The sequence below is a fragment of the Schistocerca nitens genome, chromosome 3 (genome assembly GCF_023898315.1).
Source record: "Schistocerca nitens isolate TAMUIC-IGC-003100 chromosome 3, iqSchNite1.1, whole genome shotgun sequence".
NCBI lineage: Eukaryota > Metazoa > Arthropoda > Insecta > Orthoptera > Acrididae > Schistocerca > Schistocerca nitens.
The window spans coordinates 621,074,950-621,363,307 of NC_064616.1; the positions used below are offsets into that span (position 1 = coordinate 621,074,950).

The 288,358-nt window shown below is 42.3% G+C and overlaps 1 protein-coding gene and 1 pseudogene across 1 annotated transcript; one reads left to right on the plus strand and one right to left on the minus strand.

The window, feature by feature from the left end:
- Window positions 1–57,388: 57,388 nt before the first annotated feature.
- On the plus strand, window positions 57,389–223,925 carry LOC126248563 (uncharacterized). The gene is made up of 5 exons (XM_049949658.1): window positions 57,389–59,944; window positions 171,474–171,647; window positions 217,804–217,912; window positions 219,604–219,831; window positions 222,303–223,925. The coding sequence occupies exons 1-4, from the start codon at window positions 57,722–57,724 to the stop codon at window positions 219,828–219,830; spliced, it is 2,733 nt and encodes a 910-aa protein (XP_049805615.1). The 5' UTR covers window positions 57,389–57,721; the 3' UTR covers window position 219,831; window positions 222,303–223,925.
- A 4,485-nt stretch (window positions 223,926–228,410) lies between these two features.
- On the minus strand, window positions 228,411–228,529 carry LOC126250404 (5S ribosomal RNA; annotated as a pseudogene).
- Between the last annotated feature and the right edge of the window lie 59,829 nt (window positions 228,530–288,358).

Sequence of the window (288,358 nt, forward strand, 5' to 3'; positions counted from 1 at the left end):
AGGCTAGTCAGCCAGCATACAGAGTGGTAGCCCATCACTATGGTTAATGGTTCGCCAAATAAATATGGCTGGAACTTGTTGATAGATCAAACAACTTCAGGCCACTCTTTCTCAGTTACAGAATAGTTCAGCTTGGACTTAGAGAGTACTCTGGAAACATACGCTATTATCTTTTCAGCTCTGAACTAAATTTAACTGTCTGAACAGGCTTCAGAAGACCCAATGGTACTGACTGAGTGCCATGTCATCCGTGGATGCAGATATGGGGGGGGGGGGGGGGGCATGTGGTCAGCACACTGCTTAACTTCAGTAGTCTCACGGGAACTGATGTTACCACTGTGGCAAGGCCACTGGCATTTTTTCAGCACCTCCCTGAATCTACACTAGAACTCCTCTAACATTGGTGTGAATTTCCATATCAGCATTCTCGTCATACAACACGGACTGGAGAGGATATTAGTGCCTCCTTAATGACAAGGAAAGATGTTACTTGTCCCTCATCCCTGGAAAATTTGGCATTTTCTTGTTCTTGCAAGTTCTTGCAAGAGATTTGTCTTGGGACACAAGTCCTTTATGAATCAGCAGTAGTACAAGGATATTCCAAAAAAGCTTTTCACATCAAGAGTGTGCTCGGGAGTTGGACAAATCTGTGACTGCTCTTATTTTCTCTGGTTCAGGACAGATGCCATCGCTATTCAGTAGAGCCCCAAGATTTTTATTTTTGAATTCAGGCACAGATCTGCAATCAGAACATACTTCAACACAGTTGACAGGTGACTTAGATGTTCTTCAAATGTCTTTGAAAAACGACAATGTTGTCCAGATTGCAAATACATGTCCTACATTCAAAGTGCTGAAGCAGATTATTCATCATATGATTAAAGGCGACAGGAGTGTTAGACTGTCCAAACAGCATGACTTTAAACTCATAGAGACCATCAAGAGTTGTGAAATTAGTCTTTCTCTGGTCAGCATCATCAGTCTCAGTTTGCCAGTATCCCTCCCATCTGCATGTCCATAGTTGAGAAATAATTTGCTCCTCTCTAGCATTCTAGGGTGTCAGCAATGCACAGCAATGGATAGTAATCATTCTTCATGATTTTGTTCAGTCATTAGTAGCCGATGCAGAAACATCATATGCTGTCACTCTTCTTCATAGCTACCACAATCAGTAAGAGGATCAAAGACACTCTGAAGGTTTACTGTCATTTTGTTGCAGGTTCTCCACTTCCTCACAGATTATCTGTCATTTAACTGGTGACACTCTATATGAGCAATGACTAATTTGTGGATGATCCTTGTTGTTGAAACAGCATTTTACCATGAGCTGCTTGGTCTGTCTTTTCTCCACTTCAGATTTGAACGCATCCAAAAATTGACCTCGAATGGCTATCACTTGGTGATGTTGAACCTCAGTCAGAGCAGATCATGTTGGTAGTTCAATAATAGCTTCCTACCCTGCCTTTTCTGTAATGGTAGTGGAGCACAGGTCTTCATCAATGACACTAAACTGCCCTTCCTGGACTGCTGTGGCTGTCACTATCAGTAGTGGAGCTGTGCATATTTGGAGACAGAGGCCAAATTGGTCCTCTTCTGTAAACAAACCAGCCACTTGTCATATCCTCCTTTTGTAGTAAAATAAAGCTATCTAATTTATGACCCTAATGTTAACAAATTGCTTGCTTGTGCTCTTGGCAATGTTTATTTAGGATCAAATTAATGGCCAAATGCTTTTAGCTTATTGACCCTAATGTAACAAACTGCTCACTTTGCTGTGGTCTTTATGTAAATAAAATGGCTACCAGGTGCTTTTAAACTAATGTAAACAAACTGTAAACTTACACTCGTAGTTACCTTTATGCAAGTCTAATTTACGGACAAATGATTTTAAATTAATTTTAAGGACCATAATTTATTACCCACTATAAATACATAACTGTCATCCTAATTCCATAATTTATGAGCCAAAATGGCTGTCACACCCTCTGAGTAGCCCATGTTATGTTTATGCAAGTCTAGCCTTAATTACCATAATTTATGATCCCAAAAACCGAGCGAGGTGGCGCAGTGGTTAGCACACTGGACTCGCATTCGGGGGGACGACGGTTCAATCCCGTCTCCAGCCATCCTGATTTAGGTTTTCCGTGATTTCCCTAAATCGTTTCAGGCAAATGCCGGGATGGTTCCTTTGAAAGGACACGGCCGATTTGCTTCCCCATCCTTCCCTAACCAGAGCTTGTGCTCCGTCTCTAATGACCTCGTTGTCGACGGGACGTTAAACAACACTAACTAACTAACTAACTAACTTATGATCCCAAAATGTTCCTGTCTCCTCCTAGAGGTCAAATGTGTGATGTATAAATTCCAGGTTGGGCTGAATTATTGTAATCAATGTAATTTGTAACCCAAAAATGATGTTAGACACTTTGAGACTACACTTGATGTGTGATATTTGCAGTTTAGTCTTTTGCATCTGATGTATTTGTAATTTAGTTTTTTGCAGTTTGCTGTAGAATACCGTGTCCAGTGCCACTTTTTTGGCAACTTATGACCACCTATCATTACTATTTACAATTTTGGGGCAATTTGTTACAATTTTGCAAATTTTTTCCCAGTATTCCAATTACCCCACTTTTCAAGAAGACACACACAAATACAAGACTTTAAATGTTTAACATTTACTGCCACAGTTCTTTATTGAAACAAATGTAATGATATCCCACTAATTCAATGTTTAACAATTAGCATAGTGCAACAAATATGATCTTGCTACATATCAAGTCTATGTTTCACTGTAAAGACTTTGTCCCTGCGTTATTAGTGTGTTAAAAACAATTATTTCACTATCAGACTGCTTTAGAGGACTCTGACAGTATAAGATTATTGTTGACTTGTAAATAATGGTGGCAAATCCAAGTAGGAATGATTCAAAATGCATCCATGTACACACACAAGACATCACTAAAGTACACATAAACAATTTACCATACTTGTGCTGCTGCCACTTAAGAGCCCCCACAAGGATGAAGGGGGGCCAGTAGGAGCAGCTTCCCCTTGTGAAAATTCATTTAGTGTATGAATAAGAAAAAGGATCTGTAACCACAGGGTCTGAATTTTTATGACCTAAAATTCCTGGAGAATTATTTCTAAAATTACTTAAAAATATGGATAAGGTGATATAAAATTAATATAAAACATCTGTAAAATGAATTATATACTGAATTGCCAAAGAAACTAGATAGGTATGCATATTCAAATACAGAGATATGTAAACAGATAGAATATGGCACTGCAGTTGGCAATGCCTATATAAGACAACAAGTGTGTGACGCAGTTGTTAGATCAGTTACTACTGCTACAATGGCAGATTATCAAGATTTAAGTGAGTTTGAACATGGTGTTGTAGTCAGTGAGCAAGCGATGGTACACAGCATCTCTGAGGTAGCAATGAAAAGGGTATTTTCCTGTATGACCATTTCATGAGTGTACTGTGAATATCAGGAATCTGGTAAAACATCAAATCTTTGACATCACTGTGGTTGGAAAAAGATTCGGCAAGAACGGGACCAACAACAACTGAAGAGAATCATTCAGTGTGACGGAAGTGCAACCCTTCCACAAATTGCTGCAGATTTCAATGCTGGGCCATCAACAAATGTCTGGCTGTGAACCATTCAATGAAACATCATCGATATGAACTTTCAGATCTGAAGGGCCACTTATGTACCCTTGACGACTGCACGACACAAAGTTTATGCCTCGCCTGGGCCCATCAACACTGACATTGGACTGTTGATGAATGAAAACATGGTGCCTGGTCAGACGAGTCTCATTTCAAACTGTATCAAGCAAATGGACGTGTATTGGGTATGGAGACAACCTCATGAATTTGTGGAACCTGCATGTCAGCAGGGGTTGTTCAAGCTGGTGGAGCTTCTGTAATGGTGTGGGACGTGTGCAGTTGGAGTGATATGGAACCCCTGATACGTCTACATACTCTGAAAGTGACACATACATAAACATCCTGTCTGATCACCTGCATCCATTTATGTCCATTGTGCATTCCGATGGGCTTGGGCAATTCCAGCAGAACAATGTGACACCCCACACATCCAGGATTGCTACAGAGTGGCTCCATGAACACTCCTCTGAGTTTAAATACTTCCACTGGCCACCAGACACCCCAGACGTCAACATTATTGAATACATCTGGGATGCCTTGCAACATGTTGTTCAGAAGAGATCTACGCATCCTTGTACTCTTGAGGATTTATGAACAGTCCTGCAGGATTCATGGTATCAATTCCATACAGCACTACTTCAGACATTAGTCGAGTCTGTGCCACAACGTGTTGCAGCACTTCTGCATGCTCATGGGTATCTTACATGATATTAGGTAGGTGTACCAGTTTCTTTGTCTCTTCAATGTAAAATGAACTAGTGTAATGCAAAACTTTATAGGAAGGCGCCTTGTCGCGGTCTATGAGGCTCCCCCCAGTTGAGAGGTTCGAGTCCTCCCTTGAGCATGGGTGTGTGTGTTGTCCATAGCGTAAGTTAGATTAAGTAGTGTGTCGGCTTAGGGACCAATGACCTAAGCAGTTTGGTCCCATAAGACCGTACCACCAATTTCCAATTAAATAGAATAGCTTTCAAGTTTTTCACCTGCTGCTAGCCATCCAAGTCAGAATAGTTTTCAAGTGTATTTGTATCTATATAGCTCACAGTCCATCAGAATTGTTATTGTAAAAACCTTTGCTATTGGGCACTGATGAAATTAGATTCTAAGCGTGCACATTCCATCAGAATTATTGTAAAGGCTATGCTACTGGGGCTGTGGAATTTAGTTGTAGTGAAGAAAGTATCTCCCCATTAGTTTTTAGCGTAGATTTATAAAAATCAAATTCCTGCCAATGTTACTGTTGTAGCATGTAAGTTAAAAGTATTTCTGCATTGGAATAGCAGAGTCAATTTATACCTCAAGAATACTATATTGTACCCCAAAAACTGCAGTGTACCTCAAAAATTATATAGTGCCTCAAGAAATACACTCCTGGAAATGGAAAAAAGAACACATTGACACCGGTGTGTCAGACCCACCATACTTGCTCCAGACACTGCGAGAGAGCTGTACAAGCAATGATCACACGCACGGCACAGCGGACACACCAGGAACCGCGGTGTTGGCCGTCGAATGGCGCTAGCTGCGCAGCATTTGTGCACCGCCGCCGTCAGTGTCAGTCAGTTTGCCGTGGCATACGGAGCTCCATCGCAGTCTTTAACACTGGTAGCATGCCGCGACAGCGTGGACCTGAACCGTATGTGCAGTTGACGGACTTTGAGCGAGGGCGTATAGTGGGCATGCGGGAGGCCGGGTGGACGTACCGCCGAATTGCTCAACACGTGGGGCGTGAGGTCTCCACACTACATCGATGTTGTCGCCAGTGGTCGGCGGAAGGTGCACGTTCCCGTCGACCTGGGACCGGACCGCAGCGACGCACGGATGCACGCCAAGACCGTAGGATCCTACGCAGTGCCGTAGGGGACCGCACCGCCACTTCCCAGCAAATTAGGGACACTGTTGCTCCTGGGGTATCGGCAAGGACCATTCGCAACCGTCTCCATGAAGCTGGGCTACGGTCCCGCATACCGTTAGGCCGTCTTCCGCTCACGCCCCAACATCGTGCAGCCCGCCTCCAGTGGTGTCGCGACAGGCGTGAATGGAGGGACGAATGGAGACGTGTCGTCTTCAGCGATGAGAGTCGCTTCTGCCTTGGTGCCAATGATGGTCGTATGCGTGTTTGGCGCCGTGCAGGTGAGCGCCACAATCAGGACTGCATACGACCGAGGCACACAGGGCCAACACCCGGAATCATGGTGTGGGGAGCGATCTCCTACACTGGCCGTACACCACTGGTGATCGTCGAGGGGACACTGAATAGTGCACGGTACATCCAAACTGTCATCGAACCCATCGTTCTACCATTCCTAGACCGGCAAGGGAACTTGTTGTTCCAACAGGACAATGCACGTCCGCATGTATCCCGTGCCACCCAACGTGCTCTAGAAGGTGTAAGTCAACTACCCTGGCCAGCAAGATCTCCGGATCTATCCCCCATTGAGCATGTTTGGGACTGGATGAAGCGTCGTCTCACGCGGTCTGCATGTCCAGCACGAACGCTGGTCCAACTGAGGCGCCAGGTGGAAATGGCATGGCAAGCCGTTCCACAGGACTACATCCAGCATCTCTACGATCGTCTCCATGGGAGAATAGCAGCCTGCATTGCTGCGAAAGGTGGATATACACTGTACTAGTGCAGACATTCTGCATGCTCTGTTGCCTGTGTCTATGTGCCTGTGGTTCTGTCAGTGTGATCATGTGATGTATCTGATCCCAGGAATGTGTCAATAAAGTTTCCCCTTCCTGGGACAATGAATTCACGGTGTTGTTATTTCAATTTCCAGGAGTGTATATTGTATTTGTTTGAACTGAATAAACGAAGAAAAAAAATTAGTCACCATACATTTTTGTTGTTGTTATTTACAAAAAACCCTATCCCCTACTGCATTATGTATATAAAGGCTGTGCATGTCTCAAATGACATCAGTTTTGCTGAAGATGAGTGCTATTAGGGAGGTGAAGTTTAAGATGGAAGATAACAAAATATATAGAATGGTCGAATGGAATCACGCCTATCGTGCAGCGCGAATTGGGTTATGGGAGCAGGAGGCAATTGATGGTGTCCGCTTCCAAAGATATATAGCAGATATGTCTAAAATTATATCTCCTGTGCTTGAAGAAAACCACAGGCATAGCACGTGGTTAAAACTGTGCACTGCCAAAAAACACATGGGTTGTGAGGCAAAAATTCATTTACTTCTTATCCAACTTGGGCAATGGCCTTTGCGCAGTGGATACACCGGTTCCTATCGGCTGCCATGCACTGTTCCCATTTTTCAGGGTGCACTCAGCCTTATGATGCCAATTGAGGAGCTACTCGACCAAATAGTAGCTACTCTGGTCAAAGAAAACCGTCATAACAACTGGGAGAGCAGTGTGCTGGCCACACGCCCCTCCTATAAGCATCCTCATCTGAGGATGACACTGCGGTCAGATTGTCCCGATGGGCCACTTGGCTGAATAAGGAGTGCTTATCCAACTTAAAAGTAATTTTACATTTTCATAAGCAGACACAGCAACACTATTTTCACACATCTTCTTCTTCATGAGTCGACGGAGAGAAAGACATCCGTAGAATTCTAGGTCTTGAATAGCATCAAACTTAAAGATTCGATGCAACCATGAGATCTTCTCCTTCCCCTTAATGCAAATGATGGTATCCATGTGTTCAAATAATTTAAGCGTAGTCACCATATCTTTATAGGGTATGCCAGGATCATCCCAGTGAATTCCATGGTAGAAATGTGTTAACCACTCTGCACTCTTCCATGTCTTAGCACACTTCGCATACTTGAAAGAGCTCAGTGATACAATGTTTGCTGAGAATGTCTCTATCATTCCTGCAGCTTCTGTGTACGCCATATCTTTAAATATTATCTGTCTATGCTCATCATCATAGAAACCATGAAGTAAAGAAATAAGTCATTTAAAAGTAATAGCATATTACTTGGCTACATAACATACATTATTATTATTGATCTTTTCAGCTGTACACCCAATACAATAAATTTTAATTTATGGTGGCTCATCAGTGTGGCATCACGCATTCGAGTCATAGTGCTTAAATCATGGCTCATACTTTGGAAATGCGTCAGGTGGCAAATAAAATATATATCACATAGTAGTGGTAGAAGTTTTGTAGGGGACATGTAGTAATCAAAAGCGTTCACCTGGCGACGAATCTTTATCAGTTTCATATAAATATCCAAGAGCACATTACATGCATTTCTTGATTTCAACAGCTCAAAGACGCTGTAAGCTATAATATTCTCTTTTCCCTTGAATCCTTAGTTCTCAAGGTTAATTGTTGTAAAATATTAAAGAAGTAAGAGCTATGGAATATTGTTTCTAATGTGTGGCTGCAGCTCTGTTGTTGAACAGGCAGAGCCGCACAGTCACTATCCCCCTTTAATAGCGATAACTAAAGCATGACCATACTTTGCACACTACACTCACTACTGCTCCTCAAAACTGCAGCATTACCTTATTCACAGAAATCCAGCACACACTTGAAATTGAATAACTGAATGACGATGGATTCATAGTGATTATTCAATTACATAAAGCTAGTGTGCTGAAAGAGACAAACAAAAGTCTACTGCACGCTTTTAATAAAGTATTCCTTGCACCCAGGCCTATAGGAGATTTCTACATAACATGATATTCCTTTTTGAAAATTCAGCTCTCGCAAACATGCTATAGGATCTAAACAGGGCTGTATCACTAAGTCACCATTTCTTACACATGTAACAAACAAAATCTTTGTATTACACTCTAACAGGGTTTTTAGTTTTTCATAAAAAAAACTCAATTTGACAGTTGAAACAACAGATCCATCTCGCAGTGATCCTCCTCCTGCTCCAAAGTGTTAAACAGGTATGGTGCTTAGCAACATGAACTTCAAAATGCACTTGGGCTACAACAGTTTTGCGGCTTATCCACCCACCTGCTCCACCCATGAAAATTAACTCCGAATGAACATACTCTTGTGTATTTTGCACTCGCAGTGATTTCTTAGTCAGGGGAAAATTGTGGGTGGTGGAAGCTATGCATGGAATGCACTAACACAAACCCCGACTTGGCGGTCTGAATATATAAAAGAAGCCACTGTGTGTTGGCTGGATTTACAAGTATCGAAAATACCAAAAGGTTTCGTGGAGGTGGTGAAATCGAAGAACCGAAAAGACTCTAGGGCTCTTTTAAATTGTAATTACATCCTTTATTCATCGATAAGTATGTGATGGTGGGAGGCTTTTTTGCAGTGGGAAAACGATACCCAGCTGGTGAAAGGATGGCGACGTATTATAATTTTTTTATACACCTATAACTGATAGAAATGTTATGCTGCTGCTTGAACGTAAAGGTACGTGGCTTATTTTCCAACATACATTTGTGTGAAGTAATCAGATTACTATTCACCTAAAAACAAAAAAAATTACATATGTCTAGTCGTAATGGAAGGATAGACTGGACATGGTGAATTGTGATTTCAACGCAGTGGTGACACATTCATTTCGTAAACAGCTGCACAATATAACAATGCAAGTGTTCAACTGGACCTAATATAGTGTACAAACAGGACGCGCAATACGGCTGTAACAATACGTCCCCTCATCGGCACCCCTAAGCGTACTCTCGCATTTTCCTTTTTGTTCTATCGATAGTGGTGTTCATTACAGTATGCCAACCCATGTCGGTGATGTCTTTCCAAGCATTACGTCTGCGGGTGCGGTTTTCATTATCACATAGTGCTTGACGCCTGTCCTTCATAAGACTTGTCTGAGAGAATCTTGGCAGGATGCAGCACCTTCCAAAAGCGCTGATTCGTAGGCTTTGTCCAATAATTTCCAAGGACTGAGGAGAATCGAGACACATAGCCAGTGTGAATGTAGACATACTATAATTTTTTCGGGCGCTGTACAAATATAAAAGATAACTGCACTCTTTGTGTGAAATGTGTGTAAATTGCCGTGTAATGTTACTTCGGCATGACCAGAGAAAATGAGTGTGTGTCCTATCGTGAGGGATGTTTAGATTCGGAACATCAGTAACTGCTAGGGTATGAGAGAGATTTTTACTTGGAAAATTATGTGCGCTATAGATACTTAGATTTGTTCCAGAACCACAGATGGCAAAAGGAGACATTACCTGTACATCGATCTGTGTCAGACTGCAGCAGCAATCCTAATATTTAATTGTAGTTACACTGGTAAATATGTTCCTGGCTCCCAATATTCTTCTTGTATGTATTTAATGTCCTGTAGACAACTTTTGTGGGGTTTAACTGTCAGTGCAAATTAGCGATCTGTACAAAATAGTTCTGCCACTGAAATTCTTGTCTGTAGGAAACAATGGAGGACCATGCTCCCGCACTGGCAGCAGCAGCAGATTGACGGGTAAACTCAGTGATGAACAGGCTGTCCCGTTAGGATCGCTAGGAACAATGCACCCTGTGCTATTCTGGGAAGCATTGGAACATCTCTCTCAGCGCTGGACCCGCAACACAGCTATGCGTCATCGCGCCAGCAATGGTGTCTAGGTGATCACATATTTCAACAGGAATTTCACAGATGTCAAGTATGAAAGGGATGCCACCGCCTCATGCTTATGGGACCCGAACGGACACCCGTGCGTCGCTTCACGGGGGCTGCCAGTGCATCCCGGCCCCTTGGCGGCGTGTGGAGTGGATGTCGGGCGTTGGGTGGCGGGATGTATTTTTTTACTAGCGACCTTTTGTTTAAATTATATTCCATTGATTTCACCAACTAATAGGATACTGCAAATTAAAAAAAAACTACCCCATACATGTGAAGAATATCAATTTACTTAATTTGCATAAACTTTTTATATCAGCATGGTATTAGAGGTACAATACTTAAGGGGCTCCGGAAAGGCTCAAAATCATGAAAAGTTCAATTTTTACTTTTTTGCGTTTTCTGAATCTGCAGACTATTTATTACCTTTTAATAGATATATAATTTATTCAATTCCGAAGACTACAACTATTTATAAATTTTTTTTGAAGCGTGTTCTACATGGGCATGACCCACTGTGGCGCTGTTAAACTACTGTCAAATGGTGTTATTATTAACGTCCGTGTTCATCAGGTACATTTTAGTGATGTGAGATAAAGTATGTGTTGTGGCTAACCTGTGATGGTTCAATATATATCGCTGGTGTGATTGTCGATTGTTTCATGTTTATTTACTCTGTCGTTATCTCGAAAATATTCGTAGTTAATTCTGTTTCTTGAGTCTCTGCTTTGTTGAAGTATAATAATGAGTAAAAGTAAAGTTATTAGGAATCCTCTGAAGGCTTTTAAGAAAAGGAGAAATGTTGGAAAGCCAAAGGTATGTGTTATTACTGTAAACAATAAAGACGATGAAAATCCCCAACATAGCTTGTGTCCCAAAGAAGAAGACAGTTGGTGTAAATATAACAAAGGATTGCTAACTGGTGAAGTGTACACTCATAAGCATAGTCTGCCTCATGCAATAATGGAGGTGATAAAACCTACACTCCTGGAAATTGAAATAAGAACACCGTGAATTCATTGTCCCAGGAAGGGGAAACTTTATTGACACATTCCTGGGGTCAGATACATCACATGATCACACTGACAGAACCACAGGCACATAGACACAGGCAACAGAGCATGCACAATGTCGGCACTAGTACAGTGTATATCCACCTTTCGCAGCAATGCAGGCTGCTATTCTCCCATGGAGACGATCGTAGAGATGCTGGATGTAGTCCTGTGGAACGGCTTGCCATGCCATTTCCACCTGGCGCCTCAGTTGGACCAGCGTTCGTGCTGGACGTGCAGACCGCGTGAGACGACGCTTCATCCAGTCCCAAACATGCTCAATGGGGGACAGATCCGGAGATCTTGCTGGCCAGGGTAGTTGACTTACACCTTCTAGAGCACGTTGGGTGGCACGGGATACATGCGGACGTGCATTGTCCTGTTGGAACAGCAAGTTCCCTTGCCGGTCTAGGAATGGTAGAACGATGGGTTCGATGACGGTTTGGATGTACCGTGCACTATTCAGTGTCCCCTCGACGATCACCAGTGGTGTACGGCCAGTGTAGGAGATCGCTCCCCACACCATGATGCCGGGTGTTGGCCCTGTGTGCCTCGGTCGTATGCAGTCCTGATTGTGGCGCTCACCTGCACGGCGCCAAACACGCATACGACCATCATTGGCACCAAGGCAGAAGCGACTCTCATCGCTGAAGACGACACGTCTCCATTCGTCCCTCCATTCACGCCTGTCGCGACACCACTGGAGGCGGGCTGCACGATGTTGGGGCGTGAGCGGAAGACGGCCTAACGGTGTGCGGGACCGTAGCCCAGCTTCATGGAGACGGTTGCGAATGGTCCTTGCCGATACCCCAGGAGCAACAGTGTCCCTAATTTGCTGGGAAGTGGCGGTGCGGTCCCCTACGCCACTGCGTAGGATCCTACGGTCTTGGCGTGCATCCGTGCGTCGCTGCGGTCCGGTCCCAGGTCGACGGGCACGTGCACCTTCCGCCGACCACTGGCGACAACATCGATGTACTGTGGAGACCTCACGCCCCACGTGTTGAGCAATTCGGCGGTACGTCCACCCGGCCTCCCGCATGCCCACTATACGCCCTCGCTCAAAGTCCGTCAATTGCACATACGGGTCACGTCCACGCTGTCGCGGCATGCTACCAGTGTTAAAAGACTGCGATGGAGCTCCGTATGCCACGGCAAACTGGCTGACACTGACGGCGGCGGTGCACAAATGCTGCGCAGCTAGCGCCATTCGACGGCCAACACCGCGGTTCCTGGTGTGTCCGCTGTGCCGTGCGTGTGATCATTGCTTGTACAGCCCTCTCGCAGTGTCCGGAGCAAGTATGGTGGGTCTGACACACCAGTGTCAATGTGTTCTTTTTTCCATTTCCAGGAGTGTATTTTCAGAGACTTAGCAGCACCTGAACTGTTGAAAAAGTGTATTCACGGAAAAACTCAAAACCCCAATGAAAGTGTAAATAGTGTTATATGGTCGAGAATCCCCAAGACTGTATTTATTGGAATAGAAACACTTCACTTTGGTGTGTATGATGCTGTTGCGACTTTCAATAATGGCAACATTGTAAGGTGCAAGGTATTTAGAAATATGGGAATGAAGATAGGTTCTAACATGGTACGAGCGATGCTTGCTTTAGACAAGGAACGCCTTCGGGCTGCAGACACGGCTGTAAAGAGTCTAGAAATACAAGCAAGAGTAAACAGGAGGAGGAACAAGAGGAAGCTGGAGGAGGAGTTTGCAGAGGATGAAGATAATCCATCCTATGGACCTGGAATGCACTAAAAAGTTAATCCAATCTTTGTCGCTCGATTCCCAAAACTTTTATTTTCTCATACTAATTACATGTTTTCTAAGGATCTTCCAAACATATTTGTTTCAAACTTTCAGTAAATGTTACACAGTACCTTCTGCATAATTTAACACAGCCTTTTTCCAAAAAACTGTATATTTTTGAATATAAATAAAAAATTGCAAAAAAATGTTGTGAATTTTCATTACAATTGAAAAAAATCATCTTTAATAACTGAACTAAAATTTTGTAAAATCCCTGTGTTAAGTTGTAGCCCATATTCCAATAAATAATCTTCCTACCTCAAATACTTTGTGAGGAAAGATGTAATTTATAAGCTTTATTTTAACATTGCAAGTATAGGGCGTTCCGGAGCCCCTTAAGAGGAGGGTACGCGTGTGTGGGTGACATGGAACAGAACAGCAGGTTAAGCGCAGAACAATAGGTTAATTTGCATAATTTTTATGTAAAACGCAGTACAATAGTTTAAGGGGGTGGGTGACAAAGAAGAATGCGCCAGAAATGGCGTTCAAAAGCATGTGAAATTCGAAAAGTGTACCAGTAAATGGTAAGAGTATGTAACTAATTACTTAATTTGGTATCAAAGGCGGTACAATAGTTTAAGGAAATGGAGGTGACATGGAAAACCACTTAACAGAACAATAGGTTAAGTGCCAACAAAGGGCTGAGCATTAGCTTAAGACACCCAGAGTACAGTGCCGAACATTAGGTCATGCAACATGTTTGCCCCATATAATTATTTCTTAAAAGACCTAGATGTTTCCAAACAGCAGAGAACGATGAGCAAGAGATATCCAACCCCCACAAACTGCATTTTTTATAAATAAACAATATAGCCTTGAATTTCTTGTTATGAGATCCTCTCCACCAAAGAGCCACCAATTTCCATATATTCCATACACTACCTTGAATCCACTAAATTGTTTAAATAAACAATATTCCACACATTGTCTAAATTGTTTAAACAATACTCCATACACAGCAATCGATTTCCCTCCAAATGACCGATCAACTGAGTCTTTTTCCTGCCAATTTCTGGGAGGGAGTGTGGGAGAGGAGGGTGATTTGCCAGAGGGGGAGAGAATAATTAATTGATCAATTTAATTAAGTAATCAATCAATCTGATAAGAGTGAGAGGGGCTATTCCAACAACTGAGACCTGAAAGTGTACCTGTAGCAGCGAGGGGGAGCGGGTGGATTGGAAGTTTCTTGAGTGGGGAGGGGAGTGTGAGGGGGTGGGGGAACAATAGGTTTAGTGCCTGTCAATCAAAAGGAAGGATCCTTTTAGCAGAACAATAGGTTAAGTACCTGTCAATCAAAGGAGAACAATAGGTTAAGTACCTGTCAATCAAAGGAGAACAATAGCTTTGCCCCTGAGTGCATACCTGCCTCTGATGTAGGCAACCCGCACTAACAAAAAGTACTGAAACATAGTTTGTTCCACTACTAGCATTTGCATTTCCTTAACCAACTGCTTTGGGATTCTAGAATATGTCAGACTTAAATAAAATACACAACACGAATATGGCGCCCAAAACACAAGTATCTTCAAATTTCATATTGCTTCCCACAGTGAAATCGCTCAATATGAACATTGTGTTTGGCTTTACTTTTGCTGGTGGAGGCATATCAGTGCTTTCACTGACTGTCATGTACATCACACCATCAACCCCCTGCAACATCTCCTGTGATAGTTGGCATTTTAGCTGAAACACAGTTTTTTAAAAGACACATACATGTTCAAAATGGCGTCCATCTGTATGTATCAGCAGCGACATGAGAACATTTGTTTAGCTGCAGTTGATTGGATTCACTATTATAGCTCATATGTTATCAGGAAGGAGTATCCCAATTTTCTTTTTCTTCATCAGGACATCATCACAGGACCAGTCGCTTACTACAGAGTCTTGATGTTTCACCCACCCTGCCATGATACCGACTACATCAGGTATTAGGGGCAATGGCCATTTATAGAAAAAAAGGTGTAGTGAAAATACATGTATCATGAAAAAAAAAAACACATACATGGTTTGAGCCCTGGATAGCTGATGCCAGTAGGAACCAAAATTACTAATGTTGTGTATGTCGACAACGCACCATTTTTAAACTACAGAAACTTGATGCCACGCCCTCTGATTGGCCATTCGTCGGTAGACAGGCAGGGCTATGGTTGTCGGTTCACACATACAAACGCCCTATCACTGTCCCAACCTCATACACAAACGTGTCAAATAGGTCTTTCCGTTTGCCTCCACCTCATGTCAGAGGCATCACACATAAGCTTCACTTTGGAGCACACACACGTCACCTGTGATTTCATCATACAGTAAGCATGGTGGCACAGTATTTGCTTGAAGAACAACGAGATATGATTTTTGTTTATGGACTAGCCAACAGTAATGCGCATGAAGCTCGACGGTTCTGTGAGGAATGCTACCCAGCAAGATGCCACTCATACACACAAACGTTTACAGCAATTTACCGGCGACTTGGTGATACAGGCTCGTTAGCAGGATATCATGGTGATGCTGGAAGACCTCTAACACGACAGGATGCTGCATCTGGAGAGACTGTTCTCGAGCGCTTCGAGGAAACACCTATGAGTGCTTGAGTGGTTGGACACGACATGGGGGTCACTCATTGGTTAATCTAGAAGGTTTAGAGGGAATACGGCCAGCATCCATTTAGTTTCCACCCTGTCCAATCTAAATCCTGGGGTGAACTATGAACACAGTCTAGGGGTTTGCTGGTGGTTTTTGGGACATGTTGCATGAGATCCCAACTTCTCCAACGTAGTGTTGTTTAGCGACGAGTTCACCTTCCATATGGATGGCCTTTACAACACTTGAAACGTTCATTACTGACAACGGGATATCCTCACGTCACGTATGCCTGCGGACACCAGGAACGATTTTCGCTCGACATTTCGGGAGGAATAGTGGGTGGCCATCTACCTGGGCTGGTCCGTCTATCTCCTCGACTTACCGGGGCAAATTACCTTCACTTTTTGCAAGAAACCCTACAGCACCTGCTGGAAGATGTTCCCGTGGACATAAGACTACGCATCTGGTTGCAGCATGATGGGGCGCCAGCACATAACAGTCGTGCTGTGAGCGGATATTTAAATTAACTCTTCGACCGTCGGATAATTGGCAGAGGTGCTCGTATTACGTGGCCTCCACGATCACCAGACCTCACGCCGCTGGACTTTTACCTGTGGGGATTCTTCAAGGTTCTAGTACACCCACCCAGATGCGAACCACCTAGAAATGAAGAGGAATTAATGGATCGCATTCAACATGTCGCCAATCACATCAGGGCAATGCCAGGAATCTTTGAAAGAGTGCGGCAAAACACTGTTCGACATTACCCAGCTTTGTCACGTCAGAGGGTCGCTTGCTTTAAGTAAACAATGTCCTAGCTACAACAATGCTCCAATGGACATAGGCTATATATATATATATATATATATATATATATATATATATATATATATATATACGAAGAACCGACAAACTACACTCCTGGAAATGGAAAAAAGAACACATTGACACCGGTGTGTCAGACCCACCATACTTGCTCCGGACACTGCGAGAGGGCTGTACAAGCAATGATCACACGCACGGCACAGCGGACACACCAGGAACCGCGGTGTTGGCCGTCGAATGGCGCTAGCTGTGCAGCATTTGTGCACCGCCGCCGTCAGTGTCAGTCAGTTTGCCGTGGCATACGGAGCTCCATCGCAGTCTTTAACACTGGTAGCATGCCGCGACAGCGTGGACCTGAACCGTATGTGCAGTTGACGGACTTTGAGCGAGGGCGTATAGTGGGCATGCGGGAGGCCGGGTGGACGTACCGCCGAATTGCTCAACACGTGGGGCGTGAGGTCTCCACACTACATCGATGTTGTCGCCAGTGGTCGGCGGAAGGTGCACGTGCCCGTCGACCTGGGACCGGACCGCAGCGACGCACGGATGCATGCCAAGACCGTAGGATTCTACGCAGTGCCGTAGGGGACCGCACCGCCACTTCCCAGCAAATTAGGGACACTGTTGCTCCTGGGGTATCGGCGAGGACCATTCGCAACCGTCTCCATGAAGCTGGGCTACGGTCCCGCACACCGTTAGGCCGTCTTCCGCTCACGCCCCAACATCGTGCAGCCCGCCTCCAGTGGTGTCGCGACAGGCGTGAATGGAGGGACGAATGGAGACATGTCGTCTTCAGCGATGAGAGTCGCTTCTGCCTTGGTGCCAATGATGGTCGTATGCGTGTTTGGCGCCGTGCAGGTGAGCGCCACAATCAGGACTGCATACGACCGAGGCACACAGGGCCAACACCCGGAATCATGGTGTGGGGAGCGATCTCCTACACTGGCCGTACACCACTGGTGATCGTCGAGGGGACACTGAATAGTGCACGGTACATCCAAACCGTCATCGAACCAATCGTTCTACCATCCCTAGACCGGCAAGGGAACTTGCTGTTCCAACAGGACAATGCACGTCCGCATGTATCCCGTGCCACCCAACGTGCTCTAGAAGGTGTAAGTCAACTACCCTGGCCAGCAAGATCTCCGGATCTGTCCCCCATTGACCATGTTTGGGACTGGATGAAGCGTCGTCTCACGCGGTCTGCACGTCCAGCACGAACGCTGGTCCAACTGAGGCGCCAGGTGGAAATGGCATGGCAAGCCGTTCCACAGGACTACATCCAGCAACTCTACGATCGTCTCCATGGGAGAATAGCAGCCTGCATTGCTGCGAAAGGTGGATATACACTGTACTAGTGCAGACATTGTGCATGCTCTGTTGCCTGTGTCTATGTGCCTGTGGTTCTGTTAGTGTGATCATGTGATGTATCTGACCCCAGGAATGTGTCAATAAAGTTTCCCCTTCCTGGGACAATGAATTCACGGTGTTCTTATTTCAATTTCCAGGAGTGTATAAGGACGGATTCCTGAATGGAAATGGAGAAAACAAGATCCTATGGACATAAGTCTGGAAATGGACGGTCAGTGTGCAACTACAGCTAATCTCCTGGAACACAGTACAGAGTTGCAACACATTCGCGTCACAACAGATGTTCAACTCATTGCAGCGGAGAGGGATGGTAGCCGTTTTCATGCAGGACTCACATAATCATACTTTGGCTTACACCATATTGGAGTGCCACTTGCCTGGAGCTTGTACTAGGGTTCGTCTCAGTATCCTGTAGAATCTGGTCCTCCAAATCTGGTGTACACACTGTCGGCCAACTCCCTGCAAATTCATCTGTCTGAAATGATCCATGATCGCACAAACGCCCAGAAAGGGCTTAAATTTTGAGTGATGTGGTAGATGTCTGTAAGTTCACTTTTTTTGGTATAGCCATACTATCTCTCGACTGAATCCGTTTGCTTTGGCGCACACAGACATCATCTCGGCTTGTTCCGGACATCAATATCAGACCATTATGCTACTTAAAGTAAGTTGAATCAATCACACAGCTTGCAACAGACAAGGAACACACGGCACAGGAAACAACACTGCACAAGTTTTCTGTTGAAACAGATTGCGAGAAGTAAAACACTGTATGGTTCAAATGGCTCTGACCACTATGGGACTTAAGATCTGAGGTCATCACTCCCCTAGAACTTAGAGCTACTTAAACCTAACTAACCTAAGGATATCACACACATCCATGCCCGTGGCAGGATTCGAACCTGCGACTGTAGCGGTCGCGCGGTTCCAGACTGAAGTGCCTAGAATCGCACGTCCACACCGGCCGGCAGGAAAATACTGTATTGTGTTGTGCTATGAATATGTACATTTTAGTTTTCTTTCCTGCACTCAGTTTTAACTACCTGTGGAGCTTTTAAACCATTAGGCACACTGTTTCTCCTACAACAGTATTTTTTCCATACCAGGTGTATAAGTATGAAACCGAAATTTGGTTGCAACAATTACACGTCTGTTCTTTGAATCTGATAAACAATATTTTATACAAAATAATCTTCATTGCTATTTATACATTTGTCCCATCTCTCCGGCAGGCTATGAATGCCACCTCCCCCTCCCCCCCCCCCCCCAAAAAAGTTCTTCTTTTGAAGCGAACCAGTAAGCGAGCTATTTTCGTACAATTTAATACGAATTGAAGCGTTGTTCAGGGAGAGCGTGACCCAATGATGCAAATAGATGATAATCGGATGGAGCCAAGTCTGGAGAATAGGCCGCATGCTCTAAGTATTTCCCAACTGAACGCTTCGATCGTTTTCCTGACGCGTTTTGCTGTATGTGAGGAGTCGTTACCATGGAGCAATATACCTTTGTGTTGCCTTTTTTCACGTAATACTCGATTAAAATCGATCATTTGCTGTTGGTAGCGATCAGTGTTAACGGTTTCACCAGGTTTTGGCAGCGCATAATTGATGACACCCTTCTGATCCCACCAAACACCGAGCATTGTCTTCTTTCCAATGTGATTTGGTCTTTCAGTGGATGTCGATGGTTTGCCTGGATTCACCCATGATTTACGACGCTTACGATTCTCAAAATAAATCCATTTTTAATCAGCTGTCACTATTCGATTGAGAAACAACTTTCTTTTGTGTCTGCCGAGCAGCATTTCACAAGTGATCTTTCGATTTGCATTCTGTCTTTCTTTCAGTTCATGCAGAACTCAATTTCCCTCTTTCCCATAGCTTTTAACCGATGAGAAACGGCTTTCTACTTCCCATTCAATTATTCCGCGAGTTCCTGTTGAGTTTGAGTATCATCTTCATCCAATAAAGCCTCCAATTCGTTCTCTTCGTACTTTTTTGGTGGTTTCTTGCGGTCGTCGTTTCTCACGTCAAAATCATCACATTTGAATATTTGAATCATGCGAAACATTGTGTTTTCCCAAGAGTATGTTCGCCGAAAGCTTCTACAAGCATTCGATACGATTCTGCAGCAGTTTTCTTCAGATGATGACATAAAACCAATGCTGTCCGCAAATCGTAGTTCGTAGGCACAAAACTCGACATGTTTACGGGTTTGAAACAGATACCGATGAATGGAACTTGGATTACTTTGTGTTGACATTCGTCGTCAGCCGTTACAGGAAGCAGATGGCGCTGCAGACGCGGTCTCATTAGAGAGCCTGTATATAGGCTCTCTAGGTCTCACGGGTCCTACACTGACGGCTAGCACCATCTATAGAGAAACTCCGGTTTCACACTTCTCCATCTGGTATACAATTCTAAACAAAAATTGTATACATAATTATGTGCTGTTTTGTTTTCTTCTTCAAAGTCGGTATTCACAGAACTCAGGAAATTTGTATTTGTGGCTTATCGGCTTACTATTAGAACACTAGTGTGGAATCTGCATCGTCTGAAACTGTTATCCTACTCGCTTGCAGATTAGAACTACGTGAAATGCTGTCAGTTAAGCTACTATCATCACAGATCTAGAAACAGATGGGGTCTCTCATACCCTGTATACCAATGATCCAAACCATTTTCCCATTCATTTTCAGTGATTTCAGTTTCCAATCAAGGATTCGTTGGCAGTAGGAAAATACAAGGTTCAAGATCAGAGGGGGAGGAACAGGGCAGAGGAGACAGACAGAGAGATGGAGGAAGAGGAAATGGGCAAAGAGAAGGATGAGATGAACAGAGAGATGAGGGAGGAGAAGATTAGGGTTTATGTCAAATTCTCACACATATCTGGTAAGTGCGAAGCACTGCATGGTTTGCTAGTCAGTGTATAAACTCATGTATACACACAGTACCAAAGCCTACTACTATTACCCCCATGGGTATTAAAACCATACAACTGGATCCATTTTCTGATTGGAAAATATTGCTGTGGGGCTGCTGTAGAAAAAAAAGAGTGACAGCATTTTAGAGATGGTGGCATTTGCTCCACATTTAACAAAGTAGAAAAACGAGTAATGAAAAATTTTATCAAAATGTCTAATAAAATAGTAATGTTTCTTACAAAATTGTATTATCGCCGTCCTGCTCCCCAATGCTGTCAATTTTTACTCCTAATGTGAGTTTCAAATTTATTGATGTGCTTTACTTTTAGCACTCTGTAATACATATGAAACCACAGGAAATCTAAAACCTTTGTAAGGTAGTGGGTTCTTGAAAGCCAAATAAAAGATTGATAATGTAAAGTACAAGTAAGTTATTTTCGACTTTAATATCTGATAACAATGAGGGAAAAAGAAAACCTGATGACTTTAGAATGTGTAAAAGAGAGAGATAAGAACCAATGGCCAATGATGAATTTGATGTTGTTTGGCTTTAGTTTAGCATGAAAATGGCAACAATTTATTTTGACCGTGCGGTTCTAGGCGCTACAGTCTGGAACCGAGCGACCGCTACAGTCGCAGGTTCGAATCCTACCTCGGGCATGGATGTGTGTGATGTCCTTAGGTTAGTTAGGTTTAATTAGTTCTAAGTTCTAGGCGACTGATGACCTCAGAAGTTAAGTCGCATAGTGCTCAGAGCCATTTGAACCACTTATTTTGAGATGAGACTAATCTTCTCTCTTTGGATTGCATAGCAAAATTAAGTTTAAAAGTAAAGCGATTTTAAATATAGTTGATGACTTTACACTTGGGTGTTTCAATTACATTTACATAATACTACACTCTCATTAGCTCTGCATAAGAAATAGTTAAGATCATGTCAACTACACACTGAAATAAATGATTATTAATAAAGTTGTTAGTGATTTTAGATTTATAAGTTGTTTAACCTTGACCATAAACTGTTTGAATTGTTATTATTAAGGGAATAATATTATTCCAAAGCGTTTAGTGGGTGTTAAAAAGGGCCTTTCTCCTAATCACTTTTCACATAAACTGCATTCCTGGATTCAGTACTGGGATGGGAGACAATCGAACATTATCGTTTGATTTTTGCATCTGAAATCAAAATGTGCTATCTGCTAATGAATATGGTCGCCACATGACTATAAACACAAGAGTGCTACTGTCATGACAGAATAAAAAATATTGTAGCTATAGTGCAAGGCCTACCCAAAACTGAGAGATCCGACTTTATTCATCCACATAAATATTACTTGCTACGAATGAAAAGAATGCAGTTAAACATTTTATATGTCAAAACTATGTGGTTATACAGAATTTAATAAACCGAAAATTTTACATGCATGAGCATAAAGATTTGATGGAAGTTTAATATTAGTTGCATCTCTGTAGTAATTATTGCATCGTTGTTCTGTCATACATTATCTACAAAATCTTTAGCCTTCTACACATGCTGTTTGGAAATTTGGGTTACAGATCAGTGTTCAAACCTAGGTAATACATTTAAAATGCGTACTGTAGAATTAGAATGTCTCTTCCATTGTAATTGTAAGAATCTGAATAAACCACTTCCACTTTATTTATTTATGGAGCACTGCCACCCTGCCACCGATTACTTTCCTCATAAAAGCAGTAATGACAACATTTTTTAAAGAAAGAGGGTGATACATACTAATTTTAAAAAATCATGTATTTACCATTGCTATGTAGTTTCCATATAGTATACAGCAACCCACTTGTAATTTGCAAATGTTATAGCATTCTACCACAAAACCCAAAGTTGTTCAAACAAAGATTTTACTATCAAAATGTATGAGAAATATAGAACAGTATGACAGCATCAGCTAAGCTACCTTGACCCATAGCCACTGCTAATTGGTGTACATGCAGACTGGTTTCCTTGGCACTAAAAAAACATTTTTTATTCCCTGCAGAGTAATATTGTTGAGACATTTACGCAAATAGAATTATAGTTCAATACAAATCGTAGACAAGTGACTTGCGAAATGGGATGTTACAAATACATATAGGTCATAGATCGCTGGTATTGAGAAAGAACACATCATTCTGAATCGAATTTCAGCATATCTGAAAGAGCCAACTTGTCCACAATAAACCATACTCCACTAAACAAATTTCAGTTTTGTAAAAAAAAGAAGAATCTAGGGAACTGGATTTAATATGATGTATATCATGGAAGAATATACGATTCCATTAACAAACAAGCTCTCCACAAAATATCAATTATAATTCGCTACCTCTGGAAGACTAACATATAAGCTGTGGGACTTCATCCTGCCTACATCCCTGTACGTCAGAATCTGTCAAATGTTCAAATGTGTGTGAGTTCCTAAAGGACCAAACTCCTTAGGTCATCGGTCCCTAGACTTACACACTACTTAAAGTAATTTATGCTAAGAACTACACACACACCCATGCCCGAGGGAGGACTCGAACCACTGGCGGGAGGGGCCGCGCAGTCCATGAGACGACGCTTTAAACCGCGCGGCCACTACCCGCGACCAGAATCTGTCACAATTCGCCATTGCACCGATTTATACAGGTAACAGATGCACTTAGAAACACAGTGTGCAGAGGAAGTAAGCTTAACTTACAACAGAAGGTCTGGTGCTTTGATTTAAACGTTATACACAGTTCAGTCACATTAATGTGAGCACTGTCTATATTCAAAGTCAACGTGTAATAACTACTCGCAGACGATGGGTGGCAGCACTAGCATTGGATGGTCTATCAAGCGTACTGGGAGAAGGCGGAAAACAGTGCAATTGTTGGCATAATGCAGAAATGGAGCAATTTATTCGATATCTAAAAGAGCACCGTCATTGGCTTTTGGTCAAGGGTGGAAGCATTTCTGAAACGACTACGTCTGTAAACTGTTCATGTGCCACCATGGTTAAAGTATAATGTGCGTGGCAAAATGGCGCTATCCAAAACGGGCGCTGAAGCAACTGTGGTGCACGATGGGCCATTCATGACACGGGTGAATGGTGGTTGCAGAGATGTGTTCTGGCGACCAGATGTGCTATTGTTGAGCAACAGACCAGCCAGATAAACCAAGAGGCAACCAACAGTGTCTTCTCAACGACCATTCAGTGAACATTTCTGTGTATGAGTCTTTGCAGTTCATGCACCCATACTGACTGCTCTTCATCTATAATGAAGGCTGGAATTTGCACTCCAATACCGCAACTGAATGTTCGATAAGAGGTGACAGGTAACCTTTTAGGATGAATCACGTTTTGTGCTCCATCAGAAAGATGACCGTTGGAATCTATGTCTGAAAGCAAGCACCCTGCAACAAACATCGGAAGTGTCCAGATCGGAGGAAAGAGCGTTATGGTCCGGGTAATGATTTCATGGCATTCCCTGGGTGCTCTCATCATTGTGGAAGGCACAATGGATCAACACACATATGCATATATCCTTGGGGCCCATTTCCAACCCTATGCAGTTTGTTTTTCATCAGCATGGTAGCATCTATCATCAAGACAATGCAACATGTCACAAAGCATACAGTGTACATGAGTGGTTTGAGGTGCCTCAGGATGGGTTTACCATACTACCCTGGCGACCAAACATCCCAGAATTAAACTCAGTCGAGAATCTATGGGATCATCTCGATCGGGTTTTTCGCAGTATTGATCTTTAACCAAGAAACATAGCGCAGCTGGTCATGGTACTGAAGTCAGTATGGTTTCACATCCTTGTTTGTACCTTCCAGAACTTCATCGACTGTCTTCCTGCACAATTCGCAGAGGTCAGTGCTGCAGAATTTGGTTACACATGCTTTTGGCAGGCAGTCATATTAATTTGGTTGACAGTGTGTGTGACAGTAGTGATTGTATTCTAAATTGTAAAATTTAATGATAGATTGAAACAGAGCTGAGACCAATTGATGCAATTAGTCATAAAATACTATCAGAAAGCATGTTGCAAAATATTTTCTATTTAACTTGTCGAACACTATTTAAAAACAAATGAGTACATATGTGGAATATTATTACCTGATTCTCTTAGTGTATATACGAGGGACTTTCAGAAAGTAATGCAACACATTTATTTTGCCGGCCAATTTCGGTGAAAAAATGCGGAATTTGTTGTGAGACAAAGCGGAATATTCCCACTTCAACATCTTTAGCTTCATGAAGTTCCAATAGATATTGGCACTCTACATACTCTTCAAAATGGGGCCTGTAATGGTGGTGTGTTCGAAGCAGAGAACTGTAATCGAGTTTCTTTTGGTGGAAAATCAGAGCATTACAGGTACTCATAGGCTCTTGCAGAATGTCTACGTCAACCTGCAGTGAACAAAAGAATGGAGTCGTTTGGTAAGGCGTCTATCATCATTCAAACAAGGTCAGGGTGTCGGCCGGCCACACAGCTATGACTCCTACAATGCTGGAACATGCTGACACTCTCAATCAGTGTAATTGATGGTTCACAATCAAAAACCTTGCTGCACAATTGGACGTCTCTGTTGGTACTGCTGACACTCATCCACCACCTGGAGTACTCAAAGGCGGGTACCCACTGGGTTCCTCGCCAGTAATGGGACAAAGAGAGTTGTAGGACACTTTCATATAAAATTCGGGAAATTTATTAAATTAATCAATTAATTACCCTCACTCCCTGATGAAGTCATGGGTTTTTCCAAGCCACCACGTGGGTCCCTTTCCACAACAGTCTTACACCCCTACCTCAGTAAATGGCGGTAAAGTGAAATTTCGGCAGGAAATTCAAACTTATCGGCGGGAATATCAAATTTTGTGTGTTTACCTTGAGGTTTGGAATCCAACTGACACAGTCCACAACACCACCACCAGAGGGGTTGTTGGCCATCTACCACTCCCATCTTCCCACTCCTCCCCCCACTACCCCTATCTCTGGCCACCCCTACTGCTGACTGTAGCACAATGCGGTGTGATTTGGAATAACTGTTGCTCAAGTCTTGATACAGAGACCTCAGTTTAAAAAAAATCCAGAATACTAATGTTCTTTTGTCAATACACCTTGAATTTCTCACATAAAATGTAGATTCCTCCCTTTTATACGAGTTATTTTCGGCGATAGAAAAAATGACACCATACACGCGTTTTCACATCTATAAAATATCATTACTTGTTGTGAAAATCCTCTACAACACTATGGCAAAACTATATTTCTCCAAGTATTTCCTCAAGAGGTAGAAAAATATCTTTTCTTGTCTGCCACCTACTGCATGAGAGGACCAGAATATTAAACTCATTTTCGGCTCGTGATGGAGTGCTAAGAGCATGCCCTACCTCTGTCACAGGATACCTCCTCACTTTCGAACAGCACTGTTCCATTAGTTAGAAGGTTGACAGGTAGAAAGCTAGCATGACGAGAAAAATTTCACACTAACATACAAGAGGAAACACACAACCAAACTGAGTGTATGTAGATTGCACGAAGAAATTCAGATGCATAACAACTACAATTCATCGATACCGAATGACGGTCTATGAATATCACTCTGCACACGTCGTAATCTCCTTTACCATGTTCCTATCATTACCACGCCAGATATACGACTGTGTAATGGGTACTGAGTCTTTGTTGACAGCACAGTGTCTCTCTCTTCCATCGTTATTTTTTGTAACATCCAGTGGAGTAAAACTATGAGCTATAAAAACTTTTGCTAACGTTGCTGGTAGAGAACTCAATAAGATTTTACCATGAGCTCTTCTGATATATTGGTGAAACAAATACCATCTGCGTGTTGACATCAACCATTGTGGTGATCCCATTAAATATACATCTACCAGTCCACTGGAACAGGCAAGCAGTGATCGAAGTCGCTTCCACAGACCTACGTAAAGTTTTGTCACTTGTACTGGAGAAATGCCATACCAGCTACCAGTCACAAAGGGAAAGTTTTTCTCTTGTTGTTTGATAGATTGCTTTTTGCTGTAACACATCGAAGCAGTGTATGACTACAGCTGTGTACATAGCCATACATTTTGTTTTTCTATGATGACTTCGAGGTCTGTGTCAGGTGCTAAACGTACATTAACATGTTTTGATCCAATGGCTTTCACAGAAATCTGGACATCGCATGATGTAAATTATGCTGCTCTCACAACACACAGCATGTTTGAAATAAAAGACAAAGAGGCTGTTTCTTATTGACAAAAATGGGGAGGACATCTCAGCATATGGAAAATAGAAGAGTTTGTGGCATTGTGGAGCGTTACGAAACAGCTTACCGAAGGTGTTGACCTCTACATTTATTGTCATCGTACACAGTGATGAGGTAGTAGATACCCCAGTGTTACTTTTTCAAGTGAACAAAAGCATTGTTTCCTTATATTGCAGCCATGTATGCAATCGCTGTTTTTGTGCTGGTCATTCCTGGAAGGTGTTGTTCCCACCAAGACTCTTTCTATCTAAAACAAGTGGTGTCAGTCAATCATTCTGTGGAAATCACCAGTGTACCAGTGGACTGTTGAGATGGAAAAGGCACTGCAGATATGGGGCAATGTATTGTAATAAGTATGACAGTTGATAGTACAATCAATTTTAGCAATTTTACCAGCTTTTCTGTAATATCAATGCTGACCAATGACACAGCTGCATACTTCCTAGTTTCTGTATCATCACCAAACCACCCCTCCAAGACTTTGCAAGTACCTTATACTAGAGTACAAATTTAGATAGATGACTATGCAGTATATCCTTTCATTGTTAATTCTCGAACATATACACCAAAGTATGCGAGATAAGAACCTATACCAATCTAGTTAGGTTATCTACATGTTTCTAACACTTTGATAATAGTGCGGAATTCATGGCTACCGTTGTCCATCTTTTCCTATGTGATTGGGAGTCATAGAGTGTTCTATATATGAAGGGCATATTTCAGTAGTGGTACAAGCCCATTTTTGTTCATATTGAGATACAGAGTCCTAAAGTTAAATGAGCGCTGAAAAATCTGCAGTTGAGATACCAGAAATATTCAAGCATATGGCTTCTTGCTAGAGATGAACCTTTCTTTCTGTTTGTTTGGCTCATTAATCTCAGAACCATAATAGACAGAGAAGTGGAGGTAATGGACTTGTACCACTATTCAAGTAAGCGCTTCATATATATATATATATATATATATATATATATATATATATATATATATATATATATATATATATATATATATATATATATATTGTTAAGGTTCACCGTCCATTTGGCCATCTTATTCTGTGCAGATGCACAAACAGTGCCGGAACTCTTACGGGGATCCGCAGTAAAGCCATGAGTAATGAGTATAATGGGCAGGAGCACTATGAATATAGTGCAGGACAATACGTTGTCAATGTGGGTCTCATGGGAGGCATGTCAGAGATAAGTTCCTGCAGTCGCACTATCCTCTGTCTCCTTGGTGGCTCAGATTGATAGAGCGTCTGCTATGTAAGCAGGAGATCCGGGGTTCAAGTCCCGGTTGGGACACATATTTTCAACTGTCCCCATTGACTTATGTCAATGCCTGTATGCAGCTAAGGGTATTCAATTCATTGTAATTTCATAGAGTATTCTCACATTCAGAGGTTAAAGTTGGATATTGAAAGATCTCCTTGCACTGTCTTTGACCAACCCTCCCAACAACACTGTCATCGATTTAATTTGCATCTGGCCAGAAGTACCCCTCAGGAAGGAACAGAGTGAGCTGAGTCTGCAACTGCCGTTCAGCGAAGATTGTTCCACACCAATATTACTCACGGAATCCATCCAAATGCACAAGATCTCTCTAGATGCGTGTATGTCATGGAGGTTTGCCCTATTTATCAGTGTATAGTAGTATGGGAGTGTTGTCGTGATACAATAGATGGTTAAGAAGAAACGTGTGGTTTATGCATTACGGAGCTCCATACAGATAGAGTTTCAAACATTTTATGTAAATCAACTGTGCTATCAATTCTGGAGTATTATTCCAGTGCCTGGAATCAATTCCAAGAAAGTAACAGCAAGAGAGAAATAACTGTGCATAAACACACACATGGCTACATGGTTCTGAAGTTAAACATGCTTTAATGATTAAGCCATGCGATTTACGAGATATTAGTTATGCAAAGGGCAAGGCTTTTAATACTCTAATGCAGGATATATATGTCCAACATCTGACATACACTCACCCTCGTAGTTTTCTATCCCATTCACTATGGTGACAACCTCCAAGATGATAAAACTATTTCCTTGTACACCAGAGAAAAACATAGATTCTTTGTGATACATGCACAATACATATTCTGGAGGTGTATAGTTCCAAGTGCTTAAATCCGATTACAGTTTATAAATTATGGCATGTTCACATCAGTTCTATAAAATGATCGCCAGCAATGGAAAATGCATCTTATGAGCAAACAGAGAAATACATAGCAGCAGTGTTTGACATGTGAAAATACACACCATGCTACACTAACTCTGTAAACAGGACAACTGACAAGCAAATGTGCACACACAGGGTTTGCAGTACCGCACAAACCTGTGACTTAGAAAAGGATTACGAAACAGAGTAGCTACTTCTCAATCAAGTAGCTCCTCAGTTTGTCTTACAAGGGCAGAGTGCACACCACTTGCCAATAGTGCTCGGCAGACCAGATGGTCACCCACCCAAGTGCTAGCCCACCTCCACAGCGCTTAACTTCGGTGATATGACGGGAACCGGAGTTACCACTGCAGCAAGGTCGTTGACTGATGAAACAACTACCTTGCACGACAAAGAAAACAGCAATTAATTCTAACAAAAACACTATATAGGTTTCAGAGGTTTACGACACCTGCTGTTTACAAATTTCGAGCCCGATCACGGTTCAGAAATTATGATATGTTCACAACTGTCCTATAAAATGATCGTAGGCAGATGAAAATGCATATGGAGAAACAGTGGCATTTTACAAGGAAATAAATATCACAATCAGTAGCCAGACAGTCCTATCGCAGTTTGTCACCACCCCTGGTAACCTTCCTCTTGCATACAGAAGTCATGGTCCAATAATACAGTCTTGGTGGAAGCAATACTTTCCAGGGATAGCCAACACTGAAAAATTGATCGTGTACGTGGCTGCAATGAGGGGCAACAATGCTATTGGTCTCTTTGAAATCGAACACTGAGATATCTGCTACCTCATCACTGTGGAAGATGAGATCAAATGTAGAGGTCATCACCTTCGGTCAGCTGTTTGCTAATGCTCCACAATGCCACAAACTCTTCTATTTTCCATATGCTGAGATATCCTCCCCATTTTTGTCAATAAGAAACAGCCTCTTTGTCTTTTATTTCAAACATGCTGTGTGTTGTGAGAGCAGCATAATTTACATCATGCGATGTCCAGCTTTCTGTGAAAGCCATTGGATCAAAACATGTTAATGTGCGTTTAGCACCTGACACAGACCTCGAAGTCATCATAGAAAAACAAAATGTATGGCTATGTACACAGCTGTAGTCATACACTGCTTCGATGTGTTACAGCAAAAAGCAATCTATCAAACAACAAGAGAAAAACTTTCCCTTTGTGACTGGTAGCTGGTATGGCATTTCTCCAGTACAAGTGACAAAACTTTACGTAGGTCTGTGGAAGCGACTTCGATCACTGCTTGCCTGTTCCAGTGGACCGGTAGATGTATATTTAATGGGATCACCACAATGGTTGATGTCAACACGCAGATGGTATTTGTTTCACCAATATATCAGAAGAGTTCAAGGTAAAATCTTATTGAGTTCTCTACCAGCAACGTTAGCAAAAGTTTTTATAGCTCATAGTTTTACTCCACTGGATGTTACAAAAAATAACGATGGAAGAGAGAGACACTGTGCTGTCAACAAAGACTCAGTACCCATTACACAGTCGTATATCTGGCGTGGTAACGATAGGAACATGGTAAAGGAGATTAGGACGTGTGCAGAGTGATATTCATAGACCGTCATTCGGTATCGATGAATTGTAGTTGTTATGCATCTGAATTTCTTCGTGCAATATACATACACTCAGTTTGGTTGTGTGTTTCCTCTTTTATGTTAGTGTGAAATTTTTCTCGTCATGCTAGCTGTCTACCTGTCAACCTTCTAACTAATGGAACAGTACTGTTGGAACATGGTGGGATTTCGAGAGAATTAGCAGGGGTTTGTAACTTGGCCGAGGACGTCTCTTACCAGTCGAAATCAGGAGGTGGATTTAAATGCTATATATCGAAGACTGGAAGATACGTGAGAATACAACAGGTAAGTGATACTCTGGTGAAAGGAGATTTGAGAGGTGAGCTCTATGCTGTTTCTTCTAAGCCTTGTGGGGAAACATATTTCGACTTCTCACATACGTGTCACGAAGTGACTGCAGTGAGAAAGTTACGGGCTAATACAAAGAGAGACAGTCAGCAGCAGAAGTTTCGTCTTGTGTTTTGTCGATAAATAAGAGATAACACTCTTCCGCGAGTTTTGTGCGCCTATAAATGGATGGATTATCATCTCAATAGGTAGACTAAATCTATATGCTTACTTCACAATCCATCATACAGTGTGGACTGTATCCTCTACCACTAATAGTCATTCTCGTTCATATTCCACTAGCAAATACAGCGAAAGAAAAAGACTATGAATATATCTCCGAATGAGTGCTAATTTCTCGTACCTTATCTTCGTGGTCGTTATGAGAAATGTACGTTAGCGGCAGTAGAATCCTTCTGCGGTCAGCTTCAAATGCCGGTTCTGAATAGTGTTAATCGAAAAGGACATTGTCTTCCCTCTAGGGATTCCCATTTGAGTTTTCAAAGTGTCTGCCCACTAATTTGGCGGGAGACAATAGGAACGGTTCGATAGGGCTGTATTCTGAGGTAAGAGGTAAACTTAGATCTGCAGACTCGTGCATGTTGGGATGTGGCGGTCAGTAGACAGGTATTTTGTTGTTGCTCACTGCGTCGGCTTTTCCAGGATATTTCGAAAGCACATCTAAGAACGTTTCGGTTTGCGGAAGGAGTGGGAGGGTGCTATTGTTCAACACCCTGGTATTTACGACAGCGACATTTAAGTGCCCAACCCGTCTGTGAAGGACAGGACAAATTTTGAGAGTCTGGAATCATTAACAGCTTTATAGCTCTGCTGGTGGTGGTTGTCTGTCGAGAACGGTACCGCCTTCAAGCGAGGCAGAAATTCGCGACCTGGTGGTGGCAGTGGCTGTTCACATGCAATCTGGCCGTGGCGTTGGAGTGGAGAGTGAGGTATCCCACAATCTCACATAGACTGACAGGTCTCACCAGGATTAGTTCGGGAGCGACATTCTAAGTAACTAACTTCCACCAGCAAGACAAGGTAACTGAGAAACAGAACGCTAGTTAGCTAGTTAGTTAGTTATTTGGTTGCGTATTCCATTGATCAGTCGCACGGGACGGTAGCCGCTATGATGTGGAACACGTGAAGCGCACAAGAAATGCACATATGAAACAACATTTCTTAATATATATACACTCCTGGAAATTGAAATAAGAACACCGTGAATTCATTGTCCCAGGAAGGGGAAACTTTATTGACACATTCCTGGGGTCAGATACATCACATGATCACACTGACAGAACCACAGGCACATAGACACAGGCAACAGAGCATGCACGATGTCGGCACTAGTACAGTGTATATCCACCTTTCGCAGCAATGCAGGCTGCTATTCTCCCATGGAGACGATCGTAGAGATGCTGGATGTAGTCCTGTGGAACGGCTTGCCATGCCATTTCCACCTGGCGCCTCAGTTGGACCAGCGTTCGTGCTGGACGTGCAGACCGCGTGAGACGACGCTTCATCCAGTCCCAAACATGCTCAATGGGGGATAGATCCGGAGATCTTGCTGGCCAGGGTAGTTGACTTACACCTTCTAGAGCACGTTGGGTGGCACGGGATACATGCGGACGTGCATTGTCCTGTTGGAACAGCAAGTTCCCTTGCCGGTCTAGGAATGGTAGAACGATGGGTTCGATGACGGTTTGGATGTACCGTGCACTATTCAGTGTCCCCTCGACGATCACCAGTGGTGTACGGCCAGTGTAGGAGATCGCTCCCCACACCATGATGCCGGGTGTTGGCCCTGTGTGCCTCGGTCGTATGCAGTCCTGATTGTGGCGCTCACCTGCACGGCGCCAAACACGCATACGACCATCATTGGCACCAAGGCAGAAGCGACTCTCATCGCTGAAGACGACACGTCTCCATTCGTCCCTCCATTCACGCCTGTCGCGACACCACTGGAGGCGGGCTGCACGATGTTGGGGCGTGAGCGGAAGACGGCCTAACGGTGTGCGGGACCGTAGCCCAGCTTCATGGAGACGGTTGCGAATGGTCCTCGCCGATACCCCAGGAGCAACAGTGTCCCTAATTTGCTGGGAAGTGGCGGTGCGGTCCCCTACGGCACTGCGTAGGATCCTACGGTCTTGGCGTGCATCCGTGCGTCGCTGCGGTCCGGTCCCAGGTCGACGGGCACGTGCACCTTCCGCCGACCACTGGCGACAACATCGATGTACTGTGGAGACCTCACGCCCCACGTGTTGAGCAATTCGGCGGTACGTCCACCCGGCCTCCCGCATGCCCACTATACGCCCTCGCTCAAAGTCCGTCAACTGCACATACGGTTCACGTCCACGCTGTCGCGGCATGCTACCAGTGTTAAAGACTGCGATGGAGCTCCGTATGCCACGGCAAACTGGCTGACACTGACGGCGGCGGTGCACAAATGCTGCGCAGCTAGCGCCATTCGACTGCCAACACCGCGGTTCCTGGTGTGTCCGCTGTGCCGTGCGTGTGATCATTGCTTGTACAGCCCTCTCGCAGTGTCCGGAGCAAGTATGGTGGGTCTGACACACCGGTGTCAATGTGTTCTTTTTTCCATTTCCAGGAGTGTATATTACAACACAGAGTTAAAGATTAATATTTCGGTTATTTACCCCATTCCCTTAAATGGCACAAAATGTGTATACTGTATTTATAGATTTATTTATTCCTACTCAAGAATTCATCTATGGTATAGAAGGAGTTGTCAAGAAGACATGATTTCAATTTTTTGTGAAGCTGTTACTGCTGTCTGCCAGACATTTTATTTCATCTGGTAATTTACCAAAAATTTTTATAGCAGCGTATTTTACCCCTTTCTGTGCCAAAGATAGGTTGAGTAAAGGATAGTTTAAGTGTTTATTTTTTCTGGTATTATAATCATGAATGTCACTGTTGTTTTTTAACTGGACCATGTTGTTGAGAAGAAATTTCATTAGTGAGTAAATGTACTGTGAGGTTGTTGTAAGAATTCCCAATCTTTTAAAAAGATGCCTACAAGATGTGCGATATGAACCCCACACATTATTCTAACCACTTTCTTTTGAGCAGTGAATGCTTTTTGTCTAAATGTTGAGTTACCCCAAAATATTATTCTGTATGACATCAGAGAGGGAAAGTATGCAAATTATGTTAGCTTACTAATTTCTATATCCTCAAAATTGGCAATTATTCTGATTGCAAAAGTTGCTGAACCTAACCCCTCTTGAAGATCCAAAACATGAATTTTCCAATTAAGATTCTCATCTATATGTACACCCAAAAACTTGGTATGCTCTACCCTGTCTACTGACTTCTGTTTTTTGCAGCAGAAAATTGGATGTACTGCGTTTTTTCAAAGTTTAGACCAAGCCCATTTGCAGAAATCCAATTAATGTCTTTTCCAAAGACCTTATTTGTATCATTTTCAATTGGAGTTTCTTTTACTGGAGCAATAATGATGCTTGTATCATCAGCAAACAGTGTCAGTCCAGTTTCCTGTTTCAGATTGGATGGGAGGTCGTTCACATATATCAAGAACAGAAGGGGACCCATGATTGAACCCTGTGGGACACTTAATGTAATTTCACCCCAGTTATATGAAGTGGCAAACTTATTTAAATTAGTTGACCCATCTAAGGAAACTTTTTGCTTCCTGTTCTGTAGGTATGACAAACCACTCATATGCTGTTCCATTTATACCGTAGAATTGTAATTTCTGTAACATAATGTCATGGTTCACACAATCAAATGCTTTGGACAAGTCACACAAAATTCCTATTGGTGACATCTTACTATATAAAGACTCTGTTATGTGGACAGTGAAATTGTATATATCTGTCTCCATGGAACAGCATTTTTGAAATCCGAACTGTGATTTTCTAAGTATCCCATGGCTGTTGAGATGGTTAACCACTCTTGCGTACATCACTTTCTAGAAAATTTTTGAAAATGGTGTAATCAAGGATACTGGCCGATAATTATTGGCATCTGTGGTGTCCCCCTTTTTGTAGAGAGGCCTGACAATGACATATTTTAACATGTCTGGGAAAATGCCTTGAGTTAGTGATGCATTACATATGTGACTCAGAACATCATCTGTAATTGCTCCACATTGTTTTTATATCTTATTAGAGATGTTATCTACTCCAACAGAACATTTATTTTTCAAAGTTTTAATAATTTTACTTATTTCACAAGAGGTTTTTAGGTGAAACTTTATCTGACTAAATGTTTTCAAAACAGACTCTTCCATGTACTGCCTGGCTTTTTCTTTTGAACTGTTCTCGCCAATTTTTTCTCCTACACTTAGTAAATAATTGTTAAATACATTAGCTAGTTGTGTAGTGTTGGTTAGGAAGGTCTTGTTCTCTTTAATAGTAATATTACCTGCCCCAGTGGTTGCTTTTCCTGTCTCCCTTTTAACAACATTCCATATTGATTTTATTTTATTGCTGGAGTTGTTAATTTCTTGTCTAACATACTTATTTCTTGATTTCCTTACAACTTTTCTCAGTATGTTACAATAATTTTTATAGTGTAAAACTACTTCTGGATCTTTACTAGTTCTCGCTGTCTCATAGAGTTTTCTTTTTCTTTCTGAAGAGACTTTAATACTTGTAGTAATACAAGGTTTCTTTGAAAAGTATGTGGTGTTACATTTAGTAATTTCTTTGGGAAACAATGTTCGAAAAGGGATATAAATTTATCAAGAAATATGATGCATTTGTCATTAGCATCTGGCTCATTATATACATCTCCCCAATTAACATTTCTTAAGCTTTCTCTGAAGTGCTCTATAGATACCGGGTTGAGCGATCTCACACTTTTACTTAATAGTTTTTGAACCGTACACTCTCTTAGGTTTTGTAAGTTAATTGGTTGTGCATCATGGTCTGACAATCCATTTACCACTGGGAAAGCATGTCTTTGTTTTACATCCTCTTTCTGTACAAATGCATTATCTATTAGCGTGCTACTGTCTTGAGCTATATGTGTAGGGAAATTGATCACTGAATCTAAGTTATATGTTGTTAATAACACTTCTAGGTCACTTTTCCTATCAGGATTACTTAGAAAGTTTACATTGAAATCACCACAGCTTACTAACTTCTTCTTTTTGTCTGACAGACAGCATAATAGGGAGTCAAACTTTTTTATGAACAGCTCCCAGTCTCCTAATGGGGACCTGTACACTGTTGCTAATATCAATGCTTCATTATCTAGGTGAAGTTCACATGCACAAATATCAAAGTACTGATCAACACAAAACTTGCTTACTTTTACAGTTTTGCATATATACCCTAGTTTTATGAAAATGGCAACTCCTCCTTTATCCATTCTAGATCTACAAGTGTAAGATGCTAAATTATAACCATTTATACTGACACTATCCATGCCCACAGTTACATGGCGTTCAGATAAACAGAGTATATCTATCTCATTCTTATTTTTGAGACCATCTAAACACACTAATAGCTCATCTACTTTATATTTTATTCAAATGGTTCAAATGGCTCTGAGCACTATGGGACTCAACTGCTGAGGTCACTAGTCCCCTAGAACTTAGAACTAGTTAAACCTAACTAACCTAAGGACATCACAAACACCCATGCCCGAGGCAGGATTCGAACCTGCGACCGTAGCGGTCTTGCGATTCCAGACTGCAGCGCCTTTAACCGCACGGCCACTTCGGCCGGCATATTTTATTCCCCTGAACGCGATTAGCGTTGGATGTCTTCAGATGTTTGACGTCGGTTACCGCCCATTTTGTTATTGGAGGAAGGACTACCTAGCCTGTGGGAAACCTACAGAAACGTCTGTAACGGTTACATGGCGAGTGTGATCCGAGTGTAGGGAAAAAACACTTATCCTGCAAAGGTACTCTCATGATCAGTTTAATTAATCAGCCAATCAAATCGATATCAATCACGTGCCACTGGGCAGATGTAAACGAGGGCGAAAGTACCACGATTATGATCAAGAGTTGGAGCGCTAAACTGACGCTTTTTCGTTGTGACGAGATCTTTTAACGGAACATCAATGCGCTTTCTATCCAAGGATAGACGCTCATTGTAGTAAAATCAGCTATATTATCGAATTTATAACGTGATACATACCGTAGTATAAACCTGATATTTACTACCTCTCTGTGCTATTACCTTGAGAGGCATCGTATGTCACAAGACATTTGTTTAGTTTAAGAGAGTTCGAAAGTGAGGAGGCATCCTGTGACAGAGGTAGTGCATGCTCTTAGCACTCCATCACGAGCCAAAAATGAGTATAATATTCTGGTCCTGTCTAGCTGGCTTCACATCTTTGTAGCGAAGCAAACGACAACTTCAGTAGGGAGCCATGTGAACCAGATGTATATCCAAATGACGTACCTCGTGAAAATGTTCCTTACAAATGGACCCGAAATATCGACGTGCCTATAAAATCCGTGAGACCAACAAATACAAGCCTGTACAGTTTCACTAAATATATTAATTGCTCCCGTGAAAGTTTAAATTTTAGGTTATGTTTCCGTTTCTTTGGCTTCTTTCCTGTTATTCTCGTTACTGATTTTCTCCTCACATAACAAAAGTCACAAAAACAATGTATATCTTTTCTCAAAAGCACTTTACTGCTTTGGGTTCAAGTTTAATAAAACATTATATACTACAAAGTAGAGATGGGCAAACTGAAACACGTAACTGTTTCGAAACAAATGAAACGGTACAATGTAATGTTTCGATACGCTGTTTCGAAACAGTGAAACAATTTGTGTTTTGTAATCTAATAAACCTACACATTTTATCACCTTGAATGTCTACTGTATAAGTATATCCATATAAATACAAATGAGGTGCGAGAGCACTAATCATGTCGCAGAAAGTATGAAACTATCACTTAGGCGTCTTGGAAGTTTCGTATTTCCTGCAGCAAATGCACTGCTTTCGTGTCGTGTGACTTTCATACTTTTCAATTGGCTGAGGACAGCCATAGCTGAAGACAGAAGAACCACCACGAACGGAACTGGAGGTGGGAGCAAACTGCAGAAACAACGGATATGCTACTGGGGTTCCCACATTCCATTAGTATGGGTAATATACCCATCCTGTTTCTTTCCATGCACACAAAGGGAATCATTGAGGATAATAGGCACAGTCACTATAGACTCACAAATAACGCCAAATAATTCGAATAAATAACAAAATATAACAAAAAAATTTTGTCTTTCAAGGTGTTTCGAACCGTTACTATACATTCACCATGCTTCCTAGTCCTTACCGTTCACCATTTCACTATCAGTGATATGCCAAACAGATGCTTGCAATTATACCTACATCAAATTTATGTATATGTCTAATAACTGTCACTCTACGCCTTTTTTATTCAAAATGTTGGAGGCTTACTTGCGTTTCTTAATATGATTACAGTACATGAACAGAGAAGAATATGTTATAAAAAAATGTAATTTAACTGAATGATTTTCACATATTTATTATTTTGAATGTGAATAGTATGCGTTGTTTTATTGTTTAGTTAGTGTTTATAAAGCAGATGTTACGCCATTTCGGAATAGGATAGTCAGCTAGAAACGAAGCTTTATTTTCGGACATCTGAAGCTTCATGCTATTGCTTGTCAAAAAGATTTCGACACTCTTGAAAGTGTTTCATGAAGTGTTATGCTGAGTTTCAGTACCTGTGCCGAGCCCGAATCTCGTCCGACACAGAGCGGAATGAAACATCACTGTTTCGATACAATCAGTCCGTTCCAAGCACAGGTGGACTGAAACAGCCTTATTTTGAAACAACGATACAGTTTCTGTGTCTGGCTCGAGATCGAGACAAGGGCGGAATGAAACACCGCTGTTTCGAAACAGTGAACCACAGCCGTTCCGAAACACTGAAACAGTTCCACGTATCGAAACACTGTATCGAAACATAGAAACAGTGGCCAAGTCTACTACAAAGGTGACTGCTGTCGCTATTAGGTAGTTTCCATCCCATGTCTTGAGCGCCACAGGGAGTCCTCTCTCTCTCTCTCTCTCTCTCTCTTCCTTTCATTTCTATCTCTAGTTTACTAGCTGTGTGTGTGTGTGTGTGTGTGTGTGCTTTCACCTCTCTTTCTTTTGTCTCTGTTATATTTTCCGTATAATTCTTTTAGTATGATACACAGTGTTGTATGTTCATTTAAAACGTGTTACCATTTTGCAATTATCCTATTTTCTTGAAATGAGTCATTAAGATGAGGACATACCACAGGTAGTCGGCTGAAATTGGTTAGTTTACATGTGGTGACAGACTGACCTATAGTATATCCTGAGAGCTACATTAGGTTGAAATCTGATGATTTGGTTGCGAGTTTGCGAAGCCAACGAATGGGAATGCTAAGTAAAGGTTATGGTAACAGATTAAACTGTATTGTTTAAGCGAACAAAGGTCTCGCGTCACCCAAATGCCAAACAACCGCCCTTGTATTGTCCTCATTTTAATAACTCGTTTTCTTAAATAGTGATTTTTGGTTTAGTTTACCGCTCAGTTTAAGTATTATTAAGTATGCCTCTAAGCTTGTTGAAAAATAGTTGTGGATCATTACATGATCAGTATATGCAAAATTATTTATTTTATTTCTTTGATTAACAGTACAGAGTAACCCACTGCCTTGAAATGTGAGGTGGGTCATATGCTTCTGAATCTAATAGCAAAGACTTCTCATTGTTACAGTTACATATGCAGAATGTGAGCTGTTGAATTTTTGATGCTTTAGTGGTTTACTACACCTTTAATGGACGGAGAGTAGCTCAATTATGTCGCTAGGGACTTTTACACAATGCTGTACTTTCGAATTTGCTGTTGTATATTTTCACATGTATGCTGCATCCAGTGTTGCGATTATTTTTCTTGCGTGATCACTCTTCATTTGCAATATATGGCTTTTTCAGCCATACTGATATTTTTACCATTTCTGTCTGTCGAACTGCTCTAAGTATACATGTTAAACTTTTATTCTAGAGCATCTACTATTTACTCATATTTGTTCTATGTGTTGTTTGCCATGAGGATGATCCTTATTAACACTGATGGCAGTTCCTTTTCTTCATAAATTCGATGCTCGGTTTACTGTTTCAAAGCTTTACTGTTGAGTGACAGGAATTTAGTTGTGTAAAGTTAGCAGGGTCTTGTTTCATTTTCCTTGGATGTGTTACATGAACATTACCCTGTCGTCCATTATGAGAAGTCCAGATGTCCTAGTATGGCTTTTTTATTCCATTCAAATTCTTCATTGTTCGTTTCCATTTAGTACAATCCATTAATGCATATTGTATTTTCTGTTTTTCCACTTCTATGTTAAATTTTAATTTTTTTTTAAATTGATTTCCTGTTTTTTATTTCTCCTTTCCCTTTCAACCTTTTCTTAATTGCTTTTTCCTTTCTTTGTTTTGGACACCATGGGGTCGCTTGTCTCACGGATCTGGGGTACTGCTCTGCCTGACCCAGGCTAGTTATGCCCGTGGTCAGATCAATGACTAACTACAGGTGTGCAGGCATACGACTGAGAACTTTCTCCTTTCTATGCGATGCAAAAGTCACCGTCCTACATGCTGTATTCGGTTCGCAGTAAGTCACAAGGTACAAATATTAGCATCAGTGCAGAGACATTGCAGTATGTAACTTGAAGTATGGGAAAATTTGTCTGGACTCGTCAGTCACAATATGGTACATGCCACTGGTAGTATGCGAGTATATCGAAAACCGCATGACACGAAGCACTTTGGCGAACAGAGAACCATGTGCATTTGTTTGTTTGTCTGCAGGCTATCACAGTCAGTTTGTAATTGCAGTAAGACGACTCTCATCGGCATTCCTCTACAGTCTTGGAATGGTTCACAAAACGTTCCATAACATTAAGTACTATGTGGAACTCACAAGAGTAATCCTAATTAAGGGGCTCCGGAACGCCCTATACTTGCAATGTTAAAATAACGCTTATAAATTACATCTTTCCTCACAAAGTATTTGAGGTAGGAAGTTGAACTTTTTACAGATTATTTATTGGAATATGGGCTACAACTTAACACAGGGATTTTACAAAATTTTAGTTCAGTTATTAAAGATGATTTTTTTTCAATTGTAATGAAAATTCACAACATTTTTTTGCAACTTTTTATTTATATATTCAAAAATATACAGTTTTTTGGAAAAAGGCTGTGTTAAATTATGCAGAAGGTACTGTGTAACATTTACTGAAAGTTTGAAACAAATATGTTTGGAAGATCCTTAGAAAACATGTAATTAGTATGAGAAAATAAAAGTTTTGGGAATCGAGCGACAAAGATTGGATTAACTTTTTAGTGCATTCCAGGTCCATAGGATGGATTATCTTCATCCTCTGCAAACTCCTCCTCCAGCTTCCTCTTGTTCCTCCTCCCGTTTACTCTTGCTTGTATTTCTAGACTCTTTACAGCCCTGTCTGCAGCCCGAAGGCGTTCCTTGTCTAAAGCAAGCATCGCTCGTACCATGTTAGAACCTATCTTCATTCCCATATTTCTAAATACCTTGCACCTTACAATGTTGCCATAATTGAAAGTCGCAACAGCATCATACACACCAAAGTGAAGTGTTTCTATTGCAACAAATACAGTCTTGAGGATTCTCGACCATATAACACTATTTACACTTTCATTGGGGTTTTGAGTTTTTCCGTGAATACACTTTTTCAACAGTTCAGGTGCTGCTAAGTCTCTGAAAATAGGTTTTATCACCTCATTGAACCAAGCTTCTTCTGTGAAGTATTTTCTTTCCCACTTTGACTGCTATGGGCAGGTGTACTTGAGAGGTTAGGTTCACTCACTTGGTTATCATCTTTATTGTTTACAGTAGTAACACATACCTTTGGCTTTCCAACATTTCTCCTTTTCTTAAAAGCCTTCAGAGGATTTCTAATAACTTTACTTTTACTCATTATTATACTTCAACAAAACAGAGACTCAAGAAACAGAATTAATTACGAATATTTTCGAGATAACAACAGAGTAAATAAACATGAAACAATCGACAATCACACCAGCGATATATATTGAACCATCACAGGTTAGCCATAACACATACTTTATCTCACATCACTAAAATGTACCTGATGAACACGGACGTTAATAATAACACCATTTGACAGCAGATTAACAGCGCCACAGTGGGTCACGCCCATGTAGAACACATTTCAAAAAAAAATTTAAAAATATTTGTAGTCTTCAGAATTGAATAAATTATATATCTATTAAAAGGTAATAGTCTGCAGATTCAGAAAACGTAAAAAAGTAAAAATTTAACTTTTCATGATTTTGAGCCTTTCCGGAGCCCCTTAAGTGCACCTGGAATCTCACCAAGTGAAATACAGACACTTTGGACCCTGCGATTATTGTCCGTGATTTGTAGGCAACAGATAAGTGTTTTTGGATGGTATTGGGAAGCTATACATTCGATGTGTCATGGAGACAGTACCCTTATACGTCAGCATATTCATCACTTGTTTTTAGGTAGGTGCCCCTAATTCATTGGTTTATTAGCATAATTTTATGTTTGAAAACTCTATGGCAGCAGTATACACTAAAAAGCTGGAACATTATGACGAACGACCTGCTATCGATATAAACCCATCCAGACAATAACAGCTACACCTGGTGAGGAATGAATGCTATTCAGACACATGCACAGTGAATGTAGTATCATTGAGTGTGCCGTCTATATGTAGAATGGGAAAGGCGCACGATTCGTGTGAACTTCATACAGAGGGCAGATTGTGAAGGTCCGGAGGCTCGGCATGGGGATTTCGGAAACTACACGCCTTGACGGATGTTCAAGGAGTGCTGTGGTGAGTGTTTCTAACATGTGACGAAACCAAGGTGAAACCACATCCCGACGTCGTGGGGTTGGGTGGCCACCATTCATTACAGATGTTGGACGTTGTAGGCTGGGCAGATTGGTAAAACAGGACAGGCTGCGAACTGTGGCAAAACTAGGATCAGGCTTTAATGCTGGTCAGAGTAAAAGCGTGCCTAAACACAGAGTGCACCGAACACTCCTAACGATGGGCCTCTGCAGCTTACGACCCATGCATGTGCCAATGTTAACACCATGACATCAGCAACTATGGCTGAAATGAGCACGTTGTGGGGCGACGGGTTTAAATTATGAAGAAGAGATGGTTGTTTTGTTGTCTTTTTCGCCGTCTTTTTCACGCGAGCCTGGAAACTATTTTGGTGGTCACTGAGAATAGTTTCCAGTCTGCACGGCCACATTCTGGTCCAGCCCACTGAAAGAAATGTTTCTATTCTCCTTCTACTTAGCGGGATCAGGACTATGATTATAAATGAAAGTATCAAGTTATAGTTCATACATATATTGAGTAAAGTATCTCCCATACAACACTTTGAAAGTCACTATGTTGAACTGAAAATAAATCTTTTTATCTTAAACAGCACTACTATCAGTTCAGAGGCGACCTCTACGGTACATTCCTACCGAATAGTCCTTCGCCCTGATACTAATACTCAAATAAATGTTCAAAATAAATGCTCGCCACAAAAGTGGAAATAATATTCACCACTTGCCACGCGGATTTGTAATTATCACGCACTGCACACTAACAGTTACTTTAGCGAAGTCTAATGGATGCACGACGGTGTACAGTCCTTGCGAGTCCACTATCAGTTTTTACAGCAAATACGCGATTTGTCACAGTCCGTCTCTAACAGATCCGGTCCAACTGTCTCGGTGGACAAGTGAGAGGAGACTCAAAGCAACGGCTGAATAACAGCCGAGCATAGAACGTTGAAGGTGTGGCGGTGGAATTTTTATGTTACGTGCTACCCTCCGACGGTGGAAGTCCTTCTTCCTGCCTTTCGGGCTGTATTTATATACGTGCCGCAGTGAACGGCCGACGGAACATCTGTTATCTACTGCCTTATGTATATGGCAGCAGCCTCAGAACGACCGGGTTCTCGGACGCATAATCTTTAATAACAAAGTTATGAATTAATTTAGAATCTTCTTAATTTTCACATGTATGTAGGTAAGTTGTCTGAAAGCACAGAAAAAGTTTCATCTCGCTTGAATAAAACGTTTGCCTTCTAGAATTTTTATAATGGAACTATCGGTAGATCGTAACCTCTGAACCGTACCGTTACTATAACTTGTATTGGATGTTATTACTATAGTTCTATTATTTAGTAGGTTTTATCATGTGCTGTAACCAAAATTTTCTATCATTAAAATTACAGGTACTTAATCTACTGCAAATGGGTCTATTCCAGTTACAAATTTGGATTTCATTAAATTCTCAAAAACTACAAGAGATACCTTAACGCGGTCTCTTAGTTATTATTTTTAGGGTGAACTGAAGCATAAAATAAATTTTTGCCTTTCTAAGTCCAATATTTAGCGCCACTTATTTTTCTTAAAAACGTAGGTTCCGGTTGTAATTTTCATTCTTTAACTATGAAATTTGCACCAGTTATTTATGAGCTCCATAGGCACATTCTGACCAAATTCTGGCTTTCTAGCTTTTTTGTCTTAAAACTGCATTTTTATGGAAACTATTAGTTTAATTACATTAAGACTTGATATTTAAAATGTTATTACAATAAAAATGTGTTGACAAGGTTTAAAACGGAAATTTCGAATTTTAATTTTATACTTAATAGTGGTGCAATACTTGTGCGCTGCACCCGGACGCATTGAGGTGGCGTGGCGTTACTAGCAGTGAACTGGGGTAAGTCCCGGCACACTCGCTCGCCGTTGTATCTCACACGCAATACAGCGCTCTTTTCGCTTCGGTGTGACCATTGGCATTGGACGTTGGCGCAGTGGCAGAGCGTTATGTGGTCTTATGAATCCCGTACTTTCTTCACCATGCCGATGGGAGGGCGCGAATCCATTGTCTTCCAGGGAAGCAACTCCTTGACAGCTGCACTGCAGGCCCTAGAAAAGCTGGCAGCACTCCATAATGCATTGGGTAATATTCACATGGACATCCACGCATCCAGTGGAGCACATGTAAGGCACCATGATGGCCAAAGAGTATCGTATACTGGTTGCAGACTAGGTACACCCGGAAATGACAATCGTGTTTTCAGACAACAGTGGCATATTGCAACAAGATAATGCGCCATGTCATAAGGCCAGGAGTATGATGGAAAAAACGCAGTGGCGAGTGCCGATTGATGTGCTGGCCTCCCAACTCGCCAGATCTGAGCCCGATCGAACATGTCTGGGATGTGATTGAACATGATGTCAGAGCTCATCGCTCTCTCCACAGAATTTAAGGTAATTAGATGATTTGTATGTGCAGATGTGGTGCCAGCTCTGTCCAGCGATCTACCAAGGCCTCATTGCTTCCATGCAACAAAGTGTTGCCACTGTTACCTGTGCCAAAGGTGGACATGCCAGCTATTAGGTAGGTGGCCAAAATGTTCTGGCTAATCAGTGTATAGTGGTCTGAAGAATTTTCACAGATTCCTCCCTATACACGAATTTATGGAATTTTATAAGTGGGTTTTTAGGCAATATTCGATTTTTTCCAGTGCCTACCTTTTGAGATTCTTCAGTGTTTCCATTACTTCCACATGGAATTCTTCAGGACTTCCATTACTTTTGCATGTGGGAAAAACAAAGTTTTGTCCAGCTACATTGCCCCTTTTTGTGTATGGCAAGTACCCACTGTTACTCCAAGCTAATGTTGGTCCAACTCACTCTGTCACTGCATGTGGACTTAAACAGTCTCTTTCATAGGCAAACTGAAGTTCACTATCATGTCAATAGCTTGAAGCCTGCCATTTGGATTACCCATAAATGAGTTAATGTGTACTACACATTCAAATGCGTTATTATTCCCAGGTTGTTTCATGACACAATTGAGATAACCATAGCATCACATGCTCTTGAATTTGAAACTAAATTGTCTCTGTCGTCAAATGAACGATCAGCTTCTAAGAAACCATTGAAACATAAGCTGCCAAAATTAGTGCAGCAGAAGAAATTTTCAAAAAAGAGACTACTCAACAAATGAGGATTTCATGGGATGCTACTACTGTATGTGTGAATAAGGCACAGTAATACAAAATGGAAATCGTACTTGTTATGACGATAGACTAGCCAACAATGACATTAGGATTTCTATCATTGGAATATAATGTGAGTGCCCTCAGTTACAAAGGTATTAGTTGTCACTTTGCAATGACTGAGGAATGGGTTACTTGGCAAAAAGATTCCCCAATATTCAAGAAGCTGCTATTGATAGGAGGAAACTGAGTGTAACTACATTCATGGGAACTGTAAAAAAGTATTGATATCTAAATGGCTGTGAGCACTATGCGACTTAACTTCTGAGATCATCAGTCGCCTAGAACTTAGAACTAATTAAACCTAACTAGCCTAAGGACATCACGCACATCCATGCCCGAGGCAGGATTCGAACCTGTGACTGTAGTGGTCGCTCGGCTCCAGACTGTAGCGCCTAGAACCGCACGGCCACTCCAGCCGTCCGGTATGTAAATATGTAGAATATTTAGGAATGTAGTCAAATACCAGTGGAAAAAAAATATTTGCCAAAATTTAATATCTCCTTGTGCCTAATAATAACATTTCAGTTTGAAACTGTATTATTATCATTAAATAATGACTTGTTTTATTAATACAAAGTATGGTTTCTGTTCTTTCTTGTTGTATTTCCTAGAACAACACTCTATTACATTAATAATATAATCAAGTGGTCCTGACCCATTATGAAGCCAATGATAGTTCAAAATATAATAGAGGGTTTGGTGGGGGGGGGGGGGGGGAGGACGAGCAAGTGTATACCATTGCTGGTGGCAGAATTCCTGTGATTCGAGGTATAAGAAGTAAGTCTTTTTAGGCAAAATACTTCATTCTGACAGAGTGCTTTGAAAGGGATCCAGATAAGTGAAGTATCACTCAGAAGAAAACTTGTTTGAATAAGCTCACTGTAATGCATCAGGATGTTATTGTACTAAAAGGAAAGATAACGAACTTTTTAAACTTCTTATGTTTTTGCACAATCTAGAATGTCAAATAGAGGTTAGTGCATAAAGTCTATCTGAGTACCATATAAATAGAAGAACCTATATGTCACTCATAAAAGACTATAAACGTGCACCTTATTTCTGCAGCGAAAATGTAGAGAAAGGGGGAGTTGTGTATGTTAAACATAACATCATTTTCAGATAGCAGTATTTTCTGCTTAGCTCAACAATTTGAAGACTGTGTTTGTGAAATGCTGCTACCAGACAAGTCATTTGTGACTATTGTACAGAGATTACCAAAAGGAAACTGCCAAGTGTTCTTAGAAAATGTAGAGTAATAATTATGTCACATGGCAGACAAAAAAGCAAATTATAGTCTGTTGCGATTTTAATGTTGACTGAAAGATTCAGACAAAGGAAATTATTTGAACATTTTACTCAACACTTAACTTATAATGCGAGTTCTGTTGTTAATTTTTCTGCCAGCACTGCACAGGATAGTAGTACACTGACAGACAACATTTTTGTAGGTGAACACTTGATAAATATTTATCAAATAGTGAATGGCCTTTCTGACCATGATGCAAGCTATCCATATAATATAGCTTATTTCCATAGCATACAGTTAGAGTAATTAATAGAATAATGTTTCAAGGTAGCTTACAGGAAGTCGACTAGAGGAATACAAATAATGTAAGAGATGTCAGTTCCAAATTTAATGTGTCTCTAGTTAGACTTGTAGCAGTTTGTACCTGCTGATTTTCCAAGAAAACAAAATAATCTCTATAAAAATATGATCTGCAAGAAAAATAAAATTGTCAGAAAATTTGGACTTATTTCATATTACAAGAAGTACTACGCTGTTTTAAAGAAAATGAATAAAAATTAAAAATCCATTTGCATAATTTCTGAAATTATCAGTTCAGGTAATGAAATTGAGTCTATATGGGCAAGAGTTTAAAGAAAAACAGAGAAAGCAGTTAAGAAATGTGAAGAGTTTGTAATTAAAGAAAGGATATATAATAAATGAAAGTAATCATTTGCCCAACATCAATAAATACTTCCTTGAAGTGGAGTGGGAATGGGATGACCAATTCGGCAAATAATGCTCCACACTCTTCCAATGAAATAAAAAATTTAATTAACTCCCTCAAAACGAAAAACTCTTACAGAGTTGATAACAGCTTAAGTAAATGTCAGAAATCTGTTCTCCATATACATGCAGAACATCACTATAACTGTGGATGTTTCTAGACAGATTGAGAAACACTGTTGTCAGACCCATTTACAATAAGGTTGGTGAGAAAGATATTAATAATTAGAGACCAATCTCGCAACTTAACTCTTCTCGAAGGCACTGTATGTGATCATGTACACAAGAACCATAGCGCACATCTCTCAACATAAGATACTTAGCCTCAATTTGGATTTGAAAAGGTGTCTCCACAAAATATGCTATTTTCGAATTCATGAATTATCTCATAGAAAATTTAAACGATAAGATACTTCCAACTGGTGTTTTATGTGACTTGTCAAAAGGATTTGATTGTACAGTTCAGGGTATACTCCTACAGAAATTAAAATATTTTTACATCAGAGATCTTCCTAATAACTTGTTTTCATTCAGTCAAACTAAAAGGATGCAGAATGTTGTGTTAGGAAGCTTAGAAAGTGTACACAACGAAACAACATCTTCAAAATAGGGGATAATCATCATAAGTATACCACAGGAATCGATATTGGATCAGACTTATTCTTGTTATATATAAATGATATTCCATTATATGTCCTAGAAGCTGAAATAGTTCTTTTTGCTGATCATTCTGGTATTATAATAAAACCTAATGGAGAAAACACAACACCTGAAACAGTAAACGAAACTTTCTTGAAAATTAGGAACTATTATCTTGTAAATGGACTGTTACTAAAGATAGATAAAACATACTCTGTGAAATTATGTACTTTATAAGGGCTGTTCAATCCATTATAAATAATGTATGAAGTTAGTTCTGTAAATGAAACAGAATATTCGAAATTCTTAGGTGTTTATAGCGGAAAGAAGCTGAACTGGAAGTTAGACTATTTTCTAACATACCTAAGCCCTACAACTTTTGTGTTACAGATAATATCAGACTTCGGAGCTCAAAACAGCAAAAAGTTTAAGAAAGTGCTTGTTGCATAGAAAGGTGCCTCACAGTTTATTTACTCCCTTAGAATATTTGAATCGGTTTTAGCATGCCATGCAAAGATATGTGGCACAAAAGTAACTGACAAAGTAAAGTACCCCCACTTGTATCGACGTTTCTATCGGCCCTCACGTCATACAGACATTTTTTATTTGTTTTTGTTATATCAGGTTAGTGTCAATTAGACCGTCAGTGATGCAGGAACCTCCATTGCAGCTGCAGTTAAATGGGAGTACACAGTTTGTTTGCGAATTACATTTACGAGCTTCAAACAGGAGCGAGTCATTTTCAGCTGTCTATGTGGATACTGGCTTAGTTTATTAACTTCTTGCATGTTTGTGTGCTTACTAGGCACACTCTCACGTTCTAATAACTGTATAGTGCACTGGGTTGCCGTCTTTGATATGGATAGGGACTGTGATTGCTATTGCTGTGTTCAGATGCGAGCTGAGTTGGTGTCCATTCATGCACAGCTCTAGGCGGTTTTGGCTACTGTCACACAGCTTGAGCCCGTTGCCATTGGGCTCCACTGTGGAGGAGGGGTGGATATGGGGATCCATAGGGGGTCTAGCACATCCTACATGTCCTCCAGTCAGTCCACTACTGTGACTGCCCCAGGTAATGCCCACACCAAAGCTGACCTATCACCCATGGTCGAGTGGGAGTTCGCTTCAAGGTGTGACATGCAGTGGAAGAGTTTCTGGAAGGCCGATCGGCGGGCTGTCTGTGGCTGATGAAGTTTCCAAGCCAGATGCATTGGCTCGCCCTATTCCAGAGCAAGCCTCTTGGCTCACAAGGTCTGGGCGTTCATAGAGGATGGGATTACTAGTATTAGGAGCTCCAACGTTAGGCGTGTAATGGGGCGCCTTAGGGATATGACTACCAAGGAAGGGAAGGAATCCAGTGCGCACTCTTTGTGCATATTGGGAGGAATTATTCCAGATGTGGAAAGGCGGCTTCAGATTGTCCTGAAGAGCACAGTGTGCAGCAAACTGCAAGTGATGGCTCATGTCAAAACTACGAAACTAAGGATTTGTGTCACATTGGATCGGAACAGATTCTCTCTGGTTCTGGGCAGCCAGCTGTAATGGTAAACACTGCCAGTCTTGCTTACGAGATGAAGGCAGAGCTCACCGTCTGTAGCATTGTCGACAGAACTTGCTGTGGTCCTTTGGTACAGAGCCAAGTGGAGTGTCGGAATCAGAGGCTCAGACGCTTCTGCGACAGTATAGGCTGCAGATTCCCCGACTTCCACCGTAGGGTGGTCGGTTTCCAGGTTCCGCTTAATAACTCAGGGGTCCATCCTACACACAGGAAGCGGCTGAACAGGTATCAGGGTCTGAGTTGAGGGGATGGGGCTGCTTTTTAGGTTAGAGGGTGTCGGAAAGCTACTGAAAGGGCGTCAGTCTAATAGGTGCAGGTCAAACACAGGAGAGGAGACCTAGGAAGAATCGGTATGTAGTGGCAGATTGTTGTACCTGTGTTGAAAAAGAACCAGAGCTCCTAGCACTAATAGAAAGCACCGAAGCTCAAATCGTTGTAGGAACTGGAAGTTAGCTAAAGCCGAAAATTAAGTTCAGCTGAAATTTTTACAAACGACCAAACTGTGTTCAAAAAAGATAGATTGGATACAGTTGGTGGTGGAGGTTTACTGCTGTCAGAAGTAGTTTATTTTGTAGTGAAATTGAAGTAGCTGGTACCTGTGAGTTAGTATGGATACAGGTTATACCTTACAATCAGAATATTAATAATTGGCTTCTTTTATCGAACCTCGACCCCTCCCCCCCCCCCCCCCCAACACACGCACTCAGATGGTATACTTGCTGAACAGTTCAAAGAACATTTGAGTCTCATTTCAAACAGGTACCCCTCTCATACAGCTATAGTTGGTGGTGACTTCAGTCTACCCTCCATATGTTGGCGAAAATACACGTTTAAACTCGGTGGTGGGCATAAAACGTCATTCAAAATCGTTCTGAATACGTTCTCAGAAAATTAGTTTGAGCATTTACTTCAGGAGCCCACTGGAGGTGTAAATGGTAGCGAAAACATATTCGACCTCTTTACAACAAAAAATCCTGAGCAAGTAGGTAGCATCATGATGGATACAGGGATTAGTGACCACAAGGTTGTTGTAAAGAGACTAAATACTGTAACATCAAAACCCACCAAAAATAAACGCAAAATACATCTCTTTAAAAAAGTAAATAAAAATTCGCTTGGCACCTTCTTTAAACACACCTTCTACTCCTTCCATCCTAACTGTGTAAGTATAGACCAGATGTGGTTTAAACTCAAATACATAGCATTGACAGCAACTGAGAGATAGATACCGAAAAAACTAATACGAGACGGAACTGGTCCCCCATCGTGCACAAAGCAGGTCAGAGCATTGTCGCAGAAGCAACGAAAAATCATGCGAAATTTCAAAGAACGCCAAACCCACAAGATTGGCGAAACCTTACAGAATCTCGAAATTTAGCGCAAACTTCAATGCGAGATGCGTTTAACAGTTTGGCGTTCCCCAGGCCCTCTGCTGTTCCGGATCTCCATAAACGATTTAGGAAACATTCCGAGCGTACATTTTAGACTGTTTATAAGTTATGCTGTCATTTACCGCTTTATAAAGTCATCAGATGATCAAAATCAATTGTAAAACGATGTAAACAAGATATCTGTACGGTGCAAAAGTGGCATTTGTCTCTAAATAATGAAAATTGTGAAGTCATCCAAATGAGTAGTAAAAGGAATCCGCTAAATTTCGGTTATGGAGTAAAACACACAAATCTAAAGGCTTTGAATTCAATTAAATACTAAAGGATTACATTTACAAACAATTTAAATTGAAACGTTCACATAGAATTAGTTGTGGGAAAAGCAAACAAAAGACTGTACTTTATTGACAGAATACTTGGAAGCTTGAACAGGTCTGTTTACACTATGTTCTTCTGGAGCATTGCTGTGCAGTGTGGGATCCAAATCATATAGTATTGACAGAGGACATAAAAAAGTTCAAAGAAGGGCAGCTCATTTTGTATTATCATAAAACAAGGGAGAGAGTTCCAGAGATATGGTATGTGAGTTGGGGTGGCAGTCATTAAAACAAAGGTGTTTTTCGTTGCAGCAAGATCTTCTCATGAAATTTTAAGGCGCCAATTTTGTCCTCAGAGCGTGAAAATATTTTATTGGCGACCACATGTATAGGGGCGAATGAACACCACAATAAAATAAGAGAAATCAGAGCTCACACGGAAAGATTTAAGTGTTAGTTTTTCCAGCACAAAGTTTGAGGGAGGAACAATTGAGAAATAACTTGAAAGTGGTTCGATGAACTCTCTGCCAGGCATTTCATTATGAATTTCAGAGTAACCATGTAGATGAAGACAACCTACTCAGTGATGTAAATCAGTTGACTGATAATAAAACTAACTTCTACCTCAAAGTTATATTGTATCTGCTTGAAAACTCTTTCTACTAGCTTTCGAAATGTGGTGCTATAGAAGAATGCTGAAGATTAGATGGGTAGATCACATAACTAATGAGGAGGTATTGAATAGAATTGGGGAGAAGAGGCACAACTTGACTAGAAGAAGGGATCGGTTGGTAGGACATGTTCTGAGGCATCAAGGGATCACCAATTTAGTACTGGAGGGCAGCGTGGAGGGTAAAAATCGTAGAGGGAGAACGAAGAGTTGAGTACACTAAGCAGATTCAGAAGGATGTAGGCTGCAGTAGGTACTGGGAGATGAAGAAGCTTGCACAGGATAGAGTAGCATGGAGAGCTGCATCAATCCAGTCTCAGGACTGAAGACCACAACAACAACAACAGAACAATTTCTGACTGTATAATAATATGATGTGTGTGTGTGTGTGTGTGTGTGTAACTGAGAAGCATGTTTGGCACAATAAATTGAAAAAAATTATAAAAAAATAAATTATAAAATTGGCACATTCCACATTATAGTGAGAGATCGCAGTTATGATTCATGGTACATATAAATAACTAACTGTTGTAGCAAAATGCATGTCTGTGCCATTAAGTTCAATATATTGCACAGTGGATTGTTAATGTCAAAACCGCTACTACAGTAATGTAAAACGAAGAAGAATGGGGACCCTAAAGAACAGACCATTGTGAACAGATATTGTTGTTACTATTGTCATGTTGTATCTAATCATAATCACAGGGTTATTTACCTACAAAGAGTCAGAATTAGAAAATAATTTCAGACTGTGTTATAGCCTTCTCTGTCACACTTCACTCCTACAATCTATCATAGATGCTATCAAGGAGGTGAAGAGACTATCTTGGAAGTTTGTGTCACACCCTATTTCTTTCTGTAACCAAAATTTTTTTTAAAAAATGTGACAAACATTTTGCCCCACATCATAAATTGGGGACAAGGTACTTTATCATGCTGACCAGCATCTTGGAGAGAAGGTGTGTACACACATGGTTATTCTCAAGGAGCATATTTCTCTAACATTATTTCTCTAACAACAGTCTATTGTTCCAGATGAAGTTCTGGAGGCATCTATACTAAAACTACATCGTTATTTTAGGCTGTAACTACACATAACATTGTGCCCAGAGTTGGTTCTGTATTTTTCTACTTGATATACTCCAGTGGTTACTGGTCGATGCTTAACTCATAAATGATTATCAGCGACACCAACACAGTATCTGATTTCGTCATTCTCACAAAGGAATGTGGCTTTGAATCATTAACTGCTGTAGTGGGCTTTTTTGCTACACTATCAGTGGTGCAGTGCATGGTAAAGAGATTTGTATAGTAGCCTGGCAAGAGCAACCTTGCTCATAGCCCAGCTGCCAATAAACTGTTCCTGACGGTCTTACATGGTAATTTGAGTGGAATATTAGTTCCTAATTTGCACATGAGTTGATATGCGATCAGTACTGATGTTTTGTGGCAGCCCAGATTTCAAAAATGGTTCAAATGGCTCTGAGCACTACGGGACTCAACTGCTGTGGTCATAAGTCCCCTAGAACTTAGAACTACTTAAACCTAACTAACCTAAGGACAGCACACAACACCCAGCCATCACGAGGCAGAGAAAATCCCTGACCCCGCCGGGAATCGAACCCGGGAACCCGGGCGTGGGAAGCGAGAACGCTACCGCAGCCCAGATTTGAATCTCTCTGTGTCCACAGTATGGCTGTTTGAACATAAAAGTAATCTATCATTGTTCCACACTAATATGGTGCTTATACGTCATATCTGTATAGTCGTTGCTTTCTAGGTTTTCAGTGGCGTTTTTGAGTTAATTTAAGAATGGACTTACAGAGGTTCAGGTGAAGTGATGAACTAGTTGAGAACGTCAAGTAAACAGTAATGTTTTCCTGTGACTGTGTTTTGCTATTGGATTTTCTGTTTATTTCCTTGGACTTCTTGAAGATATGTATTGGATGTTTATCACGAAGTCGAAACCTACTGCTGATACAACACTGTGACCCAGTGTACAGGATATTCGGAAATTCCAGTTGTAAACTTCAACGACTATTAGAGGGGAGAGAGGACATGATATTTTGAATCGAAATCCATGTCTGGGAACGTACCGTTTCCATTCTAAGACACTTTCATTAAAAATGTGTAATACGTCCACATCTGCTTTCACTCAAGCTAAGTGGTCCTGCATACTTGATCATCCTACAAAATGTACTGGACCTGTCCTTGGAAGCTGTGCCAGTGAATGTGCATCAGGCAATGTCATTTCAGCATGTTGGTGCACCACTTCTTACATGTGGTTTGGAGGCATCTCAACAGACAGTATGGTGAAAGATGGATAGGCTGAGGTGGTTCAACCATGTGGCCGCTGCGATTGCCGGATTTAACTCCTATGGACTTCCTCTTGTGGGGTCTTATGCAAAGTTTGATTTATGAAACTTCTGTAGAGACGGAGGAAGATGTGTTGGGACGAGTTCTGCCCGCTGTAAGAAAAAATGAACAGACAGCAAGTGTGATGGAGACATTATACAAGATGTCTGTAACAACGTTGGTGGTCGTCACATCGGGCAGCTGTTGTAATGCATCAGAACTGTTCTGTAAGTACAGCACGCTGGGTTCTTTTTTGTTTCGGAGTAATGTAAACATGTAATGTTTAAGTGTTAATACAAACAAATGTGCTTAAGTGATAAATGGGTGTTCTATTATGTTTCCTTTTGCATCCTTAATTAATAACGCTTTTGTGTCACGTCTAATTCAATTCCTCTAGCAGGAGTGGCTGAGTTAAACATCTGAACTAGAACTGTCATAGAACGGGAAGGGTACGTTTCCAGATATGGGTTTTTATTCAACATATTTTGTCCTCACTCCGCTCTACAAGTCCTGGAAGTTTATAATGGCAATTTTCTAATGCCCTGTGTAGCCCCCAAATCTGAAACATCTTGTAATGTGGAGGCAGGCTAATTGCAGAATAATTGCTTTGCACTCCCATTTATGGTGATTTATTAGATCTAGTTCTTACACATGGTGTCAATGATAATAGCTAGCTTAAATAAATTAGCTGTCACAGTAAAGTGCGTCACTCATTTATGTGTCACCTATTTAAGCCTTTTCTTTGTCTGTCGTTGATTTTTTTCGTTTTCAAGACTGAGGCGAGTTCCGTGAAGAGACAAATGAGGAGAGGTGCGTCAGACCTTATAACGGAATGGTTGGAAACTTCAAACAGGCGGCGGATGTAAAATTTTGAGGTGAAGACAAGACGGTGTCGTTAAACACAGTGAAATTATTGATAGTCTGTGTTTTAAGAAGAGAAGTTTACATTGAGTTTATTAATTAGGAGAATACAAACAGAAGTGGGCTTCTGTATAAGAAACCAGACTGTCATTTGAAACATGTCCCATTTCTTGCATTACCATGATTTGCAGTTATGAAGCTGAATCATTTTGTATTTTTGCCCTGGAAGTGAGAATATAAAATAATAATGCATAATGCCAATGTAAAAAAACCTACGGAGAAATGTGTGCAGTAAAACTAATTACCAGTGACAGACCGATCTGCTACAGTTCCACTTAATAATAACAGAAGTAGTAACCACTCATTCAGAAAATATATGTCGTCTGGTGCATTTGTTGTTTCAGGCAGGAGACTGCATTTCTTCAACATTTATTCAATTCTATGTCGTCTGATTCGAGTTTTTATTTATTAAAGAGTAAAGCTGATAACTGAAGACTACACACCCGAATGATCGTGTTTAACGCATCGTAGAAGTTCAGACTTCATAAAAGTTTCCCGAGTATCGTATTCTAAGGCATTTGTGATGCTACTGTGGTAAATACAGTTTCTTAATGATTGGTGCCTTAAAGTGCACCAGAAGTGTAAAATAAAAAGGAGTCTAGTAAGAGAACTGACTTCACAACTTATTTATTCTTAATTTTACTTTATTTTCAACATGATTATATTAAATTACTTTGTGGTACATAAAATTACAAAACAGCTGTCAGTTATACTATATACTTACAATCAGAAGTAGATTTAAATTGACAAGTCACGTATGTCCCAATAATTTGACTGTATATGACATTTTATATGAAAATAAAATATCTATTACATTTCTTACATAAAACTCTGTATGTGGCTTTATCGAAATATGTGTTTTGTGCTAGTCGTATATGTGCCCGTTTGCTATTTCGTTGCCATTAAGTACATCATAGTAATGACAAGCATATATTCGCTGTGATACCTATCAAGTTTAAACATACATGTCGTATTTGGTGCAACTGTATTTCGCAAACGGAAGATGTGTTTTGTGCCAGATGTATATATGCAAGTTTACTATTTAGATGCCATTGAATACGGTGTAATAACGGAAAGAATTGTATTGCAAATCCAGTTGTAAATATATATACGTCATATTTGGTGCAACTACTATTTCGCAAGCGGAAAATAATCGTGATAACGTATCCGACGTATGTAACATCTCTGGCAGTGTTATTTAACGAAAGTGCTGAGAAGCACCGCTAGATGTCAGGCATGTATTGTAATCTGTATGTAATGGGTGGTTCTCCTTGGATTTTGTTTGTGACCTAGGTTGTGACACTCATATCAGAGCATTAATATTTTTAATTAGTGCAAGCGAAATTTTAAACAATATTAATTTGTGCCGTAACGCTCCTACAATATGCATTTATTTCTTTTATGGCTAGGAAATTCTGTAAACACGTCTGTTGTCTCGTTCTCTTACATTCGAAACATTGCACGGGTTGGTTGTATAATGTCTATCTTTGCTCGCTAAGAAAATTACTCATTAAGGGTGCTGCAGGAGAGTGCGTAACTGTACACAAGAGAGTGAATCGTGTTGCAAGTTTTTAAGAATGGCAGCTGTAAACCCGCAGGATAACAGCTCCTTAGATCAAAGCATTCCAAAATGGAAGAGAGAGCTTATCTTACGGAGGCGAGCGCTTAGTCGTACTCTACCCGCCGGCAATGCTTCTGTGAAGTTGACTTGTCCTAGTGTTGTTACCGCTGTGAAACAAGCAGACCAAGCAACGCTTGTCGAAGACGTACCAGGTAAATATCAGCGTCGTGTTCCGCCTGCGGCAAGCAAAGGTTCGCTGGAGGAAGTCAAAGCGGACTTTCTCCCCACAGATCGCGGCGGTATCTCATCCTTGGCATTTGCGGAATCGCCAGTAGTTGTCAGTAACATGCGGTTGGTTGAACCTCATGCGGACGCGGGCAATGATTTGATGAATGGTGTTGGCATGGGAAGCAGCACCGTTGCTGTTAACTCGGTGAAGTTTCGGGACAGAATGGGCGAAGAAAAGTTAAGCAAGCATCGTGCTTCGGACAAAACAATGAGTAACAGTGTTGTGTTAAGTGAAAATAATTGTGTAGAAGACAGTGACTCCGACTCAAGTGAAGAGTTGCAGTATGGACCAGGGATAGTCAATAGGCTTAAAGATAAATATATGAGTATGACTTTACGCGAAAACCAAAGTAGAGTCACCAGGACCTCTTTTAGCAATATGAGGCGAGCAGCCAGCCTGGAAAATCTGATTGATAATGAGGACAGAGACATAGAAAAGCAGCAAACTAAAACACAGCATAGATATACGAAAAAGTCTGATACTCCTAATGATTCCAGTAATAAACATTCCGCGCCTCAGCATCACAGATACAGGGGTATTACTCGAGGCAATGATTCAATGAAACGAGCACGTTCAGTTGAAACTTTGTTAAGATACGATAACAGAACAATATCAGGTCGTTCTGGTGCCCGTGACTTGACTTCATTTGACCGTGTTAATAAAAAGCAGGCGACAGTTGATTCAAGGAAAAGTGCACAGTTTGTAAAATCACTTTGTAAAGAAGATATAGTCATAGTAGAGAATAAGTCAAAGGCAGACGCCAGTTCTGGTGTTTCAGAAGACAAGCAACATGTGTCGAAAGGCTCGACTTCTCCAAAAGTTCGAAGCCCAAGTGTTGCTTCAGAAACAGAGTGTCTTCCCCCTGATCTTGTTAAACAAGCACTTAAAATTTTTGAGAGAAGGCCAGAATCAGAAACTACTGGCACTAAATCGTTCTCCAGTAACACTACTAAAACTTCAGCAAATGTGGGTACTAGTGGCAGTTTTGTTGGAGCTGTTACTAAGCCAGTGCTGTCCCCAAAACCAAGTCCTGATAAAATTTCCCAGGTTTCACCAGCCAGGCCTAGCTCACCTAGAAAAACACCAGGAAATGTGGAGCAAGCATTACCTCCCTTTCCACAAAAACGTGGGAGTACACCACCACCTAGTCCGTCGCGCTCTCCAAATAATTTGACTGCCCCCATGGGAAGGTTACAGTCTCCATCACCAACTACAGAAATTTATAAACTTTTTTCAATGAATGATTCTGATTTAGAATCATCAGATATATCTCACTCGGTGAGTGGCGATGGCAAAGTTGATAAGTCTTCTGACAGTCGAAATGCAGTCGAAGCCATAGATGGGCACTCAAGAGTTATTTCTCCTGCAGCTTTAGAAAATATTAGAAAATGTGGCATGTCAGAGAAGTACCATTTTGTTAATAATAGTGTAGCAGACAAGCCAAAGTCACACCTTCCTGGAGTTCAGCTGGCTGTAATACCGAAATCAAGACCTCCAGTACAAGTCCCATTAAAACCAGAACCTAGTTCGATGCAAAAGCTTCCTCCTAGTGTGAAATCTACAGATCCTCCGCAGGTACAAGTAAAGCAGGTTGGCATAATAAAACCAATGGTGACAAGTAAATCCACATCAAATGCCTTTCATAATAATCGTGAGAAGGAGAAGAACTTCAAAAATCGTGAAAAATCTGCTGAACAAAGTGTTATTCCAATAAACAAACTTTCAGATGCAATTGCTCGTTCTTCAGACACAGGAAAAAGTCAAGTTGAAAACAATGGGAGTGATATTTTTCCATCAAGAATTCTTAGAGAAACTAAAGGACCAGGGCTGTGGGACAAAAAACCTGCCAGTAATGAACTCACTTATAATTTTGTGAATAGCAACACATCAATACCAGACTACATTCCAAATGATGGTATCATATTAAGGAAGACACCTGTGAAGCCCAAGGTAAGTTGGAGCATTCTCTTAACAGTTTCAGCTAGCTATAGAAAAAAATATGCTCTAATCCATTTTAGTAGGGCTGATGTTATATTGAATTCTAAATTATCTTGAAACCTGAGGTTGTTTCATTGTATACAAGCACAAGAAATTGTATTAATTATTTTTATAAATATTGGATTTGAATATTGTGCCTTTAAATTGTCAAACATTTTGGGGGGGTTCAAAGATATAATTTATTGGGAATATCTCATTGGCAGTTAATGTTAGCAAGAGACCTGAACATGCATATCAGGTTTTATATGTTGGCATACTGTGCGTTTTGAAGTACGTGTGGATTTGCCATTTTGCTCAAATGGAGAAATTACTACAAGTAACCATCATAACATCAATTTGTCTTTAGTAGTTCCGCATGTCATCTTTTTTGTCCAAATTGTGTGTCCTCTTGTTCGTGTTACTCATATGCGAGTTAAGAGTGCTTCTGAAGATAATGAGATGAAGTGTTTTTCATGTGGCATAGATTAGTAATAATTACTCCTCATGTAAATTTCATCTCTATCAGTTGAGATGGAATATGTTGATAAATTTTGGCTTAAGCCCAGTTCATTATGTCTTTACATATATTTATTATTATTATTATTATTATTATTGCTGCTGCCCCTCCCCCTTTCTTTAGTGCAGTGAAAATATGAACATAGGCTATAGCAGCCCTTCAGGTTGTCATGGTAGCAATTAATAGTAATAGAGAGTAGGCCAATTAGTATGTATTTGGGTAGGTGCAATAGAATACTCATTTATCATGGCCAACTCTTGCAAGTTCGTGTGCACAGTTTCACAACTGTAAGGCAATTTTCAGAGTAAATACAAGGTAGAGGTACCTTTTAGCATCTATCTGTGTTTGACTACTCAATATGATTATATAGCAATCATTTGAATTACTAGCAGTAAATACTTCTGGTTGATCTACTACAGTTTATTGGACAGACTGTAAGATGTGGTGTCTCAAGCTTAAGATCTTTGTTACCATTTGACCTTGTGCTTCTTCCAATTGTTTTCAGATGACTACACATGGCACTATATCACTTGAGACTGTTGGTGGTGGTCTGTGCAGGTTGTGTGTCTTAGCGTGTGATGTTGAATTGTGAACGGAGAGTATCCTACTCCATGTGTAAAAATTAATGGTAGAGCCTATAGGATAAGAGTATCTACTCAAAAACAGAACAAGCTATAGAGAGAATTTCTTTGACAGTTACAAAAACATAGGCTATGAGTCCAACTGTTCAAATATTCAACTATCATACTTAGCTGAAGTGTGCCGACTGCACTTTGTGCATAGGTGTGCAGGAAAACAAAAGTTTTTAAATAATGATGTTGGAACTTGGTAAATAATACTTCAAGCACCAGAATGGAGAAAGAATGCCCAAGGGTAAATGCTGCATCTATAGTAATACCATGTATCATTTTTTCCCTTGACTTTTAGTCTGTCACTAGGAAATTTACTTGAGGAAAAAATTGTGTGTGTGGTTTTTTTTAGCTGCTACACCTCTTTCTTGCTGTTTCTCAGGCTTTGTTGAGATTTTTGATGGTTGGAGTTAATTTACTCTAAGTAGGACTGTGTTGCCTGACATGGTTTTCACTTTCTAGTGGTAATGAATCTTACGGGGGGCTGACAGTGTGTAAGTGCGTGCATATATCTTGATGTATGAAAAGTATTTGTGATAGGCTAAAAATAACACTGTAATTGTAGTTAATGAATGGGATCAAATGAACTTAGAGACAGGATGTTGGCTTTGTCCCATAACATAAGGGTGTAGCATGTGATTCCCTGTGTGTGCAAAGAGAAAAAGAACACAACATAAACAATATTTCTTTTGCGTATATAGTCTAGGTTATGTTGACAGGTGTCAGTGTGGTTGTGTGTTGGTAACATGACTTCAATTACTTCAGTTAACGCAGTTAATGTAATGTAGAAACTAATATTCAGTTGGCAAATTAATTATTTTAACATCTGTGTTTGAACTCCGAGGATTGTCATAAGGGGTATGATGGAAGGTATGAATCTACGATCCTCATACTTAACTTCTCACCCCCCCCCCCCCCCCCCTCTTTCCCCCATTTTCCTGTTCCATACCTAAGCAGTAACCAGAAAGGAAACATCTGTATCTGCTGGAATTCATTCAGTTGTAAAATTGTGATCATTATGTGAGATTTTCTATTTGGGGAATGTAGAACATTTGTATATGCTTATTAGCCATCTCTCATAATTTTGAGTTTAGAACTTCCTGTCCCTGTAGTGCATGATGCCTTCTTATGTCTCCCACTGCAGTTTCATCTTAACCCATTGGCATATACAGCAGGCAACAGATTATTGGATACATTATTAGACTGCCAGCTGTGAGACAAGCTGAGCAGCTATAGCTGCTTCTTAGTGTTGGTTGGTTGGCTGATTTGGGGGAGACGACCAAACAGCGAGGTCATTGGTCCCATTGGATTAGGGAAGGATGGGGAAGGAAGTTGGCTACGCACCAAGGAACCATCCCAGCAGTGGCCTGAAGTGATTTAGGGAAACCATGGAAAACCTAAATCAGGAAGACGGGAAGCTGGGAAATCGATCTGTTTAGTGGTGTATAACACATTAAATTTCTTCCAATGTTTTGTCAGTTATAAGCAGTAATTTTCAGTGTTTCTCACCAACCGTGTAGTAGCAAATAATGCCGTACTGTAAGAAATTTGTCATTTGAGGAAATCAAATCTTTTGAATGAAAGTGACTGTACTGGTTCTGAAAGTGATATTTCAATAGTTTTGATGATAAAGACAGGGAAGCAAATGAAACAGACAGTGACAGTGATTTTGCAGCAACAGGTGCAAGTGTTGTTAAAAAACAGAAGGTAGAAAAATGGAAACTGCGAATAAATCAGGACAAACATTCCAAAATATAATTTTCTGGTTCTAGTGGCATTAGTCCTAGGATTCACTAGCAACTATCTGAGAGCAGTAACTTTACAGAAAAATGGTTTGTGTGTCTTTCTGGAAGGATGTAGTAGCATAAACAAATAGATATGCAACACATGGTTATAAAAAATGTCTTACTTTGAAATCGAACAGTGCTTGGTTTCCTACTAAATCTGATGAAATCAAAGTGTAAAGTATTCTCATGGCACATTTTGTAAATAACGAAAATGTTACCTGTTATTTACCGCCGCAAACACAATTTTCGAAGTGTTTATTATCATGAAGAAGATATTACCATTGATGAAAGCCCCATAACGTTCAGAGGTAGATTCTAGTACATCCAATTCAATCATCCAAAAATGACATGTTTCAGAATAAAGTTCTTCAAAATTTGAGTCAGGTGGTGGCTATTGTTCAGAATTTGGTATTTATACAGGAAAAAAATCCCTGAGACAAGCAATAAGGAAATACCGATTAGTGAAGTTATGTATCTCGTGCAATTGTATTTGGACAGTGGTTATGCAATATATGTTGACAGTTGGTACACAGTCATTGTGTGTAAGGCTCACTGGAAGGGGGCACAATTGCTGTTAGGGACTGTTAGATCCAAAACTCTTGTGTTATTTTCAGACATGGCTCTGACATGGATGGATAAAGTAAAAGTAAACATTATATCCACTATCAACACAGATGTCAGTATGACAACAGGGGAAACTGACTGGAAAACCAGAACGCCAGTCCAGAAGCCCCAAGCAATTGTACAACAGAACAATTCAGTGAACACAGTTGACAGAAAGGATCAGCAGTTGTCATCTCTCCTCCTCATGAAAACATATGCCAAAGTATATAAGAAAATTTTCTTTTACATAATGGATATTGGGATTTTTTATTCATACATCCTATTAAACAAAGTGACAGGAAAAAAAAAATCTGGTTTCGATGAGTTCAGAGTTCAGCTGGCTGAAGACACAATAGAGCAGCCCATTCCACCAGACTATGGCAGACATGGATGGCCCTGATCCAGAGTTTCCCCTGTTAGCCTGCAAACAGCAAATTGGACAAATTTTGTTAGGTTTATATATAATATCATATTGAGCAGATGGTTCATTGTATTAAGTTTTTATTTCCGCTTGTGTCCTCAAAGGGATGAGGGTCTGAGACTGCATATCATGTAAACTGACAGCCATTATCAGGTGTACGATATGTTGGGCATGTTTGCATGCCAAGTAAATGAAATGATCAGTACAGGGTGTCCCATTTATCTTTACCACCGTAAATAACTGTTTGTCCAGATACAAATAACAAAATGTTTCAAGCAAATGTTCTTTAGCCGTCAGGGGAACATCAATCAGCATGATTGCCTCCGTTGTAGCTTTGTTTTTTACAGAGATATGAACAGTGTTATGACTTTTTTAAGTGACATCGTTTACTTTTTATTCGGTAATTCATTTCCTCTCCTAAAGCCCCATTCAAAAATGTATCACAGTGTACCATTCACTGAAACACAAGATTATTAATTACATAACACAACATTGACTTTGAGCCCGGGATCAGAAACTCGTCCACTTGCTGAAGTTGTCAGAAAACAAATGAAAAACTAAGTAGAAACATTACACAAACATGACTTTGACTCTCCTGCACCATTGCCCAGGAGTAGAACATTCAAAGGTGCTCAAAGTGGTGACCCTGGACACTGATACACTGGTGCACTTGTTGAATGAAAGAACTATTTACTGCTTCCAGTGTTGCGTGCTGAAGAGAATTACAAGAAAGCAAGACATGTTCCTGCACGTCCTCTGGAGTTGTTCGAATACTGCAATAGACAGTTTCTTTCATGCATCCACATAGAATAAAGTCCAGAGGATTTAAATCGGGAGACCTAGGAGGCCAAGTACCTTTTCCTCTTCGACCAATCCATCTGGCAGGATACCTTCAATTCAGAACACGACGTGCATGCGAGGCATTATCTGCTGGACATCCATGGTGTTGATACCACATAAGCATTCTGGTTCTAAGCGGCACTTCATCCACAAGAGGAGGAAGAATTCGTCTGAGGAAGTTTGTGTACACTGTGCCGTTTAGACTACCACTGATGAAATAAGGGCCAGTAATTGTAGTACCAAGCATCCCACACCAGATGTTAATTCTCCATTGACACTGATGTTCCACCTGTCTAAGCCATCGTAGGTTGTTGCTGGACCAATAATGCTTGTTCATTGTATTTACCTGTTCTTTTTTTGAGAAGGAACATTCATCGGTAAATAGAACATTGGAGGAGAACTTCAGGTTGGCGAGGATTTGCTGCTGTGCCCACTGACAGAACTGTACACAATTCTGGAATTCTTTCCCATGCAATTATTGATGTAGGTGTACATGGTAAGGATGGAACCAGTGAGGTGTAAAAATACAGTGTACCCTGGTCTTAGGAATGCCAATCTTGTGTTCAAGCTGTTGTGTGCTCACATGTGGATTCATAGCAATGGAAGCGAGAACAGTAACTTTGGCAGCTTCGTCTGTGCGAGTGCTAAGACGATTGCATTTTCGTGGGTTGAAACTTCCCATTTCCTGAAGCGTCGCAACAAGACGAGAAAACATCCGTCAGGAAGGTGGGTGCTTCTCAGGATATCACAGTCTGTACAGTTCTGATGCCTGTGTAGCATTTCAGCTATCTTCAACAACAGCAGCAATAAAAGAAATGTTATGTTGGTGCAGTTTCTAGGAAGGATAGCCTTTACTGTATGCCTATTCTACACAACAGTATTTAAAAGGACTACAGTACTGTACTAAATGTACCTGTACATAAGAAAACAGAATTGCAATTACTTCTCTGCTAACTTACATTCTACCTAGATGAGTAGCACTTCTACCTTCTCTTCGTTGGTGTACATTCTACTCGTACAACTCTTCAACTGACAGTGGTAGACGGAATGATGGGTATGCATTCTACTTATGTTTACATTTGCCGTCTGTCAACATCAGCACATGGAGGTATTCCATTACCCTGAGTACCTGCACTAATCACTGGGAGCGGCAATTTCATTGTTGTGTTATGTAATTAATAATGTTGTGTTTCACTGAATGGTACAATGTGATACATTTTTGAGTAGGTTGTTAGGAGAGGAAATTAATTACCCAATAAAAAATACAAGGTGCCATTTAAAACAGTCATACTGCTGTTAATATCTTTGTAAAAAACAAAGCTACAATGAAGGCAATCATGATGATTGATGTCCCCCTGACAGCTAAACAACATTTACTGGAAACATTTTGTAATTTGCATCTGGACAAGCTGTTATGTAGGGTGGTCAGGATAAATGGGACACCCTATATATGAGTAATAACATGGCACTCTGGTTAAGACACCGGATTTGTATGTGGAAGGAGGTGGATTCAAATGCTTGTTTGAGTGATCAGGTTTGGGTGCTGCAATTTACTCAATTAATTCTGCATTCTTCTTTAGCACTATATCTGAAAAGTTTTTCTCTTCTTGTCTAAACTGCTTATGGTCCACCTTTTACTTCCCTACTTGATTGAATTTGAGACAAATACCTTCAGAAAACACTTCTAAATTAATGCTAGGTATTAACAAATTCTTCTTCTCAGAAGTGCTTTCTTTGCCGTTGCTAGTCTGCAAAAATCCTTTCTTCTTTGACCATCAGTTATTTTCCTGCCCAAATGACAAAACTCATCTACTTGCCTCAGCATTGTCTGACTTAATTCGAATACATTCCATTCTCCTTGTTTGTTTTTGTTGATATTTGTCTTAAGCACTCCTTTCAAGACACTATCCATTCCGTTCAGCTGCTCCTCAGAGTACTTTGCTGTCTGACAGAATTACAGTGTCATCGGCGAACCTCAGTTTTATTTCTCCCTGAACTTCTTGTCCCCTTTCTGAATTTTTCTTTTGCTTCCTTTATTGCTAGTTCATGCCAGTACTATGTAGCCAGCATTTACTAAGTTGATGATTTTGTAACATTGACACCTGTCTACACCTTCTTTCTTTGGAATTGGAATTATTACATACTTCTTGAAGTGTGAGGGTATTTAGCCTATCTCATACACGTGAGGTAGAATAGTTTTGTTCTCCTGAGAATATCAAAAATGCTGAGGAATGTTTGTCTAATACAGGGACATTGTGTAGACTTAAATCTTTCAGTGCTCTTTAAAGCATTTCTTGCAGTCTCTCTCCTCTTTGTCTACTTTTTCTTTCCTTTGTGTAATATTACCTTTGGTTCATTTCCTTGCATAGTCTCTCTATATGTTCCTCCCACCTTTTCAGCTTTCCATACTTTGCTTAGTACTGGATTTTCATTGGAGCTCAGGTATTCAAACAGCTGCGTCTCTTCTCCTGAAAGCTTTCTTAAATTTTGCTAAGGGCAGTATCCATCTTTCCCCTAGTTAACATGCTTCTACAGCCTTGCATTTGTCCTCTAGCCATTCCTGCTGAGCCGTTCTGTATTTTCTGGCACTTAAATTTTTTAGATGTTTGTATTCCCTTTCACCTACTTCATTTACTACATTTTTATATTTTCTCTTGTCATTTAAATTGTTTATCTCCTGTGGTATTCAGGGATTTATATGAAGCGTTGTCTCTTTACCTATTTGACCCTGTCTATACTATTCATCTCTCAAAGGTACCCATTCATCTTTTGCTGTATTCTTTTCCCCTGTTTCACTCAATCATTGCTAATGCCACCTTTGAAACTTTCAACAACTTCTGATTCAGTTCATTCAGGTCCCATCTTTTTAATTTCTTATTATTTTTTAAAATTTTATTCAGTTTTAATCTACAATTGACAACCTATAAATTATGGTCAAAGTTCCCATCTGCCTGTGGAAATTGCTTACAGTTCAAATTGTGATTTTCAAATCTCACACACACCATGACATAAACAATGTGCATCAGTGTCACCAGGTCTTCTCCATGGGGGAAAAAAAAAAACTTTCTTATAAGATTCTTAAACCGAATGTTAAATTATGCTTTATGCTAAATTCTACCAGGAGGTTTTCTCTTTCATTCCTTTCACTCAGAACATGTTCTCCTACATTTTACATTCTGTTCCTTAACCTACTACTGAATTTGTTGCCGATCACAAATTTTCCTTTCCCTTAGCTACCTTGTCTAGTGGATTCTGTGCATTGTTCATAGTAGCTTGCTTATATTCCTACTTTCTTATCATTAGACCTACTCCCATGTTATTCCTATTATATTTTGTGTAGATTACCCCGTACTGCTCTGACAAAAAGTTCTGTTTGTCCTGCTGCTGCACTGTCCTAATTCTGACAATATCTGACTTCAGCTTGGTCATTTCCTGTTTCAAATTCTCTAACCTATCTCCACAGTTGAGGGATCTAACATTCAATGCTCTTACCTGTAGAATGTTTGTTTTGTTTTTTCCTGAGGACCTTCTGTGTAGTCCCAACACAGAGATGCGAATTGGGGGACTATTTTACCTTCAGAATATCTTAGCCAAGAGGATGTCATCATTATCCAGACATACAGTAGAGCTGCGTGTTGACGTGGGAAAATAGGGGCTGTCGTTTCCCCTGGCATTAAACTGTCCGTAGTACCCACACAGCAAATCCACATTGGCTATGTTACAAGGCCCGGTCAGTCATCCAGTTACCCCTACAACTACTGAAAAGGCTGCTGCCCCTCTTCAGGAACCACGTTTGTGTCGTCACTCCACAGACACCACTCCGTTGTGGCCGCACCTGCAGGATGGCTATTTGTATGTTAAGACACCTCATCTCAGCATGGTGTGTAGTTCGTTGGGGCAGTAGGCCACAAGGCATCACATTTGCACGCAATATTGTTTATAGTGTATGGTAAATAATCGGTAATAAGTGTAGTGTGTGTTCAGTTTCCTAAATAACTTCTGAACTACATACATCGATAAGAAAATATTTTATTACTGATAAAGTAAATTAGATATTATGGTTAATGAAATACCACATAATTTAGTGAACGAAGCAGTTCCATCTCTTCACAGATCTGAAGACAAGACCAGAAACATAAATAATTCAAACAAGTCGAATCGTTAACTTAAATGTCGCAGAACGCGGATAGCATGTTTCAGAGCAGATTCACTTTCATTTAATTATGTTGTTGATGGTACTGTATAACGAAAGCGAAACGCGCATGGCAGACAAGTAAAAGCCTTATAGTTAGTCGGCGAGATTGTTAAATGCGAAGTAAATAATCGGAATTACCTGGTCTGGTTCACTAAATATCAATGCTTAATCACTAATCAATAACGTCGCTCACATACCTTGCGACATATAAAACGATGACATGAATGTTGTAAAACCACATCAATTCTCCGCAAGCCACCATACATCGTGTGACGGAGGGCACTTCTGGTACCATTACCTTTACCCCCTTTCCGGAACCATTCGTGAAGAATGATTGACTGTAGACCTGCGTATTAGCTCTAATTTCTCGGATTTTGTCGTTGTGGTGTTTTGCGAAAGATATGTGTGAGGAAGAAATATGTTGTGCGACACTTGTCGGAACATAATCTGTCGGCATTTCAACAGTAGCGTCTGTCACTGGTGTGTGTGTGTTTTTAGAGGAGCTCATCTCCCGTGACGGTGGGCCCAAGACCGATGAGCTAGATCCAAGAATCGGTCGAAAATGTTTTTTTTGTGGATTAATTTCCGTAAGATTCTTCCAAGGCATCTCAGTCCGCTTTTCCTATAATGTTTCATGTGGTCAGTCCTCTTTAGGTCGCTCCAGATTGTTACTCGTAGGTATTTTACGATACCTACTGTTTCCAGTGATTTGTCTCAAAGAGTGTACTCAAACAGTAATTGAAAGGATTCTATACATCTGTAATCCCATAGTAAAAAATACGAGTGCTTACAAGTAGTGTAATCCCACAATAAAGGATACGTGTGCTTACAATGAAGTAATAAAGATAATCTATTAGTAGGTAACGACTGAAGTAATCTAAGAATTCTTAGATGAGCTGTACGATCTGTTACACGTATATTTGGTCAGCTGGTTTAAAAGTTTGTCGGGTAATATTACAGTGGGAATATCGAGAAGTATTACGCTTTACATACTGCGTATTATTATTATTATTATTATTATTATTATTATTATTATTATTATTATTATTACCTAAACACATACTGCGAAGAAAAATATAGTTGGAAACGCAAAGGCTCTAAGTGTCGTTCTCAGCACAACATTTCTTTGTGACGGATTGTGATAGCTCGAGCGTACAATTAAAGGCATGTGTTTTCCCATAACACATACACAGAGAGAAGGTATCTGATCCCCATTTTCAAGCTCCTTCGTGGATTTTAGAGTCGGTCAGCCAAGAAATTGAGAGTTTTCAGTTCCACGAGATCAACCATAAACTTGTCCATCATGTATCAACAGACACACCTTATCAATTATTAAACTTCCCAAATTCCAGTTTCCAAAATTTTCCATTTATAGTTTCGCTGTAACGGGTGGTACGGCTATCAAGTATCGTAAACGAAACCGTAGTTGCGATTTCAGTTATTTTGTTCTTTGGTACGTGAGCTATGTTCTATGCGTTCTTTTTCGGAGACGTGACACTTAAACGTTGACGCTTTGGTAAGCTACCTACAGGTTTCACGGCAAACCTCATCTGCCGCTTCTGGTAGGAAAGGAGTTACAATATGCACCACAGAGCCGATAATTGGTAACCTTTTGAGGGTGGACTCGAAAGTTAGCCCATCTCCACGCACTTTCACAGTATCGAGATAATTTCCAGTGTGGTTAATTACTGTATGGCATCCTCATTTTCTCTTGGCCGTTTTCTGTAAGCTATCGAATTTTGCCTTTTGCCATGAATAAGTTTAAGCTGCACGGCTCCTCCTGACCATGTTGTATTGGCAACTGTTGTCTTTTCAACTCGTAGAAACCAGGAAACATGCCACAGTTAGCTGAAGGCGGACTTTGTCATTCCGTTGCAGTTTTAAAATAACTGCTAAATGTGAAAGTCTCTCCGGATTTGCTGCCAGATTCTAAAATCAACTCTGTTCAATATTTCGGCGGTCCAACTATTCTCCATCAGGGGAACGCTGCTGCCTCTCAGCGGGACTCGTGGCGGCGCTGTTCTGATGATGGCAAGCAGTTGGATCGCCGAAATATTGAATCGAGTTTGATTTTAGGACCCGACAACAAACCCTGAAGGACTGTCAAGACCTATTACGCGGGGAAAGCCTACGAAGTCACAACGGATAAATATTTTTGAATACGTAAAAATCTGTGGTGGTCAGTTAAGTAAAGCTTCTACTTGCACTGAACTCGTTTATTTAGAGACATTGATTATTGTCTCGAACAATAGTTTGGTCTCATGGCAGCCAGAAAGAGAATAGGTATGCTCTTCACCTTGTTGGGGGATACCACATCCGCCTACTACAGAGGGTGCGTTTAATAATCTACTGCAATGTAAAATGCATCTCCGACCATATTTAACTACTTACTTCATTTTTATGGATGTTGCAGCTCGTAGTGCCACAGGACAGTATGCCCGACCTCAGTTGGTGACGTCAGTTTTTTTTTTTCCCAGGAGAATGGTGTTCTCCAGGAAAGTCTTTTAAAGGTTACCCTCTTTGCTATAGCCATTAAGAGTGCAACGCCTGGGGTAAAGAGCCTTGTGTAATGCTACTTATTTGTGCACGATTGTGCAGTTTTGTTTCTGCGAATACATAACTATATCGATTCCTGATACCTTCGAGATACGCTGAATTAAAAGATGTTTGGTCCGTAAAATTCACGAATCGCTAACGTGGGGAAATGCTGTTGAACACACAAGTGTTTGACTTGTACGGTGAGAATGCTGCTGCAGCGCTGCGGAAGCTCAATCAGCTTTCGACGTATCAGCGTGAAAATATTGTGCTTACTGGTACCTCCTGCTACGACGGACTATGTTGCGAGTTCTACATAGTTTTCTTGTAAGCGGGATAAGTGTTACCGGAAGTTATGCCAGTAAATGCAAATAGTAGTAGAGCCAACACGACCTGGCTTAATGGACTAGTTAACTAGTTCTCTCGAGAGAAAACAGTGCAGTAAGCCTCTTCGTTCATCGATGCGTGATGCAAGCGTTTAACACTATTAGGTTAAGAAATGTTAACGTTTCTGCATCAAATAGTCACATTATTTTCGATGTCCATTATGTAATTCATGGGAACCAGATCAGCCATATTAACATCGAAGTTTTACGGATTGCACTTTGTGACATCGTCTAGCGTTCAGATATGTCCACGTTGTTGAGAATAAATATCGAAATCTGATGAAAGTCAACATTTCCTACTGTTACTTTCTTCTTTGTGTCTGAAGAGACCGCGTGATTTTTGCTATTATTGTTGGTTAAAAACTAGCGATCGTGCTGTAGAAGGTATGGCAAAGACATTGTTGGTAAGTAATTGTACAACGCATTGTGAATTCGGGACGAAATTTATATTGAACCGGTGAAAGTGTTTCAAGAACCAATTTCCAGACGACCTTTCTATATACAAGGTAGAGGGAGGAGAAAGATTGAACGATAGGACAGCTGTTCCACATTTAGCTCAGACGCTTACTAAGGTTTCTTTTCAGCTCGCCGCTTTACTGTACTGGCCGACTACTGGAGATATGTAACACCTGCTGGCGGGGGGAAGCCTTAGTTTAGCGGCCTTTTGTGTGGCTGAAGCTATTACAGGCGAATTTTACCGTGCCCAGAAAATGCGCAGAAGGTGAGCGAGTGTCACTTTGATGACAGCCTCTGAATGATTTTGCGGCATTCTTAACTGTGCGTGAGGTCCGGTATTGGCCGTTTGCACGACGGCGTTTTGCGGTAGCGCCGTGACCATTTCTGAACTGGAGCTTGGAGTCTTGGCCAATTTCTCGGCCGCCCGCGGTCAGGGCACTGCGCCGCTGAAACTTTCTCAGGCGGTTAGCCAAGCGCGCTGGGGCAGCGTCGTCCTGGGACTCCTCTTTTGGGGCAGAGGAACTGCTTTTGGTTACAACTGCTCCGTTTCCATGCAGATCACGAGCCTCTTTCTGCACCACGTCATCTCTTCCCAATGGTTTTGACTGTCACCACTAACTTCAATTAAGTTCTAACTCTTCGTAGCGAACTGAGCGTTAATCGGGTAATTCACTTGCCTGTTCGTATTAGGCAAAGAAAAATGTCCAAGTGATTAATACAGTGTACTCTTATTTGGTCGGACTAAGATACACTTGGCTCTCTAGAGGACGGCGGTTCAAATCTCCGTGCAACCATCCTCAGTTAGATATTTCGTGGTTTCCCCAAAATCACTTATTGGAAACGTCAGGGTGGTTCCTTTGAAAATAACCGGCCGATTTCCTTCGTTTTCGCTCCCTACTGCGATCATCTCCGTCTGCAGTAGTCTCGTCACCGTCGGCTATGCGTCAAACCCTAATCTTCTAACACGAACGGAGGTTGAAATTCCCGTCTTGACATGGAGTAGCGTTTCTTCTGGCAACACTACACATTCCCTCATTTCCTTTTCAATTCGAAAAATGTGCGCAAGATGAATGATTGTCGGTAAACTTCCATATGAGTTCGAATTTCTCTAACTTTCCCCCTTGTTCATTTAGAGATATTTATGTGGGAATACTTCTTAGAATGTACACCCTCGGAATTTTAACAGCGAAGTCTTTTGGCGCTCGGCACAACCACTTAGCGTCTACTATTGAAACAGGATGAGAATTTCCGTGGTATTCTCGCACGTATCAAATAAAACAATGACAAAATTCGCCATTCTTCTTCGGATCTCTTCTAATAATATTAGACCGTAAGGTACTGAATTTGATGAACAGTACTCAAGAGTCGAACAGGATTTGGAAGCTACTTCTTACGTGGATGATTTACATTTCCATAAAATTTTTCCCGTGAATTACAACTAGTCATCTACTTTTCTTAAAACATCATTTTATTTGACTTTCGATTTAGGTCTCTCCGGACGGTTGCTTCCAGATATGTTGTGGCTGTTACCGTCTCCAGCGATTGATCGCCGAAAGTTCACTTGGTCTACTGACAGCCCATGCACAAAGCGTCGAACGTTTGAAGGACTTCGTGCATTTGAAGGACTTCGTGCGTTTATCTGCATTTTCGTGGCATTGAATCATTCCAATATACGACAGCAGCATCCACGAAGATTCTCGTGGAGCTTCAGGGTTTAGCCATCAGATGATTTATATACGTCCTGTGCCGTAGCGGCTCCATAACATCACTGTGTCGGGGTACACCGGAAGTTACTTTGCCACCAGACTATCAGAACTAGAACTACGTGCTGACTTTCCCGTGGTTTACTTCAGGCATCGGACGGGATGCTTCTTTAAAGGCCACGAACGATTGCTTCCCCCCTCTTTGTCCAGCTTAGATAGTGGAGGCCGCTAATGACGTCGACGAGACTTAAAATTTCAAGCTTGCTTTTCGAAACAGGTGTTATTTAATGCATTTCGTCCTAGTTATTTTCTCATTTTACGCGTACAGCTTTTTGATTATCGTAAGCTATAGTTACCAGTGTACGTGCTGACATCTGGTCTGCAACGAGCCGTTTACAGTGTGTAATACTGGCTAAATCACCAAAGCTGTTAAACTCTGTTTCCTGAACCGTTGAAGATATGGTTACTCAGTTTTTACCAAGATCACCCACACTAAACGAAGTATAGTATCGTGCTATAGCTATTAAAATTAGAAATATTTGAATCAACTACGTTTCATTCATTGAAGTCCCGTATGTAGTTTCGGAGAGATTGCAGTATTTAGAACGCTTTGTTTTACACCTCGGAAACGTTACTTACTGCGTGATATCATACGGACCTGTCACACACGGTTGACTGGTAGTTCCAGCTTGATACAGCCAAATGAGACTAATTCGGAATAGTGAACAAGACGGATAAAATGCGGCAATTCTTTCTTTCTCTTTATCGACATCACACTGGTGCAACATTCCGTTTCCTCCCTATTCAACGTGATGTATTTATGGCATGGTAAATTTCCGTGCAAGTTAGCTGCCAATTGTCTTAAAGAGTAATCAGTTGTTCTAATGTCTGCAATTTCTCCGAAACAACGTACTAGGTTTCGGTGAGTGAAACGCCTTTGATTATTCTTCTAGAGATACTAGTTGCAGAAAGTTCTATAATTAAATTTCAAAAGAAAAAGTTGACAAAACGAATAACTGCAAAACTTAACAATAAAATCCGTGCCACTATCTTTTCAAAAGCGCATTTAATTCGCCAGTGTACATTTCGGAGCACAGCTTCATGATCATGTCTTCTGTTGGTTCTCGAAGGACCTGCGTTGTAATGTCAACACGCTAGAGATGCGCATCTGTGGGAAGTTACATTTGTAGCTTCTTCGATAACCAACCGAAGCCGTGAAGGTGAAACTGTGCTTTGAAATGTACTTCAACAGGGAATTAAACACGCTACAGAAATACAGTAGACTGACTGACTGACTTTACTGTTAAGTTCTCCATTCATTTTACTGTCTTCATTGTCAAAAGTAGCCACTATGGTTACCATGAAAGACGAGTAATTGTTTTTATGCCACCTTCTCAGTGTAGTGTCGGAAATGTTCTACATCGCGGCGTTTGGCGTAGCGGTAAAATTATCAACGTTTCATTAGAAGAACCAAACTTAATTTCAGGCTCTAAGTATGTCGGTTTCCAAGACACGTTAAATAGATACAACAGAGTGCCTGGGTATGTTGGACATAAAGCAGCCCTGGAGTTTCACGGATATCCAGATCTGTCTATTCGCAATTGCTAATGATTGTCCCGTGTCCACTAAGAGAGAACGCATAGTATGCTGGCGGAGCATAGACTTAATGATGTGCTTCAGATTTCATAGGGCTGAGAGTACTCCACAGTTAACATTAATTTTTATTCGGACAGAATGCAAATCCTCGTTGTTAAAATCCAACGTATTTAGCGCCATCCGGCATTTTTCTCTCTCCGTTCTTCATCCCCTCCCAACGTTTTATTTTTTGCTGGGCCACCGTACTAATTTCGAATGTTCATTCGTTGGACGATGCAAATCACCTCCATCAATGTCATCTTGAACAAATTTTTTTACTTGGTTACTTAGATACGTGGTTAATATGATGAACCCTTACTCGAAAAGAGGGCAGCTATACAGCACAGCGGAGAGAGAGAGAGAGAGAGAGAGAGAGAGAGAGAGAGAGAGAGGGGTTTTGCCTGTCATCTGCAGTATGCAGGTGAGTCGCGGAGGACGTAACACACCTTTTGTTTCGTGAGCAATTAAAGATAACTAAACGATGTGTCAGGAAAATAATGAATAGATATTGATGTCACTATTCTTTTTAAATGGAACGAGAAGTTTTTAAAGGCATAAAAAAGGTCTCCAAATGTTACAGTTGAAGCTTCTCGCAGAAGTATCAGAGAAATACGCTAAAATTTAGGGGAAACGCGGTAGGAACCTGCCATTGATGTATAAACATCGTCAAGCGGTGTTCTCGTGCTAAGCTCCGTCGTGGAAAACTTGACGAAAATGCAGCTGTTCGCATGAACAAGAGGACAAACCAATGTGTAAATAACTTCTCTGTGGCCTTTCTGGTACGTTAAAAGTTAACATACAGATCCGTTCATAAAAATAATAGCGGACTGTGTGTTTCCGTCATATGAAAGTTGGATCAAGATTAAATAAGTTTTCTTTGAATGGTCTCAGCTGTACATGAAGACGGAGCCTGCATGAGAACTCCGCTTGTCGGTGTTCACCCCAAATAGCGGATTTCAACCGTCTCGCCTTTCAGTTGTACAGCGAAAAGTTTCAACGCTACCATATTACGGTACTCTTCTTCTCTAGAACTTTCGAATGCCATTAAAAAGAACTATGCCATTGCGTTTAAAATTAAACACTCTCATGGTTATTCGACCTGCCGCTGTACCAACAGCTTGTTTATGAAGTAGCTCGACGTCTGCTATCGTTCGTATATGACAAGGGCTGCAAACACTAGTTCTATTCTTGAATCTACACACTAACCTCATGATCTGATGAACTTTGTGAAGAATCCAACAGTCGTTTTGTGTAAGATTTCAAAGGAAATGTTCGTTGCGTATTTTCCGTAGTATTATATTTAACACTTAGGAACCCCCTGCCGGTTGGGGGTTAGAATAGGCCCGAGGTATTCCTGCCTGTCGTAAGAGGCGACTAAAAGGAGTCTCTCACTTTTTGGCCGTAAGAGTTCAGGTTCCATTCTATGGTTAGACCTGCCACATTCAAAATTGTACAGAAGTGCGGACCATATGGAGAGAGGGCGCCTTACGTGGTGCACGAGTGCCCTTAGATTGGATCTCCTGAATCTCTTTTCATGGCTTTGCTTCTCCACCTGCGATTCAACTACACTCCTGGAAATTGAAATAAGAACACCGTGAATTCATTGTCCCAGGAAGGGGAAACTTTATTGACACATTCCTGGGGTCAGATACATCACATGATCACACTGACAGAACCACAGGCACATAGACACAGGCAACAGAGCATGCACAATGTCGGCACTAGTACAGTGTATATCCACCTTTCGCAGCAATGCAGGCTGCTAGTCTCCCATGGAGACGATCGTAGAGATGCTGGATGTAGTCCTGTGGAACGGCTTGCCATGCCATTTCCACCAGCGTTCGTGCTGGACGTGCAGACCGCGTGAGACGACGCTTCATCCAGTCCCAAACATGCTCAATGGGGGACAGATCCGGAGATCTTGCTGGCCAGGGTAGTTGACTTAAACCTTCTAGAGCACGTTGGGTGGCACGGGATACATGCGGACGTGCATTGTCCTGTTGGAACAGCAAGTTCCCTTGCCGGTCTAGGAATGGTAGAACGATGGGTTCGATGACGGTTTGGATGTACCGTGCACTATTCAGTGTCCCCTCGACGATCACCAGTGGTGTATGGCCAGTGTAGGAGATCGCTCCCCACACCACGATGCCGGGTGTTGGCCCTGTGTGCCTCGGTCGTATGCAGTCCTGATTGTGGCGCTCACCTGCACGGCGCCAAACACGCATACGACCATCATTGGCACCAAGGCAGAAGCGACTCTCATCGCTGAAGACGACACGTCTCCATTCGTCCCTCCATTCACGCCTGTCGCGACACCACTGGAGGCGGGCTGCACGATGTTGGGGCGTGAGCGGAAGACGGCCTAACGGTGTGCGGGACCGTAGCCCAGCTTCATGGAGACGGTTGCGAATGGTCCTCGCCGATACCCCAGGAGCAACAGTGTCCCTAATTTGCTGGGAAGTGGCGGTGCGGTCCCCTACGGCACTGCGTAGGATCCTACGGTCTTGGCGTGCATCCGTGCGTCGCTGCGGTCCGGTCCCAGGTCGACGGGCACGTGCACCTTCCGCCGACCACTGGCGACAACATCGATGTAGTGTGGAGACCTCACGCCCCACGTGTTGAGCAATTCGGCGGTACGTCCACCCGGCCTCCCGCATGCCCACTATACGCCCTCGTTCAAAGTCCGTCAACTGCACATACGGTTCACGTCCACGCTGTCGCGGCATGCTACCAGTGTTAAAGACTGCGATGGAGCTCCGTATGCCACGGCAAACTGGCTGACACTGACGGCGGCGGTGCACAAATGCTGCGCAGCTAGCGCCATTCGACGGCCAACACCGCGGTTCCTGGTGTGTCCGCTGTGCCGTGCGTGTGATCATTGCTTGTACAGCCCTCTCGCAGTGTCCGGAGCAAGTATGGTGGGTCTGACACACCGGTGTCAATGTGTTCTATTTTCCATTTCCAGGAGTGTATTTGGGCGAGGACACTTTTCAGGGTATGTCATCTTCTTCTGTTGCCTCCTGGCCTCTTTCGCCCCCATGACAATATTGGATTTCTCTGCACCCAATATCCAGCACATTAGCCATTCCGTTGTGGTGGGGCCGCCATGTACCCATTTGGTGGTAGCCCCCTGACAACACAGGGATCACACGGCTGATGCCTGAGCTGTAAACTCCCCACATATGGCAAGGAGTAGATGCCGGTCTTCTTGGGGCATCAGGACTCCGGGCAATGGCCATCATGCCAGTTGGCCCTTGCTGTGGCTGGGTGGCGCCCATGGGGAGAGCCCCTGATCGGAGTGGGTAGCATCAGGGCGGATGACCCACAATGAAGCGGACTAAGTTACTTCTTGCTGGTGACCGTATGGCATCAGCAGTCTCTAAGAAGGGCAAGATAGAATACAATGCCGACAGGTATGATCCTAAATCGTTTCCCTCCCTCGCTACACCATGGGAGGGACGTACAGGTACAGAATGGAGATAGCCATATTCGCCTGAGTTTTTAGTCCATAGCAGAACCGATGGGGACTATTTTCTACCTACAAAGCCTCAATTTTTCGTTAAATACCTTAAGTATAAGTTTGAAGAAATGACAGCGTTGTCAAAGATGCGAAACGCAGCAGTTTTGATTCAGACAGCATCCCCAGCCCAATCCCGAGCGTTACTCTCCTGTGACAAGCTGGGTGATATTCCTGTTTCCGTCACTCCCCGTAAAAGCCTCAACATGGTCCAGGGGATTGTCGACATACGCTGCAGCTACATAACCATCTCCATCCCAAGTCCCAGTGATTCTTCCCTCTGTGCCACTAACAGTGGGTCCTCTGGGCCACCAGAATATATCCTCACCCTTTGGGGTAGGGGGAAAATCGCCCTCCGTTGCCCTCCCCCCTCCCAAACGCTGGGGACATTGGTCCCCTCCCCACTGCTGGAGAAGCAACAGCTTCCTCTGGCTCCTCTCGTGTCGAAAGGGTCCCTTGGGGGCCCTCTCTACCAAGGTCTCCACTAATGCCACAGCAGACACTCGCCAGTGGCCCAAGGAGCCAAAAGCTGCTGGACGAAGAGCTTCTGTCTTCCTCCATGCCTGAAGCTGCTTCACAGAAATCTTCCCAGCAAGCCCCTAAAGAGAAGCGAGAGAGCAAGCAAACTAAGTAGTAGTCTGCTAAGAAACAGGACCCCCTGGTGGCCCCAACACCGCCACTCCCTATCAGTTCTGCATGTGAAGATGCAGTGGAGATCTTAGCGTGTCCTGTGAACCTGGATCTCACTGGTGACTTATCCACCACAGAAATGGCTACAAATACTCAATTGCAGGCAGCAGGTGACCCTGAGGCATGACCTGCCACCTTGTGTGCTTCATGCCTTCCCAGCCTCAGGATAACACCATCCTCCAATGGAACTACGGCGGTATTTTCCACCCATTGGCTGAGCTACAGCAACTGTTAAGCTTTACAACTGCTTTCTGCATTGCCCTCCAGAAAACCTGGTTCCCGGCAATGCGGACCCCTGCCCTCCATGGCTACAAAGGATATTACAGGAACCCTAGCAACTATAATAGTGTCAGACGGAGTTTGCGTCTATGTCCTGAACTCAGTATGCATTGAACCTGTGCCCTTCAAACCACCTTGAAGCTGTGGCTGTCAGGATAAGGACGATCCAAAATAACTGTCTGCACCGTATATCTTCCTCTAGATGGTGCAGTACCCCTGAACGCATTGGCTGCACTGATTGATCAACTCCCTAAACCTTTCCTACTTTTGGGAGATTTTAACGCTCATAACCCCTTGTGGGGTGGCAAAGTTCTTACTGGCCGAAGCAGAGATGTCGAAAATTTACTGTCCCAACTCGACCTCTGCCTCTTAAATACTGGGGCCACCACACATTTCAGTATTGCACGTGGCACATTTTCGGCCATTGATCTCTAGGTTTGCAGTCCTTGCCTTCTCCCATCTATCCACTGGATACCACATGACGACCTGCGTGATAGTGACCACTTCCCCATCTTCCTGTCTCTGCCCCGGCGTCAGGCCCCTCGGACGTTTGCCCAGATGGGCTTTGAAGAAGCACCCCTGCTGTCACCATTGAATCTCCCCCACATGGTAACATCAATATGGTGGTTGAGCAGGTAACTACAGCGATCGTTTCTGTGGCAGAAAACACGATTCCTCGTACTTTAGGATGCTCCCGGCGAAAGACAGTCCCTTGGTGGTAGCCGGAAGTCGCTGAGGCAATTGAGCGTTGGAGAGCTCTACAGCGGCATAAGCGGCACCCTTCTCTGGAGCACCTCATAGCTCCGTGTCCACGTTCGCCAGCTTATCAAAAGGCGGAAACAGGAGTGTTGGGAGAGGTAGGTGTCGACCATTGGGTGCCATACGTCACCTTCCCAAGTATGGGCAAAGATCAAATGAGTTTTTGGGTACCAGACCCCAGCAGGTGTTCCTGGTGTTAACATAAATGGCGTGTTTTATACCAACGCAAACGCGATTGCCGAGCACTTTGCTGAGCACTATGCTCGCGCCTCTGCGCCGGAGAATTAACCCACAGCCTTTCGCACTCTCAAATTGCGGATGGAAGGGAAAGTCCTCTCGTTCACTACACGCATCAGTGAACCCTATAACGCCCCATTTACAGAGCGGGAGCTCCTCATTGCCCGTGCACATTGCCCTGACACAGCTCCTGGGCCAGATCGGATCCACCGTCAGATGATTAAACATCTCTCTTCTGACTACAAGCGATATCTCCTCGTGATTTTCAACCACATCTGGTGCGATGGCGTCTTTCCATCGCACTGGCAGGAGAGTATCATCATACCGGTGCTCAAACCCGGCGAAAACCCTCTTGATGTGGATAGTTATCGGTCCATCAGCCTCACCACCGTTCTCTGTAAGCTGCTGGAACGTATGGTGTGTTGGCGGTTGGTTTGGGTCCCGGAGTCACGTGGCCTACTGGCTCCATGTCAGGGCGGCTTCTGCCAGGGTCGCGCTACCACTGATAGTCTTTGTCCCTCCAGTCTGCCATCCGAACAGCCTTTTCCAGACACAAACACCTGTTTGCCATCTTTTTTGACTTACGTAAATCGTATGGCACGAACTGGCGACATATCCTAGCCAAATTGTATGAGTGGGGTCTCCGGGGCCCACTCCCGATCTTTATCCAAAACTTCCTGTCGCTCCGTACTTTCTGTGTCCAAGTTGGTGCCTCCCACAGTCTCCCTGTATTCAGGAGAATGGCATTCTGCAGGGCTCCATGTTGAGTGTATCTCTATTTTTAGTGGCCATTAACGGCCTAGCAGCAGCTGTATGGCCGTCGGTCTCTACTTCTCTGTATGCAGATGACTTCTGCATTTCGTATTGCTCCTCCAGTACTGGTGTTGGTGAGTGGCACCTACAGGGAGCTGCGAAGTCTTGTCTTGCCCTTCTGTCGGCGTCGTACCATTCATCCGGAACCCGAACTTTATCTTAATGACGATCCACTCACTGTAGTGGAGACGTAGCGATTCTTAAGTTTCAACTTTTCAACCCCCGACTGACTTGGCTACCTCACCTCCGTCAGCTTAAGCGGGAGTGCTGGCAGCACCTCAGTGCCCTCCGCTGCCTGACCAACACCAGCTGGGGTGCAGATCGCTCTACGCTCCTGCAGATCTACAGAGCCCTTGTTCAATCCCACCTTGACTATGGGAGTCTGGTGTACGGTTCGGCAGCGCTCTCAGCGTTACGTTTACTCGACCCAGTGCACAACTGTGCCGTTCGCCTAGCGACAGGAGCTTTTAGGACGGGTCCGGTGACAAGCGTCCTTGTGGTGGCTGGAGTCGCTCCATTGCAGGTCAGGCGTGCACAACTGCTCACCAGTTATGTTGCACACTTTCATAGTTCTTCTGTGCATCCGAATTACCGTCTCCTTTTCCCACCCACGGCGGTTCATCTCCCGCATCGGCGTCGCAGGTCAGGGCTTAAAATTGCAGTACGCATGTGATCCCTTCTATCTGAATTGGAGTCCTTGCGTTTACCACGTATACTCTAGGTCCAATCGCGTACACCTCCATGGTGTAAACTTAGGCCGCTGCTTCACCTGGACCTTTCACATGGCCCAAAGGACTCAGTTCACTCCACGGCACTCCTCTGTCACTTCATCTCGATTCTTGACATGTACCGAGGCCATGGAGGACATATGGAACAGCATTCCTTGCCAGATGGCTGCAGTGTTTTCACTGCAGAGCTGGTGGTTATATTTCGTGCTCTTGAGCATATCCGTTCATGCCCTGAGAGTCGCTTTTTCTGTGTACTGACTCCTTGGGCAGCCTACAAGCTATCGACCAGTGCTACCCTCCTCATCCTTTGGTAGCGACCATCCAGGAGTCCATCTATGCCCTGGAACGGTCCGGTCGTTCAGTGGTGTTTGTGTGGACCCCAGGACACGTCGGAATCCCAGGCAACGAACTTGCTGACAGGCTGGCCAAAGAGGCTGTATGGAAACCGCTTATGGAGATGGGCATTCCAATAACTGATCTGCGTTCGTTTATACGTCGCCAGGTTTTTCAGTTTTGGGAGACGGAATGACAGTCTTAGTACGCACAACAAACTGTGTGCCATTAAGGAGACTACGAATCAGTGGCAGTCCTCCATGTGGGCCTCTCGCAGGAACTCTGTGGTTCTCTGCCGGCTCCGCATTGGCCACGCTTGGGCGACCCATGGCTACCTCCTGCGCCGTGAAGACCCGCCTCAGTGTCGATGCGGCGCCCGGTTGGCAGTGGCCCATATTCTGGTGCACTACAGCCCGACGAAATCTTACCGGACTCGTTGCCGCTAATTTTATCTGACAATGCCTCATCGGCTGATTTAGCTTTACGTTTTATTCTGAGGGTGTTTTTATCATTTGATCTAAATTTTAGCACATGTCCTTTGTCCCTCTGTGTCCTCCACCCTCGTGCTTTCAGGGTGGAGGTTTTAATGTGTTACAGGGTAGCTGGCTTCTCCTTTTTATTCTCATGGTCAGCCAGCCATGGTAATGTTTTGTCGTTTTAATACCTTTCGCCTGTTTCTTGTGTTTCTGTTTTCTTCCCACCTTTTTTCCCATTTAAGTGTTTGTTGCCCTTCCGTCATTGTTGTGGTTTATCCTTTCTCTCCATTTTGTGTTGTCAGTCTTGCTTGTTTTGTTCTCACCCTTGTGGCATTGTTTTATTCGGAACAAGATACCGATGACCTAGCAGTTTGGTCTCCCCCCCTCCCCCTTCTTTTAAACCAACCAACCATCCAACACTTAGGAAATAATCGTTATGGTTACAAGATCCAAAAATCTGTTTAACAGTCTGACTCGACGCTGGGCGAAAATGTGCAGTGTTTATAAGGCATTGAATTGTTAATTTGGAAGAAGCGATACGCGAATACCCGTCTGGCTATGCAGAAGTAGGTTTCATTGTTTCTCAAATCAGTTAAGGCAAAACATCTGGATGATTCTTTCTAAAAGCCGACGGCAGGGTACCCTGACTACCATCGCCCTAATCAGGCTTGTGCTTTATCTCCGGTAACTTCGTCGCAGAAGAAATGTATCCGAAATAGTTCGCAGTCGCCTGTCTTTTTGGGGGGAAAAAATCTCGGGATCTTGGTGTGGTAGTGTAGTATAAATATTACTATTGGTTAAAGGCTGTTTGAGCAGTTTGTGCCCACAGTATTTTCACCGCAACTCCCGGTGTCTAATTTCAGTCTGTTACCCACTCAGGGCACTCCGCCTAGTGATTCAGTGCAAAACACTCGTACCCAGTTTTCATACATCTTGCTCTTGTTGATATACAATGCGTAACAGACTACTATTAGTGCATCAGCACTTCTGTTGATACAATAGCCAAAACGCCGCATTCTTAGATGTCCTGGATATGCGTACTGAATTTCGTAGCACAGTCACTATAACTTATATTCACTTTCTTTCAAGAGGACTCCTGAAAAAAATTTTGTAGGAATATCTGATTATCGACTTCATTTAGAAGTGAGTCGGCAGGAAAGCGTTAGACGTGAGTGCCGGAACGGCACGTCACACCCCGTTGGCGGCTGCCACTTGTGAGAAGCAGGCCATCCTCCCAGTTTTTTTGTCGACTTTTTATCGAACAAAGTGGCGCAGCGCGAGAATCGTGTACTCAAGTTCAGTCCGCTGCCTCTGTATTCATTCTTATTTCTCTGCAGGCGGTTGCGAGGAGGATTCTCCACCAAAGACAACGGAACATTTCCTTGCCCAGTTCGTCGCAGATGTGGCTTAGCGTGAAATGACTCTTCAAAGACGACTCTGTTAACGTTAATGGGTTGTGAAAAAGTTTGAAGCCAACTTCTGCCGTTCATTGTAGTGCTTCATAGGCCGGTATCACAATGTCAGATACTTTCGTTAAACATGGATCCTCAGTTGATGGACACTTTTTACATTAACTCAATGACTACTCTGTTTCTGGATTATTCTGTGAACAGTCATACAAGTTAGGCTCCATTTTCAAGTACACCGTTTATACAGGGTGTCTTTCCAAACAAGTCGTCCGGCAAATTTTCTTTATTGTCTAGCATTTACGTGCAATTTCGTTTTTGCATTGTATAGCTTGGGTCAGCCCAAGCAAATAGCGCTCGTCAGATCTTTCATGCGACGACCAGTGTCGAGGTAAAACGTCGGTTTGTTTCCTGTTATAAACTTAATGAGTTTCCAAGCTTGATTTTACGTGCGCTTTCGATAGAGCCTACCCGGATTAGTCTAGTCCGATATTCGTTTTATCGATATGCATTAACAGGCACAGTAAAACGCGAAGAATAGCCAGTACTCCAGCAGGCACAGCATTGCCCTAGCCCTTGCTGACTCCTACCGTCAAGCATACAGCGCTAGAAGTCGCTGCCGTATTGCCGTTTATTCTTCGTATTTTACTATCCCTGTTAACATACATCGATAAAACAAATGTCGGACTAGATTCATTTTCGAGCGCACTATCGAAAGGGCACATAAAATTCCGATGTAAAAAATTCTGTTTGTAATGGGGGAAACAAATCGACGCCTTCTGTTGTCACTGGCTGTTGCATGAAAGGCGTAACCAGCAGTAGTCGTTTGGGCCGACTCCAGCTACGCAGTACAAAAACAGAAATTGCAAATATCTGTCGAAACACTAGAGATAATGAGTGTGACGAATCATAGGAGAGAAACCAGATATCTTTTTGTTTAAATACGGTAGTGTAGTAGCTGTATGCATAAAAAATCTAACGGATGTACTTGAAATTAAGGCCACAATTCACTGTGAGTAAAACAAGAAGTTGAGAATTGCAAGCGGTAGTGGAGTCATTTAAGAAAAGTCCGATCTTTCACAAATAGGAGGGTGAGTCAAGTGAAAACCTTAAATATTTTTTAAATATTTATTGTGCAGAAGTGGTACAAAGCTGTATCACTTTTCAACACAATCTCCCCCACGCTCAATGCAAGTCCTCCGGCGCTTACAAAGTGCATAAATGCCATTAGAAAAAAATTCTTTCGGTAGTCCCCGCAACCACTCGTGCACCACGTGGCGTACCTCATCATCAGAACGGAACTTCTTTCCTCCCATTGCGTCTACGAGTGGTCCAAACATATGGAAATCACTTGGGGCAAGGTCTGGTGAGTATGGTGGATGAGGAAGACACTCAGAATGGTCTGTGATTGTTGCAATTGTTGTGCGGGCAGTGTGGGCCTTGCATTGTGATGTTGCAAAAGGACACCTGCTGACAGCAATCCACGTCGCTTTGATTTGATTGCAGGCCGCAGATGATTTTTTGGTAGTTTTGTGTATGATGCACTGCTGACAGTGGCCCCTCTAGGCACGTAATGCTCCAAAATGACGCTTGTTTCGTCCCAAAAGAGCATAACCTTCACTGCTGATTGTTCTTTGTAAACTTCTTTGGTTTTGGTGATGAGGAATGGCGCCATTCCTTGTGCTCGCTCTCTTCGTTTCCGGTTGGTAGAAGTGAGCCCAGGTTTCGGCCCCAGTAACGATTCTTGCAAGGAAGCCATCACCTTCTCGTTCAAAGCGCCGAAGAAGTTCATCACAAGCATTAACACGTCGTTTATCATTTCAGGAGTCAGCTGCCGTGGCACCCATCTTGCAGACACTTTGTAAAACTGGAGCACATAGTGCACAATGTGGTGTGCTGACCCATGACTAATCTGTAAACATGCTGCAGTGTCACTCGGCGGTTTTCCTTCACTATGGCTTCAACTGCTGCAATGTTCTGTGGAGTCACAACTCGTTGTGCCTGACCTGGACGAGGAGCGTCTTCCACTGAAGTCACAGCATTTGCGAACTTCCTACTCCATTCGCAGACTTGCTGCTGTGACAAACATGCGTCACCGTACTGAACCTTCATTCGTCGATGAATTTCAGTAGGTTTCACACCTTCACTACGCAAAAACAGAATAACAGAACGCTGTTCTTCCCTGGTGCAAGTCGCAAGTGGGCCGGCCATCTTTATATTGATACTGCGACGGTATGTGTGCATCTGCACTATGCTACCACTTACAGGTCATTGTGCACGCTGTTTGTAGTACGCTTACCAACTTACAGGATAACGGCTCGAAATTTCTATTTGTTATTACAAATTTAAAGTTTTCATTTGACTCGCCCTCGTATTTCATAAAAGCTAGGACCGCACGCCAACTTTTATCAAGGATGTCATAAGAATCCCAGTACACTGCCAGTGATTTTATAAGAGACCTTGGACAAACTTCTTTTGCTGTCTAATACGGGCTATAATGATAACTTTGCTATTGGACGCTGTGGGTGTGCTCATCCTTTGACACTGAGTAGGCTACAAAACGTAGTCTACAGCGTCTGCAGTTGTCATTCGACTCTTTCGGAAGAATTAGATAACCGTGTTGGACATTCGGCAATGTTAGAAATGGATTCCATAAATAAGAAAAAAATCAACGAAAAAGAATTAGAGACAATTTTCTTACGGTGGACACTGTCCGAATTGGAATTCGTGGTAATGAGATGCCAGATCAACTAGACAAGATACACTTCTGTAATTAAAAGCATCCAACACTGACAATACTTCATAAATTCCAAATAATGGAAAAATGTATGATATGTCGTATTGAATCACTTACGATGTGGAAAGGCCTGCTGTACAAGAAGTTACTCCAGAATATCCACGGAAGGAAGCAGTGGCAACACTCCTAATTACAGGCCTTGATTACCTTGTTTGAGCACTTTCATCGGATTGGTGTGTGCCCATCGCCAAAATGTCATTGGTACTAAAGACACGATGTGGAACCACTAGTCAGCTTGTGAAATATTACACCGGTATAAAGCTTCCCTCACTTGGAACATTGTGTTGGGAAGCCCGAAAACAAATTTCAGTGTGTATCATTAAATAAATACCTAAAAATGTAATTGCAGAGTTCTAAAATTGAGAGGGTGTGAAAAGTAATGGACAGTGGAAAAGTGTGTGTTCGAAGTAGTAGGAAACGCACAACCCAACGAATAAATGGCGACAGGAATGGAGATTCCGCCAAAAGTGAAACAGTTAACCGACAGTTTTGCTATCCCTGCAAAATATCACTTTTGTTTATATATCGACGCACTGAAAAAATTGTAAACTCTATATAATTCATACTTTGTTATAGCGCAGCCTTGGGATCCTGTTCAAGAGGGAGAGGGATGTGACGATTTGCGTAAAAGGCTACATAGGGTACAAGCTCCTGGCATCGAGAAATACGAATTAATATGTGCGAGATTCTGTTAGGACAATGGGCGAGGCGAAAGGTGGAAGAAGGAAAGTGTTGAGGCACCGTTTATGTTAAGGTAATTGGATTTGTAACACAATCGGTGATTGGAAAAAGCAAGGATGAGGAACGAAATGTCTACATCTACATCTATACTCCGCGAGCCACCTTACGGTGTGTGGCGGAGGGTACTTATTGTACCACTATCTGATCCCCCCTTCCCTGTTCCATTCACGAATTGTGCGTGGGAAGAACGACTGCTTGTAAGTCTCCGTATTTGCTCTAATTTCTCGGATCTTTTCGTTGTGATCATTACGCGAGATATATGTGGGCGGTAGTAATATGTTGCCCATCTCTTCCCGGAATGTGCTCTCTAGTAATTTCGATAATAAACCTCTCCGTATTGCGTAACGCCTTTCTTGAAGTGTCTGCCACTGGAGCTTGTTCAGCATCTCCGTAACGCTCTCGCGCTGACTAAATGTCCCCATGACGAATCGCGCTGCTTTTCGCTGGATCATGTCTATCTCTTCTATTAATCCAACCTGGTAAGGGTCCCATACTGATGAGCAATACTCAAGAATCGGACGAACAAGCGTTTTGTAAGCTACTTCTTTCGTCGATGAGTCACATTTTCTTAGAATTCTTCCTATGAATCTCATCCTGGCGCCTGCTTTTCCCACTATTTGTTTTATGTGATCAGTTTTAGGGACCGTTCAATCATTCATCTCGGGCCGTTTAGGGAAATTATTTGCGGCAAGAACGTCATAATCTGCAGCCTTAGATACTGTGACGACCTGGACGTTCCATTTACGACCCAACGTGAGGCTCTTAATTTAAACTGTATCCTATACAGTCACGGCATACACAGTTACATTTGCAAGGAAACTTAAATCTCGTTATTCAAAATTAACTAAAAGATAGTAAGAAAATAAAAAATTGAAAATAGGATGAGATTAAGAAGTTTAGACACACTGTGGAGAAACTAATCAAAATAGCCGCAGGGGGAACTGAATTAAGAGTCCAGTGTCTTAACTATTGCGCCACAGCGCTCGTAGCGTGGGAGACAAGCCGGCACGTAAATACTGGGCAGGGTATATTGTCTTAGGCACGACAGAATGTGAGCCTAATGACGGTAATAAGGTTGCCTTTATGCAACTACTGTGGCATCGGCTAAATCGTCACAGTGGCAGAGGCTGGATCGTACGCCGCTGGTCAGAAAGAAGCGAAGCACCACTAAGAAATAACCTGGAGAGGATGATACTGTTGCCACATGTAACGAACTCCATATATGAGCCATTTGCTGCAGACGAGTAATTATGACGATAAAAATTCAGCATTCTTTGAAGCTAACATTAGCTAAAAGTCGAGGTACGAATTCTGAGCAGTGTTTGCTGAAAACGGCCCGGCACTCAACACCTTATGGCGCACAGGAGAAACTGAAGACCTAGTTACTGCGTGGCCAATAAGCCGTACGCACTCATTGAGACAACATGCCTAATCAAAGTTAGTAGCGTTACGTGTTATGCTAAGACTTCTTTTTGCGTCTTTCATTTAACTATTCAAGTAACGGGTTTCCCTTAGTCCAGTATGTCGTTGAAGAATTGTCGCCTGCGCCATCAGTAGATCCCGGATGTCCATTCCAGTGAATTGTAGTTCCACTACTAATTAGAACAGCTCAACGCATAGAATCACAGAAATACATCTGACACGCTCGGGATTCTCATAAAATATTGCTCTTTTATTAGTGAATTTTGTTTGAAATTTTAAACTATTACGAAGTGGTGTCTCCAAAGACTGCTCGATGTTGGCGTATATTGTTGCGCAAGTGTGTGTGTGTGTGTGTGTGTGTGTGTGTGTGTGTGTGTGTGTTTGTTTTTGTTTGTTTGTGTCTGTGTGTGTCATTTGTAATCATAATCTGTAAAGATAATAGAAAAATTTACTATTAAAAAATTGTGGCTGAGACATAACCTTACATATTATGCAGATATGGTTAGTGGATGTATTATTTCACTAGCTGTGCGTCGACAAAGGGCAATAATTTATGAAAAAGGAAAACAGTGATGGATTTGGTATCAGGGCACTATAAGCAAAAAGAACTGCCAACATCAGAGATGTTTAAATTTGCTTGTTCATGTGTATTAAGTGTCTACAACTGGTATCGCTTTCCTCAAAAACGCAGTTTGCAATCTATTTACTGACACAATCGAGTGACTACCGGTCGGGGTAGCGCCGTGGTTAGCACATTGGACTCGTATTCGCGAGGACGACGGTTCCAACCCGCGTCCGCCCATCCTGATTTAGGTTTTCCGTGATTTCCCTAAATTACTTAAGATAAATTCCAGGATGGTTCCTTCGAGAGGGCACGACCGCTTTTCTTCATCCTTCCCTAATCCGAGCCGTGCTTCATTTCTAGTGCCCTCGTTGTCAACGGGACGTTAAACATTAAACTCCGTCTACTGGAGGGACTACTAAATTATTTATGAGTAAAGACTCTCGTAGTTATCATTGCGCATCGAGTAGCCATAAAACTCATATTTCGCCACATAATAATTATTTATAACAGATAACAATAACAACTCCCCGGACGGGCTGAAACAATCGGATAAATTCAAAACAACTGTGAAACGTGATATAATCATTCTGACGCACCCCTCTCCGTGCGTTGGTTGGACTCTGTAGTGAAATCAGTTATTTCCTGTCTAGTAAACTACTGTTCGTCATCCTCCATTTTGTCACAGCCAAGAAATTTGAACGAGCGAGTACCAGCAAACGGTTGTATAAATTGCAGCTCACATATCATATGAAAATCTCGAGTAATTTCATTGCTTCAAATTCATTGCAAACTAGGGAAATCTGGTAGTTCTCCTTGAAGACGGAGAGCTTGTCTTAATTATAATAAAACGGGACAGTTCAGCCTCTTAGACATAAAGCAGTCGTTTGGAATGGCATCCTTAAGTACAGTTACATGGGACATCCCACTCATATGAAAGTGCCAGAACGTGAGTAAAATAAAATCGCAAGCTGTAACAATTATTCGAGCGATCTGCAGTATCCTTCAGCTATCATTTACACTGGACTTCTCGCGACAATCTACGCACAGCTGCTGCAAATATCGGTATGCAACGTAAAACGTGGAAAATATGTATCTCCTCCAATTTCTGTCTACCGTAGCATGTTGGCGGAGGCCCAATATATTATGACTTTGCTACTGGAGGTTCTAGTGGTTTATCTGCCGATCTCCTGCGTAAAATTTTTAGCGCATCAAGAAAGAAATGTAAGTATCACATTGCTTCGGATTAAAAGTAACATTTATTTTTGTGTCATGTAGAGCTTCCCTGTGCGCGCTTTTGCTGTGTAGCAAAGACACTTGCGACAAAAATTCTGCTAGAACTCACAGTGAGATGTTTCCATTCGGCACCCGACTGTATAGATATGCACTAGCAATACGCTGCCATCACTGATGTTTTTTTTTTCCCGTAGGTATGATAACACAAAGAGAAGAGGAGGTCCAACGGGACATAATTTCAGGTGTTCCACATGATTTGGCATTTCGCTGGAAAGAGTTTACAGGAATTAACATTGTACTAGCAGCTCTGTTACTGCAAGGCTGATATCTTGAGTAAACAATTAACCTAGTCTTCACTCTGGTAGACCTTCTGAGATTAGAGAGCGATAAGGCGTAACGTGCGAACATATTGCGACATACTCATCACCTGTTGTATCTGACAGGAGGAAGCCACAACGTTGGGATCACAGATTTACTAACTTTATACGCCTTTAGTGGGCCATTAATACAACTTAATTTGCAAGTAGTAAGCTGCATTATGGAAATTCCGAGAAAACCGCAAGAGAAGTTTTACACGTCTATTATGTAACTGACGTATCTGTGCGTAACTGCCGGTCTATAGAGTTCACGGTGGTCAAGTGGTTCGCACTCGAACGTCGTAAGATGTGTATGAGGCGACGGTTCGACCCCCGCTCAACCTTAATTTTTAAGCTATATTTTTCATCATTGGTCATATTATTTGGTTTATATGACATTTCAGAAGTAATTTAATTAAAAAACTAAGTGTATTTGCTTTTTAGTGAGTTTCATGTTAACTACAATTTTAATTAAATTTAACTATTGGAACAAACATATTTATAAATACCGACGAGTAAACGTTGCTAATTTAGCAAGAACGAATAGTGTAAGTGCCAATTTTTGAATATCACAGAATTTACAGGGTGTTTCAAAAATGACCGGTATATTTGAAACGGCAATAAAAACTAAACGAGCAGCGATAGAAATACACCGTTTGTTGCAATATGCTTGGGACAACAGTACATTTTCAGGCGGACAAACTTTCGAAATTACAGTAGTTACAATTTTCAACAACAGATGGCGCTGCAAGTGATGTGAAAGATATAGAAGACAACGCAGTCTGTGGGTGCGCCATTCTGTACGTCGTCTTTCTGCTGTAAGCGTGTGCTGTTCACAACGTGCAAGTGTGCTGTGGACAACATGGTTTATTCCTTAGAACAGAGGATTTTTCTGGTGTTGGAATTCCACCGCCTAGAACACAGTGTTGTTGCAACAAGACGAAGTTTTCAACGGAGGTTCAATGTAACCAAAGGACCGAAAAGCGATACAATAAAGGATCTGTTTGAAAAATTTCAACGGACTGGGAACATGACGGATGAACGTGCTGGAAAGGCAGGGCGACCGCGTACGGCAACCACACAGGGCAACGCGCAGCTAGTGCAGCAGGTGATCCAACAGCGGCCTCGGGTTTCCGTTCGCCGTGTTGAAGCTGCGGTCCAAATGACGCCAACGTCCACGTATCGTCTCATGCGCCAGAGTTTACACCTCTATCCATACAAAATTCAAACGCGGCAACCCCTCGGCGCCGCTACCATTGCTGCACGAGAGACATTCGCTAACGATATAGTGCACAGGATTGATGACGGCGATATGCATGTGGGCAGCATTTGGTTTACTGACGAAGCTCATTTTTACCTGGACGGCTTCGTCAGTAAACAGAACTGGCGCATATGGGGAACCGAAAAGCCCCATGTTGCAGTCCCATCGTACCTGCATCCTCAAAAAGTACTGGTCTCGGCCGCCATTTCTTCCACAGGAATCATTGGCCCATTTTTCAGATCCGAAACGATTACTGCATCACGCTATCTGGACATTCTTCGTGAATTTGTGGCGGTACAAACTGCCTTAGACGACACTGCGAACACCTCATGGTTTATGCAAGATGGTGCCCGGCCACATCGCACGACCGACGTCTTTAATTTCCTGAATGAATATTTCGATGATCGTGTGATTGCTTTGGGCTATCCGAAACATACAGGAGGCGGCATGGATTGGCCTCCCTATTCGCCAGACATGAACCCCTGTGACTTCTTTCTGTGGGGACACTTGAAAGACCAGGTGTACCGCCAGAATCCAGAAACAATTGAACAGCTGAAGCAGTACATCTCATCTGCATGTGAAGCCATTCCGCCAGACACGTTGTCAAAGGTTTCGGGTAATTTCATTCAGAGACTACGCCATATTATTGCTACGCATGGTGGATATGTGGAAAATATCGTACTATAGAGTTTCCCAGACTGCAGCGCCATCTGTTGTTGAAAATTGTAACTACTGTAATTTCGAAAGTTTGTCCGCCTGAAAATGTACTGTTGTCCCAAGCATATTGCAACAAACGGTGTATTTCTATCGCTGCTCGTTTAGTTTTTATTGCCGTTTCAAATATACCGGTCATTTTTGAAACACCCTGTACATTTGTAGTACAGAATGAAAGTTTGAGCAGGAGTCGAACCGTCGCCTCATACACATTCGTCTTACGTAGCTTGATCGCTAATCACTTAACCACCGTGAACTCCTAACGACCGGCACCTGCACCCAGATACATCCGTTGCATAATAGAAGCGTATAACTGCTCTTGCGATTTTCTAGGAAATGCCATAGTAGTGCACCTTACTACTTGCACATTGTTTTAATGGCCTGTTAAAGGTGTACAAGGCTTGAAGTATATCCGAACATAGTGGTCCCCCATGTGAGATAGAGAAGACAAATGTTCCTGGCTCTGAGCACTCTGGGACTCAACATCTGTGGTCATCAGTCACCTAGAACTTAGAACTACTTAAACCTAACTAACCTAAGGACATCACACACATCCATGCCCGAGGCAGGATTCGAACCTGCGACTGTAGCGGTCACGCGGTTCCAGACTGAAGCGCCTAGAACCGCACGGCCACACCGGCCGGCAACGATTCCTGAAAAGACGACTATATTTGGTATTCATGGTAAACTGCCGTCCAGAATTTTTCAGTCGACGACGACGACGACGACGACGACGACGACTGGGCAACGCTACTTACGGTCAAACGGCACAGTCATTGGTCTAGGTTTTGCAGATGTAGGTCACGATAGATGATGATGATGCACGTAGGCATGTGTGTGTGGGCGTGGCGGGTGCCTGTCGAGCAGTGTGGTAGTGTGATGATCAGAGGGGCTGTTTCTCTTGTTTGGACTCCTTCCGCGAGTTTTGGCAGGTACACAGGTGTTCATGAAAGCATTTGAGACAATAGAATGCTTTCCACACTGGTGGCGATTTGGAACGTACACAATACACAGAACTGGAAACGAGACTATAGAAAAGTCGTTGCGTGAGCGGAGGATAATCTTTGCGTATTTCACAAAAATGTAACTCCTCTGTTCTGTCTCTGGTGTGATTTTGAATAGTGAGAGGCGCATCGCATATGTAGAATACCACACAGAGTTAATCAATTATAGCAACTGGAATCGGCTAAACAGCCAAGAAGTCGGCCTCGAGTTGCGTATGCGGTGCCTGGAAACGACTGGCGACCTTCGGTGTGAGCGTGAAAGCAAGCTGGAGGTCGCCAACATTGGCCATACCGCTTCTCTCTCTCTCTCTCTCTCTCTCTCTCTCTCTCTCTCCCCCCCCACTCCCTGTCGCAGCCTTTCTCTATGCAGCCAGCTGGGTGCTCGCACGTCTGGCGCCGTGCTCGCGAATGATGTCACATTGCTGCAGCAGCTGTTTACTCTCATGCTTTCTTGTTATTCGTCTCTAAATAATTTGATATCCTTCGCATTGCAGTGCAGGAACAGACTCCAAAATATATTATCTAATTGAGCTTGAGTGAAACTTCACATGTAGTCGAAAGTTTGGCGGGCGAGTCACTTTCCAGCCTCGGCCGCTCCTTATCCAGAACATACACTGCATGAGATCCACAGGAGCGTTCGGTTTAACTTGAATGATAGTTCTGTCCAGCAGAGTGTTGTCTTGGCTGACATAGATATATTTTAGAATTACTTGAATGCTGATTTTGTATTCTGATGCCGGAGAGAATGCGAACTGTAAAATTTAATTATTTCTGTTCCACATTTCATTTACCCTCAGTGATCACGTTTACCTTCGAAGCACAACCCGGCATAATGCTTTCCTCATCGTATCGCTGTACAGTTTGCTAGGTTCTTTTGTCTAAAAAATTTGTTACCCCTTACTTTTAACTGCAACAGCTGATAATCATTGTCTGCAATGTCTTCACGGAGAGATTTACATAACAATGAAACACTAAAGTTCTGTGGTTCGTTTTCCTTTCTCGAGATGTTCGTACATGTTAAACGTAATTTTGATAGCTACGACAGTTACTCGTCGATTAGTTGCGTGTTGTTTAAATTACGTAAGATGTTGCGTAGAGATTTTTTGTGGGGGAGGGGTGGAGGGGGGAGGCAGGCGGCGGCAGCACGGTGACAGCGAGGGAATTTTGGGTGAGAATAATTATTCTTACGTCATGATGCAGTCTGGTTATTGCACCGTAAAGTTACAGGTCATGATAGAAGCGCAAGTTTCTTTCCGCTGAGCGTACCAAGAAACTAAAATACAGCTAATGTTTACTATTTTTTGTCAGGGCAGAGATTCTAAACTATTAATGTAAAGTTATTATAATTGCATTACTATTTATCGCAACATACTGAAAGACATCCATCTACACATTCATACTAAAATTTTAAATATTCGGAACACGTGTGTACAAAACGCAAGACTCGTGGATTTGTGTGTACTACGCAGATGGGAAGCTTCTAAATAATGTCTTGAAGGTAATACAGATATTGCCGACTGAACAAATTACCGAAGATGTCTACATGCAACGTCGGAAAGCTGTCATCCCATCCGGATTTAGGTTTAGTTTTCTGTGGTTCCCCCCAACAAGACCACTGCTGAAATTTCTTTCCCCTCCCATCGTCGGCTGACGCAGTGCTCTGTTTTCAGTAACCTCTTTGTCGATGGTATGTTCAATTCAGAGCCCCCTTCCCTTTTTTTGCGTTTCTTCGTCAAACAATAGTTCGAAGAAAGCAAATTTATGAACCAAGGTACTTTGCAATGAACTGGGGAGACGTGGAGGGAAAACGATACAGGCAGACAAAAAGATTAAGACTGTCTGACCGTAGTTATTTGCGTTAACTGCGCTATTCTCATCTAGTGAAGATTTTGTGTCCCATGTTCCTATAATATTGTGTATCGACGTGCTTACAAACTTGAGTGTTTTCATACACATTTCCATCTGAAGTGATTTCTGAACGTTACGTTGGATCTTTGCCTCCATACTTCATACATAAAAAGCTCATTCCATTAAATTTTCCACCCTTGAGGCTATCACAACTTTTCTTTGTAGGAGATTAAATATAAGTATAAACAATATTCCGGGACATATTTTGGCATTTAAACGTATAGAGGGACGATACTGAACAGACTGGAAAGCAGACTCCAGTCACATTACTAGTTACCGCTAATTTATGCCTTACTTTAGATAGAAAATTTAAAAAAAAGCATTGCAGTGCGAGTGCACTGATTTTCATGAAGTAGGTAGAATCAGAAAACATTAGTAACCCAGAAAAACAAAAGTAATTTGCGCGAAAGTTGAATGTGTTACCACAACACTGGTCCGCCGAAATAACACGTGGCTCCCAGCGGCGCCGCAGGCTACTTGCGTCACTTACACAAGCAACTGCCTGCACGCTTGAAAGTAGGACGGCTATTGGATATGTCAGAGAGGGAAGAGTGCAGGATAGACCACTTACCAACTAAAATAAATTCAGTGACATGAACTGCATGAGATCGATGATGATGTAATGCTACTACATTGAATGATTTCACTGAAATACGCCCAGAAATGAACTTGCAATATAATGAATACACCGTGACTAACGAAAATTGTTACCAGACCGCGACTTGAAAGTGGATCTCATGCTTATCACGAGCCATCGCCTTAACGATTAGAATATCTCACCGTCCATACTTGAGTCCCGGTCCTGAACAAATTTTCGTTATCCAGAACCGATTCCATATAATTGCAGGTTCAGCTTTCCTGAGCGTATGTTACTCATATCATTTCATGTCACTGAATGTAACCTCACTTATCCCATTAATTTCGTTTCAATTATGCCACATTGTGACTCTTTGTATACAAATGGCACTAAAATGTCTTAACAAGATTTAGTCCTCTGCGTATTTTCGGTAGAAAATGGATGTAAAAGGAAAGTAGTGTGGAAACACTGTAATCACATGTTCAAGTATCTTAGTGCTGCACTGTATAGCTGTGTTACGCAATGAGTCGCACTGTGGCGTCATAGTGCTTTCAGATTGATAGAAGACATATTTTGATTTGAGAAGCTGAAACCTTTTAAACGCGGGAAAAATGGGAAGGAAGAAGACCGAAGCGTTTGAAATGTTACAGAAGGACACTGAAAGTTAAAAGGAATGATAAGAAACTGGGAGTGTCTCCATAGTATGAGGGAGAAAAGGCCTATGTGGAAAGCACTGAATAGAAGGGACAGGATGGTAGGACGTGTGTTGAGATATCAGAAGTGGTTAATGTCACAGAGCGATGTGCTGTTTGAAGTCATGTTTGGTTATATCAGTGAGCCTCCCAGGAGGTAGATTCCGATCTGCAAGGAGTTCATGTCAAGTTGGGGTGCATTAGATGTAAATATGGGTCCATGAGTGTGTATCCTATTTAGGCAGGTCGCAACTAAAATTTCAAAATCTTCTCACACTGCTGAAGCTTGTTTCTTCGTACACAACAGTTGGTCCCGTCGGGTAAGAGAGAGCTCTTACGGTTCAGCGACATTATTATTTTTCTAGCTCCACTCAGTAAACTACGATCCCCTTCCCTTCTCAGAGTTCGAGAGTATTTGGCGTTGCACGTGATGGAGCCAGGAAACGCTTAGTCACTCGTCAAGAGATGTTAATTTGCGACACAGCAATCACTTCGCATTGGCTACATACGCCAGATTCTGTGTTACATTTCTGAGATAGGCAACGGCTGGACACAAAACATGAAAGCGTGTCGAAGTTGAGACTTCTAAAGTCTCTTTCCGATCCAGAACTAGCGAGCCCTCGTTCATCTCTTTGTAAACAGATTATATTTAGGTATATTGTGTGGGAGTGCCGGAGAAAAATGAATTCTTTATATTAAATTTTATTTTTGTAGTTCCTTAGATTGGCTAGAGACGTGCGCCTATCGTGACTTGAGGTTGAAACAAGGTCTGTTTAATGCCCAGGCGGCCACTCTGAGCGCCAAGCTGAGAGGTTGCTGGTGCGAGATAGTCCGCATCTGGCCTCCATGTCATTTGCAAAGAAAGGAAAAATTGACAAATATTATGCGTAATTAAAAAATGATGTATACCGGCATCTATAGTAGTTCTGCTCACCTAAATTAGCTGCGTTTGAATAAGTACATGAGCCCTTCACCACACTGTTGTTCACAGCGATGACTTGTAATGTCATATCCTACGGATCCATTACTTCGTTATCATCATCATCGAATGTGTCTAGAGACAAAGGATGATGACTGCGAGATGGTCCAGGGCATGGCTGCATTGGCAAACGAGCTTGTGTCATCAGCCCATACCATGGTGATGACGGATTGGGATGCGGTGGTGGTTGCTAGTCCAGCGAAGACGTAGAGGAACAGGGCAGGGGTGATGATAGCATCATCTTCTCAGGTCTTGGATTAGTTGTTGCAAACACATCTCCCAGTCCACAAACGGCCATCACATCTGCAACAACATCAACAGAAGAAGATGAAGAAATTAATCTTCAGAATGCGCGCACACAAACATGAAGGGAAAAAAAATCTTTAATACAGATATGTAGAATCACTGTAATGAAATTGGGGGTGTTTATTCGCTCCTGGTGAACCATCATTTCCATTATGGCGTTTCATCTCTGTTTCTGTCGGCGCTGTTGATGTTGCTGCTAGCAAGTCTGACTGAAATGACTTCTTGCACCAAAACGATTCGTATCTGTAGTTGAAAACCACATTCCTTTGCTTATTTCAACCAATAGAAAATGGGTATTCTTATCTGTAGTCGTGTGCTTTTTAGACAGAATAGCCCTAACTCGTGACTGTGCGTAGGCACCCCTATCTGACACTGATTCACGTAGTGTTCTTACATGAAGGGTTATATTTCAATGCAGGGGGTGCTTCGTGGTCCGTTACAAGTAAGCAGCACCCGCTGTTTAAAGAGAATAATAATTTACCAACGCTTTGAGACCCGCTACGCGCCGCGACCAGTGCCTTCAGCATACTACCCACGCATGAGATGCATCTGTAAAAGAATACCATACATATATTAATAATGCTGACGGTGACGACGGGTAGTGGAGAATAATTTTTTACTCAACCAGCGAAGGCTCGAGAGAGCCTTGCAGTGTATCCAGTAGCATTGGGCAGCCCCTATCGTGCAGAGCCTGCCTACGACCCTGAAGGCGATGTCTGCAGATACAAGACTTTTAAAAATATTACAAAACCTGAATGTTTTTTATCAATATTACTCTGCGAGGAGCGATCATAACTCGTTCTGTGATATTTTGTACGAGCATGCGTTTGCATACTCGATTTCCATGTTAAATAATTAAAATTATATACAGACGGATAATATTCTGCGTTTGACCCCCACATATCAAACACATTTTAGTCGGTTATCTATATTGGTAGCTCAAAGCTGTGAGTAAAGACGCCAGATGGCAGCACTTTAGCTCATACCTTCGAAATATGGATGTAATTACACTTCAGGGCTAGGGTAGAGGTGATTTTTTTTTTTTTTTATATTTGTAAGCATAGTGTTGCTCAAATCGCTTGCTAATGGAGAAAAATCATTGTTAACGCTGCCCAGATCCACTTTATAACAAGAGTGTAATTGCTTGTTTAAATGATAATTATAATGGTAAAATGAGAAACATTAAAACGAACTCATTGTGACAGGAGCGCACTGGCTGATCGTTAACGATACAGGACAGTCCTGAGATGTTGAAAGGTTGACCTAAACTTCCTCACTGTACCGAAGACTTCACACCAGTGACTGACGTCATCGACGTGGAGTACATACGGTGGGTCCACGAGCAACTACCAACCTTCGGGCGCCGCAAGGGAGGAAGGCAACGTTACCGAGCCGATAACGGAGGAAGTAGTCGGTGCACAGCTTCATTCGCTGAACCCCACGAAGGCTGGAGGCAGCGATGGCGTCACAAACCACCTGCTGGAGAACCTTCCGCCGGGATTACACCGGCAACTTGCCGATGTTTTCAACGAGATCCTCCTACCAGGTATCTACCCATCTGTGTGTAAACATGCGGAGGTTGTGGCCATCGTGAAATCCGGTAAGGACCCACGCCAGGCATCCAGCTACTGACCCATCAGCCTGCTCCCGTCCCTCTCGAAGGTCTTCAAGAGGCTGCACGCGAGAAGACTGATGCAGCACGTCACTCAGGAGGGCATCATCTCGGACGAGTAGTTCGGGTTACGAGAAGAACATGCGACTTCCCACCAGCTCCTGCGGGTGGTAGAACCGGCGATGAGAGCACTAGAAACAAGGGAATACCTTGGGGCAGTGTTCCTCGACGTCTCCCCAGCGTTTGACTATGTGTGGCACGACGGTCTCTAGTTCAAACTCGTTGAACAAGGGATACCGACGTACCACATGACCGTACTGCGGTCTTACCGTCTGAACGAACCTTCCACGTGAGGACTGACGAAGGTACGTCACAGACCGGCAGATACGTGCAGGCGTGCCGCCGGGGTCGGTACTCGGCCCCTTGCTGTACTCCCTGTATACTGCTGACGCCCCGAAAGTGGCAGGAGTTGAGCTGGCGCTGTACGCGGATGATACAGCCCTTTTCACTCGCAACATGAGCGCCCAAGTGCTGAGAAATCGCCACCAAGGCGGGTGCGACGCCTTGGGCTCATGGGCAACAAAATGAAGGAAGATGGTCAATGTGTGCCCAGGTATGCCAAGTCGAATAATCCGCAGATGTGTTACTTGTGGTAGGGATGCTCACGAGGGAGATTGTCTCCCCTCCCCCACCCCCTCCTCCTCACTGTATCAACTGCAATTGCGACTATGCAGCCTCATCCCGAGAATGTCCTGTGTATCTCAATGAGCCGGCTGTCCAGGAGATCTGGTTGACGGAAAAAGCCTTATCCTGTCACTCAAGTTTTTGGCTATTTGAAAGCCCTGCGTTTTACCATTTGGCACTTACAGTACTGCTCTTGTTACACCTTCCTCCATGAAGGACACAGCCACACAGGCTTGCGACCTCAAATTCAGCACAACGGTTGTAAAGTCGTCCAGTCTCACAGTAGCATCACACTCTCCTATTCTCTCAGCTGTGCAACACACGACCAAATCTTCGCCTATGGTGACGAAATCACCTGCTACACAACTGGCAGGTCAGAAAGGACAGAAAGAATAATCCCACAAATACTTTCTATGCCGCTCCAGCCGGCAAACATCTGAGTCTTCCTCTGCCAACCGGAAAGGCTCCAAGAAATCAAACAAAGGCAAACGGTCTTCTCCTTCGCCGACTTAGCGATCCTCTTCAACAGTGCCGCCGCGTGATACCCTCACCTGGCGGAGCTCCGTTTCGTAGGTGTGTACCACCAACTGTTTTTCTGCCAGAGTATGCGAAGCCTGGCACTCAGCATCAGCTGAGGTTACAACCCTTCATTTTTTGCCTCCTTCCCTTCCCTGTCATGACTCTCCTCCACCGGAACGTTCGCGGCATTAAATCCAACAAGAGGTATTATGGCTGCTCCTGGAATTGCAGTGTCCACTTATTTTCTGCCTCCAGGAAACAAAATTGCTTCCGCGCGACCTCTTAGACCTCTCGCATTTCTTTCCAGCACACTTGAACTTCCCACTGAGGACTGCATTCCATCTTGTGGGGGAGTCGTGCTGCTCATTTGGGATGACGTTCATAGTCAGAACATCCGGCTGCAAACTGTTGCAGTCCGCTTTTTCCTTCCTCACTTCACCTTTTCTCTCTTTGTAACGTCTACATCCCTTTGTCATTTGGTGTCACCAGGGAATACTTCCTCCAATTTATTAGCCAACTCCCACACCCCTTTCTGCTGCTCAGTGACATAAATGCACATCATTGCTTTTAGAGTTCTTCCAGAACCTATCAGAGAGGTGCCCTCTTGGCTGACCTCAATCAACTCAACCTCATCTGCCTTAACACTGGAGCACTTACGTTTCTTTTAGACTCCACGCACACCTGTTCCCATTTGGACCTCCCATTCTACAATGCCCAGCTCGACCATCATCTCGAATGGTCTGTTCTGGCACATTTTCAAGCAGCCATTTCCTGTGTGCTATCCGTTCGTCTACCCCTACTGCACCTACTTGTAAACCCACCTGGTAGCTTACTAAGGCTGATGGGGGGGGGGGGGGGCTTTACTCCTCCCTGGCGATCTTCGCCGAACATTTCCCCAGTTCTGATGACAAGGAAGAATACCTTATGAATGTTACCCTTACTGCCAGAACGTTCCATTCCTCGCGCTTCATCTCTACTGCGCCGTGTCTCCGGTCCTTCTGTCGGCGTCGTACCATTCATCCGCAACCTGAACTTTATCTTAATGATAAATGTAGTGGAAACATATCGATTCTTTGAACTGGTTTTCAACGCTCTGTTAACTGGGCTACCTCACCTCCGTCAGCTTAAGCGGGAGTGCTGGCAGCACCTCAATGCTCTCTGCTGCCTGAGGAACACCAAGTGGGGAGCAGATCGCTCTACGCTGCTGCAGCTCTACAGAGCCCTTGTTCAATCCCGCCTTGACTATGGGAGTCTTGGTTCGACGGCGCTCTCAGCGTTGCGTTTACTCGACCCGGTGCACCACTTTGCCGTTCGCCTAGCGATGGAAGCTTTTACATGTCTGGTGATCAGTGTCCTGGTGGAGGCCGGAGTCCCTCTATTGCGGATCCGACGTGCACAACTGCTCGCCAGTTATGTTGCACACATTCGTAGTTCTCCTGAGCATCCGAATTACAGTCTCCTTATCCCACCGCGGCAGTTCATCTCCCGCATCGGCGGCCCAGGTCAGGGCTCGCGACTGCGGTTCGCGTGCGATCCCTTCTCTCCGAACTGGAGTCCATCCCTTTACCACCTATACTTGAGGTCCATTCACGTATACCTCCATGATGTAAACCTCAGCCGAAGTTTCGTCTGGGCCTTTTGCATGGCCCTAAGGACTCCGTTAACCCCGCCGCTCTCAGCTGTCACTTCCTCTCGATTCTTGACGTGTGCCGGGGCTTTGTAGTTGTTTACACCGTTGGCTCGATGGCTGATGGTAATGTTGGCTTCGCCTATGTCCACAGAGGCCATATTGAACAGCATTCCTTCACTGCAGAGCTTGCGGCCAAATCTTGTGCACTTCATTACATCTGTTACTGTTCTGATGAGTCGTTTCTTCTCTGTTCTGACTCCCTGAACAGCTTACAAGCTATCGACCAATGCTACCCTCGCCATCCTTTGGTAGCGAACATCCAGGAGTCCATCTCTGCCGCCGAACGGTCCAGTTGTTCACTGGTGTTTGTGTGGAGCCCAGGACACGAACTTGCTGACAGGTTGGCCTACACGGAAACCGTTCCTCGAGATAGGCATCTATGAAACTGACCTGTGCTCTGTCTTACGCCGCAAGGTTTTTCTGCTTTGGGAGACGGAGTGGAATAACAGTATGGACAACAAACTGCATGTAATTAAGGAGACTGCGAATGTGTGGAAGTCTTCCCTGCGGGCTCCTCGCAGGGAATCAGTTGTTCTTTGTCAGCTCTGCATTGGCCATACGTGGCTCACACATGGTTACCTCCTCCGTCGCGAGGACCCATCTCAGTGTCGTCCATCTCTTGCTGGACTGCCGACTTTCCGCCGCTCTGCGGCGGAATTTTAACTTGCCCAACACCATACCTTCGGTGTTGGGGACTGCATCAACAGCAGCTTTAGTTTTACGTTTTATTCATAAGGGTGGGTTTTATTATTTGATCTGAGTTTTAGCGTATGTTCTTTGTCCCTCTGTGTCCTCCACTCTATGGCTTTTAGGGTGGAGGTTTCAATGTGTTGCAGAGTGGCTGGCTTTTCCTTTTTTATTCTCATGGTCAGCCAGCCATGGTAATCTGCTTTCTTGTTTTTAGTCTCTTCTCCATGTTTCTTGCATCTCTCTGTGGTTTTCTTGTCCTGTTTTGTTCGTTGTAGTGTTTGTTGTCCTTCTGTCGTTCTTCTGGTTCTTCTGGTTCTTCCTTTCTCCTGGTATTGTGCCGTACGTCTTCTTTGTTTTGTTCTTTCCCTTGTGTACTTGTTCTACTGGGAACAAGGGACCGATGACCTCGCAGTTTGGTCCACCCCCACCCCCCCCCCCCCCCCCCCTTTTAAACAAACCAACCACCAACCTTCTCTCAGAATAATGAATGCTACAATGGTGAGGGAGCTAGATCATGCTCTCGCTTCATTCCGATCTTCCGCCCCAGAACCAGACGATGTTCACATTCAGATGTTTCAGCACCTTTCTCTTGCGGGCAAGCATTTTTCCTTCATACATGCTATTGCATCTGAGCAGACGGCACATTTCCCAAGCACTGGAGTGAAACCAAGTCATACCCATACCCAAGCACGGTAAGGACAAACACGTTCCTTCTAGCTACCGCCCCATTTCTCTCACCAGCTGTATTTGCAAGGTGATGGAACGCGATTCATGACCATCCGGTATAGTGGTTAGTCTCGCAATTTACTAGCCACTACACAACGTGGATTCCGAGCGCGCCACTCTGCAGTTGACCATCTCGCATGCCATAAACTGTTTTCTTCTGAAATGCGAGACCATGGCTGTGTTTTTTTTTTTTTTAATTTGGAGAAAGTATGACACACCTTTTGGAGGTTTGGTATCCATACTATCTACACGTGGTGCTCCAGAGGCCGCCTGTGTCGTTTCCTTCAGGAATTTTTAAAAGACAAGAGTTTTCAAGGTCCGTGTGGGTTCTGCCTTGCCCAACACCTTTATCCAGGAAAACGGGGTGCCTCAGGGCTTTGTCCTCTTTGCTATAGCTATTAACCCTATTATGGCCTGTCTCCCATAGGACATCTTTAGGTCCCTTTTCGTCGACGAATTTGCGATCTGTTAGTTTTCCAAGGACTTGTCTCCTTGACGACATTTTCAGTGATGTCTCGATCGTCGTTACTCGTGGAGCATCGCTTTAGATTTTCCACTGACAAAACTGTATGAATTTCTGGCGGCGCAATGGGTTTCTTCTAGCGTCTTTACATCTTGGGCCTGTTGCTCATCCGTTCTCTGAAACTACGAAATTCTTGAGGATAATGCTTGATAGGAAACTTTCTTGGTCCTCCTACTTGTCTTACCTGTCCGCTCGCATCCCCAAGCTCCACAGTGTCCTACATGTCCTAAGAGGTGCTTCCCGGGGAGCAGATTGGACCACCCTCCTCTCTCCTCTGTCTCTACTGATCCCTCGTCCTTTCAAAACTAGACTAGGGTGTTGCATTTATGCATCTGAATGTCCGTCCGTCTTATGCTTTCTAAATACAATCCACCATCTGAGAATCAGTTTGGCCACTGGCGCCTTTTTCAACAGCCTCATTGAGTCTGTAAGCAAGAGCTTCCAAACTACCACTGTCACACTGACATTATACTCAGCAGATATGCATGCCGTTTTCCTCCATTGCCCGGCCACCCATCCTATGCATCGTCCTTCGATGACTCCTCTGACTGACTGCCAGTATGGGGCGCGTCCCTCTTCTGTTATCTCCCGGAGTTCGCTTTCGGTTATTGCTCCGCCAGCTTAACTTCACGCTACCTGCCACTTCCCTGATGGGTGTGAACCCATCATCACCTTGGCTTCATGCAGTGTCCCGTGTTCACCTCGGACTTTATAAGCTTCCTAAGGAAACTACTCCAGATTCAATCTATCTCTGTAAGTTTCGATTTTCGCGTGGAATTTAATGATAGTACCCTTGTGTACACATACACTGATTGCGCTCGGACTGACCGTGGTGTCAGGTGCGCCTTCGTTGTTGGCACCGATTTCCGGTATTGCCTTCTGGAACACTACTCAGTATTTACAACAGAGCACTTTGCCCTGTGTAAGGCCACACATGACATTCGGCGACACAGGCTTTTCAATTGTCATCTGCTCCGACTATGTGCCCTTTCGAGCCTGTGTGTGCTGTACACGGCCCATCCCTTAGTGCAACAGGTCCAAGAAAACTTCCACTTGCTCACTCCTGGGGGCGCCACTGTGATGTATATGTGGTCACGTCGGTCTGATGCTGCAGTGCTCTTACCTTGGCCCGCTAGTTCTTCCGTTCCTTTCGATCTCCGTGTTGCGGTTTGTCAGCAGGTGGTGCCACATTGGCATCACCACTTGTCCTTCCTTCATGGGAACAAGCTCCGAGGATTAAATCCCTCCCAGCGGCTTGGCCGACCTCATCTCACCCTCTCACTGCGAGATTTTTTTACCTAGATTGCGTATTGGGCACTATCTTTTCAGCCATCGTTATTTGTTAAATGGTGACCCCCCACCACTTTGTGCTCATTGTCACCTTTGACAGTTCGCCACTTCCTGACCGAATGCCCTTTTTCAGCTACTTGCATTCTAGAGTCTGCCGTCTGAGTTATCGGCAATTTTAGCGAACGACGCGGTGGCTGTCGCTGGCGTTGTACTTTTAATTCTTATACGTCGTATCAATATGGCGAAGGACGTGTGATCTTTAGTTCGGAAACTCCGTTGTCTCTACGGCGTATTTCATGGAGCTTTCTCCGTGAGGAAGTCCTTGTTCTTATCTCTCTTTCTTCCCATCGATTGAGCTTAACGTGCAGTCGTTTTTAACTTGTTTTTCGTATTAGTGTTTTAAGGTTCTGACATTGGTGCGTATGACTTGTTTTTGCGCAGACAGACAGACAGACAGACAGAGAGAGAGAGAGAGAGAGAGAGAGAGAGAGAGAGGGGGGGGGGGCTCGCACAACTGCCCCATAGTGCGTTTAAATTAGTTGCGACTTTTTGACGGTTCAGTGCTGAGCGGGTCGACTGAAGCGTAGTTGCCAGCGTGTGCTGAACGCGTCAGCATGCGACTATAACGCCAGGCCTGCTCGGCGTGTAACCTATCAGCTGCGCAGGCTGGCCGATCTGCTATCTTTCGCAGTCGATTTTAAAGGAACTATCCGCTAATAAACTCTGAGTCTTTCGTCAGTTTCGTGATGAATTACCTGTTATTTTGTTGATGGTCATTTTTTGTTATCTTTCGGTATTAGCTAAACTACTGCAAGAAATTCTTAAAAGTTCGCAGTGTAAAATAGGGGTCGCTAAGAATTTGCGTTTGATTAGTGTTAAGTCGTATGTTGCTGCATATGAAATTTATATTACTAAATTGTTGTTTGAAACTCGAATGATATCGCTATCATGTCTCCAATGGTGAGAAAATGGAATGTATGTAAAGGGCTCAGTCTCGAAAGCACTTGCCAGTGAAAAAGCCGAAATGAGACGTTCATAATTACCTCGTCTCACAAACGGTCTGAGATATTGAAGCAAGATTTTGGCAAATGGTAGTTCGGAAAGAGATTATTATTTTGCCATTGATCTATATGTGAAACTTCCATATCCACCGCAATATTCAAGCAACTGCAGATTTTTTTTTAATGAAGTAATGTAATTTTGAAGGAGCATCAATAGCCTGTGAAACAAGTATTGCTGTGGGTTTTGCAAGAATATAAGTGAAGAAGTTGCATATTTATGTTTATACTGAAAATGGATTTTCTCATAAGTATTGATATGTCCAGCTATCAGTCGCTGGTTTAATAATACACTGTTTTAGGATTCTACCACAATTTCAACTGCATTATAATGTTAGTGAGAAATGTACGTGTAAACTCTGCTGTGTTTAGGCAAAAGAAGCGATGTTAACACAACAAGAGATGTAGCGTATTACTCAAAACGCGACACAGTCCTTTATGAATCCATGTCTCCTCAACTACATTCTTGTTGTGGCTGACAACTTGAGACCAGTCTTGTGATATAACATTTGCAGTGACTTCTTTTGTCAGCATTTGAACCTCACGGAGTGTAAATCTCTTGTTGTTTTTCCCACATTACTTTTCGCCTAGGCCTATATATTCTCAGTCGGATTTAAGAGCATGATACGGAGGAAGCCTGATTAAACTATGCTCTTTAGCGTTAGCCATTTCGACGACCTAGTAGCGTGGCGTTTTTAGCTTATACAGTACTAAAAGTTCCATTAACTTCGCCTTACACAAGCTAGGTTTAACTTTATCCAGTCGATCATTTCTTTGGACCCAGAGAAAAATAGCCGTATTGGTTCAAATGGCTCTGAGCACTATGCGACTTAACTTCTGATGTCATTAGTCGCCTAGAACTTAGAACTAATTAAACCTAACTAACCTAAGGACATCACACACATCCATGCCCGAGGCAGGATTCGAACCTGCGGCCGTAGCGGTCGCTCGGCTCCAGACTGTAGCGCCTAGAATCGCACGGCCACTCCGGCCGAATAGCCGTATTCCTCCGCTGCATCGTCGGAGCTTTATCCGTCACAACCGAGTGGTATTGCGCGTTGTCCATTACTATTGTCGAATTCGGAGGAATATTTTGCAACAGAACATTATATTTACAGCCGGTGCACGTGTTCTTGAACGACACCTTTAATTGCGAATATCGTGTTCATACGTGCTGCAGCGAATATTGTGTTCATAGGTGCTGCACTCTTACTAATGCAACGCCAACACGAAACACTCGTTGACAATACCTGGCGACTGTAGAAAACTTCGACGCCAGAAAATATCACTTTACTGCGAGAGCTGATGAACGTAGGTGCCTCTAACGCAGGACACCACGTGGTACTGTTTATCCACGGCATGGCAACAGGGCTGCTTAACCAACCGAACTGCTGGCGGCATGGCAGGGAAAGCCGGCTTGCGATTGGTGTTACCTGGGCAAGGGCGTCATCTCCTCTCCGATGAGCCAAACGTCAAAAGTCGAAACTCACTGTAGGTGTGTGGCTAGGGCATGGGTTCCCCTGGATGACCTTAATCAGTTGCCTTTGATTTTATTCGGGGGGGGGGGGGGGGGTTGACCATTAATATACGTCGCCTAAGTGTGTAACCTGGAAGTCCTTATCAGTGACCTTGGGATAACCGATTATAACTGGACTAGGGCTAGGACTCTGACAATGTACTGCGTATCAGGTACCCTGTTAGATTACCAGATGTTTACCCGTCACAAAATGAACCCCCCCCCCCCCCCCCTACCTTAATCCTTATTTCAGCTTGTCTTGTCAGAAGTAAACTACTGAAGCAAAACATAGGAACGCGCGAATCTTGTCTGCTTTCGAATTCTCGCAGAGAAGCTGGCAGGATGTTTCAACCGACCTTTCCAGGTTTGAGGATGTTTAGACTACGGAAATCACACATTGGATTTTTAATCCATGCAGTCATACTGAATAAATAGAGGTCCTGTTTCAAGAACAAATTGGAATAAACACTAATGCAGAGCTTAAGGAACAGTTTAGAAAGGGATATCGGCAGTTCTGGTTTCAGGGAGACATACGTGCTACTTATTACAGACTATTGCGAGAAAGGTTTTGATAGTTTTTCCATCTTTATACTTCGTGTAAAGGTGTTTTAGAGTGGCTGCAAATTTTCATCTCTGACGGAAGAGATTTAAGCTTAAGCTTAACCAAATTGAAGCCAAATATTGAAAAATGTTAATAAAGTGATAGTCTCATCCCTCATATTAAAATAATTTGTTTATTAACTTTACTAATTTCCATTTTCTCATTTAAAGTTATACGTACAAAACTTGACATATTTATGTGCATTTTAACTTTACAATTTTGCAGTTAAACCTATAAACGGAGAAGCTATCAAAAACACCGAAAACAAAAAATAAACAAAATCGACACGTGGTCTAGGACACAAAGTTTGAGGGCCTCTGGGTTAGATTGTAGGTTGTATCCTAACGCTGCCATGTACAAGACAGGCCAGAATGCAGCAGCCAACGAGGAGAACATGATTTGTAAAAAGTTCAGGAACAAACGAGGATCGGTCTGTCACGCATATTAGCAATGAACAGACGTTGACATGCTGCACGTGATGCCCATGAAGCAGTCATTGCGTATGCCGCAAGGTACTCTGGTCGAAGAGCTCCATTAGCTGTTATGTTCTTAATGCTGAAAGTCTTCGATAAATAAGTAGTCAGTGAAGGTGAGGCAACAATAGGCGAACACCAGCAAGAAATAAGGATTTGGGAGTGTTTCAGTACAGCGTGATCCGCATGTCAGCTGAGGAGAAGTTGCTGCAGTCACCGATGTCAGCCTTACATCTGAATAGCGAAGAATACCCGTAACACCGGTCACTTAATACAGGAGCTGCATGGGAACGATTTCAGTTGGAAAGTTAGTTTCAGCGAATGGGTCATGTCTGGACGCCTTACAAAGTTTTATGTTCTCTGATGAATCTACATTCACAAATTACGGTGCAGTGAACCGTCATAACATGCATTACTGGGCTACAGAAAGTCCTGAGAGGATACGTCACGTCAGTCGTCGAAGGAGCTGGTCCAATGTGTGGCGTCGAATTATTGTAAAGGAATGTACTCGAACAGGTGATATGTATGTAGATTTTGTCATTGACAATTTAGGTGCGTACGTAAATGCAACAAAATGCTCGCACATCCCAGTGTGAGCTGGCTGTTGTGCAGGAACTGATCTACAGATATTCTGGGCGATGGGTAGGACGCCTAGGACGCCGTGATACTCAGGAACGACCCGCGCAATTGCCTCATTTAACACCACTAGATTTCGTTTTGTAGGAATGTCTAAGGAATCGTGTTTGTCATAAAACACAATCCCAGATGATTTCAAACAACGTGTCACAGAAGCTTTGTCGCTGCAAGACTCAATCAACTTTACATCTCGTCAAAGGCGCTTTGAATTTTATTAGGTACAGCATGTTTCACCCAGCCCCAAAACTTTGAACATTTTTAGGCCCTAACAGAATTGTTAGAAATTTGTGTACCATAGACAAAATACTCTTTAAAGAACTATAACTCGTTGCAGTAATTTTCAGGAAAATAACTAAAAACATCCCATCTTCATAACTCCGATGAAAAGAGTAGCGTTTCTGCAACGAAAAACGCCTTTGTTTTAATGATCCCCCCCCCCCCTCCCTCTTCTTCCCAACTCGGGTATCATAGCCGTGACACACTTTCTCTTATTTCTCCATAATATGAAACGAGTTGCTCTTTTTGAAGTTTTTCTATGTCCTCCAATCCAAACTGGTTCTGAGTACTATGCGACTAAACTTCTGAGGTCATCAGTCCCCTAGAACTTAGAACTAATTAAACGTAACCAACCTAAGGACATCACACACAACCATGCCCGAGGCAGGATTCGAACCTGCGACCGTAGCGGTCACGCGGTTCCAGACTGAAGCGCCCAAAACCGCACGGCCTCACCGGCCGGCAATCCAAACTGGTAAGGACCCCATATTGCATAGCAGTGCTCTAGAAGAGGATAGAGTAGTCAGTGCCTTAAGTAGACCTGTTACACCCTCTAATAGTTCTACCAGTAACACGAAATCTTTGGTTTTCCTCCTTCCCTACAAGATTATCTATGTGAACGTTCCAGTTTAAATTTTTCGTAATTGTAATTCCTTGGCCTTTAACTAAAGTGACAGCCTTTAAATTTGTATGCTTTATCATGTAACCGAAATTTATCGGATTAATTTTTGTACTCATGTGGATGACTTCAAAATTTTCATTATTTACTGTCAATTGACAATCTTCGCACCATAGAGAGATCTTGTCTAAATCATTGTGCAACTACTTTTGATCTTCTGATGACTTTACTGAACAGTAAATGACAGCATCATGTGCAAACAATCTAAGAGGGCTGCACATTTCTTTGTGTATTGGTATGACCTGTGCAATTTTCCAGTCCTTGTGTAATTAAGTGGGAAACTACTATATCTGCATACTCTGAAAGGAATGTAATTGGAATACAGTATGGATCGGACTACTCCTCTTTGAGTGATTTAAGCTGCTCTGCTACCCTGAAGATGACTACTTCCAAGTTACTCATGTTGGCAGCAGTTCTGTTCTCGAATTCTGGAATACTTACTTCGCACAGCGAAGGTATTGTCTTGCCGCTGGTGTGAAATACATACAACTGGATTCTCTTTAGACTTCCTGCCAGATTTCCAGACAGAGTTTCGCTGTGGAAACTGTTAAAAGCACCTTTCATTGAAGTTGGCGCTGAATTTAGAGATTCTGTAAAACTTCGCCAGTGTTGGGAATTTTGTGTTCTTTTAAATTTGGCATGCTTTCTTTTTTTGTTGCTTCTGCAACAGTGTTCTTGACCCGTTTTGTGTACCATAAACCGCCTATTATTAGTTTATTTGGTGTAAAGCGCTCCATTGCTGCCTATACCATTTCTTTGAATTTAAGCCACATCTTTTCTATACTTTAATAATTTGTTCAGAAGGAACTGAGTGTGTCTCTTTAGGAACGGGTCAACGAATTTTGCCATGTTGCTACGGACATAGTGGCGACAAAATCAAATAATGAGACATTGTAAGCAGGGTTTTGTATTTGACAGTAGTGTGGTAGCAAGGCACACACGTGTGACATCTGCTTTGGAAATGCAGACATGAAAAATTAGTTACTATACGTAAGGTATATATTTTTGTGATCGGGAAGAACCACAGAATTGTATTAAATAAATAAATAAATAAATCCATTCAGAGAAGTAATAGAAGGATCCATAAATAAAATTCCATTTTTTGGACCCTTATGACGTCCAGGTCCTCTTAAATATATTTTGCGTTTATTTTTATTGGGTTTGGGTTTTACGTTATTCTGTCTTGCTCCAACGACCTGTTGCCCCTACCCTCCCTCCCCTTCCAACCGCCATCGCTTCTGATATGCACAGTAGATTTCGTCCCCTCCTTGGCAGCCATGTCCCTAAGGGCCCCCATTATGCACCGAACATCGGAACTCCGAGTTACCAATAATCCTACACTCTGTTATTGCCCAGATCTTGTAGGCTGAGAGGCTTCCTCTAAAACAGGATGGGCGGTTGCATCTGGCTCAGGATCCGTATCACCCACAGATAGCGCCTTAGACCTGTTTGTCAGACTAACTGGGCAAGCTTTTGGATCCCCCCTCCCTGGAAAGTCTTTCACTGCCTGCTACATCTTGCCACAACCTCGCACTTGAGAACGGGCGAGAGGTCAATCTCAGTACGGTCATTAAATGGGGCATAGACAGTAGTGGACCGATCGGTAGGGGGGGGGGGGGGGGAGACGAGACACGTGGAATGTGCTGGATGTGCTTTGGATCCCAATGCCTGGCCCCCCACAGTGATGCCCATTGGCAACAGTCTGAATCTGTGTGACGAGAGCCAGCACCACCTGAAGCTGTGAGCGAAGGGTCACAGGCTCAGCCTGCATCTGAACATAGCAGTCTCTCTCTATCCATACTAAAGACGACGCCACTGTACATTACGCAGTTATTAAACGCTTGTGTGTTCTTAGTAAAGAAATATAGGCAAGAAATTTAAAAATTAAACTAGTAAAGTTGCTCCTGTTTGTAGCTGTACTCGCAAATGTTGCTGCAGAAACGGAAGTAGCTGCCTTACTGACAGTCTAATCGACACTTAAGTGAAAACATAAAAGATCTTAAATGTCCCAAGAGGTAAAAATTCATTGGATTCAAATCCGATGATCCGGTAGGACATGCAAATTCATCCTCTCGACCAATACGTAAATTTGGAAATCGGGTAGAGAGATATTGGCGAACGTCTGGAGGAAAGTGAGATGGAGCACTGTCGTACATAAACAATATTCCTTGGACGACGTCTAGAGGCATATTATCAAGTAAATGAAGCACCTCATTTCTGAGAAACCGTAAGTACGTTTATACAGTAGACGACGTGGAAGGAAATAGTGACTAATAAAATCAGCACGATTGATTCCAACCCTGATGCTGAACAAGGGAGGTTCAAACTAAGAGCAAATGCCAAGACAGTCTGTAAAGAAGAATGTAAATAAAAATAAAAATGCGCATTCAAGGTGAATTGTGTAGTCAAGGGTCGCAATAGAGAATTCCTTTCGTAACTCGCCAATGAAAGATTTTTTGGATCCATATTCGTATTTACTTACTGTAGTGTGTTTTGGCGTCAAGAACACATCCCTTCATTTACGAACACCAGTTCGTAAACACTGTGACTGAGTATTCCTTTGGCATATTATTTTGTATGTTAAAGAGAGAAACACTCAAACTGAAACACCCAGTACACACTTGAAAAGCACAATGTCAGATGGAATAAAAAGGTGCTGATTTGACCGTACAAGGCAGCACTCGGTCAGACTGGATCACCTCGTGGTCTGATATCTTCAGGAGCCAATATTTCAGCTCACGGGTGTACCACCTGCATCCTCCGACAGAAGAATGTTTGGAATGCTTGTTGCTGCTCGCAGTACTCCTTCCCTAGCTAATAATGACCACGCAAGACGAAAGGCGCTCATTTCCTATGATGTTCGTCATTAATGTCTACCGAGCGAGATGGTACAGTAGTATTCATATTTGGGGTGACAGATGTTGAAATCCTTATTAGGACATCCATATTCGTTTTTTTCCAAGATTTTTCCTAAATCTCTGAATGCCAGTTCCGGGAAAGTTCTTTTGAAGGGCACTGCTGATTAAATTCGCCATCCTTCACCAAACCGAGCTCGTTCTTCCTCTCTAATTATCTCATCGTCGATGTGATGTTAAATCCTTATCTTTTTTTCCATTTACAGTGTCATATCTTGCTGCAATGTTGCTTGGCATTATTCAGTTCTTATTTACGTTACTTTTGTTACTCAAAACACAAAATCCATTTTGGCTCTGAGCACTATGGGACTTAACATCTATGGTCATCAGTCCCCTAGAACTTAGAACTACTTAAACCTAACTAACCTAAGGACATCACACAACACCCAGTCATCACGAGGCAGAGAAAATCCCCGACCACGCCGGGAATCGAACCCGGGAACCCGGGCGTGGGAAGCGAGAACGCTACCGCACGACCACGAGATGCGGACAAAATCCATTTTATTAACATATGTTCAAATTTCGAATATGAATCGGTGCAGGGAAATATTTTCATGTTTTGCTTACGCCATGTTGTTCATTCTCAAACCTGTAGAAAAAACGTCCGCACTCTTTCATATGGATAACACTCGTACTGACAGTCGGGCGCACATTCCCTCCGGGAGGTGGGAGGTGGTAGGTGGGAGTGTAACGGAGTCGCATCTCAAGCATGGTCAACTTTTTGAATTACCTTTATTTCTGTGAGGTTTACTTTGATATACGAAAACTAATATTGATTTGTAAAAGTCTCACATATTTATGGTGCACATTATTTATACAGATAACCTGCGAAAACTGTACATATCCTCCTTCATAGAATTTGTGGTAAATAATCTAGAGCCATTGAAAAGTAATAATGATGATCTTTCTCTGAACATTTGACAGAATGAGTACTTGTACTAGAAAACAAACATTATGCGGAAAGGTGTGCTCTAGTCTACAGAGTCCAGCTAAGTTGAAACATATGAGTGATACAGATTCTCATTATTTGTTTTAATTTTCAAGCTTTTTATCGGCATCCTATGAATTATATAGTGACTCGTTTTGCGACTGAGTACCTGTGGCGCACGTGGTTCAACGGAGTCCAAGGAAAAACAAAATCAGAAACTGTAAACAGTGCTGAGAAGTGTGGCCAAGTTACATACCGTACAGTATTGCGAAGACACCTGTGCTCTTCTTGTGGTTAAGCACATGACAAATTTTTCACTAGCAAGATCTCACAGAACAGTGGGAAATGTTTTGTTGTGTACGCCACAAAAATGAATGCACCGAAACGTGTCTGTACATGAGAATTGAAAACGCCAAAATTGAAATGAAAGCTGAAATGCCAAATATCTCAAAGGAAAACTCAACTTGCTGCCTTAGTCGATATTTGTTCCACTGCAAAGACAATGGTACCAGTGTCAATGAAATTTGAAAATAATTTAAATCTCTGAAACACTAAGGACGCGAGGCTTGTGGAATAGCATCAGATTCCATGTGAGATTTGTGGGTTAGTGTGACCTTTAGATATCATCATTAAAAACAATGCACCTGGCAGTACTAAGTATTAACTGCGTTACTGCAATGCTTTTTCTGTAGTACAGCGTATTATCTTCACAAAATGACGGAATCACGGCACTTCCAGCGTATACTTCACGTAAGTCAATCCTCACCCAGTATGCTTCAAAGAAAGAATCACGTGTAACGTAACATGCCAAGGCTAGACACTTAAAGCTTGTCCAGCTTTGAATATTACGTTTACATAATTAGCTTGAGTTAATTTAACCAATAACTACTTTCTTTAGCAGCGTAGCAAGTATTACCTAGAAAAAGTTAGGTTAAATGCACACACTTCATCACACTGCTATTTAATGGCCATAGCTCTAAAATAGCATGTTTCCAACATATGGCTATGTAACATATTTAACTTGATTCAGTGTCCCCTACCATGCTTTGACCTTATCAGATCTCTTTCTGCATCCTGTAAACAAAATGTAATGACCTTCAGAATAAAAATGTTTGTCATGGTAACCTGAGGAATTCAAAAACAATGAGGAAAACAACAAACATCCAGTCGCTACTTGCTTATCATAGTGTAAAAGTTGCCTCTGGAGTGCTTTTCCCACATTGCAAAGCACTTGCCAACACAATACAAAACTGTGTAGCATGTTCCCGAATGTCTTAACAATAGCACTCTGTGAGGAATAAAATGGTACTTTCTTAACCGTATTGTAAGACTGTCTATATGGACAAATGGTGGTGGTGTTTCAGTTCTACGTTTTGGCGTTAAAATTATGATTCGTTAATGCTGGGGAGTTCTTTTGAAGGATGTGTTAAGGTGACGATGTAATCATTAAGAACTGATGTATCTAGGTATTATTTGTCTAGATATAGAATGTTGCGTTACTGTATCACTTCATCAAAAGAAAAAAAAAAGCTATATCCTTAGGCACATTACGGGGTGTGCTGAAAAGTAATACCCCTGAATTTTCTATTCGGTTCTCAGTATTGGTTGAGTTATTACATGTCACATATTACTGTTGGCTTATCTGCTTTGGTGATGCAAGTTGCAACGCCATGCTGCTAGAAGACTCCGAATTGTGGCATGTAACATGTCTTTGTGAGAAACAGCATGCTATAAGAGAGTTTCGAGTTAAATGCGTTTGTCCACATGTGGAACACCCTCTCCATGACAATGCCAGACCACACACGAGCGCTATGACATCTGCAACAGTCTCTCACCTTTCGTTCACTGTTATCAATCGTCCTCCATATAGTCCCAACTTCGTCCTATCGGATTTTCATCTGTTTCCAAAACTTAATGAATACCTTTGAGGACTTCACTTTGATAGCGATGAAGCACTGCGAGGAGAGGTGAGGTTGTGGCTCTCTCTCATTTGGAAAAATGTGTTCATCACCAGGGTGGATATGTTGAGAAATATGTATGTAGACATGAATAAGGATGTAGAATGTTAATAAAGTTTGTTTTATTTAAAAATATTTGAGTTTTCACATGAAAAATTTTGAGGATTACTTTTCAGAACGGCCTTCTATGATTATAAAAACTTCATCTAATTTCACTGTAGGATATGTGACTGTGTGTGTCTAATGAAAAATAAACTATGCTGAATATCCAAAATATCTACTTACCTTTCACGTGTGTCATGTCCAAAGTATTATGTAAACTAATGTGCATGTAGTAAACACCCTCGAGTCCAACATTTTCTTCTGCAAGGAAGCCAGCATGTGATCACTTTCCTTAGTATTCACAGTAAATGCAGATATCCTGTATTCTCAATAATATCCGGATTTATTCTGCGTGTAAATATATATGTAATAAGTAATAAAGATTCTTGTACAATAATATATCTGTTGTTCATTACTCCACCGTTGCAGTTTGGTTTCTGTTGCATCCAAATATGATTCAGATTCCACCAGCCAGTGTGTCTACAAAGTGCTCGCGGGAGTATTTATTCTTGTTCTTTCAGATGTCTCCCCAGAATAATAACTTACTTCAAAGCAATGCCACTTTTCAAATACCTCCCTTGTTGTGGTCTACAGTTCAGAGACTGGTTTGACGCAGCTCTCCATGCTACTCTATCCTGTGCGAACTTCATCTCTGAGTAACTACTGCAACCTACATCCTTCTGAATCTGTTTAGTGCATTCATGCTTTGGTCTCCCTCTACGATTTTTACCCTCCGTGCGTCCCTCCAATACTAAACTGATGATCCCTTGATGCCTCAGAACGTGTCCTACCAACCGATCCCTTCTAATGAAGTTGTGCCACAAATTCCTCTTCTCTCCAGATCGATTCAGTGCCTCCTGATCAGTCACATGATCTACCCATCCAATCTTCAGCATTCTTCTGTAGCAACACGTTTCGAAAGCTTCTTTTCTCTTCTCGTCGACACTGTTTATTGTCCATGTTTCACTTCCATACATGGCTACACTCCACACAAATACTTTCAGAAAAAGACTTCCTGACTTATCTATATTCGATGTTAACAAATTTCTCTTCTTCAGAAACACTTTCCTTGTCATTGCCAGTCTATATTTTATATCCTCTCTACTTCTACCATAATCAGTTATTTTGCTCCCCAAATAGCAAAACTCATCTACTTTAAGTGTCTCATTTCCTAATCTAATTCCCTCAGCATCACCTGACTTAATTCGACTACATTCCATTATCCTCGTTTTGCTTTTGTTGATGTTCATCTTATATACCCCCTTTCAAGATACTGTCCATTCCATTCAACTGCTCTTCCAGGTCCTTTGCTGTCTCCGACAGAATTAAAATGTCGTCGGCAAACCTCAAATTTTTTACTTCTTCGTGGATTTTAATTCCTACTCCAAATTTTTCTTTTGTTTCCTTTATTGCTTACTCAATATACAGATTGAGTAACATCGGAGATAGGCTACAGCCCTGTCACACTCCCTTCTCAACCACTGCTTCCCTTTCGTGCTCCTCGACCCTTATACAGGGTATTTCTAAAATAAACGTAAAAAATTAGACTGCTGGGAGAGTGGGTCATAACAAGCAACTTTCACGTAGCGACTCACGTCTGCATCAGGTAGTGGTAGATGCTATGCTTCATTTAATAGCATCGCGCGCCACCAGGAAGATCCATATGGTCGCAGGTCTGCAGGGCAATGTTTCCAATTCTGACATCAAGGTAAGAGAAAGGTCGGGTTGGCGTTTGATGAACTTGATTTGCAAACTGTAACAAAACCTGCTCGAAATTATGCTCTCCTACTTGAATGCATGCTGTGCAATGATGCCAGAGTGATTGTCACGTCCATTCAGACACCTCTGGCAAAGTCGAGATCTACATCCATACTCCGCAAGCCACCTGACGGTGTGTGGCGGAGGGTACTTTGAGTACCTCTATCGGTTCTCCCTTCTGTTCCAGTCTCGTTTTGTTCGTGGAAAGAAAGATTGTCTGTATGCCTGTGTGTGGGCTCTAATCTCTCTGATTTTATCCTCATGGTCTCTTCGAAAGATATACTTAGGAGGGAGCAATATACTGCTTGACTCCTCGGTGAAGGTACGTTCTCGAAACTTCAACTAAAGCGCGTACCGAGCTACTGAGCGTCTCTCCTGCAAATTCTTCCGCTGGAGTTTATCATCTCCGTAACGCTTTCGTGATTACTAAATGATCCTGCAACGAAGCGCGCTGCTCTCTCTCTCTCTCTCTCTCTCTCTCTCTCTCTCTCTCTCTCTCTCTCTCTCTCTCTCGTATCAACCCTATCTGGTACGGATCCCACACTGGTGAGCAACATGCAAGCAGTGGGCGAACAAGTGTACTGTAACCTACTTCCTTTGTTTTTGCATTAGTGGCTCCTACAATTCACTCTTATCAGCTCGTCATCCGTCTCATTAGGTGTTTCATAAACAACAGATTTCTGGTGTCCCCATACTAAAAAATTAAGGGGTGGCAAGTCGGGGGTAACGTACTGGCCATCCCAGTGGTCCCTCTGTGCCCCCTCTAGTTCGCACCCAAGGTCTCATCAGAATGATTTCGCACTGCATTAGCGACATGTGCAAATGCATCATTTTAGTAATACATGTGATGACATGTTGGGTGGGACATGTTTCAATAACTTTGGCAGTGTATCCCTTATGAAGATTAAGCATCTGTTTGCGTTGTTAGGGGAACACGTATGGACCAAGCAGGTTATCATACACCAATGCAGCCCACTCTGTCAGCCCTCTTTCTTTTTACATAATTGAAACACCCTGTATACAAAAAACACATGGGGGTTGTTGTTGTTGTTGTTGGTGGTGGTGGTGGTGGTGGTGGTGGTGAAGTTCACTGCAAAGTTAGTTAGCTCATCATCAATTAGACTGCTGACTTTAGCTATCTTAAATACAGCTTTGTGCATACTGATCAGTACAAAATCTCGCTTCATGACCGCCTAATAAAGGTGACGTCCATTCACAGTTTCTCGTATGTTAATGTTAACTAGTGACCAACTATTGCAGCTGTAAAAGCTTCATATGTACTGAAAAGATCAGATGTGTGCAACAAATGGGTATAATGTTTCAGGATCTGTCTTCATCCAGTTATAAGCACCTAACCCAATTTTGTGTGTGTGTGTGTGTGTGTGTGTGTGTGTGTGTGTGTGTGTGTGTGTGTGCAATTTTAGATATGATTAGCAAAAAAACACTTTTTCTTGCAGAGCACTATTAAGACATTAGGTCAGTACCGCACAGTTCTGTATAATCATTCAACTAGTGTTTTTTTTTTAATGTGGGATCACCACTCCACAAGCAACTTGGACACCCTGCCAAGCTAGTAGCGACTTGACGGTGTATTGATGTAGAGTATCCGACCCTGTTACATAAGTTATAATGCATTGGCTACACCCAAATGTCGTAATCTCCACTTCATTAATACTACACCAATTTTATAGGTACTTCTAAAAAAGCATTATAATGCGTGTACAAACGGAGTTGGTGACATATGCTTTGGTGCATTAATGTGAGGACTGGATAGAAGGGGAGGATTCCACCACATACCTGTATTTTAGTAGAAGAACGAATGTACATTCTAGAGCAGGGGCGGGCAAACGTTGCACGCGGCTCATGAGCGCACAGCGCTGCAGGTGTGCTGCTCGCGTGCAGGCGTCGACCGGGGCTGTGGCGACAGCCGACAGCCGGCAGGTTGCGGCAGTGTAGTGCCAGGCTAAGCTGCGGATGTTGATGCGAAGCGAGCACTATGTAGTGAACGTTGTATTTCAAGAAACGGAGAAGTGGAGATTTGCTATCTTTTAAAAAGTAATGGGAGAATCATTTTTTCTTTGTGCAAAAACGTGAAAATTCGAAATGTTTAATATGTGGCAGTATTCTCGCTGGTCAACGGAAGTTTAGTATTGAAGGCCTTTATAATAAATTTCACAAGGACGAGTACAATTTATTGTCGGATTCTGAGCGGATGGGGAATTGACTGAGCTTAAGAAGAGCGATCTGACGATACCAGATGAATCTGTCGTAGGTGGCCGGCTGGAGTGGCCGAGCGGTTCTAGGCACTACAGTCTGGAACCGCGCGACCGATTTGGTCGCAGGTTCGAATCCTGCCTCGGGCATTGATGTGTGTGATGTCCTTAGGTTAGTTAGGTTTAAGTAGTTCTAAGTTCTAGGCGACTGATGACCACAGCAGTTAAGTCCCATAGTGCTCAGAGCCATTTGAATTTGTCGTAGTTGCTGTTGTCACGAGATATCTGCGACTTTCTCTCGTCATGTCTCTCATCTGATTTAACATTTTATGGAGCACTGTTTTCAAGTTTTCAGGACGACAAGAATAATAGCCCAGCGGTATGTGCAAGTTATAAGACTGCGCTTAATATAGCGAGAGCTGGAAAACCATTTGCTGAATTAATAAGTCTCGGTTAAGAGCAAACATCAGTGATGAAAATTTACGTAACTGTTTGTCTGTATGTAGAAATTTTGTTCCAGATATTAAACGTATTGTAAACTCCACCTGTGATAATTAAATAAAACGTATCGTAGGTAATAGGTACTCTTTCAAACCATGATTTCTTTCAAGCACTCCTACTAACCTTATTCATTCACTCAATAAAGCAAGCTAGGAAACAAAACGCATTACAGAGGAAGGAGCGGACAGAAGGTATGGTGGGGATGGGAGATAAGCGGGTGGCCAGCTTGCCCCTGTGTGCACGCGGAACACCTGTTAACTGCACGCGTGCAAGTGCACCGCACATGTGCAGGATTCCTGCCCGCCCCCGTTCTAGAGGCACGATGTCAAGATTAAGTACCATTTCTCCAATATGGAAGCAATATTGCAGCAGCAGGAGTCTTATTGGAAGAAACTGGCATGGTAGCAGTTTTTATATTTTGAGGAAATATAAAAATCCTGTGGCTATACCGTATAAAGTGGAATTGACACAGATCATATGGATGTTTCAATGGACCAGCTGCCTAGGATATAGCAAGAGCTTTGTGTAGAAGACTATTACAGATGTGAATACAAAACAAGATTTTGATAGGATTTTTGACGGAATGGAGATGTGTGACTATGTAACGTCAAGTGACTCCTGTATGCTTGAAAGAGACTGCTAGGGAAATGGTAACGTTATTGTAAACAACAATGACTATTTAACTTGGTGAACTCCAATTGTGGAGCAACTGTGTATAGAACAAATTTATATGTCGAATCACAAGCCCAGGAGTGAACAGAGTTAATTGTATCTATTTTGTCAATTTTATAAGCTGCCCTGACATGTGTTTAGCAGTAACTTTCACACTTTCTTTGGCTAAGTAACGTATTATCAGACTACAATTTATAACTATGGTATATACTGTTTGACCCTATGGACTGTCTAAATGTATGAAATGCTAACAAATAGTATTTACAAAGTGCTCCTCTTTACTCTGTGCTGATCACTTCCATGTGGTGAAAAATATCGGGTAGTTTACAGAAAATAAGATATGCTGTATTTAATAATGTTCCGCAATGTGTGTGTTGGAGCAATAAAAACACCTGGAAGTTGACAAGCAATCAACAGCAAGAAAAGATCATAAACTATGTTCTGCCTGCTTATAGTTTCTTTACCTGTAAACTACATGGAGATTGTTCATGCAGACACCATCAAAGACGATAAAAGTATTATACAGAGGTGTTACATTAAAGCCGGAAAAACATTTTGTTCTCAATCCGGGGCATTGTTCTCTGCAGTAGTGTCAAATATAAATATTACTGAATTGGGATTGGTCCCTGCATTGTTATTCCATAGATCTTAAGAAAAAGGACCAATGTGTGAGACTGAAACTATTCCCTATTGAAGATTTAGAGTACAAAGTACACATGTCTCTGTTGGTGTAACTTAATTGTTCTATTGTTGCAACTTAATTGTTGTATACCAGTAGAAAAAAATTACGCGTAGCTCACATATTACCGCTACTAAGGTAGTGGTTGTCATATGCATACACTGGTACTACTGTAACAGTGATACACGTAAGTTAATGTGATAATTCACACATGAGACATGCATAGACATTTATAATTAGGGAACCATTTTATAGAATACACTGATAACATGTTCCTGTCTAAAGAGCTTGGTATTATGCTACGACTTATAACTCTTTGATGATGCTAGGCATGTTTCATACTAACAGGTGCTATTTAATGCCACATTCTACATCTAAATCGATGCTCTGCAAATCACATTTAAGTGCCTGGCAGAGGGTTCATCGAACCACCTTCACAGTTCTGTTATTCCAGTCTCGTATAGCGCGCGGAAAGAACGAACACCTATATCTTTCCGTACGAGCTCTGATTTCCCTTATTTTATCGTGGTAATCGTTTCTCCCTATGTAAGTCGGTGTCAGCAAAATATTTTCGCATTCGGAGGAGAAAGTTGGTGATTGAAATTTCGTGAGAAGATTCCGTCGCAATGAAAAACGCCTTTCTTTTAGTGATGTCCAGCCCAAATCCTGTATCGTTTCTGTGACACTCTCTCCCATATTTAGCGATAATACAAAACGTTCTGCCCTTCTGTGAACTTTCTCGGTGTACTACGTCAGTCCTATCTGGTAAGGATCCCACAACGCGCAGCAGTATTCTAAGAGGACGGACAAGCGTAGTGTAGGCAGTCTCCATAGTAGGTCTGTTAAATTTTCCAAGTGTCCTGCCAATAAAATGCAGTCTTCGTTAGCCTTCCCCACAACATTATTTATGTCTTCCTTCCAATTTAAGTTCATAATTGTAATATCTAGGTATTTAGTTGAATTTACGGCTTTTAGATTAGACTGATTTACCGTGTAACCGATATTAACGAATTCCTTTTAGCACTCATGTGGATGACCTCACACTTTTCGTTATATAAGGTCAACTGCCAATTTTCGCACCATTCAAATATCTTTTCTAAGTGGTTTTGCAATTTGTTTTGATCTTCCGATGTCTTTATTAGTCGATAAACGACAGCGTCATCTGCAAACAACATAAGACGGCTGCTCATATTGTCTCCACAATCGTTAATATAGATAAGGAACAGCAAAGGGCCTATGACACTACCTTGGGGAACGCCAGAAATCATTTCTGTTTTACTCTATGACTTTCCGTCAATTACTACGAACTGTGACACCTCTGACAGGAAATCACAAATACAGTCACATAACTGAGACGATATTCCATAAGCACGCAATTTCACTACAAGCCGCTTGTGCGGTACAGTGTCAAAAGCCTTCCGGAAATCCAGGAATACAGAATCGATCTGAAATCCCTAGTTAATAGCACTCAATACTTAATGGGAATAAAAAGCTAGTTGTTTCATAGGAACGATGTTTTCTAAACCCATGTTGACTTTGTGTCACTAGACCGTTTTCTTCCAGGTAATTCATAATGTTTGAACACAATGTGTGTTCCAAAATCCAGCTTAGTGGGTTACTCCTACTATCTTTCTTGAATAGTGGTGTGACCTGTGCAACTTTACAGTTTTTTGGGTATGGATCTTTCGTCGAGCGAACGGTTGTATATGATTCTCAAGTATGGAGCTATTGCATCATCATACTCTGAAAGGAACCTAATTGGTATACAGTCTGGCCTAGAAGACTTGCGTTTATGAATTGATTTAACTTGCTGCACTACTCCGAGGATATTTACTTCTACGTTACTCATGTTGGCAGCTATCCTCGATTCGAATTCTGGAATATTTACTTCGTCTTCTTTTGTGAAGGCATTTTGGAAGGCTGTGTTTTGTAACTCTGCTTTGGCAGCACTGTCTTAGATAGTATCTTCATTGCTATCGCGCAGAGAAGGCATTGATTGTTTCTTGCCGCTAACATACACTCCTGGAAATGGAAAAAAGAACACATTGACACCGGTGTGTCAGACCCACCATACTTGCTCCGGACACTGCGAGAGGGCTGTACAAGCAATGATCACACGCACGGCACAGCGGACACACCAGGAACCGCGGTGTTGGCCGTCGAATGGCGCTAGCTGCGCAGCATTTGTGCACCGCCGCCGTCAGTGTCAGCCAGTTTGCCGTGGCATACGGAGCTCCATCGCAGTCTTTAACACTGGTAGCATGCCGCGACAGCGTGGACGTGACCCGTATGTGCAATTGACGGACTTGGAGCGAGGGCGTATAGTGGGCATGCGGGAGGCCGGGTGGACGTACCGCCGAATTGCTCAACACGTGGGGCGTGAGGTCTCCACAGTACATCGATGTTGTCGCCAGTGGTCGGCGGAAGGTGCACGTGCCCGTCGACCTGGGACCGGACCGCAGCGACGCACGGATGCACGCCAAGACCGTAGGATCCTACGCAGTGCCGTAGGGGACCGCACCGCCACTTCCCAGCAAATTATGGACACTGTTGCTCCTGGGGTATCGGCGAGGACCATTCGCAACCGTCTCCATGAAGCTGGGCTACCCAACGTGCTCTAGAAGGTGTAAGTCAACTACCCTGGCCAGCAAGATCTCCGGATCTGTCCCCCATTGAGCATGTTTGGGACTGGATGAAGCGTCGTCTCACGCGGTCTGCACGTCCAGCACGAACGCTGGTCCAACTGAGGCGCCAGGTGGAAATGGCATGGCAAGCCGTTCCACAGGACTACATCCAGCATCTCTACGATCGTCTCCATGGGAGAATAGCAGCCTGCATTGCTGCGAAAGGTGGATATACACTGTACTAGTGCCGACATTGTGCATGCTCTGTTGCCTGTGTCTATGTGCCTGTGGTTCTGTCAGTGTGATCATGTGATGTATCTGACCCCAGGAATGTTTCAATAAAGTTTCCCCTTCCTGGGACAATGAATTCACGGTGTTCTTATTTCAATTTCCAGGAGTGTACTTCACATACAACCAGAATCTCTTTGGACTTTCTGCCAGGTTTCAAAACAAAGTTTCGTTGTGGAAACTATTATAAGCATCTCGCATTGAAGTCCGCGCTAAATTTCGAGCTTCTGTAAAAGATCGTCAATCTTGGGGATTTTGCGTCTGTTTAAATTTGGCATGTTCGTTTCGTTGTTTCTGCAACAGTGTTCTAACCTGTTTTATGTACCAAGGTGGATCAGCTCCGTCGTTAATTTATTTGGTATAAATCTCTCAGTTGCTGCCGATACTATTTCTTGGAATTCAAGCCACATCTGGTCTACACTTACATTATTAATTTGGAATGAGTGGAGATTCTCTCTCAGGAAGGCGTCAAGTGAATTTTTATCTGTTTTGTTGAATACGTATATTTTTCGCTTATTTTTGGAGGTTTTGGGGATTACAATATTCAATCTCGCTACGACAACCCTGTGTTCACTAATCCCCGCATCGGTTTTGATGCTAGTTATTAACTCAGGATTATTTGTTGCTAAGAGGTCAAGTTTGTTTTCACAACCGTTTACCATTCGCGTGGGCTCATGAACTAATTATGCAATGTTTCCAGAAAACCATAGTACATTTACATCTTTATACATATGACACAATCCACCATATGGTGTAGGCGGAAGGTATGCTGTACCATTAGTGTGCGCTTCCTTTCCTCTTCCAGTCAAGAAAAGGGAGAGTTAAGTAACTATGAATATTCCCCCATACGTGCTATAATTTCTCTTACCTTATCCATGTGAGCTTTACAATGAGATTCATTTGGAGGAATCTTAGAGAAATGTAATTCATCCACGGAGGAAGTGGTTTACAAAACACATGTTGGAGCGATTTTCAAGTGTTGCTCATGAGTCTGGAGCACATACAAGATTAGATTAATAATAGAGAGAGAAGAGAAGATAAAATGAAGAGCAACATGCACAAGTCGTATAGTTGGCAGGAGATGCTAAATAGACTCCAGTAGCGGTCGCTGCAAGAGGCATTTCATTGCATGAAGAGGTTTACTGTCGAAAATCTGAGGGAGTAAGTTGTGAGGAACTTAATGTTTCCTTCCATACGCGTCCTGAGAAATTACCAAAGTGATGAATTAGGCCGATTTTTACGGACAATCATTCTTTCCTTAAGAATGAATGGAGCCAGGATCAGGATTAAATGTTGACTGTACTTCCCACCACGCATCGAAAGGTTGCGTGCTGTTACATATCCTATTTTAGATACAGTCCTTATATAGCCTCTAGGAGTACCTTGGAAAGTTGTTGTCTTTCTTCCATGGCATCCCGTTTAAGTTCCCACAAAACACATGTAGGTTGCTTGTCATAATACACTAGTGTGATTATAAATATATGATTGCTACGATAGTGGTAGCATTTTGGAATTTAAATGAGGGAAAAGCTAGCATCCTATTAGGGGTCCTTGACCTTGCTGATGGTATGGCAGCTACTGTTGAGTGCAATGAGCTTTTGTAATATATATTTTCATGCAGGAGGAACAAGACTTTTGGTCAGGTGAATACAGGGTTATAAATACAAAATCAAATAGGGGTAATGCAGGAGTAGGTTTAATATAATGAATAAAAAAAAATAGGAGTGTGGGTAAGCTACTACAAACAGCATAGTAACGCATTATTGTGGCCAAGATAGACATGAAGCCCACTTCAGTAGCACAAGTTTATATGCCAACTAGCTCTGCAGAGGACGAAGAAATTGAAGAAATGTATGATGAGATAAAAGAAATTATTCAGATAGTGAAGGGAGATGAAAATTTAATAGTCATGGGTGACTGGAATTCGATAGTAGGAAAAGGAAGAGAAGGAAACGTAGTAGGTGAATATGGAATTGGGTTAAGGAATGAAACAGGAAGCCGCCTGGTAGAATTTTGCACAGAGCATAACTTAATCAAAGCTAACACTTGGTTCAAGAATCATGAAAGAAGGTTGTATACATGGAAGAAGCCTGGAGATACTGGAAGGTCTCAGATTATATAATGGTAAGACAGAGATTGAGGAACCAGGTTTTAAATTGTAGGACATTTCCAGGGGCAGATGTGGACTCTGACCACAATCTTTTGGTTACGAACTGTAGATTAAAACTGAAGAAACTTCAAAAAGGAGGGAATTTAAGGAGGTGGGACCTGGATAAACTAAAAGAACCAAAGGTTGTACAGCGTTTCAGGGAGAGCATAAGGGAACAATTGACAGGAATGGGGGAAAGAAATACAGTAGGAGAAGAGTGGGTAGCTTTGAGGAATGAAATAGTGAAGGCAGCAGAGGATCAAGTAAGTAAAAAGACGAGCGCTAGTAGAAATCCTTGGGTAACAGAAGAAATATTGAACTTAATTGATGAAAGGAGAAAATACAAAAATGCAGTAAGTGAAGCAGGCAAAAAGGAATACAAACGTCTCAAAAATGAGATCGACAGGAAGTGCAAAATGGCTAAGCAGAGATGGCTAGAGGACAAATGCAAGGATGTAGAGGTTTATCTCATGAGGGGTAAGATAGATACTGCCTACAGGAAAATTAAAGAGACCTTTGGAGAAAAGAGAACCACTTGCATGAATATCAAGAGCTCAGATGGAAACCCAGTTCTAAGCAAAGAAGGGAAAGCAGAAAGGTGGAAGGAGTATATAGAGTGTCTTCACAGGGGCGATGTACTTGAGGACAATATTATGGAAATGGAAGAGGAGGTAGATGAAGATGAAATGGGAGATATGATACTGCGAGTTTGACAGAGCAGTGAAAAGACATGAGTCGAAACAAGGCCCTGGGGGTAGACAATATTCCATTAGGACTACTGACAGCCGTGGGAGAGCCAGTCGTGACAAAACTCTAATATCTGGTGAGCAAAATGTATGAGACAGGCGAACTACCCTCAGACTTCAAGAAGAATATAATAATTCCAATCCCAAAGAAAGCAGGTGTTGACAGATGTGACAATTACTGAAGTATCAGTTTAATAAGTCACGGCTGCAAAATACTAACGCGAATTCTTTACAGACGAATGGAAAAACTGGTAGAAGCCGACCTCGGGGAAGCTTAATTTGGATTCCGTAGAAATATGGGAACACATGGGGCAATACTGACCCTACGACTTATTTTAGAGAAGCTAGATTGAGAAAAGGCAAACCTACGTTTCTAGCATTTGTAGACTTAGAGAAAGCTTTTGACAGTGTTGACTGGAATACTCTCTTTCGAATTCTGAAGGTGTCAGGGGTAAAATACAGTGAGGGAAAGGCTATTTACAATTTGTACAGAAACCAGATGGCAGTTACAAGAGTCGAGGGGCATGAAAGGGAAGCAGTGGTTGGGAAGGGAGTGAGACAGGGTTGTAGCCTATCCTCGATGTTAGTCAATCTGTATATTGAGCAAGCGGTGTAGGAAACAAAAGAAAAATTCGGAGTAGGTATTAAAATCCATGGAAAAGAAATAAAAACTTTTGAGGTTTGCCGATGACATTGTAATTCTGTCAGAGACAGCAAAGGACTTGGAAGAGCAGTTGAACGGAATGGACAGTGTCTTGAAAGGAGGATATAAGATGAACATCAACAAAAGCAAAACGAGGATAATGGAATGTAGTCGAGTTAACTCGGGCGATGCTGAGGGAATTAGATTAGGGAATGAGACACTTAAAGTAGGTAAAGGAGTTTTGCTATTTGGGGAGCAAAATAACTGATGATGGTCGAAGTAGAGAGGATATAAAATGTAGACTGGCAATGGCAAGGAAAGCTTTTCTGAAGAAGAAAAATTTGTTAACACTGAGTATAGATTTAAGTGTCAGGAAGTCGTTTCTGATAGTATTTGTATGGAGTGTAGCCATGTATGGAACTGAAACATGGACGATAAATAGTTCTGACAAGAAGAGAATAGAAGCTTTCGAAATGTGGTGCTACAGAAGAATGCTGAAGATTAGATGGGCAGATCACATAACTAATGAGGAGGTATTGAATAGAATTAGAGAGAAGTTTGTGGTTCAAAATGGTTCAAATGGCTCTGAGCACTATGGGACTCAACTGCTGTGGTCATAAGTCCCCTAGAACTTAGAACTACTTAACCTAACTAACCTAAGGACATCACACACATCCATGCCCGAGGCAGGATTCGAACCTGCGACCGTAGCAGTCGCACAGAAGTTTGTGGCTCAACTTGACTAGAAGAAGGGATCGGTTGGTAGGACATGTTCTGAGGCATCAAGGTATCACCAGTTTAGTATTGGAGGGCAGTGTGGAGGGTAAAAATCGTAGAGGGAGACCAAGAGATGAATATTTTAAGCAGATTCAGAAGGATGTAGGCTGCAGTACGTACTTGGAGATGAAGCAGCTTGCACAGGATAGAGTAGCATGGAGAGCTGCATCAAACCAGTCTCAGAACTGAAGACGACAACATTATTTTCATGCAGGAGTCATAGGAACCCACATATTTCTTAGTTGTCGAGGGAGTTTACCATTATAGAAAAATAAGAAGGAACAGATACACTTTTGGACGATTGCCAAGAAGTGCTGACAACAATAAGAAAATTGCAGTTCAAAATCAGGATGACTAAAGTTACTGATGAGCGTGCTGCAACTTACATGAATATCCAGCAATTGGTGTCGAGATACTTTTGATCCAATAGTGTTGCAGATACATCCGTCTATGTCATCTGCATATTGGAGTTCCGTTTACAATGAAATTTTTCAGTCCATTCTCGTATTGGACCCTAAGCTCATATTTTTCATTTGCTAAAAGAAATTAGCGCAATAAACCAAATAGTCCTCTTAATAGTGTGCAGGCCTACATGAGAAGACTGTCATAATAAATGCCGCATCGTATCCGTGCCAGAAGAGAGCGTATAAGCATGGTGTAGGCCGTGTCTTTTAGCATAGATTTACTGTCTCTTTGAAGTGTTGTGGCAATAAAAATTTTTTGCCTCACCCTTTCACACTATGCAGACACTGTTGTAAAGCATAATCACGTTATTCATCCTGTTTCTCTATATGTGGAGATTGTATTTAGGACATGAAACACGATAACCAATGTAGGAATGGAATGGTACTGTTGCATCGTGATCGGATTCAGAATCACCGAGAGTATTGTACTACAATACCTCAAAACGAAACACTTAAAATGCATCGCAAATTCTGCATGCCTGTTTCAGCCTTGCCAGTGACGAATTTCATTTTAAATATGGCATGTGCCTGGTAGACACACACCATATTAGTGTCCATTAGTATTTTTCCGGATACTTTTATCATACAGGGATGTGCAATCTACATTCTGAATACACTAAGATGGGAGAAGCTGTTCACATGAACACATCTCGAATAAGTTTTGTAATCAGGCTTGATTTTGTTAAGCATTACACATCTTTCTCAGAGTATCAGTGTACATTCAGATCCAGCCTCTGGCATGTGGAGCGAAGAGACGTGCTTTATCTACAGCCGATGCTTGTTGGGGGTTTTGTGTTTGTTAATGCACATTAGCGGCCTCTGCCCTAGCATCGCACTGTGTGGTAGTTACTTATTCCACAGCGGGTGGTTGCACCGTCACTTAACTGGGCTTGTAGCTCAAGGACCACGGAAGTGGCAGTAGTGATGACGGCGCTGGAGACAAAGCGGTTGCGGTGCTGAGCAGACCACGGAAGATACCCTCGCATATGTTTGCTTGTTTGTAATAAAGACATTATTGTTACTCTCCTATCTCAGTGGTGGTGGTAATTGCCCAAGTATGGGAAATTGTTTGAATGTGAGATATTAGTGTAATTTAGTGATGTCTTGCGTGTAACTCGCAGTGTGTGGTTAAATACGTACATGGCTATAGAAACGTCCTACTATATAATCATTAACCCCCCCCCCCCTGCTTTTGCACCACGATATTGTCGTCGTGTCAGATTCCTCTTAGACAGTCTGATAGTGGCGTCATAGTGTATCGTCCATTTTGGTGTTTTAAGCTATGGTAAGTAAGGTAGGGATAACCTAAATAAACATCCAGTGGCCATTTTAAGTCATAAAAATCTTTAAGGTGGGGGTGAGGCGCCTATGTTATGATAGTGAGTCATACATTATAACGTTTAACTCCTAAATAAACACTGGATAAGAGCACAAGTGGCTGATTTGTTGACATGTGAACAATGGACACATTCAGCCTGAAATGGTACAATCCCGTGCTTATGCCACATAAACATGTTCTGAAGCAATTTTTTTTCACGTGTTATATATAGCTTGTGTGCCTCTGCAACAGTCGCACAACGGCGGCTCATCTTTTTAAAGCGCAGACGAACATGTGGTTCCTGAAGAGTGGTAGAGGCCTTTTCATGGGTGATGCCTGACCTAACATTGTAGCTTTAGGGAACATGCCCTTGCTGTGTTGGTACTGCGAAAACAAGTGAAAACAATACGTGTTATTTTTTCCGAGGGTATGCAGCTCTATTCTATGGTTGAAAAATGACATCCTTGTGAGTAACGTATTCTGTAGATAACAGTGCCTCATTTAAGTCTTTAGGCCGAGATCACTCAAAATGGTTTTGTCATTGGGATAAACAAACCTGGTATTCTAAGAGTTGGTGTGTGGAATGTTAGGTCCCTTGACAGGGTAAGTAGGTTAGAGAATTTGAAAAAAAGAGGGTGAATAGGTTTAAGTTAGATATGGTAAAAATTAGTAAAGTTTTGTAGCAGAATGGACAGTACTTCTATTCATTTTAGTACCGTGTATTCAACACAAAATCGAATAGTGGTAAATCAGAAGGACCAGGTCTAACGATAAGAACATGGCAACGCGGGTAAGCTACCATGAACAGCGGAGTGATGAACGCATTATCGTAGCCAAAATATATACAACGCCAACACACTCCACTGTAGTTCAAATTTATATGCTAAGTGTAGTGGACTGTTAAGGCAGCCAGTCCACAGTGAAGTAGCCGAAAGGGCACGCGTCAACTCACACGCCGACTGGCGCGAAGTCTGGAACAGGATTCGTAATGAATGTGATAAAGAAAAGAACGTAGCTACTAGAATACTTAACTTTTATATCGTCCTTTGGTATACAGCATTCTTGATGATACAAGTGAGACTATCTTGAGATACATGCAATGGTACAAATGGCGCCTTGCTAGGTCGTAGCCATTAACTTAGCTGAAGGCTATTCTGTCTCTCGGCAAATGAGAGAAAGGCTTCGTCAGTGTAGTCGCTAGCAACGTCGTCGTACAACTGGGGCGAGTGCTAGTACGTCTCTCGAGACCTGCCGTGTGGTGGCGCTCGGTCTGCGATCCTGACAGTGGCGACACGCGGGTCCGACATGTACTAATGGACCGCGGCCGATTTAAGCTACCACCTAGCAAGTGTGGTGTCTGGCGGTGACACCACACTAAGTACCGTTCCAGATGTTGAAAAGATTGAAAGAATGTATGGTGAAATAAAGGAAAGTGTTCATGTAGTTACGAGAAAGGAAGCTTTGTGATGGGTGACTAGAATTAAATTGTAGATGAAGGAAGAGAATGAAAAATAGTAGAACGTGTACTGAGGGAACGGAATGGAGGGGGAAATTGCCTGGTAGAAGTTTGCACCGAGTGTAAGTAAATTATCGCTAACACATTATTTCAGATTCATGAAAGAAGGTGGCATACGTGGAAGAGACCTGGTAACTATAGGAGGTTCGTATTGTTTGTATGATGGCAAGGCGGATTTCAGAACCAGATTTTAAACTTTGACGTTTCCAGTGTCAGATGTGGACTCTTAACTATAATTTATTAGTTATTAACTGCAAATTGAAATTGAAGAAATTGCAAAAAAGGTTGTAAATTAAGGCGATGAGACCTAGATAAATTGAAGGACCAGGGCTTGTTGACGGTTTGAGGGAACAGTGGGTAAAGTTAGACTGAAACAGAGGTAAAAAATTCAGTAGTGATTGGGATACTTTTCAGACATGAAATAGGGTAAGCAACCGAGGATCACTTAGGCAAAAAGACAAAGCCTAGTAGTAATCCCTGGGGTAACACAGTGGATATTGAATTTAATAGACGAAAGGAAAAAATATAAAAATGCAGAAAATGAAGCCGATAAAAGGAATACAGATGTCTAAAAATGAGAACGACAGAAATGCCAAGTGGCTGTGTAGGAATGGTCAGAGGACAACTGTCAATCTATAGAAGCATATACACTGTAGCGCGAAAGAAACTGTTAAAATAGGCATGCATATGCAAATACAGAGAGATGTAAACAGGTAGAATACGGCGCTGCGATCGGCAAGGCCTGTATAAGACAACAAGTGTCCGACGCTGTTGTTGGATCGGTTGCTGTTGCTACAATGGCAGGTTATCAAGATTTAAATAAGTTTGAACGTGGTGTTATCCTCGGTGCAGGAGCGATGGGACACAGCATCTTCGAGGTAGCGATGAAGTGGGGAATTTCCCGTACGACCATTCCACGAGTGTGCCGTGAAAATAAGGAATCCGGTAAAACATCAAATCTCCGACATCGCTGCGGCCGGAAAAAAATGCTGCAAGAACGAGACCAACGACGACTGACGAGAATCGTTCAATGTGACAGAAGCGCAACCCTTCCGCAAACTGCTGCAGATTTCAGTGCGTGGCCATCAGCAAGTGTGTCGGCCGGTGTGGCCGAGCGGTTCTAGGCGCATCAGTCTGGAACCGGGCGACCGCTACGGTCGCAGGTTCGAATCCTGCCTCGGGCATGGATGTGTGTGATGTCCTTAGGTTGGTTAGGTTTAAGTAGTTCTAAGTTCTAGGGGACTGATGACCCCAGATGTTAAGTCCCATAGTGCTCAGAGCCATTTGAACATTTGAACCGTCTGCAAGTGTCAGCGTGCGAATCATTCAACGAAACAACATCGATATGGCCTTTCGGAGCCGAAGGCCGACTCGTGTACCCTTGCGCGACAAGAAGTTTATGCCTCGCATGGACCCGTCAACATCGACATTGGACTGTTGATGACTGGAAACATGTTGCCTGGTCGAATGGACGTGTGCGGGTATAGAGACAACTTCATGAATCCATGGACGTTGCATGTCAGCAGGGGACTGATTCAAATGGATCTAAGCACTATGGGACTCAGCAGCTGAGGTCATCAGTCCCCTAAACTTAGAACTACTTAAACGTAACTAACCTAAGGACATCACACATCCATGCCCGAGGCAGGATTCGAACCCGCGACCGTAGCAGGCGCTTGGTTCTGGACTGAAGCGCCTAGAACCCTTCGGCCATCGCGGCCGGCTCAGCAGGGGACTGTTCAAGCTGGTGGATGCTCTGTAATGGTGTGGAGCGTGCGCAGTTGTTGTGATATGGGACCCCTGATAGTCTAGATACGACTGTGACACGTATGTAACCATCCTGTCTGATCACCTGCATCCACTCATGTCCATTGTGCATTCCAATGGACAATTCCAGCAGGACACTGCGACACCCCACACGTCCGGAATTGCTACAGAGTGGCTCCAGGAACACTGTTAGTGTAAACACTTCCGCTGCCCATCGAACTCCCCAGACGTGAACATTATTGGACATATCTGGGATGCCTTGGCTTCAGAAGAAATGTCCATCCCATCGTACTCTTACGGATTTATGGACAGCCCTGCAGGATTCATGGTGTCCCTTCCCACCAGCCCTACTTCATACAGTAGTCGAGTCCATACCACGTCTGTTTCGGCACTTCTGCGTGTTCGCGGGAATCCCACATATTAGGCAGGTGTACCAGTTTGTTTGCCTCTTCAGTGTACAACTAGAGGAAAGATACCGCAAAAAAAAATTCTTTGGAGAAAAGAGAAGCTGCTGTATGAATATCAAGAGCTCAGTTGAAAAGCCTGTACTAATCAAAGAAGGGAAAGCTGAAGGTTGAAAGGAAAATATGGTTTATATAAGGGAAACAAATTTGACAATGTTATAGAAAGAGAAGAGGTAGTAGGTGAAGATATGAAGGTGGAAGGAATGTCAACAGAAGCCTGATGCAAACGCTGTGTACTTGTAGATGATCTGAGGGCGAGGACATTTCACAATTACTGTAGGTCAGCGTGGCATCAACAGAGAACATGCCACACCTACTTCACTTCGCTTCAAATAATGTGCTGCTCCGATGGGAGAACTTCTGCACTTCCTCTTGTTATCTCTAAAAGCAGAAGGTATGTAGCTGCTAGACATATCACTATCTCATAGCTGTTGCTTGAGGAAGCATAGTTAGCTGTGTGGATCGTCAGAGTTGTCGCCCCGCCCTTAGCAGCTTCTAATCTTTCAGCACGCCGATAACGTGATAACGGCCCAGTAGTGATTAACTAACACAGGAAACACATTTAGACTCGTCTGACCAGTAATTCGGAGTATAATGAAGTTAGCGAACCTGAATACACTGACCTGTGGTGCTTCAGTTCTTATGTTATAAATCTTAATGAAAAATTTTGTGTCGGGATCTACATTATTTAGCCTTGTCAACCTTGTAAGCTCTTCGTAGCATTTTCTTTTTGTCCTTTATATGGCGTACTGTAGAAAGGTGACATTCGTTTGAGCTGTATCCATACAGAAAGAGACACATTAATGAGAAATGTTTCCCAATTCTCAGTGCCGCCTCGCAACGTTAACCTAGCGAGGCGGCAAATTGAGTATCATAATGAACATGCAAATGGGAAGAGCGTGGTTCAGTCCTGATCTGGGCAACGAGATCGAGGTGTTCTGCGGTTTGCATAAATCACTTAATTCAAATGCCAGAATGGTTCATATGAACACAACACGGCCCATTTCCTTCTCCATTCTAGTCCGAACCTGTCATGTGCTCATTCTCCAATAAGCACAACGTTGACGGGACGTTAAACCCCGATCTTCCTTCTCACATGTTAGTAACTTTGAACAGGTATTACATTTTGAGAGATGCAAATTCCTGTTTCACCATGTTGACTGCAGGACTGTACAAATGTCATGAAGTAACACGGTACTAGTGTGTGAAGTGGAACTGTTTAGTAGGTGTACATGTTTGGGAAGGGAGACAACTGCAAACGCATAAAAAAACAGTCGTTCTTCCCAAATCCGCCTTACCAGTGATACGTGATGAATGAAATGCACTCTTAGCAGTGCTTTGCGTGTCGATTCGATTGTGTATATCCAAAATGAGTTATAAGGTTTCAGTGATATTGGAAAAGTCTTTTTATAATGAATGCTTGTCTGTTAACGACACGCAGGAAATGTAGACCATCTTTATCTGCTTAAGATGTGATACGATGCCTAGACACAACAGAAACGCAAGGAAAAGTTGGATGACCACCGTCCGTAGTATAATTCTGAATAACATCGAAAATATTAAAATATTGTATTGGCTGCATCCTTTTTCTCAAAATTGTCAAAATTATGGTGATTAGAGATGGAGCTCCAGGTTGAACAAAGAATTGGATGGCCTAAGCTGTGGTCTTATACAAGGGAGGCGCGAAAAACTCTGAATCAGAACCGTCGGATGGGGCTTGAACCACACTCTCCAGAACACGCACTTAGTGCCCTAAACCGTCTCACCTCGACCGATCGCTGAATTAGTCGGTAAATAAAAGTAATAACATAGCGAGGAGAGTGGTGAGAGCGAGGAGAGTGGTGAGCAGAGGGATACCAAACGCAGGAAGTCAGGGTGAAAGGACTAGGGATGAGAATATAAATCTCTTGGCATTCTTAGCGTGACATATTGACCAAGAATATTATTGGTAAAGGATAATTTTTGCCTCCCTTGAATTTGATAGAAGGTTCACATTAGGGTGTACACTGAATTCAAATGTACAGTAAAATATTCAGCTCAGACTAAAAAGCGTATGAGTGGTTAAAGTATTATCCTGCTGCATAGATGTTGCTGAACTGAGCAGTCTAATTTTCACCGAAGAAATACAATGTTGACCCACACTTTTCAGGTGACAAATTGTACTCATGTGCTGAACAACTTTTAAGTTTGGATAATATCATTTTCCAACAGGATAACGCTCCGAAGCACTCAGCCCTGATACCTGTGGTTTGGTTTTTATGGTGTGCTCCAGGAGAGTTGGGGAAACTTCTGCAATCTACAGATTTGAATTGAGCTGATATATTGTTGTGTGTTGGATAGTCTCTTTACGGAAGCCGTTGCGTAAAAGATAAATACTACTGAAAAAGGCATTCTAGAAGGCGTAGGGAAAATTTAAACGGTGATAGCGCAACTTAGATAATAGCTGGTTAAACACCTTAAGTTTTAATACGTAATAGGAAACCTAACCCATAATCAAAGTTGTTTCGTTTTACAATTGCGAAGCCGTTTACTGTTTCTTGCTGGTAAGGTTATTTTGTTAACACAAAGACGACTTTGGAAAACTTAATTTTGGAAATAGGAAGTAGTTGTGCAACATTAATTTGAAATGTTTTTTATCAAAGCACAAAGTCTTACAGATACAGTGGCTAATCTGGTCTCACAAAGATGTGAGTGGCGTGGAAAGGTATAGTAATAGTCTGAAGATAGTTCGATGGACCCTCTGCCGGGAACTCAAGTGAGAATTGTTTAGTACTCATGTAGATTTATGCGCGGAAATAATTATTTTATATCTGGATCAGAGAATATGGATCGGCTCACTCTGTTTCACCCCAAATCTAGGGGAGATAGACGGAACAATAAATATTGAAAAAAAAAAGTTTTAAATAAGACTGTCGCTCTCCCGTTATAGCTAACGGGATTCTGAAATTAACCCAAAAATTCAACATTCAGTAGGAATAACTTGTGTAGTCCAGAAAACTGCTGGCATGAACGTATCACTAAACGTGACGATACGGTACAAATTAAGTACTAATTTTAGTAGAAGGGGGCGGAGGAGGGGATTTGCGGTCGCACAGTCTGAATTTGAAATAAGGGTACGCAGTGGAACGAGCTTAGTTTACAGCAATTTAAAGGAAAAAAAAACTATAAATACGCTTAGAAAATAGGACTTTTCTTTGACAGTCTGGTGGAGTTCTAACTTAATAAAGTAAATTTCCCTGCTTGTTTGGAGAGCCACTTCGTGTTTCTGGTTATCTGGATCATTTTCCATAAATCTTCATTCGCTGTCATTCTCAGTAGGCTCTGCTGCGTTTCTCGTTCACGCTATCATCTTCCTACAAACGAGTTCATTAGCCAAGCATGATTGATTACGAAATTTAGCGTTAACATTCAGACACGAGCATGCGTTGAGAGTCAAGACAGTGAGTCGACTGTGAGCCTTTGCATAAATAATCCCGCTATATAGCCTTGTGTCATTTGCAGGTTTCCACTTAATGTGCTCCTTTTCCTTTGTAGTCCACTTTTAAATTTGGGCTGCCATTCTCACATCCCTGATCTTAGAGTCGAATAAAAAGTAAATCACATGCAGTTACTAGACGCATCATGTTGTGTGTGATCTGAGGACAAAATACTTTGCTCGTAGTATCCCACGACTTTGATGTGCTTCGCGAAGTCACGGGCGACTGCGTGAAAATGACCTCAGTAAAGCCTTAAATTCCATTTCGAATTTTTCGAGGAAATCTAAGTTTTCACGATGGTTTGTTTCGGGAAATGGGAAAATTGTATGTATTGAAATGAGTACTTTCATTTATAAGACCTGACACACCTGCCATTAAGGAACGGAATGCTTAAAAAGCACAATAGATAATTCACTTAATTGTACGATTGTACGCAGATCGCATGTGCAACTGACCAGAAAGCACCGAAAATTATGGCACGTTGTAAAATACATGTCCAGTGACCGTGCAGACACGTTACAGTAACAGCTTTCATAAGAACAGTGAATTAATGACAGACTAAAGATATCCCACTATGTTCTTAAACATGTAGGGATGAGAGGAAAGTAAGTAGTTTTGCATAAGGAGGTAATCCCACACCCATTTCCGCTGGAAGCTCGAGAACAACTTTCAAAAGATGATTACGAATGTGCTTAGCTGCGTTAAAATTCTGTAAATAGTGTTGATGTTATTTCATTCCAGAGAGAGAGAGAGAGAGAGAGAGAGAGAGAGAGAGAGAGGGGGGGGGGGAGGGGGAGGGGGGGGGGCAAGATGTCGATTCCTGTTTGCCCCGCTTTGGAAATGGATGACGTGGCAGATTAAGCTGCCTTTTTTTTCGCATATTTCAGAAAATGACTAGGAATTTGTTTTTGACACTACAGCAGCCACGAAAGCTCTGCCACAACCCCAGGCTAATGCTTGTGGCCTAGCTCCTTGGGCCACATACTCTAATGGGGTCTCCGATGTCTGCTCGTTCCGTTGAGCTGCACAAATAAATCACTTTTTGCTCTTCTTACGGTTAACCAAAACGTTCCATTTGTAAATTCCATAGTTGCCGATCGTCAGTTTGTGGATTTTCCCATTCCTCTGCAGAGAATGAAAAGCGTATGCTACGCTCACAGTAAATTAGTGCGTTTTTGATATTTCGCATCTACGGTGACACTGGACACAGCCCTCCTCTTTACAGCATTTGCCTTTCTGTCTTGTAGTAAAGTCGTCCCAGATTTGTCTGTCGTCAGTGTCTTCATCTGTGGACGTTTTTTCTTGCCTGTCAGCATACGATCTCGTGTCAAGTGTGGAATTGAGGTTTCCAGTATGCTGGTTTTACCGCAGAAATAGTCTGTCATTCAGTTACTGCATGACTGTTTTGTTAGTCACAGCGCTTTCAGTTTTTGAAAGATATAAACGTAAAGAAATAAACAACGGCGGAATCACTCACTAGATGACCTTTGAGAGAGGGGGGACCCGCTTCAGAGTAACTGCACAAGCTATGACACACCAGTATAGCTAACGTATCGCAGGAAGCATGACACCTTCATTCCAGGAACTATTTCGTTTCGTGCAGACCTTTCTCATTCGTCACGCCCGTCTTCGCTGTTGTGCCACTTTGCAGATGGAAAAATGTACGAGCATGCGGAATAGGTTCCCAGGTACGTGAGTTGTTCGGAGACTTAAGTAATAAAACTCGGTACGTTACTCTCCATGGCGAGTATTCATTCATCAGAGACAAGGGTATCGTCAGAAGTCCCCCAGAGAAGTGTGATAGGACTGCTCTTATTCTCTATATAAATGATTTGGTGGACAGTGTGGGCAACGATCTGTGGCTCTTCTTATGAAGCTGTGGTATACGGGAAGGCGTCGCCGTTGAGTGACTTTAGGAGGAGGAAACAAGATGACTTGGACAAAATTTATAGTAGGTGTGATGAATGGCAGCTAGCTCTAAATGTATAAAAATGTTTGTTAATGTAGGTGAGTAGGAAAAAGAAACCCATGGTGTTGGAATACAGCGTTACTAGTGTACTGCTTCACACAGTCACGTCGATTAAATATATGGGCCTAACACTGCAAAGCGATATGAAATGGAACGTGTACATAAGGACGGTAGTAGGAAAGGCGAATTGTCAGCACTGGTTTATTGGGAGAATTTTAGGAAAGTATAGCTCATCAGTAATGGAGACTGCTTAATGTGTTCAGGATCCTCTCCAGGTCGGATTAAAGGAATATGTCGAAGCAATTCAGAGGCGGGCTGGTAGATTTGCCACCGGTAGGTTCGATCAACACGAGAGTATTACGAAAATCTTTCGGAAACTCGAATGGGAGTCGCTGGAGGGGAGACGTTCTTTTCGTGAAACGCTATTGAGAGAACCGACACTTGAAGCGGACAACAGAACGATTCTACTTACACTTCATACAAGGACCAAGAAAATAAGTGAAATTAGGGCTCGTACTGAGGCAAACTGTCGTTTCTCCCTCGCACTATTTGCTAATGAAGCTGGAAAGGAATTGACTAGTATTGGTACGTTATGCACCACACGGTGACTTGCTGGTTATGTATGTAAATGTACATAATATGCTGTATGCAGCTAATAAAGGTGAACTGTTTGCGGTCATGTGTTGCCCATATTGTGTTAAAAGTAGCAATTATTTCTTTGATTAAAAATAAAAGCTGTTACTTTGGCTTGATCCTTCGGCCACTATCCCCCATTTGCGGCCGTATCGTCGCTAGACTTATTTCCCATTCGCCTCTGCTTCATTTATACACTTCCCTTACTGAGCCAAGTGCCCACAACGCCACCAGGCGCCATTCAGTCTGACGGTGCATATTAGTCATAATGTTACGGCTATAGTGTAGGAGTATAGTATGTACAGGATAACAATTATTGAACTATTGAAATAAAGTCATCAAAACTTCTGAACGGTTCGCGTTAGGACGTTCAAATTGCAATGTTGGCCGCGGGGCATGATGGGAATTGCTATGTACGTGCACAAGCCCCTTGTTGTTGTCGGCCTTTTGCACGTGATGGGGTCATCAATAAGCAAAATTGACGCCTTTGGGACACTGAGAATTTTGCGACGTAGAAGTCTTTTCACCCTCAACAGGTGACTGTGGTGTGCAACGCCCAGTCACGGGATAATCGGTGCGATATTCCTTTATGGCACGGTACGTCAAGGTTTTGGAAGATGATTTCATCCCTATTATCCAAAGTGACCTTGATTTCGACAAGATGTGGTTCATGCAAAACTGAACTCGACCCCATCGAAGTAGGAGTGTGTTTGACGTCCTGGAGGAGCACTTTGGGGACCGCATTCTGGCTACGGAGGACCCAAAAGCCACTGGCATGGACCTCGATTGGCCGCCATATTCTCCGGATCTGAACACATGCGATTCCTTTTTGTGGGGCTGTATTAAAGACAAGGTGTACAGCAATAACCCCAAATCAAGCATTCAGGAGGTCATCTACAGCATCGATGTCCCGACACTTCAGCGAGTCCTGCGGAATTTCGCTATTCGTCTGCGCCACATCATCGCCAATGATGGCAGGCATATCGAACGTGTGATAACCTAAATCCTAATATCTGTAGTGACGTTTACATGTTCAAATGTGTGTGTGAATTCCTAAGGGACCAAACTGCTGAGGTCATAGGTCCCAAGACTTACACGCTACTTAAACTAACAAACGCTAACTCTCTCTCTCTCCCTCCCTCCCTCCCTCCCTCCCTCTAGGGAGGACCTACGGCGGGAGGGGCCGTGCAATCCGTGACGTGCTGCCCCAAACCGCGGGCCCACGCGCGACGTTTGCATGTTGAATAAAATGTGCACACGCTGTAGTTTGTAACGAATTCGCGTTGTTTTTTTGTATAATTAAATAATCATCACCCTGTATGTACGTATACGAAACGCGTGTTGTCTGTGTAGTCAAAGATTCTAACGTTTTGTGTTGTAACTTGCAGCCGATGTAAGTTGTTCAAATGACGCCATCTTCAGGCACCTGGACTGCGCTGTAAACTATTCTTTTCTATCAAACTGAATATTTCGGCCCCACGTCTGTTTTCAGCAGACTATTAAATGCACGTATTTGCGCGATATCTCCAAACTAACGAAAGTTTTCGTACCTGTTGTTAGAAATGTACTTCGATGCGAAACTTGATTAGTGTGAGAAATAAGATTATAGCTCTGTTGTAGGTGTATGAAGATAATTACACTTAAACAAATTATAAATGCCTCACGACGTATCGGATTTTGTACATTTACGTTTAGTGAGGGTATTGCATAGTTCGTGTTCCTGCAGGAGAAGCTTCATCGTATAGTCCGTGAATCTGATTTAGGCCTAGTCGAAACAAATCACAGACTGGAAGACAGGCATATTAGGGCTGTCTGTGCGAAGTGTTGCATTTTAACGAGAAGGAAATTGGCAAGCCGTCCTGTCTGCACTAATTTGATATTTACTCGAAGTGCCCTAATGAATTTGCATTAATATGTCCGTTTAGCTCCAACCGGCTTATCGTCGAAAAGCCTGTTACTGTTTAGTTGTACTCCAGGATTGTCAGCAACGACGGTGGTGGTGGTGGTGGTGGTGGTGGTGGTGGTGGTGGTGGTGGTGGAAGGGGGGGAAGCCCACGCCAAAAGCACGGCATACATTCCGCCATTCCCACAAGGGAGAGAAGTTTATAACACTCTTGGAGTACTGGAAAGTGACATCAAAATATGTCACTCGATGCGACCACGGCAGTCAATTTTGTAGAGGCCATATTGGATTTCGTCGTGTTTGGTTGTTCCTGTATTATAACTTAGGTATTATGGCAGTTACCATTGGTACGATTTCTTATAATTAAATGTGTTTTAATGACACAGCCACGGTAAAAGCCTTCTGGAGATCCTAAGATGCATGACAATATTGTGATTTGAAGGTGTTCGCGGTGGTGTTGGGGTTAGTAACGCGAAATGCAGGGGTCAAAGAAACTTGTGCATTTCCTGATACTGATCCTGGGACATTCTTATTAATGTTATACAAGTGCGAGGGCATGTTTAAAAGTAATGTCTCCTAATTTATGTGAAAACTCTTAAAGCCTTTTAGTTAAAACATTGACATTCTACATCTTTAGTCTTCATGTCACATACTTACAGGCTTCTGGCGCTAGAGGGCTCCGAATTGTAGCATCTAACATGGCGGTGTATAACGTAACTGTATCGGTGCGTGAGAAACATTGTGCTACAATCGAGTTTCGAATTCGGAGAGTTCAGTCACATATGGAGCACCCTCTCCTTCAGCATGATAACGCCAGACTACACACGAGCGCGACGGCCTGGATTCAGTGTCATCATCCTCCACACTATCCCGACATGGCCCCATCCGATTTTCACATGTTTCCAAAACTTAATGAACACCTGCGCGGACTTCAATAGCGACGAACTGGTGCAAGCGGAGGTGTGATTGTGACTCCGTCAACGAAATCAAACGTTCTACAATGACGGTATCAACAAACTTTTCTTCCGTTGGTAGAAATGTGTTCGTCGCCTGGGTGACTGTGGAATATGGACATGAAGAATAAAGATGTAGATAGTTAATAACGTTTGTTTTATTTAAATAACTTTGGGTTTTCACATAAATTCGGAGGCATTACTTTTCAGCACGCCCTCGTTTGTTCTGCAATATTTGATGGTATTTATATAGAAGAGCGCTCTCTCTCTCTCTCTCTCTCTCTCTCTCTCTCTCTCTCTCTCTCTCTCAGGTATTAGTTTCTTCGATTTTGTGACTTCTGTCTGATTAAAAAACGAATGATGAAATTGTTGCGAATGAAACATTCAGCAATAACAATCATATTCTTACTTGTTGCAGATATTTGGCTGTTTATTTCCGAATATGTTGCGATTTCCGAAAGTCCACTCACCCATGGGAGAAGCTATTGTTATTGTCGTGCTTGGTTTACCCGAAACGAGCTGGTGACACATACACGTTATTTCCGAGTAAGCCGATAGTGGTACTGGCTTGTCTCCTTCAGTTGCCAACCCTTCACCACCACCACCACCACTTGCCGTTTCCACTGTGCTTCAGTCTCGGGCAGCTTTCTGTCCTGTATGATGATTGCACCTTGCTATTTTGCCTGTCTCCGTTTCTACAGTTTCAGGGACAATTACAGTATCTGAGGCTGAAAAACTTAATCGTGGCCCACCGTTCTCCGTTTACAAGATAGAACTGCTCTTTCACTGTTCTCAAGATAGACAAGGAAATGTTCGAGAAAAGAATTGGGTGATTCAAGGCAGTTACACATCGTTATGGCTGTTGATGGAGGGAGAGGAATATCTGCATGACGATGCCTATTTTTAACACACATGTGTGTTATGAATATTGACGAAGTTGGATGTCTTGGTAAACATTTGTCAGTTCTTGTTATGTTGTCAAGCAGAAATGGATAGACGACACAACTAAGGGAACAATCTCAGTGCCTTCCAGTAAGAGGGAAGGTTTGTTCTTCTTCCTGCAGGCACATTGCAAGGTCTTATCCCAACCGGTTTCATGGGTTTTTTTCTTAAATCAAACAATACAGATATGCGAAAATCGTAAGCGGTTGTGTAGAGAGAAGTCTTACCATTCAGTAGTTGATACTGGAAGAAACCCCTTTAACATGCGCTTAGCGACATGGAAAAGAGCATGGCACGAGGAAGCTGTTATGGAAAATCCAGTGAAGATGACTATTTCGTTACATAATTTCAGTCATTTGTCATACTGTCGGAGACATGAGTGTTTTTCGAATCTCACCATAGAAAGAAAGCATACGCCAATTCAGTTGCGTGTTTGATGTGCTCAGTTACATAAAAGTATAGTTCCGCAAGTTTTGATATTCTAATAATAGTAATGTTCTATCAGCAACTAACTCCAAATGGTCATATCAGAAATTCAGTTTGTCACACAACATAATGTTCACAGTATAATTCTTAGTTACTGTTCTTTTTATCGCCTTTGTTCTTTCTCCCAGTATCGATTGGCGTAGTAAAGATCAGTTTTCTCACCGCGATAAATACGCATAAATCTTCGTGTTAGAAAACTGTCAGTTCCGGCTTGGAGTAGATGGAAATGTTGTCCCCTTAGGATATAGTTAGCATTGTGTGTTCACCTAACTTCAATAAAGAAAAGGTTTCCCAAAAGTGAGACATTCGGTACCATCGCCGGAAAATGTATTTTCGTGAACTGTCCGTATATCGTCTTAATAACTTGTTTCCGAAATTAAATCAAAAATGAAAACATTGTGCAGCTTTCTAGAAACATTGATGCCAGTTCCATTATTTGTACATGAATAGTTCGCCTGTTTGAGGGGGTTGAATGAAAAGTACGATCATGCGTGTGTTCTGTGCCAGACCTAACAACATTGCTCGGCGCCTCCACGTGCTCCTGCTGCCTAATTCTCAGTTCTAAAGTGCTTATGAAACAGTGCGTTAGTACTGCACAATCCTACTCATAGCAGTCTAGCGATGTAGGCAGTTTCATTTCCATTTAATGAGATATCACATTCTCAGAGAATTGTAGATGGAGATTGAGTATTGATACTTCAGACTACTAACTTGTATGTGGTTATATTAGCCGTTTATCATTTCCTCCTCCAACACATAATTTATTCTCTCTCATGTCGTATGCTATACTTTGCTTCTTTTAGTGAAATTCATGTAGCTGTTGTGATGCCATATTGCTCCTATATTTATCGTCGTGTTTTTGATAGCGTGAGGTTATCGAACTCATTTCGTTTTCCTGCGAACTGATCTACCTTTCAGATTCACCACTGGAAACAAAAAAAGAACACAACCCTAGAAGCAAATGAGAAATCTCATCTTTACATGGGGGCTGATAGAGGGCAGTATAATACATGGTTCAGTTGAACGTATTGTGGATGGAATAAGAACCACACATTTAAAATGGAAACGTGAATTCATAAACTGTTCGGCGTAATACGAATGTGATCTGTTTCGGGCCTTGCTAGTAAGAAGTGCGGTCGTATGTAAGGTTAGCACTTGGATCGAAATTGTCTGTTCAATAGCTCAGTGACCATACGGGCACGAAATGGAAAGTGAAAGTGAGAAGGGCGAAATGCTTAATTCGGTTGGTGGAAATTGTTTCACGGTGGAAGATAAATTTTCTCCTTCCATTTGTCGCACTAATACCGAAATAGCAAATATTGGTGTAAATGATAGCGGAATAGAAAATTTACTCAAGAATGGAAAGTCATCTGGAGCGGATACACTCTAAAAGTTGTCCGAAATAACAGGAACGTGTTTCATGTTTAGGCATTGATCTTCCTTTAGAGCGAAAATCTCCTCAGTAAAATTCAGTACGGATTTTGCGAAGAGTGATCTCGTGAATTTCAGGTGCTCTAGTCGCCCAATAGACAGAGGTTCGTAGACAATTTTCACATATGTTGATGCCATGTCCCTTGACTTTGAGGCGGCCTTCGATGTGGTTCCATTTCATCGGTTACTGAATAAAATGAGCTTCGGTGGATATTACTAGCTTTGTGATTGGAATCAGGTCTTTCTTCCAGATAGAACTCGACGAATTTAAAAATACATTGAAGAGCCAAACAAACTGGTACACCTGCCTAATATCGTGCAGGATCCCCGCGAGCACGCAGAGGTGCCGCAACACGACGTAGCATGGACTCAAGTAATGTCTGAAGTAGTGTTGGAGGGAAGTGAGACCATGAATCCTGCCGAGCTGTCCATAAATCCGTAAGAGTACGAGGGGGTGGAGATCTCTTCTGAAGGCAGGACATCCCAGATATGCTCAATAATGTTCATGTCTGGGGAGTTCGGTGGGCAGCGGAAGTGTTTACACTTAGAATAGTGTTCCTGGAGCCACTCTATAGCAATTCTGGACGTGTGGGGTGCCGCAGTGTCCTGCTGGAATTGTCCATCGGAATGCGCAATGGACATGAGTGGATGCAGGTGATCAGACAGGATGGTTACATACGTATCACGTGTCACAGACGTATCTAGACTATCAGGGGTCCCATATCACAAAAACTGCACACGCTCCACACCATTACAGAGCATCCACCAGCTTGAACAGTCCCCTGCTGACATGCAGCGTCCGTGGATTCATGAAGTTGTCTCCATACCCGCACACGTCCATCCGACCAGGCAACAGGTTTCCAGTCATCAGCAGCCCAATGTCGGTGTTGACGGGTCCAGGCGAGGCGTAAACTTAGTGTCGCGCAGTCATCAAGGGTACACGAGTGGGCCTTCGGCTACGAAAGGCCATATCGATAATGTTTCGCACGCTGACACTTGTTAATGGCCATGCATTGAAATCTGCAGCAGTTTGCGAAAGTGTTGCACTTCTGTCACATTGAACGATTCTCATCATTCGTCGTTGGTCCCGTTCTTGCAGTATTTTTTTTCGGCCGCAGCGATGTCGGAGATTTGATGTTTTACCTGATTCCTTATTTTCACTGTACACTAGTGAAATGGTCGTATGGGAAAATCCCCACTTCATCGCTTTCTCGGAGATGCTGTGTCCCATCGCTCGTGCGTCGACTATAACACCATGTTCAAATTCACTTAAATCTTGACCACCTGCCACTGTAGCAGCAGTAACCGATCCAGCAACAACGCCAGACACTTGTTGGCGTTGCGACCACAGCGCCGTATTCTGCCTGTTTACATGTCTCTGTATTTGCATACACATGCCTATACCAGTTTCTTTGGCGCTTCAGTGTAGTTTCGCCGCTATCCCAAGCGAGTGTTGTAGACATGCAGAAGGTAAGATCGACGATTGGTGCAGGTACTGGCAGTTGACTCTGGACGTAGATAATTGTAAAGTATACGTATTGCAAATAAATAGGCGAAGAGCTCCGTTACTGTTAGATAAAGCTATTGGCAATAAATCACTGAAGACGGTAACAACCGTAAAATACCTCGAATTAAGTTTCCAGGATGACATAAAATTGAATTCTCTCTTACAACTAATTGTAGGAAAAGCACATGTCAGGCTGACATTACTTGGACGAATAGTAAGGAAATATAATTCATTACCCAAGAAATAGACTTACAGAAAGCTCCTTCGACCGATTCTTGAGTATATTTCATCAGTCTGGGTGCCTTTCTTGCGTGGATTAATAGAGGATGTTGCAAAGGGGGCATGTTTTGCAAAGGGATTGTGTACTCGGCAGAAGAGTATTACGGAGGTTGTCAAAGTCCAGTCGCAGAAAGTATTAGAGGAAGGAGAGGTTTACTGCTGGCATTCAAAGAGTGTAAATTCGAAGAAGTGTTCGGCAAGATAAATGCCCTCCGCCACACACCGTGGCGGGTGTAAATATGCAGACATATTAGGAAAAGTTTGATGGGTGCAACTAATTCCAGTGCTTGATATCGATATCCTATTGCAGGTCTGCAGAAAGCAGAAAGGTTCTTCAGAAAAATTAGCACAACCATTATTTCATATTATGTATCGGGGCAAATGCCGGTGGTCCAAGAAAGATGCACATGTTCGTCGTCCTGGTTTCAGACAGCAGTAGCGTACATATCACACTTGGATTGTCGCACCAGTCCAGAATAGCCATTGCTGACCGCACGGCGACCACTGCATAGGTGTCAGTGGGGCCCTATTCTATATCGTTCATACCGTTTCTTTATCCGAAGTTGCTACTATGTAAGCTTCTGAGACCTGTTACCGATAGGTCCTCCCGCCGATTTTCCGACAGCTGTACCGAGAGGTGGTTAGGTTTCGGTATGGCTACTCGTTAGATTCAGTGTGATTTGTTTACAGCTAGAGTGTATTTTAGAATTATTGAGTGGGTTTATTTTTGGGTTTATTGAAGACTCACCACGACGCATCATCGTGGAAAGTGAGTTCATAATAGACTGTTTTCCTTGGTTAGAAATATGGTTTGTATTGCTCTTGCTTTGAATGGTTGTAACAACAAAAAACATTTTCTGTCAATAGTCTCACGAAATACCTGTTAATTTTACCTAATTAAGAGTTCAAAAAAATCATTAAATGTCAAAAGGTCAGTTCTGCTTACATATGTTACATGAGTGTTAGCTGAAATTACTAGTGACTTCGCCTACACTTGCCCACAAATGGTTTACTTATTAACTATCGATACTCGTTTAAATCTTCTAAGTAGCAATGGAAAGGATTTTTGTGAATCCTGATAGTGGAAACCTTCCAAAATTTCATGCATTTACTGCTTCCGCTCGCATCATTTGGCAGCGAAGTCAGCCTGCGTCTGTCTCTTAGAATTACAATGAATACAGCTCTCACTGCATGAGAGTTGTAGTAGCCGTAGCCAACTGGTTAAGGCAACGATATGCAGTGCTGATAGGTCGTAGGGCCTGAAAATAATTTGTTTTCCTCTTCATGTTTCTGACACATTCTGAGACTTAGTTATTCGTGAAAGGTAAGTATTTTTTTATATTCGTTGGTATTCACATATAAGAGTGCGCCTTCTCAGTAATGTGTATCTTTTGATTTCGTGACTTCCATATGTTTAAGAAATGAAATTGCCATGTGTGGAACAACTGAAAGTGACATTTTTTCTCGTCCCCAATAATTCGCCATTTTTTCCAAATACGTTGCGATCCCGATTGTGAGGTTTCACAGGAGTCTTAAGATCACAAATTACTGCGAATGAAACTAGCAGCCATCTTTTTACTCCTGGTTGTCTCAATTATCAATCGAATTGTTAACAACAGTAGACAGAGATGAAAGATCTCCACCATAACATTTTTAGACTATGCCGCCATATATAAAACATTTTTATTTATCAGATGCGTATTATAAACTACAACGAACTTAAATTGCTGCAATCGCCATAGGCTCTCGAAATGGCTTTTTTTTAATAAATTTATTTTGTATGACCCAAATCGTTGTCTCGTATAGGAAAGTAGGCTACTTCATCATTTGGATCTCTAGAGGCGAGTTACAACCACATTCTGTGCGTCTTATTCTTTGACATTCTCTTAAAGAATTCTTCGGGTGTTTTTTTAGATGCATTTCTACAATGTGATACTACACGCAATTCCTAACTCATATTCCGAAAGGTAAAATAAAAAAAAAAGAAGTCTATGTGAATGAGACTAAAATGACATAATACGGCATTTATGAAGTTTCCTGTCATTATTATGCATGCACGGAAACATGTGGTCAGCGAAATGTGAACAGTACTGCGTACTCTAAACACAGTTTGTGGCGCAGTGCCCGCTGCAATGCGCATGCGCAAATCTACAGCCGCTTGCTTCTGATTGGTTGGCACCTGAAGAATTGACAACAGCGCCTCATTTCACTAGAAAACTGCGGCATCGCTTCTGAAATGCTTACAGAAATAACGTGGGGGCTCAGTGCGCTCGCTTGCCTACCGATCCGATCGGCAGAGGCCGGAAGAAACAGAATAGGGCCCCAGGTGGGACTACTAGAAGCCGCTTGTTGGACTTGCGCTGCGAACGAGATGCAGCTTCTTCGTCGTCGTGCTATTCGCTCCCGATAATGTAGTGAGAAACACAAACGGGCGGGTTTGAGCAGATTCTGCCTCAGTGGCATTGGTGGTCGTTGGTAAATGCCACGTTAAAAGGGAGAAGTGTTTATATTGGTTTATATTGCTACACACACAGAAGGGTGAAAGATGAGGGTTGATGGTGACGTCGTTACTGTTGGAGCAGTATCGGGCTAGGAAAGTGTGGGGAAGGGAATTTGACGGGCCTTTTAGCGGCTAGGGAAACCACGTTAAACCTAAGCCGGATGACTGAGCGGGCGTTTGAATTTCCGTCCACCCCAGGCGACTCCATGTCTCGGCATTGCGCAACCTTTCTTACAGGACCGACTTGGATCGTAATGATGTTGGCAGCCATATACACCGTGTGGAGGGAATCCTGAACAGTGCGGGAAACAGATGGGTCATCGTTGAGTCTATTCTGCCACCATTCCTTTGAAATGATTTCTCTTTTTTCTGTTCCGGTAAACCAAATTTTTCGTTCAGTGTGGAGTGCAGTTTTTAAGGTTCAATTTTTCGTTGTAAATTTCTAATCAGATTTGTGGCTTTTGATTTTGTCATGCTTATAGTGTTACTGCATTTTTTCTAAAATTTATAACCGCAAAACACTTCGCAAATCACACACCATTACCAACCCGATGTCTTTGTTAGTACAGTACTCTTTCATTTCGACCTTACACGAACATTATCTTTCCTCTAATCTCTTCAAAGAATGCTCTAGGGTTAGGGCATTTTTATGCCCCTAATCATTGTTGTGCATGCAGTATTGCCATGCACCTGTTACTTGTGCTAAACATTTTCTCTGGTCGCTTGTTTTACCTTCTAACTGAATTCCACAACTAAATGCTCGGCAGTAGAAGTCATAAACTTTTTAAAATGTTTCACATGCTGCAATTTGAGCAAAATACATTCTTTGGGAGACTATACTTGATGATCAGCATGGGTTTCGAAAAAGACGGTCGTGTGAAACCCAGCTCGCGCTATTCGTCCACGAGACTTAGAGGGCCACCGAGCGAGGTGGCGCAGTGGTTAGACACTGGACTCGCATTCGGGAGGATGACGGTTCAATCCCGCGTCCGGCCATCCTGATTTAGGTTTTCCGTGATTTCCCTAAATCATTCCAGGCAAATGCCGGGATGGTTCCTCTGAAAGGGCACGGCCGACTTCCTTCCCCATCCTTCCCTAATCCGATGAGACCGATGACCACGCTGTCTGGTCTCCTTCCCCAACCAACCAACCAACCAACTTAGAGGGCCATAGACACGGGTTCACAGGTAGATGCCGTGTTTCTTGACTTCCGCAAGGCGTTCGATACAGTTCCCCACAGTCGTTTAATGAACAAAGTAAGAGCATATGGACTATCAGACCAATTGTGTGATTGGATTGAAGAGTTCCTAGATAACAGAACGCAGCATGCCATTCTCGATGGAGAGAAGTCTTCCGAAGTAGAGTGATTTCAGGTGTGCCACAGGGGAGTGTCATGGGACCGTTGCTGTTCACAATATACATAAATGACTTGGTGGATGACTTCGGAAGTTCACTGAGGCTTTTTGCAGATGATGCTGTGGTGTATCGAGAGGTTGTAACAATGGAAAATTGTACTGAAATGCAGGAGGATCTGCAGCGAATTGACGCATGGTGCAGGGAATGGCAATTGAATCTCAATGTAGACAAGTGTAATGTGCTGCAAATACATAGAAAGATAGATCCCTTATCATTTAGCTACAAAATAGCAGGTCAGCATCTGGAAGCAGTTAATTCCATAAATTATCTGGGAGTGCGCATTACGAGTGATTTAAAATGGAATGATCATATAAAGTTGATCGTCGGTAAAGCAGATGCCAGACTGAGATTCATTGGAAGAATCCTAAGGAAATGCAATCCGAAAACGAAGTAGGTTACAGTACGCTTGTTCGCCCACTGCTTGAATACTGCTCAGCGGTGTGGGATCCGTACCAGATAGGGTTGATAGAAGAGATAGAGAAGATCCAACGGAGAGCAGCGCGCTTCGTTACAGGATCATTTAGTAATCGCGAAAGCGTTACGGAGATGATAGATAAACTCCAGTGGAAGACTCTGCAGGAGAGACGCTCAGTAGCTCGGTACGGGCTTTTGTTAAAGTTTCGAGAACATACCTGCACCGGAGAGTGAAGCAGTATATTGCTCCCTCCTACGTATATCTCGCGAAGAGACCATGAGGATAAAATCAGAGAGATTAGAGCCCACACAGAAGCATACTGACAATCCTTTCCATGAACAATACGAGACTGGAATAGAAGGGAGAACCGATAGAGTTACTCAGGGTACCTTCCGCCACACACCGTCAGGTGGCTTGCGGTGTATGGATGTAGATGCTCTCCCCCCCCACCCCCCCTTTACTTACCCTTACACTTGCTTTACTTCATACATTATTATTCCACGTGCCATAATTAATTTTGTCATGGCTTGTGACCAACACGTAGCTAGCGATAATTTTCATTTGATGCCACTAGCGGGAGTATTAAAAGATAAGTTACTTCCACAGACATTTGTAATTCGTGGGAATTTTACAGAATAAAACAGATGGATGTATCAAAATGGTTAATGTTCCACACTAGCGTAATTTCACATGAAATGGGGATTTGTTGTTTACACGTCGAAACTTCGGTACTTCGATATGAGTAAAGATGGTGTAATCTCTCAACGGTGTGGGTAACTGTAATCTCTTACGTAGGATATATGCTGATCAATTGTAGCCTGATGCAGCAGATGCCAGTGCAGTGTTTGGAATGCTGTTTAATGACTGTAGGCCCATTTTCAAAGAACTACAGTCCTAAGTCATACACTAAGAGGCTATTGCTTGTTACCTCTTGTAATAGCCCGCCGGAATAAGAGTATGCCGGCATGATGCATCACGACTGCAGAGTGCGTCGCAAACAGCACAACGACGCGAAGCCTCAGCCGAAAGTACACACAGTGGTGAAGTTGGTCCATGGGGTCCCCTAGTAACAGTAAAACACCGTCGTTTTCGTAGACAGTGACCAAACAAACAACGTTGCAGTATTCTAATGGCAAAACGATGCGGGTAGGATCCACGACCGGCGGACAAAGAGTTCTGACATTGTTTGATGCAGTCAGCCATTATTTCCTCGCCTGTGTTAATCTCTTAATCTCAGAGTAGCACTTGCACCCAGTGCTTTCAAGTATATTTTCTGTACACGCCAGTCTGTCTAACCGTACAATATTTTCCTTCTAGTACCATGGAAATCACTCCCTGATATCCAAACGCATGTCCTATCATGCTCTCTCTTCTGTTTAGTGTTTCCCTATTTACTCCTTTCCTAAACTATTTTACAGAGAACCTTATTTCTTATCAGTGCACCTAATTTTCAGCTCCCTTGTGCTATAGCGCATCTAGATTGCTTCACTGCTCTTCTTTCCCAGTTTTCCCGCTGAACATGATTCACTTACAGACGATGCTATTCTCCAGACGTAGGTCCTCAAGGTTTCCTCAATTGAAGGCTTATGTTTGATACCAGCAGACTCCTTTTGGCGAGGAATGTTCTTTGTCTGTGCTGTCTGCTTCTTATGTCCACTTTACTTTGTTCCATCATTCGAAATTTTCCTTCCAAGATAGCAGAATTCATTCGCCTAACAAGTGATCCCCAATTCTGATGTTAAATTTGCCGCTAATCTTATTTCTGATGGTGTTTTTTCCTTGGTTTACTTAATCCACATCCCGTGCTCAGGAGTCTGTTAATACCATTCATCAGGTCCTATAATTCTTCCTAGCTTTCAATGCCAGAAGAGAATCTCTTCATCCTGAATAGTCTCTTGATTTTTTATTTATTTATTTTTTTTTTTTTTTTTGCTTCTGTTATCAAGTTTCATACGAAATTGTTGTTTGAAGGCTTATGTGTATAGGGAAGAGATTTTGAAAATTAGTCTTCAGCTTCGTGCTGATGCTGTCTTTCCCATTTGTGGACAACAATACACTATAGTTTTACTGGTACTAAGCGACACATGAATGCAGAATTTTGAGAAGTCCTGCCTACTTGTCGGCTACATTACACGGGAAGGATACTACTAATGGTTATCTAAAAAATTGTTAATTTGTTCATCGTATTGCACGATTGTTTGTGACCTACATTTAGCCATATCGAGCTAGGGGGCGCTGTGATAGGACAAAGGATTTGCTTAAGGCAACTGCCGAAATCGTGTCTTTGGAAGGACGGGGTACAGTCGATTTCCTTTCTCATTCATCCCCAACCCAAACTTGGGCAACTCTCTGACGACCTTGCCTTCGGTGGGACGTTATACCTTAATCTTTTTAAGAATTTCATGACTACCGGCCTGCGTGTATTTCAATCCCGTAGACTGTATCAGCAACTAAGCTGCCACGTCCTACAAACTTCAAGAAATGTATTGCTTTCTTAAAAGTTTGTGTGACTCATCAGTTATTACACTGAATTCTACGCAGGTATGAGGCAGTATTTGCCATCTGCGGTGACGATACACTGTGTTAGAATACGGAAATTGTGATTGCTTAGCCTGTCTGAGCTGTTCGGCGGGTACAAAAATGGTTTTGATTTTCATAGACAACAGATAGAGTACTTAAAACTAGTATCCTCTAGAATATTATGCTGTGACTTAATTTACGTTACAATATGGTATTACACTGATACCGGACAGAATTTCAAGCTTATCTTTACATGAAGCCTTTTATTCCGTTTCATTCCGTAATTGTTTTGGCCCATTTAGACTTATGGTTGGCTAACGTAAGAGTAAACGCCAATGAAAAAAATTATCTTTAATTTCAGCTCGCCAAATGACGGATTTTTCTGTGTTAGAAACGAAGGAAACAGCTACCCGACCAATTCAAAGAAACTTCAACAAACGGGTTCTGTTATGGAGGACATATGTGCCAGCTGACCACGAACGTCCCACTCGTTCGATTGATAATTTCCGTGTTGTAAACATTCGTGTGACAGTAAGTTCGTCGTTGGTCGTGGAAGTCATTTATACAACATGCGATTTACGAAGTGAAGTGACATAATGTTTTGTAATATGTCAGTCGAGTGCTACAGAACTTATCAAAATGATATTTGGTAATAAGTGTATTTCCACGTTTATGGCAAAAAAATTTCATTTGCGAAATGGAAAATTACAATCTAGTACAAACTGCTGATGTGTAAAGGATCTGGTGTGTTATATAGAGCTGTACTGATGGTTGGTTCCCCGAGAATGTTCTGCGTTATCGTCATTGATATCGGAGCTTCGGTTGACTCATTTGGTAACTATGTATCTAGATGACACACGTGTGCCACGTGTTATTCGGCGTACGACGTAACTGTGTTTTGAATAAATGTCATATGAACTGTTTCAACGTACTGTTATCAGGCGTGCTAAAAATAGTCTCGTAAAAGAGCTCTAATTATGCTTAAGTATTATTGAAAATGTCAGTTGAATGAATGTCAGAAGATCCGTAGAAGCCAAAGTATACGTGAGCTGGATAAAAAGTAGTGGGAACATAGCTAAAATTCGTACCAGATTTTACTGACAGACGTTCGCCTTATTTGATACCCTTAATATAATCGCCCCACATCTCGACACCTTCCCCCACTACGATGAAAGGCGTCGCACACTGTCAGCGCGTCCATCTCTGTCGGTCTCGCAACGACGGCACTATTGCGCGAATGATGTCGTTTCCTGTGTTTCAGCACATGCCACGAAAGGTTTCCTTCGTTTTGGCTGAACCACACGGACTCATATCGGTTGAATACTGTAGATGTTAGAGATCCTCCGACCTCCACATATGCAGGAGCTCCTGTACGGGGTTCGCCGTGTGCCACCATGCATTGTCAATGAAGGATGATGGGGATGCTGTCCATCGGCGACTCGCATACAGCAGGGAGGCAAGGAGCTCTATTGTCCATTGAGGGACGTCTCGAACGGGGCCGATCCTTATGGACATGGATATCGTCTCTAAACACTTTCACCCATTTCCGCCCACTGATGTGGCAGTGCTGCATCACGTAGTCCCTGAAAACATTGTTGTTCACTCCGACCACGTGCCACTTCAGTTTTGACTCGTGTATGTTGTTCGTATTTCCTAAACATCCCAGTAGGGCGCTTGAACTGGTCTCCCGCACTTTGGCAGTACTCACTGCAACTGACTCAAACACGGCCTTTGCCGCTCACTGCACTACTTCAGCCGATCTGCTGTCAGAAGTCAGCTCTCATGCCACTGGAGGGATATGCTTCACATCACGGCAGTGTTGCCACTACTTTTTACCCAACCCTAGTACTTCCATATTTACTCGCGGCAACCACTGTTAAGAAGAAAATCCGGCCGGAGTGGCCGTGTGGTTCTAGGCGCTACAGTCTGGAGCCGATCGACCGCTACGGTCGCAGGTTCGAATCCTGCCTTTGGGCATGGATGTGTGTGATGTCTTTAAGTTAGTTAGGTTTAAGTAATTCTAAGTTCTAGGCGACTGATGACCTCAGAAGTTAAGTCGCATAGTGCTCAGAGCCATTTGAACCATTTTAAGAAGAAAACAACAGGTTTTGTATCAAGGGAGAAAAGTGAGTAGTATTTACATAGCTCTCTCCTGCTGCCAGACTGATTACCTGTGTCACACACAGAATTTTACTGTATTTCAGTCGTCAATGGTATCTGTTCTTTCCGGAACAATATATATGGCTACCCGTCCATTGACCTTCTTGTGCGAACGCACATGCTATGCCCCAACTCGTACGGGACTTGGTAGATTAATCTGCCACTAGTAATGAGTGCGATGGGAAAACATCTATTAGGCGCACTACGAATGTAGTGGTGTGGACATGTTGGGAATGTGGGTCTCACGGGGAGTGTGCAAGAGATAAGTCCCTACAGGCGCACTATCATCTGTGCCCTGGGTGGCTCAGATGGATAGAGCGTCTGCCATGTAAACAGGGGATCCCGGGTTCGAGTCCCGGTCGGGGCACACATTTTCAGCATGATGTATATCAACGCCTATTTGCAGCTAGGGTGTCTATTTAGTTGTCATTTCATATTTCAGTCGGTTAGTATGGTTACGCTCAACATTTGGCACAGAAACATTAAAAATCTGTTCTTGGGTTGAAAGTGAATCAGCAGTGTGATTCAATATGTTGTCCATAAAGCATAAATAATAGGAAACCGTAGTGCAGGAGCAGCTAGCGTTTGTGAAAAGCAATTTAGGATGTTCAAGTGAAGTGGTAAACCGAAGCAGCTACTGGCGCGTGCGTCGTTCATCGTCGGGTACAAGAGACCTAAGTTGGCGATATGCTCTGACATGAGATACGATATTATTTCAGTCATGAAGGATGTCGGTGAATACTGTTAATGACATTCAGTTTAAGGTGGTTGAGCAACAGCGCAAAAAGCAGCAAATAGTTTTGTAAATCTAAGGGCGGTATGCACATCTGACTACGGTTCTCCGTGGACAATTTTCAAGAATAGCCATACCTAGTATGCTTCTCATAACTGATTAGTTCAGTTTGTGGGAGAAATAATTTTAGAAGTAACATTTTTGTTACAAAAACATGCCTTTTCTACTGTAAAAATTTCTCTTCTTATTTTCCGTCGACAGCGGATTTACTTACCTCTGCTCGCTACCAGTATCTCTTCAAATGAAATAAAGGACAATTCATTATGAGAAGATGAAACCTTCGTATTACGCTTGTTCTGTGCCACAACGTATCAGCGCTGTTGTGGTCACACATGGGTGTACATACGTGTTGGAACTGACTTTTCTGCATAGAGTTCCGATGATGAAAAAGTATCTCATTTGTTCGGGAAAATTTAGTGCCGCAATGAGGTATTGCAACTGTGCAGTTGAATTAAATTTTCGCAAACTAAGAGACGAAAACCTTTACCAGAGACATTTCACCTCCTTGCTGCTTACTACTGTCTGAGCTGGATTTGTGAGTTACTTAAAGCGTTCTACCAGTTAGCGGTAAGACAGCTGCACTGTACACGTTTGCTCTACTCAGTTCTTACTTCTAGCTGCGAATCAGTAATGAGTTTCGTGAACTATGTTTTCTCGCGATGCTGCTGGAAGTAGATATGCGAACGTTGATTAACAGCATTGGCAGAAAAATCCTTCCGCTCAACGAGGCGTATGACCCACTTTCATAATGCCCAGTTTTGGCGAGAGACGGTGCAGAACAGTTTTCACAATTGTGTAAGATGTTATAAAGACGGAAATCGACGTCTCAGGTTGACAGAAACCACGTGACATGAAAATCGGTGTAACCGATAGGTTGGTTTTTTTTTTTTGTGGGGTTGGGGGGGGGGGGTTGTGGAGGACGTTAAGAAGAGGAATGAAGTATTGCTGCAGACATAATTGCCGTAAGGACAGCGCTAGTTATTCTGTTGCAGGCTGCTGAACCAAACATCCAGATTATACTCTTACGTAGACACCTTGTTTTATGTTTATACTTTTAGATATATTCATGGCAGTCCTGTGGTAACCTTTTCTCTGTGATTTAATTATCGAAAGACGGAAAGCCTGGTGTAACGTCTTTCTTCTATTCAGAAAAAAACCGTCACTTTCTTAACAAGGTAAAGACACTGGAATGGTATTTTGAAGTAGCGAAGTTTAAATCCCTATCCAATCATTCTGATGATGGATTTTTCCATTATTTCCACAAATCACTTTACATCATCGAACCTACTCTGAAAGCCAGTGTACAGGGCATAGTGAAATATGCGGCGTTGGAAATGCCGCGAGAAATTCATGCTTGAAACATAATAGCAGATGCGGGGAAACGTCATCCGCCAAGTCACAACGCGACGAAAATATTTGTTGAGTGATAAGTGACCGACGATCATCGAAGAAGATTGTGGTGAAAAAAAGGTGCAAGCCAAGACTTCTGGTTTCGCTGTTATATTTGAACACGAGCGGCATCTGTGCAATGTATTCAATATGCAAGAGTCAATCGTGGTTAGAACGGGATTCGTTATAATTGTCAGTATATTATGTCGGAGCTGAGTGAACACGAACGTGGGAAAATTGTTGGGGGCTTGTATGGTGGGTGCTTGCGTAACCAAGGGAGTCAACGTGTTTAGTGTTTAAAGAGCCACCGTATCGAAGATTTGTAGCGCATACACTAAATGCGGAAAAATGTCATCCACTAAGTCACAACGTGACGAAAGAGTGTGTTGAGTAATCGTGACGGACGGTCGTCGAAAAAGATTGTGGTTCAAAGTAAGACGACGACAGCTGCAAATGGTCACTGCAGAACTGCATTTTTGCACTCGCTATCACTGCAGCAACGAAACAACCCAAGGGAGTTCCATAAGCTGGGAACTGCAGGGCGAGCTGGAATTAAAAAACCCCTCATCACTATTACAAACGCCCGCAACAGGAAAACGAGGTTTCGAAACCATAAAACCTATACTATGGAGGAATGGAAGAAAGTCATTTGGTAGGATGAGTCTTGTTGAAAAATGTTTCCAACTTGTGACCTATTTTGTCTGGCGTATGTCGTCCCAAGCCTATCATGCAGACTGCTTGCTACCAAGAGTGAAATGTGCCGGGGATTCGGTGATTATTTGGGCAGCAGTATTGTGGTACTTCATGGGGCCCCCATGGTTACTCTGCAAGCTCGTATTACTGCCAAGGATTATATGACCATTTTGACTGATAAAAGTCCATGCCAAGGCACAATATTTGTTCCCCAGTGGTGATACTGTGTTCGCAGAGGTGAGATTGTGGCTCCGTCAACAATTCAGTCTGCGGTGACAGTGTCAACAAACTAGTCTCTCGCTGGGAGAAATGTTTACGTCGCCAGGGTGACTATACTGAGAAATAAATATGTAAACCTGAAGAATAAAGATGTATATTGTTAATAACGTTTGTTTTATTTAAAAGCTTCGAGTTTTCACATAATTTCAGAGGCATTACTTTTCAGCACGCCTTCTTACAACCGAGACCGACTAACAGTTCACAGTAATCCTCACATAGGCGTTCTCTAAATGTTTTCAACGGGTTTTCTCGAGAATAACATCTAAGTTCTTCTTAATGTTCCACAAGTTTTACAGACTTAAGATTTAAGCACCGTTTTTCTAAAGTCTGTCTGTTGTGCCTACTTGATAAACATTCCAAAACTTGAAGCTACGGTCTAGAACTTAAGGATACAGATGCGACATTGCAGTGCCCGTCTTATTCCGAATAAGACGCAAAGTTCCCTTGGACATGCATGCAGCGTATTCGGAATAACACAATCACTGCAATGTCGTATTTATCCGCCGACACCGCACAAGCGATTTCCAAGTAAAATATGTCTCCTGTACGGGAATATACATAATAGATGGACGAGTAAAGATTGTCAAAACGTGGTTGACGACATATGGAAGTTTGGGTGTGGCCGGGAGTCGTGCACGGATGGCCAAATGGTAAGGCGACCGCTCGCGATAAGTGGGAAATCCGGGTTGTACTGCCGATCTGTCACAAATTGTCATTCCATTCTACAGCTGATGGTTTTCTATATTCGCAATTGTCAAAACATTTAACGTATGTCTAGAGATTGTATTTGAGTCTTAATTCGTTTCGCTCTACATATACACAGCACTTCCCCGAGACTCTCCAGGTAAATTTCAATATTCCATTCGGTTTCCCTGCTACAGATGTCGGCTGTTGTCTCTTTTCTTATCGCTTTAAAAACTTACCTCCAATCTTATAAGGAGAAACTATTGGGCTCTCTGTTATGAATTTTATTTAGAATTTGTTCACATTAAAATATTGTTGATATTCAGTGTAAATACTGCTTCTTGTTTCCGTGCAAACATCTTTCTCTGTAAATTGTATTCAGCAAGAAAACGCCTTTTGCATACTGCACATATGTTTCACGCACTCAGATGCGTTTCTGCACTCCCCCCCCCCCCCTCCCTTTAAGTATCTTCAGTGGATGTCTTAGAATATTACATGAGGTTTCGTCGTAATATAAAACAATCCAGGTCTCCACCACTCACAACACGTATGCTTGAGGACAACAATCTAAATGTATCATTAACCAACAAGTTTTTCGGCTGTCTGAAACAGTTTGTGTTTTAAACATGATTAGAAATTACAACTTGATCGTTAGTTCTGCTTTTTTGCGATTATCTGCTGTATAGCAACGCTGTGGAATTTGCTGATGTAACGATGAAGTCTCATTTAATATTTATAGCTTTTAGGCAGCAGTCTCCTTGCGGAAGGTTGATGGACCATACAGCCTATCTTGGGTAACTAAAATGGCTCTGAGCACTATGGGACTTAACAGCTGTGGTCATCAGTCCCCTAGAACTTAGAACTACTTAAACCTAACTAACCTAAGGACATCACACACATCCATGCCCGAGGCAGGATTCGAACCTGCGACCGTAGCAGTCGCGCGGTTCCGGACTGCGCGCCTAGAACCGCGAGACCACCGCGGCCGGCTCTTGGGTAACTAGAGACAAACCGGATTACGTGCTTTTTACATACATACATACAAATATTTTATTCGAAATTGTTTTCCTTGTGGGAAGGTAATGCAATATGATTCCTTCACTGTGAAAATTGCTGCCAATGTGGCACTGCTCTACGCATCCAGCATTTATCGTGTTGATAATGATGCCATATCTGCGTTTTATGTGAAGTTATTCCGTTGTCTGTAATTAGATTTCTGCTACGGTTGGGCGAATATTTTTAGATTCGCTAGTAATCTTTTATATACCGTGTAACAGATCATCATTAAACGTGACAGTTGTTTTTCTAAAGTTTTCGTTCGTTCTTTATTAAGTAGTGGATGGCGTAGTTAAAATGTTTAGATGGTAACCATTCTATTTGTTTGGACTCTAGCACTAAATTCATATTCAGGATCGACGGTTCCGGCATCACTTCAGGTAAATGCAAACATGATTGCCTTAACTTAGTCTCTCTAGTGACCTGGATGTCGACGACTCCTTAAACTCCAACCTCTGTTCTTCAAACAGATATTGTCCACATAATGTTTTTAACGCAATAATTGTTTGTAGAATAAGATATGGTGCTGACTGCTAAAACTGCAGCATCTGAAACAAGCGGGCGTTGGGGGCAATTTGGGCAGGGTGTTTATGCTCCAGTATTGGCAATGAGTGCTCATACAGCATCGAAGCAGCGCCTTACGGGTTGTGTTACAACTTACAGACTACCCAGTCTGGACCAGGCACCTCCAACTGTACTGTCTTGTCCAACAAATTGTGCTTCAACTAAGCGGTGCACGGGTGTATATGTCTTTCACGGCTAAATCGTATACAGTTGCTAGGTAATAGCAATCTTTATCTTCATGGTGTCCCAACACAATTGTTGTATCTTTCGCCGCCAAATGATAAACAGAAAACTGTTCTACAAGTGATATTACGCGATGTCACAGTGATATACTGACAGGATAAGGCTCCCTTCGAAGTTGCTCAAACTACCAATTTGTCTGAAGTGGCTACTGCTGCCTGCATTGTCACCATAATCCCTTGAAAAGACGTCAGACGGAAAAGTAGTTATCTGGTCTTTCAGACGCTACATGTAGTCTTCACAAGAGAACTGCAGACTATTTAACGGGTTGTTATTGTTTGATGCGTTTCACCCTTATGGGCCACGAGTGACTCTCCCCCCCCCCCCTCTCCACCTCTCTCTCTCTCTCTCTCTCTCTCTCTCTCTCTCTCTCTCTCTCTCTCTCCCCCCCCCCTCTCTCTCTCTCTCTCTCTCTCTCTCTCCCCCCCCCCTCCCTCCCCCTCCTCTTCCGTTTCTGTTTTATTACTTATAATCCTCGTATCAGTCAACCTGTGTTCTTTAAGCACTTTCTTGTAGCTAATGCTATCCCGCATTGCTGTGTGTAGATATTTTCCCCTTACATAAGTTTCTTTCCAATCATCCCTGAGTTCTCTCACCCAGATGTTCGCTGTTAAGCGTACTGGGTTCCACATCTCCTCGCTCAAAATTTTGACGTTCATCCTCTTGATGATCCCCACAGTCCCTCGATTCTCTTCTGTATCTTGCTTGAAATTAGTTCTACTCTTTCTTAAAATTCTTATCGTGATCTTTGTGGCACGAATATACAAGGTGAAGTTTGGATACAAAGTCTTTTGTTTCATCTCCATCTAGGTACAGGCTCTCTCTAGCTCGAAGTTGCATATAATAGGCCATTTCTGACTGTCGGCGGGTAACGTCACAGTTCGACGTTCCCCGACGGGTTCTTCTTTACATGGGTTGCCTTTTCAACAAATGTTTCTGCAATATTTGGTACCTGTTACATGCTCTTCATCCTCTGTAACTTACCTGTTGCTTTCTCCTTCAGATAGCGGAAGCTGTGTACGTTAGCCACTTCTTGAACTAGAAGCAGCCTGTCGGTCTCTGTATTCACTCCCTTGCTCTGATTGTATGTTAGCTGTAAGCCAGCTTTGAGTGCAATTTCATCAGTTTTTCAGTACTGTGTCCGCATTTTTTCTTCGTCATGTAGCAATGCCATATCGTCGAAAAAAAAAAATACTACTTTGGTGGTATGCTTTATTTTGTATCCAAGTTGTACACTTTCAGTAGTAATAGTTTTGATTACATCTCTCATCTGATCACTTCATCCAGAACCAGGTTTAATAAATTGATACCAACCCATGTAACCCTTCTTCTTTGCGAACTCCTGTAATTACTGAAAATCTTTCAGACACTGAGCTCCTGTACTTGATCCTAGCTGTTGGAGCTTCTAGTGCCCCACTCTAATTCAAGTGGTACTGTGACTAATCTACGGACAAGAACATTTAACAACGTATTCCTGGTTACAAAATCGTAAGCTTTCGGAAAAACCACGGAGATATGACTACTTCGTATTTACCTTTATGGTGATGGTTTCTAATATCTTAGTTGCCAGTTCTGTACGGTACCCTCTAAGTTAAGAATGCGCTGCGCGTACCTGGAGCTCACTATTTCATTTGCATCCCCGCTGCCTCTACGGTGGTGATTCATTGAATAAGTAGAGATTGGAAGTAACTATGGGGACCAAGATAATCAAACGTAAATAGGCATTATTTCACATTTGAAAATTTTCTTGGACAATTACTTTCTTCCTTTGTTTGTCTAGGTGTGTGTTCACGCACGCACGCACGCACGAGTGAGTGAGTTTTTATAAGATACACACAAAATGAATTTTTGAATTGCTAGTGGATTGTCGGCTTGCACAGTTGTGAGTACGACGGGAAGCTCACTGCGATAGCAACTTCAGTTTCTTCTGGAGTGTGTTTAGGCACACGACACGCATACGGCTCGATATGCTCTGCTGGGACGAAGCGTGCATGCGCTGTGGGAAAGTCCTCTGACACTCGCTTTGTGTCCGTATAAGATGCATATCGGTTTCTACCTGCACGCCACTTATTTGAGTCTAGTGTTTGCGTTTGTACTTAATTACTTGAAGTTTATATGAGAGACTGCTAGGTTGAGTACTCATTAACGCACTGAATAAAATTTATTGGAGTGTAGAAACAATTAGCTGACAGTTTTTGTGCAATCTGTACTGTAGATATCATCGACCTAGTTTAGTGTGTCCATACCACTTGAAGTCGCTCTCGATAGTTACTTGTAAATGCTTTACGGTTCTTACTGTTTCTAGTTATTTATCGCCAATAGCGTACTCAAACATTAATGGACATCTTCACCTGTTTATACTCAATACGCTAACTTTGTCAACGGGCAAATGCCGATCCTGCACTAGTCGTCGATACTCCGCAGGTTTTCCTGCATTTCGCTAATCTTTTCGCGTTGTAATCTTCCAACAGATAACAGCATCGTCCGCGGACTGCCTCACGGAATTTTTGACGTTGTGCAGTCGATCGTTTGTGTGTGTATTGTAAACAGCAACGGATCTATTACTCTCCGTTAGGGTACCCCCAAAGCTAGTTTGACATATGTCGATGTCGGCCCGTTAAGAATGACGGGCTGACTTCTATCAGCAAGGAGATCCTGAGTCCGCTCACAAAGCAGTATTTCGTAAGCTCATATTTTGTTGACTAATCGGTTGTGAGCAACTGTTGGAAACCTCGAGGAACAGGGCGTCAACCTGGCCGCTGTTATATACGGACCTCCCCTCCGAGATTTCGTGGAGGAATAGAACTTCCAGAGCTCCAGACGATCACTGTTTGCGGAATATATGTGGATTCTTGCAGAGATTGTGCAAAAAAAGTTATGATAGGCGAGCATAAAACATGTTTCAGATTTCAACAGATTGTCAGCAATATAGACCTAGGCTTACGTGTCAGTCCCACGTCTCTTCTTGAAACCGAAGATTACCTGTTAATTTTTGCAATCGCATACTTCAAATGGACCACAAAGTACGCTTTGATAAAAGTCATGTGGTCTTTCAGAATAAATTTATTCGAACGGAAGGTCTTCCAGTCCACCATCACCCACATGACATTACGTTAGTTTCCTAGAATATCGAGCGAAGCAATTTTTGCCGTTCGGAGAGGCAAGTGCTATTCCTATCTGGCGTGCTTGATTGCTGCAACGATGTTTCGAAAGCGTTGAAAAAAAAAATGCCAAATGACTTATGATATCTGGTGGCAAAGTGCTATTTCGAAGGAAATGTCACTGGCGACAAAATTGAATTGTAGGGCGTAAATTTTTTTATGCTTCGTCAGTTTCTTATTAGCAGCTGTCGAATAGGGATTTTTTACTATAAACAGTTCTCGCACGCTATTCACTTCCTATGATGATCTGGAGAATTATTGTTGTTGCAACTATGCTTGCTGTGTTACGCATTGTCTTGTTGACCACAAAGCGTTCTTTACTAAGTATTTGGCTTGTCATATTGTCAATGTTTCCCCTCTCATTCTTGCGTACTTATGTTAATATTAGTATCCTTGAGTAGCTCTCCACTTAATATAGTGGAGACCTAGTTTTGACAAACCAAGGCACGCAGTTCATAAAAAAGTCATTCCTTACACCACGTAAGTGACATTTAGGAAGCTGGAAAGCGTATCACTCTTTTCAAGGGACATGTAAGCTTTATACGTATTTGCCCTCGTTTTGGAATTATGTCTGCAGTATAAAAATCTATAATTTTGCGTCACTGTCTTAATGTGAGAAATAAAACCTTGAAGCATTAATGAAAGCGAGCTGGTGCTACAGATCTTCATTAACCGCTCCGTATTTGATTAGTACTTCCTAATCCTCAGACAGTTCTCAGGAAACGGAGAGTGCCCTTAAATGAATTACATTTAGAGATGAAACGTACCCGTGTTAGAAATGTTTCTAAAACATATAGGCGGAGAAAAAATTACCGGCAATTGAATTAATGCGTAACACCTGTCACAGATAAGTGTCAGGCTGTTCCTGAAAAGAAACGTTAGTTTCCATTAAAATTAGCACTGTGGCAAAATTCCGTTGCAAGATGTACTAAAGATAGTCTAGAACAGGTGAATAGGCAAATCTCAGAATAATTCTGTAACCTACTGCGTACCAGAGGCTCATAAAAAATCACTGAAAATAGAGCGTGATTCTTCAGAATAAGTTTTACAGCTATTATGAGGCACATATGAAGAAAGCAGAACTTATTTACAAGTCACTGAAACGTGAGGGGTCCTTCTGATTATGCTCAGCAATTTTGGCTCAGTAGGTTGTCATAATTTTGAATGATAGATATAATCTTTTATCTCAGATTTCTTTTCAGGAATTCGAAATAGCTTGTTAGTGAACTTGCTTCAGAATATTCTTACAATGGATAATTATACAATCTATTAAACCAGTGTGTTCAGAATTAATGGGAGGAAAAAGAAAATACGAAGAAGTGTTAAATATTTCCTCTTTCCTGCGTCGGACATTATAAGATGGTGAATAGTAGCTGTACAGTGTAAATTTTTTGGTTTAATTGCTGTAGTTTTCATTCCTAACACAAGAACAGAAAACTATTTGCTACTGAACATCAACTACACATATCTCAAAACGATCATTTAAACTGAAGAAGTTAGATACATACATGTAAATCAAGGAAAAGATGCACGAAATACTTAACAGCAAGTCAAAAAACGTAATGCTCATTTCGGTTTTGAAGTATGTGCAGAGATTGATTCGTGTCCTATTAAATGAAGAGATTATTACTGTGATGGTTATTTCTAACGTAAAGAAACTTTAAAGTGCAACACATGTTCTTACAAAGGAAAATCGCGAATGATTTTAAATTCCTGTTATGTCCAAAGTACTCAGTAAAAAAAATAATTGGACAGGAAGATTATTCGAACTCACAGGTTGCCCAGGATAGAAATGTCAAATTCTGTAGAATTACTTTCTTAGTTTAAGTACAAACAAAATAACACAATACACAACGTGCACTCCTCAAGTCCAAGAGTGATCTTGAATTTAAGATGAAGTGTGATGGTGTCTGATGTAGAGTTTCCAAGATACATCCAACATTTTGAGTTGGATGTAAAACAGTCTCTCTTGATTTTAATAACAAGAACGTGCTACACAGAGTTAAAAATTTACAATAAAACGATGTAATATATGCCTTAACATAACACATTATATATGGTTTTGGAAGGTCTGTGATCTTAATTTGCGACGTATTTGCCCACAGTCGATGTTAGTGTTTGCCGTTGCAGGTAAGACGTTAAACTGTGTTGTAAACAGAGATTAGTCAGCACAAAAATGAAGTCTTACTATTAATAACCGTTCTACTAGTTTATAACCTAATACGAAAATCGGAATGCGCAGACCGTTGTAAAACCTTTTTACGCCCATAACTGATGTTACCAAATAGTTCTAACGAATCTCCGGAATAGCCGGCCGGAGTGGCAGAGCGGTTCTAGGCGCTACAGTCTGGAACCGGCGACCGCTACGGTCGCAGGTTCGAATCCTGCCTCGGGCATGGATGTGTGTGATGTCCTTAGGTTACTTAGGTTTAAGTAGTTCTAAGTTCTAGGGGACTGATGACCTCAGATGTTAAGTCCCTTAGTGCTCAGAGCCATTTTCTCCGGAATAAAATCATTGCTCGACCACCCAAATATAAGCTTCGAAGGATTCCTTACCTGCTTGAGATAAATGATAGGATGATTCCCTCGAAAAGACTGTGGCCAACTTCCTGTTTTTATGTACTTTTTCTCGAAGGATCACGTCGACGTGGTGGTAAACGAGAATTTTTCCTTCAGTCAAGATAAGTCTACACAGCTGTAGCTGTGCGCCAAACGAAAATTTCCTGTAGATTTGAAGCGTCGTGGAGATGATTCACATGGGTATTTACTATTGCTGTGACCTCATTCCCAAGAACTGCATTAACCCTAGTACATTAAAGGGGCGGAAATGTTGCATTGCTATTAAATCGTCGTAAATTGTACTACTTCATATTTATTCCAAGGAACATAATTTATAGGTTACATTAGTTAATTAAATTATTAGATCTCCAGTGGTACATTAAATACCAAATTAAGTACAAAATGCCCTGTTTTATACCCTACTGCAATCGTAAATTCTATGAGGGTTCACTAATCCAGGGTAATTTATAAGGTGCTCGTATATGTAGTGCGTTATGGCCGTCAGTTTTATTACATAGTTGTTTTATCTTTTGCTACAGCCGGGCGAGTCGGGGTACATCCGACTGAGTGGCAGTTCGGATGAGTCGTCAACAGACGCAGATGCAGACTACTTAGATGATAGCCCACCTTCCCCGTGCAATGTTGTCTTCGTTGGAGGAAACGTACTCATCAACGGACGCTCAAACATGCGCAAAGAAAACAAGTCGCGCAAGGTGAGTGCCGTGCGGATACTTGCTCTTCCAATCAGTAAAGTGATTGTCTTTAATGATAACTTCAGAATGCTGCATGTAGATATATTGCTTATAATAGTAGATAAAATAGAAGATAATGTAGTTATATTGCAAGGAATTGAAAACATGAACCTTGCACTAATTTGTCTTTGACAGCTCCTCGCTTCTCAGTCTTATGGATATTTCTTACATATCGCGAACGACGCCAACAATTTGTGGTGTGTTAAGAGGCTCGAGTAAGGCGGCTGGGTGACTAAAACACTGGACTTAAATCTGGAGGAGCGAGGTTCCTAGTGGGCGTGCTTTCCCCTACTTCACACCTGGCTAATGCTGGGTTGTTGCTTAACAAAGTCACTTTTCATTTCCTTCCTCGTACTTGTCCAATTGGACAAGTGCTCGTCTCGACGTCGATGGAATATTCCTTCATTTTCCTTCAATGAGTCTGGAGAAGCACTCTCCTTTTTATTTATTTCTCATAGGCTTTCTCGCCATTTTTGTGTGCCTATGCGCTTACCGCGACGTTCACAGTGGATAGAGGGAATACTATTGACATGGTTTGGCGGGGCTTCATTGGTGGTTCAACATTTTTCGCTTTAAGATGCCGTGCAGCTGGTTCATAATTTTGGGAACCAGTTCGTTTGTGCTTTCTAATTCGGTAATTCCGACAGAGTATGGCCCAGTTTCTTTGGTATTTTGGGCAGCAGTTTAGAAATTTGTTTTGAAACTGTTAGCCCTTAAATACCGCGTTCGTCGTATTTTTAGAACCTATGTTTTTTGTTCGCCATTTCCTTAATTTAGCTTTCTTTCGTTGTATTTATCTATTTATTTCGTATTGGGGCTTCAAATAAGATGGTTCAGCGTACGTAACAACGCTGTTAACATTGCGGCAGCTGTCAGTTCATCCCACAGGACTGCCACGCAGCACACAGTTTTGTAGAAGTGTAATTCAGAGCTCACTTTTGTGACCTAAGCTCCAGATAGTGACGGATTCAAAAGGCGTTCTTGTAACTACCTTCCAAACTTATCAGGTAGTGTACCTCAAAGAAGTTTTCGTAAAGCTTCTGAATCATAATGCTCACCGGTTAGTTGTGTACCCGATGATAAATGCGCAGTAAGCGCCCTAACGCGTTAAATCGAATGTGTTCACCTAAGCGACCATCCTCGAGCGCAACAACGGAATGCTGTGTTTCAGTGGTCGGGAGATCTTAGCCTTTTATTAGGATCGTTAGGAAGTGTCAGATATCAATAAATATTCTCCACCCTCAAGGTGAGCAGCGTAGAGGCGAGGTAAGCAAGCGTTCAGGAGAAGTTATCAACAGTTACAACCTCTGGAAAGCATGCGTCCTTCCAGTTGTATTCAAACCACTCAGTGTTACAAAATCGTGGACGGGCAATTTTGTCTTCTTGACAGTGCAAGAAATTATGCTACTTCGCAAACTGCATAAACAACAATTTTCGTAGGAAGAGCAATCAGTATTTGATATGTAGAGAAAGGGCTGGTGCCAGTCTATAACGCTGATTGACGCGTGCGAAAGCGACGGAGGTAAGTCAGAATACTGACACACACACACACACACACACACACACACACACACACACACACACACACACAAAAAAAATAGGGTACCAGTTAATTGATATCTCGCCTGAATATTTAATCCATTAATCGAAAACATTAAGTAGACAAAAATTTCTTGGAGCACTGTCATCGGCGCAGAAATACGAAGTCAATCCAGTTGGTCACTCGGAAATATTTATATTTCAGGATGTCATTGAGCAATGACGTAACTCTTATGGGCCTGTAACGTAACCTTTTTAGAGAAAAGTCTAACCAGAGAGGTTGGGAAAGAAACTTGGATGACAAATAGAAACGGTATGAACTGTAGACGGGGCGTTTGCCTTTCACGGCTAACGCTCTCGTGAGTGAGTCATCTGAGTATGCGTCACGTACCGAATCAGATTCAGTGTCTGGACATCTTTCTTTCTCTTCCAGAATTTACAGAAGTTACCTTGCATATATTACAGGTAAAAAGAAAGTAACAGGAATAGTTTAACTATATACAAACTATTTAGAGGCCCAGACGGAGTGTGTCCACACTGTAGTCAGTGTGTCGGTTAATACTGGAGTTACCCAAATAATGTAATACGCGGCTTCAGTATACCTAACAAGGAGAGGACGCACCCTGCGACTGATTTAGACGAACTTCGGCACATTAATAGGCCACTACAAAGTAAGTTTAAACAGTTTTGGACAAGGAGGAATCGTTGGCACACTCGAAATTAAGTTAATTATGTCTATAAATGTTAGACCTACAGTCTAATAATTTAAAAGGAATCAAAGACCTAGTGATTTTGAATTGTTGCAGATATACGTGAAGAAATCCCACGCTTTCTAGGGGCGTTTGGTGAGTGGTAGGAGTTCATCATTGACAATGACCTCCAGTATGCGTAATTTCGAAATGCTTTATTGAAATATTTTTTACTCTTTATTAATAAGCTGATTGTTGGAAGGACAGACTCAGCATATAGGAAACGCAAAACAACCATTGGTGAAATTAAAAGCAAGGACGATAACATTAAGACTGCAATGGAAATTTCACTGTTAAGTCCAGAGGGGGGGGGGGGGGAAGAGAGAGAGAGAGAGAGAGAGAGAGAGAGAGAGAGAGAGAAGATGGATGGAAAGAGTGCATTGAAGGCATCTGCGAGGGGGACGACTTGTCTGATGACTTGATAGAAATCGTAACAGGAGTCGACAAAGAAGAGATATGGGATCCAGTATTAGAATTTAAGAGCTTTGGCCAACTTAAGACCAGATAAGGCAGAACGGATAGATAGCATTGCACCAGAATTCCAAAAATAATTGGGGAAAGTGGCAACGAAACAACTATTCAAATTGATGTGTAGAATGTGATAGACTGGCGATGTTCCATAAGACTTCCAGAAAAACATCGTCCGCACAATTCTGAAGATAGCAAGAACTGACAATCAGCTTAACAGCTCTTGCACCCAAGTTGCTGATAAGAATAATAATATACAGAAGAATGGGAAAGAAAATAGAGTGTCTGTTAGATAATAAGTTTTTCTTTAGGACAGGCTCCGGAGAGGCAATTCTGATGTTTCATTTGACAGTGGAAGCAAGAGTGAAAAAAAAGACACATTCATAGGATTTGTCGACCTGGAAAAAGCGTTCGACAATGTAAAATGGTGCAAGTTGTTAGAAATTCTGTGAAAAATAGACGTAGCTCTTCGGGAAGACGGCTAATCTCTTCTGTATAAAGACAAGTCGTCGTTTAAAGTTATCAAAAATATTGAAAAGAACTCGACCAGTTTACTCTTTACGGCAGTGTGTGTGTTACTGTGAACAGTTCAGTGATAGGGTTGTTTGTATCAGAATCCACAGACAATGATAGATCAAGTGTATATGCCGACATTGCAAGCTGAAGATGAAGGGATAGAGTAAGTATATAAGGATATTGAATGGGTAATACAGTACGTAAAGGGAGATGAATGGAACGCAATTATAGGGGAGGAGTAGATGAAAAGGTTACAAGGGCTTGGAACAAGGAATGAAAGAGAAGAAAGACTAATTGCGTTCTGTAATAAATATCAGCTAGTAATAGCGAATATTCTGTTCAAAAATCACGAGGAACTGGTATACTTTGAAAAGGCCGGATGATATGGGAAGATTTCAGTTAGATTACATCATGGTCAGACAGAGATTTCGAAATCAGGTACTGGATTGTAAGGCTTATCCAGGACCAGATATAGACTCAGATCACAATGCAGTAGTGAAGAAGAGTAGACTGAAGTTTGAGTTTAGTCAGGAAAAATCAGTACGCAAAGAAGGATGGTACGGAAGTACTAAGGAATAACGAGATGAGCTTGAGTTCTCTGAGGCTATACATATAGCAATAGGGAATAGCTCAGTAGGCAGTACAGTTGAAGAAGAATGGACATCTTTAAAAAGGGCAATCGCAGAAGTTGGAAAGAAAAACATACGTACAAAGAAGGTACCACCGAAGAAACCATCGCTAACACAAGAAATAATTCAGTTGATCAATGAAAGGACGACGTAGAAAGACGTACCGGGGAATTCAGAAATACAGAAATAAAAGTCGCTGCGGAATGAAATAAATACGAAATGCAGGGAAGCTAAGACAAAATAGCTGTATGAAGAATGTGAAGAAATCTAAAAAGAAATGATTGTCACGAGGACTGACTTAGCCTACTGGAAGGTCAAAGTAACCTTCGGTGAAATTGAAAGCAAGAGTGGTAACATTAAGAGTGCAACGGGAATTCCACTGTAAATGCACTGGATAGATAGGTGGAAAGAGTACATTGAAGGCCTCTGAGGGGAATATTTTCCTCGTGTGATAGAAGAATAAGCAGGTGTCGATTTAGAAGAGGTAGGGGATCCAGTGTTAGAATCGGAATTAAGGAGAGCTTGGGGGTCTTAAGATAAAATAAGGCAGAATGGATAGATAACATTCCATCAGAATTTCTAAAATTATTGGGGGAAGTAGCTACAAAACAATTATTCACATTGGTGTATAGAATGTACGAGTCTGGCGACATACCATCTGACTTTCGGAAAAATTTCATCCATACAATTCCAAAGACTGCAAGAGCTGACAAGTGCGAGAATTGTTGCACAATTAGCTTAACAAGTTGCTGACAAGAATAATACACAGAAGAATGGAAGAAAAAATAGAGTATGTGTTAGATTACGATCAGTTTGGCTTTAGGAAAGCTAAAGGCACCAGAGAGACAATTCTGACATTGCCGTTGATAATGGAAGCAAGACTAAAGAAAAATCAAGATACTTTCATAGGATTTGCCAACCTGGAAAAAGCGTTCGACAATGTAAAATGGTGCAAGATGTTCGAAATTCAGACTAAAATAGGGGTAAGCTATAGGGGGAGATGGGTAATATACAATATGTACAAGAGCCAAGTGGGAATAGTAAGAGTGAATGACCAAGAACGAAATGCTTGGATTAAAAATGGTGTGAGAGAGAGGGATGCAGTCTTTTGCTTCTACTGTTCAATCTGTACATCGGAGTAGCAATGTTGAATATAAAGGAAAGGTTCAGGAGTGGAATGAAAATTCGAGGTGAAAGAATATCAGTAACATGCTTTGCAGATGACATTGCTATCCAGAGTGAAAGTGAAGAAGAATTAAATGATACACAGAATGGAATGAACAGTCTAATGAGTACAGAATATGGATTGAGAGTGAATTGAAGAAAGACAAAAGTAATGAGAAGTGGCAGGAATGAGAACAATGAGGAACTTATCAGGATTGATGGTCAAGAAATAGAAGTTGAGGAATTCTGCTACCTAGCCAGGAAAATAACCAGTGACGGATGGAACAAGGACGACGTCAAAATCAGACTAGAACTGGCAAAAAGGGCATTCCTGGCCAAGAGAAGTCTACTAGTATCAAATATAGACCTTTGTTTGAGGAAGAAATTTCTGAGAATGTACGTTTGGAGCACAGCATTGTATGAGATGTGGTGCTACAGTCGTATGTTGAAAATTAGGTGGACTGATAAGGTAAGGAACGAGGAGGTTCTGCACAGAATCGGAAAGGAAAGGAATAGGAGAAATGACAGGATAATAGGACATCCTGTTGGGACATGAGGGAATGACTTCCATGGTTTTTGAGGGCAAAAACTGTAGAGGAAGACAGAAATTGGAATACATTCAGCAAGCAATTGAGGATGTAGGTTGCAAGTGCTATTCTGAGATGAAGAGGTTGGCGCAGGAGGGAATTAATGGCAGGCCGCATCAAACCAGTCAGGATACTGATGACTCAAAAGGATCTTGGAGGCTGTCTTTCCAATGCTGTTTATTCAAGCAAGTGGTGGTTTCCTTTTTCTGCACTGCCCCATCTTCACCATTGTGTTGAAGATTGAGATTGTGTGCAACTCTGTATAGCTTTATTGTTACGCTCAAACTACATTTTCCTTACTTCCTGACCAAGATAGATTTCAGTTTGGTGTTAAACTTCATCAAATGGAGTTAAAGAGCAATTCGTTGTTGTTAGATATTAACATTGAACTGAATTAGAGATACAAAGTAGTCAAAACCACATCCATCGATACAGAGGATAACCCCCACATAGATTCTAATGTCTTCTTCAGGGAGCACCAAATGATTTTGCATTAGTTAGTGACAACTGAGGATTAAAAGTAAAAGACTGCTGGTACCATCAAATATGTCATTAAATACTGATGGAAAGAATGAAATGAAACACATCAGTTTACAAACGGTTATTGTGCTAGCAATATATTGTGAAAAAACAATTTTAAATAGTGTCACTATTTTAAAATATCCATCAAGTTTAGGAAATGTGTGTTGTACCTTTCCATGTCATAAATATGACACAACTACTGATACAAGTATGCTTTCAAATGACCTTCCTTGTGCAACACAGCATTTAGTCCATATAAAAAGGGAGATACTGATGTAGACTTTTGCATTTCCTTGCTAATGTCGTATGAAAATTTACTGCAAATCTGGACCATAACTATTACTGCCATACCTTCTAGCTATTGCGCTACCCCCCCCCCCCCCTTTTCTCCACTCAGCCCTCTATAATTGCTTCTACCATTTGGAGAAATTAAAACTGCTTTCACTTCCAGACTCTCAACCAGCCACTTCATCTGGTTTTGGAAAATCTTGAACACTGGTCATTCACAGCCACTCAAAATTATACAAAACCTTCCTGTGCTAGTAACATCTCATATTGAAATTTTTTGCTACCCGAAAGACTTGATTACTTAGAGGAGAAATCCTAGACTGGATGGTATGCAGCCAGCCGTTCAACTGTCTTCTGGGTCTCACTTACGAACACAGTAAGCTGCATTTCACAAAATCATTGCTCATGGAACACATGTTGATATTCTGACAGCAGAAAGGTTGTAAGGTGTTATTCAGAGGTTTTCAGAGATGTTAGCCTCAGTTATGCATTGAATTGAATTGATGGTGAGAAGTGAAAATTTGTGCTGGACCGGGACCCAAACCAAGATCTCATGCGTAACGTGAGTAGTAACCTTAATCGCCGTAGTCCTCCAAGCATGCTTCCCATCCAACTCAAATTCCCAGCCTCTTACACACTGCTAAAGCAGTGTACCCTTGAACCCCTCACTTGCCATTTCAGATTTTCACAACAGATCGGGCTTTATGTGCATTTGTATTTCATGAAAAGGGACAGAATGCTTAGCAGCCTGTTGATCCACCCTTTTGAAAATAATGCTGTTTAGTGTTCCATGTGTCCTCAGCAACTGTAGTAGTAGTAGTAGTATGTAACAAAATAATGAGCAACGAGTTGCACAAAACAAATTTAATTCCTTTACAGGTTTCAGGCACTTAGTGCCCTCCTCAAGAAAGTTATACATTGATCAGCGAGAACATCATGACCAACGATCTACTATCGATATAAACATGTACAGGCGATGGCAGTGTCACCTGACAAGGGATAACTGCTAGTCAGGCACACGCATGGTGCATGTAGTACTGGTGAGGGTACTGCCCATATGCAGAAGGCAAGAAGGCATGCAATCTATCTGAGTTTGACTGAGAGTGGATTATGATGGCCCAGAGGCTTGGTATGAGTATTTTGGAAACAGTGTGACTTGTTGGGTGTTGGAGGAGTGCTGCAGCGAGTTTCTCAAACACCTAGGTTAAACCACATCCAAACATCGTGGGGTAGGGTGGCCACTTCTTGTTACAGACGTTGTATGTTGTAGGCTGGACAGGCTGGTAAAACAGGGGCTGTGGCAGAACTGACATTAGACTATAATGCTGAGTGGAGTACAAGTGTGTCTGAAAACACAGTGGATTGAACACTCCTGTTGATGGGCCTCCGCAACCAACAACCCGTGAATGTGCCAACGTTAACACGATGACATCGGCAACTATAACTAAAATGGGCACATGACCGTTGGCATTACACATTGGTGCAGTGGCAGAGCGGGGCAGGGTCTGATGAATCCAGATACCTTCTTCATCATGCCAACGGTTGGGCACGAATCCATTGTCTTCGAGGGGAACAGCCCTTTGACATCTGTAGTGCAGGCCAGAGACAAGCTAGTGTTGGTTCCATTATGCTCTGGGGAACTTTCACGTGGGCATCCATGGGTACAGTGGAGCTTGTGCTAGGCACCATGAGAGCCAAGGAGTAACTTACATTGGGTGCAGACCACATTCACCATTTCTGATGATTGTGTGTCCCAATAGCAGTGTAATTTTTCATCAACACAGTGCACCAGTTTACGAGACCAGGAGTGTGATGGAGTGCTTCAAGAAACACAGTGGTGAGTTCAAATTGATGTACTGGCCCCCCGACTTGCCAGATCTAAACCTGATCGAACACATCAGGCATGTGAGTGAATGTGGCGTCAGAGCTCATCGCTCCCTGCCCCTCCCCCCAGAATTTATGGGAAATTGGTGACTTGTGTATGCAGATGTGGTGCCAACTCCATTCAGTGACCTATCAAGGCCACATTGCTTCCATTCCAAATGGGTCACCACTGTTACCTGTGGCAAAGGAGGACATGCCGGCTGTTAGGTAGGTGGTCATAATGTTCTGGCTGATCAGTGTATCTATTTCATTATTGGCAAGTGCCTTATTGAGGACTTTCACAAGTAATACGATAGATATAACCTTCTAAATAAGGGCACTAGGTGCTCAAAACTGGTAATGAAATTAAACATCGTTAATGCAACTGGTTGCTTATTATTTCGTTATACTCAATACAGTGTCTTCATCCTGTGTTACATAGGTAAGTCAAGTGCTTGATAGTTTGAAATGGACAAATGTGTAATTTTTCAACCAGCAGACCATTCTTCACCTTTCTTGAGTGAAATATATTCAGATGAAAACGTTTTCTGTCAATTCCAAGGTACACACATGGGACGAGAATGCAGAACTTGGTCCGCAGATGTGGTGATTTTCACCACATCCAGCTGTCCTTAGGTTTACATGTGAAAGTAAAATCAGCAGAGCACTACTGCACTGGTTTGCTCTAGATTCACTTATAACCACTGTACATGCACTAGATGTTTTCCTTACAACATAGTTGAAGTTGCTTGACAGAGAACACTTTATATGGTTGCATCCCCTCACATTCTTCCATTTGTGAGTAGAATAGGAAAGGGATGACTATCAGTGATAAAGGTACCCTGTACTATGTGGTCCATTCTGGCATGTACATTATGAATGTAAATGTGATTTTGAAATAGACTTGCAGGGAGACATCCAAGACCACAGATCAGGGCACTTCAAGAATACGACAGTTTGTTACCGAAATACTGTGAGGAAAGTGGAATCTTTCTACAATAACCTGAAAACATGCAATCATTCAACCACACTGAGAAAACATAATAAATCACATTGTTCACATCTTCATCATGAATTCTCAAATGAAGTAGAAAGAAATTACTGTGAAACCACCTGTATGGTAGTGCAGAAGAACTAGTTACTTTGGGAAGTAACTTGGAGTAATACAATAATTTCACATGGTTAGCACTACATCATTTGTCATCTACACTATGTTTATGTATTTAGTTGGCAATATAACTTTCAAATCTATAGAAGTCTCAGTAATGATACTTCATCTCAACTCCACAGCATTTAGATATTTCAGTCTTGCTTATGAATAAGTCAGTTTACGTGCAAACTACTTAAGATTGTTTTAGAAGTTTGGTACAGCTTTTCACAGTAGTGCATTCCATGAAGTTCACCTGTATTTTACTGTTGCACCCTGCCAACAGTAGCTCACCATTAATATAGTGGGTGGAAGGAACATCTGTCTACATGTGTTAAACTGCCATTACAGTGAAATGTATACAGCCTCAGACTATTTGAGTATTGTACCAAAGATTGTTGTCCTGCTGAAAATATAGTGAATACATTCAGGAATTTTTTCCTCCCATGAAATTGCAGTGCTATTGTACAGCTTTAGGGCACTCAAGAAAAATAAATAAATAAAGAAAGAAAATAAAGGTTGTAATCACTGTGCAGGGCAGCAGCATATGAAGGCTTACCTTAACTGTATCTACATCTACATCTACATCCATACTCCGCAAGCCACCTGACGGTGTGTGGCGGAGGGTACCCTGAGTATCTCTATCGGTTCTCCCTTCCATTCCAGTCTTGTATTGTTCGTGGAAAGGAGGATTGTCTGTATGCTTCTGTGTGGGCTCTAATCTCTCTGATTTTATCCTCATGGTCTCTTCGCGAGATATACGTAGGAGGGAGCAATATACTGCTGGACTCTTCGGTGAAGGTATGTTCTCGAAACTTTAACAAAAGCCCGTACCGAGCTACTGAGCGTCTCTCCTGCAGAGTCTTCCACTGGAGTTTATCTATCATCTCCGTAACGCTTTTGTGATTGCTAAATGATCCTGTAACGAAGCGCGCTGCTCTCCGTTGGATCTTCTCTCTCTCTTCTATCAACCCTATCTGGTACGGATCCCACACCGCTGAGCAGTATTCAAGCAGTGGGCGAACTGTGGGATGCAGGTGTTGTAACATTGCAAACAAGAACAGAACACTAGCTCACATTGATCTGTCTAGCAAAGGGCTACATAAAATGGACGCATGATGCTAACAAAATCTTCCCATTTCTGCCACTGGCTCAAAATTGCTACAGCTGTGAAGCTGTATGACTTGGTTAATAACTGTGTAATTTGTGGAAATGGCATAGTTCACACCCCTGTTCGCTTTTTCATTTGGCAGACTATCATCAATAGGGTTCGCAACTTGATTTTTCAATTTTGTGCTGAAATCAAGGAATTTTACATTGGATAGGAATTTCCAGCAGTTTGTACCTAACCTAATGCAGCCACTATCCATATAGCCACTTTTTTGTAGCTTCACTGTCTAGCTTAGCAGAAGTAGTGTGAACATCTTGTTCTCACAGGTGTTGCAAGTAGTTTGAGATATGACAGAACAGCCTTATGGATCATGATCACCTTGCTGCATACTACAAGAACAGTGATAAATGTTGGTTTGTGACAATAGAAAACATGCAAATCTATGGTGGTACATATGCACTAATTTTGTGTGTGTGTGTGTGTGTGTGTGTGTGTGTGTGTGTGTGTGTGTGTGTGTGTGTGTCAGGAGGTGAAGTCTCTTCACATGTGGGCCTACTAGGGAGGGAGCCAGCATTGATGTGAGATCATGTGGTGTTTTTCAGTGCTCAACGGAGGTCCTGAGCTATATTAGCGTTGAACTGGGTGCAGGCTGGCAGTCTGGACAGGTGCATTGTGGCGTGGAACTGGCATGTTATAGGGCCCGTGGCACAGTGCAAGTTCTGCTAGCGGTTGAGACAGGTGCATACCTGTCCCATTTCTATCCTACTACGCATACACACAATAGTGGCAATTGTTTTGCAAGCAGTGAGATAAAGTTTTAAACTTAGGGCCAACAAGTGCTCTAATTCTCGTTGGGTTACCCAGCATTTTAAATTTAGAGTAAGTTTCTTTTAATTTATCGCCACTTTAAACTTAAGACAAGTGAATTTAGAATTTTATTGCCATTTTAAGCTTGGGAGAAGAGTTGTCGATTCCAAACTTCATGTGTCAATTTGTGATTCCAGAGTGGTGGTGGGGAGGGGGAACTGTTTAAAGTTTGATGTCAGAGGCGTGGGATGATATTGTTTAAAGTTGCAATCCAGACTGGCAATATTTAAGGATTAGGGAAAGTGAACTGTAATGTCTTGGGAAAATAGATGATTTGTTTAATTTTCGCCATTTTACCTGGCAACCATGTAGGCTGCACCTGTCTTCCCAGATCCTCAGCGTTGGATTCTGAAATCTGTGAACCATGCAGGCTCAGGTCAACCAACTTTTCTTTCTGAATTCCACACGAAAAGGACAGTGCCTCATCTTGGTTTTTTCAATTTCCCTCCAATTTACACTTACGACAACTGTACTGCTTCCACAGTGACATCATTCGAGTGGCGAAAAAATACAGGAGCACAAATGGGCTATTTTGAATTTCCCCATCCCCGCGATTTTTTGCATTGTGCAATTAACCTGTGTCAGAGTGGTGTGGTGGAAACTGCGCAACAGTGATGCTATAGGAGGAATCTGGCAACAATGCAGGCTGCACCCAAATTGGCTTAGCTGTGCTACTATTTGAATTTATTACCATTCTATACTTACGACAATTGGGGATAGGTCTCTTCTGATGCCTGAGGGTGTTGGTCATTGAAACTGTAGGATCTTGAAGACTTTACGATTGCCTCATGGGTATAGTTGCCCCTCTTAAGTTATAGTACAGGTTGCCTATCTACATTACCGCTGCCTTCCAATGCACTCACCCCACCACAGACACTCGTATCCCATCCCTGTTGGTTAGGATCTTTCATGACTGTTGGTATTACACCTTATTACACGGATGTAACTGTCGCAACATTCCTTGTACACACATGCAGTCTGCATTGATACATCAACACATCAGGCAACTTCATTCAAGGTGGGGTCATGGGTAAGTACAAACATGACAGCTTCTTTTTGCCATACTTTCACGCCCCTACAGTGATCCACTTTACTGCTTTTGCTCCATACGACCAACTTCACATACATATTACTTCACTGTCATGATTTACATTAGTGGTGGAGGGCCTCTTCACCACTTGGTACCGGTTCCACAGCATGTACAGTGCTCCAAAGTGGTCAGCGTGTTAAATGAATTACTAATATATTGTCCAGTGAGCTTCTAACTTCTGTGGAGATGTTAAAACGTGGATAACCCTATTATGCACGGTGCAGCAGAATGAAAGATTCATTGTGCACACTTTTTGATTGTTTACAGAAGATGTATTACTGAATACCAGGCCATTTGGGATCTAAACAAAGTAGCATTTTATTCACTAGCACGTTAGGTAGGTAATTTTTCACACTTGTGGGGTAATCTTCCACTGTGAAATTGAATCCTAGCTTAGGAATCTGCCATAGTATAAGTTAAGGTGTATCCATATTATTGTTTTAAATGAGCCTAGTGCTATTTTAAATCAGCTGTAACTTTTTATGTTAAAAACTGTGACGTCTTTCATTGTTTTGCCTTTTGTTGGATTTGTATTTCACTTAAATGCTCAACAGTAGTTCGGCATGATGGATGGAACAAGTTTCGCTTGTGTTATGTTACATTAAGACATCAGCACATGTATCCTTTGGGAAAATGTCCAGGATATCCAGAACACTACATCAGCACATAGAAAGGCATAGAAATGAAGGCTGTAAAATGAATGTGCTTATTCTTCTGTAGATTGAATGAAGCTTCTTGGAATTCAGACTTGAAAACACGATGAAATGTCTAGCAAATGTGGGAGGATATTGGACTGCTTCTAATTTAGTACCAGAGTAGCAGTTGAACAGTAAACACAGTGGAAACCCAGATGGGGGCATGATTTGTTCGTGAGCTGTGTTGCAAAGATTAATGACCAAATTATTATAAAGAGAAATTACAGTAACCCAAAATATATATTAATCGTCTTGACACTTTCAGAAATTCTCAAAGAAAATTGAAAGTCATTGTAACTACTACTACTGCTACTTGGAGGTTTATGTAACAAACGGTTTTCGAAACAGAACCAAAAATATTGCGTGGAAGAAAAGCCATCTCGGAAAGACAGAATCACACGCATGCTTGACTTAACGCTGTTGCGTCCGAGTAGGGTGCTGTGGTCGATAGTCATTGTTATATGATGTGGGAACCTTAGCAAAATCGTCAGTTATACAGCAAGTGCTGAATTTTTCCCCCTCTTCGGTGCTTAGAGTTACATAAAAACTTTGAAGAAAACACTGAAGTTTGTTCATTATTCATTTGCCGTACGTAATGCAATTGCCATTATGTGAAATTTAGAAGGAAATGCCTTAGTTCAATCGAAATATGACTGCGAGTGCCGCAGAAGCCGTTGTTCTGTATTAGGGAGCGACGCAGTGCACGCTGTTGGACTTCCTCTGGCAAATGGACATTGTCACATAATATTCGAATCGATTCTTTCCCTATCGATCGCTGGACTGTACCTGAGGCTCTAAGGAAAATTCTGCTTAATAACAGCCATAGTTGTGTCACAGAGAGATGATAACGCCAGATCGAATTTCCTTGTAGTGATTCGCAGAGGGAGAATACTGAAATAATTAAACTTACTAAATAAAATTACATAAGCAGGATCGGAAACACAATTTTGGTCAGTTTCCTGAATGAAATGTGCTGTCTTCAAATACAAACAGTTGGAATTGTAATTTTGTTAGCTATTCAGTGGTAATAGGTTTTTTTTGCTGTCTTGGCTGGTTTCACGAAATAGTCCAGGACGAATTTCCATGTACTGCTTCACAGAGGGCGTACTGAAGTATTTAAATTTACTAAAGCAAGGAAAGCAGAATTACTTTGTCACTTAAGCGTGTCCCCTCTCATTTGTCAAAACAACTGGAAATTTTATTCGAACTGTTAATCTTTTTTGATGTCTTTGAGAGTCGATGACCTACTTGCTAAGTGTCAAGACCTAGTGTTCGAGCGCAGTGGGTGCTCAGATTTGTCACTGGTCTACGAAATGAGCTGTAATAGGAGCGTGCCTTGTAACTCACTGCAGTAGTCAGAGGAACCGTCGAGTTGTCAACAGCTTTCGTTTGTTTTGTTGTGGGAAAGATATGACACGTCTAAATACAGCCCCATATCAGCCGCAAAATTAACATTCTACACAACGTAGTAAGAGATCTGCAGTATCTTCAGTTTCCCGATAGGGCATACAGTCTTCGATTCTTTTAAATAATCTTTGTTTTCATGATTTCGTGACATGTTGCCTCCGTCAGCAGATCCCGGCACAGGTTCTGTCTTCGTACCCGGCGTTGCAATAGCTGCACGGCAGCTGACATAGTATAACGGCAAGCCTCACACTGAAAATCTGCCGTTACTCAAATGAATTTTCACGGTTTATGCTCTGATGAGCGCTGGTTGTCGGAACCTTGTTTCACCAGCGCAGGCGCTTCACGCTAGTGGGTGACGCAGGAAGCGCGTATCTAATCAGCTGCAGGCAGGATGCTTGCTTCGTATTATCCGGCACAGCTTCCTTTGTTACGAAGTTGTCAACCGGCTTCCGTAACCAATAAACTTGTTTTTCTCCCTAAGTTGCTATATGATGCCAGAACAATATGCAGCAAATTTTCCTTGCAAGATGCTTGCTTGTATTTTCCCACCGTGGCGAAGATGCGAAACTACATCTACATAGTGATTCGCAGCATGTATAAAGTCTGTGGCAGAGGGTACCTATTAATGCACCATATACACTGGTGCCCAAAATTAAAGCAATAAACCGCTATTTCCCCATCCTGTATCTAATTCACGATATAACCATACAAACTGTCAATAGATGTCCGTATGATCGTGTTCTGCACGGAAGATGGCATTCTGTTCGATGGACAACCACGCCAACGACGACGTCAGGGCACGTATCAAACGGTGTAGTGTTTGATAGTCCCACATCGACAGTCGCTGTGTACATTGTCACAGACAGTGCAATATGGCACACAGAGGATTCCTACCAGACTCTGCGGTGGAGTGCCACAGAAAGAATGGAAGTAGACAGTTTCAAAATAATGTGGCCCAATGGCTTAACGTGAATCGTTCTCTTGTTTGTAGGATGTGGCGACGGTTAATAGAGACTGAAACTGTATCCCGAAGAACAGAACATCTGACAACAAAAAGAGGGGACCGTTATTTGGCTGTAAGGGCACGACGGTACCGCCTTAGTACTGCACGGCAACTGGCATATGAACTCGCAGTATCCGCTGGACATGTTGTATGAAGGCAAGCGGTGTACAAAAGGTTTTGGCAGAGTGGCTTTTATTGTCGGAGACCTGATGTATACCTCTGACCTGTCTTCACAGAAAGGAAAGTCCAGAATGGAGTCGTCAAAATGCCTCTTGGACAGTCGAACAGTGGGCCAATGTACTTTTCACATGTGTATCCCAATTTGGTCTGAAGAGTGATTCTCGACGGATTCTCAATTGGAGGAAATGTGGATCACAATTTCGGAATCAAAGTATTGTAGAGAGACCGATATGGGGAAGGATCCCTAATGGTGTGGGCAGGGATTATGTTGACGACTCTAACACCTCTTCATGAAATTGTACGGGTGAATTGGCAAGATTTAACTGCTGTCAGGTATCGTGACGAGATCTTGGGACCTCTTCCGGCTGTTGCGAGGTGCCGTCGGCCCAGACTTCGTATTGACGGACGATAATGCTGGACCTCATAGAGCACAGGTTGTTGTTTTTCTTGGAAACGGAACATATTGCACGCATGGCGTGGCTTGCTCGCTCTCCCGGCTTCTCTCATAGAGCGTGTCTGTGATACACTAGGGAGACGGGTTGCATCCCATCAGCGTCCACCAACCACTCTCAAATACTTGAGAGCAGCTCTGCAGGAATAATGGGCGTCATTGCCTCAACATGGGATTGATGATAGCATTCCTAGCATCCCCCGTAGTTGTCATGCCTGTATTGCTGCTAGATGTGGGTACACCCTACATTGAGCACACTAACAAGTTGTCGGAATGTGTGTGCAAATCCTGTAAGTTGGAAAAAAATAACATTTTTGTCTACCATTGTTTACGTTCTGTCTTCTTTACATTTTTTCGACTTTACTATCAACTGTTTACTCTGTTTTGTGCTAAAATAAACGCAATCTTGCAAAATTTTTGGACACCAGTGTATTAGTTTTTTTCCAAAACATAAAAACGTGGGGGAAGAAGAATGTTTGTAGTTTCTTTCCTGCGGGACGGATCCTTAAGTTTCCCAAACAGGATGTAGTGAGATGTGCACCTTACTGTCTGACAGTTAAGCATTTTCTACATTCACGTTACACACTCTTGCCATTCATAGAGGCATGTCTCTATAAATCCGATATCCATGGTGCCCAACTTGATATAGATCCCGTGCAACTGTGCGACACGGTTGTCCTTTATACAGTGTCTTGTAGGAGAACCGATGTTTCCCATTGTCCTTCCAGTGGATCGGAGCCTTTAATTTCGTTTACGTACAACTGAGCCTATGTGGTCGTTCCACTTCCTCTCTCTTCACATTACTTCCAAATGTGCATCATCTGCAAAAAGCCAGCGATTGTGTCTAATACTGTCCGCTAAGTCGATGTATTCTGTGTGTCATACTTATGGCCAGATTAGTTTAGCTCTGAAATGATAGTTTTATGGGTATACATCAATCTTTGCGTCGATAGTTGTCGATATTTTGCTTCTTCTATTTACGAATTTAGGCAACTGATTTTTAAAGACAGTTGCACGATAAGATTCTGCGTCTCTGCTTGTGAATGAATAGGTCGAACGGGAAACAGTAGTAGTCTCTTCGAGGAACTGTCCAGTGTGTTAAGAATTTTATCTTGGAGTGAGTAAGGGACTTAAGGGATTAGTGTACAACCTCTAATCTATCGAAGTGGATAAGGTTACTTCGCTGTCTGCTGAAGGCACGTCTATCTCAATGGGAAATGTTAAAGTGTGCCGAAATTTAGATTTCGGTGCACAATGTTACGTATCATCTCCCAGCCTTCAGTAGGCCTGTAGGCTGGTCAGAACTCACATTCGGGACGAAGGTGGTTCAAATTCCCGGTCTGGCCATCCAACTTCAGGTTTTCCTTGATTTCCTTCAGTTACTCGAGACAAATATCGAGGTTATTCTTTTGAAAAGTAGACGACCCGATATCGTTTTGTATCCTACCTCAATCCAAGCCTTGCGCAGCATCTCTAATGACGTCGCCGTCCAAGTGACTTTAACTTCCTTGTAGATTGAACATTGCATTGCATTAAAAGGCAAGAATGTATTGAGGTGGTATTCTCTTGCCCTACTCTTCTAATTTGAGAGTTGTAGGAACTCAGTTTGATGTGAATTCCAGAACAAGTGCAATTTGACAATTTCTAAATACACGAAACATTACCAAACGCGAAACTCATGTTAAGTAACAGAAAAAAGTTTCTTTGGTATAACCAGAAGTTATAAATCGTTCCTTTGGGTATGTGGTCTGATGAACGTAGAACCACCAACTTACGCTTACTTTTACTTTCTCGTGTCCGGAAAATTTCATTTAAAGTTCCTCAGCCCGATATCGGGCCACGTCCTGTGCTTATTTCATGTTAAGCCATAGGTCATCAGTTCTACATCTCATGGGGCAGTTGCGATAGTGTAGATGATGTTCCATGTCCTGAACTTCCACAGTCGCATTAGTTGTATGCTTCGTCTCGAAGCCGACGAGTTACACTAATCTTGTGTATAAAAGATTAAAAAGTGGTTCGTTAACATGGCTTGGATCATAAAAATTTCAGTGATTAAGACAACCCCAAGCCATAGCAGTTGTTTAATTATGTATTTATACACGGGATTAGGCGCCTAACTTTTTTTATTCAAATGATTTTTGACTCCTTAATGATATTTGTAATTTTTTTCATCTTGATTGATAGTGAGCACAAGTTCATTAAACAAACGCCAATAAGTTTTCCCAACTTCATTAATCGCTGTGGTAAGGGCCACCTGGGCGGTCTTGTTGTTGGCATCGATGGCTACTATTACGGAGGTCTCAGGTTTGATTCGCAGTGACCATTTCGGATTTTTCTGTGGTGGTAATTTCTCGAACGGAGCCACTCAGCCACATGAAGCCACGCGAGAAAGACATTGATAAAAGTTCATCGAAATTAACTCGAAAGCTGAAGAAGTGGCGTTAGACAGAAAGGCTGGCACCAAGTTTGGAGACACATTTTATTTTTACAGAGATGCTGACAAATTTTTAATGGAGCTGTGGCATTCCGTGGACCAAAATAGCGGGTCCTTATGAGACAAATTGTCATAACTACTTCATCTGGCAAGAAAGTACAGAGTAAAAGTACACTGGAATGCAAAACTTAGTTTTACCCAAAGACTATAGTTTCGTTCCGAGAGCTGCTTCACCTGCGCTGTTCGATTTGGTTGCGCATTGTCATCCGTAAAAATGAAATCAAGGCTGACTGCATCCCTGAAAAGACGCACATGGGGAAAGAGTACATTGTCAAAATAACGTTGACCATTGAGTGTGCCGTCGTAAAACATTTGGCCAGTACGACCATGCAACGTTATGCCTCCGCACCCCAGAACACCTGGACCACTAAAACGACCATGTTCGACAATGTCCCCAGGTGAATTACGTACCTTCGTAAGGTGGGAGGTGGGAATACTTCATGCACTCAGGAACGTTGTCGAACGTGATAGTTTTTGAGGTCCAGATGTACTGGTGTGGAGAGGCATAAAGTTGCACGGGCATACTTACTTCCAAATTTTTGAACACGAAACACCCGATGGTCAACGTCATTGTAACACTGTACTCCTTGCTCATGTACGTCGTTTCAGGGTTGCATTCGGTCCCGACTTCATTTTTATGGGTGACAATCCGCGACAACATCGAACAGCACAGATAGAGCGATTCTTGGAACGAGACGATATTAGGCGGATGGACTGGCCTGCCAGTTTCCCCGGCTTAAATCCCATCGAACACGTGTCGAATGCCTTGGAGTGACGCATTGCAGCACCAGAGACCATCCAGCGGGTTATAACAGCGCTGGTGGAGGAATGGAACGCCGTACCACGAGGTCTCGTTACCAACCTTGTAGCCAGGAGCATGGGAGCACGCTGCAGAACATTCATTGCCGCCGTGGTGACCTCAGTCCCCATTAAGGGCTGTGTCCCGCCTTTTGTAATGTCTAGGGACCATCAGGAACCGCAGTGACCTCTGTGTAATTACTGTCTTCGAATTAAAATGCCGTTCCTGTTCGTCTCGTTGTGTACTGCTTTCATTTGCTTTCTCTACTACACTGTAGCAGTCCTTTGTATGAATGGTCCAAGTTCAATCAAGCTATGTTATTTGGCCACACACGTCATGCGGAAGTTACGTCTGTCCTAAAGCTGTGCACATCAGTGTACGTTGAACATGCACATTTTTCTGCTGTTATTGCAGTACACGAAAGTGTGTGTAAAATACACTACTGGCCATTAAAATTGCTACACACGAAGATGACGTGCTACAGACGCGAAATTTAACCGACAGGAAGAAGATGCTGTCATATGCAAATGATTAGCTTTTCAGAGCATTCACACAAGGTTGGCGCCGGTGGCGTCACCTACAACGTGCTGACACGAGGAAAGTTTCCAACCGATTTCTCATACACAAACAGCAGTTGACCGGCGTTGCCTGGTGAAACATTATTGTGATGCCTCGTGTAAGGAGGAGAAATGCGTACCATCACGTTTCCGACTTTGATAAAGGTCGGATTGTAGCCTATCGCGACATCGCTGCTCGCGTTGGTCGAGATCCAGTGACTGTTAGCAGAATGTGGAATCGGTGGGTTCAGGAGGGTAATACGGAACGCCGTGCTGGATCCCAACGGCCCTGTATCACTAGCAGTCGAGATGATGGGCATCTTATCCGCATGGCTGTAACGGATCGTGCAGCCACGTCTCGATCCCTGAGTCAGCAGATGGGGACGTTTGCAAGACGACAACCATCTCCAAGAATAGTTCGATGTTTGCAGCGGCATGGAATATCAGCTCGGAGACCGTGGCTGCGGTTACCCTTGACGCTGCATCACAGACAGGAGCGCCTGCGATGGTGTACTCAACAACGAACCTGGGTGCACGAATGGCAAAATGTCATTTTTTCGGATGAATCCAGTTTCTGTTTACAGCATCATGATGCTAGCATCCGTGTTTGGCGACATCGCGGTGAACGTACATTGGAAGCATGTATTCATCACCATACTGGCGTATCACCCGGCGTGATGGTATGGGGTGCCATTGGTTACACGTCTCGGTCACTTATTGTTCGCATTGACGGCACTTCGAACAGTCTACGTTACATTTCAGATGTGTTACGACCCGTGGCTCTACCCTTCATTCGATCCCTGCGGATCCCCTCATTTCAGCAGGATAGTGCACAACCGCATGTTGCAGGTCCTGTACGGGCCTTTCTGGATACAGAAAGTGTTCGACTGCTGCACTGGCCAGCACATTCTCCAGATCTCTCACCAACTGAAAACGTCTGGTCAATGGTGGCCGAGCAACTGGCTCGTCACAATACGCCAGTCACTACTCTTGATGAACTGTGGTATCGTGTTGAAGCTGCATGGGCAGCTGTACCTGTAAACGCCATCCAAGCTGTGTTTGACTTAATTCCCAGGCGTATCAAGACCGGTGTTACGGCCAGAGGTGGTTGTTCTGGGTACTGATTTCACAGGAGGTATGCACCCAAATTGCGTGAAAATGTAATGACATGTCAGTTCTAGTATAATATATTTGTCCAATGAATCCCCGTCTATCATCTGCATTTCTTCTTGGTGTAGCAATTTTAATGGCCAGTAGTGTAACACGTGACCGGCAATATGATGCAATATGACTTCCTTTTTTTTTCTTTTCTTTTTTTTTTTTTTTTTTTTTTTTACTTCGACTAGTTTCGATAGCATTATCATGATGTTGATGAAAGAAAGAAAAAAATAACATATTGCAAAGAGAATGCTTTGTTGGAATTAATTTAGCCTGATTTATATTTTGGTGAAGTAACTTGTTTTGACGCTGTAGGTTTCCGTAAAGAGCGGCGTAAGTACTACTTGTGGTTTGCATTGACGGCGCTTATTTCCGTGGACAGTGCAGTAAACTTCTGGCCGTTGGGCCATTCAAACTGCCAGCGCAATTTCCATATTCAATGTTAATTGTACTCCGGAAATAGTACGTAGTAATATCATTGATTTTTGTCTGGTACAATTTGCCTTTTAAGTACAACAAAAATATATTCTTGAGTTTCTCCCGGCGTATTTGATAATCAAAATATCCACGGGTGTGCTGCCGGTCTATAGTGTCCAACGGGCACAATATTTCGGCGTTCATACATGTCGCCATCATCAGGTGAACTGACGGACTGAGCTCCTGTGAACGTGCCGGCACGGAGATCCGTACGCTAAGGCTGCTCAGAGGGAACTGGGTTCGGTCGCGGCGGCGGCCGATTTAAATACCCTCCGCCCGCGGCGCGCTCCCTCCGCCGTCCGCGCCCCTGCGCCACGGTCGCGCGGTGGAACAGATTGCGACGGCGTCTGAGATGACGTCGGTGTGATGGCTCTGTCCGCCGTGGTCGTCACAACTATACGTTTGCTCGATGTACTCTTGATTAACCCGATCGCTGGTTCCCAAGCCTTGCTAAGATTATAGCCACAGTCGCGGTTTATGAGGTCGTCATTGGTGCGAATTTCGATGGCCTCTCTAACAACGCTGTCCCAGTATCTCGACGTCTGTACCAGAATCCTCGTGCGGTCATACTCCATGGCGTGATATTCCGACAAACAATGTTCAGCGACCGCCGACTTGCTCGGATACATCAGTCGAGTGTGCCTCTGGTGTTCACGGCATCGATCCTCGACGGTACGCATCGCCTGACCAATATACGACTTGCCACATTGACACGGAATCTGGTACACGCCGGCCTTCCTCAAACCGAGGTCATCCTTGGCGCTCCCCACCAGTGCACGAGTTTTATTTGAAGGACAAAACACAGTTCGACCCGGTATTTCTTCAGAATGCGGGCGATTTTCCCCGAGAGTGCGCCTGTGTATGGAATAAACGCAGTGCCTACCTCCTCCCTCGTGACTTCATCCATCTCAACAGGTTGTGCTGCAGTGGTTGGGCGGAGAGCACGTTGAATCTGCCACTCTGAGTACCCATTTTTTCGAAAAACAGTTCTCAGATGTTCCAATTCCTGGGGTAGACTCTCTGCGTCAGAGATAGTGCGCGCCCTATGTACTAGAGTTTTAAGTACCCCATTCCTCTGTGAAGGGTGGTGGCAGCTGTCTGCGTGCAAATACAGATCTGTGTGCGTAGTCTTCCGATACACCCCATGACGTAGGGTGCCGTGAGAATACTACGAACAAACGGAGGGAGTCGCCATGGGTAGCCCACTCTCACCGGTGGTAGCGAATTTGTACATGGAGAACTTAGAGGAAGAAGCCCTGTCGTCATCCGTATGGAAACCTACTTGCTTTTTCCGTTACGTGGACGACACGTTCGTCATCTGGCCACATGGTATGGATAAACTCCTTGACTTCCTTACACAAAAAAAAATGGCTCTGAGCACTATGGGACTCAACATCTTAGGTCATAAGTCCCCTAGAACTTAGAACTACTTAAACCTAACTAACCTAAGGACATCACACACACCCATGCCCGAGGCAGGATTCGAACCTGCGACCGTAGCAGTCCCACGGTTCCGGACTGCAGCGCCAGAACCGCTAGACCACCGCGGCCGGCACTTCCTTACACATCTAAACTCCATACACCCCAACATCAAATTCACTATGGAGACTGAAACGGAGGGTAAATTACCTTTCCTTGACGTCTTGGTCAAGAGAAGGGCTGACGGACCTACTTTTTCCGCGTGTAGTGCAGCAACTCGACGTGATACGGACTCAACAAGTCGTTAGAAGTCCCCTGCAGAAATATTGAGCCATGCTGCCTCTATAGCCGTCGATAACTGCGAAAGTGTTGCCAGTGCACGAGCTGACCTCTTGATTATGTCCCATAAATGTTCCATGGGATTCATGTCGGGCGATCTGGGTGACCAAATCATTCGCTCGAATTGTCCAAACTGAGCTTCAAAACAATCGCGAACAATTGTGGCTCAGTGACACAGTGCATTCCCATCCATAAAAATTCCATCGTTGTTTGGGAACATGAAGTCCATGAATGGCTGCAAATTGTCTCCAGGTAGCGGAACATAAATATTCCCAGCCAATGATCCCTTGACCAGAGGACTCGGTCCTTGTAAACACAACCCACACCATTATGGAGCCACTACCAGCTTGCACAGTGCCTTGTTTACAACTTGGGTCCATGGCTTCGTGGGGCCTACATCACACTCGAACCCTACCTTCAGCTCTTACCAACTGAAAATGGGGACTTGTCTCACCAGGCCAAGGTTTTCCAGTAGTCTAGGGTCCAACCGATGTGGTCATGAGCCCAGAAGAGGTGCTGCAGGCAATGTCATGCTGTTAACAGAGGAACTCGCATTGATCGTCTACTGCCATAGCCCATTAATGCCAAATTTCACAGCACTTTCCTAACGGATACATTCGTTGTACATCCCGCATTGATTTCTGTGGTTACTACACACATTGTTCTTTGTCTTTTAGCACTGACAACTCTACGCAAGCGCCGTTGCTGTCGGTTGTTAACTGATGGCCGTCGGCCACTGCTTTGTCATGGTGAGAGACAATGACTGAAATTTGGTATTCTCGGCACTCTCTTTACACTGTGGGCCTCGGAATATTGAATTCCCTAACGATTTCCAAAATGGGATGTCCCATGCTTCTAGCTTCAACTACCAGTCCACATTCCAAGTTTGTTAATTACCATCGTATGACCATAATCGCGTCGGAAGTCTTTTCACATGAATCACCTGAGTACAAATGACAGTTCCGCCGATGCACTGCCCTGTTAGACCTTGTGTACACGATACTACCGCCATCTATAGATGTTATCGCTTTCACATGAATTTTCTCTTCTCAGTGTATATTGGCCGGCTGCTCTACTTTATACTGTTGGGAAACTATGATGTGATAGGTATTAACTTCGTCAGTCCTAAGCTTACATTTTATGAATGAAAAGCTTTTATTGATAGTTAATGCCTTGTTCTAAGACAGAATGAGTGAAATACTAAATTTAAAAAATTGCAGTGATTCACAAAAATTCTAGGACATATTCAAAGTGAATAATAAACATTGCACTACCTCACATAAAGAATTAAGCACCCAGAAGGGGGAGGAAACGATATGAAATTTCACGGGCTGAGAAGTATTGTGATGTTACGACACTGATTACAAAATGAAGTAAAATTAACAAAGAATTAAGCAGGAGGAGTCCACCTTTCAGTATGACGCTGCATCCCCTGTGGCTTGGATGCATGCTCTGATTCGGTTGGGAAGGGTGTCATGAAGCTCTTGTATCATCTCCTGATTTTAATACCCTGTTTACTGGCACTGGGGAGGAGTTGGCGTCCGAGCTGGTCCCGTACATGTTCTGTCGGGGGCGGATCTGGGACTCTCGGTAGCCACTGGAGTGCCTCATCACGCAGACAGTTCATTGAGGCACATTTAAGCCATGTCTGCACGAGCGTTGTAAATGGTACTAACAAGGGAACCTCCCCATGGCAACCCCCTCAGATTTAGTTATAAGTTGGCACAGTGGATAGGCCTTGAAAAACTGAACACAGATCAATCGATAAAACAGGAAGAAGTTGTGTGGAACTATGAAAAAAATAAGCAAAATATACACTGAGAGTAGTCCATGCGCAAGATAAGCAACATGAAGGAGAGTGTGAGCTCAGGAGCACCGTGGTCCCGTGGTTAGCGTGAGCAGCTGCGGAACGAGAGGTCCTCGGTTCAAGTTTTCCCTCCAGTGAAAAGTTTACTTTTTTATTTAGGAGCTGTCCGTTCGTTCATTGACGTCCCTATTTACTGTAATAAGTTTGGTGTCTGTGTTTTGCGACCGCACCGCAAAACCGTGCGATTAGTAGACGAAAGGACGTGCCTCTCCAATGGGAACCGAAAACATTTGATCGCAAGGTCATAGGTCAACCGATTCCTCTCCACAGGAAAACACGTCTCACATATTCTATCCGACACTGGTGACGGCATGTGCGTCACATGGCAGGAATATGTTGTCGACCCACCTAACTTGTACACTTGGCGATTGGGTAAAAAGATTCTTCTACCTTGCCCGATTTAGGTTTTCTTGTGGATGTGATAATCACTCCCAAAAAAGTGATGAAAACATAAGATTTTGTCACATAAACTGCAACAAATGAGTGCAACAGTTTCACAGTAGCACAGTTTTCCCTGTGCTCTGTCAAAACTTATGTTTTTAACGTTTTCAAATTTTTCCGTGTGTATACCGTCAAATCCTGCATATGTCCAAGCAAATCTAAACATGTCCTGGAATTTTGGAGAGCGGAGTTGATTATGTGTGAGTGCCTGAACTTTGATAATTGTCTGAAGAAAAAAAAAAAAAAAACAAAAATGAACTCTTCACTCGAGGGAAGACTTAACCAAGGACCTCTCGTTCCGCAGCTGCTCACGCTAACCACGGGACCACGCCGGCCGCGGTGGTCTCGCGGTTCTAGGCGCGCAGTCCGGAACCGTGGGACTGCTACGGTCGCAGGTTCGAATCCTGCCTCGGGCATGGATGTGTGTGATGTCCTTAGGTTAGTTAGGTTTAAGTAGTTCTAAGTTCTAGGGGACTGATAACCACAGCAGTTGAGTCCCATAGTGCTCAGAGACATTTGAACAATTTGAACCACGGGACCACGGCGCTGCTTAGCTCACACTATCCTTCATGTTGCCTATCTTGCACATGGACTACTCAGTTTGTATATTTTTCTTATTTTTTTCATAGTTCCACACAACTTCTTCCTGTTTTCTCGATTGATCTGTGTTCAGTTTTTCAAGGCCTATCCACTGTGCCAACTTATAACTAAATTTGAGGGGGGTGCGATGGGGAGGTTCCCTTGTAAGAAACTGTCGCATGCGAGGTATACATGAGGGCGCAGGATGTTGTGCCATCAGATTTCCCTCAATCACTACCAGCCGCGACCTGAACACCATGACGCCAGGAGTAACACCGCTTTGCCCCTTCAGAACATGGGAAGAATGTGACCACTACCACAGGTCGCCTCTGTACTCGCCGTCGATTGTCATCCGGGATAGTTCAGAACCATGATTCGTTGTACACAATGGGGGACAGTTCAACAACAGTCTATGCTTCCCAGTCACAGCACCACGCCAAACGCAGCTGATTGTGTTGTTAATGGCAGCCTACGCTAATCGGGCTACTGTTAGTCTCCGGCCAGTGGTGCGGAATGAACAGAATGGTGCAGGGAATCCATTATTTGTTCTCAGATGCGAAGCGGTTACCATATGCTCGGTGCACAATACAGCGATCCTCGCTTGTGGAGGTCAGACGTGGTCGACCGGAACCTTGACGACCCGTATGCCTGCCCTCACGTTCCCACGCAATCCAACATCGGGTCAATTTCGCATACGAACGCTTCACATATTTGGATACACGATTAGACCAGCCGGCAAAATGGAGACGAACAGTGGGGCCCCTTCCAAACTCTGTCAGATACTGTTAACGCTGTCTCCCACGTTCCTTATTTGCTGTAACAACGCAAAGCATTAACGTCACTAATGCACTACGGTATCCGTTCTGTGAGAGAATTGCAACTTTAATCATTCCATACCTACCGATAATGTATACGCGTACAGAGTTACATTGACATTCAGCCACATCTTCTGGGTGCTTCATTGTTTTAGTCAGGCTGTTTATATGAACTAGAAAATAATATAAACATCTGCAATACTCAGAAAACTCACTAATAAGCATCTAAAAACTGTGAAAGCATTTCAGCTGGAATGTGAAAGTATGTCATACCGACTGTATACAGTGAAACGTTGAAGAAAAAACCGATATGTTGTGATGTAAAACAGTTACTTACTCGATAGTGTAATGTATATGAGCATATTACAGCATGCTGTAAACACATTCTAGTCCAAAATCAAACTCACGTTACCTTTATTTCTCGGATACATGCTGACATTGTGATAAACAACTTTCTTCAAACAGACACTACCACTTACCGATAACATACAGAAACAAAAACAAGTGATGTCGCGAAAGTACATGGTGTAGAGTACTACAATCAGGCACTGCGAGTGTAGTTCATTCCCTGAGCTAGAGAAAGTGGGAAGTGGCATATATGCTGCGTAAGGACTGAGTACGTTAGTCTATAGAATTCTAAGCTATGCTGCGTAAGGACAGAGTAGTAGGTTAATCAATAAAATTCTAAGGGAGATGAACATTCATTAGTTTGGTTCTAGAAAAATTTGACTAAGGCCAGAATATTTCAGAACGCTATAAAATCTAAGTGATGGATATGTTAATTTCTAGGTCTTCTGATAACTTGTACCATTTATTTTATAGAAAGCTGATGGATACGTACTGCTTAAGAATGCGATTCGGATGCCAGATGTCTTGTGTGTACGACAGACGACAAACATTCTGGAAGTAATGTACGTCCCTCGAAGCATAAGCTGAGATTTAAGGCTGTGTTTGAATGCAGAGCCTTGTATTAGATAATTTAAGAACTATCGTCGAGCAGCATTCGAAAAGTGTTTACAATGGCTGTACATTATTTTCTACGTTATAGATCATTTAGGGTGTGTAGTAAGAGAAGGGGGGCGAAAATGGTCTTCCTCAACATATACAGAATGCAGATTAGAGATACCTACTTCAGAGTAGAGCTAACATAAATAAACAGCGTAAATTTTCTGGAAATAATTGAGCACAATATCTAGACGGATATATTATACACCGTAACTTGTACATGATCAAAGTAAATAATAAACGGATGTGCTGTATTTTAACGCTGGCATTCTTTTTTTATTACTGCGTTTTAAATTGATAACATAAATTTAACGAGCGAAAGTGTATTTGTGCCACGTGTAAGAACAAGAAGCTGTGCTTAGATTTGGTGCTTTCATCTGACTATATTATGCGTTGGTAAAGACCAAACAACCCCCGGAAGAATTCAGATAAAACGAAGATTATTGTGATTTCGAGTAGCCCTTAGTGTTACAGTGAAACAGTCTGATAAAGATTAAATTCGCGATAACAAGAACATTGTTTTATTTTAATTTTCTCTCGTAGGGCCGGCCGAAGTGGCCGTGCGGTTAAAGGCGCTGCAGTCTGGAACCGCAAGACCGCTACGGTCGCAGGTTCGAATCCTGCCTCGGGCATGGATGTGTGTGATGTCCTTAGGTTAGTTAGGTTTAACTAGTTCTAAGTTCTAGGGGACTAATGACCTCAGCAGTTGAGTCCCATAGCGCTCAGAGCCATTTGAACCAATCTCTCGTAGGAGACACAAAATACTATGGGAAGAAAGGCTTGCACTTGTGCGAGAAGCTATTACTCAAACTAAAGATTTTTGGTTTTTGTTTCGTTAGGTAACAGGAAGACACTGGAGTGGACAGTACGCGGTAAAGCTTTTCACGCCGGCCGCGGTGGTCTAGCGGTTCTAGGCGCTCAGTCCGGAACCGCGCGACTGTTACGGTCGCAGGTTCGAATCCTGCCTCGGGCATGGATGTGTGTGATGTCCTTAGGTTAGTTAGGTTTAACTAGTTCTAAGTTCTAGGGGACTAATGACCTCAGAAGTTGAGTCCCATAGTGCTCTGAACCATTTGTAAGCTTTTCACCTATCCTATCGATATTTCTTTCTAATACAGGTGTGTTGCAGGGGGAATGTCAACGTTGTAAACTGTAAATGGCTATCTGATGTCAACCTGAATACTAAACCGCACTATAGAATTTTATCAGTGGACATTACACTGTGTAGTCGGTCTGGATAGATCCTAGTAAAAGTTCAGTGAAGGTATTTCCAACTGAAGTTAAAGCGTCCAACGAAGAGTTGATAACGTTCTTTATCGTTTCCAAATCGGCAGTAAACAAAGCAGTGCTTAGATTTCTTGTACTTAAGCGCCTTAAATAGGGGAGCACCACCCACGAGTGAAAGGGCCGCCCTCATCATCCATTTCGCAAGCAGCGTTGTGTAAACATCCGCAGCTTATTTCATGATAACTTATCAGATGAACTCCTTCACTCTATCTCTGGCAGTGATAACGAGATACTGCTAGCAGTTCAGTTGAGAGCTAAAAATAACTGAACAATTAGCAGCTAATTGCTGGCAACATTTTACAATCCTAGCGGGTTGAACAGAATCGTTACATGTACGATTATTATTATTATTATTATTATTATTATTATTATTATTATTATTATTTCTTTACTTTCTCAGACGTTAAGTCTGGTTAAGAATGGAAAGTGATGCGGACCTTGATCATGCGTCACTTCCTATTAACTGTACAGTATGTGTTATATTGCATTTAGGAACTTTTGGGTAATTGAACATGTATCAATAATTACGGATTTCTGTACTTGTATATATATGTTTGGGTGTAGCTGTATTGCATTGATGTACTGGTGGATATTGTGTGGCATGACTCCTGTAGTTGATAGTATAATTGGTATGATGTCAACTTTATCCTGATGCCACATGTCTTTGACTTCCTCAGCCAGTTGGATGAATTTTTCAATTTTTTCTCCTGTTTTCTTTTGTATATTTGTTGTATTGGCTATGGATATTTCGATTAGTTGTGTTAATTTCTTCTTTTTATTGGTGAGTATGATGTCAGGTTTGTTATGTGGCGTTGTTTTATCTGTTATAATGGTTCTGTTCCAGTATAATTTGTATTCATCATTCTCCAGTACATTTTGTGGTGCATACTTGTATGTAGGAACTTGTTGTTTTAAAAGTTTATGTTGTAAGGCAAGCTGTTGATGTATTATTTTTGCGACATTGTCATGTCTTCTGGGGTATTCTGTATTTGCTAGTATTGTACATCCGCTTGTGATGTGATCTACTGTTTCTATTTGTTGTTTGCAAAGTCTGCATTTATCTGTTGTGGTATTGGGATCTTTAATAATATGCTTGCTGTAATACCTGGTGTTTATTGTTTGATCCTGTATTGCAATCATGAATCCTTCTGTCTCACTGTATATATTGCCTTTTCTTAGCCATGTGTTGGATGCGTCTTGATCGATGTGTGGCTGTGTTAGATGATACGGGTGCTTGCCATGTAGTGTTTTCTTTTTCCAATTTACTTTCTTCGTATCTGTTGATGTTATGTGATCTAAAGGCTTGTAGAAGTGGTTATGAAATTGCAGTGGTGTAGCCGATGTATTTATATGAGTGATTGCCTTGGGTATTTTGCTAGTTTCTGCTCGTTCTATAAAGAATTTTCTTAAATTGTCTACCTGTCCATAATGTAGGTTTTTTATGTCGATAAATCCCCTTCCTCCTTCCTTTCTGCTTAATGTGAATCTTTCTGTTGCTGAATGTATGTGATGTATTCTATATTTGTGGCATTGTGATCATGTAAGTGTAGTGAGTGCTTCTAGGTCTGTGTTACTCCATTTCACTACTCCAAATGAGTAGGTCAATATTGGTATGGCATAAGTATTTATAGCTTTTGTCTTGTTTCTTGCTGTCAATTCTGTTTTCAGTATTTTTGTTAGTCTTTGTCTATATTTTTCTTTTAGTTCTTCTTTAACATTTGTATTATCTATTCCTATTTTTTGTCTGTATCCTAGATATTTATAGGCATCCGTTTTTTCCATCGCTTCTATGCAGTCGCTGTGGTTATCCAATATGTAATCTTCTTGTTTAGTGTGTTTTCCCTTGACTATGCTATTTTTCTTACATTTGTCTGTTCCATAAGCTGTACTTATATCGTTGCTGAATACTTCTGTTATCTTTAGTAATTGGTTGAGTTGTTGATTTGTTGCTGCCAGTAGTTTTAGATCATCCATGTATAGCAGATGTGTGATTTTCTGTGGATATGTTCCAGTAATATTGTATCCATAATTTGTATTATTTAGCATGTTGGATAGTGGGTTTAGAGCAAGGCAGAACCAGAAAGGACTTAATGAGTCTCCTTGGTATATTCCACGCTTAATCTGTATTGGCTGTGATGTGATATTATTTGAATTTGTATGGATATTAAGTGTGGTTTTCCAATTTCTCATTACTATGTTTAGGAACTGTATCAATTTAGGATCTACTTTGTATATTTCCAATATTTGTAGTAACCATGAGTGGGGTACACTATCAAAAGCTTTTTGGTAATCAATGTATGCGTAGTGTAGCGACCTTTGTTTAGTTTTAGCTTGATATGTCACCTCTGCATCTATTATCAGTTGCTCTTTACATCCTCGTGCTCCTTTGCAACAGCCTTTTTGTGCTTCATTTATAATTTTGTTCTGTGTTGTATGTGTCATTAATTTCTGTTTAATGACTGAAGTTAATATTTTGTATATTGTTGGTAGGCATGTTATGGGGCGATATTTAGCTGGGTTCGCTGTGTCTGCTTGATCTTTAGGTTTCAGATAAGTTATTCCATGTGTAAGTGTATCAGGGAATGTGTATGGGTCTGCATTGTAACTGTTAAATAATTTAGTTAGTTGTGAATGCATTGAGGTGAACTTCTTTAACCAGAAATTTGCTATTTTATCATTTCCAGGGGCTTTCCAATTGTGAGTAGAATTAATTGCTTGGGTGACTTCATGTTGCAAAATTATCACTTCAGGCATTTGTGGTATCATCTTGTATGTGTCTGTTTCTGCTTGTATCCACCGTGCATGCCTGTTATGTTGTACCGGGTTTGACCATATTATTATTATTATTATTATTATTATTATTATTATTAGCTACTACTACTACTACTACTACTACTACTATGTCGGTTGACCCTTTGATGAGAGACTTAGAAACATTCTATATTATGTTCTTCTAATTCTCCCAAAACTACATGTCGCTTTGGGTTTGTCATTCTAGTATCCATGAGTTTTTGAGCTTGACGATTTTCTGTTGTACCGAGCACGGGAGCGCAGTCTTTAGCACACTGAACTCGCATTCGGGAGAACGACGGGTCAAACCCACGTCCGGCCATCTTAATTTAGGTTTTCCGTGGTTTCCCTAAATCGCTTAAGGCAAATGCCGGGATGGTTCCTTTGAAAGGGCACAGTCGATTTTCTTCTCCATCCTTCCCTAACCCGAGCTTGTGCTCCGTCTATAATGAACTCGTTGTCGACGGGACGTTAAACATTCATTTCCTCCTCTTACTCCTGTCTGTCTGACCATGAACATAAAGAGGTGAACTTTTTCTTGTCAGTAGTTGCCAGTGGGTGAACGGCGATTTCCGTGAAATATCTTTGGGAGTCGGCTAACCATCCAACGTTGCTTTGTTGGTTCAAGCGTCTTTTGTGTGGAATGGAACTGAATCGTTCGGTCAGGGAGTACAGTTCTGAATTTTTGCACATCCACGTAGAATCTTGGACCTTGGATTAGAATATTGTTCTCAATATCGGTCGTTCTGTTTTCTAGATGGCCTTGGTATTGGTGATACGTCAACTCCCGTAGACTTGACGACTGTCTGGTAGTGGTCAATGCCATCGAGAAAATTGAACGACGGAAACTGAGGACAATATTCTGACCCGAGGTCAAAGACGTGGCTTTTCTCAAGGGCGCGTCTAACTTCAGTGGTAGACCAAATTATCATTACTAGTTCAACAACATAGCCAATGTAGATTGTGTGTTTTTTGTGGCCATATTTACTCCAGGTGTTTGTCACAGCCATACGCCATTTTGACCAATTTTGTTTAGCTGTTCTTACAATAATGTAACCTTTTACGACGTAATCGGTGGAAATGCTTTATATGAAATGATAATTAAATAGACTTAATATGTCCGGACGGATTGACGATATCATTCTTGCTTGGTTAGAGTCCAGTCAGCGCACTCACAGAAGACCATCGTTCGCAACACCTGGTGAGGACGTCATGAGATAATCTCCGCGAAACAGGATATCCGAAAACAAACTGCTGATTTTACGGACAGTATCACAGGGAAACGTGTATACTCCAAATACATCCTTACTCATAACTCCTAGTCTCGTGGTGACTCGCCACTTTTTTTACCTCTCGTGAAGACCATAAGCTTAAGAGGCCAGGTGTGAACATCCTCCGCACGAGACTAATTGTTGCTTGTTAAAGCAAGCCAAATAATTATGTAGTTTATAAAAATTCAAAAATTGGCTAAATAGTGCAGCAACTATAGGCCATGTGAAAGTTCTAAAAAACGGACACGAAATCCAAAGTAGTTTATCGCATCCTCTTGTAGGTTAATTGCCTTACTCATAGGCACTTGTACTTAAGGAAGGCTGCAGTTAAAGCGTCCATCAACCCGAAGGTTGATTTTTCTTAGTGCTGTTGTAGACCGGTGGTAACACCTGTTCCCGTCAGATCACCAAAGCTAACCGCTGTCGGGCTTGGATAGCACTTGGGTGGGTCACTGTCCGGGGCGGCCGAGTGCTGTTGGCAAACGTGGTGCGTTCAACCCTTGTGAGGCCAATTTACGAGTACTTGATTGAGAAATGGCGACACCAGTGACGAAAACTGATAACGGTTGGAAGAGCTGTGTGCTGACCACACGCCCCTCCGTATCAGCATCCGGTTACACTGAGGATGACACGGCGGCCGGTCGGTGCGGTTGGGTCCTGGTATTGTTGACACGGTACCGGTCAGGTGACGTACTCTTCTCTCACTCCAACCTGCCCAACCAGCCATAACTAACGGCCAGTTAGCTAGATGTGTCCCTGTCAGATATGACGCACTGTCTGTTGATATCCTCACGGAATAGCTTATGCGTTTACAGAATCTTGCGCATGTATAGACTGAAACAGCAGAGTGCGGATATCAGGCTTCATCATTCTCTTGATATTCGTTTAAGAACTATACGGTAAAAGAAATATGATCTTTAAGCTCATTAGACAGGACGTAGCCCCGCTTTTTATACTTCCTGACAACATGTCACCTATTTCTCAGGGCCACATCATTGAATTTGCTGTCGCGATGCGCAGTACTTTCAAACAAGGAATCGGTTTTGAAGATAGGCGCCGAAACGAATGTGTCGTAAGCCATTTTAGTGTAACTCGCTTTGGGTCAATGAGATGCGGAAGATGAAAAGCGAGGTTAAATGTTTGTGTCCGCGTTTTGTCATGTACATCGGATGTCATTTCTCATTGCACCTTCCGCGGCATTTTGTGCTTCCCTTGTCATTAATCGTAGCGCAGGCGATTACTGCCTTCGTACTGAATCATATTTAAGTGCGGACATTTAATACGACTTTAATGGCTTGAACAAAAGAATATTCTTATTTTCCCGTGAAACTTACACTTCATGGAATTTTAATGCCCACCAAATGTAATAACAGTAAACTGAAAATTTTATTAACGTGATAATTACTGTATGCTTGGGAATCACTTTGATTAAAGATGTACAGTAATTCAGTTTCGTGAATCCGCCGCAAATTATAAAATATCGATGAAGGTAATATTACAGTGTGAACTCTTAACAGCAATAAAATGTGCTCGGTCGAATGACAGAGTATAAAACATCACTGTTCTGCAATATGAAAAACCAGTGTGCCCCATGCATACGAAGTCCAGCTCCGTTCTGTAGCTGTCAGACAAAGAGGATGTGAAACGTGTTATTACTGCCATCTGGCACATGTAAACCGTTGAAAACGCAGGTTGCGTGACTAAGCGCATCCCATACTCAACAGAACTGGAAGAAAACCTGGAGGCAGATGTCCAACCAAGCTTTGTTTACAAAAAGCTTTGTTCTTTTAATAAGCTACTCGTGTGGCAGCAGGCATTCGAGATTTAGGAGCTTGCCATATCAAAATTTGCGACTGGCGATGCCGAAAGTCAGTCCATGTTCCTTCGATGGTGTGAACCACTACTCAGTAGCATCGCTCTCCTGATTCTTGAGTTTTGCAGTAACCTCTTATCTTACAAATGTACACTCCACTGTCTAACTATATTATCGTTAACTCCATACAGAAGCAGAACGTGCGTTTCGGAAAATTGTGTTAAGATGTCTCACAGGCTGTCAGAAAAATTATACGCCGATCCTTGTTGTAAATGAACTCTAAGGTGTTTCACATCCAATAAACCACCGAACGAGGTGGAACAGTGATTGCGACACTGTACACACTTTCACGAGAATGGTGGTTCAAAGTAGTGTCCGGTCATCCAAATGTAGGTTTAAAGTGGTTTCCCTAAATCACACAAGGCAATTGCCGTGATGGTTTCCTTGAAAACGGACACGGCCAAATTCGTACCCCATCCTTCCCCAATCCCTGATGATGTCATCGAGGGATATCAAACCTTTACTTCCTTACAGTAAAACAATTAGTACTGAATTAGCGGGGAGTCTGATGGACCATACTGAGCCGCACCGATGGGTTCTTCAGATTCCCAAGTATGCAGCTTTCCTCGACCACAGTATTTAAACTGTACTGGAAACATTGCATTCAAACCACCGTAGTCATGTAAGACAGCGCATTGGTCGGACCGTGCCTATTTTGATATTATAACCAACGAAGTATTACAGAAGCCCTACTGGCTCACGCGGCGTCATAATTTAATGCGGCCGATAGCACATGACGCAGCGAGGTGTTTATTATCTTCCGTGAGATAGGAGCGCTCAATAACCAGCTGACAGCTCAGGAGGAAGCACCAATGCTGATCGTTATTCCTTATATAATGTGTGTGCGCTGTATTTCCAGGTACAATAATCTGATGTGGGCACAACAGTTGCAGTTATTACTGTATACAGTTATAACTAATCTCATTGTTTTCACACAACTTCACCCTGTTAACTAATTAACAGTAAAAAATATTAGCCGTTATTATTTTCGCGAATAACTTCTAGATCCCTTCAAACTTCATACGTTCGGAAAAGTATACAATCATTTGCTAACATCACTCCATCTTCTGTGAAGGAAGAAGGGGGTGGGGAGACACCGAGAAGGAATTGCGACATTAATGAAATCTGGTAGTCGCGTTTCTACATATGAAAGATGTCTATTCAACTTTCGCGCCAGTCGCGTGAGGATGCAAATCAGGTTTTCTTTAAATACACGTTTTAACGGTCGTGAGCGATAATTACCTTTGAGGCTGGAAGTGGTGAGCTGATGTTAATCAAGAATGCCTTTAAGGCGACACAGACGCGATTATCAACACCTGACTGAGTTTGAACGAGGTCGTATAATATGGCTACAAGAAGGTGGATGTGCCTTCTGCAATACTGCAGGAAGACTTCGGAGGAATGTAGCCACTGTACATGGTTGCTGGCAGCGATGGTCATGAGAGTGTGAGGCCGCATTAAGACCGGACCCCGGACTGCCACATGGCACTACCGAGAGGGAAAACCATAGTGTTTGGCGTATGGCCCTGACGCATCGTACTGCATCTGCAGTAGCAATAGTCGCCACAGTGACACAACGAACTGTTGCGAATCGATATTTCAAGGAACGCTCTGAGCCAGACGCCCTGTAGCGTCCATTCAGCAACCCCAAACCACCGCCACTTAACACTTCAGTAGCGTCAAGCAGGACCTAATTGGAGTTGTTTAATCTTCTATGGCTTACACAAACATTTACATATAAATAGCGGACACGCCAAGATCTATAGACATTATCGATTAATATATTGTAACTCTGACAGTAATTAATAATCTGTGCGTAACTGAGGTGACATTTTGTCATGGATCTTCAAGGAAGTGAGAGCAAGGAAGTACTCAAATTTCATTATAGGGTGCAGTGAAACAACTCTAACAAAGTCAGCGTAGCTGCAGAGAATATCTTGAACAAATTATGGATAGGAAATGTCACCTAGTGATGCTACAGAGGAGCTAACCCTTGCCACCAGATCATTGCTTCTGCAGCAAACATGGGTTTATACGCTTGTGGACTGGAAGTGGAACTAGTTACAGTGGACCCGACAGCCTTCAGGATTTGAGGTGGGTTCGCACGAGTCCATGCCTATAACAACGCTGTATAGTCCACAAAGCACAATGGGGTCAACATACGAACTCAAGTTTTCTGTCAAAGGCCTGGCAGATTGGCAGGTGTTGGCCCCTGTAACTTCAGCACTATTCAGTGTCCTTGAATGATGTTACCAAACACAGTTTATTATTCTCAAATTGTTCCTCGACGCTGAAGTAGGGAAGAACTGAAACTTTATCGTAAATCTAACCAGTGATCTCCTCCCATGTAAATTCAATTGCACTTTAGTGAAATTCAATCTGTCTACTGCAGTGGACACTCAGTACCCAGTATCATTTAATTTACCCTTTCGGAAAGAACTAAATAAGAATTCATAACCAATGTAAATGCAATTTGTTCCGATGTGGACCTCAGTTACTAATTGCATTTTCTACTCTTTGGGTTAATCTATTCAGCACAATGAGCCTCCCAGGCTACACATTGTGGTGCTCAATCACTCCCTTGTCGCAGTGTCTCTGAAGTATGCATTATTCTCTCTCACTATATTCTGACTACTTTTGTTTTAACTTGGGATTGTATTTTCTAATCCTCCCAACGGAAGGCCAGGTTCATTGGTAATTTGTACTGGATGTAACATGCGTATCCCATGTGCTCTCCTTACACAGGCCCCTTGTACAGAGCACTCAAAGCTGACATTGAAGTAGGTGTGCATTTCACAGCCTTCGTCACTTCAGAAGGTGAAGTATTATCGGTGCATGGGAATAGTACTTCCGAAACTCGTGCATGATAAGACGATTGCCAACAATTTAAACCTTCGAAAGGAACCCCACAGTGCAATAGGGCATCTTTCTTAGTTTGCCAGGCAGTTGGTAATTTAGAAATTGTGTAACATTTTGTAACACTTTCTTGCCAGTCAGATAACCCTATGACCACTCACAATCCTGGTTACGATGTGATTGGGGTATGGATTCCACATACTTAAGAAGTATAGTGAAGTACTATGAATCCAATCTTCAGTTAACATTGTTTATCACTGTGATTTGTCATCAAATTCCTGATTAAATCTGAACTGGATCTTTCGGCAATTAAAGTGAATTTGACCATTGTTAAATTCAGTTTTATTTCTTAGTTCAAAGGCTCCTAACAGCAAAGTGTCCAGACGTGCAGTAGCTTACTTTCTACTAGGATCAGAGAATAAGCTAGCTGTAGCCTTTCTGATGTAACCCGTGTTGGTTTATTGTACCAATGCTGAGAGAGAGAGAGAGAGAGAGAGAGAGAGAGAGAGAGAGAGAGAGAGAGAGAGAGTAAATCAGGCTGATGAGATGCGGGTTTGAATCTAACTTCTGCATCATAGCTTTCTGGAGGTGGTTAATATTTAGCAGTATTATGTGTATATGTAAATTTCAAATTCTACTAAAATTAATATTACGCATTTAGTTGTAAGGTCTGCTCACGAATGGGAAGATAACTTCCTTTCTGGTCAAATGGAGTCAACTGCTATGGGCTCCAACATACTGACAGGGGTCACCTTAAATTATTTCAGATTATAACAGCTGGTTTATATCACAGTGCAGGAAATAACTCGTAAATTCAGAGTTGTACAACAACAGCAACAACAACAACAACAACAACAGAAACTACTGGTAAACATAGATATCATCTAGAACCCACCGCCTTGCTATTTGATGCAGGAAGCCATCGCCCCACACATTACACAAACATTAACATAGTTAAAGGAGCGCTGCCAGTGAACACTCAAAATGGGAAAAAGCTGCCTGACACATCACTACACACTGATGGTTTGGTATGATGTGTAAGAAACTACTTGGCTCAATGTGCCCCATTTGCCAACAGGGAATAGTTTCGGAAACTGGTTGAGATGTGGCATCCTGTCATCTTAACCATCAGTTCTCGATGAATTTGCAAGAACCTATCATCTGGTGATATGCATCCATTTGTATGTTTCCAGCACCATTCCTTCACTTCCTAACTGTCAGAATAGTGTGAGTAACACTGAATAAACATGAGCACTTGTGTCCCCCCTCCAACCACCCCCACCCCCTCCCCACCAGGTGCTAGGTCATGTGGCCTTAGTTGTATTGAGCATGTCAAATGTCATCACACCAGATGTGCATGCCATGCAGTCAGGTGTGACTTATTTGTCATGTTCTTGACTGTTTATGCTATCACGGCACAGGATACACTCCTAACGCTTTGTGCCCATGTCACGTCATGACATGATACTACCACGTCATTGCTCAAAAATGTGCTGTAAGATTAATATGAGGTGCTTGCCTACTATTATCTTATAGGAACATGTTTAAGGAGTTAAGCATTCTGACTGCTGCATCACAATATCTTTATTACCTCATTAGGTTTTCTAAATAATCTACTACATACCAAAGGAACAATTATTTACATAATTACAATAACAGAAGGAAAAACGACATTCATTTTGTCACATTAATGGTGTCTTTAGCACAAAAGGGGTCTACAATGCAAAGTAAAATATGAAAACAAACTGAAAAAGTTTCTCCTTGCAACTCCTCCTTTTGAATCAAAGATTTTCATTTATTGTAATGTGTAAAACTTAAAAATTAGAAGTGTTCAGCATTTAGCCATATTTACAAATTAATTTGCGATGTGAATGTAAAAATGACTCATTCCACATCATCAATTTTATTGTGCAAAATGGTCCATGGAACATGGAACTAACTCGCCCTACATCATTTGGGTGAAATTGTGTTGTCCATGTTACTGAGTGTGTTTAATCTTGCTGCTCAGTAGGCCATAGTGCATAAACAAGGCTTTTAAAAAAAGTTGATTCAAAATACCAGCATATATGCTATTGCCTAATTCATTGAGGTGACAAAAGTCATGGGATACCTCCTAATATCACACCGGACCTTCTTTTTTCACCAAGTCATTGGAAGTCCCCTGCAGAAATATTGATCCATGCTGCCTCTATAGCCATCCATAATTGCAAAAGTGTTGCCAATGCAAGAACTCACCTCTTGATTATGTCCCATAAATGTTCCATGGAATTCATGTCAGGCAATCTGAATGACCAACTCATTCACTAGAATTGTCCAGAATGTGCTTCAAACCAGTTGCGAAAAGTTGTGGCCCTGTGACATGACACATTCTCATCCATAAAAGTTCCATCGTTGTTTGGTAACATGAAGTCCATGAATGGCTGTAAATAGTCTCAGAATAGCCGAAAATACCATTTCCAGTCATTGATCGGTTCAGTTGGACCAAAGGACCCAGTCCATTCCATGTAAACACAGCCCAAACCACTATGGTGTCGCCACCAGCCTGCACAGTGCCTTGGTGACAACAAGCATCCTTGGCTTTGTGGGATCTGCACAGCATTTGAACTCTACCATTAGCTCTTTCCAACTGAAATGTGGACTTGTCTGACAAGGCCATGGTTTTCTAGCCCTTTGTGGTCCAACTGGTATGGTCACAAGCCTAGGAGAGGTGCTGTAGGTGATGTAGTATTGTTAGCAAGAGAACTTCTGATGGTCACATCCTGCCATAGCCCATTAATACCAAATTTAAACACAGTCTCCTAACAGGTACATTCACTGTACATCCCACATTGATTTCTGTTAGCACTGACAACTCTACGCAAATGCCTCTGCTCTTGATCATCGAGTGAAGGTCGTTGGCAACTGTGTTGTCTGTGATGAGAGGTAATGACTGAAATTTGGTATTCTCAGCACACTCTTGACATTGTGGGTCTTGGAATATTGAAATCCCTAACAATTTCATAAGCAAAATGTCCCACACATCTAGTTCCAACTACCCTTCCGCGTTCAGTCTCGGTTAATTCCCGTCGTGCGACCGTAATCATGTCTGAAATCTTTTCACATGAATCACATTAGTATAAATGACAGCCCTGGAAGTGCACTGCCAATTTATACCTGCTGTACATATGATATGACCACCATCTGTATATGTGCGTATCACTATCCCATGACTTTTGTTACCTCACTGTATGCCTCAGGAAGTATCATGTGTTTCTCTATTGCCAGCATGTCTTAAGTGGAAAGAGTAGAGTTTGCAATTACATATTGTTCTGATTTAGGTTGTTGCCAAAAGGAAACTGATTTTTGCTTTTTGTAGGCACCCATATTCTCACCAACTCTGCTGTCATATAAAAAATGCTGTTATTTAATGTATTTAGCATAAGCACTTTGGTGCTTCACAAATTATAGCTTTTAGCTCAGTGATCCTATCAGACATTAAAATCGGGAAGATGTTGTTGTTGTTGTTGTTGTTGTTGTTGTTGTTGTTGTGGTCTTCAGTCCTGAGACTGGTTTGATGCAGCTCTCCATGCTACTCTATCCTGTGCAAGCTTCTTCATCTCCCAGTACCTACTGCAACCTACATCCTTCTGAATCTGCTTAGTGTATTGATCTCTTGGTCTCCCTCTACGATTTTTACCCTCCACGCTGCCCTCCAATGCTAAATTTGTGATCCCTTGATGCCTCAAAACATGTCCTACCAACCGATCTCTTCTTCTAGTCAAGTTGTGCCATAAACTTCTCTTCTCCCCAATCCTATTCAATACCTCCTCATTAGTTACATGATCTACCCACCTTATCTTCAGCATTCTTCTGTAGCACCACATTTCGAAAGCTTCTATTCTCTTCTTGTCCAAACTGGTTATCGTCCATGATTCACTTCCATACATGGCTACACTCCATACAAATACTTTCAGGAGCGACTTCCTGACACTTAAATCTATACTCGATGTTAACAAATTTCTCTTCTTCAGAAACGATTTCCTTGCCATTGCCAGTCTACATTTTATATCCTCTCTACTTCGACCATCATCAGTTATTTTGCTCCCCAAATAGCAAAACTCCTTTACTACTTTAAGTGTCTCATTTCCTAATCTAATTCCCTCAGCATCACCCGACTTAGACTACATTCCATTATCCTTGTTTTGCTTTTGTTGATGTTCATCTTATATCCTCCTTTCAAGACACTGTCCATTCCGTTCAACTGCTCTTCCAAGTCCTTTGCTGTCTCTGACCAAATTACAATGTCATCGACGAACCTCAAAGTTTTTACTACTTCTCCATGAATTTTAATACCTACTCCGAATTTTTCTTTTGTTTCCTTTACTGCTTGCTCAATATACAGATTGAATAACATCGGGGAGAGGCTACAACCCTGTCTCACTCCTTTCCCAACCACTGCTTCCCTTTCATGCCCATCGACTCATATAACTGCCATCTGGTTTCTGTACAAATTGTAAATAGCCTTTCGCTCCTTGTATTTTACCCCTGCCACCTTCAGAATTTGAAAGAGAGTATTCCAGTTAATGTTGTCAAAAGCTTTCTCTAAGTCTACAAATGCTAGAAACGTAGGTTTGCCTTTTCTTAATCTTCCTTCCAAGATTAGTCGTAAGGTTAGTATTGCCTCACGTGTTCCAACATTTCTGCGGAATCCAAACTGATCTTCCCCGAGGTCCGCTTCTACCATTCGGGAAGATAACCATATTTAAATGTTTACCCATTCCATTACCGATATGCCACATAGAACTGCCCAGTATCTCATGGTGATATTTAGAGAGACTGATAGTTTCTTGTCTTTTAATAGACAAAAAGTTACCTGTGTTGGCATTGGTCTAGGTTTACATTTTGAAGATGGAAAAAATATTTTTATTCTGAACCTGCTGTATACTTTCACCATCTTAGAAAAATGAAAATGTCATTACGTGGATTGAAAGACTCCTAACAAGGAACATGCTCCACATACAACATAATTGTGCCTTGTGTAAGTATCCCAGAATGCAACCCCTACTTAAAAATAAGTAACCTTGCAATCCATTTTCTATTTTTTACAGGACTCGAAGTGGTTCCCTTAATTTATTCTTCTTCCACTAGATGAGACTTTAACTGAATAGGTAATACACATCTCTTTAGAAATGTGTGTGGGTTAGAGTATAGTATGTTGGGCAGCCTGATATGTTGAACAGGAGAGTTAAAATATAACAAAAAAACTTGTTTGACAGGTTGAGCATGGAGCCAATTTTACTGGGCTTTCCATTGAGGTAGCAGTCCTGTGTGCCAGCGACCACCTGACGTGTATTGGAGTAAAACTGAAAACATGACAATCAGAAGAGGGGTGTATTGGAAACCTGAAATTGTTCTTGAATAAGGGAAAAATGGCTATTCATGTGTCTGATCAGATGAGTGCGTATATCAGCCCATTAAGGAAGTTCTAAAATGATATCAAAAGTTAGCATTCGTTATCTTTTTGAACACAGCTGTTGTGAATGTGTGATATCTATATCATACAACATGTGATGGGACAGAAAGTGTCAATCATGATATTTTGGAAACAGCTCGCACATCATTCACATGAAGAAAATCCAGGCGGTATAGATATATGAAGAAGCAAACACGATTGGATAAAAGGAAGGAAAGGTGGAAATCCAGGCGGTATAGATATATGAAGAAGCAAACACGATTGGATAAAAGGAAGGAAAGGTGGTTGATAAAGTGCATAGATATCGTTGTGAACACAACATCCAGGCACAATGCACAAAATTACTTTATGTTTAACAAACAATTTTATTTCCACACCACACACAAACTGAGAACACAGGAGACACCCACAGATAAATTCAACAGATCAGGAACACATGAACTCGCGTGCAACACTTGCCAGTCAGTATACATAGGACAAACATGCAAGAACTTTAGAACAAGATACTCAGTGCCCTAAAAAGTAGCAGCACCAATAGCACATTTGCTGACCGTCTAATAGTCCATAACCACCACCCAATTACAACAGCGACAGATTTAAAAATACTGAAATCCAGCCACAGTCTGTAGTGGACTGACAAGGCAGCCAGTCCACAGTGACGGGTAACCGAAAGGCACACGTACACACACGCCGACTGGCGTTAAGTCTGAAACAGGATACGTGATGAAAGCTATAAAGAAAAGAACGGAGCTTCTCGTATACTTAACTTTAATTTCTTGTTGTACATTGCTCTTGATAATACAAGTGAGACACTCTCCAGATATGGTTAATGGCGCCTTGCTAGGTCGTAGCCATGGACTTAGCTGAAGGCTATTCTAACTGTCTCTCGGCAATTGAGAGAAAGGCTTCGTACGTGTAGTCGCTAGCAATGTCGTCCGTACAACTGGGCGAGTGCTAGTCCGTCTCTCTAGACCTGCCGTGTGGTGGTGCTCGGTCTGCGATCACACAGTGGCGACACGCGGGTCCGACATGTACTAATGGACCGCGGCCGATTTAAAGCTACCACCTAGCAAGTGTGGTGTCTAGCAGTGACACCACACAGTCTATACCACAGACTGACAATAGGAGAGAACTTCCACATTCAGAAGGCAATAGCAAAAGGCAAACAAGTTTTAAATGAGAACACTACACTCTGTAATCACACATTACTTAACACACTAAAGGAACTTTGCAGTGCAGTGCCCCCAGAACACAAAAGGTGGAGGATAACTCACAACAAAACGTGTGTACTGACAAACATATATGCAAAACATTTTGCCACACAAAAAGCACATTCTTTTAAAAAAAATAAAGGGATGTGTTAACTCGCTGATGAAATTCACATTTACATCATTTGGTTTGCAGATGACAAGCTATCAGTACAGGACACCATACAGATGGTCCTACAAAACCATATAGTGTAAAATCACGGTAACAACAAAATGAACAAAAACTTCCTACAGGCCTCACTTTGTTTACATCAGTTACAACCTAAAATATGTTGACTTTTTATAGTTTTCAATAAACAAAACCGCCTGATGATGACACAGAGGTGCAAAAATATGTTTGGGTAACAAGAAAAAACATTTTTGTGTAAAAGGTGGAACCTATATCCAATAATTTAACTGCAAACATGGAAAGAAAGATGAGCTGCAGATCCTAAACATGAATGCAGATAGAAAATTAACTCAACAGTTGGTTTCCTTTAATAATTCATGAAAATCTAAACTACTCCTTTGTCCTGCACTGATGATGTCCATATGAAAATTACAGTGTCAGTCTCCACAGTCTGACTTTGTCCAAAACTAAAGTTGACTGTCAGGCCCAGGGAACTGACATCACCCAAACAGAGTGTTCATTGTGAGTCCCATGGAATGGATAATGCGCTTAAAGTGTTAATAAAATGATAGTTTTGTTGACATTAAGTGTGAAGTTGCAGATTCACAATGTTTTTTAAAAATTTTGCATCTGACAAGAGTTTGACAAAAAAACAATGAAAATATTTCATGAGGGCTATCAGTAAAATACTGAAAACTTCTTTCTCAGCCATACAAAATGTTAACCAGATTATGCATCAAAAACTAATTAGGAGTAACTAGGGTTTTTCAATAGCTATTACAGGTAACATGCAAGGGTGCTTAAAGTGAATGTATCAGACCAGTGTCTTAAGTTGTTACACTCAAAACTGCCTGCATTTGATTTTATTATCTGACTGTGGTGCTGATACTAAATTTATCATGATATTATAATTATTAAACAAATTAGATTCTCATTTGGGCAGTAGCAGAATGTAAAACATTGAAGATTGTTGGCATTGTTTCAGATGCATATTTCTTTCAACGATTCTGCAACTACTACATTTGAGTACCCATCTGAAGCTTCCCTTATGGGTGAACTTGCAACTCCGGTATCTGGTGTACCTACACCAACAGGTGAGATTATTAACGTAAATTATTGTTCTTGTAGAAGTACATACTTTTGAACTATGTATGGTTCCTAAGGTTCCAGACGTAGTTTTATTTAATTATTTATTTATAGTGAGTAAATCTTGATCTTTCAGTGATTGTGTGTTAGTTTGATAGTTATTTCATTCATTTGGTTGCTTGCTGTTTTAAGGGAGTGTGATATGATTTCAGTTTTACAAAGAGTAGAATCTTCTAATCTTCCACATTTGTTAAAATTAATTTCTAAAAACTCAAAGCTATGCTTCATTGTAACAACATTAGTACCAACATCACACTATCACTTGATAACCAGGAAACACAACCAGTGGATACTATGTAGTAAAAAAATTATTAGTTGTTGAAGGAGCATACATTTTTATCATAGAGAAGATAATTTGTTTGTGCTCTTCAATTGAAGATTTATCAGTCACTATAATTGTTTTTGGATCTGGCATAGTTTCTCAGATACTCTCTTGTGGCCTGAGAAATGTCATATATTAGATATCAATAATAGTTTTTTGGAAGCCCAGGTTAAGATTGAGTTACTGTGAAAGCAGATTGTGTAAGGTGTCTTTGAAGCTGCTCTTGAAAGAGGAATTATGGTCTAGAGCAGTCTCTCTCTCTCTCTCTCTCTCTCTCTCTCTCTCTCTCTCTCTCTCTCTCTCTCTCTCTCTCTCTCTCTCTGTGTGTGTGTGTGTGTGTGTGTGTGTGTGTGTGTGTGTGTGTGTGTCTCCTTTTTTTAAAATTATTTGTAGTGTTTTATTGTACAATGTGCATTCTGCCTATCATAAATTATGTCTCAACATTATGAATGACAATGCCGAAAAAAGTCTGAGAAAAGAAAGACTAATTCTTCTGTAAATGTTAAGGGAATCAAACATACTGTGTCATTACATTTCTGAAGAATTTTATAATCGCTGCCTCATTTTACAGTAATTGACAATATCTAATACAAACATTGACAAAATATGTCTTCAGAGATAGTATTTCATTATCCTGACATTAAGGTTCTTAATTTCGTGGAAGTTTTCGAAAAGGAAGACCATCAAGCCTAACAATGATGTTTACTTAATAAATACTGTGTAACAGTATTTTGAGTGTGTAGAACATGGTCTAATTTTTTGCATTACTAAACACACATGCAGAAGAAAGAAGTGAACTTAATGACTTCATTATATTTCAGTGCGGCTGAAACCACCAGTTCCTCCGAAACCTCCATGCCTTATTAAAACTTTACCTGTAGGAACTGAGTCACTTGTTTGATATCAATAAATTTCCTCTTAATAGAAGGTTTAGAAACTATTAGTTCATCCAAACTTGTATGGCAACTGAATACTGTAAAAAGCTTTCTTGTTGTATTCCTATATAAATCTCAACATACATTCTAGCTTAGTATTTATGTATGGTGATAGTGTTTCATGAATTAGTCCATTCTAATAATTATGTAGCAAAAGTAGCTAATACTGTTGACTGTCCTAAGTGATACCATTAAAGTTTGAACATCCTATATGAACATAAGTAGTAAACTGTCCCGAAGTTGAAAAATGCATAGCACTTAAATTATCTCACATTAGGGGTAACTCATTTCTTTTTTATTTTAACTATAGTACTTTGGCAATGACAATGTGACTTGACTTTGTGGTTAGAATATTCCCTTCACGTGTAATATGCTTTTGTAGGTGGCAGTAGTCTTGCTAGTTACACACCAAGCAAAGTCGTACTTGGCACTGAAGGCTTCCAGCTTGGTGTAACTCGATCCCTACCAAATGCAAATCAGCCAGTCACCACAGACCAAGAAACCCCACAGAAGGATGAGACACTGGATACAGATCCACACTTGAAACCAGCTGAAGATGGAGAAACAATGGCTTGGAGTGAGGGTAACACTGCTGACCTACTCTTCTAAGGTAAAGGCTTTGTACTTCAGGGATTGTAATACTAAATTGTGTTATTTAGTTAGTTCTTTTGGTTGGGGCAGTTAACATTCTAAGTTTGTGTGTGTGTGTGTGTGTGTGTGTGTGTGTGTGTGTGTGTGTGTGTGTGTGTGTGTGTGTGTGTGTTGCTGTGCAGTAGAAGTGTGTAGTACATAGTCCCTGATAAGAGCTGAAATGTCTTTGTAATTTATCTCTCATTTCCGCGTAAACTGTGTGTGTAGTTTGGAGGGGGGGGGGGTGAGGGGGTGCATACATATCAGAAATCGTGCCTATTTTTCCATTTGAGTGTTTCAGTTTTGATCTCCAGAAATGTTGTTATTTACAACAGTTTCTGGAACTTCATTAAAAAACGTGAGGTCACAAGAGCATACTTAAGAGATTTACTTTGGACAACCCACAGTTATTTTTGTTTGTTTACAGTTATAAGATGTACCAAGCTATCAGTGAGTGTTGTGAAATGTAAATAAGCAGTGAACTTTCTTGCTAAAACCAGCCGAATTCCTAATAACTATGCAAGGAATTTCATTTTTTGAGTATATGGTAAAACCATGAATCAGAAATGATTGTGTACTTTAGATTGCATGTTATTAGCAAGTAATAGACTGATATCTATCTAGAGATACTCTGATATGAGGCACATTCTGAAGTACATATTGTTCTGGCTATATATTCATAAGTATGGTGATGGAAAGACTTGTCACAAACTAAAGAAGATTAAACCAAATTTAATGTGTTCACAGTAGTAGATTGAGTACACACATGAATAATTCTGAAAATAGCAACACCCAGTATTGCCACAGTGAATCCAAACTTTAAAGTCTGTATAGAATGGTTTCCTGACAACATGCGAGTACCTTTCCAGAAAGGTGGCTGATAAGTAGGTCCCGCAGCATCCACTTTAAATGATTTTAAAGGTCATTGTTATTGCAGCCACAGTTAGTAAACAGTCCTCACGCTGATGAATTTGAAATGGTAAAGTAAGTGCCAATACCCCTAAACATCAGAGTGTGGAATATGAGTGAGCTAGAACAGACACTCTGCAAGAAATTTGTTTGTCATATCATGACTTACAGCATACCAAGTGCCAGAATTTAGTGTCTTCCGGTTTCAAGTTGTCCATTAATGGCCAAATATATGTTGTAGGTGCCCTTGTTGACTTACCTAGCAGTATGCATTATGGAGTGGCGCACACCACAAACTGAAAGTGGTTTTACAGATGCCATTGAATGCAATATGCAATGTCAACTGCTGAGTATTTAGTGCAATTTGAACAGCAAGCATTACATCAAGGATATCCTATAGCTCAAAGTACTGCCACTCTTGCAGGGAATTCCAGTTGAAGAACATATGCCGCCACCAATCAGGCTCAAATGTTCACCAGACACAGACTTGCATAGAAACTGTAATGAGGGAGGTTCTCCACAAACATAGCAAAGTCCTATTTGATTCACTGTGATGAGACTGATTGCACCATGTGATGCTTCACACCATACTAAATTTGTAGCCAGGCATCATGTGCAGTTGTGTAATCATAACTGATTAATTTTATTTACCCACCCTTTGTATTAAGTGAATTTCAGTAATATGTGTCCATCTTAATGTTGCAGTTTTCACAAATATTTTGTTTTTGAGACTGTTGTAGTCTATTTAATATTGACGGCATTGCAGTCAGGAGTAGTGGGGTTCATGTCAACGTCTCATCATTATGTGGATACCTTAAAACGCTTCTGGAAAATTACATTATGGTTCCTTTGAAAAGGACTGGGCCAATATTCAGTCTAAGTTTGTACCTCATCTTCAGTGAACTTGTCATTGATGGGATTTAAAACCCTGTCTCTCCTTTCGAAATACAGACAAAAGCCTTTTTGTTACGTGAAGTGAACGTAGTGAAGGAAAAGTTGGTGTAGAAGAAAAAAATTGTCATTGCTTTAATACTCTGCACTATCATGGAAATACTGATTATAGTGCTACTGACTTTTAGGATTCTCGCCATTATTTGTCACCCTATTCACGTCATTGTAGAGCTGAATCAAAGGAAGTTTTCTTTTTACAATTTATAGCTTCCTCTTTCTTCTTTTTATGTTGTTTGGCACTGACTAAATTTAAATTCTTAGAATACACAAGAGAGCAAAGGTATTTTTAGAAAACATGCCAGGTCCAATTGTTGCCTCTTGTCTCTCACTGATTCTTATTAAAAGTACCCTCCATATAACAAATATGCATATCTCAAATTTGTGACATTTGTGTTTGTATTTATAGTTTACCACAAGTGCCTTATTCTGATTGATTAATTTGCTTAAGAATGTGATTTTTGTCTATTGACTGTAATATTGTTTGAATTTTGAGCATTTAGGATTGTAAACAGAATTTAGTTATTTCTAGTTTTAGTCTCACATTACTGACATAATGTGCTTATTATATAAATGTCTATTTTGTTTTTTCAGCTGTCTTTGAAGACCATTTAATATTTAATGAGTGCTGCTCTTGGTGAGCTTGATGGAAGGTTGCTTTTAACTCTAGTCTTCCAGAGAAGTATTGGAAAAGAAAGTGATCAGAGAGTGATAAGTCATGCGGAAGTATGAGTGAAGTTTTTGTATGAGATTTTATCTAAAATTTGTATATTCATACTTCTGTGGCTGTTGAATCTTACCTGTTGTACTTTTTTTTTCATTTTATGAAGTTTGCAAGTATAATCACTCCTCTCATTGCCCAATGCATTAGTAAACTAGATATTCAGTCATTGTTCATTAAATTATTCTGAGATGTTGATTTAGTTGTACTTCGTTTAAAGAAGCCAAGGAGTCAATTCCATATATTGAAATAGTATATTCTAAGTGGCTGATAGTTTTTGCTAGGTGATATTTAATGTATGAAATGAAATGCCATGTAGGAGGGATAAAATTACCAGTATTGTGAATATTTGTAAATGTGTGTTAGTGCTATGTGTGAGAATTCAAGAAGTATTCCAGTGTTATATATTCATCATTTATTATGTATGAAATTATTATTGCCTAAAAATAGCACTCCAGTGTTTGACTGTATGTAGATGATTTATGTTCCCATATTTTGTGTGCAATGTGATGTATGTAGCTTAAGTATCTGATCATTAGTGTTAAAGACTGTCTAGTCATGTGTAACCTAAATAACTTAATAATTTATAACTTTACATACCTGAAATGCATTATTATGCAGTTGTCTGCTGCTCGTGAAATTGTACAAATTTTTGAAACAGATGCATTCTAAAAATTCTGTGATGCATTGTTCAGCACTTTTTTTATATTTCGTTTCTTTTTAATACAATCTGGAAAGATGGAAATTTTGAATAATATTTTTGTAAATAAATATGTAACAAAGTTCCTGTGATTCTTTATATTTCGAGTGTCTTGATTCCATTTGCTATTGAATCATAGAGCATTTGCTTTGTGTATGAAAGGTGTAGTGTAATGTTATAACTTTGATGTAATAGCAAAAAGTGTATGATATAAGTTTGTGCTCAAATAAGTTTTCAATATTCTGTGTATGCAAAACCATGTATTCACCGTAGTTTACATAAAGTGATGGTGTTCAGAGAGGTATTAGATGTGACACAACAGTGTTTTGTATGTATACCATATATGTTGCTCTATCTGTATCTAGGGTGTGACTTTAGAAAGAACACACCAAGTGTGGTATAGTGATTAATTCTTTTTATATTCCATGGGAAAATATTGCGCGTTTTGCAGAAGGCCACACTTCCTTGTTGAAAAATTTATTAATAACCTTTTTAACAGCTAATTTAAAATTTAGTAAATAACAGTACTATTATACCAACTAAGACCCATTAATTTGCATTTTCAGTCATGTAGGTTAAATGTAGTACCACTTGTTTTAAAGAAATTTGATTCACTTTAAACTGTTTAAGCTGTTATTGTCATTTGAATTTGAATGTAATATTCTGTGATGTATGAAAAATATTGTGTGTAGTATGTAATATTCACTATAGTCTTAAAGTTTTATTTCCATTTACACAGAACAATCTATATATTGCATGTCTTTGATATATTTTGTGCTTATTGTACATATGTGATCTTGTGATTCCATTCCAGTTATTTATGTATCAGTTTATTAAGCACCAATTATTTATACTTGGCTGAACCAATAAATTTTTTCTCCACAGTATTGCTTGGATTTAATATTTGTTTGTTATACAAATTATTGTTGGTTTTCATAACAGGTGGCTGCAGCGAAAAAAAAAAAATAAATCTCTCTCTCTCTCTCTCTCTCTCTCTCTCTCTCTCTCTCTCTCTCTCTCTCTCTCTCTCTCTGTGTGTGTGTGTGTGTGTGTGTGTGTGTGTGTGTGTGTGTGTGTGTGTGTGTGTGTGTAATAACAGAACATACACTGAACAATTTATTATTTCATTGAATTCTGGCAAAGTTACTAATGGCTACACAGTTAACACTGAAAGCAATTCAGTTCACTATCTCATATGATTGATGTGTTTGGTGATGGCACATATCACTGATCCAATAGTTAAAGTTTGTAAGTGTTAGGACATTCTGTATTCACAATTAAGTCATTGCTTTTTATTTTAATCATGCAATTACAGTATCAATGCCACCATCACAATTCTTGTCACTACTGCCAAAATATTGGCATTATCTGCTGGTACAAATTTTGCTTTTATAACCAAACTACCAAACATGGAAGCGTGTGAGTGGTCTGCACAAACAAGTGACAATACCCCCCTCCCCCCACCTTTTCCTCATTGCCACTGAAAGTAATTTGCATTGAGAAAGTGGTGGTCTCCTTTTAAGGGGCCTACGTAATAAATGAAATGGGCAGATTGTTTAAAATGTAGTCCCTTATTTTGGTAATTACTTGTCATGGCAGTATAGTAATACGACCATGATCTGTAATGTATTTATACTAAATTTAGAGCTGGAATTAGCTAGTCATATCAAATAACTGTGCATAAAATAAGTCCTCTATGCGTAGAATACTTATAAATGGTCACTATTAAACTGTTTCTTAATTTCTATATCTAAAACAACCACTTAATTGTATATATTGTCAATTTCAGTTTTCACCATATCATATATGTTGGTATCTGCAGTGGAAAGATAAGTTTGAACCACCGGATTAGTATATCATAATCTCTGAATGTACAGTGTTGAAATAAGTCATTTATTTTAGCCAGCATCATATTTGTCACACAAAGAAAAATGGGGGTTTTCCAAGATAAAAATAGAAACATTTCCACATTGCCATGTGTGGTATGTTTGTAAAATTTGCAAAATGTAATTTGCTGCTACTCCCCTTTTAGCTAACTCAACTGTCTGAATTTTAATTGGCAGTCGGGCTCAACATTCATGACAGCATGGAAGACAAACTTACTTCCAAGGTACAGGCAAGAAACTGATTAACTGTGTGCCTTCTGAAACGTGCCCTATCTACAATTCTCAGATTTTAATCAAAACTCCCACCAAAATACTGTTATTAATATGACAAGAGTAAACAAAATTCACACTGATTTGACAGCACTAAGTTTATAGTATTTTAATCCCAAAGCAAGATTATTCCTGCAGACCTAACCACACCCACTCTGCAGCTGTATTCATCCACTTAACACGTTTTTCATAAATTTTGTCATTGCTGGTACGTTCCTTATGTTTTGCAATAATTTAAAATCATCCTCTGGTGATCTAAATAATTCCAGTTCCACAAATTGTCTTTTATTGTAGATCATATATTGGACATGTGTTCGCACACCTACACACGGGACTACTCACTTATTTCCCAAAGCAAATGACAGGTGACAAGCATGCACGTAAGCCCTAGATTAAGGTGGAGCAACGCAGGAGAGAAGAGGTGCACTTTGGACAGCTGCCACAGTGCTGCTTCGCGTCCAGGTATAGTGGGGCCACGGAGCTGCGCATCAGACAGCAGGTTTACTTGACTGTGTGGACAGCAAATGCACAAGCTTGCCAATCCGCAGGATTTCTCAAACAATTTTAATGAAACTCCTCAGGAGATAAAAAAATTCTCACACTTCTCAGCTTCTACTTCTACATCTACATGGTAACTCTGCAATTCACACTTAGGTGCCTGGCAGATGGTTCATCGAACCATTTTCATACTACTACTCTACCATTCCACTCTCAAATGGCGCGTGGAAAAAAGGAACACCTAAATCTTTCTGTTCGAGCTCTGATTTCTCTTATTTTATTATGATGATAGGTGGGTGTCAACAAAATATTTCCGCATTCGGAAGAGAAAGTTGGTGATCGAAATTATGTAAATATATCTCGCCGCAAAGAAAATCACCTTTGTTTCAGTGACTGCCACCCCAACTCGCGTATCATATCAGTGACACTGTCACCCATATTGCACGAAACGAGCTGCCCTTCATTGTACTTTTTCGATGTCCTCTGTCAGTCCTACCTGGTAAGGATCCCACACCGCGCAGCTTTGGTCCAGCAGAGGACAGACAAGTGTAATGTAGGCTCTCTCTTTAGCGGGTTTGTCGCATCTTCCAAGTGTTCTGCCAACAAAGCGCAGTCTTTGTTTCGCCTTACCCACAATATTATCTTTGTGGTCTTTCCAGTTTAAGTTGCTCGTAATTGTAATTCCTAGGTATTTGGTCGAATTGAGTTCGGTAGAAGGAGCCAATTATTATTTTCGTACGGCTGTAGAGTATAGTAATTCACAGGAACTGTCTATTTCAACTTCACTACAACAGACACTTCACTTCCAACGGACACATACACACCACCACCTACTTTATTAATCCATCCTTTTGGAACACAGTTTGCGCCTCTGTAAAAATTTTGGCAGAATTTATCTCCGGCTTTTAGCCAGCTTTCTGTTCCTATAACGATTTCAGCTTCTGTGCTTTCTATCAGCACTTGAAGCTCTGGTACTTTTCCAATACAGCTACAACAATTTACAACTACAATACAGACTGTTGCTTGGTCGATTCTCGTCATTTCTTTGCCCTGTACCCTTTATTCATCAGCTTCACAAAGAACTGCTTATCATTTTGTTAAGCATCATACTTATTGTGATGTTTCACAATTAAGTATCCCACTGCAAGAAAGTCAAATAGTTTGCAATGAAAAATAGGTGTCCCTATGAATTACCATTTAGTGCATGTTAAGTCATTTGTTGCCACATGCCAGATGTAGTTAACATACTGAACTTTTCTTTAAGCTTTAGTTAGGATCTCTTAATTCACTCCATTCTTGAGAAAATGGATTGTATATGGTACACTGTCTTCTGCTCGCGTGCTGAGACAACAAAGCGAGAATGAAAATTCATAACACTCTTGTATCTCATAAATGGCTTGAGAGATTGAAACAAGGTTTTGGGAAAGGGGTGGGGGTGTTGTATGGTTACTGTGTGTAACATCATCATCAAGTGCAATATATAAGTAACTACATATTTTTTCACTGGAATAATGCACTTATTTTAAGGATGATCAACAGCTGATGAAATGAGAATTGTTCCAGGTTAGTAGTACTTTTTCAAGACATGAGTGCCACATTCACAACAGCATTAACAACCACTGTAAGATTTGTGGCGTCGGCTACCAATGTGTTGTGGGATTGCACTGAGCCACTCCACATAAAATGCCTTCTGAAGACGATTTTCAAAATACTTTAAATGATTTATGTAACATACAGAACTTTCCAAATGCAGTTGGGGATACTGACAGAAAACATTCTTCTAAAGTGCCTAAAAATTCTGGTACAAAATTTTATAGTTGTAAACATTTTCATTCAGTTGTACTTCAAGCACTTACTGATCCTCACAGGAAATTCATTATATTAGATGCTCAGGGATATGGGAACAGAAATGAAGGTGGTAGATTTTGTCCTTCTAGTGTTATTCACTTGAAGCAAGAAGGGATGCTTAATGTTACAGTCACTCTTCACTACCAAAGACGTCAGTTGTATTGCCTTTTGTATTCATGGGAGGTGATGCATATCCACTGTTGAGGCACTTCATCAAATCTTAGTTGATGGATTTTATAGATCCAGGGAAGGAATATTTCAACAAATGATTTTCCGTATCACAAAAATAAATTGAATGTGCCTTTGGAATAAAGAGCACTAAGTGGAGCATATTTTGGAAGCCAATAGAAACTTCACCAAAATTTGCTGATAATATTGTGACATATACATTTTCTCCACAACAGTATCATTGACCTAGAAGGATACCTGAGTTTGATAAGCAATATACATCAGAAATAGAGCATTCTACCCAAGTCACTTACGACACTGGACAAAACATAACAGAGCTTCAAATAAAGCTGTCCAAATGAGATGCTTTTGAAAACTTTTTGTCACAAAATAAATAATGTTTGTGTTTTTCATCTATTCTAAATTTAACTCTGTCCAACAGCCCTCAGAAGTCTTTATGGTGTCGACTGACTGTCATGTCATCCTCAGCCCAAAGGCATCGTTGGGTGTGGTAATGGACACTGTTCTCCCAGCTGTTGTCAGTTTTTGTGCCCTGGAGCTACTGGTTCTCAATAAAGTACCACCTGAAATGGCCTGAGTTGCACCCCACTTGCCAATAGCACATGGCCAACCTGGATGGTCACCCATCCAAATGCTAGCCACACCCAGCTGTGCTTAACTTTGGTGATCTGATGGGAACTGGTGTATCCACTGCGGCAAGACCACTGGCTTGTCGGATATGCTACTTCAGCTCTGTTAATGCTCTCGTTTTAAGCTAATGAAAGAAGTAAGAGATTAAGTAAATTTTTTCTCTACTTGTAGCTTGTAATTCTACTGCCACCTCATCAGATAATCTCTCCAAAATTAATCAGTTGTGGTCATAGTTGTTTTGATGGTCCCCCAAAGGATGCTGAGTAAAAACAGCTGCTATCAAGGCTTCCACTTACACCATTTTCTCAATAATACAAAAACAAACCCATCGGCAAGAGCATTAACTTTTATGTAGGGTGCTAAGGAGATTTAATGTCTCCCCCAAAAGAGATGGACTTAGATAGCCATTAGGGGACACTGTGGCCATACAGCACTGTACTTGGATCACATGAGTGTGGCAGCCAATAGTGTTCCAGGTGGCTGGTGTAGAGATGGCCACCCAGTGCACAGCCTGCCAGTTCAGTGATCACACTTGATACTATTGGCTCTGTCGTCACTGTACTGTAAATGCTTGAACTAACTTGCTTGTCACTCAGTTCCTCATTTTGGTTGCATCTTTGATTTGTCTATCTGCTGCTCTTCGACTTGTCATTGTTGTGATGACATCTTGCATAGCACCTTGTTGTCTAGCTTGTTTGTTCTTCCTGGTCTGATGTCTGATCCACAGTTAGTCAAATATTGTCTGTCTACTGTTACTTTGGGTTACTCTTCCGTAGGTGGCAATGAGGAAAAATGAAGTTGCACTACCGGCCATTAAAATTGCTACACCAAGAAGAAATGGAGATGATAAACGGGTATTCATTGGACAAATATATTATACTTGAGCTGACATGTGATTACATTTTCACGCAAATTGGGTGCATACATCCTGTGAAATCAGTACCCAGAACAACCACCTCTGGCCGTAAGAGTGGCCTTGATACGCCTGGGCATTGAGTCAAACGGAGCTTGGATGGCGTGTACAGGTACAGCTGCCCACGCAGCTTCAACACGATACGACAGTTCATCAAGAGTAGTGACTGGTGTATTGTGATGAGCCAGTTGCTCGGCCACCATTGACCAGACGTTTTCAATTGGTGAGAGATCTGGAGAATGTGCTAGCCAGGGCAGCAGTCGAACATTTTCTGTATCCAGAAAGGCCCGTACAGGACCTGCAACATGCGGTTGTGCATTATCCTGCTGAAATGTAGGGTTTCGCAGGGATCGAATGAAGGGTAGAGCCACGGGTCGTAACACGTCTGAAATGTAACGTCCAGTGTTCAAAGTGCCGTCAATGCGAACAAGAGGTGACCGAGACGTGTAACCAATGGCACCTCATACCATCACGCCGGGTGATACGCCAGTATGGCGATGACGAATACATGCTTCCAGTGTCTGTTCACCGCAATGTTGCCAAACACAGATGAGACCATCATGATGCTCTAAATAGAACCTGGATTCATCCGAAAAAATGACGTTTTGCCATTCGTGCACCCAGATTCGTTACTGAGTACACCATCGCAGGTGCTCCTGTCTGTGATGCAGCATCAAGGGTAACGGCAGCCATGGTCTCCGAGCTGATTCTCGATGCTGCTGCAAACGTCGTCGAACTCTTCGTGCAGATGGTTGTTGTCTTGCAAATGTCCCCATCTGTTGACTCGAGGATCGAGACATGGCTGCACGATCCATTACAGCCATGCGGATAAATACCTGTCATCTCGACTGCTAGTGATTCGAGGCCGTTGGGATCCAGCACGGCGTTCCGTATTACCCTCCTAAACCCACCGATTCCATATTCTGCTAACAGTCATTGGATCTCGACTAACGCGAGCAGCAATGTCGCGATACAATAAACCGCAATCGCGATAGGCTACAATCCGACCTTTATCAAAGTCGGAAACGTGATGGTACGCATTTCTCCTCCTCACACGAGGCATCACAACGACGTTTCACCAGGCAACACCAGTCAGTTGCTGTTTGTGTATGAGAAATCGGTTGGAAACTTTCCTCATGTCAGCACGTTGTAGATGTCGTCACCGGTGCCAACCTTGGGTGAATGCTCTGAAAAGCTAATCATTTGAATATCACAGCATCTTCTTCCTGTCAGTTAAATTTCACATCTGTAGCATATTATCATCGTGGTGTAGCAATTTTAATGGCCAGTAGTCTATTTAGTAGTATGGACACTAAACTGGTTTGCTTGCTGCAGAAACAGCAGTAGTTAATGCAGCACCTATGATTAGGCTTGGTACAAAAATCACTTCAGCTTCAGGTGCACAAATTCGGAGCACATGAGGCCCAGTTGCACCAAGCCTCAGCACTTCTCACTACTGATGCCCCATAAGAGCTCTGTAATTTGCACTTTTCAGTGCACTGGGGCACACAATTACAGGCACTGTGGAGGTTTAATGCCCATTAGAGGCATTAGGTTTGGCGAATGTGCCACGGTCTTGCCACGTGAGTACACTGGTCAATAGCATTCCACGTGGCCAGCCCAGTTGGTGCCTGCACTTGATACTGCCAGGTCTATCTTCACTGTACTAGGACTGCTTGATAACCACATTGGTTTTCACCTGGTCACTCTCTTTGGTCACGTCTTGGATTTGGCTCTCTCCTGCCTTTGGCCTTGTTGTCACATTGTGGTGACTGCTTGCATAGTGCCTCCTTATCGTCTAGGTTGTTTGTCCTTCCCCTTGTCGTGGTCTATTGTCTTGTCCACAGTCTGTCACATTTCGTTCTCCTACCATTAGTTTGTGTTACTCTTTCACAGGCAGCCCTCCCATCTGGCAGCTTCCTCCGTTCCTCCATTTCTTCTGTAGCTCCGACATGTGCACTGATATTTGGCTACCCACAGATATAGCACTACTTCTGCTGTCCGTAGCAACAGCCAAATGCTGCCGGTGTTGTCCGAACACAGTTGGAGTCACTCAAACGTTCTGGTTGCTGCTCTCAGAAACAAACATCTGATTTGCTCAACGGCACTCTACACCACGCCGCTCTGTGTCGTGCCACTCTGACTGAAGTGCCACTGTAATCACAGGCATGGAACAACACTGTTTAGTTTCACCAGTGTTACTCTGCTTGCCTTGCTGTGCTGGTCATGCCATGTTGCTCTACTATAATTGCAGCCTATGGGTAGATTTGATCAATCTGCGGCAGGATCAATATCTATACCCTTACATCCCCTAACTGAATGTTTCCAAAATGTGCAAGAATTAAGAATTTTTAGAAATACAAGAAAAGTCCCCCATTTTAATGAAAAGAAGGAAAAACAAAGTTGCCCAAATGTAATAGAAATACCCCCAAAATACAAATCTAATCACGGATTGGAATATCTCCCTCATTTTCACATTAATTGTTTGAATGTTGATAAAGGGCATTTATAAATCTCTTGGAATACTGTTTTCAAAGCTGCAAGAAAATAGGACATTAAGCACATACATCAAAACTGAAAATCAGTGACACTTAGAATATTTTATTAATTGTGCTTGCAAAAGATTCACATTAATAGCAAAGTACATTAATTATATGCAAAGGCATTAGTCTGTTGCTTACTTAGCAGTGTTAACATAAAATTTTTTGAAAAACTCAGTATTGCAGGAAAGAAATACAAGATAGAAACTCCAGTGGTTTCATGCATTAAGTAGCATGTCTTTTTCATTGATGATGACTTCATGCACAGGGAGACACTACATTGCGGTATGGGGCTGTGCACTTGCTAACACATCACTGTTTCTGTGCTGCCAGTTCGCCCTCATTGCACTTGCTTGGTGTGGTGCCATACTGCATAATTATGTGTACAAGGCAGCATACTTCTCCACCCAGTTGATCGACCCCTAGGGAGCTCTCAACTCATTTGTGAGTATGTGCTTGGTCAACATGGAGCCCCAGCCCTTGCAGCAGTACTTCCATTTCCATGCTGCAAGCCTACTCTTCTTCTGTTCTTTTTCCCCTTTACCTTTTCATTAGATGGTCTTCTTAGTGCCTGCCACATTTGGATTTGGTTTCTGAATTTAGACATCCCTTTCTTCCTCTACTGGCACTTCACACTCGTTTTCATCCTAAACTACATGGTCCCCATTGTTGGGTTTGGGCAACCTTTCCTCTTCAAAATTATACAGAAGTGCAGGGAAGGTCACCCAACACAGTGTATATTCTATCTTTGTGCATTTATATCTTCGCACACTTCCTACATGGCCAAAGTATTATGCCCAAAACCCAATACAGTAGGCATCCCTTTGTGGAGGGTTTCATCAAGAACCAAGTCTGTAGGGATCATGGATGCCGGTTGTACACAAATTTCCTTGTGCCCTTCCCCTTGTATGTGTGTCTTGTGGAGACTGCCATCCCCCAGTTCTAAAGACTGCACTATCTTCCAACAAGAAAAGAAACTCCAAGAATAGAAGTATATTGACTGACTAAGGCACCAAGAAACCAAAAAGAAAAATGATCACTGACATTCTGCACGTACGGTGGTGATGTATGCTGCAGCTAGGGCGATGTCATCCTTTCTAGCAACAGTACCATTGCTTGCACTTTGCACCTTCTATGTGGGGTCCTTAGGAGCACTTGAGTACACTGGTTGCCCTGGTAATTGGGGCCCTTGTCATCCTACTTCTCCCACACCCACTTTGGGAGCATTTACTCTCCACCCACTGGGGACATTGATCGCTAACCCCCAGGTGGAGAAACATCAGCCTCCTCTGGCATCTGTCACCAGGAATGGATCACTTGGAATGCTCCCTTCGCAGGTTTGTGCTGATCTGCAACCAGATACTAACCAGGCTAAGCTACAGTGTCTCATATGTTTGTCCCCTGTTTTCTAAATTGCCCTCTAGGGAACTCGGTTCTCAGCAGTGGGGACACCAACCTTCTGTGGCTATCAGGGTTATTTTAAGAATCGCACTGACTATCTAAGAGTGTTGGGTGGAATTTACAGGTACTTTCCAAACCCCCTCTACCGTGAACATGTGCCACTCAATACGACTTTAGAGGCTGTGACTGTTCAGGGGATGACATCTCTGGATTTTACTGGCTGTAATGTGTATCTCCCTCCCAGTGGTGAAGTGTCTCAGAAAGCCTTGTCTGCTCTGATTTCTCAGCTGCCCCCACTCTTCTTCATTTTGTGTGACTTTAGTGCCCATAACCCTTTGTGGGGTGGAGCCACGACCATTGGCCACAGAAAAGTTGCTGAAACTTGCTTGCAGAACTCGATTTTTGTCTGTTGAATACTGGTGCTACCTCACACTTCAATGTGGCATATGGCTCTTGTTCAGCCATTGATCTTTCCATTTGCAGCCCTGGTCTTCTCCTCTTCATCCATTGGAGATTACATGATAACATGTGTGAAATTGAGAATTTCTGATCATCCTGTCCTTCCCTCAGCATCACTCACCTGGGCATCCACCCAGATGGACTGTCAAAAATGCTGACTGGGATACATTCACCTCTCTTATCACACTTAGCGCCCCACCACATTGAGGCATCGATGCAGCTGTCCAGAGCACAACTGCAGTCACTCTAACAGCACCTGACTTAGCAGTCTGCTATCTGTTGAGATCTCCCACTGGAAGACAGTATCCAGTTGGACCTCTGAAATCGCCATGACCATTAGAGATGACAGACAAGTACTCCAATGCCATAAGCAACATCCATTGATGCAGCACCTCATTGCCTTTAAACAGCTATATGCCCAGGTCTGTCACCTGATAAAATGACATAAACAAGATGCTGGGAATTGTATGTTACTACAGTAGGATCATTTACCCCTCCTTTTAAGCTTTGGGCAAAGATTTGACACCACTATATGTACCAGAACCCCATGGGTATATCTCGTATTCCCCTCAGTGATGTTGTCTACACTGACCCAGAGACTGCCACTGAACGTTTGGACCTGTATTAAACCTGAACCTCTGTGTCTGAGAATCCTCAGCCAACATTTTGTGTCTTCAAACTGTGATTGAGTGAATTCACTTACCTTTCACTACACTTCACCTAAATCCAAAATGCTCAAACAGCTATTGGTGCATTGGCAATGCAATTTTCAACTAGGGTAGCAGAGTACGTGTGGCGTGCACACGGGGGTTTTTTAGGTTAGAGGGACCCCCCCTTGGGCGAAACGATAAAATACCTGACGGCTTACCAGAGAGAACATTATCATCGTTGATAAAGAACGTCCGTCCTCAGAGACCAAAAACAGGAAAAGTTAACGTAATATTGGTAAACTGCAGGAGTATCCAGGGCAAGGTTCCTGAATTAGTATCTCTTATTGAAGGAAATAGTGCGCATATAGTATTAGGAACGGAAAGTTGGTTAAAACCGGAAGTGAACAGTAACGAAATCCTAGACACAGAATGGAATATATACCGCAAGGATAGGATAAACGCCAATGGTGGAGGAGTATTTATAGCAGTAAAGAATTCAATAATATCCAGTGAAGTTATTAGCGAATGCGAATGTGAAATAATCTGGGTTAAGTTAAGTATCAAAGGTGGGTCAGATATGATAGTCGGATGCTTCTATAGGCCACCTGCATCAGCAACCGTAGTAGTTGAGCGCCTCAGAGAGAACCTGCAGAACGTCGTGAAGAAGTTTCGTGATCATACTATTGTAATAGGGGGAGACTTCAATCTACCAGGTATAGAATGGGATGGTCACACAATCAGAACTGGAGCCAGGGACAGAGACTCTTGTGACATTATCCTGACTGCCTTGTCCGAGAATTACTTCGAGCAGATAGTTAGAGAACCAACTCGTGAAGCTAACGTTTTAGACCTCATAGCAACAAATAGACCGGAACTTTTCGACTCCGTGAATGTAGAAGAGGGTATCAGTGATCATAAGTCAGTGGTTGCATCAATGACTACAAGTGTAATAAGAAATGCCAAGAAAGGAAGGAAAATCTATTTGCTTAACAAGAGTGATAGGGCACAAATCGCAGAATATCTGAGTGACCACCATCAAACGTTCATTTCTGAGGAAGAGGATGTGGAACAAAAATGGAAAAAATTCAGAAACATCGTCCAGTACGCCTTAGATAAGTTCGTACCGACTAAGGTCCAAAGCGAGGGGAAAGATCCACCGTGGTATAACAATCATGTACGAAAGGTACTACGGAAACAAAGAAAGCTTCACCATAGGTTTAAGAGTAGTCGAATCATAGCTGATAAGGAAAAGCTGAACGAAGCGAAAAAGAGCGTAAAGAGAGCAATGAGAGAAGCATTCAACGAATTCGAACATAAAACATTGGCAAACAATCTAAACAAGAACCCTAAAAAGTTTTGGTCATATGTAAAATCGGTAAGCGGATCTAAATCCCCTATTCAGTCACTCGTTGACCACGATGGCACCGAAACAGAGGACGACCGAAGAAAGGCAGAAATACTGAATTCAGTGTTCCGAAACTGTTTCACTGCGGAAAATCGTAACACGGTCCCTGACTTCAGCCGTCGCACGGACGCCAAAATGGAAAATATTGAAATAAACGATATCGGAATTGAAAAACAACTGCTATCACTTAGTAGCGGAAAAGCATCCGGACCAGACGAGATACCCTTAAGATTCTACAGTGATTATGCTAAAGAACTTGCCCCCTTTCTATCAGCAATTTATCGTAGATCTCTGGAAGAACGTAAAGTACCTAGCGACTGGAAGAAAGCACAGGTCGTTCCCATTTTCAAGAAGGGTCATAAATGAGATGCGAATAATTATAGGCCTATTTCACTTACGTCAATCTGTTGTAGAATAATGGAACATGTTTTGTGTTCTCGTATTATGACGTTCTTAGATAATACAAATCTCCTTCATCATAACCAACATGGATTCCGCAAACAGAGATCATGTGAAACCCAGCTCGCCCTATTTGCCCAAGAAATTCACAGTGCCGTAGACACTGGCGAGCAGATTGATGCCGTATTCCTGGACTTCAGGAAGGCATTTGATACGGTTCCGCACTTACGTTTAGTGAAAAAAATACGTGCTTACGGAATATCGGACCAGGTTTGTGATTGGATTCAGGATTTCCTAGAAGAAAGAACACAACATGTCATTCTTAACGGTTCAAAATCTGCAGATGTAGAGGTAATTTCGGGAGTACCGCAAGGAAGCGTGATAGGACCTTTATTGTTTACAATATACATAAATGACTTAGTTGACAACATCGGTAGCTCCGTGAGGCTATTTGCAGATGACACGGTTGTCTACAAGAAAGTAGCAACATCAGAAGACTCGTACGTACTCCAGGAAGACCTGCAGAGGATTAATGAATGGTGCGACAGCTGGCAGCTTTCCCTAAACGTAGATAAATGTAATATAATGCGCATACATAGGGGCAGAAATCCATTCCAGTACGATTATGCCATAGGTGGTAAATCATTGGAAGCGGTAACGACCGTAAAATACTTAGGAGTTACTATCCGGAGCGATCTGAAGTGGAATGATCACATAAAACAAATAGTGGGAAAAGCAGGCGCCAGGTTGAGATTCATAGGAAGAATTCTAAGAAAATGTGACTCATCGACGAAAGAAGTAGCTTACAAAACGCTTGTTCGTCCGATTCTTGAGTATTGCTCATCAGTATGGGACCCTTACCAGGTTGGATTAATAGAAGAGATAGACATGATCCAGCGAAAAGCAGCGCGATTCGTCATGGGGACATTTAGTCAGCGCGAGAGCGTTACGGAGATGCCGAACAAGCTCCAGTGGCGGACACTTCAAGAAAGGCGTTACGCAATACGGAGAGGTTTATTATCGAAATTACGAGAGAGCACATTCCGGGAAGAGATGGGCAACATATTACTACCGCCCACATATATCTCGCGTAATGATCACAACGAAAAGATCCGAGAAATTAGAGCAAATACGGAGACTTACAAGCAGTCGTTCTTCCCACGCACAATTCGTGAATGGAACAGGGAAGGGGGGATCAGATAGTGGTACAATAAGTACCCTCCGCCACACACCGTAAGGTGGCTCGCGGAGTATAGATGTAGATGATGTAGATGTAGAAGTGAGGGCGACTTCCAATCTCAGTGGTAAGAAAGCATGATAGTCCCAGTACTAAAACTGGGTAAACACCCTCTTGAGATGGACAGCTATAGCCTAATTTGTCTCACTAATGTTCTTAAGAAGTTACTTGAACATATGGCGAGGCAGTCTCTGTGTTGGTATCTTGAGTCTCGAGGCCATCTGGCTCCATCCCAGAATGGTTTTTGCTGTCGTTCTACTGCTGACAATTTGATATACCTGCAGTCTACTATCTTGGATGGCTTTTGCCCACTAACAACACCCTATCACTGGGTCTTCTCTGACTTACAAAGGAGTTATAACACCACATGGTGTCATCACATCCCTGTTACCCAACATGAGTGGGGTTTCCAGAGTCCACTCTCGATTTTTGTGTGGAACTTCTCATCACTCTGTACTTTCTAGGTTCAAGCTGGTGCTTCCCAAGTAACCACCAGATACAAGAGGATGGGGTCCCACAGGTCTCCACATTGAGTGTGGCCCTTTTTCTAGTGGTTATGAATGGTTATCTACAGCTGTGGCATCTACAGTGTCACCCTCAGTGTACGCTGACAATTTTTGCTTTTAGTGGACACTTGTGGTCTAGGGATAGCATCTTTGACAAGTAATCAAGTAACGTCCACAGTCCCAGGTTTGAACCCTACCACTGGTTAAATTTTGGATATAAATGATCAGCAATGGCAGCCATATATTTCTGGCATAAGAAGTCACTATCATTCTGCCAACGGCCTTATCAAAGAGATCGGAGGAGTGGCCAACCAGTCAGCATGTTCTTCCCTGGGATCCCAACATGACAAGGAGAAGAAGTCCAGATGAAGACAATCAACATTCCAGAGTGATGGAGATCAAGAACGAGGTTCTGTATTGTCACAAACAATGAGTGTCGAGGGTAGTAGCACTGGTCGATAGCCTGAAGACTAATTGAGGAGTCATTGCCGATTAAGAATGTCTCACTAGTGCAAGAAATTATGTCACTGAGGGCTCAATTGATGGCCACGAATTCAGCAGTGAATACACAGCAACCATTTAGCAGTGAAGTATAGTGCACTGCACCTTGTACATATGTTAACATATCGATTCATCTGTGAACCAACAGCCCATTAGTGTGTACCACTTTTGAAGTCAGAAATGAATGAAGGATGGCCAAGAACAGGTGACAAAAAACCATGAAGTCAACAGTGTCTTCCAGTCTAAAGGATAGGTCGAGGCAGATACAAGGATGGGGCATATGCAATCAGTCTCTGACAAGAGGCGACATGTGGGAATGTGGAGTTCGGAGCAGAGATACTGTTTGCAAACTGTGATGGGGACTCCCATTATGGCGCCTCTGTTGCAGGAGGTGGACCTCCCTACTGGGAAAAAGAACGTGATACTTCAGCGGATCAGCAAATTCATATTGCATAATAGAGCAACACTGATGACTCCTGATCCATATTGGAGGGCCCCAGCCTTCACTAGTAAGCTGGTCACAGGGCTAGTCTGAAAGGCACCTGTTGCAAGTCAGGTCCCACAATGGTGTTCTGCGTCCAGCAACTCTAACACTGAAGGTGACATCAAGTCCTCTGCCAGAATCCCATAATAAAGATATGATAGGATCAGAGCCTTATGAAGCCAAATAAGTACAGAGTGATCTGCATCACAGCTCGTGTCACAGAGGCATGTTCCTCATTGTATCTCTGGTCAAACCGAATTCCCACAGACTTGCATTCCAATGTTGTTGCTGATGTCATCGAATGTTCTAATCCATTGTCTCTCATATTGTTATAACGATACACTAGGCATAACCTACTTATTTCTTTCATCATTTGTCTGGTGGGGTTACAGGCTGGCTCCACGTGATGTTGATTCAATGCACCTGTCCACACTTTTCTAGTGAAGTGGCTGCCATTGTCAGTAATGATGCATTTGTGTACGCACACTCTGTTAAAATAATCCTTTGTCAGAGTTTCCGCTATTTTTCTCCCATAGACTTTTCTTAATGGCTATAACTGTACATAATGAAAGAATAACTCCATCATTACCTTGGTTATATTCTGTACCCCCACTAGATTTCGGCAAAGGATCTAGAAGATCCACAGCAGAATATTTTGGCATGTGTGCATGAAACCTTTGCGCTGTACTGTCATTGTTTTTGTCTTCTGGCACACTTAATAACTTCTCAGTAAATTCCTTGTTTGCTGGACCATATTAAAGGACCAACAATCTCACTGTAGCTTTTCCACACTCATTTTTGGTCCGAAATGACCGCAACTGTATTGGGTTGCCAAGCCATATTTTCTATGACTTGTTTGAGGATACATATACTCTAGTCCTCTTTATTGTCGTTATTACTATGCTGTAACACACCATCATGTATGAAATAATAAGTCCCTGTCTTTTCTTCACTCTCTCAATTGTATTTCTTTTTGATTAGCAGCAAGCAGCAATCTCTCATATTCATTGTGCTCTCTCTTAACATTCTCCATTCTGCTCCTTCATGAATGACCCATTTTATGAGACAAATTCGCAACTCCCCGTCCACAATGGCCAGGAGAGAGACCCACACCCGAGCATGCCATGCCTGGCCATACCGAACGCATGCGTGCACACAATACAAGTATCGCAAACAAGAACTTGATCAATAGGGAATCTTACGTTGCGATTAGGTATTTAAAAGTGCTATAGAATTCCTAGATTGGTTCTCTCCACTTCATTTGGAAGGGAGGAAGGTTCTACTGCGTGACAGGATAGAGGCAACAGCAAATACTACTGCAAGACAGAGTCCACTGCGCTGTATTGAGAAGCACTAAACACAACACACCTAAACTGCGATCCATTCTGTACTACACTCCTGGAAATGGAAAAAAGAACACATTGACACCGGTGTGTCAGACCCACCATACTTGCTCCGGACACTGCGAGAGGGCTGTACAAGCAATGATCACACGCACGGCACAGCGGACACACCAGGAACCGCGGTGTTGGCCGTCGAATGGCGCTAGCTGCGCAGCATTTGTGCACCGCCGCCGTCAGTGTCAGCCAGTTTGCCGTGGCATACGGAGCTCCATCGCAGTCTTTAACACTGGTAGCATGCCGCGACAGCGTGGACGTGAACCGTATGTGCAGTTGACGGACTTTGAGCGAGGGCGTATAGTGGGCATGCGGGAGGCCGGGTGGACGTACCGCCGAATTGCTCAACACGTGGGGCGTGAGGTCTCCACAGTACATCGATGTTGTCGCCAGTGGTCGGCGGAAGGTGCACGTGCCCGTCGACCTGGGACCGGACCGCAGCGACGCACGGATGCACGCCAAGACCGTAGGATCCTACGCAGTGCCGTAGGGGACCGCACCGCCACTTCCCAGCAAATTAGGGACACTGTTGCTCCTGGGGTATCGGCGAGGACCATTCGCAACCGTCTCCATGAAGCTGGGCTACGGTCCCGCACACCGTTAGGCCGTCTTCCGCTCACGCCCCAACATCGTGCAGCCCGCCTCCAGTGGTGTCGCGACAGGCGTGAATGGAGGGACGAATGGAGACGTGTCGTCTTCAGCGATGAGAGTCGCTTCTGCCTTGGTGCCAATGATGGTCGTATGCGTGTTTGGCGCCGTGCAGGTGAGCGCCACAATCAGGACTGCATACGACCGAGGCACACAGGGCCAACACCCGGCATCATGGTGTGGGGAGCGATCTCCTACACTGGCCGTACACCACTGGTGATCGTCGAGGGGACACTGAATAGTGCACGGTACATCCAAACCGTCATCGAACCCATCGTTCTACCATTCCTAGACCGGCAAGGGAACTTGCTGTTCCAACAGGACAATGCACGTCCGCATGTATCCCGTGCCACCCAACGTGCTCTAGAAGGTGTTAGTCAACTACCCTGGCCTGCAAGATCTCCGGATCTGTCCCCCATTGAGCATGTTTGGGACTGGATGAAGCGCCGTCTCACGCGGTCTGCACGTCCAGCACGAACGCTGGTCCAACTGAGGCGCCAGGTGGAAATGGCATGGCAAGCCGTTCCACAGGACTACATCCAGCATCTCTACGATCGTCTCCATGGGAGAATAGCAGCCTGCATTGCTGCGAAAGGTGGATATACACTGTACTAGTGCCGACATTGTGCATGCTCTGTTGCCTGTGTCTATGTGCCTGTGGTTCTGTCAGTGTGATCATGTGATGTATCTGACCCCAGGAATGTGTCAATAAAGTTTCCCCTTCCTGGGACAATGAATTCACGGTGTTCTTATTTCAATTTCCAGGAGTGTAGTAGTTGTCTTGGCTAGCTGTCGGAGAAGGCTGGAAACACTCGTGCATACTGCGCGCTTATGCCCTGAGCTCCACATGCAGTGCACCTGTCCCTTCGTACACTGCCAGTGCCGGGATTCAGAGGTCGGTGAAAACTACCGCCGCGATCGCAGTCGCAGTCGTGGACACGCGTTTAAGCCAGAGTGCACCATACCCGGCCATAGAGGGCGTCCAGGGATGATTGAAGTCGTAGGAATTCGGATGTTATCATTACGTTCACCGTAAACGGCCATCATTTTGAATCTTCTCTCATGCAACACACACACGCACGCTTCTGTCGCGCTCACCCAGCAAACTGGTCACTTCGCCAGTGCTCACTGCCATGGGCAAGATCAGACAGGTCGGCGCATTCTTTGTACACGTCATAGGTTGTGGAGGAGGAGGAGGTTAGTGTTTAACGTCCCGTCGACAACGAGGTCACTAGAGACGGAGCAGAAGCTCGGATTAGGGAAGGATGGGGAAGGAAATCGGCCGTGCCCTTTCAAAGGACCCATCCCGGCATTTGCCTGAAACGATTTAGGGAAATCACGGAAAACCTAAATCAGGATGGCTGGAGACGGGATTGAACCGTCGTCCTCCCGAATGCGAGTCCAGTGTGCTAACCACTGCGCCACCTCGCTCAGTCGTCCACTAATCCGTTACTTCCAGTCGGTGAAGCCTCATGATGCCCTTCTGCCAGCCACGGTGCACTGCGCAACAAGCAGCTGCAGCTTGGATGTATACAGTAGTTCTAAGCAATTCCGCCCCGGCATCCTCCCGTCAGTTTAACAAATCTACTTTACCCAATCCGAGGCAGCGATGTTGTTGACCATACACGCCGAATTTCTCACGCAAAATGTAGATTTCTCCCATTTATACCAGTTATTTTCGAAGATAGAAGATCGCTAAAGTATCGTTACTTGTTGTGAAAATCCTGTACAGGACTATGGCAAGGCTATGTTCCCACTAAGTATTCTTCCATCACGTAAAAGAATGTCTTTTCTTATCTGTCCGTCCTCCATAACAGGACTAGGATATTAAACTCATTTTTGGCTCATGATGGAATGCTAAGATCTACTACCACTGTTACAGGATGCCTTCTCATTTTCGGATCCTCTCTTAAGGTAACAGCATACAGAAGTTATAAATATAAGATTTATACTACGTATCAGTTTATAAATGCGGTAATACATCTCTTTTATTACGATGGTCGTCTCTCTCTGAGTAGGTGAGAGATTCAAATATCGTTAAAAGACATCATAGCAATGAAAAAAACGCCAAGTCAAGAATCATATCTGTGGTGCTCTAGCCATCGCATCCACCTGCCAGACGGCATGTCACTGGTATCAAATTGATCGTGAGAGTCACTTTGCATGGAGAGTAATTTTTCTTTTTCAGTAGTCGGATTACACTTAACAGGTAGCTCAACTGGGAATCCGTGGAGGGGAAACGATGTTCTTTTCGAGGAAAACTATTGAGAACCGATATTTGAAACTGGCCACAGAAGGCTTCTGCAGCCGGCAACATACATTTCGCGTAAGGACCATGCTATCAAAAGCACGATCAAAGCAACTGAGCTACGGTCACCCTGCATAAAAAGCAGTCGTGGTTCTACAGGCAAACACAAGACTCGCTGATAACATTACTCTTTCTGGTAGAAAAGTAGTCTGCGATTTGGGATCAAGTCTATCCATTCAACCACATACTTGTCTCCTATGGAGACATCTTTTAATGGGTACAGCCACTGGTGAATCATATTCGTGCTACTTTCATATCCCTAAAAGAGTCACCTTTTTCGAACCTGTCTGCTACAGCAAAGCTCCAACGTGGCTTTAGACAGTCCCTCTGAGTCTTGTAAGTGCTCCTCAGTCTCTGCCCTGCACCTTCGTCCAAGTGATGATCCCAATTTAGGTCAGAACTGAGCAGAAGTCGGAGAGCACTTCATCTACCACCTTCTGCAATCCATAGAGAAACAGGGTGAGCTGAGTTAATGCAACAGGACAATGTTTTGACCACCTGGAAGAAATGGGGACATTTTGTCATAGCTTGGCCAATCTTGTGCGATGTGTAAGGCCAGTGCCAAAACAAAGCTTTCTACTCCAACATGAGGTAGTATAAATGACATTATGGGAACTGAAAGAAGTATAAGGGTTTTGCTACTGCATCGCTATGCACCTTCAAACTACATACAGGCACTCCAGTGTGAAGGAGATCTGTGTCCCTCATGTTGCTTTCCCATCTGTCACCCAAACATTCCATCATTGTTATTTTGTACCAGCCAACAGAGAAAAACTACGAACGATAAAAACTCCACTGACATCATCCGATATAGAACTCGATATGAGTTTACCACATGTCCCTCTTCCAATATATATATATATATATATATATATACATTCGAAACCAAATCATATACCGTCTGCATGCTGGCATTGACCATATATGCCGATCCTGTTAAATATACAGACATTGATCGACTCAGCGGTTGAAGTTGGTTGAAGAGGACAGTGTAAAGTTTCATCACCTGTTCTATAGGAGGACCATATCCCACAGACTGTCAGTTGCAAGAGAAGCTCCCTGTGTTGTTATTTGATACATTGCTTTTCTCTGCTGTAACAAGTCCAAGCAGTTTGTGACTACAGCTTTGTACACCACCATACATTTTGTTTTCTCCACCGCGACTTAAAGGTCTGTATCAGGTTCTAAACTGACATTAACATGTTTCGATCCATTGGCTCTCATAGAAAACTGGACATTATATGGTGTAAATCATGTTGCTACTGCTCCCATAACACATACTCTCAAACTGGATGACTGAAATAAAAGACAGTCAAAACATAAGGAAACTGGAAGAGCTTTCCAGCTTTGTGGAGCGTTTACAAATAGCTGTCCTAAAGCGATTGATGGCATTTAAATTTAAACTCATCTTTCACAGTGACGGGGTAGCAGATGGCTTGGTGTTCAATTCCAACTCATTTATCATATTGCAGTCATATACCACAATCAGTTTTGGTGCTAGCCATCCCCAGAAGGTGTTGCCCCTCCACCACGACTCTTTCTCCATCTCAAACAAGCGATCTCAGTCAGTAATTATGTGGTAATCAACAGCATATCAGTGGGCAGATGGGATGGAAGAGATACCATCGATGTACTGTAATAAATATCACAATTGACAATGCGATCAATTTTAGCAATTTTACCAGTTTTTCAATGCTGACCAGAGACACAGGAGCATGCTTCCCAGTTTATGTATCATATACATCTACATCAATACTCTACAGGCCACTGTACAGTGCCACTACAAGTCATTTCCTTTCCTGTTCCACTCGTAAATAGAGTGAGGGGAAAACGACTGTCTATATGCCTCTGTATGAGCCCTAATTTCTGATATCTTATCTTCATGGTCCTTTTGCACAATGTGTGTTGGCGGCAGTAGAATCGTTGTTAGTAGCGTTTCTCGAAAAAATGTCACCTTCCCTCCAGGGATTCCCATTTGAGTTCCCAAAGCATCTCCGTAACACTTTCATGTTGTTCGAACTTACCAGTAACAAATCTCGCAGCCCACCTCTGAATTGCTTCAATGTCTTCCTTCCTTCAGTCCGACCTGGTATGGATCCCAAACACTTGAGCAGTACTCAAGAATAGGTCGCAGCAGCGTACTATATGCGGTTTCCTTTACAGGTGAACCACTCTTTCCTAAAATTCTCCGAATAAAGTGAAGACGACCATTCGCCTTCCCTACCACAGTTCTCACATGCTCATTCCATCTCATATCGCATTTGCAACATTATGCCCACATATTTGAACGACTTGACTGTGTCAAGTAGGGCAGTAGCAATACTGTATCCGAACATTTCACGTTTTATCTCCCTACTCATCCGCATTAACCTACACTTTTCCACATTTAGGGCTAGCTGCCACTCCTCGCACCAACTGCAAATTTCGTCTAAGTCGTCTTGTTTCTTCCTACTGACACTCAACTTCGACACCTTACCATACACCATGGCATCATCAGCAAACAACCGCAGATTGCTGCCCACCCTGTCTACCAAATCATTTATGTATATAGAGAACAACAGCGGTCCTACACACTTCCCTGGGGCACTCCTGACGATACCCTTGTCTCTGATGAACACTCGTCGTCGAGGACAACGTACTGGGTTCTATTATTTAAGAAGTCTTCGAGGCACTGACATATCTGTGAACTTATTCCATATGGTCGGAGCTTGGTTAACAGTCTACAATGGGGCACTATGTCAAATGCTTTCAGGAAATCTAGAAATATGCAATCTGTCTGTTGCCCTTCATCCATAGTTCTCAGTATATCATGTGAGAAAAGGGCAAGCTGAGTTTCGCATGAGCGATGCTTTCTAAAATCATGCTGATTCGTGCACATAAGATTATCAGCCTCAAAAAGGTTTATTATATTCGAACTGAGAATATGTTCAAGGATTCTGCAGCAAATCGAAGTTAGGGTGTGTAATTTTGCAGACCTCTTCTTTTACACTTCTTATATACTGCAGTCCTACCTGTACCGTTTAGCAGGCGCTTGGGTCTTTGTGCTGGATGGGAGATTCACAATAAACTCAGGCTAGGTAAGGAGCCAGTGCCATAGGTTACTCTTTGTAAAATCGAACTGGGACCAGGTGATTTATTTACTTTCAAATCTTTCAGTTGTTTTCCTATGCCACGGATGCTTATTAGTAATGGTGTGCACATGGGAGTCTGTCCGATGGTCAAATGACGGTATGTTTGTATGATTCTCCAGTGCGAAATATTGTTGGAACTTCGGCTTTCGTTTTCATTATCTTCATCTGCCACACCACATTGCTCAAGAAGGGGCAGAATGGATGCCTTAGACCCGCTTAGCGATATTACATAAGACCAGAATTTCCTCCGGTTCTCTGCCAGGTCTTTTGCTAGGGTGTGACGATGGAAGTTGTTGTATGCTTCACGCACAGATCTTTTCATAGACGCACGAATCTCTACTATCCTTCGCATGTCGTCATTTGTGCATTCCCTTTCGAACTGAGCGTGCATCAGCCTCTGCTTCCTCAGTATCCTCCGAATTTTGTTATTAAACCATGGTGGATCTTTTCTAACTTTATCCACTTACCAGGCACATAACTCTACAGACCACGATTTACAATTTGCTTAAACTTTTCCATAATTCCTTTACATCCATCCTACTGGAACTAAGTGATGCCAGTTCACTGTCTAAGTGAGATGCTAATAACTGCTTATCTGATCTATGTAGCAGAAAAACTCTCATAGCCTTCCTAACTGATTTATTAACTTTTGTAGTCATCATTGGTATAATGATATCACGATCGCTAATCCCCATTTCTATACTGACATTGTCAATAAGGTGCAGCCCGTTTGTAGGTTAAAAGTTTAAGATACTTCCACTGCGTGTAGGCTGCCGACCTAGCTGCTCAAGAGAGTTTTCAGAAAACGTGTTTCAAAGTAGTTTGAATGACTGTCTGTCTGTACCCCCTGCAAGGAATCCACTGAAGTCCCACTCTATACTCAGTAGGTTAAAGTTGCCTCCAACTAGTATTGCATGCTCAGCGTGTTTACGCGCAGAGACTGTCTTTGAATGACTCTAGAACTGTCACAGCAGTGGCCAGAAAAAACATCCAACAATTAATTTGGTTTCCCCTACACCTGTTACATGCGTCCAGATAACTTAACTGTCACACACAACCTCGAGCTCACTAGAGAGAATATTTTTGCCAAGAGCAATCAACACTCCCCCCCCCCCTATGGTCTCTAATCAATCTTTCTGATAAACGTACCACAGCACGTTAAATATCTCAGAGCATTCCACTTTGGGTCCCACTCGGTCCCAAGAATAATTTGAGAGCGAGAACTTTTCTGGAGGGAAGTAAAAAATGGTTCAAATGGCTCTGAGCACTATGGGACTTAACTGCTGAGGTCATGAGTCCCCTAGAACTTAGAACTAAGTAAACCTAACTAACCTAAGGACATCACACACATCCATGCCCGAGGTAGGATTCGAACCTGCGACCGTAGCGGTCGCGCGGTTCCAGACTGTAGCGCCTAGAACCGCTCGGCGACTTCGGCCGGCGGAGGGAAGTAAATTCAGGAACTTTATTTCGAATACTTCGACAGATTACTGATAAAATTATAACAATCGAAGTGCCTTTATTCTGAACGCCGTATGACTTCCCTTGCCGCAAATCGACTGGTGAGTGTTCATCGGAGCACCTCAAACTACTGCCTAGCCTAAAAAAAAACATGTGCACCCTGTAAGTACTCTCCTACCTAAGTAGGTGCTTCCTTTGTGTACTGCACCCCTGTTATTTCAAGGAGAACCCTACAAATCCCCACACGATAGTAGTTGAACAACAGGGTGTCAGCCCATTTTGTTAGTGCGGGTTGTCTACATCAGGGGCAGGTATGCATTCAGGGGAAAACCTATTGTTCTCCTTTGATTGACAGGTATTTAACCTATAGTTCTCCTTTGATTGACAGGTGCTTAACCTATTGCTCTGCTAAAAGGATCCTTCATTTTGATTGACAGGTCCTTAACATATTGTTCTCCCACTCCCTCCCATTCCTCTGCCCCCCTCAGGAAACCTCCAACCCACCCCCTCCCCTTGCTGCTACAGGTACACTTTTAGGTCTGAGTTATTGGAATAGCCTATCTCATTCTTATCACTTTGATTCACTACTTAATTAAATTGATCAATTAAGTAACTTCTCTCCCTCTGGTAAACCCCCTCCCCTCTCACCCTACCTCCCAGAAATTGGCAGGAAAAAGACTCAGTTGATCGTTCATTTGGAGGGAATTCGGTTGTATTGTGTGGAATATTGTTTAAACACTTTAGTCAATGTTTAGAATATTGTTTAGTTATTTATGGCATATATGGAATATAGTTTATTTATTTAGTTAAAGAATTTGTCTGTAAATCGATTGCTGTGTATGGAATGTTGTTTAAACAATTTAGCCAATATGTGGAATATTGTTTATTAAAAAAATTTAGGGAATTCAAGGCAGTGTATGGAATATGTGGAAATTTGTGGCTCTTAGGTTCAGAGGAAGGTACTCATAACAGGAAATTAAAGGATATATTGGTTATTTACAAAAAATTCAGTTTGGATGGAGCGATTTCTCCTGCTCATCACTCTCTGCTGTTTGGAAACATGTGGGTCTTGTAAGAAGTAATTACATGGGGCAAACATGTTGCATAACCTAATGTTCGGCACTGTACTCTGGGTGTCTTAACGCAACGTTCAGCAGTTTGTCAGCACTTAACCTATTGTTCTGTGAAGTGGTTTTCAATGTCACCGTACCGACTTTGATACCAAATTAAGTAATTAGTTATGTCCTCCCACCATTTTGTGGTACACTTTTCGAATTTCAAAAGCTTTGAACGCCATTTCTGGAACATTCTTCTTTGTCACCCACCCCTTTAAACTATTGTACTACATTTTACATAAAAATTATGCAAATTAACATAGTTTTCTGCACTTAACCTGCTGTTCTGCTCCAAGTCATCCACTCAAACACACCCTCCTCTTAACTATTGTACCACTAACACTACATTGACATAAAAAATTTAAACGAATTAATTAAATCGATATTCTTCACATGTATGGGGTAGTTTTTTTTTAAATTCACACCATGCTATTGGTTGGTGAAGTCAATGGAATATAGTTTAAACAAAAGATCGCTAGTAAAAAACACATCCCGCAACCCAGCGCCTGACACTGACGCTGCCAACTCCGCACGCGCCCCCAGGAGTCAGCGTGCACCAGAGGCCCCTGCGAAGTGTCGATGCTGCCGTCAGCTGCCAACCCACGCACAGGTGTCCGTTTATGTCTCTCAAGCGTGAGGCGGCGGCATCCCTTGCATACTTGGCACCTGAGACATTCCTGTCGAAATATGTGTTCACCTAGGCACCATTGCTGGCGTGATGAGCATAGCTGCTCTGCAGATCCAGCACTGTGAAATGTTTGCATAGGAGCTAAAAGGTTCTCAGTGTTATACTGACGTCACATATCTATGAAAGTAGCAGCCAAGTCCCCCCTCTGGACACGCTAAAGAAATCTGTTGCAATGCTTCCCAGAATAACACAGCCTGCATTGTTCCTAGCGATCCTAAAGGGACATGTGAGCTGTGTCTAGCCATGCTCGCATGCTTACCTGCCCAGTGTGGCTGATGCATTGCCGCAAAATGTTCGTACTGTGGTCAACACACTTCTCAGAAACGTGAAACGTTCTCATTGCTAAAAGCCTTCATCATATCTGTGCATGCTCATGAAAACACCGTTAATCATAAAAGCATTCTTGTTGTTTGTCAAGAGAGCACTGTATAAGTACAGAAGGGGGGAAATCAAAACAATTATGCAAACAGAATTCGAAGCGCCGTCTTATAGAAGAGAAACATGATGGGTATTTTTCTTATCCTATAGCTACTGCTCTGGAGATGTCCTAATGCCACAGTGGCGGATGAGTGAAAGCATTCTCACCAGAGATGGATGGTCTGCTTGAACTTGTCTTTGAAGTCTTGCTTTCTCAGAACTTTCCGTAGATATCTTGCGTCCATCTTGTTCGGATCAGTTTGTGGAATGGAGCATAATGATTGGCTCTTATTGAATTTACCCGCCAAATTACTGACACCGCCAGTGTGGGAGCCTTTCTTTTTCTTTCTGTAGATGAGACTTTCAGTGGCAAAAACTATTTTGTACAGATCATCTTACTGCAAAGACAATTAAACACTGCAAAGTGGCCAACAGATCGTCAAATACGGAAAAACTCTTACTCAATTACACTGCTCTGCCACTAAGGACGGGAGCTTGAATATTACAGCATAAAACCGATCTCCAACCGATCTCCCAAATCACCGCATGCCATGTCGGTACAGTAAACACACAATTCGTATCCTGCGCCATACAAAATCGCCTCTTTTACATCATTCGTATAGTTATCGACCGGCAGACACTAGTACATTTACCGCAAAGACAGACAGCATAAGCACATGCGCCATAGGTATACTCCTCCCTATGCTAGATATTTCCAATGAAGTTGGGCGCTCATCCACTCCCAAAGTGGGATCAGAACGCCCTCAATCGATCGAATTCCCTCTCAGACTTGTTTTATAAAGGCTTGATCGGTTCCCCTCAGCACAATGACGTTACTATTTCTGGTCCCATCCTGTTTCTTTGCTTGTACACCCATCTCCAGACTCTGGGATTACAAGAACATATGTAATTAATTTCACATGGTTTGTCAGAGTACCATACCATATTCGTGATACTTCTCGATATCAAGCACATAGCAATATCGCTTGCATAGCAGTACCACTGGCGCAACATAATTCCAAAGATATAAACTGGAAATTATTTCTCTAGACACCCGAAACTTTAGCGAGCTGGAGCGTGCTGTAAACCATTGAGTAATTAGAAACTTATCCCGTCTGCGAAGACGTTGACATGAAAACTCGAAAAAATAGAAGACACTGATATTTCCTCTCGCGAATACCTATCTTAGTGATATAAAAGATTCCAAGTCATCCCTATAATTTATAAAGTCAACTAAGGTGTTTCTCATGTCTATAGAACCAGCAAAGGTGTCTTCCGCCTGTCTTTCACCTGCTAGATGCACACACCACAATCGATGTTCCCTCAACTAAATAAAGGCGCGAAATGTGCAGAAGCAGTCAACCGGACAATTTCCATGGGAGGGAATAATGGTCCAGTGCAACACTCGTCCATCTTGAATCTTCTCAAATTTACACGCTATTGCAAAAGCTGTCGAACACATACTAAGCATTAGTTCGCTATCCGGTCGTCTAGAGGACGACAAGGTTAAGTCAGCTACACTCCTACACCCCAACGGGCCTCTTCATTCAGACAGCTCCTGCAGTTAATAGGAAACGTGAATCATTCCCGCCACAGGCCACCAACGGCGCGCCACGCAACCCTAGACAGAATCATCCTAGGAAATCAGTAACAAACATATTTGATTTCTATACTTACAATTAAATGTTATGATAGCTGTCTCAACTGGACGACATTCAACAATGAGTGAAGTATCAGAAATACACCCTGCTGACGGCTGTGGCTCTGGAAATAGAAATATCTGTACCATTCTTATGACCTGACATTCTCTTCCCCTCGCTATCACAGTATTCTACATCAAATCCATACCTTCCTTACGACTGGACATAGTCATTTCCTTTGCACATGTCAGAACACAAACACATACTTCATAAGCCTGATGCTCAAGGTGAACCTATCACGCATCCCCTACTACAAAGTATAATACTTCGCTAATAAATGATTTCAGACAATACGAAATAATACTGAGAGAAAATCAGCGATGGGTGGACATGCCTCATAAGTTTTTCTCGCGAGTGCTACCACTGTGTCTTAGATTGTTGGTTGGGTTGTTTTGGGGGAGGAGACCAGACAGCGAGGTCATCGGTCTCATCGGATTAGACAAGGATGGGGAAGGAAATCGGCCGTGCCTTTTCAAAGGAACCCGGCATTTGCTGGAGCGATTTATGGAAATCATGGAAAACCTAACTCAGGATGGCCAGATGTGGCATTGAACCGTCGTCCTCCTGAATGCGAGTCCAGTGTGTTAGCCACTGCACCACCTCGCTCGGTGTGTCTTAGGAAGAGAGGCGTAATCGTCTTACAAACCACACGATCCAGATGTGAAGAAAAACCGATCGCAACAACTACTGTATGTTACTGTCACAAGAGGTCTTGGTTCTACAGGTGCACACAAGTATCCATGTTAAAAGCTATATTGGCTTTATAAATCGAGGTATGGCATTGCCTCCGAATGACGTGTTTTTTCCAGACAAATACCGTGACACTTAATATAGTTGGTGGTCGTAGGACTGTATATTATCAGACCAGCAGTGTGGTTACACGTCACCAACAGTGCGCCCTCATAATAAAATTACCGAATTTGGAAGTGATTCGGCTAAGGAGCGTGGTATGAAACTGGTATTTGCAACTCCCTCATGCCGCCACTAGATATTTCTCCAGTATTTGTAATGCATTCTGTCTCGATGCCTTGTCAGAGGTTCTGCTATATATCCACTGAGTTATAGGCGATGGTTGATTGAGAACGATCACAAACAATAGTAGATGGTGTGCTGATTGATGTAGTAAGAAATGTACACTAGCTTTTCAGATCTCTAGTGCTACACTTTCGGTAGAAATGATGTCTCTGATTTGGAATCAAGTCTTTCCATTCAACCACATCCTGCGTTGTATCTGATGGAGAAGACCTTTAATAATTACAGCCACAAGTGAATCATATTTCTAGCCTCTCATATCTCAAAACGAGGCACCTTTCTCGAACCTATCTGCTTTGCTCATGTGGTCATTCCAATGTAAGTCAGGATTGAGTAGGAGTCGGAGAAAGCTATATCCACCACTTTCTGCAACCCCTGTAGGAACAGGCGAAGCTGAGTTACCACGACAGGACTGTGTCCGCCAACTCTGCCTGACATGTAAGGTCTGTGCCAAATGAAGACTACTCCTGCAACACGAGGTAGTATAAAAGACAGTATGGGAACTGGGTTTTGCTTCTCCAAACTACAAACAGGTACTAATGATACGCATCCCTCAGCATCAATTCAAGTCGCCGGCATGCATGGAGTATTTGTTTTCGATATATGGGAGGAGAGAAATGTGGTAAAAATCTTATAGTGTTCTCTATCAGATGACGGTAGTGAAGCTTTTATAATTCGTAATTTTTCTCTGTTGGACTGTACAGAGTAACGATGACAGAAAGTTGCGGTGACAGACTTGAATTGACGCTGAGGGATGCGTATCATTAGTACCTGTTTGTAGTTTGGAGAAGCAAAACCCAGTTCCCATACTGTCTTTTATACTACCTCGTGTTGCAGGAGTAGTCTTCATTTGGCACAGACCTTACATGTCAGGCAGAGTTGGCGGACACAGTCCTGTCGTGGTAACTCAGCTTCGCCTGTTCCTACAGGGGTTGCAGAAAGTGGTGGATATAGCTTTCTCCGACTCCTACTCAATCCTGACTTACACTGGAATGACCACATGAGCAAAGCTGCAGGGATGGTAGCACAGAGTCTGAGGGGCAGTTGCAAGACGATTAGGGACTACCAAAAACCACATTGGAATTTTACTGTAGCAGATAGGTTCGAGAAAGGTGCCTCGTTTTGAGATATGAGAGGCTAGAAATATGATTCACTTGTGGCTGTAATTATTAAAGGTCTTCTCCATCAGATACAACGCAGGTTGTGGTTGAATGGAAAGACTTGATTCCAAATCAGAGACATCATTTCTACTGAAAGTGTAGCACTAGAGATCTGAAAAGCTAGTGTACATTTCTTACTACATCAATCAGCACACCATCTACTATTGTTTGTGATCGTTCTCAATCAACCATCGCCTATAACTCAGTGGATATATAGCAGAACCTCTGACAAGGCATCGAGACAGAATGCATTACAAATACTGGAGAAATATCTAGTGGCGGCATGAGGGAGTTGCAAATACCAGTTTCATACCACGCTCCTTAGCCGAATCACTTCCAAATTCGGTAATTTTATTATGAGGGCGCACTGTTGGTGACGTGTAACCACACTGCTGGTCTGATAATATACAGTCCTACGACCACCAACTATATTAAGTGTCACGGTATTTGTCTGGAAAAAACACGTCATTCGGAGGCAATGCCATACCTCGATTTATAAAGCCAATATAGCTTTTAACATGGATACTTGTGTGCACCTGTAGAACCAAGACCTCTTGTGACAGTAACATACAGTAGTTGTTGCGATCGGTTTTTCTTCACATCTGGATCGTGTGGTTTGTAAGACGATTACGCCTCTCTTCCTAAGACACACCGAGCGAGGTGGTGCAGTGGCTAACACACTGGACTCGCATTCAGGAGGACGACGGTTCAATACCACATCTGGCCATCCTGAGCTAGGTTTTCCGTGATTTCCCTAAATCGCTCCAGCAAATGCCGGGTTCCTTTGAAAAGGCACGGCCGATTTCCTTCCCCATCCTTGCCTAATCCGATGAGACCGATGACCTCGCTGTCTGGTCTCCTCCCCCAAAACAACCCAACCAACAATCTAAGACACAGTGGTAGCACTCGCGAGAAAAACTTATGAGGCATGTCCACCCATCGCTGATTTTCTCTCAGTATTATTTCGTATTGTCTGAAATCATTTATTAGCGAAGTATTATACTTTGTAGTAGGGGATGCGTGATAGGTTCACCTTGAGCATCAGGCTTATGAACTATGTGTTTGTGTTCTGACATGTGCAAAGGAAATGACTACGTCCAGTCGTAAGGAAGGTATGGATTTGATGTAGAATACTGTGATAGCGAGGGGAAGAGAATGTCAGGTCATAAGAATGGTACAGATATTTCTATTTCCAGAGCCACAGCCGTCAGCAGGGTGTATTTCTGATACTTCACTCATTGTTGAATGTCGTCCAGTTGAGACCGCTATCATAACATTTAATTGTAAGTATGGAAATCAAATATGTTTGTTACTGATTTCCTAGGATGATTCTGTCTAGGGTTGCGTGGCGCGCCGTTGGTGGACTGTGGCGGGAATGATTCACGTTTCCTATTAACTGCAGGAGCTGTCTTCGCAGACGGGATAAGTTTCTAATTACTCAATGGTTTACAGCACGCTCCAGCTCGCTAAAGTTTCGGGTGTCTAGAGAAATAATTTCCAGTTTATATCTTTGGAATTATGTTGCGCCAGTGGTACTGCTATGCAAGCGATATTGCTATGTGCTTGATATCGAGAAGTATCACGAATATGGTATGGTACTCTGACAAACCATGTGAAATTAATTACATATGTTCTTGTAATCCCAGAGTCTGGAGATGGGTGTACAAGCAAAGAAACAGGATGGGACCAGAAATAGTAACGTCATTGTGCCAAGGGGAACCGACCCAGCGTTTATACAACAGTGCTGAGAGGGATTTCGGTCCACTGAGGGCACTCTGGTAACGAGTCGCCAGTGGATGACCGCCTGACCTCATGGGAAATATCTCGTTTAGGAAGGAACATACCTACGGTGCATTTGCTCATACTGTCCGCCTTCGCGGTATATGTACTAGTGTCTGGCGTTCGATAGCTATACGAATGATGTGAGAGGGGCGATTTTGTGTGCTACAGGATACGAATTGTATGTTTACTACATTGGCACGGTATGCGGTGATATATTGACGGATGCTGTCACTCATCCACCACTGTGGCATTAGGAAAAAATGGTTCAAATGGCTCTGAGCACTATGGGACTCAACTGCTGTGGTCATCAGTCCCCTAGAACTTAGAACTACTTCAACCTAACTAACCTAAGGACATCACACACATCCATGCCCGAGGCAGGATTCGAACCTGCGACCGTAGCAGTCGCACGATTCCTGACTGCGCGCCTAGAACCGCGAGACCACCGCGGCCGGCGGCATTAGGACATCTCCAGACCAGTAGCTGTAGGATACCGAAAATTCCCGCCATTTTTCTCTTCTGTAAGATCGTGCTTCGAATTCTGAAGAATTGTTCTGAGCTCCACCCCCCCCCCCCCCCCCCCATCTGTGCTTAGACAGTGCTCTCTTTCCAACAACAAACATTATTTTATGGTTAACGGTGTTTTCGGGAGCGTGCATAGTCATGATGACGGCTTTTAGTGGCGAAAACGTTTAACATTTCTGAGACGTATGTTGACAGCAGCAGGAAAATTTCGTGGCGATGCATCAGCCACACTGTGCAGGTAAGCATGCGAGCACGGCTAGACGTAGCTCGCATGTTCCGTTATGATCGCTAGGAACAATGCAGGCTGTGTTATTCTGGGAAGCATTGCAACAAATTTCTATAGCGCATCCAGAGGGCCGGCCGTTGCGGCCGAGTGGTTCTAGGCGCTTCAGTCCGGAACCACGCGGCTGCTACGGTCGCAGGTTCGAATCCTGCCTCGGGCATGGATGTGTCTGATGTCCTTAGGTTAGTTAGATTTAAGTAGTTCTAAGTCTAGGGGACTGATGACGTCAGATGTTAAGTGCCATAGTGCTTAGAGCCATTTGAGCCATCCAGAGGGGGGACTTGGCTGTTATTTACATAGTTCTGTGACGTCTGTGTAACACTGAGAAGCTTTTAGCTGCTGTGCAAACATTTCACAGTGCTACATCTGCACCGCAGCTATGCGTCATCGTGCCAGAAACAGTGCCTAGATGAACACGTATTTCGACGGGAATGTCTCAGGTGCCAAGTATGCAAGGGATGCCGCCGCCTCATGCTTGTGGGACCCAAATGGACATCAATGTATGGCTTGGCAGATGACGGCGACGGCATCACTTAGGGAGCCGCTGGTGCACCCTGACTCCCAGAGGCACGTGCGGAGTTGGCGGCATCAGCGTTGTGCGTTGGGTGGCGGGATGTGTTTTTTATTAGCGATCTTTCGTTTAAACTATATTCCATCGATTTCACCAACCCGTAGGATGCTGTGAATTGGAAAAAGTCTCCCCATACATGTGAAGAATATCGATTTAATTAATTTGCAAAAAGTTTTTATATCAATGTGGGTTTATCAGTACAATAGTTAAGGGGAGGGTGTGTATGAGTGGGTGACATGTTGTATAATAGCAGGTTAAGTGCAGAACACTCCGTTAATTTTCATAATTTATGTAAAAAGCAGTACAATATTTTAAGCGTATGGGTGACAAAGAAGAATGCGACAGAAATGGCATGTGAAATTGGAAAAGTGTACCAGAAAGTGGTGGGAGGACATTAATAACTTCATTTAGTGTCAAAGGCGGTACGATAACGTGGAAAACCACTTTACAGAACAATAGGTTAAGTGCTGACAAAGGACCGAACATTAGGTTAAGACACCCGGAGTACAGTGTCGAACATTAGGTTATGCAACATGTTTGCCCCATGTAATTACTTCTTACAAGACCTACATGTTTCCAAACAGCAGAGAATGATGAGCAAGAGAAATCCAACCCCCACAAACTGATTTTTTTATAAATAAGCAATATACTCTTGAATTTTCTGTTATGAGATCCTTCCTCTCCACCAATGAGGCACCAATTTCCATTTATTCCATACACTGCCTTGAATTCCCTAAATTGTTTAAATAAACAATATTCCACACATTGGCTAAATTGCTTAAACAATATTCCATACACTCGATTTCCAGACAAATCCTTTAACTAAACAAATAAGCTATATTCCATACATTGCCATAAATAATTAAATAATATTGTATACATTGTCTAAGGTGTTTAAACAATGTTCCACACACTACAATCAAATTCCCTCCAAATGACCGATCAACTGAGTCTTTTTCCTGCCAATTTCTGGGTGGGAGTGTGAGAGGGGTGGGGGTTTACGAGAGGAGGAGAGGTTAATTAATTGATCAGTTTAGTTAAGTAGTCAATCAAATTGATAAGAGTGAGAGGGGCTATTCCAATAACTCAGGCCTGAAAGTGTACCTGTAGCAGCAAGGGGAGAGGGTGGGTTGGAGGTTTCCTGAGTGGGAAGGGGAGTGGGAGGGGTTCTGGGAACAATAGGTTAACACTTTGGGTCCTGAGCCATTGCGTGCGGGTTTCTACCATAAAGACTGGCTGATTTTAACGTATTTTAAACTACTACAACTCATGAAAGGTTTCAGTTATAGCAATAAAATTGCTCTTATTGAAAACCTAGACTTTCTTGTTTAAAACCGTATATAATACCTTCGCTTGAATCAATACATACTTTTGACAAGCGTTATTATTATAACATTGTTTTTGAAAAAACAAAAAATTGGTGAAAGGTATATTCACTGTATTTTCTAGAAGGAATTTTTTTTATTTTACACAAAAATTGTAATTATGATGGATACAGTATGTCTACAGTAACCTCCTGTAACTATTTTAGGATGAGATTTTGCTCTTTGTGTGGTAAATTTTGAAGCACGTCATTTTGCACAATACTACTTTACATTCACTACACTGGTAGCTTGTGTCTTTTCGCCACACTTTTCCAGTGAGTTTTTTTCCTCTCAGAGAACACACTACACACTGTTTTTGTTTCTGTTTCTTACCTACTTCTGTCTCAATCTTTTACCAAGAAATGATTTCCAGTTGATAGTCTTGAGAGTCCAGATGGACCAGGTCAGGGTTCAAGATCTTTGCTTTGTGCAAGATCTGCACAGATAACTGTCATGAATTGAGATGTTGTGAGGCCTTTTCCAGTAACCTTATTGTATGATATGCAGGAATTTACAATCGCCATTAGTATAACATGGAATGCCAACTTTCTCCACCACTTCACAGTTCGATGTTCAAATGCGCCGTATGACAATCGCTTATCTGATAAGTCAACACCAAACTTGTTTTTATTGTAGTCCACTACACAGGCTGGCTTTGACTTCTCTCTTCCTCTATGATTAGTGAAAGTGACCATCTCAGCAGTGTGCCTTGTACTTATCATATGCACATTTCTTTTGTCCTTCCAACACAGTGCTAACATATTTCCTTTACACCTGAAAATAAGTTCATCTCGCTGAAGGTTCCGATCTTTTATAGCACGAGGCAATCCCTGCCGAGATTTTCTTGTTGTTCCCACAAGAGCAGTTTTTGCAGCTTCCAGTTCTGAAGCAAGTATTGGACTTGTGTAGAATCTGTCCGTAAACAAAGTGTAGCCTTTTCCTGACAGATTTGCAAGCAATGTCTTTACCAGAGTCACTGTGTCAGACCTTTCACCCGCGTAAACAGAGAAATTCCAGATGTAACCTGTGTCAGATTCGGATAACATGTACAGTTTCCTACCGTATTTATTTGGTTTTTGTGGCATGTACTGTTTGAAATACACACGACCTCGAAATTTACACATGCCTTCATCCATTGTAATTTTTTGAGATGGTGTATACGCACGCTGGAAACTAGAACACATATTATCTAGGAGGGGTCTCACCTTGTGCAGTAGGTCATAACCACTTTCTCCTTTTCTCTTAGCTACGGAATTATCACTAATGTGGAAGTTTCTCAAAACAGAAAGAAATCTGTCACGGCTTAAGATGTTTGGACAGAAATTACACGACACAACAGGGTTCTCGGACCAGTGCTCTCGTATACATGGCCTCACACTTACACACATATGGACTACAATTGCCAGAAACTTCCTTATTTCCATAAGTGTAACTCCTTTCCACTTTGATAATGAGCAAGTGGGTGACAGGGAATTTGTGCTTCGTAATTTCCTGATGCATTGTTTAGCATACAGATTAGTTTGTTCCTTTATATATTTCATCATACTGTCGGTCAGGAAATATCAAAAAAATTCTAGAGGTACACTGTTCTGGTCTAAACTGACAACATTGCATATCCCGGATTGTCCTGAGAATAGATCGATATCTGGTGCACGATCAGTAGTCGTCCAACCTTCATCAGAATCGGTGCGGCACGCAGGTCGCGGCTTCCCCCTCGCCGTCAGTCTCGCTCGTTCTTCAGGCACAATATCGATGGGATTACTTGCTGCTGAAGTGCTTGGACACCAGCTCTCTTCTTCTGAATCTATCAGAAGAGTAGTATTTGCAAATAAAATCATAATTACGTACTGAGAGTTTTTCCAGTAAAAATCTGAACAAAAATTATACATGTTTTGTTGTCAGAATTCTTTACCTGAACTGCCAGAAACGTCTTCTTGAACATAGTCCACATCATCATCAGAGTCATCTACAATATCTTCCTCTGACAAATCAACGTCACTTTCTTCTAAGTCACGATATAACTCGCGAGCAATTTCTTCATCCGTCAAGCCATGCTTCGCCATGTCGACACTACTGAGACCGTGCGGGAAAAAATCGCTGCTCACAAAACCCGACAAATAAAAAGGGAAGCACACCCTTCCACAGCATGCCCACACCATCTAGTGACCAATACTCGAACTATAGTCCATGCAGCGCCTCCCAGACATGCGGGAGCTGTAAGAAGACACAAAGGAAGGATGGGGAATAACAAGAACACGCGCCCATAAAATTACGGGCGCCGGACTTTCGGGCAGGCCGTGCACGCCCATATTTTTACGGGCGTCGACGCCTAAGTGTTAAGGACCTGTCAATCAAAAGGAAGGATCCTTTTAGCAGAACAGTAAGTTAAGTACCTGTCAATCAAAGGAGAACAATAGATTTGCCCCTGAGTGCATACCTGCCTGTGATGTAGGTAACCCGCACTAACAAAAAGCTCTAACACCCCTGTTGTTCCACTACTCTCGATAACTCAGGTCTAGGAATCTGTAGCCAAGACTGTCACGGAGTCGATGAAGCATTTGGCTGATACCGTCCCCTTGGCCCCAAACCAAAGGACTCCGTGCAAGTCAGGGAACACTGCAGCAAATTGTGAGCTCTGCTGTCACCCCACTCACAAGGCCAGCAATCTTCACTACCTCTGCCAGCCGCCCGTACGAACTGAGAATTGCCTTAGAATCCATGTGACAGACGTTGTTGGTGCCGACGTGAGCCACAACACGCAGATGACTGTACCCTGCACACTCTGTAGCCACATTTAAGGCTGCTTCCACATCTCACATGAGGCTCCCCAGCAGACATAACGTGTGCACATTGGTTTTCTTTCCAGACCTGAATGCTATTTGTGTAAGGAGCTCATAATGTGCTAAACCACCTCTCCACTACTTTGCGAATATCACACTCACTCTCACACACACATATACACAAACACCAAAGTATACAAGACAGTGATCTACATATTTCTAGTACCTTGATCATAGGGCATAATTAACGATCTTTACCTATAACTATTGGAGTCACAGAGCATTCTCGCATTCTTAGGATAATCGCCGATTTAATTTGCAGCTGGCCAGAACTGGACTGCTTCATTCCACGTCTCGTGAAGGAACAGAGTGAGCCGAGTTCGTAACTGCCACTCAGCGGACACTGTTCCACACCAATCTTACTCACTGCACCCATCCAAGTGCACAAGTTCCCTCCAGATGCGCACATGTCGAGGAGGCTAGCACCCCTTATCAGTGCATAGTAGATATGAGAGCGTTGTGGTGATATAATAGACGGCTATGAAGAAGAAACTTGTGGTTCATGTATTATGGAGCTCCAGACGGATTTAATTTGGAGCATTTTACGTAAAACAACTGCGCTATCAATTCAGAAGTATTGTTCTAGTGTTTGGGATGAGTAACAAGAAGGTATTGCTATGAGAGAACATAAAATCATGCATTCTTAAGCCTACACGTTTCTGCACCTAAAACATTAATGCAAGGGCAGTGCAGCTTCCGACCCGTCAGTCGTGCGGAATGCAACGCTGTTAATATTCCTCTGTAAGAACTATATCCTCAGCGCATGATGTACATTCTCCATCCAAGTTTCTCAATGATAAACTATGGTGACAAACTGTAAAGTGATAAAACTTCTACCTTGCACACCAAAGAAAACATCTATTCTTTGTAACATAAACACTACATAGGTTTCCAGAGGTGCAAGATACCTGCTGTTTACGAAGTTCATGCCCGATTACGGTTCGGAATTTGTGATATAGCCGGCCGTGGTGGACGAGCGGTTCTAGGCGCTTCAGTCCGGAACCGCGCGACTGCTACGGTCGCAGGTTCGAATCCTGCCTTCAGCATGGATGTGTGTGATGTCCTTAGGTTAGTTAGGTTTAAGTAGTTCTAAGTTCTAGGTGACTGATGACCTCAGATGTTAAGTCCTATAGTGTTCAGAGCCATTTGAACCATTTGAATTTGTGATATGTTCACAATAGCCCTATAAAATTATCATCGACAGCCGAAAATGCATACAAAGGAACAGTGACATCTTACAAGGAAATAAACACTACGATCAGTAGCCTGAGAAGATGTAACAGTCTTACTGCAGTTTACCACCATTCCTGGTAACCTTTCTCTTGCGTGCAGAAGTCATGGTCCGATGTTGCTCATGTGCGAAATACACTCCTGGAAATTGAAATAAGAACATCGTGAATTCATTGTCCCAGGAAGGGGAAACTTTATTGACACATTCCTGGGGTCAGATACATCACATGATCACACTGACAGAACCACAGGCACATAGACACAGGCAACAGAGCATGCACAATGTCGGCACTAGTACAGTGTATATCCACATTTCGCAGCAATGCAGGCTGCTATTCTCCCATGGAGACGATCGTAGAGATGCTGGATGTAGTCCTGTGGAACGGCTTGCCATGCCATTTCCACCTGGCGCCTCAGTTGGACCAGCGTTCGTGCTGGACGTGCAGACCGCGTGAGACGACGCTTCATCCAGTCCCAAACATGCTCAATGGGGGACAGATCCGGAGATCTTGCTGGCCAGGGTAGTTGACTAACACCTTCTAGAGCACGTTGGGTGGCACGGGATACATGCGGACGTGCATTGTCCTGTTGGAACAGCAAGTTCCCTTGCCGGTCTAGGAATGGTAGAACGATGGGTTTGATGACGGTTTGGATGTACCGTGCACTATTCAGTGTCCCCTCGACGATCACCAGTGGTGTACGGCCAGTGTAGGAGATCGCTCCCCACACCATGATGCCGGGTGTTGGCCCTGTGTGCCTCGGTCGTATGCAGTCCTGATTGTGGCGCTCACCTGCACGGCGCCAAACACGCATACGACCATCATTGGCACCAAGGCAGAAGCGACTCTCATCGCTGAAGACGACACGTCTCCATTCGTCCCTCCATTCACGCCTGTCGCGACACCACTGGAGGCGGGCTGCACGATGTTGGGGCGTGAGCGGAAGACGGCCTAACGGTGTGCGGGACCGTAGCCCAGCTTCATGGAGACGGTTGCGAATGGTCCTCGCCGATACCCCAGGAGCAACAGTGTCCCTAATTTGCTGGGAAGTGGCGGTGCGGTCCCCTACGGCACTGCGTAGGATCCTACGGTCTTGGCGTGCATCCGTGCGTCGCTGCGGTCCGGTCCCAGGTCGACGGGCACGTGCACCTTCCGCCGACCACTGGCGACAACATCGATGTACTGTGGAGACCTCACGCCCCACGTGTTGAGCAATTCGGCGGTACGTCCACCCGGCCTCCCGCATGCCCACTATACGCCCTCGCTCAAAGTCCGTCAACTGCACATACGGTTCACGTCCACGCTGTCGCGGCATGCTACCAGTGTTAAAGACTGCGATGGAGCTCCGTATGCCACGGCAAACTGGCTGACACTGACGGCGGCGGTGCACAAATGCTGCGCAGCTAGCGCCATTCGACGGCCAACACCGCGGTTCCTGGTGTGTCCGCTGTGCCGTGCGTGTGATCATTGCTTGTACAGCCCTCTCGCAGTGTCCGGAGCAAGTATGGTGGGTCTGACACACCGGTGTCAATGTGTTCTTTTTTCCATTTCCAGGAGTGTAATATTGCCGTTTCGCCTTGACATCACTTCTCTACAATGCCTCTTCTCTGCACTGTTAGGTGTGTATATGTTGCATCAGTCTACTCTCCTCCTTCAGAACACGCAATTTTATTTATTTTGCTCAGTTCTTTTTTGATGGTATTTGTCTCTAATTTTATGTATTCTCAGTCAGTTTCCGTAATTTTACTAGGTTTTCGCGATTTCACATATTTCATGGTACTTGCCTCTCTTTTTACGTATCTCACATCAATTTTTCGTGATTATACCAGGTTTTCCTCGAATTTTATAGATTTGATGTCATCTTCCACATTTTTTCCACAGTTTTCCATATGCATATCATCATGTTGCTGACATACTCGTGTGCTGTTTGATTTTTTACGAGAATATCTGCGCTTCTTGTACACCAGCCTACTAAAAAACCCTAACACTTGCCCTATCCCCGATGATCCACTTGCATGCATTTAGGATAGGACGAACTTGAAAAGTATAGTAACAGTCGTGGCGTACCTATATGAAACTGAAGGCTCGATTTATGTCCAAAATGTGGCAGAGAAATGGGCTACTTTGCATACATCTTCATTCACCTGGAGGAGGGTACCGAAACAAGTCTTCTATCAATGGACATGTTTCATCACACATGAGTTGTAAGTCTCCTGACGACTGCCGCGCAAAGTGGCCGTGTGCTTTGAGGTGCCATGTCACGGATTGCGCGGCCCCTCCTGCCGGAGGTTCGAGTCCTCTTTCGGGCATGGGTGTGAGTGTTGTTCTTAGCATAAGTTAGGTTACGTTAGTTTAAGTAGTGTGAAAGGCTAGGGACTGATGACCTCAGCAGTTTGGTCCTTTAAGAATTCACAAACCTTTGAACATTTTTCTTCTGATGACTGTGGTTTGGAGAGGTTTGCTATTAACGCTCTAAGTCATACACATCTCGGTTTGCTAGACAACAATTCAAGCAAATCGCATTAATCAGTTTTATTACAAAGAGTACATGACAATACTTAGCTTTGTTTTAGACAGATGTGTCGCAAGCAAAGGGCGACAGACAATATAAACCATGTTCTTCAGTATATACAATTCCTAAGTCGCTGGTCTTCAAGTGCCTAATCTTGATGCTGTGGTAGAACTGTACCGCGATCACTCGGTACGGCGCTTACGTGCTCTTTGCATAGAGGCCGCTGCCGTCGCGTTATCGTCCTGGAGAGGGGTCGATCAACTTGCAACTGCCTGACGTCTTCTTCACAGCCCTCTCTGCTCTCTCGTTTCCGGCTGGCGTGCCGGCGCTTGACTTTACGGCGTAACGTAGTCGATCACAGGTTATACCACACAACAGATACACCCTGTGAGAACAACAGAAATAGATGGGTCCTTTAACGCAGATCCATGTAAGTTTAGAGTCACATGGCTCTCTTTTCCAGGAAAGCATAAAAGACAGTAGTCAACTTGCATGTATCACGATTACCTCAATAGCCATGAAGTAGAATGTTGCCATACAGCAAATGTTTTTTAGCTGACGCTGCAAGGTTGTGATTGGTGGAGAGTACAGAGAACCACATTGTAAATACTGTTTGTTAGGGATTAAAACACCTAAACAGTTCTTCACAGGGTCAAACACGCGATCCATTCTGTAGCTGTAAACTACAGTTACCCCAGCCCATAATACAACGCTGTTTATCTGAGGACATTTCATAAAAATTTATAAGGAAATTACCGATAACGTTGGGGTCACATCTGGGCTTGTGATCCGACATATATAAATTTATTACTCTACATTTGGCTGTCATCCACGTTAGGCATTGTATTCCAACCGTCTTATCGCTGTCGACGAAGAATGACTGTTTCCCTTGTTCTCAGTGCTCCCATGTCAATGTTTTCCCGTATTCCTCTTGCTGTCGCATACTTGTTCCCATGTACAAGAATTGTCCTGCAGAAAGCGGAAGGCATGCAAGTACTCCCTCAATATCCCCGCATTTCGGCGTATTTTCCCTCATTTTCCGTCATTTTTCGTAACTTTATCGATTTTATATCACTTCTACCTATACGATTATGACATCACTTCCTCATCCGCATTCTAAACTTGCTTGTAAATGTTGTACAGTTGCCAACACCTAACGCAAATGTAATATTTTTCTAGTCGGACGGCGTAGTATAGCACTGTAGTCGAATGCATCCAGTCATCTCCAACCACATACTCTACAGTTGAAGTGCGTTTGCTTTGTTTTCTGCATACCGCTGTCTGTGCATGTGTGGTTCATTTAAATATTATCCATGTAGGAAATTCTCTAATTTCGTCACTACGAGGCATGGCGTCAAGGCGAAGCTGCTTTTTGTCCTACACGGGAACGACAGTGTGACAGCAAGAGGTATTCGGAAAAAAATCGGCAAGGAAGCACTTGAATCTATTTCAAGTAAATATAAAAATCCTGAGGTTATACCATATAAAGTGGAATTATCTGATGTTAGAATGGATATTCTGATGGAAGAGCTGCCTGTAGCTAAGTGTAGACGACTATTACCGTTTGGATTTGGACATACGCAATTCTTTGCCGGAATTTTTAACAAAATGGAGATGTGCAACTACTTAATATCAACCCACGACTTCTGAATGGAAGGAGATCACCTGGGAAACAGCAATGTGATTCTGGACAACGATAAGATAAAATATGGTGTTTCAGTCTTCGATCGCTATTCTTTATTTTCAATTACCGGTTTCGGGATAGCTGCCCATCTTCAGATCTGTTAGACAAAGTTAAAAATATAATTAATAAAAGAGATACAGTTAGTGATAGAAATATCTTAGTTTACAAAAAGAAATTTTGGAACGTATTAAATGCCAACGTACCATATATTGCAGTTACAGAATAACTTGACCGTACAGAACACTCGGTTCGCTGTCATAAGTAAAGTAAATTTTAATCTGTTAAAACCTTATATCGCAGTTTTTAAGAGGAACCTGATTGGTAACAGTAAAAAGTGCCTTCTACCTATAACAATTGTGCATCTGTTATTATTTCACCGTATATATTAATGGCGAATATTCTTTTATAAAAAACGATTTTTAAAGTTAAGAAGAAACTTAAAGTTAAGAAGAAGTTTGTCACCCTGACATACAAAGGGCGTGTGTCGGAAAGAATTGCTAAATGCTTTCCAAAAAACATCGCAGTGGCATTTCAGAATGAAGAGCAAATGGCACATAGACTAAGACATAAACCAGCAACGACAGAACAAATGAAACACAATAATTCCGGAGTATATAAGATCAAATGTGCTGAATGTGACAGTTATTATATAGGACAAACAGGGCGGAATTTTGAAATTCGATACAGGGAACATTGCAGTCATAGTGAGTAATATAAATTAACAAATGGAGGTGCTACATAAAGCTCCAAAAAGTCTCTATCTCAACGTGCTCGAAGAGATAGAAATACACGCTCATCAAAGAAAAACCCCAGGCCTACTACTTAATGAGCAAAGCGATTTCATGCACAGGATTTATTATGAGATTTTTAAAGACCTGTTTTAGGCTTACTCTTGAATGCAACAGCACGCCCCAGTAAGAACCACCTACAGCGGAACGGCCCTCAGCGTACTGGCGGCGAGGTGAATTGGACGTGGCGGAAGAGGACTCGGCGTGGCGTTGTATACGTTCTGACGTAGGGAAATCCACTCCACCACCAATTAAAACAAAGAAGAGGAAACGCACATTTTCGAAAGAATATCTACATTTTAATTATATTTTATGTTTCTTTATAAAGAAATTTTAAATTAGTGTAAATTTTTTCGTTTCATGCTCCATTCAAAAAAGATTATTCATATGATATTACTTTAAAAATTGTTTTAATAAAAAGAATATTCGCCATTAATATATACGGTGAAATAATAACAGATGCACAATTGTTATAGGTAGAAGGCACTTTTTACTGTTACCAATGAGGTTACTCTTAAAAACTGCGATATAAAGTTTTAACAGATTAAAATTTACTTTACTTATGACAGCGAACCGAGTGTTCTGTACGGACAAGTTACTCTGTAACTGCAATATATGTTATGTTGGCATTTGATACGTTCCAAAATTTTTTTTTTGTAAACTAAGATATTTCTATCACTAACTGTATCTCTCTTATTAATTATATTTTTAACTTTGTCTAACAGATCTGCAGATGGGCAGCTAGCCCGAAACCGGTAATTGAAAATAAAGAATAGCGATCGAAGACTGAAACGCCATGTTTTACTTAATGAACGATCGCGGAATTCCCATTAAGACAATCATGTCTAGTTTTGATAAACGATAAGATAGCTGGAATAGACTGTCTAACGTGGTTAAGCTCCAACTGTAGAGTAAATATATATAACAAATTTATATGTCAAATCACAAGTCCGGGGGTGAAATGCAGGAATGAGCTGAACTAATAATTAAAGGCATAAAACGAGTATTTTAGAAGACGAAAATTAGATATGTATTAGAATTCGAGAATATACTTTCTCTGTATTTGTCAAATAAGAAACAGATGATTCAGATGTGGATTTAAGTTATAAGTTAAACATTAAATTGGACATTATTAAAACCACACCTAACAAAAATAAGGAAAGAGTTGTTTTTTGTGTGTAAATGTATATGTAAAAGTTAACAAAGATAGATTTTGTACGAGAATATTTACCTGTCTTGATCACTAACCTACCAAAAATCCTAAGCCGTTTCCTATATACAATGATCTATGTGCACGTATTTCGGATATGGGAACTGGGTGGTTCGATGGCCTTGAAAAGTAGTTGAAATTAGATAGTTGAAAGTTTAGCGACCCCCCCCCCCTTTTTTTTTTTTTTTACCCATAGCAGTGTCATGCCACCTTACAACGATGTTACAGAAAGCATCAGACCCGCACAGTAAATGTCGGCAGATGGAGAGTACAAGGAAGTCATCTGTTGGTTGATGTAATGTTCTGCACGACACAGTTCATCCCATTCCAGTTCCATAAGCTGCACTTCAACACTTCTCGATGTATTTTCAATCTCTAACACAACACTCTGGTCACTGTCCACTGATGCTTCTGTACCAATATTTAACCACTTTGAACCACTAGCTATTAAATTATAAGTTGAAGTGAAAAGCAGTAGAGCACTGGGAGGAATCGGCAGTCTCATCCACCACATCAACACTCTGTCCTTACAGTAACACCGGAATGTTCTGAAATGGGGCATATGTCAGAGATCTCTACTGACCAACACCATGTGGTGTAGGGACCCCAGAACAGTTCTTCTGAAAGTCGGGGCTCACTGGGTGTCTAAATCAGTGATAGGATGGATAATAACAGCTCGTTGTTCTGCTCCAACATGCTGGTCAGATGTGTTACAGGATTGCACGGTGCTGCTACCAGTGCTGATCCTGACAGGTCAGAGTTCGCTGCAAGTCCCGCCGAGCTGATGGTGGCTGCTGCTGCTTCAAACACCCAGAGGCTGCTGAAAAAAGAAGAAGAAGAAGAAGAAGAGAAAATGACATAGAGTTGAACAAAGCAAGGGAATTTGACAAATAAGAAGAGGAGGAGGAATTGCTACATGCAGTAACAGTAGCAATGACATGTAATGAGTACTTACTTTTACGCTTCTTCTGCTATGGAGAGGCAGATGAGGATCTCGACTGCTGGTGACGCTTCACGGTTCTTCTTCTTCCAGAGACTGACTGCGACTAGGAGCAGAGAGCTATCGTGCCTGCCTTATATCATGATCATGTGACCGAAAATTAATTATTTATTGGCTTCAGCAGTATTTATGAATCGATTTTCAGTCAGGCACTTGCTTTGGAAGGAGTTCTTGCGTGCATCGATATTGTGCAGGGGTTTACTGGGTAAATACTGCTTTGTTCGCACTTAGATCCGACCGTGACCGACAGTGCTCACAGGCCTGGCAGTGGCACACTACAGGAGGAGAAAGATAGATGGAGCATGTGGTTCGACAGGAATTTCTCGGATATCAAGTATCAAAGGGTTACCACCACCTGGTGCATTTCTTTGGGCATTATCGCGACATCCAGTCTGTGAGTCACAGGGCCCGAGCAGACACCTCTTGGACACCAGTGTGTGGCGCAGCCACAGATGGACACATGGTTTCGTGGGGTCCCAGGTGCACCCAGACTCCGGGCAGCGTGTGCAGGGGTGGCGAGACACTATAAAGTCTTTCAGATATGTTTAAGTGATCTGTGATGGTGTAATTTCGTGTGATGACCGTTTCATGACGCTATTCCTTGTGCGATCGGAATTTTTTAAAAAAGCGGTCGATTTAATTAATTCTCTTCGATGTATTTTACAAGACATGCATCTTCCCAAACTGCAGAGAATGATGAGCAAGAGAGATGCTACCCCTGCAAACCGAATTTTTAATAATAAGCAATATACCCTCTGCTACATAACTGAATTTCCTGTTATGATATACTTCCTCTCCAGCACAGAGCAGCCAATTTCCAAGTAGGGGGTGAAGGGAGGATTTACCAGAAGGGGAGGGTTAATTAATTTATCAATTTAATTAATCAGTCAACCAAATTCGTACAGTGTGAGGGGGCTTTTCGAATAACTGAGGCCTGAAAGTGTATCTGTATCAGTGAGGGAGAGGGGGGAGGCTTGTAGGTTTCCTGAGGGTTGGGACGAGGAGGGGGACAGGTGGGAGGAGGTTTCTCAGAAAGACAGATTATCGCCAGGGGATCATAATCCACTTAGCAGAAAATAGGTTAAGGATCTGTCAAGCAAACGAGAACAATAGGTTTACCCCTGAGTGTGAACTTGCCCCTTAATGTAGGCAAACCCCACTAACAAAATGCACTCAAATCAGCCTTGCCCCCCTACTATAGATGACGGTGACCATTCTAAAATCAGAATAATATGTTTGCTTAGAGAATGAGGCGGCGTCATGCTGACCACTGGCTTCAAATGGCATTAGTGTTGGTGCACTTAATCTAGCGTTGACTACTTAAAGATAACGTGGTGTTGTCTTCCCTTCTAATGGCAAGCAGTTCTTATGAGGCTCTGCCTCTAACATCAAGCTCCACAAGCTATACACTGCTGTGTGACTATGGACACCTTCACTACTACACTACCTCACATTTCCATCAAGAACAAGTAGAGAAGGGAACTAAAAACCCTTGAGGTTAGAAGGGAAACACCCATCAATCTGCTCAGTCCAATACCTGAAACACCTTTCTCATTAGTATCATGCAGACACAGAATTAATTCTAATGATAAATACATTAATTCAACAGATAACTGCTTAGGCAAATTACCATCTTCTACGCAACTGAAATAACAGTCATTACACAGGTTCTATATGTTACAGTTATTTAAGTAATAAATTTCCTGCAGTATCGTTTGCATTGTTGTGAAATATACTGCCCATTAGTTATTTGAGTCAATAGATGTTTCACTTTGAGTCACAAGTATTCGACATGTTAAAGCCGCAACACAAGACAATAACTAGCGAAATCGTGCCATTAAAGTCTCATTACATGTATTGTCTAAAAAACAGTTTTATATAAAATGCCGTCTGAAAAGTATTTGGCAACCCAGGGAGAGCGACGAACTTCCAGGACTGGAGCTGGATTACCGTAGCTCACTAGATATTTGTATGGAATTTTGATGCCTGAACAATTCGAGTGTAATTAGCAATAGATCGTTGGAAAGTTAACGTTTTCGCCCACCCGAAAACCCCCTTTTTTGTTAAGACATTGTTGTATGCTGGCTAATGTCAAGGACCACGACTGTGTGGAATAATTACGTCCGAAGCAGTGTCAGATTAAGCAGTGAAGTAGTGTAATGTCATAAACAACTGATCCAATGTACCATAGATGCAGATGAAGCGTGGGATGCCAAAAATGTAAGTGAACAACTAACTTATAAAAAGTGTATTACACGACATCGCATCACAACAACTGAAGAAAGATTATGCGCAACAGGCGCAGGCAGTGGTTTCAATCACGACAAACGACGAGACACAGATCCACGCCAGCAGAAGGCACCGCTGGCAGTCGAAATCTGGCCACTCACTGGCACCGCTTCCCCTCAAATACCCCAATAGACATTCCAGCGGCGAACACTGAACAAAACAGTTCTGAGATAAGATAACTCCTCCTTAAGTAACAATCCTCAACATGCACAAACGCCTGACGATGAGCAAAACATCCTTGAAAAGGGCTGTAAATTAAACACAAAATAAATAATTATAACAGCTAATCTCTGCCTTAGCCTGTAATAAAGCAATGAGAGAATGTTCGCATTCTCCACGATATCTCAATAGCTGTGTACTGCTGCAACTGTAGCCATACATTCAGATCGCACTATAAGCATATGTTTAAAACCAGATGTTTTTCCTCTTCCTCTATTTTAACTGAAAACGACGGCAACGAAATCAGCTAAAGGAATGCTATGAAACGCTTAAGTTCGTAATCGTCAGTTGAATGATGGAGTTCGCCACACTTTGCCAGTTACTGCTGTAATATTGTTTATCAGACATATATGCCGCTCATTTTCACTGCATTTTAAATGGTGGAGCTGGAAGAATGGAGACATTGGATGTTGGCCATAATAAAATGCTAGGAATTACCATATGTGTTCATCTTCAGAGTAACAGCAGAATGACCACTCAAGAAAGCTGATAACAAGAAGTCAGTAAGGTAGATATGAAACTGGATCCTTTGTCATGTTTTGAAAAAAAGGAACAAAGTGGTTTTTGTGGGCGGGAAGGAAGTGGGTGTGAATTATAGTGTGGTAGACTGTACCAATTGTTTGTCGTTTCTAAAACGAGGTGACAGTCTACTCCGCAAGAAGAAACCAGAAATAAAATACGCTGCCAGAAAGACGTGAGAATATGGCATTTCACTGCGATTAATAGGCATACAATGGGTCTGGGTTGTACGTGGGGTACCAGTGTGTGGATGCTACTCACCCACTGCTGAGCAACTCTTTCACGAGAAGAAAATAAGTCTGAGCTACAATCCGATGCACCGGTAGTTTAGTGTCAAGAACCAGCACTGTGTCTGCAAGTACTAAATCTGGCTGCCCGTCTGTGCCGTCATGTTACACCCCAATAATTCTCAGATGAGTATTGTGGCAGGATAGAAGCGTCGTTCGTAAACGATACCATCAGGGACTCAGTTCACAACACCGTGCACCACTGTGAAGCATTGCATAGAAAATTAGCACAACGCTCAGCGTGGGGAACGTATTGTTATCTCGGTATTTCTCTGTTTTAAGCATAATGCAGGTTGGAAAGCTCTTTGTTTTTACTGACGAAACACCAACAATGGCTATACTGTAATCATTATGAGTAGATACTTATCATTCTTTCAGTATTTATAAACGTAATGTCTGTTTGGTTTAAGGATGCCTTCTTCTGAACATTACTGTCAGCATTTTTCATTCCTTATTCCTTGTCCCGACGACAACTGCTTCTCGTTTCACGTTAGCAACAGCTCGAATCGAACTGACACTGTGTATATTCGCTAGTGTCAATTGTTTTTTGAGTTCACTTTCCAGCTAATTCCTGGTTTGGAACGTCCCGTTAATTGTAGCTGACGATGCTTCTTCTTGGATGTCCATGTTTTGCAATGAAAAGTCAACTGTCCTTTCATTAGTATTCCTCAGTTTCGGTGACGGTTCCAATGACAGCATTCTTAAGAGAAATTTTGATTTTATTTTCATAGTCTGTAACGATCAAAAGACGTTTTACTTTCTCATAATGTATGCAGTATAACCACTAGGGACGCCCCAGACTTGTGGATCGCGTTTGCGAATTAGTTTTTTAGTTTTCATTTGCTTACGACAGAAAAACAGAAGTAACTTTGACAGTTGCTGACTTATGATATTTAATCTACAGTCGGAGCATCTGTGTATTATTAGTAACTACGTTGCAGTTCAAAAACGCGAATAAAACAATTGACGTATACAACGATCAGCCAGAACATGACGACCATCTATCTAATAGTCGATATGTACACAGATAACAGCGGCGACACGTCGTAGAATGGAAGCAATGAGGCTTTGGTAGGTCGCTGGAGGGAGTCGGGACCACATCTGTACACACAAGTCACCTAACATCCGTAAATTCCAGGGAAGGGGCGATGAGAGCTGACGCCACATTCAATCACATCCCAGATGTGTTCGATTGGGTTCAGATCTGGCGACTTGGGTGCCAGCACATCGATTGGAACTCGCCTCTGTGTTCCTCGATCCACCCCATCAGACTCCTGGCCTTGTGACATGGCGCGTTATCTTGTTTAAAAATGGCACTGCCGTTGGAAAACATGATCGTCATTGCGGGGTCTACGTGGTCTGCAAACAGTGTATGATACTCGCTGGCCGGCATGGTGCGTTGCACGAGCTCCACTGGACTCATGTATGCCCACACGAATGTTCCCAGAGCGTAGTGGAGCCTCCGACAGCTTGTCTTCGTCCTGCAGTACAGGTGCCAAGGAGCAGTTCCCCTGGAAGGCGACGGATTCGCACCCTCCCGTCAGCACGATGAAGAAAGTATTGGGATTCATAACAGTGTGCAACGCTCTGCCACTTACCCAACGCCCAGTGCCGACGGTCATGTGACCATTTCAGTTGTAGCTGCTGATGTCATGGTGTTAACATTGGTATATGCACGGGCTGTCGGCTGCGGAGGCCCGTCGTTAGGTGTGTTTGGTGCACTGTGTGTTCAGACATACTTGTACTCTGCCCAGCATTAAAGTCTGGTGTTATTTCCATCACAGTTCTTTGCCTGTCCTCGGTCTGCACAGCCTACGACGTCCGACATATGGCATGGGGGGGGGGGGGGGGGGGGTGGCTGCCCAACCCCACGACATCTGGATGTGGTTTCACCTTGGTTTCGCCACATGCTGAAGACACCGCACCACTACTCGAACACCCGACAAGTCGTGCAGGTTCCGAAATCCCCGTGCTGAGCCTCGGGGCCATCACAATCTGCCCTCGGTGAAACTCAGATAGATCACACGAATTCCCCATTCTACACATGGACAGCACGCTCACTGCTACTACTTGTACCATGTGTGGGTCTGTCTGATAGTCATTCCTCGTCAGGTGATGCTGCTATCGCCTAGAGAAGTTAATGTCGATAGTAGATCGGTGATCACAATGTTCTGGCTGATCAGTGTACTTTTGGTATTCAGGCCCTCATTCGCTGCGTCTTTCAAATACAAGATGTGCTCACTTCCGCGCCAGACTTCACATTGGCTGTTCAAACGCATTCTTCCTGCACATTGTATAAGTGAATCTTGGCAACAACGCAGAATATGTAATAGCATAAGCTTCCGCGGACAGAGTCAGTTGACATATGTGTTTTTTTGGTATGGTACCGCGATAAAGGTATAAAACTGTTTCAGGTGAAAACCAGTGTTTTAACTATGGTCACAGAGGCCTTCTTTAGGTCTACTGGTGCCTTTTAGTTATGCGGTGTCAGTTATATTTTGTCGTTACTGTTCACTGCACACGACGCAAAGTCGTAATTTAATAGGACAGTTAATTACATTGGTCTCTTAAGGGAGAAGGAGAGAGAAGTTTATTTTAATAGACTATTGCAGTGGAGGGAGTGTGTATCCTCAATTGTCTATTGGCTCTTGAATTATGTGCCGTGATTGGTGGTCAACGGCGAAAGAGAATTTGGCTCCTGTTTACGTGAGCGCTATATTTGTCTAGGGCAACACGACAAATCTGCAGTGGCAGAAGATCACCAAGAATGCGGAAAAGAAATAAAATTCAACAAAGCCTGTATACTGGCCGAGCAACCGGGCATGATAAAATGCTGGATCAGACAGGCCATCGAAATACTTTAACATCCTATAAACGTGAAGAGAGAGGATGGACACAGGCTTGCTACATCCTGGTTGCCAGCTATCAGAGCCCAACTGGCTGTACTGTCAACATGAGGTGCGAGCATTACTGGCGAGTAACTGCAACCGTGCAACGGCGTCCATCAGTTGGTAAACCGGAGGCAACTTCCATTCACCACTGACCACAAGTCACCGCACATAATGAAAGGCCAATAGACAGCGGGAGATACGCACTCCCTCCCCGGGAGTAACATATTAATATAAAGTTACGTCTCCTTCTTTAAGAGATCAATGTAATCAACTATCATTTTAAATTATGACGCCATGTTATGCACAGTGAACAGTAATGACAAAATATAAGTGACACTGCATAGCTAAAAGGCACCAGCAGACCCAGAAGAAGGCTGCTGTATTCGTTGCAGAGACGTTGGTTTTCTCCAGCTATAATTTTATACAACATGACGCCGTACAATACTCAGAAAACTTTTATGTCAACGTAGATTATGTCCGGCAATGGTATGACCGCCGAGTTACTTCCTGGATGACATATAAATACGCTGACAGATTCAGTTGACATTTTCTTGTCAGTTTGATTGAATAATCTGAGTTCTTTCCTTTAAAGGTGTGACATCGGCATATCACTTTACGTTTGAGTCCAGGGAGGTCATTCCACGCGAAAATTGAAACTACTCTAGGTATTTACATTGCAGTTTGTCAGTTCCAGTATTCAGTGTGTCAATAAGGAAGGATCAGTCACAACAGCAAGATAAGCTGCTTGTGCCTGAGATAAATGGTATTTCTCCATTCTTAGTGTAAGGTGTGCTGCCCTCAATCTACTAAACACTTTATCCAGACGTTTAACATGATCTGCTATAGTTTTTGAATAGACGACTATACTGTCAAGTTATACCACACAGATTTTCGGTTTCAATCCGCGAAGTACTACTTCTAATAGTCTTTGGAAGCTAGCTCGAGTGTTTGTTCAGTCCAAACGAAACCCTTCGATGTTGGTAATGACCTGAATTTGCCGCGGAAGTAGTTTTCGGTCTGTCTTCGGGAAACACTTCTAGCTGGTGATAACCACTTCTAAGATCAATCGTTGAGAAATATTTACGTTTTCGTAGGTTGTTTAACGTACCCGTTTTGTTCGGTATTGGGTATGCATCCGTCGTGGTTCGTGCGTTCAAGTGACGATAATCACAGTAAAGTCTATATTTTGTGATGGCATCAACTGATTTTTGGGTACTAGGACAATATTTGCCGACCAAGGGCTATCTCTGTGCTCAATAATATCCTCATTAATTGCTGAGCTATAAATTCGCCTCCTAGTGGCTGTATATGTTTCTTTATCCTGAATGTTTTCTTATAAACTGGTGGACTGCCGCCTGTTAGTATGCGGTGTTATGTGATATGTGTTGCTGGTAGTGGACAATCTGAATCGAATAAGTCAGAATATTCTAACAACAAAGCTTCTAGAGCTTCTCGTTCACTATATTCGAGGTGACGAACCCCGTCACGTAGTACAGACGCATTGACGGTTTGTTTGATGCTGTGATCACAGCGGACCCTTCGATATCCTCATCTTCGAGTATTTCTAAACTCGCTATAAGTAATCCTTTCGGGAGATTTACTTCATCTGTCCCAAAGTTATCCAAGCTTACTGGAACCATGAGTTTCCAATTTATGTTGGCAACTCGCGCAACTCTTCATCGTATAAGAGTGTATTTCATCTAATGGTTCATTGTACTGCAGTGGTTCAACCACACATGGGCTCTGCTGTAGCACATCGGCATCTACAGATACCCGAAACAACTTCCCTGTACCAACAGGTCATGCGTAATCATCTTTACTGTATATGTACGCAGTTCAGTTGGTGTCACCCTGGCAATCGGTGTACCTTGCGACATTGAAACATTTACAGCTGTTGGACCCATTGGAAACAAGTTTCCGTTAATTTCAACCGTGCGCTGTGAAAGACTAGTTTTTGCATGATGCTTTTCCAGTAAATCAAGAACAGCAGAATACCCTTGTAAAATAGTTGCCAACACTTCCATGTGCTCACGAAGTTCTGTAGGTCCAGTCCTACAAACGAGCCGTGTTGTCCCAAATGATACCAAGTCATTGTTTCCAATTACATGTAAATTATATCGTAGAGTCCCACGTCTTCTCCTACCCACGAGGTCTAAACTCATAATAGATGCATATGCACCAGTATCGACTAGAAATTTACATTCGTTATCATTTACAAAGCCCATCAAACAACAATTCGTCTCCACCTTAGTGTCTGCAATACTCTGACTTACCGGGAATGTTTTCCGACGGACGAAACACCTCCTCTTGTGTTTAACGTTTTCCGTTGATTATTTCCTTCACTTTGCTTCTTATTCCCACACACGTTTGCCTTGTGACCAAAATGGCCACATATGTAACATTATGGTTGATTGCATTGCGCCTTCAAATGCCCTTTATTTTCAGAACGATAACAGTTCTTTTCAGAAAAGTCGCTTATCAGTGCGCACCAGGGTAGCAATATCGATCTTCTGCTGATGCATGGCAATACTCAGTGCTGCAGCCAAATCCTCTGGTTTTTCCATTCGGACTCTTCGTGAAAACTCCTCAGGGATTCCTCGCAAGAAACACATCGGCTGATCTTTTTCTGACCCCCTGAGTATGACGCTATCTGCGTCAGGATTTCACGTCAACTTATAAGTTTGCGCATTTATTTTACGGTTTCTATCTGAAAAAGTCTCTACAGTCTCATTTGCCTTCTGTGTCAACTCACTTAACTTTTCCCTAAAAAACCTGGCACTATTTTGCTAGCGGTATCTCGCACGCAAACCTTCCGTTAACTGCTCAAATTTACTTGCCTTGCTCAGTGTGTCATGATATATCATTTATGTCTTGGCCTTACCCGTGAGGCATAAATTGGCCATCCGCAGAGTAATTTCATATGACCAATTACACATATGGCTGTAGCCAACACATAATTAATGAATACCGTGACGTCGTCTGTTATTTTGCCGGAGAAGGGTGTGATGGGGTTATCTATTGAAGAATCTACTGAAAAGTGGGGCATTGCTACTGACGACTTAAATTCACTCGAACCCGGCTGCGAATCTCGCGCGGCCCGCAAAGATTCTAACTGAACCACCAATTCCTAATGACTTAACATCTGTTGAGCATTTTGCGCTAACAATTTTGACACTTTATCTGTTAAAGTGGTTATACTATCACCAGTAGTAACCGACCTTGTGCCTTGCATATCTGTGGAGCAGTTTACCGCTACTTTATACAGGGTGTTACAAAAAGGTACGGCCAAACTTTCAGGAAACATTCCTCACACACAGAAAGAAAATATGTTATGTGGACACATGTCCACATAACGCTTACTTTCCATGTTAGAGCTCATTTTATTAGTTCTCTTCAAATCACATTAATCATGGAATAGAAACACACAGCAACAGAACGTACCAGCGTGACTTCACTTTGTTACGGGAAATGTTCAAAATGTCCTCCATTAGCGAGGATACATGCATCCACCCTCCGTCGCATGGAATCCCTGATGCAGCCCTGGAGAATGGCATATTGTATCACAGCCGTCCACAATACGAACACGAAGAGTCTCTACATTTGGTACCGGGGTTGCGTAGACAAGAGCTTTCAAATGCCCCCATAAATGAAAGTCAAGAGGGTTGAGGTCAGGAGAGCGCGGAGGCCATGGAATTGGTCCGCCTCTACCAATCCATCGGTCACCGAATCTGTTGTTGAGAAGCGTACGAACACTTCGACTGAAATGTGCAGGAGCTCCATCGTGCATGAACCACATGTTGCGTCGTACTTGTAAAGGCATATGTTCTAGCAGCACAGGTAGAGTATCCCGTATGAAATCATGATAACGTGCTCCATTGAGCGTAGGTGGAAGAACATGGGGCCCAATCAAGACATCACCAACAATGCCTGCCCAAACGTTCACATAAAATCTGTGTTGATGACGTGATTGCAAAATTGCGTGCGGAATCTCGTCAGCCCACACATGTTGATTGTGTATATTTACAATTTGATCACGTTGGAATGAAGCCTCATCCGTAAATAGAACATTTGCACTGAAATGAGAATTGACACGTTGTTGGATGAACCATTTGCAGAAGTGTACCCGTGGAGGCCAATCAGCTGCTGATAGTGCCTGCACAAGCTGTACATGGTACGGAAACAACTGGTTCTCCCGTAGCACTCTCCATACAGAGACGTGGTCAACGTTACCTTGTACAGCAGCAACTTCTCTGACGCTGACATTAGGGTTATCGTCAACTACACGAAGAATTGCCTCGTCCATTGCAGGTGTCCTCGTCGTTCTAGGTCTTCCCCAGTCGCGAGTCATAGGCTGGAATGTTCCGTGCTCCTTAAGACGCCGATCAATTGCTTCGAACGTCTTCCTGTCGGGACACCTTCGTTCTGGAAATCTGTCTCGATACAAATGTACCGCGCCACGGCTATTGCCCCGTGCTAATCCATACATCAAATGGGCATCTGCCAACTCTGCATTTGTAAACATTGCACTGGCTGCAAAACCACGTTCGTGATGAACACTAACCTGTTGATGCTACGTACTGATGCTTGATGCTTGATGCTAGTACTGTAGAGCAATGAGTCGCATGTCAACACAAGCACCGAAGTCAACATTACCTTCCTTCAATTGGGCCAACTGGCGGTGAATCGAGGAAGTACAGTACAGACTGACGAAACTAAAATGAGCTCTAACATGGAAATAAGCGTTTCCGGACACATGTCCACATAACATCTTTTCTTTATTTGTGTGTGAGGAATGTTTCCGGAAAGATTGGCCGTACCTTTTTGTAACACCCTGTATATTGTAAGAAGAGTCACCAACTCACGCCATGGCGCGCTGCCGGCGCGGCTATGGTCCAGCATGAATGGTTTTGTATTACCTGCTGGTGTGTGATCGATCTTACTATGGCTGGACTATATATATATATATATATATATATACACCAAAAATATCTGCACCAACACACACTGGACAGGAAAAATAAGACTTACGCTGTACGAAACAAGACACAGTTACTTCTTTTGCCTGATCATCGCCCAGCGACACTTTGTACACTCCTGTGCTGTATGACCATAACGTCTACACATAGACTGGGAAGGACTGGTGAATGCAGACAAAGGCATTCCATGTCTTCCCACCTGCGCTCTTTATGTGGATGGTCCTGAAGGATGTGAGCAACACCCGATGCATCTGAACCCACTGATCAGGCTTTCCCCAGCCTGCAAAGGAGCTCAAAATTGTGATGACCACCCCTCCCCATCCTACTCCCCTCCCGTACCTTCCCCTCTCCCCCTCCTGTCCCTCATCTGGAAATTGGCTGGAAACGCTCAATCTGTACTGAATTGTTGGTGTTGAAGGACATGTCTTCATTTAATCATTTTTGTTCTGGTCTTATCCTATTGGAAAAGGCTTCCTAAAATTTCTTTGTATGTGTGTCTTCACCTTGGTGTGGAGAGTGGCCACTTAAATGTCGCTGGGGTAAATACCAGGATGTTGAACAATATGCTTCCACTTCTCCCCCACCTGCAAACTAAACATCCTAAGATGTGTTTTTGAGATATGGTGGAAAGGTTGACCCGGTGAACAATATCAAACTACCTATCTGCTGACCACCCCATCTAAAACGCGTCTGAGCCTGCAGAACTTGGTTTCCCTCAGACTAAAGTACTGTAGAAGCGTTCCTATTTTTTCCTGTCATGAGAGAACTCAAAAGGGAATCCCTGGAAGGAAGGTGATGTTCTTTTTGAGGAACACTATCGAGAAAATTTAGAGAACCGACATTTGAAACTGACTGCACGAGGATTGTACTGTCGCCAACATACATTTCGCTTAAGGACCAAAAAGATGAGCTATGAGAAACTAGTGCAGATGGAGACATATAGACGGTCTTCTTTTCCCTCACTCTATTTGTCAGTGGAATAGGCACCATACAGTGGCATGCAAACTACAGATGTGGATGTAAATTTAGTCTACCTACTACGATGCCAGTCCATCCATTTCTAGGAACACAAAACTGGCGGAAGAATGTTGTCCCTTATTTATTGAGAAAATTAAGACGGAACTTCTGCTGAGGATTGTCTCTCAGTAAAAACCTTCATATTAGCCTTTAATTTACTCACTGCAATCACTTCGTGAGATGAATGTGAAAGGCTGTAATATGTTTTCCCACAGCACTTAAAAGAAGCGGTATAGAGCTCACCTCTCAACTTTGCTTTTGTCAGAATATCACTTACCCTCAATATTCTCAAGAACCATCCAGTCTTTGATATATAACATTTGAATCCACCTGATTTTAACAAGTAAATTTCCCACACCATGTCACAGACCCTGGCTAAATCTCTCAAAATCACCTCACATTCCAACAGCTCTGTTTCAATAGGTAGAAAGCTGTCTAGTCCCTCACCCATTACTGACTAGGTAGAGAGCTATCATAATGAGAAAAATAGCACATCACTTTTTTTTCCTGCTGCCATATCACCATGACTGCCCTGCAGTTTCTATTTATCTCATTCCTAAGGTATTTGTATAGCATATTACTGTTTGTCCATGAACATTTTTATACTTCCTCAATAAGTTTGTTGATCAATAGAGGCATAGCCGCTAATTTTGTCACTTCATGAGACTTACACCCCACCCCATATCACTCACACAAATGTCCCAATCTTCGATATATACCCCCATTCAAGTCACAAACTCCTGCTAATTCTCTTAAAATCACGGTATGACAGCACTGTTCCATTAGTTAGAAGGCTGTCTAACCCTCTACCTGTCAATGACTATGTACAGAGCTATCACAAAAACAACAAAAAATAGCACCCTAAGGTTCAGAGAAAATTCAGTACCATTCAGATGTCCATATCCTGATGTTTTTCGCAATTGGTACTGCTTCTAGTGATCTGTAAACAGTGACATAATAGAGCACTAGCACATCTCTTTGACTATTTTAGATTCAGTAGTTACATTTATCTGCATTCAGTTCCAATGGCCACTGGTCCTCAATCCTCTGTAAATTGCTATAACTTACCAGTATCGCAGCCCTGCTACAGACAGGAGCATACATCTAAATAAGTATTCCACAGACCACTGCATGGTGTGGACTGTGTCTTAGCAGTATTATCAATTTTGTTGTTCCTTTTCCGGTCATGTGCATAATGATAGAAAAAAATGAATGTCTGTATGCCTCTGTATATACTGTGATCTCCTCTATGATTGCTACACCAGGTAAAGTTTTTTTAACATCCAAGGAAGCATTACTACTGCACCTTTACTATATGAGGACACATAGAAAATCTGATACATCTGCAATTCATTGATCTCAAATGATTGTCTGTAAATATGGCCCTCTATGTGTCCTAATCTCCTTGGTCATATTTCAATGATCACTATGATAGATATGCAATGCCATAATGGTATCACAGTCTTCATTGACACCATAGAGTTTCATGAGAAATGCACCACCAGTTTTTCAATTGAGATATACTTCCATAATACAATTCCAACAGTATCACAGAGCTTCCAACACACACATTATCCACTCAATCATTTACATCAGGCCAACAGCCTCACACCTCCATGCACAATTCAGAGCTACTGCAAGAATAGGGAAAGATTCAAGGTTTAATCATAGCACTGTTCATTTTTCCTCCCCCACACTCTTCAGGACTGGGCTGACCATGACACTGTATTCCATCTAGAACAGTATGCATATGAATAGTGTAGTTATTTATTTAGAAACAGACCCAGTACCTATAAAGTTATCTGACTTTCGTACACTGTGAGCCAGTCAACCAACAACCACAAGTCAGACCAAATCAATGTTGATGTTTCCTCCAGCAATAGCAGTCATCTTAGTGCCTCTTACAGCTTGATCCGAATTGTATTGCCACAGTCCCTAGGCAACATGCTGACATGAATTGAAGCCACTCACCTCCTACACTGTCACTTCTTAATTGGTAGATTACACCCCCTTAAAAATCCATCATTTGCGCCATGCATGTTCCTCTGCTTTAGATTTTTGACCTGTCAGCCCTCAGTGTTTGGACTGCTTCCCTTAAGATTCCAGCAAATGAATCTGAACCTGACATGTGCATTCTTCTTCAGCTCACTGCTAGGTATTTTACTGCAATTAATGCTCCTGATGATAGTGTATTGGATTTCTAGTCCTACTAATGTACAACACATTTAGTTACATTCAGGTCAACTACCAACCCCACCATAGATTTTCCCACCTGCATGGAGACAACTCTATCGCCTGTGAACATTCTACATATAAAACAAATATGTTGCAAGCTTTACAGAGCATACATTGCACCAATAAGTCATTTTTCCCACAGCCTTTTTCTGTCACATATTCAAATGGAGTACGTGAATCTATCCAATCCTAGCAGCATCCACATGATGCTTCTGCTTTGCAGATCAGTCAAGTAACATGAACAAATGTGGGTGCACAGAAATGGTATACAGTGACTATGTAATGTTGAGCTATCGAATCAACATTACTGTTCACCAGTACATATCATGTAATCACCAACGGGTCTATGCATGTTAATGTCATGACTGCAGCTAACAATGGCCTCAAAGTTATAGTGGAAATTGGGAGTGTATAAGGAAATATGAAGGAGGGGGCTCTTTCAAATAGAGTGAGGGATGCTGGACGGCAAACTGACATATATATCAAGGGGCAATTGACGGCTAAGTATGATACAGTCTGTCTTGGTAGCCTCATCTTTGACAACAACAGTGTTAGTGGATCAATACTCACTGCGTCCGCCCCGATAGTTGCCGGCACAGAAGCTCAGCATGTTTGGTCAGAGCGTTAGACGCCCTCTGTAATAAAAAAACTGAGTGAATGGATGAGAGCTGAACTTCAATGGGTGTCATGGGACATCTTCCCCGAACAAATGCAACAAACAAAACCAAACAAAATGAGTTAAAAAAAAAAACTGAATGGTTAGCATGATGGACTGCCGTCCTAAGGGGCCCGGGTTCGATTCCCAGGTGGGTTGGGGATTTTCTCCACTCAGGAACTGGATGTTGTGTTGTCTTCATCATCATTTCATCTCCATCTGGTGCGCAGGTCGCACAATGTGGTGTACAATGTAATAAGACCTGCACCAAGGTGACTGGACCTGCCCCGTAAGGGGCCTCCTGGCCAATAACGCCAAACACTCATTTCTATTTTTCAATACTCATTGCACTTGGTGTTGCTACATTAAAATTAAAAGCTCAAGATACATCACAGGATGTATTTATAAAGCAACAAACACATGTGGTATGTAGGAAGTGGTATTCACTGCAGTGGAGTGAGAGTAGAACTTTGGTATTGTTTTGCCTAAGACAGTTGGAGCATTGAGATGAAGATGTGCCATTTGTCAATTCCCTCACTCAGTCTTTCTAAGATCAACAAAACTTCATTGCAAGATGGTATGTCTGATTTTTGCTTGCAATAAATGTAAAGCATACAAAAAACAATTATTTGTGAAATACTGTCACATGGCTTCCATAAGACAGTCAGTGCTATTTAAGTACAGTGATGCTGTGTATGGTACTCCCTCCGAACATTAACAAATGTTCCATTAAATTCAGAGTCTTCCATGCCATATACATGCATTTAGGCCTATCTTGATTTCAAAATGTCATCTGCTTATGATAAAAATACAGTCCATCATGCGACTCAATGGTATCAGATGTCTCTAACATAGTTACCAAACATATGTCAGGGCTGTTTAAGTAAAGTGATGCTGTGTGGTGTTCCCCATCAACAAATGTGCATTAAAACTATAGTATTTCATGCCATATACCTCTATATAGATACCCTCTGGATTTCGATATATAATTTGCCTAGGAAGGGGAAAAAAAGGATACCCATTAATCCAGCAGTGTAGTGCAATGGCATGTGTGTAACTTAATCTCCAAACACCTGTCAGGGGTATTTACACACAGTAATGCTATGCGTGGTATTCCCGTCAATTACTAACAAATGTTCCATTAAAACTACAATGTTTCACACCATATGCATCCCATACTGATTTTTGAGATGTACTTCTGTATTACTAGTAGTTAGATAGGATCAAACTCGAACAGTCCACTTCCATAGTCATAAATGAGTGCTTAAAAGCCATGTTCTTTTTAGTGGAGGAAGATATAAATGTTTCTCCCAAACATTATGTGCTCGCACATATCCATTCTGATTATCTGAATCCATAAGCTAGTAGTCAACTATAGAAGGCTATTATAATAGTACAGGTCCATTTCAATGTCAACCAGTTCTTCTTTAGATGAATTTTTTTGTATACTCACTGAATCTGTACCAATTTCTCCTAATATGCACCATGCTCCTGATTAGGGAATACAATACAATGTCTCCAGAGTGCATAGACTTCCCCCTAGTAAAGTACTGACATATGACATCATCCTTCTATCCAACAAATAGTACATACATTAAGGAGCCAAGTACCTTCAATCACCAATTCAGATTACATCTGCTGTGTAATGCTTTACACTAAAGTAACATTACACACGGCTGTAGGCAGCACTCATATTTTCTCTTTCATCCTACAATATACTCCAATACAGAATCTAGTCACTACTAGCTTAGTGAGGTGTACATGCCTCAGAGCATGTGTTACTGATCATATGGAATTCCATAGCACAGTTCTTAACAATAGTACTCTGCTGATGGGTGAAATGATGATTTTTAACCCCATGGAAGAGAGCAGAGCTAGGTGTGATTGATGCAGGAAAAACAAGAAAAGAGCACATTTTAATGAAAGTGGTTTATTCATCACAATGTGTATTAACAAAGTACAAAAAATATATCATAAAATAACGATATCTCTTATGACATCATTGCCCTCATCAAAACTGTAGCTAAAATAGGTCTCTGACACATGGCACAAGAAGAAAGGGAATGTCACATTTAATGCAGGTAGCAATACATCTTCAGGGAAAAAATAGCACTCCTACTTCTTCCTGGTAGCAAATTTTACTCTGGTGACCATTGTCAGAAGCTCTCAGTCACACAGTATTCTGATACCATTTTCGTAAGACCTGATGCAGTTTTAATATTAGGCATAAGCTTTGCAGTAATTTTTCCATCCCTCTTCTGACAACTATTATCCACAAAATCCTTGCCCCCCACCGCCCCCCCCCCCTGCCCCCTGCCAAAGCAAGAAGCGCAAACAGGCACTTGGAAAACCACAGACCATGTCCAACCCATGGGATTTTTGTTTCATCCCAATATTTAAACCCTCCACCACAATGGAAAAACATGGTTTCATCCCCTTCACCAGTATAAAAGAATCCAGATTCACCTAGTTTGTCAAGACTTGTTTAATAGCTAAAGGCCATCCTTTGAAAGATTCCAGCCTCACTTCATATGTTACATATTTAGGGTAAGCTAAGCTCAACTCCCACATGCCACCCCTTGAACTGCATAAAGATGCTGATTCAAGAGATGACTGCAGGTGTATCTCCATTCCGCACAGGTAAAAAGTATCATACAAAACATACAGTTCAACCTACTGACATTTCTCCCAACCACCTCCAGACATCCACTATGTTACTGAGCGACACTCCATTTATATATGGCCTACCCTAAAGACTTAAGATGAAAACATTTCTGCTCAATGCTCATGATGTCACTTCAGGCCATGTATTCTAAATTTACTTGTAAATTTAATAAAATTGTGAACACTTAACACAATTGTGCTTTTTTTCCATATGTGTGGATGGATTCACCTTCAAACTTTATCCAAGCCATAATGCGTCATGGATCCACCTTGGAACCCTATCCTAGGCATAACGTGTGGTGAATTAACCTTTGAACCCTACCCCAGACATAACGCATGGTGGATCCACCTACGAGCTATATCCTGTCCCTATCCCAGACCTAACTTATGCTGAGGAGGAGCCCCTGCAAGAAGCCTATCTAAACACCTCCTGACCTGAATTGATAAATTGTGATTTTTTAGTGTCAAAGTATGGAACTGACAAACAATACCACTGTTCTGTCAGTGTATGCAGTCTTCCATGAAGTTAAAAAACATCATCCCCCCAGCAGAGTACTATTGTTAAGATCTGTGCTACAGAGTTCCATATGATCTGGTAACACGTGCTTTGTGACATGTACACCCCACTAAGCTAGTACCCACTAGATTCTATGTTGGAGTGTATTGTAGGGTGAAAAAGAAAGTTTGAGTGCTGCCTACAGCCATGCGTCATGTTACTTTAGTAGAAAGCATTACACAGCAGATGTAATCGGAATTGGTGTTTGAAGGTGCTTGGTTTCTTAAAGTATGCAGTATATGTCACATGGAAGGATGATG

Coding starts and splice junctions, on each gene's coding strand:
- LOC126248563 (XM_049949658.1), top strand. CDS start 57,722: ATGGCAGCTGTAAACCCGCAGGATAACAGCTCCTTAGATCAAAGCATT. Junction 59,945..171,473: donor AGACACCTGTGAAGCCCAAG/GTAAGTTGGAGC, acceptor CTTTTGCTACAG/CCGGGCGAGTCGGGGTACAT. Junction 171,648..217,803: donor AAGAAAACAAGTCGCGCAAG/GTGAGTGCCGTG, acceptor GCATTGTTTCAG/ATGCATATTTCTTTCAACGA.